Source organism: Myodes glareolus, chromosome 5 (genome assembly GCF_982192425.1).
Source record: "Myodes glareolus chromosome 5, mMyoGla1.1, whole genome shotgun sequence".
Taxonomy (NCBI): Eukaryota; Metazoa; Chordata; class Mammalia; order Rodentia; family Cricetidae; genus Myodes; species Myodes glareolus.
This window is the reverse complement of record NC_142030.1, coordinates 72,129,565-72,409,383: the sequence shown is the minus strand read 5'-3', so window position 1 is coordinate 72,409,383 and position 279,819 is coordinate 72,129,565. Positions and strand designations below refer to the sequence as shown.

Here is a 279,819-nt window from a genome sequence, read left to right as displayed (position 1 = left end):
AACTGACAGAGGCATAGACGCCTCAGCCTCTCCTGTCTATTCCTACTTTAATGAGAAGGTTTTTATAAATGGCTTTTGTATTTAGTAAAATACTTTGTACAGTGCACTTACAACATAAGTTGTGTATATTTTCTTTATAGTATTGATACAATGAATTACATTGGTTGATATTCAAATAAATCAACTTTGAATTTTTGTGATCAATCTTGGTTGACAATGACATATTTGTTTTTAAATGTGTTACTAAATTGTATTAATATTTTGTGTTCGTATTCATGAGGGAGAGATGTTTGTTTTTCTTTCTTTAGCATCTTTATCAAACTTTGTCATTAAAATTATGGTGGTCTCAAGATTAGCTAGGATATATATTTTCTTCTGGTTTTGGGAAGAACTTAAAAATTGTGTTATTTCTTCTGTGTGAGACAGAGCAGAGGAGGCCATTGATGTGGGCAGTAAAAGAATGTAGCAGGACACCGAAAAGTAAAGAATTTATGAAGACACAATACAAAGATCCGGCAGGCAGGTTCCCGGGGAGAGGTCTGTGGGGCGGAGAGGAGTGGGGATCTTCTCTGCCAGATGAGAGGGCAATTATTTGATCTTCTCTCAAGGAGCATTTATGTGGGGGCTCATCTACCCCAGAGAGATAGGCAGGTATCACACTCTCTCTAAAGTAGTAAATTTTACAGTTCAAGCTGTTTACAGTTCAAGAATTGACGAGTGATGTTCATATCACTTGAGTGGTTTTTGTTTTGTTCTGGTGACGGAGAGGAGCTGATCACAAAGTAGATTAGAACTAGGTAGACACAGGGCTGGAGAAGTGGCTTAGTGGGTGAGAGCATTTGTTGCTCTTCCAGAGGACCCACGTTCAGTTCCCAACCCTCACCTGGTGAATCACAAATGTCTGTAGCGCTAGTTTCGGGGGATCTGATGCCTTCTTCCGACCTATGTGGGCATCAGGCATGCACATGATATACATATATATATGCAAGCAAATCATTCATACACATAAAAAGAAAAAATAAACGTATAATAAAATCTAAAAATAGGTACTTAGCTCAAATTTCCCATTTTCCCTTTTTTTAGGCTTTGATGATAAGTTGTGCTTTTCAAATAGTGTATAGCTTTTACTTGAATTGTTGAAGTTTTATAAAATTAAGTAGAATTGTTGGATTTATATAGATAGTTACTGAATTATAGAATTTATATCAATAAAACTATTGACAATTAATTCCTTACACTCCTCTTATTGCCAATACAATTTATAGTGGTATTCCTTCTCTCTCAATACTGATTCTTTTTTATTACTAGCAATATTCCTATTAGCTAGTAGTGGCTTAGCAGTTTTTTTAGTGAACAAATACTGACTTTGTTAAATACTTGTACAGTTTATTTACTAACTCCCTGATTTCTTCAGTAGCTCCTACCTTCAATATATTTAAATATTTTATGAGCCTATATATGAATTTAATGATTTAAAACATTTTCCTTCTTGTTTGTACCACTTTGGATATAGGAATTTATTTTATTGACATTACAACCCAAAGAATAACACCCATAGTAAACACTTATTCCACATTCAAAGTCAAGAGATAATACTGAAATGTGTAAGTTTCAAGGCTGGGCAGATGAGGAACACTGACATGTGGGCCTTCCATATCCCGCAGTCACAGAAAACTCTGCTTGTTGGGAGTGTCTGCATTAATTGTCTAGCGCTTTAAAAAGTAGCTTCTCTGACCAAGGCTGTAGTGGCATTTCAACTGTATTTTAATACATAAGACTTGCCTGAAGATCAGAGAGTAAAACAGCCCTACTGGTCAGCCTTACAGACCAGTCAGTGGCAACACACACATTTAATCCCAATAGCATCACTAGTTGCCATAGAAACCAGGCGATGCATGCTTTTAATCTCAGCCCTACAGAGGAATATAAGATGGGAGGAGACAACTCTCAGAGACAGTCTCATTCTGAGATTCCTGGAGACAGGATTACCACTGCAGACTGAGGTAGAGGTATGAGCCGGTGACTGGTGCTTTGCTTTTCTGACCTTCAGGTTGAAACCCAATTTCTCTCTCTGAGTTTCATTAATCGTGCTTCACAAGGCAGGGTCAATCTGTGAGTACAAGCATGCATATTTAAAGCAACAATGTCAGCCCCCAGGCCCCTAGCAGTGGGTGCCTATGGAGTAGGTCTCAAATCAAACCTGAAAGGGGTTTGTTACCATAATGGTCAGCCTTGCATCTCAACACACATATATATGGATATGCACACATCACAAGCGCACATGCACACACACACACACACACACACACACACAATCTATTCAGACCCTTTTCATATTTCTCATTTAGGTTGTTTGTTTTCTTAAACTCAAGTTAAAGTCTTTGTATGGTTTTGACAATGGCCGGTGCTAGATCTATCTTTTGCAAATGTGTTCTTCGACCCATGGGTTGTCTCTTTTCTCTGTCAGGAGTAAAAAGTGTTTGGGTTTGATGCAGTCCCACTAGCAGGCACATGAGACTCTCTCAGCATCACTGAACACTAGCGAGATTGAAAATTCACAGCGCAGTGCAGTATTAACTCTGCTGTCAGGACGGCTATTGTCACAAGGGCTCATAGGAATGTGAGTTTGTACAGCCGGTATGGAAAACAGCTTGGAGCTGTTGTTTGTTACAACATAAGGAAACCGAAGAGGACATTGTGTTAAAGGAAGTAACTCAGAAATACAGACCAGTCCGACTCTCCTGTGGAAAATAAAACAACCTGTAGAAGCCGGCCAAGAGCTGACCAACAGACACCAGACTCTGGGGTCAGGAGATACAGGGACACATTGCACAGCGTGGAGGAGGCTTCAGAGAGACACCTGGGGTAAGGCCTTTGTGGTCTATCACAGCGGGCTGGTGACAATGAACAGCAATGTGGTGCTACTTTAGAATTGCTAAGAGATTAGCTTTCACCCATCCTTACCATAAAAAATAAATCTTTGGGTGATGAGTATGCTAATTTGTTTAACTTAATTTCCTTTTAAACAGGTATGACATAGATCACATTGTATCCCCAGAAATGCATACAATTGTAATTTATCAGTTAACATGTCATGAAAAGATAGTATTGTAGTGGCATTTCATTTGTATTTTAATAAATAAAGCTTGCCTGAGGATCAGAAAAGTAAAATAGCCACACTGACCAGCCTTACAGACCAGGCAGCAATAACACACACCTTTAATCCCAGTAGCCACACTAGCTTGCCATAGAAACCAGGCAGTAGTGGTACACGCCCTTAATCCCAGCACTAGAGAGGATTGTCAGACGGGAGGAGACAGTTCTCAGTCTGTCTCATTCTGAGATTTCGGGAGACAGGATCGCCATTTTGGACTGAGGTAGAAGTAAGACCCAGTGTCTGGCTGTTTTGCTTTTCTGACCTTCAGGTTGAACCCCAATTTCTCTCTCTGAGTTTTTAATTAATCATGCTCCATAGTCTCAAATCATTTTTCCAAAGTGGTTGCATCAGTCAATATATGATTTCACCAGCAGCCCCCGCGAGACCCCATATTATGGCAAATGAGACGGCCTTCCAGCATTGCTTCTGTAGAAATGTACCACTCTTAGATCCGAGGAGAGGAGCATATTCCTAAAAACAAGCCTTGCTATATCCTTTCCCCTGGATACCGGGGAGGAGTTGGGGATCTATGCTGGCTGAAACCAACAACAGCTCAAACTTTCCAGTTCTCAGAAGCTTCTCCCAGACACGAGGAGGGAACAGCGTGGGTGAGAGAAGGCAGGGAAACCGCAGGACAGGTGGTGTGGGATGCGTTCTATGAGATTGAACTGCAGGTCTGACTTAGACCGTGTCCCCGCCCAGCACTGGACCAGCCAGCCTTTCACGCACTGCGGAATGTATCTCAGCTCTATGCTTTGCCTTCTTCCCACGCATCTTAGACCTGTCCTGCGTGTCTACTTGTTTTCTGAACTGGCAAGTGGGCTGGTCTGCTCATACTCTGCAGAAAATAAACTCAGAATCCTGCCAACCGACAACAGATCCAATGGTGGCACCCTGTTTGTCTTTCTGTCACCTGGGACATGTGTGGCCACCTGCTAGACATGAGGATGCGTGAGTCACCCGTCCACTCTGCACAAAGTCAATATACAAGGCAGCCCACTTGAAAATATACAGCAAAACAAGAGAGATTATCATTTTGAGGACCAAACTTTCTGATGGCTCAGCCTGGGATTGTCAGACCAAAGCAGGGGACGGAGATGCAGGACAATTTGCAGTGTAAATGCCCACCATCATGGGGTGGTGGGTTTCACAGCAGACTTAGCAGAGCTTGCTCGGAGTTCTGGAGAAAAGAAGACAGCTGGAGAAGACATAGCATTCTGTTGTGTTTTCAGCAGAAATAGAGTAGCTTCAGATAGCCCATTTGACGTATTTTGTTTCCAAGCTGAGCACCCTTTGAAGAAAAGACTTTTGTTTTAAAAAGTTTGGAAGACCTGGGACCTAATGGGAAGAAGAGTGAGTGACAGAAGGGGAGATCTACAATCGCTTTAGTACAGCAGGGTACTGTAGCAGGAGGTCATATGTCCCCAAGAGCCAAGCATGTGTGGTTCTAAAAGCCAACCAAGTAGGAACGAGGCTTGCATTATCACATACAAACTAAGCAGCTAAACACAAGTTCGTTCTGGGGTTCAATATGACATAAGAGTAACGAGGTGCTATGATTTGGATGGGATTTGGTGGTGTCCTCCCTAAAACTTTGTGTGATTTGAGGCTTGGTCTGTAGGGTGGCAGTTCTGAGAGGTGGTGGGTTCTTTAAAAGATGAGACCCTAGAGGGTGGCTGGAGAAGGAGCAAGCCTGGCCTCTCTGTGGCCTCTGCATTCTAACTCAAGATACAGTTTTTCTCCCAAGTTGACGCTCAACATTGTGAGTACTTGGCCTACACATAAAAGTTTTCCTGTTTCTCACCAGTAAATACAGTAAAGAAAAGCTGAGGATAATAGCGAACCAGTGCTGAACACCCTTCACATTAAACACATGTGTTTCCCTGAATCCTCCAGTGGGAACTGTCCATGAGAGGAAGCAGAAAGAAATGAGCTCACCTACGCTCTTTAGTTATAAACACACAGATTCACCTCAGGAACCTACATCAAAAATGACTCTGGCTTAGCCGTAGCTGGTCCTAAGTGCGTGTGTCTGCCAGCAGAGAGCTCAAAGCTCCATTCGTGGTCCCCGATTTTCACCTGTGTGAGCCTTTGCCCAGGAGACCGCTCTCCTTTCTGCTCTCACAGCAGGAAGGGTTGGGTAGACCTGAGTAGGCAACCTTTGCAAAGGTCGTCCCATAGTGCTGGAAATCATTAGCGTGTGTGTTAAATGTCGGGCGAGGCATGCCTCAGATGGTGCTACTCATTGGGGGGATAATGTGTGTATTTCAGAGAACTCAGCAGAACTAACTTCAACTCTGAAGCTAGCGGCAGATGCTGGCTGGCTACATTGACAAGTTATTGACTGGTATTGAGGATAAGCAGCCGAATGCACAATTCATTTCAATACTCACAATGTGGTGTTGGGGAAAGCTCAGCAGGCACACACAGGTGATCTGGTCTCTTATTGATGGGTTCCTACATGAATGGATCAATGGCCCTGGGACACTGTAGGGCCTGGACTCCTACTGGAGATCCCAGGCAGAGAAGCTCTGGAAACTTCAGCCCTGACCAAGAAGGGAGCAGGTAAGTTTGTTTGGTAAAACCAAGCAGGCAGTCGTTCAAAAGAAGCGACCCACACTTGTTGCCGTTCTCCATGGATTGAAGCTGAAATATTACACAGGACCTCACCCATTAGACTACATACACACCTCAGGGGAGAAATCTCTATTAGAAACTTGGACTTTTTTGAGATTTAAATGAAACTATGTGAAAATATGACCCAAAGCCTATCAGAAAGGAATATGCCAGTCACAATTTCTAACAGTTAACTTGTGGAGGGCCCTGCTCCTTAAGGCTGCAGCCCACCATGTCCAGACAGCTCTCTGAGCTCAGCATAATATGGAGGACTCCCTTTGCAGCAAGATTCCCTTCCTACCCTGTTTGGATAGTGTCTCTAGGGCTGGATGCCTGACCTTATTTGGAAGCTGTCCCTGAGCCTGGACTTACCTTAAGTGTGACCTTTGACATAGTTCCCTGCAAATGCCTCCTCCCCTTGCTGTCCGGAATATAATTAGGTATTGTGCTCCAGTTGTGCGGTCGGATCCCGCTGCCAAATGCAAATTAGGTGATGCCCAAGCCATTGTCCCCATCCTATATGTTCCCCTTGCTCTGAAAACATTGAACTGTAACATTGGAACAACCTTCTAGAAGGCTATTTCCATTGCACTCACAGTCCGTACAAAGCCGAGCATACAACCCCTGCTCCCTCTGTCCTCTTGGACTGGTGGCCAACAGACACGAGGAAAAGGGAGATCTCACCCTGATAGAGATGAGTATGAAATGGAATAGCTAGCCAACTCTTTATGGACCAGATATGGGTGATTTAAAAGACCACATTTAGCAAAAGGCCACTGAGAAGATTAGTCTTTGTACCTCATCTCAACCTCTCACTCCGGTTGATCCAATTGTGGACACAAATAGGACCCAACGCAGCTGTAATGCGACTAAGGGAAAGGGGAACTTATTTATCTGTCTCCATATCTTCATGTCAAAGATGGATTAATTACAACATACTGCTGACAGCGACTGTTGCGATAAAGCTCCCCCTGAATGTTTCCCCTGCTCAGGTGTTGATTATCCACAGATATGCTATAGAGGAGGGATTTTAGCTGCGGAATTCACAAACATACAAGGCATTTCCCAGGGGGCATTTCAGAGTAGAAGTGGGGGAGGCAAGAGTGTCAATACCACCATCAATAACTGACTGGCCAATGGACCAATCAGAACAGCTGCCTTAGGTGTGGCGGTAAACTAGAGAGACAGTGTTTCAGACAGAAGCGGTAGAACACCTTTAATTCTAACACATATGTGGGTGGAGGGAGCAGAGGCAGGAGGTTATCTGTGAGTTCAAGGCTAGCTTGGTCGACTTGCAAGTTCCAGGGCAAACATGGTGAGACATTGTCTCAAAAATACTCTGTGTTTCAGAGACATTTCCAGCTAGAGTTGGTGTCTAACAGCTAAGTGGGTTATAGATGTCTTACAAGATAAAATGAGTCTCAATCACATTTAATGCATTGGTGGCAAAGAAAAGAATAACTTTGGCCAAAAGGTGAAAGGAAAGACTGGTGGGAAGAGCATGGTGAAGCAGGGGTCTCTGTGAAAGATCCTGCACTCATCCCTTAGTGGTCTTGTCTCTACCCTTGTAAAAGGAGCAGCAGGCCACTTCCTGCCGCCCAGCTCCCAGCCAGCTTTACCCGAAATAATTAGAAGGAAACTGTATTCATTTAAACACTGCCTGGCCCATTATATCTAGCCTCTTCTTGGCTAACTCTCACATCTTGCTTTAACCCATATCTAGTAATGTGTGTCTCACCACGAGGTTGTGACTTACCAGGAAGATTCTAACCTACGTCCATCTCGGGCCGGAGCTTCATGGCGTCTACCTGACTCTGCTTTCTTTCTCCCAGCATTCTGTTCTGTCTAAGGGCTGGCCTATCAAAAGGTCAAGGCAGCTTCTTTATTTAACCAATGAAAGTAACACATAGACAGAAGACGCTCCTACATCATACCCTATCACAAGGGAAATGGGGGTGTCTCCATGAAAGATCCTGCACTCACCCCTTAGTGGTCTTGTCTCTACCCTATCACACACACCACTCACCCCTAGACTCACCCTGAGCCTCAACATTCTTTGTTAACCCTCACATCACCTACACAATAGAAGATAAACTTCTTACCACTCACAAACCATTTTAGTCCAAACCTGGGTTGTTACAGCCATCACGGTCAGTCTCTACCACTATATTATTTCCTAATACATGCTATCTCTCTATGCATCATTTCTCATCTGGAATTTCACATCGCCACTCCCCTCATCCCTTATGCTGATGTGGTTGACCGAAAGAGCAAACAAGGGGGAGATGGGATGAATGCATGATATCAACACAGACCATCTTCACGGCAGTGGATTTCTAGGTCCCCTCCTTAGATGATAACCTACAATTCTCCTTTGTGAACGAGCTCAACAAGTTTAAAGAAACTGCTATGTAAGAGATTAATTAAGACCTCTCTCTTGCTGCACAGGCTAACACAGGCGTTTGAGAAGCTGAGGCAGAATTGTAAATTCCAGACTAGCTTGGACTATGTACAGATGTATGTATGGTCAGATCTTGTCTCACTACACTCACCCCAAAGATCTTTCTCCCCTTGCAAGAATCTCTACCATTTTTGTTGATTAACATTGTCAGTCGCAATTAATTAAATAATTTAATTGAAAAAAATGAAGTTGCTAAATTTTATTGTTGTCAGAATGCTTCATTTTGCTGGTTGGGTGTTGCTTCATGACAAGCAGACAAGTCAAGAGAGTGACGGTCTCCCACAGCGATGGATTCTCTCATTCATCTTGCAAGTTCGACTTGAAGGCACGCAGGTGTAGCGCACATGCCCAGTTCCCGGCAGGCAGACTTCCGCCTGCTGCATCGTAGGGATGGTAACGTGCTTTGGCCGATGATTCCTCTGGTGACACATTTATTTTCACTCTTCCGGGACAACAGGAGGCTTCCTTGCTAATTCAACGTGACGCTGTTGTCTAATTAGGTGTCTTCACCCAGCAGGCGTTCCAGTCTTGAACATTTCTTTTTGCTTTAATGTGCCAGTGAGCTGCCCGCCTTTGGGCTAACTAGTCTCCTCATGTGAACCAAGCTAACACCCAGAAGACACTGAGCCCAGTGCCTGACACCTGGGAGACTATGGAGACATATTCATCATCTGGCTTTCTGGTTAACCTTAGAAATAAAATGGTGCCATTATGTGGCTCCATTTTTCTTCATTCCATTAGAAGCCAATGACGCCGTAAATGCAAACTACATAAATTGAACATTTCATTTCTGTTCAGCCTCATGAGGCAGAGATTTTTATTCTTCTTGCTGTGAGGGTGGAGAAGCCGTCACTGAGAAGTGTGGTAACTGAGGTTACAACTGGGTGAGTGAACAAAGGAGATGGAATAAATTTCCTTTTTTTTTTTTAAATATTTTTGAGACAGGGTTTATCGTAGTTTTGGAACCTGTCCTGGAACTAGCTCTTGTAGACCAGGCTGGCCTCGAACTCACAGAGATCCACCTGCCTCTGCCTCCCCAGTTCTAGGATTAAAGGTGTGCGCCATCACCGCCTGGCTACCTCCATGAATTTTCATCCTCAACTTTACCCTTCGGGGATTCCAGGTGGCCACTACTTAAGAGTCTGGAGGTACTAAACACGGTACACAGTGGGGAGAGAAATCAGTCCTCCCTGAGCCTGGAGAGGCTTCAGTACGGAGCTGGGCCACTTGCTTCCCGTAGGCAGCCTATTTAGTGGCCCCGCTGCAATGTGGAGGAAGAACTCCACAGCGCAGTCTGGCATAGTGGAGATTTGTGCGTAGCCCATGAACTTGAGAATCCAAACACATTCATATTCAAGTCTCAGCTCAGTTCCTGAGTATGGCTAGTTTGTACCCAGCATTGTACGAAGATTTTTTTCATTACTCTGCCATTTAACGCTTGTAGCAACCCTTTAAAGAAAATGATGTAAAATACTCGTCTTCATTTGGCAAGAAATGGGCAGTTAGTTCAACTCTTTGCTTCTGGACACACTCCTTGGTCCACCTCTCAGTTCTAAGGAAAGGCCAGGTTTTATTCATTAGATAAAAAAGAAAAGATGCCTACGGCGGGGAACCCACTGGTCCTGACAATGAGTTTCTTAGCTCTCTAAACCCGGGCCAGTCCTGGGCCAGCGGAACGACTCTTGTGAGGACTACTGGTAATATACACAATGACGAGTTGGGCGGCGGTGGTGCACGCCTTTAGTCCCAGCACTCAGGAGGCAGAGGCAGGCGGATCTCTGTGAGTTCGAGGCCAGCCTGGTCTACAAGAGCTAGTTCCAGGACAGACTCCAAAGCTACAGAGAAACCCTGTCTCGAAAAACCAAAAAGAAAAAAAAAAGGAAAAAAAAGAAAGGAAAGGAAGGAAGGAAGAAAGAAAGGAAGGAAGGAAGAAAGAAAGAAAGAAAGAAAGAAAGAAAGAAAGAAAGAAAGAAAGAAAGAAAGGAAAAGCGTGGGGACTCTTCTGTCCATGCCTTTTTCACCCAGAGTGTTTGGGTAGACATGACCCAGGACTGGAAGAGATATCCAGAGCCCATGCTACAGTTGCTATTTATTTTAAATTAAATCTTCTTCAGAGACATATATGAAATCAAAATGTAACGATTGTTGAATCTGAATGGGTATGGGTTTTGTTTTCAATTTTATACTTTCTAAATGAAAACTATTTCCTTAGTATAACAGTAATACAACACGTTGATGCATTGCCCGTGAAAAATAAAGACGCTGTCAAAAAGGAACTGCGAAAAAATGTCCATTTATCACTGTTCAGAGATAAGTATTGTTAGATTTTTTTTTCATTTACTTTCTGTGATTTATTAGTGTTTTATCATTTTGCAGACTTGGCCTCCTTCTGTAGGTTGCTAGCCCATGTTCAGCCCTTAAAATGCAATGCTTCACTCTGCATGGCTATTTAGGTCTTTTCTAGAAAACTTGCATGCAACATACACACATCTTCACTTATACTTGAAAATGTCTCTAGATTACTTCTAATACCCAATACAATTTTAATGCAAATAAATAGCTATTGTACCGTATTGCACAGTGAATAATGCATGGAAAATATCTTAAAAAAAGTCTAGATATCTTTAAAGCAGACACTTTAAATAAAAAAAGTACTTTCTGGGCTAGCGAGATGACTTAGCACCAAGCCCAATGACCGGAGTTAAATTCCCAGCACCCACATGGCAGGGGACAACCAACCCCCATAGGTTGCCCTCTGACTTCCATGCATGCTATGTCATGCACCTCTGAATAAATCCATATATGTAATAAACATATTTACAGCATTTTCTGGGCTAGGTAGATGGCTTGGTGGGTAAAGTGCCTCCACTCGAAAAAATATGAAACCCTGTTTGGATCTTCAGCAACAACATGAAAAGGTCAGGCCTGTTTGTGTGCATTTGTAACCCTAGCTTAGGATGGGACAGAGAAAGGTGAATCCCTTAGAATTCCCTAGCCAATAGGTGAGCACTGGATTCAGTGAGAGAGTCAGTCTTACAGGATAAACTAGAGAGTAATCAAGAAAGACATCCAGGCAGCTGGGAAGATGGCTTAATGGTTAAGAGTATTGGATGTTCTTGCAGAAAACTGGGGTTTGGTTCCCAGCACCTACATGGTGGCTCACAACTGTCTGTAACTCCAGTTCCAGGGGATCCAATGCCTTCCTCTGACCTCTGAGGGCACTTGGCTCATACAGGGCACACATTCACACATCAGCAAAGTAAAAAAAGACATCTGATGATTGAAGAGTCCAAGAATAAGAGTATAAAAATGTAGATTCCAGATATAAGAATGTAGAAATAAAAGAAATACAAAGTTGGAAGCCTAGGAGGATGAGAGCAGACAGTCAGCAGCTGTCTCAACAGCGTAAGGATTAACTGTTAATCGTGGGTTACTCCGCTTTACAACCCATAGCTCTATTTGCAAGGCTGAAGTGGCCCTCTGCAAACTTAGGGTCGCTCTGCAAACTGAGGTTCAGCTTTTAGATACCCCCCACCACCACTCATGACCACAAGTTGATGTGAGCTAACTTATAAATGATGGCATGTATATGACTTTGACTTTTTGGTTTTACAGTGTCCCATACGCTTCCCTGCTATGCGAAACTGGCAGTGTCTGAGGAGGTGCAGAGACATTATCAAAGAATGCCAAGGAAAAACAATGACTAAATACAAACAATAGCTTAACTGAAAAACTCAGTTAATGGAAATTGCAAAGAAGGGTAAGTTGTATCTGAGTTTTACCTTGAGATTGTAAAAATCCTTTTGTTATTGCCTAATGCTTGCTATAAAAGAGGGGTTCAAAAACTGGCGTTTGCCACAGCCTTACAAATCCATCTCTGACTATGCTCTCAGCTAGCTGATAAGCTTTTTGTGCCCCATGGAGATTTTTATTTTTAATTTTTAATTTTTTCCTGGAATAAAGTTTGCTTCTGGCTTATTGGATTTCAGTGGTTTGTCCCCATCTTTGCACAACCCCCGTGGACTCAACAATGATGTTGACCTCAGGCTTCCAAGTACATAAATTTGTACATACACATATGCTACATACACATACACAAAATATTTTCTACCCATGGTTGGCTGAATCTGTGGATGTGAAATCCAACAAGAGCCAGCTGTATATTATGATCATTCTAACAAGACTGCAAATAGTCTTAAAACATGCAAGAAAGAATGGCTGCTTTCCAATTTTCTTTACAAAGTTGTTTGTTGCCTTTGGAATGAAAAAAAATCAAGCCTAGAAGAACCGCATTGTGCTAAAAAGATATTTGTAAAGTGTTACATTGCTGGACTGGAGAGATGGCTCAGTAGTTAAGCGTACTGGCTCCTCTTCCAGATAACCAAGGTTCGATTCCTAGCATCCAATGGTGGTTCACAACTGACTGTAATTCCACTTCCAGGAGATCTGGTACTCTCTCCAGACATGCAAGAGGTGTGCAGACATACGTGCAGACAAAGCACCCATGCTCATAAACAACAACATAGAATGTGATACCCTGCTTGCCAAGTGGGTAGATAGGTTAATAATGTTTCCTATGTAGCACGGGCCACGTAGGAGACAGTTTCCAGGAACAGATACACCACGTAAAACAAGGAAGGAAGATGGCTGGCTTCTGTGGAGATCAGCTGGGACATGTGTTATGTCTGTAAGACAGGGCGGGTCTTATATGATGAGGGAAGGCAGAGCTGTAGCAGTCAGTGACAACGAAGAGGGAACAAGATGCATGTTGGCTGATGGAGACTTGGACGGCAACTCCGCCTGCTGCGTGCTTCAGCTCCTATAGGGTCCGGAGGCTAAGAAGTCCATAATCAGGAACTTTGCAAGCTTGCTGCTAAACGGTGTAAAAGTTTATTGGCAGCGTGAAATCTGTCGTGCTGGCTGTCTTAACACCCCAGACATTGACATCATCAGGTGTTACGCAATTAGAGCTATTTTTTTTCCTATTTGCTTACTCTACAGAGAGCTGATTTCTGGCACCCTGGAAGGAACGATCCAAAGACAGGCTTGTGGTGCTTCAGAAAGCTCTGGAGCCTGCAAAAACTAGGAGCATTAATAGAGTTTGTTGAGATGGTGTGTGCGTATGAGCTGAAATCTTGACCCACTGGTTCTTTCTCTAACAAGAAGCATGGGTAGGAAAACATGGGCTCTGAGAGACCCACAGGGGCAAGCCCTGGGTGTTTCGGGATCCTTCTAAAGCCAAAAGACTTAGATTAGAGGATGAGACATCATGAGGCAGGCATACTTGTTACTTGGTCTGACGAGGCCCTAGTGATGTAAGGAAGTTCAGGGCTGGAGAGTCACTTCTGATTGAGAGAAAGTTGAGTAAAGGATTTGAAGCAATGGCCGTACACCCAGAAGTCTCTTCCGGTGTGCTTTAAGGAGAAAGGTGGCGGCAGGATTAGAGGGACAGGACCTCAGGTCTACCTTCTCTTGACTCTATCACATACTTCTAGAGTTGTCCCATGCTCTAGGTGCCTAGGGTCAGGCTATGCATTCTTCCGTTTCCACTTTCTTATTACGCTAATGTGCCTTCTGCACTTGCAGTTAGGACAGATACTCCAAATGCAAGACTGGGCGACTGGCGATAAATGCTTGTGAAAGGCAGGCGAAGAAAGAAAGCGGGTGAAGAACTCCAGTGAGGTCTCAGAAGAGTTGGTACCGACCTGATGAGGAGTCACAGTGTGTGGTATTACCTTTAGGTGTCATAGGCCACTTGAGCCAGGATAATAGAATCTGCATCCCTTTGTCCCCACGTGAAAGCTTGCTTAGGAAGGGAAAGTGGCCCTCTGTCGCTGAGGAATGCCCTGGAAGAACTACCTGTGTGCCCACAGTTGGTTGCCTTGGGAAAGGTGGCCATGAGGTCACAGTATCCCCCCCCCCCCCCCACACACACACATTGGGAAGGAGCAGCCTCTGAGTCATTCCCTTCAGCTTTGCTGCTCTTAGGAAGAATTTTCTAAAGGACTGGGACACCAAAAGGGAAGGAAAGCATGGTGAACAACGCGTAATAACGAGGGTGAAGTGCCTGGGTCCTGAGGTCTCTCATAGAGGTCTTGCTTCAGGCCCGGCTCCCACAGGTGGGCCTTCTCATCTCTCGTATCTACTCAACTCCTTCACTCCACATCCACTTCTTAAGGCTAGGATAGAAAAAAGGGCTCAGCCTCAGCAGAGCACATGGCTGGCCTTCCCTGGCTTTGTTTCTTGTCCTAAGAGCGCAGCCTCGCCAGCGATATTTAAAGTGGAATAATCACTCTTTTCTAGAGATGTGGTTTTACACCACAAGGTGGCGCTCGTGGGGAGACAGCCGTCTTCCTCCAGTTTCTCAGCAGATTTTGGCCTGTTTACTCTTTACTGACCAACTGTGGTTCAGCTGCCGTGGTCTTCTTTTGCTTTTGTTTTTTAGCTGCATCAGACTTGTTCCTCCCTGCCTCCCGGTTCTCTAATTCTTGCAAACAATGCTTTACAAAATCCTTTTCAGTCTGTCACATTCCAGACTCATTCAGAAAAGGGAAGCAGTCTCCTCTTTTTTCTCTTTTTGTCCACGTCATAAAAAACAAAAACAAAAGACCCCCCACATATATACCAGGCAGAAAGGAACCCTAACCAAGTCTATAGGAATCAGCCTCTGGCACAGGCAGACACAAGGGATGTGTTTGTCACACGCCGCCCCATCCACTGTTTCATAGGCCAAGATAATCCTTTTGTGGAATAAAGATGATTTTACAATTTTCTCTGAATGAAATTCTTGAGGACAAAGGGCTTATTCACATTCCCCCAGAACAAAAGGGAAGTCTACCAGAAGTGAGTCTGAATTACCATCTTTTCAAGAAATAGTGCCTTCGAATGATGAAATCACTGTTTCTTCCCAGCTTTTACTCAGCCAATTAAAAAAAATTAGGGAGCAAATTATAGCCACCAGATGCCAGAGATACAAATAACTTTTTAAAGTAAGAAAAAAATGAACCAGTGAATAAATTGAGACTAGTTTATGTGAGAAAATCTTGCAAATTAAAAACAGAAGAAAACTATAGTCTAATCATACCAATAAATATTATTGCAAAAAGATTAAATTTAAAATGAGCAAATAGAAAGTTGTATCATAAGAAAAATGTTTGATCAGGGAGGTTTTATTCTAGAAATGTGAAAATGGTTTTGAAATTCATCATGCTAGTATATTAAAGCACATTATTTTTTTGTTTTGTTTTTTTTGTTTTGTTTTTTTGAAAGCAATTTTATTAAATTATAAAAGTTTCCATTTATGCCCCTCTTCCCAACACCCTCCCACTCCCCCCACTCCCTCTCCTCCTCCCTCTTCGTCCCTAAGGGCAGTCAGGGTTTCCTGCCCTGTGGGAAGTTCAAGTTCCTCCCACCTCCCTCCAGGTCCATATTATTATTCTTTAAAACCCTTGAGTACAAATAAAAGTGTAAGTAAAATATGTGTATGTGGTACACATGAACGAGTAACAGCAGCAAGCATCTTATTATTAAATAAGAACCTCTTATTTAGAGGTTCTTTTTTGTTTGGCTTTGTTTTTTGTTTTTCAAGACAAGGTTTCTCTGTGTAGATGTGGCTGTCCTGGAACTCGTTCTGTAGACCAGGCTGGCCTTGAACTCGGAGATCCTCCTGCCTCTGTTTCCCAAGTGCTGGGATTAAAGGTGTGTGCCACCACTGCAAGACTTACTTAGAGGTTCTACTAAATGCAAGAAAACAATGAATTGAAATATTGTCTACAAATATTGGAAAAGACATGACATGTAAGAAATTTGGCCAAAGCATGTTTATACCTTGAGAATCCCAGAAATATAATAATATTAGAACGAAAACAACTTTTTTAGGATTATTAATGTAGACAAGAAAGCCAAGGGGCCAAATGGAATGTTATTTTATCAAAGGACCTAAGGCTAGAATAGAAAACATATAGATTAGAAAATAAGCTTCCATGCCATAACATATAATTTTCCCAATAACATGTATAATTAGCAGAAGTCTAATTAGAATCTAAGTAGAGTCTTTAAATGTGACATAGGATTTAGAATCGATGTGGAATGCTATTTATCCAAGAACAGTCCTACAATGATGGAGAAGATTAGGGAAGACTTTCTACCAGAAAATAAATCGTTAGCATCATTAGCAACATATTTAGTACAGTGTGGTAGAGGGCTTTACGTTTTTTCATAAAATTTCCAGAACAGTACAGATAGCTTAAATATAAATATCAATAGTAATATACTGTAGGAAAAACAACATCAAATCTAATAAGAAAGGACCATTTCTATACTGTAATAAATGATGCTGGCTTCATGTGAAATCCATCTGAAGAAATTAAGAGTTTGAGCCCTATCTTGTATCATAGTAAAAATAGTTTTGACTGATTAAAACCTTAAAATTATAAAAAGAAATGTATATATATATAATTATATATACTTAGATACATGCATGTATATATACACATATGTTTGACAATTGTCTTATTGCAGAGAACATTTTTACTAATACAGGAAAGTCAAGCTATGTATCTATATCTATCTATCTATCTATCTATAAATCACGGAACACACATACACACACATGTGTATAAGTACAGATGAATGCATGGGTATATATGTATTGGGCTTATTAATATTAACTTGTCTATATATTTACATGTATAGCATATAAATTCTGCATTGTCACATATTATATGACATTCAATGCTCATATACATAGCTTATATTTTATATGCACATGTATGTGTATCGCTATGAATATAAAATATGCTTAGCAGTGTAGCACTCTTTCTAATTAATGCTAATTAAGTAAAACTGTTTTAAATAAACAAATAAACATAGCATGCTTTATAATCTTCAAAGGGTTACTCTGTTATCATAAAGTAAGAGAGCTGAAAAATAGGACATGAAATTCAATGACATTGATTTTCAATGAAAATCAATCAACAATGAACCAGCAGAACAACTGTGCAGCCATTTTGGAGGCTCATTTCTGTGCTCTCTACCCCTGAAAAGCTAAATGGAGATTTTCCTTATTAGAGATGCTTGTAAAAGTCCACCCAAACAGGTTCTACGGCCTTCTGAGTTTAAGAAAGGGAAGAGTGGATATGGTTTCTCCCGGAGCCAAGGCTCCACATTTTCATTAAATTGAAAGAAAAAAATGTGAGTGGAATTTAATCAGCTGGAACATTTCCGAAATGGGATACCTGGACATTTTCCCCACGACAGGATGAAAAGCAAACTCTCGCTATGCACATGGCCATGGTTTTGTAACATTTTGTCCCAGGAAGGACACCTTCACTTCCCAGCTGCCGTACCTACTTTGAGGAATCCTGGCTACTGCTGAGCATGCTCTTCTGGAGGAAGTCAGATTCTAGAACATTGTTTCTTTAAAAAAGTCATTAGAAAGCTTCATGCAGATTCAATACTGACCCTTCAGCATATATCAACTATATCGAAGGAGACAATTCCTTGGTTGTTTTTCTTTGTGTAGAGACAGGATCTCACTATGTAGCCCGGGCTAGTCTCAGACTCATGATCCTTGCCTCAGCCTCCTGAGTGCGGGGATTACAGATGAGCACCAGGCCTGGCAAGATACAATTCTTTAAAATTGAAAAATTTACAGTTTTACAATACTCATTGTGTATGGCAGCCTTTAAAAGCCAAAAAAATTAAAGTAATGTATAAATGGAAGGTATTTTTTTTAATTGGTTATTTTTTCGCTATACATTTCTCAGAGAGACTCGCACATTGGGTAAAGAGCAAGAAGGTAAACAAATGGGTAGAGGAATTTGGAGAGTGTTATTTTTCCGGACATTAATGTGTACTATTCATCATGTGTCGAAGACAGGAATGTGTTGTCAGGGCCAGAATGACAGCCTTGCTAGCGACCAGCATGAACAGTGAGAAAGACACATTCTGCAAGGAAGACAGATGCTTTGGGTGGCTTAAGAAAATCCCTCTTTCCCAAAGAACGGTTGGGGGGACTGTCTACGTGGGAACTGCTGTTTTGGAATTCAGTTATCTCCAGTGAGTTTCTTCTTCCATACACAAATGGTCTGTCCTTCTATGCAGCAGCCCCTTTGGTTGAACAAACTGAAGCTTTTCAGGCAGTGCTAGTGGCCAAATTGAAGACCGGGCACAGACAAGCCGTTTGCTCATTTTCCTTTGTAACCCAAATGCCATGGAAAGTGTCAGTCAAAAGAAGAAAAGAGAGACATCAAAGGATTTGCTCTATTTTTGGAAATATGTGTCATTACCCCAAGGAATTAAGACCAGATAGGGCCATGGGGACAAGTTCTAGGCAGTGTTTCAAATGTCTTTGGGTCAAACTTTGAGATTTCTTTGGGCTTGAGTCGATAGCTGCAGTAGCTAATGGGGTGTGCTAAGCTGATTCACAGTGTGCTTCAGAGGAGTCTCAATGACCTGTGAAAAGGGCGTGGTTCTGAGATGAATAATCCCCTAAAAGAAATCCATAGCCCAAAAAGATCAGCAAAGAAACCAAGATGTATTCGCATAAGAAAGACTCTGGGGGCATTCTGTGCTCAAGAAAACCATTTAATGGCCTATAAGCTGGTGTTTCCAAACATTTTTATTGAAATGCATTAAGATTCTGCAGAGCTAAGCAACTCCTAGCCTACAAGGTTGCTCAAATTCCTTTCAGCTCAGTGTTTTTAGATCTTTTAAAGACAAAGTAGAGCACGGTAGATAAAGTGCTTGCCTCGGGAGCATGAGACCTGGGCTAGATCCGCGGAATCCATGAAAAAATGATGGATCTGTAGTAGCGTGTGGCTCCAGTGAAGTTATCCAGAAAGGGGATGCTGGCTAGCCAGTCCACCTAACTGGTGCGCGCCAGGCCAATGAGAGACTCTGTCTCAAAGGAAGTGGATCATGCCCTTGATGGTAATAATAAAGGCTGCCCCTTCCCACATGGCAATGGCCGTGGAGGCCAGTTTCTGCATCCCAGCCGCTGTGCTGACTATAAAATATGTCCACAAACCCTCTGGCTTCTTTTCCTCTAAGAGAGAGAGTTGAATTCTGGACCGGACGATGGTCTGAACTTAACAATTCACTTCCAGCAAACAGAACATAGAGCAAAGAATGGAGACTCCCTGGAACTTTCTTTCCGATGCTCTGTATGGAGGCCAGCTGCCACATTATAAGGTCCTCGCTGACTCTAGGGGACATGCTTGTGTTGGGGGCGAGGCCTTCTGCAGACAGTCAGTGAGAAACTGTTGGTGGACGGTGGCCGGAAGTGTGGATTCCCCGGCCCTGGTCAAGTTTGCTCAGACTCTTGAGCTAGAACCACCCAGCCTATCTGGCCTTCAGTTCCTGACCCGCAGGCAGTGCAAATGATTATTTATCATTTTACACGGCTAAGGGTTGGCAGTGACTTGTTAGGTGGCAAGCCGCACCATAAATCACGTGGTCCTGGAAGCTTTGGCCCTCGGCTTTGTGGAAACTCTTGACGGTATCCCGATTTCTCCTCCACTGGCCGCTAGGCTCTGTCTGTAGTTATTCCCGCCCCTAGTCCATCCCTGGCTCTCAAACACAGCAGGGAGGGGGAATGGCACGTTTTCTCTTCATCTGGCTGGCGCTCACTTGGAGTAACCTGGAAGAGCAGAAGTGTGGGTGGGAAGTCCAATTAAAAAACCTGTCCTGGGGCTTTAGGGATGGTTCAGCAGATAAAGTGCTGGCTGGACAGGCTTCCACACGCTCTTATACTTCACTCCAAAAGGGGAGCGGGGACGCAACAGACACCATTAATATAAGAAATGGACTTGAAGTCTCTGACTTTTGGTCCAGGTGGAGCGAATCCACCTCTTTACCCAAAATACTAATTAACCACGCCCTCGGTCAGAATCTCTCGTTTGTAGCCACATCTGCTGTCAACAACTTTGAGAGGGCAAAACTAGGCTCAGATTCTCTGACCTCCAGTCATGGCGGGACAGGCTCACATCTGTGGGTTCCCACAGGTCACCAGTTTATCTCGGGCTGGGAGAGGCTGCACCTGGCTTCTTCTAGACAACAAAGGCAAGAGTGCATTCCCATTTGCCACAGATCTTTCCCACGAGTGCTGGCTTTCTCTCCTGTGCCGTCTCCAGTTGACTTGCAATGCCTGTGAGCACTGTTTTCACTATTCATCAGGGCAAACTTCTTTAGTGGGTAAATACCCAGCAGATTTCGGGCACAGGGTTGAGAGCTGTGTAGAAAGAGCCTGTCCTTAATGGGTTCCCTCACACGGTGACGCAGCAAACATTTTAAAAAAGCAAACCATCACAGATGTGTGATGCAAACTGCCCAGAATGTGGCAACTCCTCCCGGGAAGATTTTGATGGAGGAGACGGGGAATGGCCCACAGGATCCATTCCCATTCTCCTAATAGGACAACAGCCACATCAGCCACTGCAATGGCCTCAATCCTCATTGAGAAGGATGGTAACCAGCCAAAGAGCTGGGCCCTGTGCCTCCCAGAATCAGTCCCTGTCCCCAGGAAAGCAAAAGCTGTTCTGTCAGAAAGACAAAATAGATGAAAGAGGCCTCAGCCCCCACATGTCCTATTTTTAATTGATTTGGACACAGACTCTTCAATCTAGGTATTAATATTTAATTGTTCTGTCAGGGCAGATCCTTCACAGTTTGACAGTTACAAATGGCTTGGGACAGAGGAGGAGATGAGGTGGGGGGGGGGGCTCAGGAAATGAGAAAAGTGAGGTACTGACCCAGAGGGGATTATGATCTTAGAGACAAGGAGGAGCAGACACTGGCATCGGGGGCCCGGGAGGCAGACATTCACTCCTTTCTGACTCTGTCTGTTCCTTTTCTGCATGTGGAAGCACACAGTGCTTTTTATTTATTTATTCCTCGCCCCCCCCCCCAATTCATGAAGGAACTAGGTTGGAATTTAGGCAGTTAGAGTGTCTTCAATGAAATGTCCGTAGGGCGGGACCTGATGAAGAAGGGGTCACCCAACCTTTGACATTGTGACACAGACTATCCTCTACTAGCTTCATACAAGAGGATGAGAGAGAGAGAGACAGAGAGAGAGAGAGAGAGAGAGAGAGAGAGAGAGAGAGGCAAATGATAATATGTTAGGCAACTTTATGGATGGTGTTAGGTTGCATTCACAGCTGTCCTGTGTGTAGGCCACAGGCCACAGGCAGAATGTTTCTGCAGTGGATAATGCATCTCTGCCTCCTGATGTTCCCTGCAGTGGATAATGCATTTCTGCCTCTTGGTGTTCCCTGCAGCTGATAATGCAATCCTGCCTCTTGGCGCTCCCTGCAGCAAATGCATTTCTGCCTCTTGGCGTTCCCTGCAGCTGACAATGCAATCCTGCCTCTTGGTTTCTAAGTTTGTAAAGAGGGCAGTGGTGGTTTTTCCTGGGTCCCAACCAGCCCATCAGTCCCAGTGAACCCTGATTTCACATGCATGTTTCTTTAGAAACAGTGCCCACCATCTTGGCTGCTCCGTGTCAGAGAACCAAAGAAAAATGGCTGGGGAACTATTTTAGGTAAAAGCACTCGCAGAAGCAGCTAATAAATGTTTCATTGTGACTCATTCATATGCTATTAATAGGCAGGAAATGAACAGGGCCGACTGAATTCCATTCATTTTCGGTTTCTCCCTTTATTCTTTCGTGTGTGTGTGTGTTTAGAGGTGCATGTTTGTGTGAGTTACCATGTATATGTGTGCTGGTACCCATGCACATGTGTGGAGGCCAAAGGGAAGCCTTGGGTGTCATTCCTCAGGTGCAATTCACCTTAAAACAACAAGCCGCTGGCCTCCCACAGGCCTGGAGCTCACAGCTGGCCAGCAAGCCCCAGGGGTTCTTCCTTCTAGACTTTGCCTCCTCAATGTGTCCACACCTGGCTTTCTAACATGGTTTTTGTAATCCAGCTCAGGTCTTTGTGTTGTTAAACAGATCTATCTCCCTAGCTTTTATTCTTACTTTTAAAGAACCAAGAGGTAAAGTCTATCTTCCTAGGTTCCAGGGGAGCAAAGGGCTCTGTCCTTTGGGCAGGCATGCCCAGACCCTTCCTCCATGGCCTACTCACTTCTGGTCTCTGTTGAACAAAATCCCATCAAGTCTGTCAGTCACAGGAAATCACACTGAAGTGGTGCTCTGTTTTCACCGCGCCCTGAAGAAACAGCTGATTCTAATATGGCTTTCATTTCCCCAAGTCTGCAAGCTCGGAGGCATTGGTCCTCTCTGAAGTGGATTTTTGACATCCTGGTATAACTGTTTGTCTGATCAGACTGGTTGGGATGGTCCCAGTATTTAATGGAGAAAGAGGGGAATACTGGACAGCCTCTCCTGAGCACCAGGTCGTGACCTCTGGGGGAACTGCCTCTTCCCAAATGACTGCTGGATACTCCATTGGATTCTTGATAAAATAAACTTAACTCCACTTTGCTCACAAACATGGAGGCCCTATAGTATATTTTTCAATGTTGGGAACACACCTGTTGTGGAATCAGGAAAAGACTGCATTTTGTGTTGTTCAGAACTTTGCCAAGATTTGTTTTTCTTTTGGAACACACACACACACACACACACACACACACACACACACACACACACTGACAATATCACTGTAGTCCTTGAGTTACCAAAAATCATGAGCACCTGTACTGAGCTGCATTTTGCAGCTGTCATGGTCTCCGAGATTCTATTTCTGCAAGCATCCAGCTGCTCCTCACGGGCTCCTGCTGTCACCAGGTGAGACCTTTACATGCTAAAGCAGATGGTGGCTATGTCATCTAAAGTGACTTTTATTATAAGTTTCTACCATTTTCTCTCTCTCTCTCTCTTCCTCTTTCTCTTCCTCTTTCTCTTTCTCTTCCTCTTCCTCTTTCTCTTTCTCTGATATTTAATTTAATTCCAGGATACAAAGGAGGACTTTGCAGAATATATGTTAAGTTGCAGTGGTATACTATTAGTATTTTGGTAAATAAATCTTGCCTGAAGACCAGAGGCAAAGCTAAAACCACTAGCGGTCAGGCAATGGTGACACACACCTTAAATCCCAGGTTTTGGGAAGACAGAGTCAGATGGATCTCTGTGAGTTCAAGGCCACCCTGGGCTACAGAAAATCAATGCAGAAATAAATCCAGGTGGTGGTGGGCTACATCTTTAATCCCAGTACTAGGGAGTCATACACCCTTAATCCCAGCATTAGAGGGAATACAAAATGAGGAGAGAGAGGTTTAGTCTGCTTAGTTTGCGGTCGCCCAGCCTTGGCAGAGGTAAGACTTCTCTAGTGGCTTGGCTGCCTTGCTTTTCTGGTTTTTTAGTTGAATCCCAGTATCTGACTCTGGGTTTTTATTATTCGTGATGCAGTTAAGGGCAAAGCATTGGATCCAATCCAGATCTTAAACTGGGACTTAAGTCAGTTATACCTTCCAAAATGGCACATATTCCCAGAGCTGCAGAGATGCCTCGCCGATTGAGAGTGCATACTATTCTTGCAGAGGAGCCAGGTTTTGTTCCCAGCACCCAAGTCGGGCAACTCACAAGCATTGTAACTCCGGGGGATACAATGTTCTCTTCCGGATTCCACGGGCAGCTGTCCGAGTGTGCACACCCCTACCAACGCACAGAAGCACACATAATGTTAAAACGGAACAGTAAAATAAAATGGCACAAATCCCTGTGGGCTGTCAGCAAGTAGATTTCCGAGCTATACTCCACTCAAGGGTTCAGAACTTGAACAAGACTCAGGATAGTTTTGAAAATGCAAAAATCAGGCAGACTGTGGAGAGGATGAAGGATCAGCGATGGTGGGGACAGTCACAGCGGCTCTCAGGCCCCTGGGGAACCATGGGACTTGTGACAGACTCTTCCCTGCACGAGCAGGCACAGTGATACAAGGTCTCCCAGTGTTTCAGCTGGATGCTGCAATTCCGGGACCCTGTTGGCTGAGATCAGACTGGGTGCTTTGCCAAAGTGCAGTGGCTTAAGGAATTCAGTTGCACCAAACTCCTTTGCATGTCTTCACCATAATAAGAAAGGTCATGACTGTAACAGGGCCATACTTGTTTGCATGTCAGTTACTAAAAGAGGGCAAGAGTAGCCAGGAGGGCACACACAGGTGACATTTATGAGGTCACAGATTGGAAAGAGACGATGCACTGAGACATCGTATAAAGGGCAGGCTCACCTTTAGCCAGCTGCCACTGCCAGCCCACAGCGCTGACTTTTTTTTTTTTTTTTTTTTTTTTTAACCAGGCCACCCATTCAAACATTTAAAACACCTCACATAGACCAATTCTGTCCAGTCCATGGAGCTTTACTCAATAAAAGGACTGCCCATCTTGCTTGCTGAATCTAAGTTCCTTGCATGGAGAAAGGAAATAATTCTGAATGGAGGCGGTATGATGCCTAATTTTGACACAATTGGAAAGAAGGATCCTCTGTTGAGGAATTGCCTCTCGGGTTGGTCTATGGCCTATGTCAGTGAGGTACTGTATTAACTGTTAATTGGTACAGGAGGGCTGAGCCTGCTGTGGGTGGCACCAGTCACAAAAGCTAGTTGCCCAAGACCGAGGACCAGGCCACGGAGCTCTGTGTGTGCTCCAAGTTCCAGCTGTGAGTTCCTTCCTTGGCTTTCCTCACTGGTGGCCTGTAACCTGTAAGCCAAATAAACTCTTTCATCCCCATGTTGTTTCGGTCCTGGTGTTTTATGACAGCAACAGAAAGCAAACTAGAACCCGTGGGTAGCTATCAACACATCTCTGCAGAGAAACACTTAAAGGACTTGCTGGTTGTTTTAAGCTAGTGTGATCAAAGCTCTCTCTTGCAAAGGTTTGGTGAAAGTATGATGATTTTGCTGTTCTGAAACAGATCGACCAACAGTAGAAGGGTGTGACAATTGTTTTGTCCACTTGACCTAACCTGGGGTCACCCAGGAAGAGAGTGTCAATAAATTGCTTAGATCACATTGGCTTGTGGGTATGCCTGTGGGGATTTTTTTTTTGTTAATTTATGTGGGAGGATCTAGCCCACTGTGGGCAGCACCATCCCCTACCAAGGGTCTCTGAGTTATATAGATGCAATCAACCAAGTAAGTGAGCATGTGCTGACCAAAATTCATTTCTCTCTGCTCTTGGCTATGGATGTGATGTAACCAGCTGTCTGCAGTTCCCGCCCTGACTTCCCCACAGTTGTGGGCTGCAACCTGGAACTGTGGGATCAAAGATACCACTGTCTCACCTCAGCTGCATCTGACAGACATTTAATCGTAGCAACAGAAGTGAAACTAACAGGAAAGACAGAGCCACCAAGACCTAGTTGGGAAGGAAAGCCTGGCCCCCGGAAACAGCTGGAGAGGGGGGATCCATGGCAGGGTGGCTGTTATAGCCATTGATGCTGTCATGAGTTTCTCCACTATGGGACTGGGGAGGCTGGAAATCAATAGGGCAGCTCAGGGAAGGACAAGCGCTGGAGACCTTGGGTGGGAACCTCTGGGAGGTGAGGTTCCCATGCAGGGTCCCATGGACCCCTTGGGATGAGAGATAAAAAGACCATGGGACTTACCTGGTGAATCAAGTAGACCACATGGATGAAAATGTTCTGTCTTTAAAGTAGAATAGGGAAACCCTGGCTGTTACATCACCATATAGAGACATTTTGTGCAGACGAGCTCTTCATTTCTCTTTCCCTCCCTCCCTCCTCCTCTACTTCTCTCTTTTCTTCTCTCCTGTACATTCCTCTACTTCTCAAGAACCAATTTTCCTTCTGCCCTAGGGACTTGGATAAGAGCCAGGGATTGAGGTGAGGTCCTTAGGATGGTTGCCACCCAAGAAACTACAGGCAGGAAGACGAAAGCTCTTAGGTAATTGCAGGTCAGGGTGGTCAGGCAGAACATACATGAGAGCTAAGGGAACCAGGTCAGAGAGCTAAGCTGGGGTCATCAGGTCACCTTCTGAAGCAGGATGCCTGTACTGAGTGAGTCCTGAAGAATGAGGAGGAGAAAGGCATTTGGTGGGCTTTAGGCAGGCACTGGAGATCCCTCAGAACTGCACTTTAAGACAGCAGTGACAGCGTGAAGGGTAGGGATTTTCTCTTCTCTGTGGTACCCTGAGTAACTGCAAGGACTCCACTGGTCTGCAGGAGTAGCAAGATAAGATCACAGGTGAAGGGATCCAAAAGACGGGTCCTGTGTGTGTGTGTGTGTGTGTGTGTGTGTGTTGTTGTTGTTGCAAGGAGGGGCTGCTTGCTCATTCCAACCACCTGGCTAGCTTAGCCCTGAAATACACACAGAAACTGTATTAATTAAATCACTGCTTGGCCCATTAGCTCTAGTTTCTTACTGGCTAATTCTTGCATCTTAATGTAATCCATTTCTATTAATCTGTGTATTGCCACTTGGCAGTGGCTTGCCAGGTAAAATTCCCAGTGTCTGTCTCTGGTGGATCCGTGGCATCTCTCTCTGACTCTGCTTTCTTCCTCCCAGCATTCTGTTTAATTTTCTCTACCTACCTAAGTTCTGCCCTATCAACAGGCCCAAAGCAGTTTCTTTATTAACTAATGAAAGCAACACAAAGACAGAAGGACCTCCAACACCGTGTGTGTGTGTGTGTGTGTGTGTGTGTGTGTGTGTGTGTGTGTAGACAGTCTCATTTTGTAGCCCATGTGTTAGGGTTCAGGCATTATGCTGGCCTAACCTGTTATCTGGCAGGATGTACCCATGCTGTACCCTGGCCAGCCCAGGATCCTAGTCTGTATGCAAGTGCAAAGGTCCCTTTAAGAGACAAGTTCCGCCCACTCCTTCTCTCTCCCTTTCTGTCATTCTCTTTGAGGAGGCAGCATTTTTGTCTCTTTCTCTGTCTCTCTATCCTGTTCTCTCTTCCATTCCCATTCCCTTTATCTCAAACTCCACACTCAAGTTCTGTCTGCATGGTGTATTTGTCTCCGACAATCTTCACCCCGCTGTTTAACAAGAACATGCTGCTTTGGAACTCTATTATCTAGGCTGACTTTGAACTCATGGCAGTCCTCCTGCTTCAGGGCTCCACCAGAGTGCTGGGGTCACAAGTGTGAGCTACCTAGCTTCAAGAGAGTAGATGTAAAACTTGTCCCTTCTAGGTAGAAACTGTCACTAATTATAAATTAAAGGATGTGAGTTTATGGTTCCTATGAGCCGAGAAAGTCTTGAGGATTCATTTTTCATTAGATTTATTAAGGTATAATTAAATAACACAAAATTTACCTCTTAGAAGTGTTCGGTATACCATTATTTCAAAAAATGGCTTCATATTCCTTTGCAATTTCCTCAGCCCAGATCCTCTACAATACTGAACTGTTTTCAGTCTCTGTAATTTTCCCTTATGTCATAAAAGGGGAATTGGCAATTTTTCCTTTTTGCATCTATGAGTAGCTACCCCACCCCCTGTTACTGTTGTTACATTATATGGACCTACCATGACTGTTAAGCCATTTGTCAGTAGATGGACATCTGAGTAGGGTATGCCTTTTGGAAATCATGAGTTGGGTTGCCATGGATATTAGTATACAAGTCTTGGGTGGGTGGGCTTCTTTCTCTTGGATAACTACTTGAGTGTGGGAGTTTTGGGTAACACGCTAAGTGCAGTCAAATGCTCTACCACTGAGCTATACTCCCATGTAACATGCTAAGTGGATGCCCCCAATTCTGGGGTTCCAGACACTTGTGGCCACACTTAGCTTTTACGTGGGTGCTGGGGTTCAAACTCAGGCCCTCATGCTGCTCAGAGAATGTTCCTACCCACTGATTTTATTTTTGGAGACAGGGTTTTATGTAACCCTTGCTAGGTAGCTGAGAATGACTTCCTGGCTCTACCTTCTGTCCTGGGATTACAGGTGTGGAACCACCACATCCATCATCAGCACCATTTCTTTAACAGACAATCTAAGCCGGGGGTGGTAGCATTCATGGTGATCCAGAGGCTGAGGCAGGAGAATCATGAGTTCCAGGACAGCCAAGGTAGCTATCAGTGAGTTTCCCGGGATCACTTCAGAAACAACGATTGCTTTGTCTCAAAACAAACAAAGGACAAAAGACCTGCTTTCCCCAGAACAAATTACCTTGCCACCTTTGTTTGAAAGCAATCGATCATGAACGGGTGGGTCTGTTTCTGGACTCTTAGTCCTAATTACGGTGATCTTAAAAACAAGCTTTTGCTCTTTCAGGCAACCGGTCAGGTTTTAAATAGATTGAGCATTTAGAAACCTGCAGCTGTCAGTCTCTTTGTGGATCTCAGGGTTCAATGCAAGCATCCGGTGATGGAAACATGGAGGTGGGCATGCCAGACTCCAAGGGCTCCCATTTTGTTCTGAGGAGAACGCTAATGTTTGCCCGCGGGTGACATCACATTCGCGATGGGGAGGTCAAGAGGAGCCGATTCCACCCAAGCAAAGCAGCCTGCGGCATTATTAAACAGGCCCCCTTCCCTGTGCAGAGTTCATCTGGTTGAGAAGTATTCTAGCTCACAGTGAAAGAACACCACAAACTCTAGCATGGGCGAGCACTTTCTGGGAAGAGGCTGAGGAGAGGCAGAGAGAAAGCCAGGACAGAGGCACAATGTTCTGGAACCTTTGTCACTGTTAGGGCAGGGTCCTCCAGCTGGCCTAACAAGAGGCGGAGGCCATGATCGCCACATGGCTAGCTCCCCTGGGGCTTCTTTCCAAAAAGCCAGCATTTCAGCTACACAGTCTTCGCCTGTTCGTAGGCTTGGATTGTTCGCAGGCTCTAAACAGACCGTTCATTTTCTTTTTCCCTTTAGCACAGAAGGGTCTCACAACTCCAAATACCACCAAGGACCCGAGTGGTTCAAGTCAAAACATTCTCCAGACCACAGGCGTCTGGTAAGAGGAAGGACTTTAGAGGGAAAACCACCACGCAGCAGCCTGGAGACCAGGGAGTACACAGGAGCCTGGGGCCTCTTGTTCTTAAATGCTGGGGGGTCTCCCACCACCATTGATACATGCCCGTGTTTTCTTCTCAGTCAGCCTCAAGGAATAGATCCGTCTGCTAAGCCAGGGGAGTATCGATTGGTACTAATTGTCATGTGCTCTCAGATGCTGCCTGTCACAGCCAATTGAGCAGCAGGACTTTGGCAGAGATGACCCAAGGTGAGATGAGTGCCATTCTTCAGTGTCCTTAGTAAACAAAAGCATCCAGCAAACACAGAAGGGAATGTGTGTTGCTGGTAACAATCGGAGACCTTGGCAGACAGGGCCCAGTGGATGACAGTGGCTTTGTTATGGGCCGAGTTCTCAGGAGTGGCCTGGGGAGAGCCCAGCAGAATGCCTGAGATAGGAGATGATACTTGCAGAACATCACCGTTTGGTAAGTTTCAAACCCAGGATGGATGACTAAGGTGCCTATTTAACATACCGAAGTGGGCCTGGTCGTCAGGTTCTCCCAGCATCCCTCAGTCTCTGTTACAGGGTATGGCCGGCACACCCTGCCCTCTGCTCTGAACTCTCGGCCCGGGGTTGGGCTGTTCTTTCCCCAGAGGCTCTTCCCTATACAATCCATTGTGGCTATCCGCCCCTTTCTGGACCTTTAGCCTCCTGGCTGCTGTACCTGGTTCCTCGCTCTCCCTTCTCCTCCTCTCCCCACATGGCCCAGCTCATTCTGGACTCTCCCAGATGTCCTTGCCTCTGGCTGCACTCTCCGACATACCTAAAATAAACCTTCTCCTCCACCATACCTAGGAGCAGCCGTGTCCTGTCTTTCCTTTCCTTTTCCTTCACTTTCCCACTCATCCAGCCCATGAGCATAAAAGGCTGAGAAGAGGGCAGTGAATTAGGAAAAGCAGCGAGGGAGACATACAAGGGAAGGACGAGGGACAGTGAAGACTTAGACAGGAGCTGTTGTGAGAAGGGCTGCCTGGCGGTCAAACTGGTGAGGCAGTAGGAATCTGGTAGTGCCATATCTATGCGCCAAGGCAGTGTGGACCCACCAGCAGAGGGTTGCCGGTGGGATGTAGGACATGAAGGACACATTTAAGATGATAGTTTCTGTCCAAGGCTGATCCGAGTATCCAAAGGCAGATGAGGCAGCTCTGTATGGCCCTGGCAAAGACTGGAGCCAAAGCGATGCCAATGGCAGGCCGTCCGGAGGCGCAAACATGAAGGACGCTAGGAGCTGAGCAATTATAAGCCAAGCCTCTGAGAAGGACCAAGCATGTCTACCACTTACTGCTGGGTGACTTGGGACAAGTTTATCTCTTGGCAGCTTAGTTTCTTTAATTATAAAAAAACGAGGGTCATTTCCCTTTCCAGGAGTTATTAGGTGGATTATATGAGCGTCTGTTAGGGGGATCAATCAGGGGATGGCTCTGCTGCCTGGGTGATGTGGACACTGCCAATGTTCAAGCTTCTGCAAAGGTTATCCTGAACAACCAGTGATCATGTGTCACCGAGTGAGGACAGTTCAGTCTTCTTCCAAACACTTACTCTACATATTTACATCCAGGAGGCTCCACAAGCTCTTCCCTTCCGGTTGTGCGTGTGGCTGGGGAACATCACTTGAGGGGATCCCTGAACTCCTTAGTGTTGGAGACACCATAACACCACTGTGCCAGTCGAGACACAAACGTCACACTATCATTTCAAGGATAAAGGAGGTTTTGGGAAGATTTAAAGCTTCTGTTGCTTCTTGGGGCAAAGTCTGAGTAGAGAGGGTGGGGATGGAAACCAGACAAGGCCGTGCTAGTGACTTCAGGTCCACTTAGCACATGGAGCTTGGGAAGAGGATTTCCTTTAGTGTCCCCTGCTCCTCACACACTACCCAATCACGTCTTTAAATCACACTGGTATTCCAATCTGACCATGGGGCGCTGGCATCCCTGTGGACGCGAGTCTGGGTCTATGGTTGGTAATAAGTACGCCCTGGAGTCTTCAGCTGACGTGGAACCCGAGGGATCAGACAGCATCCATCCTGCACCTCCACCCCCACCCCAGTTTCCAGCTGCCCCTCACATCAGGAGGAAAAAGGTCTCTCCAGTGGCTGCTTACTGAACCTTCCCTGTGTTGCCGAATCCGAGGCTCTCAAGTTTTCAATAGGATAGCTGCTGCAGAACCCAGCATCAGACGCATGGCCCAATGCTGAGCATACCAATGACCAGCGCTCTGTAAACAACTGGAGCAAGTCCTTGGCATTCCAGCCACGAGTCTGGCTGTTCTGTTTTGGGCAATTCCCAAACTTAACCAGATGGGCTTCTGTTGTGGGAGTATCTTCCGCTGCCTCAGCCAATAGTCGCTGAAGCACGACAAGTTGAAACCCCAACAAGCCGGCCCTCATGCTACAGGCTTCCCTTTGCCAGGAACACAGTCATTGCAGCCACAGTATTAGTGATAACAGCTCCCCCCTTCCCCCGCCCATGGCCCTGGGTGTGAAAGTCCTGATTTTCTGTTCAGTCAGCTGAGGAGACTGAACAGGGAGTCTGAGTGGCTTCTGTCCTCAGTCCCGGAAGCTTTTCCCAGAGTGGGGTTTGGCTAGCAGGTTTGCTGGTAGCAGGATGTAAAGGGTTCATCTTTCTGGGTTCTCAGTTCTAGCCTCCCAGTTAGGATTGCCATGGGTAGCAGGGAGAGCTGGGTCGAAGCAGGGATGGAGCAGGCTTAGGCTATAGCGCATGAAGTTGGCCAGTAGAATGCTTCTTGAACAAGGGTTGCCAGGAGAGGCAAGAGGTTTTCTGTCATTGGATAGTCACGAAACCCTTCCTTTGCAAAGGGACGAACAAAAGCATGCCTAGAAACCAGGAAGCCCTGAAGGTGTGTCCTTACGCCAAGCACTTAGTCATGTGGAAATTGGTGCTTACCCACAGGAGAAACTCCCCACTTGCTTCTGTAAGCATCTGTATGACCCAGTGGTCATTTCTGTCCAAGGTCAACTCATCTTTGTTCTGTCCCTAAGAGATGTTTCCCTCTAAGGACTTCACAGTCCCTTGGAATGAATGCACTGTTTGGGATCCCCAGCTCAGGGTCCCATTCCAGACCCTACCCTCAGTACAGCAAGCAACAGCTCCCTGGAGCGGCCCTCTCCAGACCCCCACCCCTGAGAAAGTCTGCCAACCATCAGCTCTACCCCCAGGGTATTTTAAATCCCCCTCCTGGGGGTTTCTGTTTCTCCTCTTCCCCTGGGACCACCTTGGAATGTTTTGCTCAGATTAAAACCTGGACTTTAGTTCGGCTCGATTGGTTCATTGTATCTGTAGAGTTACCCACTACCGGGTTGCCCAGTAGGGATATATTTTTATCACTTACCAGCCCATTCTTCCCAAGATCCTCAGGGGTGGGCCTTTCTGTTAAGCTGTTTGCTAGTGTCCAGTCCAGTAGCTGGAGAGGTGCACAAACGGATCTCCTCCAATCCCTCAGCTCACAGCTGTCCAGGAAGATATATGAAAATCCTAGGGGAATTGGTATTAAGGAGAGGTCCCCAGCTATCCTTATGAATATGAGAACCATCAGTGCACACTGCTCATGGACTAATAAGGAAGCTCTGGCAAAGCGTCATCATACCTGCTCTTTCTTTCTTTATTTAATGTGTACGGCAGGGCAGATTCTCACTCCCTATCTACTTCTAGCACTTGTTTGATCCAAGAAACCCTGGGGGCTGAGCATGTCTGAAAGGAGAGCTCCTGGCAGGTATTTGTCCTCTGGTGTGTGGAAGCATCCTGGGTAACTCACCAAGTCTTAGGGAACGCCTGCCTTCGTCCATTGGCTAGTCTGCGTTCCCCAGCTGCTAACCGTTGTCCTTGATGTCTTCTCGCCCATCAGCTCTGCTTCCCACTCCTGCCAGGCACCAGGCACCATTCCTGGATCCGGAGGTCGGCGTTTTTGCTAAGTCAGATGAGATGACCATACGCATTTTGGTCATCTATGGCTATCATGTATCATCTATGGCTCTGCCTAGCACTTGTGCACATAATTAAGATGCCCCCATCCCCCCACCCCACTCCATGAGTTTTCTCATGCATTTGTGGTAGGACTCAATTTTACCTGACATTACCATCCACATTGACCAGGAGTTCAGAGCCTCTTCTGCCCTGAGGGCTTCTGCCATTGTGGAAAGCAGTCATGGGCACGTCCGAGGGTGCTGTGGGTGAGGTTTCAGCTGGCCTTTTAGCAGTGGGCGGAGATGCAGGTAGATGAAGGAGGCCAAACTGGCCACCAAATCCCATGGGTTAAAGTCTCATCAAAGGCAAAGGCCTGAACAGAATTTGATCTCAAAGCATTGATCAAGGTCCAGTTCCGTTCCCAGGTCACAGGAAATATGGGACGTCAGAGGATCTGTCGCGTAAATGGGGAAACTAGAGGAAAGGTTATAGAACCATGGTGTGGAGCAGAGGTCTGACCTGAGCGCCATCTGTTTCCTGTGAGTCGAGAGAGATGACTGGAGGCTGTTTGTTCATCCTGTATCCACAGCCATCAGGGAAACTGGGCAGGAAGCAGAATTACACTGACCTCTGCTCGGGAGTGGCCTTTGTGATGCTACGTGGGTCTGTGTTAGAAGAAATAGGGTTGTTCCTGAAAGCTCCAGCAGGGACTCAGGATCACTCTGGGCTGGAGCTTTGGCCTTGGTTGAGGGTTCATAAAACTCAGCAGGGAATTTGAACTTCCAGCTTTTTGGCTTGGAGGAAAATGCTGGGGGCTGGTTATCAACTGGCCCTTTCTCCCACTACCGTACCATCAGGAAACCGTGAGGATAGCCTATTTCTATGAGCCAAAGGCTAGTGGGCCAACTGATCAGACGATCGCTTGTCAGAGGACAGCTGGCGCCATGGAGATGTCAAAGCCAGTCAGTTGCAGGGCTGAGCAGGGCAAGTAGGGACTGCAAGGTGCAGGGCTCGCTATTCATGCTGCCCCTCTGGCATGTCTGGCTTTGGAGTGGTGAACCCCCCCCTCCACTCCATACTTGGGTGACTCCAGAGCTCAGCATACAGTGAACAAAAAGCACGTGTCAACTGGCAGGACGAGGAGAACAAATAAATAAGTCTTCGGGGAACAGAGGGTTTTTTGCAAGGCAGTTTCTAAGGGATCCCCTTCAGTCAAACTTAAGAGGAGGCTGTTGTTTTTTTACTGTGCCCGAAAAGGTTAAGTAATTTATTTGTTCAAGGTCTCAAAGTCTCTCTCTCTCTCTCTCTCTCTCTCTCTCTCTCTCTCTGTGTGTGTGTGTGTGTGTTAGGGAGTACACAAGAAATAGGAATAAAGCTCAAGGCATCATACTGTATCACTTGCCATGTGTGCTGTTTGGCTAGGCGCTTCACTTCAGCTCGCTGGCATACCTTTATCCAAAAAGCCTGGAATGTTTGGTTGAAAGCATCACCTCAGCTCTTGAACACCCCTTTATACAAAAAGTCCAGATTGTTTGGCTGGGGGCTTCACCCTAGCTCCTAGCACAAGCTCCCTCCCCTGGGAGTTGCCTCAGTCCAAGCTCCACATCCAAGAAAGCCCACCAAACAGTGATTTCTTCCCAGGGAGGGTCAAGAAAGCCTGCTAAACAGTAACCTCTCTATGGGGAAGGTTGGGACCACTCCCACAGGCTATTAAATTGCTCCCCAGAGAATGAACACATGGTCTCCGGGTTTCGTGTGGGCTCCACTTCCATGTTTCCCAGGGGTCACCCAGGAGCACTCCATTAAACACAGGCATCGTTAATTTGGTCTGATTCAGTCTGATTGGGATTATTTGCATCGGCAGAGATGTTTGGTGTTCTAAGAAAGTACTTAGCATGTGTATTACCGGGTCTGTGGATGAAGCGGACGGGAGAGATTGGAAACGGCCCAGGGTTCAGGGCTTCCAATGGGTATCTGATGAAATAAATGCCCTGTGGGAACAGAAGTGCTGGAAAACACCAAAGGGGGCCCCCTCACAAATTCAGAGTCAGAAAGAGAGAAAAGGAGGGACAAGGATATCAACAGGGGCTCACAGACATTTCTACCCCCTCCCACCCAGACCCAGGTAGGCTTAAAAAAGGATAGAGCCAGGGCAACTGTTAAAAATTATTTAATAGAAACTCCAATGTCAAAATGTAACAATAAACAAAAATACACATGTATAAATATGTATATATAATTAGACTTGTATACTTTCTCAGACCCTTTTCAAAATGAAACAGAATTATCAGAACATCTTGATAGTCCAATCAAAAATAATACTCAAGCCACAGTCCACTGGTTCCATGGGATTGGTACGACTGAAGCACTCCGGGGGTTCAAGGAGTTCCATTCAGGAGAGAGTTGGGGTATTGACAATGTCCTTTTCAGGAGACGTGTGGAGGGAAGGTGAACAACATTCGGCCCTGTACAATGTACCTGTTCTCAGCACCAGTAACCACTACCGTGTAGGGACAGCTCTCCTGTAGTGAGGTGGGGCTCAGTTATTTAAATCTAAACTGTGTGAGTTTGCATGCCCCAAATTTCTCAGATTCACAGATCTCGGGGATTACCTTGTGACCTTTTCCTTCTACAGGCTGAGTGCCAAACAGTGATTTGGGATGCCATCCAGGTATAATGATTTGCACCAAAGTAGTGGTATTCAAGTTGGGTATCCAACATACCAGGAGAAAGATACCCATGGCCATACTTAACTGTTCCATGAGAAAATAATACAACTCCTGTACACTGTTTTATGTATCAGTTTTAAAATTGTGTCTTTGTTTTTTCTCTTCTTGGTGTGTCTCTTACTCTAAAGTAAATGGGTGGATACCTTAACAGATTAATGTACTGAAGGGTGTACCTCACAGGGTAGCCGCGTGGGAAGGAAACAGGCCCTGACTGCCTCACAGGTCCCTTCTGTGCTCCCAGGCGACCCTAAGCTGATTTCTCAGGAGCCCAGAAGAGCAAACGAGGCTGAGGTTAAATGCTTCACTGGTAGCTTTCCCTTGAATCAAGGCCATGTTTCTAAAGAAACACTAATACCTGTGGGAGCAGCCATTCTACGGCCTTTGACAACTGGCATGGAGGTCGTTTGACCATCTTGGATGAAGATGAGCAGGGAATGAGCCAGGGCAGGAAAATGACAAGAGGGAGCCCTAATTTTCAGGTGGGTGAGCGAGGCGACATGTTCCATTGGCTTCCAGCATCAGCATCAACAGAGGCTAGAGGTAGCACGTGGGATACTCCAGGGGGAGCCACAAGACATGAACTACACATCCTTGGCTGAGGAGCCAGAGGATTATCTGGGAAAAGAGTGGGTGTCTGAACAAAGAATCCTTCCCTCTAGTCTAGAAAGTGGGTGTGGATGGTAGGCGCGTCTGGCTGCACCCAGGAAGCCCGGTGTAGACAGCTTGAAGCTGCACACCCCAAGAGCAGCAAGGTAGGGCTACCTGGAGTCCCCAAGCTTAGGACCAGTGCCCTGTGGCTAGAAAAGCTGTCCTGGGCCCCAGTGCCCCCCAGCATCTCAGGGAACTTCACCCGTGATTCTTGCCTTGGTTTCCCAGCCGTGCTGACTTATTGCTGATGTATCTAATTCTGCTTCTTCTGCCTCAAACTTCATTTTGTGTGTATGTGGAAAAGGAGAGAGAAGAGAGAAGAGGGAAGAGAGACCCAATGCTGCAAACCCTGAAAAGGTTCTTTGGAAAATCTAAAAGGCACTGCAAACTGTTTCCACAGGCAGATTCTGCTCACCACAGGGGAGCTCCCCTCAATCAAGGTCCCTGCCAGGTCCTCAGCCACTGTGTAGTCTTGTGGACATTCTGCATTTACACACTATTTATCTGTAATCATGATTTTAAAAAAAAAACAAAACAAAAAACCCCCAACTCAAAACAATGCCCCTCCCCCAAGACCTCAAATGTCTCTACTCCTGTGTCCTTGTCAAGAATCCAGCGTGTTCTTGTGACCTGGCAGAGGCCTGGCTGCCTCCTGGGGTCAATGCAGGTGAGCTAACCCAGGGAAGGCTATGCAAAGGCGCTGCCTCTGCTTGGAGCCACACACACAACACGGAAGCCCTCACCACTTCCTAAATAGTTATTTATTTTAGGGAGCACTCTCATCTCCAGCTCTAGGCCAACCTAGTCCCAAGAGGTACTTTGGTTATCATTTCTCTAAAGATGGGTCAGGATGAACTAGCTGTCTCCAAACCAGATCCAGCCCAGGCCAAAAGCCTTGGACTCAAACAGCCTTTAGAGACAGGAAGAGAAGTTGGAAAGGGGAGGAAGGATGGCTGGGCATGCATCTTTCCAGCCAGCAGCTCTGTATTTCCAAAGGAAGGCAATTCTCACTCGGAGAATGATCACATTCAGCTCTCGGGGATACGCACAGAGTGAAGAGCGCAGATTAAGTTTCTGATACTCTCCTTTGTTCTCCACGAATCTATAGCAAAGCCCCAGAGCCTGGTTTGTCACCCTGTTACATCATCTACTCTTTTCTCTGCTCTTCCTAAGCTCCAACCCTTTCCCTGTAAGGAGGCCCCACATGGCCCTCTCCACCCATGGGAAGTCCCATGTTGTCCTCTCAGCGTGGATGACTTCTGGTACTTTCCCTCTGTGTCCAGACAAGTATGGATTTTGTTGCTATTTTCTGGAAGCTTCTATGCCCGAAGCTGGCTGGCTACCATTCCAACCTGACCCCATAGTATTCATGATCTCCCTCAGGTAGATTTCCTTAGTGGTAGGCTTCTGGAGGGGGGACACTGTGTTTGGTTTCATCTCTGTATTGCTTGGCCATCGGCTCAGGGCCTGGAGCCTACTAGGTGTGCAAATAATCTGGCAAATGCACATTAGGACTGGAAAGGAGAGAGCTGAACTATACCACACCTAGGACAACTGACAGGCACTCTGACTCGACACACTGATAACCGTGTGTCCCAGTGGAGTTGCGGCAATGGCACAGCCAAGGCCACATGGATGGATGGGAATGTGTGAGCAATGCTATTGCTGGGCCTGGCATGTGTCTTCAGTTCCACTGTGGGCTGAGAAAGGACATGAGTCAAAGAACTCACCCAGAGGCCCAGGGGAGCCCGACACATGCAGACACCAGGCACAGAAGGGCACAGGGCAAGAAGACCGTGCACACACACCTTGGCACTCCCACTGGAGCTGACTCAAATTTACACAAAAGCAGATGCTAGGTTTTCTGGTTTAAGCATTCTTACAGTTGTATGGATATTCCCCTAGGCATTATTGTTGTGATTGCAGAAGGTCACAAGACAGTTTCTCCATCCCCCAGCTTGTCTATGATTAAGCATTTATGTTTATCCATCTATGTTTGTGTATGTGTTAAAAGAATAGATCCACATTTAAAGTCCTAATAAGGCAACTGCCTGGGTCTGAGCCAGCAAAGCAGACAGTCATTTTTATGAATTTACATCTTTCCTTGGATGGAAAAATATGGCTTGGAATCTCCTGCAAAACTTCCCTTTGCTCACTTGCCTGTCAAAGGGGAAGGGGCCTGAATGTCTGGACTGAAATGTCAAGCAAGGGACTGCCTTTTTTTTTCTTTTAAAAGAAAAAAGTGGCCCAATGGTCTAATTTTCAACCCTGGAGAGCTGAAGGCAGGTCTCGCTAAGTTTCTGCTGTTCTTTTTATTTTAGATCTTATTCAGTCAAATCCAAGGGCTTGATCTAAAAATAATCCTTTGGAAGAGACGAAGAATGGATTCAGGGCAAGGAGACAATGTCATACAGGAGACTTCAGCCTAGTGGGACCTTCCTGACTTAGGAATTTCTCTAGCTTCCAAGATCTAAGAGTCATTCCCACACTACCCTGAAGGAATCTAGAAGTTGCTAGGTTAGAAGCAACCAGGATCCTGGGGACCTACTTCCCAAGGAACTTGGGCAAGAAATTCTTTGGGATCTTGCTATTGTGAGTCCAGGAGGGCAGCTGTCGGTCCCCCTCAGGTAGCACCTTCACCAGCTGCTGCGGAGATGACTCATCTTTTACCCTACGTATTTTACAGAGCAAGGAGATGCAGTTCCTGGGCTGGCCTGACCTTGGACCAGAGTGACTCTCTCTAGGTCACCACTGAGAGTCACCTCTAGGTGTGGCACTTACATGAGCCTGGAAAATACAGACCCCCCTAACCTGGCAATCAGAAAGAGAAACATCCAAGTGTTTCTTGGCCACTAGAAAGGATCTCCACGTAAGTCAGTGGTCCAGGCATTGCCTTTCCTCCTCAGCCCCTCTCAGATCTCTCTGCAAAGGTGACAAAGGACAAGCCTCTGAAGAAACAAGCCTAGGAAAACCAGGGAAGAGCACCCAAAATGTGGTGCAGGTTGCATCTTTTCTCAGAAGCTGAAAAGATGTGTCTAAATCCCCCCAAGCCTTTCCCTTCTGGGCCCCAAAGCTTTTCTGTCATAAGAGGCCTCTCAGGGTTTGTGTGACGCTTGCAGGATTAGCGAATGCCAAGAAAGACTCCCCATGAGGAAAGCAAGCTGGTCAGGAGACAAAGACAGACTCTAGAAGCTGAATGCCCTAAAAGGCTATTTTTTTCCCTTCACAGTGTTGCAAGGTGTGTAGTAATAATAGTAATTATATACTTGAATGACATTTTTCCTTCTTTTAACATGACCATCATGGACAGATGACTTCAACATGTAGGACACACTACTTAGAACATGGGTGTGTGTGTGTGTGTGTGTTTGTGTGTGTGTGGTAAATGGTCTGTTTTGAAGAATACATGAGCTAAAGAAAGAATACTGAGGGCAGCATCTGGCACGGAGTGAGCACAAATAATGACAATCAGTTCCCTTTCCTATTCCCACTCAAGATGAAATCAGCTCTCAGATATGACCGAGGAGCTTCTGAAAACCATGGCGACACTAATGGGCGCCAGGGTTTATCACAAGAGACATGCATTCTCCCACAGATTTGTGATACTTTTTTTTTTTTCCTGGAGACACGACAATAGAAAAGGTGACTGTGGAAATCCAAGGCGTCTTCCCCATTAGAGGAAGGCACCTGTTTGTCTGCAAAAGTGATCCACAGACCTTATTCAAGGAATTCCAACCCCAGAGCAATGGCAGAGGGCTCACCCAGCTTTGAAGAGGCACACTGGGGTCTGCCAATCCACCCATGACATCCTGAAGGCCCTCTTCCAACCATCTTTTCATTATGCCTTTAAAACACATATTCCCTACCCACTGACCACGTCTTGTTCTTCTACTGAAGTTTTAAGCCACGTAACAAAGAGATCAACTTCTAAAAAGGGGTAATGATTCACAGCTCAGAGACAGCTTTCTGGTGGAAAAAGCAAGGAAGTCAGAGCTTGTGTAAAATTACAGAGAGCAATGTGATGCCGCCCCCATCTCTTGCTTTTGAGAGAAGCCTATGGGAGAGGATTTCGGTATCCATTGTTATAGCTTTCATAATGAAAATATCTGGAATTTAAAGTCTAGACTCTGTATTTTCCAGGATTCAGAAAGTGATATTTCCTCTTACTGCAAAACAAGCATGTTTAATGAAGTGTCTTTTCTTGGGACCAGCAGAGATAGAGCAACTTCTAAATTCTCACCCAGCATCTAAACAGGACTTATCACTCTGCCAACCTGCACTGTAGGTGAGTGAGGTAATACTCAGGAGAGGTATACTCTGCTTTAGCAGGGCTATAGGACCACTCCTGCTGGAACAGAAGAAGATAGTGATGAGGGTGGGCGGAGGACGAAGTTGTAACTCAGTGTCCGAGGCCATTCACCTGGGAGCGAGGGGTGAGGCTTACCACCCCGGGCTGCCATCTCTCCAGCACGGCCACTTAATGCTTGGGTAAACCCATGGCACAGAGAACCTTTATGCCTCACAGTGGAGGAACAGCCAGGCGCCAGGGGGCTGGGAACTAAGGCTATTCCTGGGCCATGCGTTTCTTACTTGAGTCACCCTGGGCCCAGCAGACAGGAGAGCCCGGCCACTGTGTGGCTCTTTCTGGGGGCTGACCTACTTTCCTCATTTCTGGACTTTGTCCCTTCTTTGTTCCTAAATAGACCATAATGTCACTCTATGCTCCCACTTAAGCCTGAGGCTAGGAGGTCTCGTGGAGGTAAAAGCGTCTTTTGAGTCTGTCTGCCAGCAAGAAACACGTATTCAATTATGAGAGCGGTACTCTGTGATCCTGAATCTCTGCCAAGCCAAAGAAAGCTGCGCACACACACGGCTGAGCCTTTACAACCCTACGGCTTGGAGGACACGAGGCGTGTGTGGCCCAGCTGCAAATCTCGTCAGCAGACCCGCTCCACCCCTGGCCACTAGAACAACTGCCCGAGCACACAGCCCCTCCAAAAGCTCTTCACAACAGCTTCCTGTCCGTTTTCAACACTTTTCCTCCTGCGTCCACCAGGCCAATTCCTTCCCTTCCTCCCCTCCTTCCATCTCCCATGTCCTACAGACATGACAACTAACAAGATGTACCAGCAGATATCCTGGGTAATTCTTCCCTTTATGTCCTGATGGGGGGCGGGTGCAAGTGGATATTTTCAACGGAGATCCTTCCAGAAGGTATAGAAAAATAAAGTACAAACACAAATCACTTGACAATTTTATGATTCAAACCAACAAATGGAAAACAGACAGTTTGGAGTGTTGCTAACATAGTCAAGCCATTTCATGCCAACCCGCTCAACCATCCCCTTTCTTGGACCTATTTCTAGAGGTACCAAATGTGTCTGAAGATGAAATCACTTCTGTACAGCGAGGAGGCATCCAGCGTGAAACACGGGAGACACAACTGTGAAAACCGCGGCTTCCTGAACAGCACTTAGGGTTTTATTAACACTCGAAAGTCAGGTTCCCAAGAGACATGGGTAACATCCAAAAATGCTAAACGTGACTGAGGCAAAGGACACAGGTGTTTCATCTCCGGGTCGAGGGTGTTGACTTTCTGGGAAGACACTGTCTTAGACACCGAGCAGAGGAGTCACGTGGAAGACGCTAACACTCGTCTCGTTCTTGCGCAGTAAGAACATGAGAATCCGGAAAAGGCCGTCCACAGAACAGCGAACAAAGTCTCCAGTGAACAAGCTGAGGTGGGGTTTAGCAGTTCATTTACAGTTGAGGAAAACTATTTTCGTCCTTTGGCCAAAACCATACAAAGGGAGGGAACTTAAAACCCTAGACTACTGGACTCTCCCTGCATTTTTCTGCTTGAAGCTGGATAAAAAAGCCTTAGCTTCTGGCTGCAACTCTATTTATGTAACAACCACAGCTGCTCCCCAAAATAGCCGCTGCTGGCTGCAAGAATTACGGGATTTTGTTGCTTACACTCGAGTCTTACACTCGGCTGCATTTTCTCTCCCTCACTTTTGTTGCCCTGGGTCTAACAGGAGATCTTGACATTTTGTGGACAGATTTAAAAGTCAAGGCTCATTTTGGCAAGAACCAATTTAGCTCCCTAGTCTATTCTGTGGCGGACACCTTTTGACAGCTGGGAACATTTCAACTGTCCCTCTGGTAACTATTCCACCTTCCAAAGGTGGCAGTGTGGCTGAGAGTGAGGCCCTCACAACCCTCAAAGTGAAAAACACAGTACTCCTGTGTGTGTGTGTGTGTGTGTGTGCGTGTGCGTGCAGGATAAACCCAACCCTGGACTGCTGGCATGTTGGCACGGCATTGAATAGGGTGCCCTCCCCTGAAAGTAACAAAGAGAATCCTCATCAAAGCTATCAAACATGATAAAAAAATACAAAAGTTATTTTCTCCTTTTGATTGCTATTTACTTGTGACAATATTTGTTAAAAATATTACTTCTGTCTTTGAGAAGAGACCATTCTCTTCATATAGTATGGAAAAATAAACTCTACTGAACACGCAGTCAACACTCCCCACCACCAAGGACTTTCGGCTTCCACATCTCCAAATGGCATTACCGAGTGACTGTCCTGTTTTCTTGTAGGCGGACACCTTTCACCCACACTACTGGTGCTGGAAACACAATGGAAGGACGTGGCAAGGCTCACATAGCATTTTGAAGGCGGAGACTTAGAAAACAGTGAGCTTTAATACCTAATAAAACCAAAAGTCACAGTGGTTCCAGCCCTCCTAAGAAGTCACAGGGTTGTCCCCTCATCTCTTCTGACCACTCATAGCCCTTCCAGACCAGGGTAGATATCAACAGAAGGTGGGGAGCGTTTAGGCCACCCATCAGTGTCACTATGAGGGAACACTTAACTTCCACACTTAGGATCATCTTAAAATGCTGGACTGGATGAATGGGAGAAGACAAGGATACATAAAAACAGTAAAATGTTTATTTCTTAGAAAAAAAAAACGTGAGGAGGAGGAGGGATTCAAAATGATTGTGGTCACACTTCCATTTGCATCTGAGCAAAGCCAACGCTACAAGCTTGTTCCTGCACTAAGAGTCCTGGTAAGTGGCTTGGCCTGCTGCTCACTCTGGTGTCACTTCCAGGAGTCAAGTCACAGCATGCGCTTAACCAATTGTGGCTCTTCAACTTTTGAGCAGTGAAACAAGGCTCACCATGGCCACCATCCCATCTCCAAAGACCCACATTAACCAGTGAGAAGCAAAGCTCAGGCCATCTCTGGACCACTTGGAAGAGATGGATAAGGAGGAAAGGGGGGAAGAGAAGCTTGACTTCAAAGCAGAACCAGGCTAGAACTGAAGTCTGTACCAGAGTTCATCACTACATCCTATAGAAAATAGGCCGGAGAGCATCAGAAAACCAATAGTATCTTTAAGGTGAACTGCAGAGCTGTGCTGCATACTTGGACACGAGAGAAGTGAAAAGTTGCAACAAGTTTTAACTAGCAGCAACAAAGAAAGTTCCAGAACAGTTTTTTAGTTTTTTTTTTTTTGTATGTGTATGTTTGTGTTTAGCAATATTCCTTTGCAGGTTCATTAAGAAACACTGTAATTTAATGGGGCATACGATATGGAACGGTCTTCGTTGGCTAGAGTGCTGTTCAGTGAAGAGAACCGACCTTTGCAAAGGTTTCAACTGGGGTGGAACCTATTTACACAGTAGTAGCTCCTGGTCCGAGTGGGCGAGCCGATGCTATGTGACATCTTCTTCTTCAGAACAGTAATCCCGACCCTGGCAGGAGAAAAGAAAAAGGACACGTGAATCAAAGACTTCAACCAGGGCCTGAAACAGTGACTGCTGGACCGTTTTCGTCCAGCTTCAGTCGGCTTTGTAACGGAATCCCGTCTTCATGGGTGGTTTGACCTCTGGGTGCAGAACGATAACGATGCACCACAAACCCGCGCTCGCTGACTTTTAAGGTCTGCTTATCTCAAGGCGTGATACACCAAGCCCAGAATAAGCTCTTTTAAAATGCTGGCCAGGATTTATGTCAACTTACATGACAGGTGCACAAGAAACGTGGCTTACACGAAGAAGTTAAGGAGAGGAAGCAGCTAGGAGTCAGAAGACTCAACAGTCACTTTTCGCTGCTCACATTCTACAGCTCCAGCCCCACTCTTAGTACTTAAAAATGCCAGAGGAGAAGGAAGTGTAATCAAAGGATGCCCAAGTTTTAATTCACTCTAAGACGGTTTAAGGGAACAGCAAACACGGATTTTTGTGGACATGTGTGACAGATCTGGGGCTGCACCTGGTCCTCATGAATGACTCCAAGGACAAGAGGCTTTTGATGTGCCCGCCAGCAAGCAGGTTCTGGCAGGCTTATGGACAGTGGGGAACGGCTGCTTCTGAGCATCTTTTATCCCTCGCGCTACTGAGACACAGCTGGGACCAGGATTGAGGCTCCGTAACTGACCTGGCTGGGTGGCCTTGATCAACGTACGTAGCTCTTAGAGGGCAAGTCTCCAGAGAGGCACAGGACAGAAACGCTTTCCTTCCTTGTCCCAATGTCACAGGTCAGGCTCTTGTGAAGGCCAAGCTGAATTATTTTGTTTGTGCCCTTCACTGATTTTTCTTTTCAAATACAAACTAGATGCTCTGCATTTGGGGACAAGTGCTCCTTTAAAAACAGAAATTTTGGCCCTATGACAGGAACTTTCAACAATTTAACCACAAGTCGTGAATGACAACGGATGCTCCCATAGTTTATCTTACTGAGATAAGCAAGCCATTTATCCCACACTGTTTTATTTTATTTTATTTTTTTTGGTTAACTGTTTTATGGTACATATATTTCAGGCAAGTTCAACTTAGAAATCTCATTTTTGTAGTTGATATGCATTAAGTATTGGTAGCAAACAATTCTTTGTTTACTGTGTATATACTCCTTTGAGTATTTTTACTATTTTAAGTCATATTATATTAAAAATACAGTGTTTTTGGTTATTGAAGGTACTTTTCTAATCCCTTAGCCCATCGCTACTTCCAGTATATTCAGTAAACTTGTTTTCTTTCAAACAAACCCAGAATTTTCTAAGTCAGTGCAATGCTTTCTTTTGTTTGTCTATTTTTTTTTGTTCATTTTTCAAGAAAAGGTTTCTCTGTGTAGCTTTGGAGCCTGTCCTGGAACTCGCTCTGTAGACCAGGCTGGCCTCGAACTCACAGAGGTCTGCCTGCCTCTGTCTCCTGAGTGCTGGGATTAAAGGCATGTACCACCACAGCCTGGCTGGAATGCATTGTTAAAAGCACCAATGCTTACATTTTTTTTAATGCAGCCTTTCCTCTGATATATAACACGCTTGCATATTTCTCTGTTATATTATATATCTGCACATTGGGAATATTTCACATTTCCCTAATGCTTAGGTGTCACTATAACGAATTATTACACACATCTGGATGCTAATCCCAGCTGTATTTCTTACTAATTTTGGTACCTTGTTCAAGTTACCTCTTTGAGTCTCAGTTTTCTTATGGGTGAAATAAAAGCAATGACAGTTAACTGGCATGACTGCTCACAGTTAGTATTAATAGTGTCTAAACGGCAACTGGTAAATGAATTTATTCATGGTGTGCACATACATGTATCCAAGTGTGTTCCACATACAAACACAAAACAAACAAGCAAACACACACACACATGCACTGTCATGCAATGAAGCCCTGGGATCTGCAGAAGGAAGAATGGTCACCCAATCCTTGCCAAACAGCCCCAGACTGCTTGTTCTGTCAGAATGAGTTACTTGCTAGCCTGATTCAGTTTCTTCCACCATCAGAGCACAGCCCAGTGTGCCCTGCAGAATGGAAGTCCAATGTCCACTGAGGTTTGATTCCCTGGTGGCATCAAACCTCTAGTGGACAGAGAAAATGGGTAACCAGTGCTCCCGGGAAGAGCATGCAAGTAGTAGTCACCCCCATGACAGCCTTCACGGTGACACGGCTCAGGATGACACCATCTCTAGCTTTGATCTGGACCAGGCAAGAGTCACTCTCTCAGACATCAGTTGGGGAGTTATAAAGGAGATTCCCCGCCCCCACCCCTACAAGGTTCTTGACCATTGGGAGTTTATTTTCTAGCATGGGAAACAGGATACAGCATCTAGCATCACGAGGCTACAAGCATCAAGTGATGCTCTCTGTGTGGCTTTAACTTGGGAGGCTCAGACTGGACTTGCAGATGGATGCTGGGTAAGCAGCTGGGCAGGATAGGCTGGGGTCTGAGTTTTCATGGAGATTTTATTAGCATAGCAAAGTGTGCCTGGGTAGAACGACAGGCTTTGGTTTCTTGGGCATAGTCACTTTCTCTGTCCAGTAGGGCTGTGATCAGGGTTATGTGCAGAAGAAGATCCATTCTGTCAGATAGTCAATAAATGCTAGCTGCTGCCACTTCTGTTGCCATTGTCATCATAAACATTGGCTTGTTCAGGCTCCTGGCAGGAATGAAAAGCCTCATTTGTGAGTGAGGACAGGGGTCATAAGGCGAGATCTGACAGGAGCCAGAGAGCATCCCTCTGTCCTTAGCAGTGTGTCCCAGGCAGATCTGAATCCCAGTCGGGTACATGAAGACAAGTTCTATGGCTAAAACTAAAGTCCCTTCCCATCTGACGTCAAAGTAAAGCCTCACATGTAAGGAAGCAAACACACACACACACACACACACACACACACACACACACACCAGCTACAAGATTATAAGACTAAAGGATCCAGGGCTAGAGAGGTGGCTCAGCAATTAAGAGCATTTATTGATTTTGTAGAGGACCTGAGTTCAATTCCCTGCATTCACATGGCAGTTCACAACTACCTGTAACTTCAGCTCTAGGGGATCTGACATTCTTCTGGCCTCCCAAAGCAGTACAGGCACACGCACGCACATGCACGCACATGCACGCGCGCGCACGCGCACACACACTAAATAGACATACATTAAAAACAAAACAATAAAGCCTGCAGGACCGTTTCCGAGGCTGCAGGTTTACTACCAGCACACAAAGACCCTCCATCACACCGCTTGACAAAGCTGAATAAACCCTCCGTCTAAGCCAGACCCCAAAACTTTCATTTCCCAAGAATTTGTTCCCCTAAATTTTTCTAGTTAGCACGAGAGGAGGAAAAACCCACACCAGCTGCTGTGCAGACATCATTTCATTTATTATTCATATCAGCCCTGCCGGATAGGAGTGGAGCAAACCTCAGCGAAGCCCAAGATCCCCGAGCTAATCTCCACCTCTCCTGGGCCCTCTTCTCCTCTGCTTCATTTTTCTTATCACCTGACAGCAGCTCAAAGGACAAAACACTTTGGGAACAAAGATTTCTGAGATCAGAACATACCACAGCTAAGAGGTGTCACATGGCATCCAGTCCAAAGCGACCCAGAATCCTGCTGGGAGGGATCCAACCCCAAGACCCCCTGAGAGCCCGTACTGGCACACTGTCCTACTGGACATGCCAGGGAACCAGTTTCTGCTGAATAGGACTTATGTCTCATTTCAATTGTTAAAGAACTTTTAAAAACAGAATCACCAAACTTTCAGCTGTCAGGGAGGCAGGGGTAACTGGGTACAGATTCAATGACAGGAAAAGCTGGGTCTGGCAGCACAGACCTGTCACTTTTGGTTGGCATTAGGGAGGCTGAGGCAGGAGGTTTACAAGACCAGCCTGGGCATGTTAACAAAATCCTGCACCCAAACAAACAGCAACAAAGAGGAGGTACAGCTTAGCAATAACGCGTCTACCTAGCATGTGCACCCAAAAACAAAACAAATGGCAAAAAGGTAGAACAGTACAGCCACGTCCTGCCTTCCTGTCGCCCCCAGAGCAGATATGCTCTTAGCCTCTGGACCCTGGGGATGTCTCTGCCATCCGATGGCAACCTTCGCTCCATTTCCTGAGTCTAACCTGCTTCTATATATCTCGAGTCTCCTTTGATTCCAAATCAATTTCCTCATCTTCCTCTTTCTCTTCTTCCTTCCTCCTCCTCTTCCCTCCCTTCCTCTTCTCTTCTTCTCCTCACCCCCTTTTAAAGACACGTCCAACACAAGCTAACGCCAAGAACCCCAGAGCCCAAATACAGCATGTCACATCCCATAAATACAGCTTAAGCTGCATGGAAATTACGTAACTGATAGTGTATTAAATCTTAAAAATTTATCAGAGCATAACATTGAACTTTTGTTAATTTGAGGACATGTTAAACAGTTAGATATCTATTGTGTTTGTGTGTGTGCATGTGTATCTATGTATGTGTGTGTATTTAAACATGTTAAAAACAAACTTTTCAGTGTAGGAGTTAAAACATAAAGAAAAATACACAAGCAACTTCAAGCAGAGGAGATAGCTCAGTTTGTAAAGCTCCCGTCTTGAAAGCAGGAGGACATAGATTCAACCCCCAGAATCCATGTAAAAGCTAGGGCTGCAGACATGGCTCAGAGGCTAATGTTCTTGCTGCATAAAAGCGAGGACTGGAGTTTGGATCCAGAATTCATGTTAGAAGCTGGGAAGGAATGATGAGCACCTGTGACCCCAGCATTCAGGAGACAGGCATGGGGCCTCTGAAGCAAGCATGTTGGCCAGATTAGCCAACTTGGCAAGCTCCAGATTCAGAGACACTCTGTCTCAATAAACAAAGAAGAAAATGACCAAGAAAGACAATGAAGTCAGCCTCAAGCCTCCACATGTGTCTGCACAAACGTGACCTGCCCCATGCACGCGCAGCTGGGCATGGTGGGGTGCCTTGTAACGCCAGTGCTGTGGAGGTGGAGACAGGGGACTCCTGGAATTGGCTGGCCAGCCAGTCTAGCCGAACTAGTGAGATCCAGAGAGAGGCTGCCGCAAAGGAAGTCAATGGCATTCCCAGGAGGACATTCGGGGTTGTCTTTTGGTGCGGGCACACACGCATCCCCCCCACATACCCCTTTGTATCTGCACACACCTATACTCACACATTAAAAAGGGGAAACTTCACACTAGCAAAAACAGCCAAAGGATTTACTATGCGAGCTGTGAGAAAAATTCATACAAAATTTTTTAAAAAATGAAGACCCGAGAGGATCCTAATGTGAGGTCAAGGACAGAGCGTGCAGACTCAACCAAGCACAAGACAAGCAAAATGCAAACAAAGAGAAAATTAATCCCCTTCAGGAATAAAAAAAAATAAATAAAAATAACTATAAGCAAAATACTTGTGGCAGTCAGTTCTTGAGGGTGTACAGGGCACGCAGCTTTCATCACTGTTAGCTGTGAATAGCAAGTGTGGCTGCTTCTAAAGTGGCCGCTAATTTCTATTGGGCCAGGTGAAGATCTGGATCCCCTGTCATAGCAATCAGAGAAATAAAACCCAAAGATACATGATTAGAGGGGGAACAGAGACTGCCTATAAGCAAGCAGGAAAGCCATCCATCCTGCAATAGAAGTGTTTGAAAACTGGAGTGTGCGGATGGCTCTGCATTGGGCAAACTTCCTGAGAACCATCGGCCCGTGCACGTGAAATCAGCTTGCTTTATGGTGCATAAATTATACCTTGATGAAGCTGTCAAGTTTATAATTACAAGTATTTATCTTGTAGCATTTTTTAAAAAAAAGGTGTGGGGGAAAATATTCAAAAACAGGTATTAAGATATGTTCCTATAGCTGGGTTGTGGTGGCACACGCCATTAATTCCAGCGCTCGGGAGGCAGAGGCAGGCAGATCTCTGTGAGTTCGAGGCCAGTCTGGTCTGCAGAGTGAGTTCCAGGACAGCCTGGGCTATACAATGAAAGCTAATCTTGAAAAACCAAATATATATTCACATACTGCCTACCACTAGACAGACAGACAACTCCAGCAATGTCCTGCCTTCTCTGTGCCCAGACAGCCATTTACTGCCATACCCTCACTACTCCCTTCCCCCATACTTCTGCAACAGTCACCCTGTCCCCAGATGCTCCAAAAAGAACCTTCTCTTACTCTCTCTGTGGTTCTTTACCTCAACAGGTGTACAGGGATTTTGTCCACAGTGTTGGCCTCCCTTACTCGAGGGGACAATGTTTCTCATTCACCTCCGTCCTTTGGTGTTTAATGGAATCCTGTGCGTCTCCCATCACATTACTTGTGAACACGCCTCCTTGAGAGGAGGCCTGGGAGCGCCAGTAATCCGAAACTGCCCTGGCGTTCTAATAGGAGAAGGAAGCTGTCAACATATTTTGGACCCCACTGGAGGAAGCCCCATCCCTTTAACAATGCAACTGCATCATCTGTAGCTACAGTAGTAATACAGGTCAGACTGGTTTGTGCCACTAGAACGGTAGGGAAATGAAGAAAAGGCCGGGGTGAGGAAGAAGGGGTGAGAAGTTGATACTAGAATCCCACTGCTCACTAGTCACCGTTTTTATTTATTTATGTAATTTCTAGGTGAAGCGTATGTGGAATCATGCGCAGTCGGTTTGTCTTCTTTATCAGTCCTGGGGCTGAACCTACAGCTTCATGCATGCTACGTGTTCAGCCCCAGCCGCACGCTCAGGTTTGAATGACTGTTACCCTTGCGTAACAGCCTCTGACTGGGCCCTGTAGAGCTTTACAGCGACAAGAGGAGCAAGGAGCATTTTGATTGATACAGTGTGGTTGCCCCTTCTGAATTTCTGTACATAAACTCACTGGGAGTTTCCCTTCCCTGCGCGCTTGTTCACAAGCTGTTCCTTCTAGGAATGACCATCCGGAGGCAATGGCTTCCAAGTCTCTGTGGAATGTGGACATTCAGCCTTGAACCAGGAGCACAGGGCAGGAGAACCACGCTTGACAGCTTCAGAATCTAAGAGCCACCAGCCAGAATGCAGAGCAAACGATGGGTAGGGGGCTGGGAATGAAGAGCAGCCTCCAGGCTTGGGGTCTTACAGCTCCCGGCAGGGTTGTGGACTGGAAGCAGACGCCTTCCTCAGGGCTGGAAATGTCAGAGCCACTTGAGCCACAAGGCCACTTCCAGCTCCGTGTTTTTGTTTACAGCCCAGTGACGGCTTACAACAACAGTTTTAAACGCGGAAGAAATGCTGAAGAAAACAGAAAATAATTAGCTGCCCTGCTAGAGTCTCCTCCCCCCGCTTATTTCATTAGAGAAATCAATGGAGGCATTAATAGCTGTCTCTGTCTCTAATGAGCTTTCTTCTAATTAGACTTACACATTATTAATCCAGTTGGGAAAAGGCCTGGCTGGAGGGGAGCAGCAGAGCGGGACAGCCTCCAACCGGCACTCTGGCCACGTTCGGAGGGGTCACCATGGTAACATAAGCAGTGACCACTCTGGTGTGTAGGACTTCTCATCTTCAGGACAGAACACATAGCAACTACCTATCCTCCGCCCCCTCCCCCATTCACTGTATCCACACCACATCCCACCAGCAACAGGGACCATTCAGAAGCTTTAAAGCACCCACGTCCCAAGCTTTGTCTCACACTGGTACACAAAACGCTTCAGTGATGCCCTTCCCCACAGGGAGCAGTGACGAGAAAGCGGGGTAAGAACCTGGGATGTCTTCCTTCTCCAGGCCATCTCGAACCCATGTTCCTTTAGAAGGATCAGCTAGAAGATGTTTGAGGTTCCGTTCCATCCGGCCACTGATACAACTTAAACACGTGCAACCAAGTTCCCAGAAAATAACCGTGAGGCCAGGCATGGTGGTGCCAATTATCCTAGCACTCAGGAGGTAGAGGCAGGAGGATGATGAGTTTGAGGCAAGTCTGGGTTACATCGTGTGGCACTGTTTCAAAACAACATCAACCACAACCCTCCCCCCCCAAAAAAAACTACCTGTGGCTACCAAAATTGAATTTCATGTAATTTGCCAAATACTACAAAATCCCTTCATCACGTGAGGACTGTTCTCGCCTTGTGGCCAGACGCGGCCTGGTTGCTGCAGTCTGTTCCAGTCCCAGAGAGAGCACCAGCAATCCACCCCCACCCTGAGGAGTCAATGCTGCGCTGCTCAAGGATCCTGCTCTTTCCCTAAGGACCAGGTACCGGAGCTGACTTCTGCCCCGAGAGCTTTAGCGTTTCTTCGGGGGTGAGCCGAATTCTGGAAGACGACGGCTTACAAAACATTGTTCACAATCCACTAACAAGAAAATGGTAGCAATCAAAATTAGATTTAACAATTCATCTACAATCTTATCTCCCTGTTAAATCCGAATTTTCAGGTCCCAGCTGCTTCTCTGTCCACCCACACGTCATTCTCCTGCAGTTTCTATTCTCTGACAGGCAAACTTTTCATTTCATCCCCTTGCCCCACGGGACACTATTTTTCCTAAAATTTCCCTGCTGTGATTTTTTTTTTGTGTGTGTGTATGATGATAAACAGATGTGCCATAAGTTTTTTGTGGAAGATTTCCAAGCTACCTGGACGGACTTAATTCTAAGAGAGTCTTATCGTCTTGTCAGGGAGTTTCTCAGCCCAAGCCAGGAGCTCTACTATTAGCTACTGGGTGCATGGGGGCTTTGTTGTCTCCTGGGGTTTGTTTCCTTCTGTTCAGCTGACAAATTTATATCTGAATTTATTCGCCTCATGACAGAGATGCGATTCCACATTCTCTAGTGCTTTTGTAACTGGAAGTGACTAAGTTTGCCCTAGAATGTATAGTGAGGATGGGTGTTTGGGAAGGTGAGTGACATCCCTGGTTTCCTCCCAGCTGCCACCAGCAAGAGATGATTAGCTTGTTGCTGGCTCAAAGATGTCTTCTCCCCACTTCACCCCAAAGCCACTAAGCTCTTTAGACGGTGACTGGCCTAGCTAGTCACAGCGGAGAAGTGGAGGAGGTTGTTTACCACTCTTACTGCTCCACAGACTAGGCCCAAGGATGGCCAATTTTAACACGGAAAGTTTCCCTTCCTCCCCACATGGGCTGTGTCACTGCTGGTTGCATTAGGAGGCTCGCCTTCCCTTCCTTTCTCTTGCTTTCCGAACAGGAAGTACAGGGGACGGCTTAAGAACTCCAGAAGGTAGAACACTTCCAAGCAGGAAGTAGAGAGGTCTCTTGAGTTCTGGGTTAGGAGAATACTTCCACATGGCTTCTTTCTTCCAGAGTATGCCGAAGGCGGCCAATATGGCCAGACTCTAGAATGGAACTGAGCAGGGCCCACTGCATTTCACTGTGTGTCTGTAGTTGACCCAACTTATTTCCTAAGAAGACACATGTTGGGGAGATAACAACCAGGTGGATTTTAGACAAAACATAAGAGGCTGAGCTGGCGGGATCAACTGTCTCCAATAGTGGAGACTATTTGGCTCAGTGGGTTATTAATGCCGATTAAATCTGACCAACTGGCCAACAAGAACAGCTTTTCATAGCGCCTAGGCAATTCACTTTTTTCTGTGACTATGATTACGGGAGGCCTTGGAAATGGTTTCAGCTGAAATCTAAAACAGGAATTGTTGGGGACTGCAGATCACCAGACCCTAAATTTTCTGTAAACAACCTGTTTTCCTCTGCTCTGAGCAGGAGACCCCTACGGCAGGGGAGTGATTTCTGGTGGTTGCAGCAGAAAGAACCTGAGAGCTGGGGCGTGGCCGGAGCCCTATATAAGCTGCCCCTGAGCACAATAAAGGGGGCATTCTTGTTTCAAGGATGACCCGTGTTCCCCGTGTCTCTGTCTCTGTGTGTCTGTGTCTGTCTGTGTTTCAATCTCCGGCCCCTTGCTGGCTCGCGAGGAACGAGGAATCTTAGTAGCACCGGTTGTACGCTATAGGTGAGGTACCGTAGTACACCTAGTACAGGTGTAGGACGCTACAAGGAATGTTTCAGGAGACCTAGTGCACGGCCCACTGCCCGGATGGTCATGCTCCGTGGAGATTCTGGACCTCTGCACACACTGGGAGCAGTTGAAGATGTGAGCAGGGCTGGTGACCACTGTGTATCTGCTTTTGGTCCACTTGACATCTTGCCATAAATGCATTCCTGCTTTCGGGGATTTCTATTGACTGAGAACTTGATGTTTCAGAGCAGTACCAAGCATGGAGTGAACACTGTGCAGCTACCACTGAGACACAAGAACTCCTTGTGTTTGGTACCATGCTTCTGTCTTTCACTCTCTCGCCTAGAACATGAGATCACAATGGCCAAGGAGTTGGTATTTACCTTCTCAGCTTTTTTCTCTTTCTGATGTTGAGACTCGAACTCAGGCAAAGGTATGTACTCGACCATTGATATACTCCTGCATCAAGCTTATTTTAGAGACTTTAATACTCCTATCATATTGATAATGTGTTATACTATATCAAATATACTGTTCTTTTATGTGTGCCTGAACATTTAAATACATAGCATATAAATACCTGTCACTTATAAATATTTCATGTAGAACGTACTATACTAAGGTGATGCAACATGCATTTATCATATGCCTGCCAATGCCTGACAGACAACTGGTATCTGTTATCTCTTTGTTGAATGCAAGTATAACTCTATCAAAGTATTTTTTTCAACACACTTTTTTGTATAATTACTCTATTCATTTAATAATATTACTTGAAGACTGTAACTGTGCCATCTATACATCTGCTTCATTTCTTTTAACTGTTGCATAACACCAGGGTATAGAAGGTTTAATTTGTTTCTTGGCTGCTGCACGTTCGGATGCTTCCAGCTTTTTAACTTTTCATTTTTGCTATTTAACACAGGCTGCTATGGTGGCCTTTATTGCATTATGTAAGAGAATTTCAAGGGTATACACCTAGTAATGTAAGAGTTTCTTAATAGTCTGAATTACACATATTTCATATTACATATGTGCATATTACATAATTTGACAACAAACCTTCTGATGTTTTAAATCTTACAAATGTATTCCAAACTAGTTCTGGGTCTGTGTCCGGGAAACACTCATCATTGATAAGGTGGATGCTGAATCAGGATGTCCCCTGCTCCTGTCTCTGCCATCACTCATTGGTACCCAGAGAGGAGGCAGCTGTGACTGCCCAGCTCCAAACTTCCAAAACTCAAGAATGAAACTTCAAGTGTAGAACATTTTGGTGCTCCTCTTGAAGATGTGTTTATACAGTAGAATCGAAGTAACTTAACCAGATGAAGAATGTGCTTCTTGTGATACCTGATGCACTGACTCTAGGTGTGGGTCACGCTGACCCAATTTGATAGAATAAATAAGGGTCCTTGAAATAACTTCATACGCATAGACCTATAACATTTTTTACCAACTAGTGTAGTTTTGAGCCTGGGAAATCAGAGCATTCAAGGACCCAAATATTTTCTAAGTGTAAACAAATAGCTGTTTGATAGGTAGGTAGGTGTCCAGAGAAACAAACTTGTTTCTTAAAATGGACTAATTTCAAATGCATATACTTATCTTGCTTAGAAATTTCCTCAACCCCCCCACCCCAAAAAACCAAACCAAACCAAACCAAACCAAAACAACCAAAACAAAACCATCATATTGAGTAATCCCAACCAAGAGAGTCAAGGTCTCAAAATCATGCAAGAGTATGAGGGATCTAGAAAGGTACTACAAGCAGAAGAATGAAGGGAAGTGAGAAAGAAAGGAGAAAGGGTTTGTACAGGAGGAATTTCCACTGCTTCCTAATCCTCCTGTATCAATTACTTTTCTATTGCTATGACAAAAATGCCATGATCAAAACCAACTCAGGGAACAGAGGGTTTATTCTGGCTTATGGTTAAAGTGGGGGAATAATCCATCACAGCAAGAAAGGCATGGCAACAGGTAGGTGCGAGAAGTTGGGTGATCACATTCTTATCCACACAGGAAGCAGAGAGACAGAACAGGAAGTGAAAGGAGGCTACAAACTCAATTTCAAATGGAACTCACGGGTTAGGGAGAGTAGCGTGGTGTGTGTGTGTGTGTGTGTGTGTGTGTGTGTGTGTGTGTGTGTGTTGTGGTGTGTGTAGGCATGTGTGAATATGAGCAAGATACAATGTCTGTGAGTGAGTTTATAATACCATAATGAAGCCCACTGTGTTCAAGACTAACCATAAAAATAATTTAAAAAGAAGTGAAGATAAACACTGAAACCAACCTCTCCACCTTTGGGAGGTGGGGTATTATATAAGACACAGAAGAAATGAAGCTGAAGGCTAAGCTAATAGAAAGCAGGGATTTTAAAACGCAAGCTTACAGATGCTGGATCAGTATTATTTTAACTGTATGGGGAGTGGAGCACTAATCGGTTCTTAGAAGACTGTGTTCCTAACGGAGTATGAAGGTCTGCTGCAGTCCTGCTGATGAACCACTCAGGGAGAGCGGTTCAGGCACTTCACAGTGAGCTTTCCTATATAACTGACAACTGGCAGGCCTTGGCCTGGCATTCTGTGTGCTTCAACACCTGTTTTGAGGGGCAGAGAGTGGATGTTTTTATTTGGTATCCAGAGAGGAAGATAGGGAGGTAAATTTCAAACCATGCCCTACACAATCTAGGAAATGCAACTGATGAGTCAAGGGATGCTGGGCTCTACCCCCACAGGACTGGTGGTGTAAAATTTAGGAAGAGAAAAGGAATTCCTGGACATTTCTGGGAGAGACAAACTTTTACAATTCAAATCTTCTCAGCAGAACTCTCAGCACAAAGCTCCAGGTAGGTGAAAGTGGACTGAATAAACTCTTAAAAAAAAAAAACAAAACAAACCCTAAAGACGATTTGAGATGGCTTATAGTTGTCTTTACACTTGCACTTACCAAAGAACTACTTAGCGATATTTTAAAAACCCAGAAAAATTACATGGAAGAATCCAGCTTCAATTTTGGCTATAAGGATTGCACTGAGACAAAGTCATACACTAAGAAGGAACACTTTGCTTTTTGATGCTTAATGCTTCCACAGTACCTAGAACGGCATACATAAAAGGATGAACTGTAGAGAAGGGGGGGAGGAACAGAAAGACACAGCTTACAGGCCAGGGGATTATCTGTCCAGAGCAAGCAAGTGCACGGCAGATGGAGGCACAGCTTTCTTTTACATATAAATATATCTAGGCTTGGGGCATAGCACAGAAGCAGAACACTTGCCCAGCAGGCACCATGTAGGAGGTTCTGGGTCTGATTATCAGAACCAAAAAAGAAGAAAAAAAGAAAAAGAAAATGTGTCCAATAGTGGAGACACTGGTCATGTTAAATTTAAAATATTCCTTGTCTAGGGAATGCTCTACCCAGTCCAGAGTTTAGTCAGAAATGGTGTTTTGGTTGTACCAAACACGTCATGCTCTATCCTAGTTACAGAAGGACGTCTTGCTTTCTACAGGAACAATGAACTCGCTCTGAGTGAAAGGAGACAGACTCTCCATCATGGAAACTAGATGGGAAGGGACAAAAATGGTCTTAGTGCCTCGTCAGCACTTAAAAGGCAGGTTTCAGTTTTTTCAGTTTACCCTGGACCACTGGGTAAATCTTTATTGCCAAAAGAAAGCCAAGTAAACAGAAAAAGGAAAGATCTTTATCATCATAGTGGGACAAAATAGTTTTCTTTTTTCTCTTTCCTTTTTTCTTTACTAAACAAAACAGCATCAGCATACTGAACATCGTTTGAACCAATATGTGAAACTTGGTAATTGATATGAAATGAAGTTTTCAATGTCAGTTTAAGAAATATGCCAATATTTTACTGAAAATAAAAATACTTAAAATATTTCTATATAGGCAAAGAACCCTACAGAATATCATTTCAACTCATTATGCACCTCTAGTTTTTACATTGGTGGTAGCTGCTGGTCTTCCTTTTTGAAATGAATTTGTTTTACATCCCAACTGCAGTTTCCCCCACCTCCTCTCCTGCCACTTCTTCCTCTCACCTTTCCTCCAGCCCCCACTTCCTCTATTTCAGTTCTGAAAGGAGCAGGCCTCCCAGGGGTGTCAACAAAGCAAGGCATATCAAACTGCAGTAAGACCAAGCACCTCCCCTTCTATGAAGGCTGGGCACAGCAGTCCATTATGAGGACTAGTTCCTAAGAGCCAGCCACAGCATTAGGGACAACTACTGCTCCCACTGTTAGGAGTCCCACAAACAGAACAAACCACACAACTGTCACATAAATGTAGAGGGCCCTAGGCTGCTCCCATGCAGGATCCTTGGCTATTGGTTCAGACTCTCAGCTCCTAGGATCCAGGTTGTTTCTGTGGGTTTTCTTGTGATGTCCTTGACGCTGCTGATCTTTCAATGAGATAGAAGACTATGAACTTACTCTTTCACGGTTCCACTTCAAAACTGGGTCTACTCTGAAATTCATACAAATTTAAGATCATCTCTATCTTGCATTAAATATTGTAACCATTAAGGCAGGATTTCAGGAAGAGATGTCCGGATGAAATACCCACAAAAAAAGTAAAAGAAAGCCACATATTTTCTCTGCTGAATATCCTCGCTTCAAATATTTGTGTTTAGCATGAGGAAGCTAGGAAACCAGAGACTGCCATTAATGGCAGGGCCATGAATCTAGGAAGGGGAAATAGTAAAATACAGGTGAAATGGAAAATAGAGAGGGGGGATATTGGGGAAAGAACAGCTCAAGCAGGTAGTGGAGTGAGAGGGATGGGAAATGAGGGTCCAGGGAAAGGCTTAACTGAAATGCTGCCTGTGTGACAAAGCTACTGGTGGAACTCATGATCTTATAACACAAGCAAAAAACCTAAGAGGAGATAGTAGAACATACATGTTCTGAAGGAACGAGGGAGAACAGCGGAAGCTAAAGGTGTGAGTGGGCACGGGGATGTGGTTGGTGTAAAGAAGAAGTAGGGTGGGCTAACTTTAATTATGGAGGTATGAAGAAACCGTAGGAAGCTCCACTAGTATAAAAGCTGATTAAAAATATTTTTAAAAGGAGTTTGAACAGAAGTACCCCATGTTAGTAAATAATGTTGCACTCCAAAGATACCAGTTATTAAGTGAAAATCTCAGTGCCAGGCATGAGTTACCTCCTCAGAGAACACCCAGAGGTACCGAAACAATACAGGCTACAGACAAAGTTCTTGTTTGTCTACTGTATCTAGAGGGTAAGATCTTATTGCTGGAGACACCACACGCTTGGTTATAGGACACAGAGAAATCAGCCTTGAGCTGATCAGAAAACTCTCCCCCTGGTTGGCTTTCACACAGCTGGAAGGTGCTATGCAGGCTGCTGGGGATGAAAAATTTAAGGGTTTCATCCATCGCTGGCCTCTGCCTGTTACCATATTGACCTTCTAGGCAAGATGCACCCGCTGCTGCAATAGTGGCAAGGCAGTTAACGGGGTAACCAACTACTCTTTCGATTGGATTTGTGGTCTGCTCCTCAGGAGGGAATTCATGCCTGATACTGCAATCATGGTCAAAACCCAAGACTTGGGAAGTCATAGAGAAGAACCTATTGATAATTTTTTCTAAATAATCATGTTGTCAAACTGCCTTCTAAATACCAGAGGATGTGGAGGAGTGCTCCAAGTATTGTCTTCTGGGCATGACATGGCTGTCGCACACATGAACTCACAGCAGCTGTGGTCACCTACGCAAGACCTGCACAATGTCAAGCCAGTTAAAATTGCCAGCATAGAAGCAAAAGGTTCCACCCCTCCCCCAGTTGAGGAATTACTGGCTGCTGGAAGGAGAGTCACTTTTCTTTTTTTTAATGAGTATTGCTCCTGGTAGGTTTCTCATGCTCCCCCTCCATGTCCACACACATATGAACATATATATAGTTCATATAGTTGGAGCGCTAATCCAACTCAGTGGGTTAAAAGCAAATAAAAATTATAAAAGAGAACATGAAGTTGGGAAAAAGATGTGATGGGAGGGTTCTGAGAGGTGGATATAATCAAAACATACTGTATACATGTATGAAGTTTTCAAAGAATCAATCAAAATAAAAATTGAGAACAAGCAACACCTGCCTAAGAGCCCCAATATTAAAAAAAAGAAAAAGAAAAGAAATAAGGAGGGGGATCTTGAGAGAGAGAGAGAGCTCCATCATGAAGCACTCAATTTGCAAACACAAGCACCTGAGTTCTAGACTCACATAAAAAAGTCAGGCATAATGGTGCATGATTATAATTCCAGCACTGGGGAAGATCCAGTGGATCACTGGAGCTCACTGGCTAGCAACTCTAGCTCAATTGGCAAGCTCTAGGTCCCGATGAGAGACTTGGTCTCAAAAGATTCTGCGGAATGATACCTAACATTGACCTCTGGCTTTGGTATGCATACACGTACATGTGTACCTGAACACATGTGCGCTAGCACATACACACCGAAAAGGAGGTAAAACAATCAAAACTGAAACTCTGTGATGATTTAACTATAGTACAATACGTTCTGAATTTAATGGTGTTTGTAAGTTATAATGTCAGAATTTGAAGTTAACATAGCCTGGTTCCATACTCCATTCAGTATGTGCAGTCTTTGAGATCAAGCTACTGCTTACATTTCTACACAGATAAATTGTGTACTTTACTGTCAATGTAAATGCATACACGTCTAGAGAAGCAACTTGGAGACTCTGACGAGAGACAGAACGGTAGCATTCTAATCCCGATTATTATAGCCACCCCTTTAATCTGTCAGAAACAGATCCCAAGACTCCCCCTGGATTCCTGAAGCCGGGGCTGTGACAAACCCTATATATTCTGTTCTCCTATATACATTCACATGTCATGGAATGATGAAGACACATTTAGAGAAATACATCATTAGACAATTTTGTTGGGCAAACATCAGAGAGGGAGCTCCCATAGATCTGGATGGCACAGGTCAGCCACCGAAAGAGGTTTGTTAAGGTACCCAAGACGCATGAGATTGGTATCAGTGTGGCAAGGCCACCCTTTCTTACAGCCAACTTCTATTTTGTCATAAATAGAAGGAATGCATTTTCAAACAGCTACCAGTAGTGTAATAGGTATACACACCAATAGTAGAACCCTTTGTATTCAAGCACCATGTACTGTGACTGTGTGTGCTCTCCTTCCACGCAACTGGCAGTGTAGTATGTTTTTTACAGTGGTATCACCACAAACACACAAGCAATGGTGTGATGGTGTAACAACACAGCTCCAACACCACACACACACAAGCAATGGTGTCAACAGTAGCGGGTGAGAGGAATTTTTAGCCATTACTATATTAGGCGACCACTCTCGTGTATGTAGTCTGACTGGACGACGGTTAGGCCCCGTGTGAATGTACATAGATCCTTACACATGAATAACCAAGACCAATGTATGGATTGGCACAGAAAGAGGTTAATGACAATGAACAGTAATTATGACAACAGTTATGAGTTACTTAAGAGTTATGAATTATTATTCGACTTTCCCTTCAGTATTTGTGGACCACACTTGACTGAGTAATTGAAACTGCAGAGAGGGAAGCTGAGGCCTAAGGGAACACTGTGTTAGATGAGCAAGTGTGGGAAAGTTACTCAAGCACTCTGAGTCTCAGCAAAAAGCAGACAACAGCCCTGTGTGCCATCTGCAGTAACGTTCTGCTGGTGTGGTCTGGAGGGAAATCAGCCATTCCCAGAGGAGGGGAGTAATGGAAACAGGCACGAGACGTCTGGAAGAAGTGTCTGGTGGATGCACACACTTGGGGGACTTGTCGGGAATGGCCTTCCTTTGCGGTCAATGGCCTCTTCCTGATCTGATGACCAGAGTGAGCTGGAGCAGGCTATGACTCTGGGGTCTAACACATTATTTTCACATACACTCTTTTGTTTGTTGGTTTGCTTGTTTTGTTTTTAACATCCTGTCCAGTCCTTTGCCAAAAGATTTAGAATACAGCGGTAAAAAGTATCATTATCCCAACTTCTAATTAGTAGATTTATCTTGAAATAATGTAGTATGCTTAGTTACTTTGCCTTCTTACCTTTTCAATTTTTTCATCCAGCATTCTGAAGAATTCTTGTTGGCTTTCAGAGATGTGCATGCTGCAAAACAAAGAACAGTAAGTACACACCTGAACCCTGCTCTCTCAAGTAAGCGATGGTGAACCCCTAATCTCGGGGCAGACAGTTGTTCATTACTGCAGACTTTCCTACTAAAATACCCCAAAGCTACTTTAGAACACACATCATCGCACTGATCTTGCAAACCTATTTCCTAAGTCTACAAAGGCTCATGACTTAAGCAACATAACTTCCACTCAATGTGTAGGGGCTACTTATATTGTTATCACTGGGTTGGGCCTGCCAATTTATTTCCTTCAAAAACACATGCGAGATTTTAAAAGAGCAAAGGACATGCAACATGGGGAATTTTCAGCCCTGTGTGTGACAGAGAAAATTATTCTCATTACACCGAAGCACGGATTTTACAGAGTTGTAGCACCGACATATCTAGTTGACTCTGAGTACAGGCTGAAGACACAAGAGCAGCGGACAGAACAATTGCCCGACATGGACGCTGACCAGTTCTGCACCGTTAATAACTAGAACGCCACTGGACTAGGGGCCAGTTAAGGGTGCCTAGGAGTCACCCTCACCCATGTGCTTCTTGTCCCATTCACTGCATCTGCTGAGCTGCTGTTGGGGTTAACCTGCAAGAAGGCGAAGAGAGTAGAGACCATAGATGGGAAAGGTGTGGCAGAATGGGTCTCAGTGCTAATGTGGCCCTAGCCTGATGCTATTTACTAATATTCCATGGAGGTAAAGGGCACTGGGTGAGAGAGACACATACTACATTGGTTGCAGTGTCTGGGGACAAGGGTGGAGGGCACGTATAGAATAATCTTTAAGTTAAGTGTAGGGAGAAGCCGACCTGTGTAGGCTTGACATTATTAGCATGACACATGGCGCTCCTCACACCTTAGAAACCCTTCAGGCTTTCTATGAGCTCCACTCCCAGGAGAAGCTCTCCGCTAGGTGTAAGGCCACGACTTAAAATCTGCGAGCGAATGGCAGCAGCTGTGCCATGAAAGGAAAACAAGGCAAACCCGTGACACCACTAATCAGTTCACAGTTGACAAAGCGCTTTCACACATAGCGTGTGATTTCGCCATCCTTTACGAAACCGCTCAAACAGGAAGATGTTCTGTTTGGGAATTGGACTCTCGTTCGTATGCAGTTCTGAAAGAGTCTGGGATGAAGCGAACGAACGAAGCAAACAGCCTTCTCTCCGCAGAATCTTGAGCAGAAAAGCCAGCGTGTACCCTGAGTTTTCCCAGCTTCTCCTGGCTCGACCTGCTCAAGGGTCAAAGCGTTTGTTCCCCTGAGCCCCTCTGGAGGCAGACCTGTCCTACCCTGTACACTTTTAATAGAGGGCCCACTATAAACAACCACAAATGTTCCCTTGCTGACTTCAGGCCATCCTGGTAGTCTTAAATCACCACACTCTTCTGCAATATTGTGACACTCAGCCATGAGCACAGATAGGGCTGGTCGGAGTCCATGAACCTGCGGCCCCAGGGCTTTAGTTCTGCATCTCATCTTGACACTGTTCTTTCTCTAGTGGTCTCTTGCTGGAGTGCTGTTGGTCCCTCTGCTATGTTCCCGGATGCTACTTTACTACAGGCTTCGGATCAGCATGGCCAAGCTTTTCCGCTATGTCTTCAGGGAGGGTGGGATTCCGAGGTTTCCTGAGGGTGCAGAGCGTGAGTCGCCTGACACCCATATTAGCTGCATGGACATACTTTGACTCTTCTTGTTCTTGGCCAGGTTCTCAACAACTGTAGGTCCCAGGTAGCAATTTTAAAATAGGTGGGTATCTTCATACAGATAACAAGTGCATTACCAACGAGTAACGATGTTGAATATTTTTTCCATTCCCATGTATATGTATGCGGTGGGCATACGTTTATGTATTTACGTTCACATTTATAGGTGCATGTGCACATGTGCGTGTGTGTGTGTGTGTCACCTCCTTAAGAATGTTTAAGAGACTCCATGAAAATGATGATTTTAGGCTTTGGTGTTCATGGCGCAAACTGCTGCTTGCAGTTCTTAGCTATATACACGTTGCATGCAACAGCAAGGCAACCAATGTTTGCTGATTATCTGATGGAGTGCTATTTAAATTCACGTGACTCTTGACCCCTCACCGCGGCAGTGTGGTTTGTCTCATGGCTGAGGTGCCTGGCCTCAGATGCCCCTTCCGACATCAGCAAGCCTTACTGCTAACCGTCTTCAGGTGTTGTTAATTCCCACTTGCGTCCCTATTTAATGACTACAACACGAGGACAGCCATGCCTGGTTAGCAGCCATACACAAGCACGGAGGACGAGGGAGGGCATCGTAACTCTGCCAAGTATGGCTGCCATCTCTGTGGTCGCAATGAACTTCTTACAGGTTCTGTGTCAGGAGCTTGAGACTGAAGGTGGAGGCCACTAGCCTAAGGATGTGTGTGGAGACACAGCACAAAAACCTCGGAGCTTTTAGCTTGTGTTGTCCGATGTCAGGGAAATGCTGCCTGCCACCTTGCCTGCCTGTCAGCCTTTCCATACCAGGCAGGTTCACTCTGGAAATACAGTATGCTTCCGGCCGTAGGTGGAATGGGGTGAATGGAAAGGGGGATGGTTACTATCAGAACCTCACGCATGACATAAGCTCCTTCAGATGAATGTTTCTGTTGGAGAGACAATGGCATGCTTCTCCAAAGGAGCAAATGCTCCCTCAAGGTCCTAGTTAGCCGTCTATCATCTCATTTAGTGGGTTATGAAAGACGAAGGCTCACTCTCTTTTCCCTGGGCTCATTCCAGAGGGAAGAAAGAAATCTTGTCAACACAGAATCTGATGAAACACATGCTTGCCCGGATGCACATGGACTCTCGCCTTACCACATGGAAATCCTTATCAACACAGTAGCACTGATATCAGAGTTCAAACTGCCCTGTGAGGAGCAGCTCCTCCCTGGGTACCAACACTATTCTAGGCATCTTCTTTTCCTGATGCACACCTGGAGGGCTGTGAGTTGGTTAGAGAGAGGGAAAAGCCACCGACTGTGTTATCTCTCCTCTCCACATACTCGAAAGGGACTACGGCTACATGGTACATGAGTTTATAAAGCAAGAAGCTACACAGTGGTATCTGCTTTAACTCACAAATCTCAGCAGCTACTGAGTGGGCACTACAAAGTTCTGTAAGACCAACTTGCACCCTGAGAGGTTTTTCTTTCTGCTGCTTCTCAGTTTCACATGTAAAGTGATCCAAGGAAGGAACGATGGGCAAAATGGGCTTCAGAAGTAAAGGCATTCAGCTTTCATTTTCAGTGACACATACAATCTCCAAATATGGAAAACTTCAGCCACAAAAATGTAAGGCAGTAATATGGTTTGGATCTGACAACGGCCTCCCAAAGGTAATGCCGTAAAGGCTTAGTACCCAGCAATGTTCAGAGGAACGGTGTCTGGGGGGCATCTGGATCATGAAGCTCATCACTGATGAATTCACTGACAGTTACACACAGCGGGTTACTGAGAGGTGGTGGGAACCTCAGCATGCGGGGCTTAGCTGGAGGATGCAGGCCAGTAGGGGCAGGCTCCTGAAGATGCATTTTGCCTCTGGCCCTTTACACATGTGCATTATCCCTGTCTCTGTCTCCTTGCTTCACTTTCCTGGCTGCCATGAGGTGCTTTGCTATATTATATGCTCCTGGCCATGATGTTTCTCCTTCACCAGAGGCCAAGAAACAACAAAGCAAGTGGCTATGAGCCAAAATAAACCTTCTGTTCTCCAGGTGCATCTTCTCAGGTGTTTGTCATAGCAAGGAAAACCTGGTTTATATAGGGGGCATCCTGTTTGTTTGTTTGCAACTTGACATAAGCTAGAATTATTCGAGAAGAGGGAACCACAACTGAGAAAATGCCTCCACAGGCTTGGCCTGTAGGCAGGCCTGTGGGACATTTTCTTTATTAGTGATTGATGTAGGAGGGCCCAGCCTATTGTGGAGGCGCCATCCCTGGGCAGGTGGTCCTGAATGGCATGGAAAAGCAGGCTGAACAAGCCAGTACGCAACGTTCTTCCACGGCTTCTGCTTCAGTTCCTGCTTCCAGGTTCCTGCCTTGGGTTCCTGCCCTGATTTCCCACAGAGTTGGACTATAAGCTATAAGATGAAATAATCTCTTCCCTAAGATGATTTTGGTTGTACTGGTTTATTATGGCAACAGAAACTTCACTAAGACAGGAGGCAAGACACTACCTTCTTAATGTTCTCCCTTTGAAGGTACAAAGTACCATCTCCAAATACTGCCTCTCCTTGCTCAATTTACCAACACTGAGGTTTTCAACAGCTCTGGGCCTTCATTTTTCTATAGAGCTTCCCAGCACTGATATACTTTTCTTGTTTATCTACCTTGTAACAATTTAATCCTCAGGTCCAGATGGAAACCCAAGTGGACAGAGACTCGACTTGGTCTGCCTCCACACCTGCACACATCAAATTCGACCACCGACTGGGTTCCTCTTAATCTGACCCTGCTTGGCTTTTTCTTAATGATCATCAGCCACTTCCAAGTGAGCTTTGGGGCAGAAGACTCACTCTGGCCTTTCTGATACACTCTCAGTGGTAGTTTATACATAGCTGCTTCTATTTGCTTAATTATTTTGTTTGAAATAAAAAACAAAACCAATATAAGCAACTGTGAAACTCAAACCAAAACTAATTACTACAACCTCAATTACAAGCTATAACTGACCCAAGGTTAGTTCCCAACTGTGTGTCCCTCTGCCCCAGGGAATCATTTCTTGCCTTTTATCTTGCAGTGCCTCTGAATGTGATAAAAACATTCAGTTATCTATTTTGTTTGTATTTTTAAAGTCTATAGAGTGCAACAAGCTCTATGTAACTAATGCAGGATTGATAATCAAATTATCAGGATTCACGCAGCATTGTGCACCACTGTAGAAACTTGGCTAAACTGCTGGCCAATCTTTCATTGCGTAAACATCCTATATTTCATTTACACAGCCCCATTTAAGGGCAATTATCTTTTTTCCCCTAATTCTCAAGGCACTCTAAGTATACAAGATTCCATTTGCAACTTAAAATACACACACACACAATACACTCTCTCTCTCTCCCTTACACACATGCAAGCACACACACACTCTCTCCCTTACACACATGCAAACACACACACACACACTCCCTTACATACATGCAAACACACACACACACTCCCTTACATACATGCAAACACACACACACACACACACAGAGTTTCCCCCTCTCATACACACACACTCTCATGCGTGCATGCACACATACGCTATGTGGAAAACACTATTTCTAAAGTAAGCATACAAGCCCATTTAATATACATCTCTAAAAGCTGTAGTCCACTCTCTCCCTGCAGACCGAGTAGCTTCCAGGTGTCAAGGTGAAATAAAAGGTTCTTTCTAGCACAGGGGTTCTCAACCTTCCTAATGTTGCGACCCTTTAATACAGTTCCTCATGGTGTGGTGACTCCCAACCATAAACATATTTTTGTTGCTACTTCATAACAGTAATTTTGCTACTGTTATCAATTATGATGTAATTATCTGTGTTTTCTGATGGTCTTAGATGATCCCTGTGAAAGGGTCACGTGACCCCAAAGGGGTTGCAGCCTACGGGTTGAGAACTACTATTCCAGCAGGATTGAACAGTATCTATCCATCCAGTTACCCCCTAAAACTCAGATCTAAGGGAAGCTTTATAAAAGAACAGCCCATTTTCAGGGTGCTTGCATGGAATGGTGATGGGTTGTGTTATCAGGTATCTTGTGGTCTCCAAAGACAGACGAAGTTACAGTAGTGACGAGCATCAGAGAGGCTGCTGGGGAGGGCCTGGTGACCAGCAGCAGGGGCCTAACTGGGAGACAATCAGCTGCACCATTACTCTGACACAGTCAACCTTAAGTGGATCTATTATTTATTTTTAATAATAAAATTCATCAAATCCATTAAACTTTATTTTATGTGCAGTGGTGTGGAGGTGTCAGATAACCTGGTACTGGAGTTACAGACAGTTGTTAACTGCCATGTGAATGCTGGGAATTGGACTCGGCTCCTCCAAAGAGCAGCTCGTACTCTTAACTGCTGAGCCATCTACCCCAGCCCCTTAAGTGGATTTATAAGTGTTCATTTTTCTTTGAAGTGAGCATCGAAACTCTTAGTCCTTCCCCTATCTGCTGACGAGTCCTAACTGCTATCACATGGACCTATGCTCTAGCAAACCAGAGACGCTGGGCTTGGACAAAGTGATTGTATTAGTAACGGTTCTCTAAAGAACAGAACTTACAGAATGAATATCTATCTATCTATCTATCTATCTATCTATCTATCTATCTATCTATCTATCTATCTATCTATCTATCTATCTATCTATCTGAGATTTGTTAGAATGGCTTACAGGCTATGGTCCAGCTAATCCAACAATGGCTGCCTATAAATGGAAAAGTTCAAGAATCCTGTAGCTGCTCAGTCCACAGGCTGGATGTCTCAGCTGGTCTTCAGTAGACACTGGAATCCAAAAGAGCAGGCTCTAAGGCAGTGAAGGAAAGGACTTGCTAGTGGGGGTGAGAACAAGCAGGCAGGGAGCAAATGCTTCCTTCTTCCATGTCCTTTATATAAGCTTCCAGCAGACAGGGCGCCCCAGATTAGAGATGGGTATTTCCAGCTCAAAGATCCAGATGAGAAGTGGGTCTTACCACTTTAAATGATTTGGTTAACACACCTGGCAGGTGTGTTCAGTCATTTGGGTTTTAGTTAGTTCTAGATGTAGTCAAGTTGACAACCAAGTATAGCCACCACAGGGATCACGAAACAGGTTGTTGTAAACTCAGTTTTCCAGGAAGGCCCAGTAATGACACACTTCTTCTGCTACGGTCGTGATGTGACATCAGAATGGGGAAGAGGTGACATATGTCAAACATGCTTGCGTCCTTGGGAATTTTCTTGGCCTTAAGCGGAGTACTACAGTAAAGACCAACAGCCTCTCTTAAGAAATGTAACGGTAGTCACACGGTCACAAAGTGAATTTTATCACCAATATGGACTAGGCCCTAGAACAATCTAAAAAATGAGTCAATGTTTATTTTTTATGTACTGTTTTATTTACTTTTTCCTCTAAGACAGCTTCTTGCTTTGTAGTCTTGGTTTGCCTGGAACTCACTAAGTCAATTGGCCAGGAATGCATGGTAATCCTCCTGCTTCTGTCTCCAAAGTGTTAGGATTGAACCCATGCACCACCATGCCCAAGACATTAGCTATTTTAGTAAAATGATGAATGAGTGTCCATCTGTTGGAAGCCAAAAGTATCTTAAGTACCTAAGCCACTGAGGAGATATTCTAGGCACAGCGTATTTTTTCAAGTTAATAATCTCTTAAAATTATGCATTATAAGCAACAATCAGATCAGGAGAGAGAGCCCCTGGGTCCACCTGTGTCTCACCCAGTCAGGTGCACCATTTCGACTTAATGCTTTCTTATTTCTTGGCTTATCTTTGCCATATACTTATACACGTAATACTGCTCATTTATATCTTTGAATTTAAAGGAACATTCTGCTACTAACTGTTCTGAGAATGCCCCTCCCAGATGTGTGGAACACGTTCCTCCCTCATTTATTTTCCCTGACTGCCACACAGCATTCCCATCAGAAGAACACGCCACAGCACCGTTACCTGTTATATCACCGATGGACACTTGGTTTTACTTCCAAAAGCTTATCTAAACCGCTGTTATGGAGATGTCAAACGTTTCCCGGCGGAAACGTGTATCTCAGGGGCATATGCAACCCCGGAGGTGCTGGAGGGTAAAGTCTGCCTAGTTTCAACTTTACTAGGTAGGAAACTGCACCCTCTGCCACTCCCTTCCAGCTGCACTGCTGTGAACCCACACGTAGGGGCTAAAGGGGATCTGGTGTTCATCATCTTGACAGCTTCTGTGTTGTCAGACTTAGACATTTTCGAGAATCGGAAGGAATGAAATAACACGCTTTGCAAACGCACCAGCCGCTCAGGCTTCCTCCTCAGTCAGAGGGCTCTTCATGTGTGAGCCCGTTCTCTGGGTTCTGCAGCTTTATCTGTAGAACTAGCTTCTGCATTCCGGAAAGTCGATATTGTCATTTGTACGCCTTCCTCTGTCTCGTGACCTCTGCTGTCCTATAGTATACTCTAATGACGACACGTTCACAATTTTAATGCAGCCACCAATCAGTAAATTCCTGTAAGATTTATATTATTTTATATATCTTAATCAGGATCTCCCCATCTGAGATAGCCATAAAGCTAATCCTCTTATTTATTTATTTTACTAAACGGCCTGAAACTGTCAGCTTTGACATGCACTGAGGATGTTCTGAGAGTATGTTTTGTTTACTGTCTCGATTACTAAAGCTCTATAATAAACCTTGACTACTTGGTAGGCAGAAACGGGGCTTTAAGGACAATACAAGGAAAAGAGAAGGCAGAACTTACTTTGCTCTGGGTTGATGGACCAATCCAGGGACTTCTTTATTAGTTTTAAGCCTTGCATTCGAGCTGGCACTTTTTTCCTGAAATGCAAGCACACATGTACGAGATGAGAACCCGTGGTTATGTAATAAGCGGGCATTTTTGTCAGAAACTCTTTGATCTGCTGGAGCCCCTCTATTGAAGCTGGGTATGCCAAAAAGACAAGGGTCCTTGCAAAGATGTTACATCAGGCAGGCAGAACCTGCCAGACACTGGAACAGGAAGTACTGTAATGAAGAGTTGGCTTTGTAGCAGGTACCACTGTGCTTAGAAAACAGCATGTAGCTAGTGTTTAATTACCGATTTTTAGCGGTGAGAGAATCGACAAAAGGTTCCAGTATCAGACAAAGGGAAACGGGACAATCGCAGGCACTGCCTACCTGTGCAGAGGAACTGGCTGCAGTAGGATGCTAAGACACAGAGTGTGAGTAAGGCCCTAGCTGGGACAGGGACATGACAGCAGTTTCACTTCACAGTAAATTTTGGGACCTGATTCTAGTGGATCAGTAAAAGTCTTTGGCTTTCAGCTTGGCAAGATTTTGTATTTCTAGCACAGCAGCCACAGAGCAAAGAATACGCAGGTATTAAATTGCTGGTATGTCAGTAAGCTCACTACCACCCCGCACTTGTAGAGACACAAACAAAGAGCTTTTCGCGTAGCTTGCAAAAATACCCTGGAAGTGGAAGGAAAGAACATTCTAAGCCTCCTTAACAGGAGGCTGCTCATCCTTAAAGAACCTGAACTGTGACCAGAATTGAAGAGACCACTACTTAAGAGCTGGACTACCTTCCCAGCTCCGCCACATGCCGAGTGGCCTGGAGGACATGAAAGAGACAGATCCCAAATGGACTGACTCTTTTGTGTCCCTGTTTCTCTGAAGAGAGCGAATCCCCTTTGAGCCAGTGAAATGCCAGCAACTTTTCTATGCTCTGGCTGGTTGTTATTTACCATCAAACATGAGTGGGTCTGCATAATATTAGCACTCCAAAAATATGGTAATTTCATGTTCTAGGAAAAGAAAACAATTACCATTCTCCTACAGGCCACCTTGCCTTCTTTATACTAAAATAATGCATTCCTAAGCATTTAAGAAGTATAAACTAAGGCTGGTGAGGTGGTTCACTGAGAGCTCATTACAGAAGCCTGATGCTTGAGTTCCACCCCCAGAACCCATGGTGCAAGGAGAGAACAAACTCCAAAAGCTCCACAAGCATGCTGTGTTGGCCACGCTCCCCAATGATAAACAAACTAAATTTAAAAGGCATGGATTATTCTGGTTACTTTGCTGGGGTAGACAGGGAACAACAGATAGTTACTGGAGCTTTCACAAAGCAGGTGGGAGAATTAGCTAAGTACCGCACCGGCTCCAGTAGCCCAAGCCCAAAGTTCATTGTTCCTATTGGGGTTGTGCTGCCTGACAAAGGCCTCGAGCATCATGCAGGGTCTTCTGCAATCATGCAGGGTGTTCTGCACAGAGCAGCAAAGTACACGAACAGAGCCAGCAAACGAATGGCCTTCCTGTACATCTCAGAGAAGAAAATAGATTGACAGAAGCCTTCCAGCAGGGTCGAGCACACGGGTTTCTTCCAAGTTGAACACTTTCTCCTTGAAGCTGTATGTGTTCTTAAACACAAAGTGGGCAGGGATGATCTGCCACTCCCCTCTGGTCACATAATCTCCCAAATTCCTAGAGCTCAAATGATACATCATAATTTTCAACATCATGGAGGCAGGGAACTGAAATGTCACATAACTGTAACATACTTATATTCTTATTTAAACTACTCTACATAATTATATTACCTCTTCAAATCTCTCTTAAAAACCTATTACACATACTTGCTAAGAACAACCCTCAAATGACAGAGGCTCAAAGGCAAAACTTCTACTATGTACTTAAGTTTTTATTTTATAAATTATTATTCATCAAGACCAGTAATAACAACTGAGTATGTGTATATATATATATATATATATATTTAGTGTTCATAAATATTTGCATACATTAACTCATTTTCACATCTACAACACCTCTGAATTAGGTAACATTTTATTACCGTTTTTTCTTTCTTTCTTGAGATAGTGTTGGTCTTGAAGTCTCAAGCTTTATTCCTCAGTTTTACAGTGTATACCACCACGCCTAGTCACTTAATTCCCATTTTACAGATGAGCACACTGAGGCATAGGATGATGAAGAACCTAACTGAGGTTATACAAGTAATGAGTGGTGATACTAGGCTTTGGACCCGGGTAGCCTGACTCCAGAGTTCACGGTATTAGTTACTGGCCATAGCTCTCATGTTTAGAACCAACACTTCTATCCATCATCTTCAAGATATGACACCTCATTCACATTGTTTAAAAAAAAAGCACATTTGCTGAAATCTCCACCCATACCACCAGAAATCTCTTGACTGTTGTTGCCAAGTCCATCATGGAGGACACAAAGCTTTCCAACATTACAGGTTTTGGTTAAGGTTTGAATTTGAACACTGGCAAAACTGAAAACAAACCCCTGTCAATGACAAACTCCTATCAATTACTTTCCTTAAACCAAAAATCTCTCTTCATTCATTTTTGAGGAAATGATTTACCAAATTCCCAGGTTTGAGCATCCAGGTTCTTTAAAGGAGCTACGCTATCCCATTGAAAGAAAGAACCGCACACTCGGCTAACATTTCTGTCAACTCCACAAGGGCTTTTCTTCCTGGAGACATCATCCTTGGGTAGGCAAAGGAGATGCTTCATCCACATCTCCTACTGCATTGCGAGGCTGGGAGAAAGATATGCCTCCAAGCACGAGATGTAATGAAATGGAATTTACAGTGCTTCACTGAGGGCCTTCTTAAGCCAAAATGGAAATGAGTTTTCTACTGAGTCCTGATGGGGTGGCTGATACACTCTAACTACTGTATCACTGCTTTCTGTCGCTATGATGAAATACTGGAAGCTTGGCGATTTGTTACAAAGAAAAGGGACTTATTTTGCTCAGTTTGGGGAGTAAAAGTCCAAGATCAGGTAGTCTCATCTATTTCGTCCTGGTGAGGGCACCCTTCTTAGGAAACTCAAAGCTGTGTAGTCCACCCTTCGGCCACAGTTCCTGTTTCACACAAAGGAAGAAAACTTAGTGCACTGACCGTGGTGCATGCCGTCAACATCAACAGTCTCATGGGGTAAATTCATATTCCATGGAACTTCCCCAGCATAAGTGTCATTGAGAATACAGATTACCACAGCCCAGTTTTAACACCTCCATTAGACCCCCCTCAAAGGTGCCTTACAACCATTTGCAATTATTCAGATCATAGATCCCGACAATCATAGCTCCGTTGTCTCTACAAACCTGCATTTCCCAGAGTCATATAAATGGAATCGCACAATGCGTAGCTTTTTCTTCGGCATTTTTCACTTAGTAAATTTGTTGGATTTGTTCACATGCAGCATATATCAGAACTTTGTTTTTAAACTTTATCATTCCAGTGTGTGAATATACTATATTTTGCTCACCTAGCCATCACTTAATGGACAATTTAGGTTGTTTTCAGTTTGTGGCTATTATGAAGAATGATGCCATCACCATTCACATGTGAGCTTTTGTACAAATATGTCTCAACTTCTCTTGGGGAGAGTCCTGGCAGAGCAGCTGTTGGGCTGTGCAGTGAGTTCACATTAACATGCTATTTTATAAGTGGTTGCATGATCTTACATTTCCATTCACCAAGCAGGATGGGTCCAGGTTCCCCACATCCAACCACCACCACTTGGCTGTTTCTCCATTACTGCTACTCCAGGGACTATGTAGTGGTATCTCACTGGGAACTTTATTATTAAAATTTGACTTTTAAGGATTTGTTCTTATTTTTTCTTATGTATCCCCCGGGGATTCTTTGTGCCTTAATTTTGTATATATATATACATATATATATATTTTATATATCTATATATGCAGAGTACTGATTTAGTTACTGGTTGCCTACATTTATCAAAGCCAGCTATATTTGCTTATAAACATAATGAACTTATACTTCAGGACTTGTTTGTTGGGGGTGATGAGGGATGTGGAGTGATTTGTCTTTTTATTTATTTATTTATTTATTTATATATTTATTTGTTTATTTATTTATTATGTATACAATATTCTGTCTGTGTGTATGCCTGCAGGCCAGAAGAGAGCACCAGACCCCATTACAGATGGTTGCGAGCCACCATGTGGTTGCTGGGAATTGAACTCAGGACCTTTGGAAGAGCAGGCAATGCTCTTAACCTCTGAGCCATCTCTCCAGCCCCCCCCTTTTTTTTTAAAGAAAGGATGGGACAGGAAACAAAAAAGGGCTGGAAGAGGTTGATGTGGTGGAGACCCATGGTCACAGCTTGATGGGTCACCGACAGGTACCGGCTCTAGGAATGAAATTGGAAGGAGGTAGAAGAGACACCAGGATGCTTCTTCCCTTAAAGACAAGGCTGTTTCAATGCTGTTTCAGTAGGATGTAGGTATCCTACCCTAATAAGCTGGGGATGATGAGGCTGAGCAGAAGTCATGGATCTTCCTCTCTCCACACCGGCATCTGAACCCTTTGGGCTAAAACACAAACTCCCAGCCCTGTCAGGACACCCTGAGTAGAGCTCCACAGTCCCAGGAAGCTGTAACTGAAAAGGAAGCCCTTGGCGATTCTTTACAGATGAGAAGACGCCTCCATATTGTGGATGTCCCCATTTGCCCTTCACAGAGCAATTTCTGGGGTTCTCTACAGACAGCAACTCAGTGTCTCAGACAACCCCACAGAGACGGGCCAGGACGGCTGCCCCTAACTCTAATGCCCAGTGGCCCCATCGGCTGGAAGAAGCTCCCATTTCCAAAAATGTCTGCGAGCTACTGTCAGGTAGTGATGAGCTTATTCCAGTAACTAAGTTTTCCTTTGCTTGGAATCATTTCTTTCTTTAGGAACGGCGTGCGCTTGTCATGTCAGAGTAAACGTATCACCCCTTCTCATTTGCTGCAGACTGCCAAAGCGACTGTATTAAAGCTGCTGCCAAGAGCTCCCCACCCGCTCGGCAACTCCCCGAGGCGAGGAGGGAGAGAGGAAAGATCCTAGATGCTCACAGAGGAGCACCTGCTCAGGATGCCGACAGAAGTCACCCTGCTCTGGAGAGGGATGCAGGAGGAGGGGACATCTTTTCTCTGGCACCTCTTTGTCTCACCTGTCTGCCTGGGCAGACAGCAGGGGTTGTGAGGGTCTTTTCTAGCTGGGCTTAAAGCGCAGAGAGAAACCCTAGTGTTCTTTCCTGCCCAGCAGCAGGGAGTTCTCGCTTAGAAATCCCCAGGGTCAGAGTGAGGTCTAAGAACAGCTCCTGGGACCACCACAGTGTTCTGTATGGAGAAATGACACCCAATAAGAAAGCTCAAAGGGTTTGCCCCACCTCTGTCTGTCTGTCTCTCTGTCTGTCTCTCTCCCTCCATATCTGAGTCACTTCATTTTACCTCACTTCTATTTATGGAAACTAGGGGGGGAAATCACTTTGCCAAACTCTATAATGAAGAAATTTTAGGGCACACATGCATATTTGAAAAATATGTTCAGATACAAAATAATCATTTCACCTCAGAGGGAAGTATTTCATAGAATGCAAACCCTTAGAAAACCGTATCTGACATTCAATCTTGAATTTCTCACATAATATTAAGATGCAAAAGTATGTCATCACTTTGAAATAGCTTATCTTCTGCATGATCAGGATTAGCTGGACCACATTTACCTCCCCAGTGCTTGCTTACATACGGGAATGTCCACTCCACCACCTGCAGCTATTAACTCGGCCAGCCAGCATCAGAGCAACAATGTGAAGCCCAAACACCCATTATGTTATTTAGATATAGAGATTTCTAAATTTACTAGTATTTTGTTAAATTCATTTACTGGTGATGAGGTTAAAATAGGAAGCCTCAGCTTTTAGGGATTCTTTCCCTGTCAATGAAAAGACTGTCCCACATCCCATTTTACGGCAAAGTGACGCAAAAGGGGGGCAAGTCAACTTTAGAGCGACTAATGCCTTTCATGCAGCTGCTTTGAAAGGCAGACCGGAAACATTTAAAATAATCCTGTAGCTAAACAGCCACAGGAAACAGCTCGGAACAGATTTAATTGTCTATCAACAAATTTAGAACAAAGTCATTAAGTCACTATGCCGGTAATTAAAAGATACAAGCTACAGTGTTACCAAATCCTGCTGACAATTACTAGTTAAGGACACTTATAGAGACAATGCTTTTCTGGATTTTTCAAGGCACACATACACAGGGAGCCACCTGCTTTGGAATTATAGTCAATGTTCACCCATGATGCTTTTATTAGCTAGGAAAAAGTAGCTTGTGCTGCGTAACAAGCAGCCTCCAGTATCAGGAGCTCAATGGAGTGAAAGTTTACTGCGAGTACATGCGACTTATCTGGTGCAGGGTGCAGAAGTCAATCTAACTTTCAAACTCACCATGACTGGAGGTCAGCAAAGGATAAATCCTCATATTTACTTGGTCATAAGTTACAGAACATATAAAGTCAAAAGCACAGACAACATGAGTCAGCCAGGGCAATACAGTGAAACTTTGTCTTAAAAAATGTGTGTGTGTGTATGTGTGTGTGTGTGTGTGTGTGTGTGAGAGAGAGAGAGAGAGAGAGAGAGAACACGATTGCACTAGAGCACATTTATCAGAACTGTATTAGTTCTAGATAGCCCTAGTAACTACCACACTTGTGATTTTTCTAAATGCACACACTTTTGATCACAATACTACCTAACATTAATGACAGAATTCTCTCTTTCTGAATAGTTGGATGTATAACAAATACTGTTATTTATATTAAACCTTGAATTCTTATAAAAAAAAAACCCCACATCATTGAAAATTTAAACTGCATCAAAATGCCAGGCACTTAGGTGACCACGGTGGCTAGCACTAGTCACAAACTAGACACAAGATCTGTACTTCATGCATTCCAGAAAGACGCATGGAAAGCACACAGGACCACACGCCACAGCTTCTCCATTGCTTCTTTTCCTTCCCAACCATCAAACAGAACCAAACACATAGGAGCAGGAATCCCACTCACTCTGATCTTCGTCAGGAAGACCAAAGGTCTCAGGGATTCGACTCTGCTCATCGCCTGTAATCCCTGTTTGCAGCTGGCGTGAGGTTCAGGGTGGAGCGGAAAGAAATAGGAACTGAACACCTGCCCTTCCTCCAGGGTCAGAAGAGAAATGAAAGAATTGGGATTTTATTCTGGACGTAGTGGAGAGCCCTGCAGCGTTTTCAGCGGGGAAGTCACATGACTAGATGAGTTCTAGAAACATCACAGCAGAACGAGAGAAGCAGAGGCAGGCTGTCTCCCGAGGAGCAGGCTGCCGCAGTCCTGTGGTCTTTTGTGGAAAGTACCGGGCAAGCCTGAGAGGAGGGAGGGTACTGGACTGGGCAGTGAGAGGACATTTCAGTTCTCCAGGGCAATCCAGTGGGAGGTGTGATGAAGAGAGTGGAGGGGAAGGAGCGGAGCCAGGAGATGCTGAGAGGCCAGTTTGCTTGGGAATGCTACCCATCAGTGAGGACTCCTTCGGACACAAGTGCCAGAAAGGCCATTTGACTTCCTTCAAGCCAGTAAGGAATGTATTGGACTACCTAAGAGAACTGGATCCAATCCCATCCAGGTAGTAAAGTATGTCTATCCGTCTGTCTTTTCTATCATCTTGGTTTAATTTACTTCATGACCCTGCCAGCTCCAGATCCAAGCTTCCCTACTCTTAGATCCATAAGGCAGGAATCTTTCTATCTGGTCCCAGTTACAAGCACAGCAGGGAACGCTGCAATCAGTCAGAGAAGAACCCAGTTGGCCACTTCTGTGGCAGTGATGTCACAGCAGGACAAGGGCCTTTGCTGGGAAAAGAGGATCCAGTGGCCACAACATTTGTTATTCATCTGCCTATGGGCTCTCTGTCTTCCAAATACTTTCTGTTAGGACACACATGTGTATGCTTATGTAAAAACATAAACTATTAAAATGATAATCTATGCAACACAGACGATACAGTGGGTGTACATGCTCACGTTTAAGAGATTTAAGTTCTGAACTGGTAAACAAAGATTTCTCTTTTCCCTTCCCCTTTCTCGCAGACACTCTTAAATTCACTTTAACAGCGACAGATAGGAATATGCGCATTTATGAGGCGCCATGTTCTCGCACTTCTACAAAGAGATTTAGCTACTTTCCAATTTAGTTCCCACTTGGCACATTTTTCCCATGGGAAGCCTAAGCAAACGAAAAGTCCCTGTCCTAGTGGGACCCTCCCTTTCTGGCTTTCCAGCTCACATAAATGTCAGGTCTGCTGTGCTGTAACGGCTTTACAGAGCAGATGGAGTTTGTCACTAGATTCCTATACGGTCCTGTACTCAGGAATCAAATCTGGCATTGTTTCATTATGTAAGTACTCCAAGGCTGTAGGTAAGGACTGGCCGTGGCTACAGTTTGGGCTGAAAAGGCTTCTTCATGATTCAAAGTTACAGTGCTTAGGCCATAAAGAACGAGCACGACTCTTTCCCCTCCTTTCCTTTAGAGAAGCAGCAGCCAGAAACAGGAGCACTGACCTGGACATGCTTAAAAATGCGTGCTTAGCCTTGAGTGTCTTCCCTAGTCGCTCAGTCTTCCAGAAGCCTCCGAGCCAAGCTCCCACATTGCCTCTATCTACAATCGCTCCTAAATTTGGTGTGCATTCCCTTAAGTCTTAAGTAGGGCATTTACAGGGGGTGGAGGGACAGTGATGGGTCTGTGAAGCACAGCATGGTGGCGTGTCAAGGAGGAGAAGTCTACCATGTCTGCTGCTCTCATGCCCCACCTGAGGGTCGGTGTTGGGAGATTGTTCTATTAGGGCTTCATCCCTGGGAAAATGAGCTGAGGCCCACTGACTGGCCCCTGTGGAAAGGCTTCGAACATCTGGTCACACTCTTCATTCTTTCTGTGTGCCCTCTAGGTCTGGATGAGGGAGGTCGGATAAGCAGGGCAGTTTGCTAATAGGCCAGCTGAACGGGGTTAGAAGGCTAATGAGATTCAGGGACTACCAACATGACAAACTTTGATGGTGGCTTACTGTCCTTTGCTGTAATGGCATCTTTGTATCATTGTTAAGCTGCTTATTCCCATCATGCACCTGACTCATGCATAAGAATTACCCTATTTTGGGAAATCCTGACCATTCCCTGGACTGTTGCCTAAAACTCACTAATATTCTCCTCCATTAGGGTTTGACCATGAACAAGCCATCCACAATCCCACCCATGACATCCATCTCTGTACCAAACTGCATTTTTCTCAAGTGTGTACTATTTCTATCCTCTGCTCAGGTGACATTGTAGACCCAAGTTTCTGTCCCACCCAGTCCTATAGCCATTCAATCCCAAAGAAACACACAGGCTTATATTAATTATAAACTGTTTGGCCTATTAGCTCAGGCTTATTGTTAGCTAGCTCTTACAACTTAAATTAACCCACAATTGTTGTCTATGTTTAGCCACATGGGTTGGTACCTTGTCTCAATGAGGCATTCTCATCTTGCTTCCTCTGAATCTGGCTGGCGATTCACTCTCTTCCCAGAATTCTCCTTGTCTGGTTGCCGTGCCTATACTTCCTTCCTGGCTACTGGCCAATCAGCATTTTATTAAACCAATACAAGTGACAAATCTTTACAGTGTACAAGAGCATTATCCCACAGTATGACACCTCTCTCTCGAGGGCTGGTGCTTAAGTCTTAATGTAAATAACCTTTTCCTTTCTTCTTTTGCGACTGCACAGATGCATTTGTGCTAGAAGCCCAAGGCTGGCTTGGAAGGGTTCTTTAATCATTTTCTACCTTATTTATTAAGGCAGGGTCTCTCATTTGAGCCAGAACTTACCAATATGGTGAGTCTGGCTAGCCAGCTTGTTCCAGGGAGCCCCGGTCTCTACCTCTCAAAGGGCTGGGATTGTAAGTGGGCCACCATAAATGTACCAAACTTTGGCTCTCATAGGTGCATCACAAGCACTTGGCCTACCAAGCTGTCTCCCTGGCACCCTTATCTTAATCTTAAAAAACAAACAACATACTTTTCTTTGCTTTAAAAAAATCCTGTCATAACTTGATAAATCCTAATTTTGCTTCATACGGCCTCATCTTAAAATTCTCCTATGCGGCGCCCGTCAAGACCACAGCTGTTCCCGGAGAAGCCTGTGAGGGACAGACTCATCAGGGTGCAGCTCCTACCGCCAACTACACTAGAGAAAAACCAGTTTTCAGAGTCATCTTGCTGATTCCTTATCTATAGAGCCCAGCAAGAACATTCTCCTGCTTGAGTAAAAAGCAAAAACAAAACAAAATTAAAGTGCAGACTTATGAGCTTCAATCAGCTATGTGGCCCTGAAGATAAGCTTGCTTGTTTTGCCAAGGCATGTCTTGGCAAGCCTGTGTGACTGGAACCTCTAGATTAATTCAGATGTACCTGCATGTGTTTACAGTCACATGGTAAGGAAAACCTACCTTAATTAGAAATAATATTTTCCATACTCAATTTCATGAAATAATTTAACTTTTCTGGTGCCTCTGACATTGACGCTTTCGTCACTTAGTATCATGAGCACTTTCAATTCATCTCGTTTTCAGGCATATTATCCTCCCCTTATGCATGTGAAATAAGAAACACTTTGACCTTTTAATGGTAAGCCACCAGCGTAGAGGTTTGCACTGTACTAGCCTTTCAAAGTAATTGATAAAAAGCTGCTGATGCCAGGTTTGGGGGCTCAAGTCCATAATCTTACCACTAGGGACAGGGAGGCAGGAGCTCAGAAGTTCAAGGCCATTCTTAACTCTGTTTCAACTTCCAGGACAGCCTGTGCTCTGTGAGACCTTGCATAGGTCCCAAGAACCCCGGGGAAGGCTTTTTATGAAGACATATCCAAAGTCATTACTAGATTAGTGTCTGTTTTCCTTTAGGAAAAACAAAATAAATAAACAAACAAAACAAAAAACCGTGACCTGCTGGAAAAGCTTTACGAATGTCCAAAGGAGCCCCAGACACGCCAGTCTTTTAAGCTGTATCTCCCCACAAATTCTGCATTCAAAATCAATGAGTGCATCTTCCTCTAAGACTCAAAGACAGGGTGGCATCCATTTTTTCCAAATCAACATAATCCAAAACGGGAAAGGAACTTACCATAAATAGGATGGCTGGAAGGATATATTTGATAAAATCTAAGGTTTCATGACGAAATTTAATTGGCACATTGGACCTTATGCCACTTTGCAAAATCTCACGTCAGTTATATGCTGACAGGAAAGTTCACAAACGGCGGACGTTTGTTGTCCAACAGTCACTTGTCCTACTGGGGGCACCCAAAGAGAACACACATGTTGGGGTCTTCACGCCTCCTACTCACCTCCCCTCTCTTGCTCTCTCCTTCATTTCATGCGACAAAAGATAAACTCCCAGACAATACTTCATTTGCTTTTGGCATGACAGCACACACATTTAACTGATGTTCCCATGAAATTTCAACAACGGAAAGGCAGAGACATTGATTCTTACAATTCTAAGGTTTCTTACAGTTATAAAGGCAGTAACAAGAATAAAAATAACAGCTAGTGCTGATGGCAGCTTTCCCTTGTTAGACACCACATTAGCCCGTGGGCCGTAATTGATTTAGATACAGATAAACTCCAACCACAGGCCCCAGTAGTATTAGCTTAGTAAATGTCAGCCATTATTCTTACTGTTATTATTGTTTACTTAATACGTACCAGTTAATTCCGACAACAACCACAGAAGGTGAGAATAAGGAGGAGGCCATTAAAGAAATGGAGAGTCTAAGATAATTGTCATTTGGGGTGAAAGAGTGGCCCCAAATGGACTCTCTTTCACTATAACTTTGCATTATTTGAAAACTCAACTCTGCATAAATTAAAGACGACACGGGAAAGAGGAAATAAAAGTCCACTTATTTCCAAAGCTGTCTTTTTACGTCCTAATACCTAAAGATGAGCCACGGCCTGGATGGAAAGTACACAGTCTTGAACACTTGTGCTGTCTCCATGTCACTGTTTAGAATCCGGAACTGTCCTTCCAGGCCAAAGGTAGTCAAGGTCCGTAATATACAGGGATCAATGAACCCCGAATCACTCACAGGGAATGGGGACCAGGGCTTATTGTATCAATGATCAATTAAAACATTTCAAAAGTTTAACTTATGGCAACCAAATAACACATAAATTAATTATCTACCCTGGGTATATTGGAGCTGGTTCCTAACTATCTAAGGGTTCTGTGAGCCAACTACAGTGCATAAATGGACTGACATCATCAATGCCTGCCTTTTCCTTTTAAGCTGGTTCTTCAGTTCTTGTTTTGACAGGCATTATTTCATTTGTAAGATTTACCTGCTCTACTCACCTAGGCTGCCGTTCTGTAGTGACCAAGGTGGAGTGACTTAATTAGGTGGTAATGTCTCTGTCCAGTAGAGAAAATGAACGACGTGGCAATGGGAACTGGCTACTCTTACCCAAATGAGGACCCACTATGCTGCTCCAGAGTCACCCAATGGTTCCATAACCCCAGGGACTATGAGCAGTTACTGTAGAAGCTAGACACAGTAGTATAGTCAAACGACCAGACTAGGAAGAAAGGTACGGAAGACACCAGGATGATGACGTCACCCTCCTTGGCAGAACCCCTACCTCTGTTATTGTCTTGGTGGACTGCCATCACTCTAAGTTTATGCATCTGTCTCAGGGCCTGGGTTAAACGCCCACATCTAATAAAATGCAAGTCCTTTAAAGCTAGCCATAGTATCCGAGCTCCTTATGTACAGATGTGCTAGACTTCTGTAGCTATGACAGATACATGGAGGAAAGAACTTAAAGAGGAAAGATCTGTTTTGGTCCATAGTTCCAGAACCTTTAGAACAAAGTCAGCTGAATTCGCTGCTTTAGGCCCAAAGTGAGATAGAACATCCTTGCAACTGAAATGGATGACAGAGGAAACGGCTTATCTCACGGGAGCCAGAAAGACAGGCAGGAAGGGGCCAGGGACAAGGGACCTTTCAAAGACACACTCTGGCTGACTACTTCCTCCCACCAGTTCCCATCATGCTATCATATTCCATTAGTAACCTAAAATTAGAATCCATCTGCAGATAAATTCACTGATTGGCTCAGGGTCCTGATGATCCAGCCGCCTCTCAATGACTGGATCCACTGACTGGCTCAGTGTCCTGATGATCCAGCCGCCTCTCAATGACTGGATCCACTGACTGGCTCAGGGTCCTGATAATCCAGTTGCTCTCAAGGACTGGATCCACTGATTGGCTCAGGGTCCTGATAATCCAGTTGCTCTCAAGGACTGGATTTACCAGTTTTGGCAGCCAGGCTTTCAAAACATGAGCCTCTGGGAGACAGTTCATGTTCAAACCACAATAAGAGACAGCAGTGGCAGTCACTCAGGAAGTGTTGGCTGAATGAATACATGAACACTTGTCTTTCTTATTTGTTCCACTGTTTAGTGACGATAACTCCACTCAGAATAAAACTGGACAGAGAAAAGGCTGGAGCACCTTAAGAATGAACCACAGAAGTGAGACACAAGGGTTGGTATCTTTACGGCAGCTTAGACTAAAGCTGCGACCAAGGAGGGCTGGGGGGAAGAAAAGCCAGCTAGAAATAGCACTTACCAAAACTCACGGCATAGTCATTTTTAAGCTGGGTTATAAGAAGTTCATGGTGGCTTTTCTCCTTAAAAACATGTTTTAAGTTATTTCAGGGATGGAAAAAGAGCTCAATTTCACTCCTGTAAAGTAAACTGTTGGATCATAGTGACAACAAATGTCAGCTGTTACTCACTCATTCTTACTAATAATCATTTGTGTAAGAGCTAGGAAACTCACAGCATCCAGGAGACTTAGAACGGTGGTGGTCAGAGGCTGGGAAGAGCGGGAATGAGTGATTCAGAGGAACAGAGTTGGCGCCTTGCAAGATGAAAAACATCCTGGAGAGGATGCTGTGCTGGTCGGGCAGCAAGGCCGATATGATGTACTAGTGTACTGTATACCTAAACACTGTCAGATGATGAGGCTCCACCCCTTCCTGAGGGGCTACTGGTTGCTGGAAAGGGCATGCTGTTTTCTTCAGTGGGGTCGTCACTGATAAGTATCCCATGCTTAGTAAATAACCCTCTGTAGATGCTCTTGGAAGCAAGCCTAAACTTGGCAGGACGGATGCACACACACACACACACACACACACACACACACACACACACTAGAGTAGGAGGGGGATGAGAGGATAGTAGGAATGAAAAACTAAAATGATTATATGTATGTATATATATATAAAATTATGCAATTGTCAAAGAATAAAAGAAAGCAAAAATTTCAAAGTGACAAATCTCATGTTATATATATATATATAATCCTATATAATTTTAAAATACGGAATTTAAAAAAACACCAGTTTAAAATTCTTTATCAAATCTAGTAAATGTGCTATTTTTGTATATTTCAAAGCCGACATTAAACAGAAAACATATCACATACATAGATCTATTAAAGCGGTTAGTCGTGTGCTTACACAGTGTAATCTCAAAGGATCACTTCTGCACCACATAATCCACTGAACAATAGCGGCCTCCAAGCCTGGCTGTGCTGGGAAAACTGTACATGCCATAAAGGCTGATACACAAGGCACTGGCCAAGTGCAACCTCCCACCTTTGAGAACTTTGCACTTTGAGAACTCAGAGTAGCTGAAGTTGAGAGCAAAAACGTGAGAGAAACATGGATGGCACCAGGTCTGTGTATGACTCCAAATACCTGACCTCTTTAGAGGGAGCAATGCCATGCCATTTTCTAGAGAGCAGCAAGAGAAACTGACAGCAGCTGAAGGTGGCAGCACAGCTCGAAGCTTCCCCGGGGAGGAACCAGGACTGAAAGGAAGTCCATAGAGAAAGGAGCCTTGAAAGCCAGGGATGGAAGATCCGCTCTGGGACAGAGCTGCTGTCTGACAGTAAGGCCCAGCCTTTGGCTGGACACTGTGGGAATGGGTGTCTGGACAGACTAAAGGACTTGCTGAATTCTGGCTCTGTGTCTGCCTGGTACACAGAAGAGGCATGTGAGAAGGCTCATCTCGTCTCATCTACGGGGAGAATCTGCGCCTTCTTGTTGACTTTCCAGGCATCAAATGGGAGGCGACAACCAAAGGTCTTGGCACTATGAATGCAGACTTCCCCATTAAGAGCTGTGATTTTAGCTTAGTATCCTTCCCTTAGAGCACCTGACTGCAAGAAGTGAGCATCGTGATCTGCAGTTCTGGTGTGTCTGGATGTGGTGGTAGGTATGGATGGGTGCTGGGGTGGGGGTGAGCATGGAGGCCAGAGGTTGTATTCCTCATATGCTCTCAAGCTTAGTTTTTGAGACAGGGTCTCTCACTGAGCCTGGAGCTCCAGGGATTGTCAGGATCTTCTTGTCTCCCCTGCTCCCCCAGAGCTGGGATTACAGGGGCAGACCTGCTTTTCCATGGATGCTGGGGATCTGAACTCAGTTCATCATGCTTGCGTGCCAAACGCGGCCCTCACCGCCCTCACTGAGCCAGCTCCCCATCTCCAAATGGCTTTTAAAAATGGAATCCTAATCAACCCTCTTGGTTTTAGTTCATCTTCTCTTTGGTACCTAGAGAGGCCAGGTGCTAGCAATTCCTAGGCCTTCGTCATCTGTAGGATTTAACTGGATTTTTCTAGGTTTGCGGAGTCAGTGTCTACCTCTGCTTTCGGTTTACAGAACATTGACATTGCTGTCTCCTAGTCTCGGAGTCTCTGAGAATTAATGTTGTTATTCTGAAAAGCCCAATAGCTGTGTTCTGCTTGTTCTCCCCATTCCGACTGTTGTCTAGACACTCGGCATGAGTTTTCTATTTGTACAACTGTACCCAGGAGTTGTCATTACCCCACTTAGAGACGAGGAAACCGAGTTCTAAGAACTTGCCCCAAGCATTTCAGGTTGGAAATCAAAGCCTTAGCTGCTGCTGCTGTTCACATCCAAGCACTCCTGGCGGAGTGATAGTAACAATGACGGAGGGCTGACACTGAGTGTTTCCAGTAGGTTTCAGTTGCTCAGCGATTACACTGGTGCTGTGACCCATTTCAAGGAGGAACACAGCCTGTTGCACAGTAGTATAGAGCTTCCCCAAGAACATAACACTCAGAGATGGTGGCTTCAAAGACCATACCCATTCTCCAAAGACAGTTAGTTATGAAGCTTTCCCTAGCCTACTCTAGGAATCTTTCCCAACCCTGTCACTTCTCTTCCCTAAATGAATGACCAAGGTTTAAAAAAAAAAAGAAAAAAATCTTCCTAATCCAGTCAACTAAGACAGGAGCAAGGGACAGAGGTTGCCCAGAGTGACAGTAATATTATTTCGAAAATATTTTAACAAGAAGTAATTTTGCTAGGTTATGCAATCCCTTCTGATAGCTATCTCTGACATGCAGACTGAGAACAATGTTCAGAATTGCCTGTTTAATTAGACATGGAAAAACAACACATGCTTTAGAGAGAAAAAGGCAGCCAGGATTTGTTTCCGGGTGTGCTTGTCTAAGACTACTTATGCTAGGGGGAGCTGCTCAACAGTTTTAGAAGTTTTCTTCATTTGCTTCTTCGAGCTGTGTTAGAATAACAAGACTGTGTAGGCTTTTATATATATATATATATATATATATATATATATATATATATATATATATATATATATAATTAAAATTTGCTTAGCTCCAGTCTGGTAAGTGTTAATTAACATGACATTTTCTCCAGGAGACATTTAAAAATAGTTTCATTCATTCTATTTACAGTGACTTCTTACTCACGCCAAAGCACCAATCACCACTTCTCTCTTTCTCCACGCACGTCCGAGAACTTACTGAAAAGATAACGCCGTGTAGGCGGTGAACCGATGGCACGAAGAGTCGGGTCTTAAAGTAGGTAACAGAACATATGACATAAAAGTTGAAAAAAAATCAAATCGGTGGCACCAAAATATCAGCAGCCGGGAATCAGGTGCTGGCCTCCTGCACAGGCGTTACTAAGTCGAGATGAAGGGAACAGACGGACTAAGGAAGAGTGGTGCATAGGCCGAGTCTCCAGCAGGCTCTTCAAACTGCTTCTGCTAACAAGGTAAACCAAGGCGGGGTAATATCTGCAATCTGTCCCTTCATTTTTCATGTCTCTTGTACTTTGGGGCACCTGCTTACCTCTAAAAATGTGTGATAACCACTCAATGAGTAGCTAGCTAAAAACTGGTAATGCCTAACCTTTGGTGTCCTTCTTTAGGACCCGGGACCCTAGGATCAGAGTAACCCTGGAGTCTTACCATCAACTTTCAGTGTCCTTTTTTAGGTTCCCAAAAGATGCCAACAATTTTGAGTTGTCCTAAATCTGCAATTACCCAGGATTCCAGGTGCAACACAGCCTGGAAAGATAGCCCTACCCTGTAGATGAGGGCAACCACCCTACTATGTGGAGGATGTCTCTGTCCTGAGAGCCACTCTGTCCCCTCTTTGGACCACTTCATAGAACTAGAATGAAAACAAATCTTGACATACTGGCTAATCATGGCGACCTCTTGACCTCCTGTCTGCACTCTTCCTGTTGAAACCTAAAGCTCATGCCAGTATCCTGAAGATGACTTTAGACACATTTGTGTCCTTTATCAGGTCCTGTTCCCCAGGTTCGCTGATTAAATCCCCAATCTGTTTCACATTATCTTAGTGGCTACTGAAATGTCTGAGTCTGTCCGAAAGCTGGCTTGCCTAAAAACTTTGGTGACAAATGACATAAATTTAATTCCATGGGCTCATCCTTAACTGGAAAACATCCTGCACACAGCAGAGGCTGAACAATGAGTGTGATTATCCCAAAGACCAAATAGTTAGGAATTAAGCACACATACAAACTCTATCTATCCCTGAAGCTTCACTGGTGGTGTAAGGAATTATTTGCCATAGAACTCAAAAGTTCCACAGGAAATAATTAGAGCAGCACATGTCTAGCATTTTTTTTATTAGCAAAGAGAAGTGATTTCATAGTTCTACTTGTTAAGCCCTTCCTCAAAAGTAAATGAGAAAGATCACTCCTGTGTACTGAAAGGCACTGTGTAGATAAATGGTAGCATACTAAGGAATTGTCAGGGCCAAAGGAAACTCCATTTCCCTAAATTCCCAAAGGCAGAAGGGACAAATGGCTATCTGTGATTCCTATTAGAATATCATAGTCCATGCTGGCCTCCAGGCTCCCTCAGTATCACAAGGTCCTGTTGCACATTTTAAAGTCCAGGCTAGCATCCTAGCTCTTCTCACCTCTTCCTCTACCCTAAACTTCCCCAGCTTCCCCAGCTCATAGGCTATCATTCTCCTTATGACCCTGCCATCTCCATATGCTCTTTCTCTTGTCTTTCTCTCTGTGTCTCTCCCTTCCCCTCCACTCACTCTCCCATGCTCTCCTCTCCTTCTCTCCATGCCCCTCCCCCTCTCGCTTATCTCCTGGCCAGGTCCAGTCAGCTGGCCATGCTCAGTCTACTAATTTCTCTCTCTGCTCTGGGCTCTTCCTGATCCCTCTGGCTGTTCTCTCTCTCATATCTACAACAACAACAACAACAAACAACAACAACAACAACAATCTTTCCCCTTAATTATACCCTGGAGTGGTCACATCAGCAGTCTATACAGGTATCACTGTCATGTCTTAGTGGAAGTGATGTCTTTCCATGCATTATTGATTATTTTATGTAGCTGGTAAAGCAATGCTGGGCAAAAAGAAGCCAGTGAAGATGTATTGATGGATACCCTGTCTGGACAGAATCAGATACATCCACGTTCGCAGAGACATGCCTTTGTAGTACAGGAGAGTTATCACGTCACTCTGATTAAGAAGGAAGCGACAGTGAAACATTCCCTCCTTTACTTTCTAGTCATAAAGTCCGAGATAATTTCTGCTGAGCTCTGACAGTTTTTGGAACACGGAGGCACAGCGGGCCTTCTCCCTATGCTGCGGGACTCCTGGAGTTACCTCTTCAGGACACACAACACACAGCTCTGTTTTGATGGGTCTTCTTTAAAAGGGGGATGCTGAAAGGGTTTTGATGAGTAGAAGCTGCTCTTAGATGATGAAAGGAAGAAGGAAGGAAGGACGGATGGATGGATGGACGGACGGACCATAGAGAAAAATCTCCCCTAAAAGGGTTATATTTCAAGAAATTCTCAAAAATATAGCTATTCACCAGACAAAATTAGACTTTTCAGAACCTGAAGTGACTTTTTAAGGAGGCTGCTTGGAAAACTTAGGAGAGAAATAACTGGATGGGGATTGGGAAGAAGGTATGTGGTAAGATTATGTCTGTGACCAAATCATAACAGTTGATCCTTAAAATGCCAAGTGTTACCACTAGGAGTATTTACCATCCAGGTAAATACTGGCTAGAGACCAGGTGTCCTCTCGTTCTCCATTCTGAGGCCATGAAATTGGGGATGGGGTACTGCTCATGGCCATGTTTCTGAGCTGAGCACAGGGACAGGTATTAGCACTCTGTGGGCTAAGGAAACCTGGTGCCCCACAGTTTATTCTATTTTATAATTAGCTATAATTACTGCTTTTTTGTGGTGTGTATGTGTGCATGCATATTTATAGGCATAAATATTAGTGCATGTGTGCCATGGCTCATGTGTGTGGGTCACAGGACAATCTTGGGTGTTAGTCCTTGTCTTCCACATTGTTGGACAAAGGAGCTCTGCTGTTTCCCACAGCTAGCTAGCTGACTTGTAAACTCCCGGGGATTCTCCTGTCCCCACCTCCTATCTCCCCACAGGAGTAATGTGCTTCCAGACTCCTTTTGCATGTCCAGCTTTTACATGGGACCTAGAGATTTGAACTCAGGATCTCATGCTTGCACGGCAGACACTTTTACCCACTGAACCATTTCCTCAGCCCTGTGATTTATTCTGAACCTGGCAGATGCCTTTGTCAAAGTGACCTCCAGCACCATCAGAGATTTCTATAAAGGCTGGAAGTGTACCTCTACCTACCAGGAGTCCTCACAGAGAGCACTGGACATATGAGTTCTCAAAAATGTTTGCTTAGCAGAAGAAAGAAAAAAAAAGGTGTTTTCAAAAGGCCCCTAAGCACATCAAAGGTTGACATTTACACACAGACAATTGGAGAGCACTAATTAAAAACAATTCCCATCTAGTCTTTAATACGGCAATGTAGTCACCAGATCGTCAACCTATAATCAAAGGATCACTCAAGGTGAAGGGCCAGGCACTGGTGTCTTCTGGAGGTGGTGAGCTAGAGGCTGCACTGGTTGCACAGAGTAGGGGGTGGTGGGAGAGGTGGGGATGGAGGTTCTGGAGAGTGGGAACTTTCTGTTAAGTGTCTGGGGTCACAAGCTGCAAGGAAGCAGCTTCCTTTTCCTTAATCCTGACCCCCATCCTCTCTCTACCTTTTTCATCTGCAGCATTCTTTCAGCTCATTGGCTTTTCAGGAATAGGAAGGGAAGTCATATACAAATGAAAACTGAAAAATGCATGAATTTCCTTGAAATGATTCTGATGGGCCATTTTCCCCCCTTCCTTCCTTTCTGCCTTCCTCCGTCCCTCTCTCCCTCCTTCCTTCCTTCCTGGCTCAAGAGACCCAGAGATGCATGCTATCAAGTTTATACAAACCATTTTATTTACTCTAGAACGTTAGTGTAAAACATTGGCTCTCTAGGCTAACAAAAGCTTACAGTGTCTTTTCTTTGTTTCTTAGAAATCCCAAATCTGAAATAACTTTCAAATTCATGTACTAATGATATCTTGCGTTGAGAGCAGAGCCATGCTCAATATCAAAGCAAAGCGTGTAGACCCTTCTTTAGTCTTTGGTACTGAACCAATCACAATGGTCCCTTGACTAATTACCATTGTCCCCTGCCTACCTGCTTCATAGCAGGCATCTTCTGTGAGTTCGTGCTAGCCCACATGACCTGGCGTTTTACCCACTACCCTCCCCAGCAAGGGCTCACTGAGGGTGGAATCCTCACCCACATTTTTAACTCAAACTCGGACAAGAGTAAGTAGTCTACCTCATTGTCACGTTCTCAGCACAAGCAACGGCACAGAACAGACTCTTACTGAGTAGGCCTGTGCTCCGCAATTCCGTGCACAGAGTCTGTAGTGCTTACAGTCACCGAGAGTATGGTGCCTAATAGAGTCCAAAGGGTTTGGCATGCCATGTATTAACTAATTTAGCACTTGTAACTTGTCTATGAGGAAGTAATGGTATATTACTGCCGACACTATTTAGGAGGAAGACACGGAGCCTAACTTCACACTGAGGATTTGGCTCTAGATGAGTCGGGTGTGCCTAAATGACCCAGGAGATGCCTCTTCTCACATGGGATGTGTTGATGTCACTGGAACCTGTGAGGGTCCTGGGAGGCTGGAGAAGTGCAGACAGCTGGAGTAAACTTCTTACTTTATTCTCAACAACCTCTTAATATTTTTGTTCGTAACTGGATGGTTTATGCATATTTTAACTTTGAAATTTGTTGTAAGAGTTGAGTATTAAAGAGAAATCCTAGGAATGACTAGTCTAAGAAGCAAAAGAAATGGACAACTTGCCAGGGCCAAGTTCTGAAAGCCCTGTGAGTGAAATCAGCAGCCATGACTCACATAAACGGGGGCCTCAGAAACCATCAGGGTTATTTACCGACGCACACCGACGGTTTTCATATGCTGGAGCACATGCGGTAAAGCCTTCTCGTGGGTGTGTGTTAGGACAGATGTGAGAGGGAGCCCGTGGGAGCGGAGAACACAGCTGAGGTCACTTTTACTTTAACGGCTGCTAATGAATTAATGAGAAGTGGGAAGAAACAGGATCAGGTAAATGGACCGGAGTAACCCTGCCCTTGGAAAGCTGGCTGCGACATGGTAACAGCTGCCCTTTCCTCTTATCATTCTGAATGCCAAACAGATAAGGCAGGGCACACTGAAGCTTTGTGTGAGGATGCATGCCTGAGTTATTATTAAACAAAGGGCTCACCTCAAGGAAGTCCAAGGACAACTGTATTCCGGTGAAGTCCCCTGCAGTCCCCACATGGGAACAGGTGCGTCCGTTCAGCCATCATCTACAGAAAAGGCGCCACCAGCTACCTGTGGTAGCACTGCCAAGCCATTTTAAGTTAAAGCAAAATTAGTGAAAAATCAACATACTCAAAAAGCACCAAAATAACCAAAATACTTTTAAATCAGAAATTGAATCACGAAAGGGACTGTTTCAAATTGAGTTTCTCAGGCCAACCCAACACTCTAAGAACAATAATGATTAATTCATGATTCCCTCATTGGCATTCATGAGCCAGGAGACTTAGATGCTTACACTGTGGTTTCCAATCTGAGAGAGCAAGGGAGGAGGGCAGCTGATACGCATGCAAACAAATCAGAGATAATTCCTAAGTCCCTGGTAAGGCCTGCCAGTGTGGAGAAGCCGCGTATTGTTTAGAGCGAGATAAAAAGAGATTGGGGGGGGGAGTCATTTCAGGAACAGAGTGGGAGGGGAATGACATAAAGGTTAGTAAGTCTTGTGATGCCCAGGGCTGCTTTTATCACAGTGATTCAGTCGGACAAAAAATAGAAATAGATTCTGTAAGCCAAGGCAGTCTTCCATTCATCTTTTCCTTTCTAAAATTATAACAACCTTCGGTAACAATAAGGCTCAGGCATTTAAGAAGCGAGTTTCCCCCAGGCCTGGTGGCAGGGCCCAGACACTCTGCAGGCATCACCTTTCCACGCCAGAAAGCCCAAGTCCCGTTTGCTTGGTGTATTTTTCTCCGACACCCTGAACTATTCCAAAACAAAGGGCAGTGGTTTTAAGAGTTTTTGACTGAAATCGTTACATGCCCACACGAACCTGAAAAAACAATGATTAGCCATTCCAGAGGCCCTGTCTTGAACCAGAAGAAACCTTCCTTCCTATTGTGTTTACAAACGCAAAAGGGACTGTCCTGGGGACTTCTCTGGCCTTCAGGAACAAAGGTTTCTTCTACAGAGGCTGGGACTCTCCTGAGCTCTGAAGCATATATCATTCATATATATATATATATATATATATATATATATATATATATATATATCAGTCAACATATCGGGAGCTTGCATAAGTGAGCGCCCCCCTCCAAGAGCTCATCTGAAGTAGGAACCCCCAGTGGGACCACTGCTACTGACCACCCAGCTTCATCAAGCACTTACTTCTGTAGTGGATATGGTCAACACCCCAAAGTGAGAGGCGAGAGCTTGAACACTGGAAATTGTGTGTGTGTGTGTGTGTGTGTGTGTGTGTGTGTGTGTTCCTGGGGTGGGGAGGACAGGAACCTTGAGGAGAAGAGGAAGCAACTGATTAGGATAACATTTCTTATAGATCTAGAGTACACTTGGGAACAAAGCCAAAGGAAACAGCAAAGCTTTGTCTCCCTGGGTCCCCATGCCTCCCTAGGGGTCCTCCCTGGGTTCACAATGTCCAGTAGGCATGGAGGGCCAGAGGCCCGCTCCACACAGTGCTGATCTGCTCGAGACTCCAGTTGCTCAGCAGCTAGATGAAAATTATTTTTCCTGCCAGAGGCACACTTGGCTAAGTCAGAAGAAAGTCTTTGGGTAGAGGGAAGCCTTCCTGACTCTGGACTTCTGACTTGGTTGAGCCCCTCCCCCACAAGCATCCCACAACATCCTTTTTTAAAATGTCACCCTCTGAATTGTGGAAAAAATTACTAAAAAGAACCATTTAGGAGCATTGGAGGGCTAACTAGGAAGTTACTAGGTGTGTGTGCACACTGGCCAGCCTATGCCAAAATTTAGCTTTTCACTCAAAGAAGAAAGAGATAGTTTATTCTGGAGGCAAAGTTGAGTGGCCATGGCCTAGAAACAAGGACTTGGGTGACTCCAGGTTCCATTGCTGCAACACGAACATTTTTTTTTTTTATGATAACAGAACTAAGAAAGCTATGAATCAAGGCATTTCTAAAATATGTTGAGTGTGGTGCACATGCCTTTGATTCCAGCACTTGGGGGTCAGAGGCAGGAGAATCTTTGAGTTTAAGGTCAGCCTGGTCTACATAGTTTCAGGACAGCCAGGACTACACAGAGAGACCCTGTTTCAAAAAAGTAAATAAACTGAAAACGCTAACATTTTGAAGGGTGGCTTGGCCAGCAGGAGCAACCTCAGCTACAGACTCCAGATGCTAGTGAACAGTCCTGAGCCCTGTGCTTGGCAGACAATGTTAAGTTAATACATTCCAAAGGTTTTAATCTGTTTATCAGGATGCTAGGTCTGACACAGATGTGGGCAAGGAATAGCTCTTGAGGAGTGGCTGAAGACCAAGGCCAGTTGTAACTAGTCCCTGGAACCGTAATATTCCAATCTCTCCACTGTCACTGAAGTTCTAATTGCCCTTTGTAGACACAGCTTTTATTTCAGGAACTCTCCTTCAGGCCCCAAGCGTGAGTCCAAGAGCTCATTCCCACACCACACCTGAGTTCTACAGGAGAATGGGACGTGCACTCTTCCATGTCACAAGCAGTGGCGTATGGACACTCACCTCCGTGAGCATGAACCCTGAGGGGCTGCCTTGGTGAGGCCACCAGCAGCCTCTGATATAGCCTCTGCTTGGCAGCAACGGCCACTTGTGTAAAGGAAGCCCAGACAGACCCCATGGGCAGGGGAGAAGGGGTGGGAAGGGGCCGAGGGAGCAGAAGACCTGACAGCGTGTGAGGAACAGATCTTTGGCACGCATAGCAATACGTTGCTACTGATGCTCTTTTGATAATCACAGTAATATTTTCACTGTGGTAGAAATCATCTATTATTACATTCATTAAGTGCTGTTAAAATTTAGAATATTGCCTATAAAAGTTTTGCCTCACTGCCTCCTACACGTTTACAAAGTTGGAATTATGAAATTGGACATCTTTGTACAAATTACTTTTATTGGCATATGCCATTTCAATACCTGGTTAACCTAAAGCAACGCTTGCTATTCCCAGTTTTCGCCACCATCGACCTCCCACAAATCGTACAATCTTCCACGGCTGCGTCTCCCTGACTCAGCCAACTGGAACAGGATCATCTCTTTGGTTTGCAGTATCTTTACCCGGAAATCTTGTACTTATTTATATTTTCAACAGCAGAATATGGGGGTCTGACTCACACTTTGCCAAAATTAACAGTATGATTTTTAAAACAAACAGAAACAAAAAGCCCCACAAAAGTGCTGCCGACACCCTAAGCAGAAACATCACTTTGTTGTATTAAATCTATGCCTCTTGTACCCCTGCTGAGGCTAACCTTTATTCTCTCCTTTCCCGCAGCCCATTTTCTCCTGCAAACTGTCTCTCATCTCCTTTGCCCACTTAAAGGCCACACTAAGTTAGATATTTTACGACTGTCAAAACAATTTTCTTTGTTAGAGGTATTGATCATTTCTGCATGACACTTGTCATAAATATTTTTCTGAGGCGGTATTTGCCCTCTTAAGTGTTTTTGTGTTATCCAATCTATGACATTTCAAACTCACACCTACTAAGCATACTCTTGCCTTGCCCAGAGTCCCTTTCTGTCCAATGCACTCCTGTCCAGGGGAAGCAGTGGGCTCAACTTCCCAACAAACAACAGATTGCAACAGGAAGAGCAGCTAGCCAGAAGCAGACCGAGTTATGCAACTGAGCTTCATTAAGGATGAGCCCAGCAGGGAGGCATCTGCAGCTTTAGGGCTCAGGTCCTTCCAGAAGCTGGAATAACTTCCCTTTGGACCCTGGGAAGGTCTGCCCCAGCCCTGGCCCTGCCCTTGGGGTACCCTGAGATCTGGTTAGGTGACTCTTGGTTTATTTATGGTCATTTGAGTTGGTTTTGTCTGTCAGAATCGGAGCTCTCTTTATTAAGACAGGGGGAAGTATAATGATTGTTCCTCTTGTGGTTTCTTCTGCTTTCTGTTCAAAACAGTATCCCATTCCAATATGGGCTAAATATTTGCCAATTGTTTTCTTGTAGGCCTTAAGAGATGATTAAAAATGACAATTATTTAATTCATCTGTACTCACTGGTATGCAGTTTTTCTGCCCCTGGTTTGCAGCGTCCTGGTGCGCTCACACTGTGTGTTGGTATCTGTGGGCATGCCTCAGGGCTCTTTGCTCAGCCCCACTTAATCCCATATATGTTTTAATCATTTTCACTTTACTGTATTTTTTTTAGGGTGCACGATAGCATGTTCCCCTTTACTGCTCTTTAAGATGTTTTTGCAGCTCTATTCTGTAAAACATGTTATAAATTTCTCTTACCATGTCACCAACCATGAGCTACGCTTTAGATCCATCAAGTAACTCCATCCTACCAAAGCAGTAGAACTAAACTGGAAGGCCAAACTGCCTGCCTGAATGCCTGCTTATCAGCCCTGTCTGGTTATATAAGTAAGGCAGCAAAAAGAAATTTGGTAAATAAGTTCTATGTGGCATTATATTTTGCCTTTAAAAAGTGGGCAAAGAAAATTGGGCAGCCTACAAAATTCAAGAAAATCCATTTACTCTTCTTTTAAAATATTTTTTTAAAGCAAGAAATCCCATCTATGGCCGTGTTTTACTATTTGATTTTAGAATGCAATATTTGGTACTTCTCGGGACCTCAAGGGAAGACATCTTAACAACCTTCATCCACCACAACATTTTATCCTTTAGTCGTAATTCTGAAGGCATCTTCTGCAGATCCTAGGTGCTCTGGTGAAATAGAATTAATACACCTTTCCAAATCAGCACCATTTATGAACATAAAGATAAATGCAGAAATTATTTTGGTAGCTCAGTGATATATTTCCTTTAACATGACCAGATAGCTCAGGAGGAAAACACATTCCAGGCCTGTGTGGTTGGCTCCCTTTCTTACCTGCATGCAATTTTCACACCCCACAGAAACAATCAAGCACGCAGACAACAGCAAAGCTCTCAGTGAATCAGCACAGCTACGGTGAAAATATTCAGGAAGTCCCCCAGAAAACTAAAAATAGAATTACTCCATGGGGAAGCAAAATGACTCAGTGGGTGAGGTTCTTTGCTGTCAAGCCTTATACCCTGACTTCTTCCCCCGGGAGTCACATGGTGGGAGAAGAGGACTCTGATAGTTGTCCTCTGACCTCTAGAACTCATAATAAATAAATAGAGGGACTAGAATTATTGCACAATGCAATAACCTCTCATTTGGGCATTTGCCTAAAAGACTGGACATCAGTTTGTCTAAATGTCTCCTGTACATCCATGTTCACTGTACACAGTCACAACATCCAAGTAATAGCATCACGATTCCCATCCGTGGATAAACAGATAGAAGGTGGCACATGTACACCATGGAACACTACTCAGCCTTTTACAAAGAAGAATAATGTTGTGTGGGACAACACAGACTTGGAGATCACTAAGCTAAGTGAAACAAATTAAACACCGGAAAACGTAGAAACTAAAACCATCAAATTCACATCAACAACCATTACCAGAACCTGAGAGGCAGGAGGAATGCAGAGATGATTATTGTTAAAGGGTACCAGGCCACAGTTAGACGTGGGGAGTATGGAGTCTTTACATCTGTATTACACATTGTGTTCAACATAGCTAGTTGTTAAATACCGTACATTTTAGTATCATATGTTCACCACAGAAATACCAAATATGTGAAGTAATGGGTAGGTTAGCCAGCTAAATTTCATCCTTCTATCCTTTATTAAAAATCATAATATCACTTTGTATTTCCTAAGTGACACCCTATGATAACTATGATTTGTCATTGCAGAATTTAAAAAGAAGACAAAGCCATAGAGATGTTACCCCACAGGCAAAGATGTGTGGAAAACACTGTTTTATGAACAGAACACTGAAGACTAAATATTTAACTCCAACAACTAAAAGAGTAACTGTTGTAGTCAACATTTCTTCATCTTGCAGATTCAAGTACAGACATTTTATACTTTAATACATTGCCATTCACAGAGAAGCAAAGTGCAAAGAAACCAGGTCCTGCACATATACACACACACACACACACACACACACACACACACACACACAAAACGGTGAAGAATAAGTTCCTTCACTGAGATATCTAGTTACGTGATCAAACTGTTTCACAAATGGGGAAACTGCTTCCCAGCTTAGTGTTCTAAAGTTAAACTGTGAGGCGGCTGTCCATCCCATCAGATGTGCCTCATGTGTAAGCGTGAACACTAATAATTCAACTTTAACATTATATGGAGATAACTGACTTATGGAGCTCAAAGTGCACAGGCCCTGTCACCATCATCACGCCCATGTTCACAGTCAGGGTGGTTTTGCAGAACACTGCATTTCTCCCTCTGAAGAGAAGTGCCTTGAAAATTGGTCAAAATTAAAAGCCTAAATTATGCTAAGTATCAGTAAAAATACAGGTCTAGCACTGAGTAGAATGCATCTCATATCCAAGTTCACAGGCTTCCTGAGTGGTGTCCATAGACTCCATGGGTTTATCCTGCCACACTTGCTAAGGACTCAATGTACACTGTTCGGTCTCCTAGAGTGAATCTGTGAGGAGTGTGGATCAGATGAATAATTAAAGGGAAGTTCTCACTGAATACGAATCGGACTCTCTTACAGATTAACTGTACACTTCTTTCTCTTAGACAGGGTCTCATTTTGTAGACCAGGCTAGCTAGAGATCTTCTTGCCTCTGTCTCCAAGTGCTGGAATTAAAAGTGTGTGCCACTAGGCCTGGTCTAGTTCATGCCCTCTGTTAGGAACAATTTAACCTTCCCACCGGGTGAGGGAGCAAAAGAGGGAGGGAGGGAGAGGGAAAGAGACAGAGAGAAAGAATATGCTTGTGTGACAGGGAGATGTGGGTATGAATGACCACAGGTCCTCAAGACCTTACTGACTGGACTGATTCCCTGGTGGCAGCCCGCCCATTCTCCCTCGGACCATGCAGTGGGATGCACCACCAGGAGCCATCAGCAAGGCTTTGAGAGACAGACCAGACGCAAGGCACAGAAGAGGACAGGTCTTCCCCAGGCTGTAGCGACTTTGCAATGGTCAGAGGAGCAGGTGACACCAGAGTGGCTGCTGGTGAGGTGGCGGTGGCAGCTGTCTGTTTCCAGTCACCAGACTGTATACTTTAGAGTGTCACATTTCTGATGGCCTGGGTCAACATTTCAGACTGCTATGAATACCAAACAAGCATTACTGGGATTCTTGTCTGATATTCTCCCACACCATCTTCCTAGAGGATGGCACATTCATTTTGATTGTTCCCATTTTAAAAATTAACTGAAGCTATTAGATAAAAAACTTAAATATCTATCCAAAAGGTTAACAACAACAACAACAACAACAACAACAAAGTAGAGAAATACATGTGGCTTTTTCTGTCTACTGTATGTCGAAGGTAACACACCAGACAGGTTTGTTTTCTCCCCCTCCCTAGTGTGTCCGTGCAAACTTGCACGTGCATGTGTGTGCACTAATCCTGAGGTGGGGGATGAAATGACAAGATCTTCTTTAGGATTTCCTAGATTTCCTCCTCGTGCTTCCCAGAAACCACATTCCGATTAGCTACCCTAAGAACCCGAACACACGCCCTTTGTGCAGAAAGAGATTCTGCATGTTGAAGTAGCAACAAGATAGTATCACAGACATAAATCCAAGCAAGTACAGAACCATTACAGTTAAAGACAATAAGGAAGCTACGTGGGTCAGACCCCTGCAGAGACAAGAGAAGGACGCTATTTCAAATACACACCTTAGCACAACACTCGGCAGCTTGTTTACTTCTTGCTGTTGTTTACTTCTTTCTATACTTAGTTCCTGGAAGAGCCCAAGGTCTCTCCTACTTTGGTGATATGTGAGTATGTGTGTTTGCACATGTGCATGCATGCATGCATGCACACGCACATGCATTTGTGTGCGTATGCAGTGTGTTTAGGCCAGAGGTGAATAGTGAAGTCTTCAATCACTCGCCACCTTGCTTTCTGATACAGGGTCCCCCAACGAAACTGGAGTTTATGAAACGAACTAGACTGGGAGGGCAGCAAGCTACAGGGATGAAGCTGTTTCCAGCTCCCCAGGACTGGGATTACAGGCATAGGCGGCTGCACTTGGCTTTTCATGTAGGTGTTACGGGTCCCGACCCAGGTCCTCATGCTGACTCAGCAGGTACCTACCGTGTGATCTATCTTCTTGTCCAACTCTGCTGATTCTCACCATAGTTTCCTTAGCCTGAATGGCTATTGATGGCCCCTTTCACTACTCCCATCTATCAGTTCATTCTGAGGACTTCTCTTCGGCTCGCTTTGATCCGCCAGGTCAGCCAGTGCCCAGAGCCTGGGCTGTCAACTGGGTGAAAACTGTCATCAAGGTACAGGGGTGGGAGGCTGATCTGCCAGCTAAGACAGAAGAGACGGGCTGGGTTGTATCCAACTGGAAAAAAGAAGGCTTTGTGAGAACTAAGAAAGGGGCCCATCAACCTGCCAGACTATGCCAGCAAGTCTGCAGAGACCTGGAGGCTGCCTTTCAATTTGTCTACACAGAGGGGATTTTTTCCCCTCATCTGTATAAAGGCAATACATAACCTTTCATTGATCCTGCAGGTCTAGCCTTGCACATACAACAGGCCTTTTCATTCCCAGCACTTAAGGGAGTATGTAGTCATTAATGCTTAACTGGGTAGCATCAGGCTTTCCTATTGGACAGCAAGAGCCACCACAGCAGGAACCAGGCTTTCTGCTCATAATTACCTCTGCCACGGCTAAAGAAAATGCTAAAATGTGTATTTGAGGAATGTGCTGATGAAAACGACAGCCGTGGAGATGTTACAGTGAAAGAAATGCTCAACTTGCGGCATGAAGGAGGTGCCTAGAAGGTTTACATAGACACCGCTGTCTGTGGCATCCTCAGTTCTGGCAGAATGAAAGAGGGATTCATTCGCTCGTCATCAGAAGGAGGATTTTCATTGAAACGTTTCCCTCTAGGGCTGGAAAGAAACATGCTGCTTCTAGAAAACAGTAGAGTCGGGCTGGCTGCGCCTCAAGACCAGCTTGGAGCAGAGCAGAGCAGTTTTCAGACAGTACTCCTGAGCTGGGAGGGAGCTCAGCAAGGCGGAGCTCCAGTGACTCAGGAGATTCCGGAGAGACCAGGCATCTTGGGACTCGAAGTACTTGTTGAGGCAAAAACTCCTGCTCAGTTATCTGAGGACACCAAGGCAAAGCGTGTGCCTGTCACTCAGGCTGCACACTGCAAATGAGAAGCTGAGGCCAGTGGAGGAATGGTTACAGGCCGAGCAGTATCTGCCAGCAAGCCTCGAGCTGCCAACGAAGAGATCTGCGTGGGGAAGGACCAAAGTGCACAGAACAGGCAGTGGGTAGCCATCCCTACAGTGGGGAGATGTCTCAATTCTGAAGTTCTAAAAATTCCCAACCAGGAAAAGGAAGGGAGGAAATGGAAGATTTAGTCGCCGGTAAGAGTTTTCCATTCTTAAAAAAAGAGTAGTATACCAGATTGTATGCAAATCTATTTTTAAATTTACATAAAGTACAGGCCGTGCCACGTCACTTCCTATCATAATTCTTTACTTACTATTATAATTTAGATATTCTCACGCCTGCATTTGCAGATCTTCTTAACAGTTTGCAACAGTCTACAATATAATGCATCATCATGTCATGGAAAGATGGCCAGGTGGCTTGGTGGCACTGGCACTTCCCCAGGGGTTGTGTTGAGAGCAACCTCAAGAACCCAGTAACCTCTACAGTGGCCTCCTGGAATCCCAGCCTCCGGAGTTCACACCTTTGGGTAGTCGCTTCCCATAGGACTGACCTATGTAACCAATGATCTGTGGCAGAAATGTGGGTGTGTGACTTCCAAGATTAGATTATAAAAGCTGGGAGCTTCCCACGCAATAGCTCTCCTGCTTGCTGGCTCTGCCTCTGGGATTATGCTCTGGCAGAAGCCAGCAGCTGTGCTGTGAGAACATCCAGGTTGCCTACTGAAGGCCTCCAGACAGCCACGATGGAGCTCGGAAACCAACCCTCTAACCCCAGTTGTCTTCAGACCTTGGCTGACAGCAGTCTCGTGAAATATCCCGAACTGAACCTCCAGCTAAACTGCCTTGATCTGAACTCAGAAACTGTGATAGGGGGAAGTACTTGTTTTAGGTTAACGTCTGTGGCAATTCCTCACACAGTGATAAATAACTAGTATACTAGTATGACAAAGGCCTACTGGTGATTACCAAAATCAAAAGAATCCACATAAGCCAGACATGGTGGCACATGCTCAGAGCTCAGTACTTGAGAGGTAGAGTCGGGAAGATCAAGAGTTCAAGGCCAGCTTTGGTTGCCATGGAATAGATTCTATGTCAACACCACCCCACATCCCCCCGCTGCAAATAATTTGAGAAATTTTAAAAGGTTTGGCGCAAACTTTTATCAAGAAATGTGATACCAATAAAGCAGGAAATGATTTCCCTGAGTCCTCAGATAAGTGCATTCAACTAGTGGGGAAATGCCATTGTTGTGCTGACTACATTTCTTTCATCTCACAAGTTCTTTGGACAGACACACCCAGTACATTATCAGGGATGCAAGGAGCCAAATGGTTTAATACCAGATACTGGAAGCCAGCATGCCTCAACCTCCACACCATAACCACAACACTTAACATCTCCTGGACACAATCAATGCTGCCAAATAACCACTGAAGCCGGGTTTGACAGTAGACAGAGAGCTCCTTCTGAACGCACTCTACACAGAACAGCAAGTGATCACGTGAGGCTTATGTGTGGACTTCACGCTTTGAACATCAGAAGAGGCCTAAATCCAAACACTGATCTCCTCCACTCCGACCCAGCCAGAAGTTCACAAGAAAAGCAGAGAGTAACAGAAGTCAGACGACAACTCAAAGTCTGTGTTTTATAACGCCATAGAACTTGGGTGAACCGTCACAACAGTCTCAGGTCAAAGACAAACTCAACAGTTCTTGGGGAGGATAAATGGTTCTGGGGGGAGAAACACTTTACCGTTTTGAAAGGCCATAAAAGACTGGAACTCAGTGACGTTCCAGAGAAGCAGAAGAGCACCTGAAGTCATGAGCAACCCCTACCCCACCTAGCCTCAGAACCACATCACAACAACAAAAGAATGCTTAGTGCTTCAAAACATCATTTTCAAGGATATTTCACTAAATTATCCATCACATGGATTTCTACTGCTAAAAGTCATTAAAAACATTTTTTAAAAATGAAAACAAATATAGCTCTTACAAGGATGCAGTAGACACACTATACAGGGAAGTGATAATTTTAGAAAGCATTTTCTAAACATCTAGGGTTTGAAACCAATTGGTTGTATGGTATGAAATGGTCTCTTTATCTTTAATCAAGGGAGCAAGTGAGAAGGGCTTGTCTGGCTGCTAACCTGACCTCCTGATTCTTCACTGAGTACACCATGAAAAAGTAACAATATAACCCGAGAGTCACTGTTACCTTCCCAGGCCACACTGGTCTGTGGTGGGAAGAGTGTTGGCTCCTGCGGCTTGTTCTCCAAGGCTTAGATATGAGGGTGCGTCGCTTGCACTCATCCCCTAAAGAGCTCTCCTTTCTTTCCACGGACAAAGATGGCTTTCGATGAAGCCATGAGTTATTCCCACCGCCACCCACTACCTTTGCCCCAAGGGATGCTGTACTCTAGGGAAGCAGGATGTCTTCAAGAAGTTCCTTTGTGAGCTTTGGGTCCATGAATGTGAACTTCACTCCCATACAAAGTTCTTCTGAGTCCTTAGGCAGACATGAGCTCTCTTGTCTCTGGCACTTGCTCCATACACACCGTACACACACAGGCATGTCACTGACATTGCTCCATACACACCGTACACACACAGGCATGTCACTGGCATTGCTCCATACATACCGTACACACACAGGCATGTCACTGGCATTGCTCCATACACACCGTGCACACACAGGCATGTCACCGGCACTTGCTCCATACACACCGTGCATACACAGGCATGTCATCGGCACTTGCTCCATACACACCGTGCACACACAGGCATGTCACCGGCACTTGCGCCATACACACCGTGCACACACAGGCATGTCACCGGCACTTGCGCCATACACACCGTGCACACACAGGCATTTCCCCCTACTCTAGGAGTGAGCAAGCACTGCCTCTTACTGTACTCAGGATCTGCGTCATCTCTAGGCAGGGAGGGTTAACATCTTCTCTGGTGAGGAGGTCTCTCCTCCGGTTAACAGCTCAGAATTCTGACATGCTTGTCACAGGTATTGCCTGGAGCTTCAGACACTAAAGAGTAATGATATATTTCGCTACAACATGCATTCCTTCCCTCAAATCACTATTCATCCTATAATTTACTATCCTGAGTGAATATTACCGCAGACTATCATCGGGTCACGCCACTCCCTCCTGCCGGGCTGCCTGCCTACAGGATCCTAGACAGGTGACCGAGGTACTTAAGAGGTCTTTCTCTGTGAAGTGGGGATACTCGAAGTACACAGTTATTTGCAGCCAGCGGGTCGAGGTATGTAGCGTGCTTAGCCTGTGGCAGGCGCACAGTGCACAGTGCTTGTTTTTGATTTTATTCTGTGAATTTCCTGGTACTACCCCTCAGTATTCCCACACCCAGCAGAGATCCAGCAGAAGGGCTGGGGTTTCTGCTCAATTAGGCAGCTGCAAGCGGCAAAGGCTCTGAGCCTCCCGACAAGTTGTGACAATGTCGTGACAGCCTAAATATGACTGCACCCTGTGTAGGGACTTGGAATGCCTGACAACAAAAACAAGAACATAGTTTGGGCAATTAATCACCTTGTTCTTTCCCCACAACATTCAATTTCAGAAAGTCAGGCATTCCGTCCTTAAAAAAGTGTATGTAGACAGCTGGCCAAGGTGCTATAGCACTCACACGTGGAGGCAGATTAAATACTATCATCCTGCTGAAATTCAGAGGGTTTCTCCTGAGCACCTCCACACAACTGTCCATGATGCCACTGGGTTCCACTCCTGGGCACACCTTTTCCAAACAGCAAGCCAAGGTGAGTGTCCCCACTTGGACTTCCAGGTCTACTCTGCTTGCCACACAGAAGCAAGCCAGGGCACTGCTGTTGAAGTGTTCACTGAAGCACACTGGAAACATTTCAGGCACTGTCAAGGGGCCACAACGAGCTCTCTAAGTAAGTATGTCATGGTCAGATGTTCAGCAGGGTCTCGCCAAAGACTTACACCCTTTTCTGCTACCTTAGGACATCCAGGTAGGTACCTGTAAACAGTTCTAGCCCGGGACCTAGGGAAGAGATGTGGTCATGACTGTTGTGTTAGGAGGGAAAAGAGAGGATGGACAGGCAATCAACAACAGAGTGGTCCACTGTAGTTCCTCCGACCATCACAGATAACTCTGTCAGTGAGCATGATGCTTGACATGAAAACTGTATGTCCACCAAACAAACAGACGAAACAAACATATCTGTCTCCTGAGCTTAAAATACACATATGCTAAGTGTGGTAAGATGGACATACCATTTATATTCTTTTGTGCGGCCACCGCTGCCCACTCAGACACAAGCATCAGAGGTCACAGCATTGTGGGGTTCTCATTCAAGCGGAAGTCGAGTACTGATAGAGGTTCAGGTGGGACAATATACGGTTTCAAACCCCACTTCTTCCATTCTCTGGAGATCTATGTCTTAGCAAACTTCTTCATTTTTCTATTCCTCAGTTTGCTTATGCAGAGATGACTGTTAGGAAGATTTTATGAGCTAGTTTATGTCATCACTTAGAATATGCAACAGAAGCACATAAGTAATATTATTTATTCTTGTGGTTGGCTTTCAGATAGATGGATTCATCCTTTAAAAAGGTGATTTTAAAATGGATCAATATACTTCAGGAATAGTTTTCAACAGTCAGACATGATAAACAGAGGGGAAGCTGGGATGCTGGCATTTATTACATGATCATTTACTGTTCACACAACAAAAAAAATCGCCCATCATGCAATCACATATGGAGCATTCTAACACACTGAACGTTTCCTCAAAGTTAATTTAGAAACTGCTAGAAACCCAAATAGTAACAACTGCCCCATTTAAGAATATACATCTGTCAATTTCTTTTAGAATCTTGATACATCTCTAGGATGCTCAAAATGTAAGATGTTCAGGAATACACATTCACTTAAAAACTAGTAACAGTATTTATGAGTATTAACTACTAGCAAATAAACTAAGAAAGTAGTTAGAGCACCACTGATTCGCATTTGGATAAGTGTTTTAGAAAGATCAGGATACACACGCTGCATACAAGATTTATTTGGCACCTACTAACCACACTGGACATTTTACTTAATGAGTTCACCCTACAAAGACTGTAGAGTGACTACCTCATTTCCCCCTGTGTATCATCCATGGGACAGGGGGTTTGTTTCTCTCACAGGGGGCTTATACTGTGGCAACGATTTCTAAGCTCAATGGTTTCAAACGACAACTCGGCTTTCATGTCCACCCGCACTGGGGATACCACTCTAAGCCATGGTCTCACTCGGAGGCAGGGACTAAGAGACCAGCAATCCAGACCTTTATTGGCCATGACACTAAGCAGGAAGGGATCTGTAGACTTTTGTATTGGCTCCAGGTATTCCCTTGGATGTAACACACATCACCTCCACTGTCATTCTAGGTTAAACAAGTATATGGTCACAAGGGCAAGGAAGTTCCTGTGAGCCAGAGGGACAAGACTGAGAACACTAGTAGTCGGCATTCCCAGTGGCTTCAACACTATACAGGGGGCTTTTCCGGATCCTTCCACTGTAATATATAGGGTAAAACACATAATGTGAAATGCCATGGACCTGGAGCTTTGTTGGTGAATTCAATCAAACAAAGAAAGGATGAATGCTGGTCTTTATCAAACTTTTCCAAAAATTAAAAAAAGGACACTTCCTAACTCATTCTGTAAGACTAAAACAACTCTAATTCCAAAACCAAAGGCACTACACAAAAGCTAACTATAGACCGATATCTTTTACCGACAATGAAACAAAATTCTTCACAAAACATTAATAAACTTAATTCAATAGTACTGGGGGGAAAAGGATTATATGCCATAACCAAGTGGGGTTCACTCTGGACAACAAGGACAATTTGCTCAGTCATGTATGGAAGAGTGAGAGAGGGTCAACTATGACAACACACAAGAGCCACTCTCAAATTCTCCTTAGTTTGATGTGTTCAATCTGCACATTAATTCTCTTGGCAAGAATCTTGCCCTTAACTTGCCTGTTTACAATGACGTCCACAGCATGCTGGGTGACCTTGTAGACTCTTCCGGTTTTGCCATGGTAGCATTTATGGGGCATTCCTTTTAGAACAGTGCCCATTCCCTTGTTGTCTACAATATCACCCTTCTTGTAAATTTGCATGCACGTGGCCAAAGGAAGAAAGGACTCCATGTTTTCTAGAGGGCCTGGAGAACATACAGCGAGTGCCCCTCCTCTTTCCCTTTGTGGTTGTCATTTTGGTGAGTTACTGAAAGATGACTACCGCGGCAAGCACTCGAAGAGCAGAGACAGCTTTCTGAAGAGGGTAAAGGAGACCGACCAGAAGAAAAAGGAAACCACAGAGAAGGCCACCTGGGCTCCGCTGAAGCGCCAGCCTGCTCCACCCAGAGAAGGACTAAGGGGAAGGAGCCTGAGCTGCTGGAGCCCATTCCATACCAAACCATGGCCTGGTGTACAAACAAACATAAAAGACCCGGACTGTATATATATATATATACTTAGTCGGTGGAGAAAAAACACTTAGCAAAGTCCAACACTCATTCATAATTTAAAGATCAACAAATTAGGAAAATAAGATAAAACATGACGAAAGCTACTTACAAACTCCACAGCAAACATCAGACTCCCTGGCCCAAATCTGATAATTCTTCTCTAATATTCAGAACAAAGGAGAAAATAAATGTCTGCTTTCACCACTTCTACTTGGCATAGAACTTGAAGTTCTAGCCAGAGCAATAAAGTGAGGAAGAGAAAGTATCAAAGTTATAAAATGATCTATTTGCAGATGACATAATCTAATATGTAGAAAAACCTAGAAAATGTCACAAAATATATTGTTAAAACTAATAAGTTATTTAAAAAAAACACCTCGGCACAGTATGATATTGATATAAAGAAAGACACAGAGAACAATGGAGCGGAAGGCCCAGAAATAAGTTCTTGCATATTTGGTCGAAGGATTTTTGGAAAGGTTCCAAGACAGTTCAATAAGGATGTGCATTTTCTCTGAACAGTTGCTGCTCGGAAAGCTGCACATCTGCATGCGAAATGACGACACCGGGCCTTCGTACCATGCGCAAACTTCGGTCAAATGGATAGAGATATAAGGCCTAGAACTACAGACCTTTAGAAGACAGCAGAAGAGAACTCTAGATACAGCACACACAAGCCAAAGCCACACAGCACTGACGTTCCAAGGACCAGGGCTCCCACTTGCCTCTCCTCTCTACATTACCAAATGGGGCCTGCTAGACCCAGAGGGATCTACTTTGAACTTCAACTTAGCACAGCTGGTGTTGGGCAGGGAAGTTTCTTTCTGTAGAATGCAGCAATCAGTGCAGAACCTATAGCTGGTCCAAAGGCTGAGCCTCAGTGACCGTGGAGGGTAAATTCCTAATGGAGACATCCATATCAGCTCCCACAAGGCTCAGGGAATATCTCAGCAGGGTGGGCAGAGAGAGAACAAGAGTTGGGTGATGGGCAAGGGTGCTGTGAATGCTGTCTTCTGGACATGACAATGGTCTCTGCACTTAAGATCTCACGGCAGATATGGTTACCTGAACAAGGTCAGGCAGTCAGTAACTCCAGCATAGATGGAGGAGGGGCTCATAGTGATCCACTCCTGGTTGAGGAGCTATTGGTAACTGAAGGCTGCTGGGGAAGAGGGAGCCATTTTTCTTCAAGGATATGATTAGCTGCTGGCTCACGCAGGCAGGACTAACCAGACTTAATGAGTTATTAAAAATAAAACCAAGTCATAAAGGTGGGAGGAGCACCTGCTGGGGAGCTGGAGGTAACTTGGGAGTGGCTATGATTAAGACATATCATGTATATGTATGGAAATGTCCAAAAATAAAAAAAAATCTATTAAGACAAAAGGAATTGCAAGACCAGGAACTATAGCAGACAGCAGAGTCAAAAGTTTTACAATATTAGATTTGACAAACAAACAAACAAACAAACAAAAAACCGATATATCACTAAAGATTTGGGCAACAAATAAAACATAACTGAGTACCACAAAAAAATCTAAAAAGCCGACATCAACAAAATTAAAGGCAAATTACAAAATAGGAGAACAAGTTTGAAATAGATCCAATAAAAACTCATGCCAGAATTACAGAAAATTCCTAAAACCACCACTGTCTCCAGAGTCCATGTTCATCTTTGTATTCACTCCAGGATCCCAGTCCACTGGGCGGTGCCCTCACATCCAGGGTGGCTCTTCACTGCTCTTTTACATTGGAAACACCCTCACAGACACACCCGGCAGTGCTTCTAAATCTCAAGTTAACCACTGAATATCATCCAAACTTAAAAAAGAAAGAATTCTGACACGACACAATGAGGCTTAATCTTGATGTTGTGCTAAGTGCAATGAGCCCATCAATAAAAGACAAACATTATAGATCTCCAGTACATGGGGTACTTGAAGGGATCAAAATTCGAGGCAGACAGCAGAATGATGGTTGCCACTAGCAGAGGGGTAGTGTGTGTGTGTGTGTGTGTGTGTGTGTGTGTGTGTGTGTGTGGAGAAGCTACTGATTAATCTAACAGAATCACAGTTTCTGTAGGATGAAAAGGGTTCTGGAGACATTGGTGGTGTTTGCATACTACGTATCTATTTAATGCATTAAACTGTACAGTCAGAAAGTGACAAAACTTCGTGTATTTTGCCACAACTGAGCAAATCCTCACTAGTTATAATCAAACACTATGTGTAGCATGCTTCTTCAATAATGTTCCTTTGTTAGGCTTTCCTATCTTGGGCTTTGAAAAGGAGAGAATTAGTAATCTTCACCCAACAGAAACCAGCTTGATACTTATTTGATATAAAACAAAAAACACGGGTGTACAGACAGTATGAGGAAATTAAAGTCTCAGCCCTTTATTCCTCGCATTATGAGGTAAGAACAGAGAGAACACTTCTTGCTTGTCCTCCCCTTTGTGAGAACGTGAGCCTTTTCCCCTCAAAGGAAAATGAAGGCATTCCATCAGGGTATTCTCGAGTGTGACAATGTCACCCTGTCCACACTGTCTGAAGATTTATTACTAGTCTGGAGGCAATTAGACACAGTACTTGTATTTATTATCTTAATTCTCAGGTATCTGCCCCTTGCATGTGCTATGTGGGCACATGGCGCTTACAAGAAATGACAGCAATCCCCCACATCTCTTCCAGCAAGGTGTGTGTGGAATATTCCTTGACACGGTCGCTGTGACCTGATTTAATTAATAAAGACGCTGACTTGCCAGTAGCTGAACAGGATAAGGTTAGGCAGGAGAGCCAAACTGAGAATGCTGGGAGGAAGAAGGGTGGAGTTGGGAGTCAGAGGAGATGCCAGCCAGAGGCAGAGGAGCAGGAAGAACATGTAGAAAATGAGGTAACAAGCCATGAGTCACATGGCAAAGCAGGAATAAGAAATATGGGTCAATTCAAAATGTAAAAGTTAGCTGGTAATAAGTCTGAGCTATTGGCCGAGCATTTGTAATTCATATTAAGACTGAATGAATATTTGGGAATCAGCTGTCAGGATGGGAAAATTCCACCTACAGGTGTGACCTTTTGCTACATTCTAGCCAGAAAGGTATTGACACAGGGGTTAGGGAATGCTCAGGTTTTGGAAAGAGTGCCCTTATCTTCCTCTGGTATTTCTCTCTTCTAGCTGCCTGGAATGACGCCCCATTGATGGGCACTGAAGAAGCATTTTAAAGCCCCGTCTGGAAGCTGTGTGCTGGGTATGGCAGAATAACAAGACAGAAGGGGCCGGGGTCTCTGAATCTACAAAGCTTCCATAACAGCCCTTGCAGTCTGTCTGTATGCTAGCATTATGTGGAAAAGAAATAAATGCTTGTAACAAGGCAACTGGCCACAAATGAGCAAGCCATGCTTGCGTTTCGAGATGAAGAAATTAAGAGCAGAGAGGTTGGGAGATCACCTCAGGGTTACATGGTTTCCTTTTCTGTAATCTGTATATCAAAATGATGGGCATAAGGTGAAGCACCCTCCAGTCCTTTAGTGATTTAAAGCCATCTCCACAGCATCATGATTCACGGCAGACAGGCAGGGATAGAAACAGTGTGTAATTCTATGAATGACATCATTTCAAGGCCCTTGCCATGACCAACAAGAACTCTTAGCAGAAATGATTTAATCCAGCATAGATCACAGGCTCCAAGGCTAGTAGGAAAATTAAGTTTCTAACAAGAAAGCAGCCACACCAGGCAATTCTCAGCCGCTATCTCCTACTTAAGTCCTCAGCACCTGACCTCAGATACATCTGGGGTTTGGCTTTGGCTGTGAGAACGAGCAGCTGTTGGTGAGCAAAGGATAAAACTCAGCCTCACTTAAAGTCAAGTCCATGCGAGGGGCGAGGGGCCACATTTCTTTCTGGTTAGCATTCTCAGCAGAACAGAGAAGGTTTCACTGTCTCTTTGCTTTGCTCACTTGTTTTGAAATGACATTCAACAGGGAATGGTGCTCTGCTGTCTCCCCTGCATCCGAGGTTGTGTGTAAGAAGTTGGGAAATGGCTGGGAACTGCTTTGGAGGCAACTCGCCTACCCTCTTACGCTCTGGAGTCAGCCTATGGAAGTGGTACAAGCAGGGCTTCTTCCTCCCTGCTGGAACATTTAAAGTTGTGGGAGTTTCTTGTTAAGAGCTGATTCTCAATCACCTGACAACTGAAATTGCGGGTTGGGTTTTACACACCCCTCTTCCCAGGTCCCCTCACAGCTGCCCGGAGTCATTTCCATGCAAGCAGGGCTGACAGCAACGGGAGTGGGGCTTATTTTCCTATGACAAATTGCTGTCCTGCCTCACTGAACTTCGGAGAGCTCAGACTCCTCAACGCTGTTACTGTTCCAAAGCTGATGTCAGTACTGGATTTCAAAATCCCCCGAGGGATTCCTATCGTCCGAGAGAGCCTGAGCTCTCACCTTAAAAGTCCCCCAGCCAACCTTTCTAGCTTCCTTGCCCCCACTGCTCCCTTTGCTGGCCGACCATGGCCTACACTCCGTTCCAGAAGCATCTCTTCTCATCTTTCTGTGCACATGCTCTCACCAGTGTCCTTGCCTGTACTCTCCCTGACTCTGAGGAAACATACTCTGTATCTAGGATCTCCACAGCAATGTCTGTTTAATTATATTTTAGTTTCTTGTGTTTTCAAACCATCCTGACAAGTTGTAAGCATCTGGGGGCAGGGAGGGCTTATCCCCCTAACTTTATTCCTCACATGGGGCAGTTCTTAGTTTTTGGAAGCTGTTCAGTTAAGGCATGCTTACAGAATGACTGAGAACGAAGGAAAACGAGCCCTGAAATACAGCGCAGAAATGAATCAAACACATGAAAGAAGTTACGGTTCGTAATAAGGTGTTTTGCTGTTACGCTGAGACAGACAGAAAACATTTGTAACACAGAAAAGCCCAATGAGAGACCCACACGGGGGCTCAGGAGACCCGGCAGTGACACCTTCATTTTCCTTAAAGCAGTGCGACATTCAGAAAATTAAAACAGAAACCCCGCTTCACTCTGACGTAAACTGCAGGCACTAGCTGGCAAGGAGCACTCCTCTGTGCCTTCTCTTGTTGGAAGTCATTCAAATGGACAGACTTCCTAATGCACGGTGCTCCACGGAGCTGGTGGCTAAGAGTGCCGCATAAACTAGGGTGACAGGCAATGAAAGGCCATGCTGTGAGAGAAGGCCAAGAGGGATTCTCTTGAGAGTGGTTACCGTGGGCCAGGCAAGTGGCTCATGTTAGGGATTCAAAGAAAACCTCAGAGCTGGAGAAGGCGGACCAAAGCCCAAAGACACGCAAGGGCTCACCTGATCAGGGGATAAAAGCCACAAGAAACCACTGTCTTCACTCAAGACATGTTCTGCATATAAGATATGGACGGCTTTAATACCCGGGACAGTGGCAAGCAGCAATGGAGTAGACAGGGGGGACGGAAGAGCGAGCATCAGAGAGGGACAGCAAAGAGCCACAGAGTTCTGATCTAGCGTTTATAATTTCAACCATAAAAATGGTGCCTGCGAGCTCTCCTCTATGTTTGGCTCTGATCTACATTAGAGAATACACTACAGAATACATTATAGAATACATCATAGGTTTGCGTTCCAACACCTGGAGTTCAGTGACCCCGAGAACAGTGGCCACCATGTGCTAGGAGCCTGGAGGGCGGCCCGTTAGGGGCTTCCTCTGTCTAGTCTTCATAGGCTTCTTGGGAGATCGGTACGACTGCTTCTGTCTTACAGCTGAGAAACTGAGGCTCACATACATGTGTCTGATTTGTCCCAGACCAGACAGACATGTGTGATCAAGGCCAGACAGGCCTGTGTTGATCAAGGCCACTCCCTCCGTCTCCAACCTTCCCCACCACACCAGAACTCACTCTAGATTTCTATCAACATCAGACGCAAAAACAAGTTTGTTGAGGAAAATGAGAACAAGACGAGAGAGTTTCCTTTAAACTAAACAAACAACACCCCCCAAAAAACAACCCAGATAAAATTATCTGAGTACTAATTCAGTCAGTTACATTCACGCTCACAAAGAAAAATCTAGACAAAGAAGAGAACTTTTATTTCTAAACTAGCACCCTGATGACATGAAATTTGAACCACGCTTCTAGTCTGTTGTGGGGATAAACACTGGCGGTGACCAGGTGGCTGGGGAAAGATCAACACGTCCCCTGAAACTGCCCTGAACTACAACCTCGGCTGTGCCTGCAGACTCCTGGGGGGCAGGGAAAAGACCTGCTCTCAAACTCCATTTACTTATAACTGACACTCAGGACCTGAGAGAAAAAAATTGGGGGGAATCTGGCCCTAGCGAGACAGCTACGCAACACTAATCACTTAGACACACTTACAAATCCCTTGGAATAAACACAGCACATCACGTGGAAAATATTCACAAAGTAGACATTATTCATTCTTAGGGACAGGAAGAAACATTCTCATTAAGAAATGAACAGAGCGGGACGGACGCAGGACCTCTGTGATGGCGGCAGCAGGATCCCCGTGGCCTAGTCAGCAGTGAAGTCAGCGCTATAGGCTGCTGGGTAGGGAAGTGAACACGGGCGTGAGAAACAGGGACAGGACGGCAAGAAGCAAGGGGATCTCAGGGAGTGGAGAAAATGGCAGACACAGATGACACAGCACCGAGAGACCTCCAGAGCGGTGGCACTGCAACGGTGAAGAGCGAAGGACACTGACAAGAACTTCCGTTGTGTTAGGTGTGGCGGCAAGAAAACCAGGGAGAAAACTGTATAGTCTTCGATATTCCCACTTTAGATACCGTTGAGAGGAAACGAGAGGGGATGGAGTAGGAGCCAGGCTCTAGAGGGATAAAGTCTACAGAATACTTGAGTGTCTGCATGTGTTTCGTCAGGTATTCAGGTGCACCAACATTACCCCAATACCATATCTACAAAAATCAGTTGCTCCAAATACCAGAGACAAAAAGAGAGAGGAATCGCCTCGCGGGGAGAAGCTGATGGTGACAGGGCTGGGTGACCAGACACCCACTCTTGTATGAGGAACAGGTAAGTGTGATGATTGATTCGATCTCTGATTTAAGAGACAGCAGTACTAAAAAGGACATATGGCTGGGTATGCACGGTGGCGTTTGACTGTAATTCCAGCATTCAGAAGGCAGAAGCAGGAGTATCAGAAGTTCAAGACCAGCTGAGGCTATGGTGTTGAGTCTGAGATCAGCTCGGGCTCTGTGGTAAGACCCTGAATTTAAAAAAAGAAAAAAAAGTTATTTAGCATTGATTATGATGGATCAAATGCCCTGACTGGGGGAAAAAAAAAAGCAGAAGATTAAATAAAAGTCATCAGCATCAGCATTATAAATGCCATTGTCTCCTTCATCCTTGCCAAAGCCGGCACCATTGTTGCCAATGCTACCCGTGACTCAGCACTTACTATGAGGCTGGCACCAATCCTGTTTCAAACTTCAAAATGAACTGGGTGTTATTATTGTCTCCATTTCGCAGATGTGAAAACTGAGACCCAGGGTCATCAGGTTATTTACCAAAGGCCCATAGTTAAGTCCTTAACTGCTATACTTCCCTGCCTCTATGACTAGCTGTGACCAGAGAAAAGGGTGGGCATATAATATATCTTTCTTTTTAAAAAGTCACTATGATATCTATGTACATATAAATTCTTTTACTTATGAAGTAGCTAGGGATGGAACTCAGGGCTTCATTCATGTTAGAAAAAAATGCTCTACCGCTGAGCAACCTACACTGAATGTATATCTTATCTCCTACACATTCTACTTAAAGGAATAGTAACCATTACAGCAGCTCCTATATACAAAGGATCCATATGTGCTAGGCATTGCATTAAGTATCTTGTATCTGATCATTCAATTCTAACAGCTCCATAAAATATGAAGGTGAGGTATAGATATTGTAAATCTTATGATGACAACGGCATTGCTAGGGTCACCTAGCTAGCAGGCTGCAAGGCCATGATTTGAATAGTGTCTATTTGACTTTGACACACAAACTGCTTCTCCGCTATGCTACCCTTCTGGGAGCATTAGAGATAAAAGGACATGGGGTGGACTTTAGTTTTGACAAGACCCAGTACAGCTTCTGCCAAGTTTACTGAGAACGCCCAGGAAGGAGTCCAGTTGAGCAAATGTCCCCCCAGGCACCTGAGAGGTGAGTTACGTGACTCCTTCTATAACCTCCTCCGTGATGCGCCTTCCAGTGCTCCACCATCTCTCCTGCTGGGCTATGTCCCCCCATCTCCCTCCTTGCAGGTGCTCTTATCTTAAGACAAGCATCCCTCTTATCATATCATTATGCCACTATAATGAGTAATTATTAGATATTTCTAACACTCGTGCATATACCTATGCATTTGCAGCATCAACGACGTCTTTGGAAATAGCTCAGTGGCCGTTTTATTCAACAAGCATTTGTTATTCTTGCCTCTGCCTCTGGTGTTTTATTCAGATCACTAAAGCTGTGCATTCATTCATACACCTTCAAGAGCAAAGCATAAAGCTCTGTGTCTTTCACTGACTTTCTGTATTTAAAGCCTAAGTCCGGCAAAGAAAAAGTACTCCAGACACATTTAGTAATCGAAGAAGAAAAATGAGGTCAGGAAAAAAAAAAAAAGAGAAGGGTTGTTAAGTCAGGTGAAAACACATTTCGAAGAGTTATGCAAGGCAAAATGCCTTGGGGTATCGTTTGTATTTATCATTAAATCTGTAAAAGTCGTCTAAAAACATAAACTACTCCTCTTACATCAGTGGTTAGACCGGCAGTCTCCAAACTACTGGGAGGGTCTAGGCAGTGACTGTCAAAAACAATAAAACCATCCACGACCATCAAGTCAGTGATCCCACTTCAGAAAACATATTTAAGGAAATAAATCGACAGAAGAAACTGCTGTGTTTGGGGACACGCTTATAGAAACACTATGCACTATGTAATGATGAGTAACAAGAAATAGACTAATACTCAGCTGCAGGATAAAAGCGAAGGAAAATCAATTTGAAGTACGTTTACACACCCATTAAAATTTAACATGATAATGATAAAGGAAAATGGAAAATGATATAAGGTTAAAGAAAAAGATCTGAAATGCAAAATTCATGCCAGCCATGACTATGTACCTATAGAAGCTATTACTTGACTCTAACAAAGACTGACGGCATTCTCCCCGGATGAAAAATGTATTACGATGATAGGACTATTTATGTCCTTTAAATCAAATTTTAAGATGTAGTTGCCCCGAAAAACAGAATCAGACATATATTGAATACTCGTTTGCATTTTATTAGATGAACCACCTCAGGCAAGAGGCTCAGCTTCTCTCAATTTACCTGATTCATTGTCAAGTAAAAAACGGTTTTTAATTGCTTTGCATATTTCATTAAATTAATATATGTGTCAACATGTGCTCAGCATTTAATATGCACCTGGCTGTGATGCTTAATATTCCTCATTAACATGACTGGATTTAGACTAACCAAGGAGACACACTTGGGGTTGGGCCTGTTAGGATGATTTCATAAAGGTTTAACCGAGGAAGGAAAGCCTGCCCCAAATATGTGCAGTAGCATCTCATAAGCTGGGATGCTCAAATGAAAGAGGAGGAAGCCAGTTGAGCACCGGCATTCATCTCTCCCTCCTTCCTGACTTCAGATGTGACAGGAATAAGTGTCTCGTGGTACTCCAGATGTTTTCCACCACACTTCCCCCTTCTATGACAAACAGCACCCTTAAACTACGAGCCCAAATAAACTCTTCCTTCCTTAAGTCGCCTTTTCCAGGTCAGTCTTACCAATGAGCAAAGGGACCCATACACCAGCAGTCAGAAGCTCTTCAGGAAGGTTAACCTGCGGAGCCCTCCAAACCCTTTAAGATAACGCACAGGGATTCTGCAGTCTGGAGTAACTACAGCAAGATAATGACTGTCAAAGGCTTCCAAATGGCCATAGGATACAAAGTGTCAGCAACGGCAATGGTAACAGTTGCTAGCCATGCTCCCCATCTGTTATCCCAGGCTGTGTGGGAAGGCTTTCCTTGCACCGTCTCATGCAGTTGTCACAAGGGCCCTGTTATCAAGACCTTGTGACTGTGTCCTCAAGAAACTCAGACTCGGGGAGGTAAGAACACGTGAGTAAGAGCGCGCCGATGTCTGAACCTGGGTATCTGAATTCACAGTCGGGTATCTGACTATCATGTGACAGTGTATCCAGTTTTGCTATGTGATCAAAGCCCTTCAGATGCTGAATCTTCCACGCCATTAGGCCCGGGAAGCTCTGATTGGTCACCATGATTTAAGTCCCTGACCTCTGCTCCCGCCATCCCTCACCTGACTTTCTCAACACTGCCTTCCCACAGCTCCTCACACACAACTGACTGCTCCCGTGGCTTGCTGCTCATGGAGTCCGCAGTTAGAGCTTTAAAATGAGTACCATCTTTTAGACTTCTTTACCATTCTGTTTCTTCTGGAATGCGGACAACCCATAGAGGCCAACTTTCTTACAATTCTGTAAAGCTTTTTATTGCTATTCTAGGCACAATTCCCATACACGATTACTTGTAGAATAAACGAAATATCCCAACAGAGAAAACACTCCTAAGAATGCGGCCGACACAGACGGTAAGAGGAGCATGTGGGACTCGGCAGCGGGAACCTTGGGGCTCAAGCTAAATGAAAACAGTGTGTGGGTGTCTCTCCCATGAGGGTTTTCCTAAGGGACTGCTAGAGTCAGGTGCACACAGTGCCATAGGTTCACATTTTAGACTCATCAGGAGGTTCCATGGAAACAGGATGCCCAAGGGCTTGCCTCCCAGTGGCAGACATAGGACCCTGGGTATTTTTGATCACACCCCAAACCAAGCCAGGAACTGAGATGTAATATACAGTTAACGAATGCTTACTCTGCGAGTGAGTGAAAGAATGGATAGATGGATGGGGCTGAGGCTTCCTTTTTTCTGGGTTCCATTTGTCTGCATGCTTTAGACTTACTTTATGTGTGCGGTTTGCCTACATGTGCGTTATGTGCACCACAAGCATGCCTGGTGATCAGAAGCTCATCAGCAGAAGAGGGCATTGACTCTCCTGGATATGGATGGTTGGAGTAAACCATGCTGGTGCTGGAAGCGAACACAGGTCTTCTGCAGGAGCAGCAAGTGTTCTTCAACACTGAGCCATCGCTCCAGCCCTTGAGACCTCCACTTGGAACATGCTCTACCACATCAGTATCTGATTGTGGGGATTCCTAATTGCATGGCACTCCTTGAATTTCTGTGTAAAAAAAAAAACCAAATTAACGAGTTAAAACAACAGGGTTAAACACTGGTCCCTCTGAGCTGAATCCTGAGTCTTTCTCGTTTCTTGTCAAGGACTGAGATGTTATCAAGAGCTTTAATCCTGTGAAGATCCTCCCTCTTAAAAATAGAAATTTTACTTTTGAAAAAAGAAAAGGTCATTTGTAACTTGAGCATTCTTTCAAAGTGGGAAGAGAGAGATAAACTTGGTGAACCAACGCTCCCTGCGTGTCTCCGAGTGAGGCACTACCATTAGAAAGCCCAGAGGATGAAGATGCCTTCCAAAGGAGAGATAAGACACAGAAGACTGTTGAGTTCAAAGCTGACTTTAATTAGCCAGGCCACCAGGGTAACAGAGATATGCCAACATTCAGCTAATGAGCAGGCTCTGGGGACAAGAGCTCTGCCTAAAGATAGACACAGCTTTTCCTCATTAATGTGTGACGGCAAATTCTAGTAAAACAAGCAGTATCATTCACTATAAACTCTCTGGAATTTGTGCGTTCTCAAATTTCATATGCAATATGGGCTAATCTCAACTTGAAGGTTTGGAGTTAAGATGCGGAACCTTCCCCCTTTAAACCCACCAACTCAACACTGACCACCATCTTAACAATTCTCAGAAGACTAAACAATGATTAATACAGACTATAATACACTATCTATGCTATGTTCACAGAGTAAAACTGGAATTAGAAACCTAATTTTTAAGCTTCTATGGGCCATGTCCAACAAAACAGTGAAAACTGTGATTCACAAGCACACGAGTGCCCAGAATTTTTCTAGAAAGTTTTGAAGGTGTATGCTGTAGATGGGAATCCAGAAATAGAGACGGAGTAAGAACCACTACTTTTTACTAAGAAATCACTGTGTTGTTTACAAAGAACATGTAACTTAGTCCTCAAAATAACCCAGACCTATGACAATCATTCCTGTTATAGATGAAGGGGGCAGGGGTTGTAGAATTTGTTGAGTTAGAAGGAAGGTTAGTGTTTTTCTCAGGCTCAAGTCTGAGACTTCATGGACAACAGGACTCTCTGTTTCCTGGGGTAGAGTGTTCTGTGGGTACCTAAGGGGTAGACAGTGTGCTGTGGGTACCCAAAGTTTACAAGAGCATTCCTTTCAGGACAGGAGCTTGAGGTCTTGCTTTCCTTGATCAGCGTTTCTTTCTGAACAGGAATTAGATCAAAGGACTTGATCCAGATGTCTAAAGTCAGTGACGTTTCCTGCAATGCTTTTCCCACGGAGCACTTCATGACTATCCAGAAATCTGACCATGTTGGTGATTTATTAGCAGACTGCAGTTCCCAAATGTGGCTGAGGCATTCTCTCCCGTTCTCTGTATTCCTTTGCCACGCATGCCACTCTGCCATTAAGAAGTGGGGTATATTTTTCCACTTCTTTACATCCAGGTAAGCTCTGTGACAATGATAGGAAGCATCACTGCCCGTACAAAGCCAATTATCAGGTGATACTGTGTGACGGCCACTAGCTTACCCGCTGTAAGAATCCCACAGCATGTAGAAAAGTCCCACGGACACCTTTGTCCTCCAGGTGAGTTCACAGCCTCTATAATCTGCCAGCCCTGTGTGCAAGTCATATTGACCACCTAGTTAAGCACAGCTCATATCCTAAGCAGGTACCTTGAGATCTCAGCAGGATCTTGTGTCAAACAATCTATACGAGCATCTGAAAACGAGCGAGGCATGAAACAGTGCAGAGGCCTGCTACAAAGTAACAGTCCATTGGAAGGATGATGACGGTGCAGACTTCTAGGCTGAAGCAACTGGACCTTTCTGAAGCAGCCAGCATTTCATCTTGGGAGTAGGATGCACACACGAAAGTACCATACGTACTTCAAGTGGTGGCTAGGCTGTAGGCATCAAACTCTCTTATTGAGAGAGTTCACTTCTCAAAGATTCGAGGGACTACAAAAATGTAAACATATAAACATTTTATTTACCATTTGGGCTACTTATCAATGAATGGCGGGGGGGGGGGACTTGCAAAATGTTTGCCTTTATTTTTAATCCAGAAAGAAGAGTAGGGCTTAAAAATGATTAAATACATAGGGAGTTAGTTTATTACAGAATGACAAACAATTCTTCTGGGTTTTTTTCCTTTTTTAAAAATATATTTTTTAAAAAAAACTTTTATTGTTTTATATTACATGTTTGGTGTTCTGCCTACTTGTGTATCTATGTGTGTGTGCGCAGTGCCTGTGGAAGACAAAAGTGGGAGCAGTGCCTGTGGAAGCCAAAAGTGGGTGTCAGATACCCTGAATTGGAGTTGAAGATGGTTGTGAGTCACCATGAGGTTGCTGGGAATTGAACCCAGGTCCTCTGTAAGAGCAGCCAGGGCTCTTAACTCCTGAGCCATCTCTCCAGTCCCACAATTCTTCTTTTCTAAAGCAATAGCTCAAATATAAGTATGGTGAGCTTTAGAACAGTCACAGCTGGATTCATTTTTCTATCCCATGTCAAGTTCTTTCCAAGACAGCGAAAGGGAATTCTAGTCCCTAATGATCCCAAGTAAAAAGCCCAGGTAAACTAGAGTTAGCAATATACACTGATGATTCATAAAATTTCCCAGTGCTGGACAGCTTATTCACTTTCATCACTGAGTAATATTCTATTGTATGGATATACCATGGCTTGTCGGCTCATCTACCAAGGACATCTTGGTTTCTTTCACTTTTGGGTGCTTGTGAATGGAACCGTTAACAGGAGTCACATGATTTCTGTATGGTCACAGGTTCTTCAATCAATTTGGAGAGGAGCCTAAACGCACGCTTGTTGGACATATGGCGAGACTATATTTAGCCTTGTAAGAATCTATTTTTGCTTGGGAATGTTACATTTCTATGCACGCGAGGTCTAAAAACATAAACGGTTCTCGGGGGACTTGTATTTATTTTTGTTCACTTCTATCTTTTGCCAAGTGTGTTTTAAAGTAATTCAAAAGCAAGTAGTGTATTTATGAGCAATGAAAAGCTAATTTTGGAAGCACAGCTAAACACCGGGAGTGAACGTGTGGCGTGTGCTACATGTTGGCTCACTCCCTCACCCTGGCTGGCCAACGGGGATCGTGGGTAAGGAGCTCGAGTGTCATGGGGACTCTGAGGCATCACTGCGGAGCACCAACAAGAGCCCACCTTCCCTTTTCTGTCTATAGCTGTCCCTTTCAGGCTAGCATGCCAGACTCCAGAGAAGTAAGGAGCCGCTGGAGAGCATCCGGGAGACCCGGAACCATGTCAGTCTTGCAGTGTAGAGTTCTAATAGTGAGCCTTCTGTTTCATTTCTGGGACTAATCCTTTCTTCATATGCCAGTTCCCTCCTGCAGAATACCATCTCATGTCTGGTCTAAGTTCTCTTAACTATAAAAAAAATCCATCAAGGAAGTTTGATCTTGGATTAACCAAACCCCTAAATTACTGGGTTAGGAGAAGTTTGCCCACAGATGAGAATCTGTTAGGTAACCACCCACTCAGACACAAAAGCAAATAACCAAGACAGCCCACTGAGTCTGGAAAGATAATGTCACTATCAACTGTTTTATTTTCAAAAAGGGGAAATCTGGGATCAACTATTATACAGAACACTGAGTAAATAAATTAAATTAGCTCTATTATGCACGTGAGGCAGGTTGTTAGAGCAGTATTTTCATGTCTATTAAAATATTGACAGATTAGGCAATACACCCTCCTGCTTTTAAAGGAGATAGATGAATACTTTATGCCTTGTTTATCCAAAATGGCACGAACAGAATTTTGCCTTGAAGATGGTGTCTGTCTAGTTCTACTTAAACACTGGGGTCACAGTTGGAAAAGAGACCAGAAATCTAAATCTAAGTATTGTTCTGTCTACTCTATCATACCATGGGCTAATCCAGAGACTGTCCACTACTGGGCAGGAGGAGACCGAGAACAGATTCGTCTAAGACCATTCAAGGAAAGCATCTTGAAAAGCAATCACTCCACTAACAATACATGGAAACAGGAAGTCATCAACACCCTTCATCTCTAACTTCGACCAGTAGGGTCCGCCCAGTTTAATCTGTAGATACAAACACTGCAGCGGACTACACAAGGTAACTACCAGTAAACCAGGAACTAATGTGCCACCAAGGGAAAGAGATAAAAGTTAAAAACATAAAACTACTTGATATGTCAACTAGTTACAATAACTCCCTCAGCTTATGTCACTGGTCACCCCTGCCAAGTGTACGCCATCAGCCACCTCGGTCACTGGTCACCCCTGCCAAGTGTACACCATCAGCCAACGCAGTCACTGGTCACCCCTGCCAAGTTTCCACGATTGCCTCACACTTTCCCTTCTGCTCAACATCTTTCCAGTCTCCTTTGCTAATGACAAGCTGGCCTCGTTCCGGCCCTGGTACAAAGCTGGCCCACTATGATTCTTCTAGGATCCCAAGTGAGAGCCCACCATTCCTGGCTAGTTCTCCCCAGTCTTCCCAAGGGCTCTCCAAGAGGCTCCTGCACCCGGCTGCTGTGCATATCTGTCACCCTGTAGGCTTCCTCAGAGTTACCACTTGACCCTGTCAAGCCTTCTGTGCCCTGAGTGCCTAACTGATCATCAGAACTGAGTTCGCTGAAACAGGATTTACTCAAGAGACAGACGTTCTGGGACCCAAACACTTAACTCACTCTCACTTTGTTGATGCTATGTATGTATGGGCGACAGAACACGTGACCTGAGACAGGATTTCAGTAGGGCTCTTCTATGCCATCCCTTTGGGACGGTCTTGCTGTTGTGTCAGAAACCACATGTGAGAAATTAGGGTGTGGCTGAGCGGGACAGCACCTGCCTGACATGTGTGGGGCTCTGGGCCCAATACCCAGCACCACTATTCCCCAGAAACACTTGAGTCATTGATTTCTGTGTACGATGTGTGGACCTGATCCTTTGCTTCTTGAAAGCAAATAATAAATAATAAACCATGATAATAATTCTTTCTTCAAGAGTGGTGGGTAAAATGCTTACTTAGAACCTACCTTTGTTCCTACCATAAAATACCAATAACAGCCATGGATCCAGCTGACTGTTTAACCAGGCATGGCAGGGATGGTGTGTGCTGGTCTGGACGGTACAGAACACCTGTGCGTGCTGTCTGAATCCCGTAACATGCTGTTCCTAAATTAGGAGCCCGGCTTCTGCTAATCAGAGGCCACTCAGAAGGCTGAGTCAGCAAATCCCTCCTCCTTAGAGATTAAACTCTCCTTCTGGTCTACTAGAGAACAAATGACTACAATGCCACCAGAACCCGTAAGAGCTTGAATGTGTTTGGCTCAAGTGCCACCAAAGTGCCAGCTGGGGACAGGAAGTCTCCCCAAATCGATGAAGAGGTACTGTTCTTCCAGCTGTTCCTTCTATGCAAACAGAGTGGGATAGAAGCATGCCAGCACCCTCTACTCACACATTCTGCTCTCCTCTGGCTTCAGGCTGATATCAACCCAAATGACGAGGGAGTTTAAGAATACTTAAACTCTATGCACTTGGGCTATGTCTAATGCTAAAGCAGGAAAGTATGTATCTTGCCGTTACGGTTTAAGTGTGAAATCTCCTCCACAGGTTCACGTGTCTGAACACTTACACCCTTAACCGCTGGTGCTGTTCTGGAAGGCTGTGGGCCATTTAGAAGATGGAGCACTGCTGAAGGAAGGAAGTCACCGAGGGCAGGCCCCACTTCCTGTCTGATCTCTGCTTCTGGTTGCATCAAGTATGCAGGAGTCTCAGTGGGACCCTGCTGTCACCTTGGAACTGCCCAGGGTCTTCCTCTCCATGATGGACATTACCCCCACACACTGTGAGCCAGGATGAACCGTCCCTCCCTCATTGTTGCCTCTTCTTGGGTATTGGGTCACATCAAGATAGGTCACTAATTTCCTCGTGTAAATAAGATACCAAGCATGTCTTCCTTTACTTTGCTGATGAATTTTTCAGTCTCTATTGGTCCCTAAACCAGAAAACAAGTCCCTCCAAGTTCAGACCTCCATCCCAACAAGTCAGCTAAGCCCCAACCTGAGGAAAATCGAAGCTGCAACTGGAGCAGAGATGCTCCCTACAGTTTCCCACTTCTCTGCTAGGGCCACCTTTACCTCTGTCAGCTCACTTACCTCATGCTATAAAGTACTTTTCAATGGCTTGGGAAAGTGAGACAGTTCAAAGTCACAATGCTTTTGCATTACTTTGGTTTCTAAAAGGAATGATCTAAACTTGCATTTGAGGACAAAGAGAGTCCTCTCTAGATCAGCAGGCCAAACTTGAAAGCAGTCAATTTGCTATTGTATTGGCTACTCCACAGGTCACAAAGGCAAACACAGGGCACAAGTTACACAAATGCAGTCCACAAGGACTTCTGCATTGCTAATGATGAGAACATCTCTATGGGGGTGTTTATCCGATTAGAACAAACATTGTGTTAGCACCTGAAAGTTGACAACCTTCATTCACATGCCCTTTATTGCTTTCAGAGTGATTTGGTGGCTGTGGTCTTGAGCACTAAGCTTTCCTGTTGATCTAAATCACCCAGTGGAATCCCAGAGAGTCTCTGGTTCCTGTTTCCAGCTGTTCCTCAGGTCAGTCTTTGTGGAACAGGAGCCCTCTTACCAGGGGCACTTTCTTACTTCACCACCTAGGTGTCCCCGCTCCTAAGCCTCTCATGTGTTTCTAGTGCACTGTGTCTCGTCAATGATATTTTCTAATTTCAAGTCTTTTCTGCAATCAAATGACCTGATGTTTTTGGAAAATTTAATGCATTAGGGGTATGTTTGTAAACTCACAGACTTAAGAGGGGTGTGTGTGGTTGTGCATGAAACTCAATTGCACTTCAGCTTCCCTGATGAAGCACATTAGAGCATTTCATTTTAAAAGCTCTGTTCCTTGACTGTGCTCAGAAACTGGTGATTTAGATATGGTATTTTGTTTTGTTTTTTAATTGTTTTTGTTTTATCTTTATGTGCACGGGTACATTCTGTATGTGGGTATGTGCACATGAGTGCAGTTTCCTAAGGAGCCAGAGGAGGGCATGGGGTTCTTTGGAGCTGTAGTTACAACTGGTTGTGAGCTGCATGACACTGTTGCTGGAGCCAAGCTTAGGGACCTCTTCCAAATGTACTAAACTCTCTTAACTAACCACTGAGCCAACTCTCTAGCACCACAGAGACATTTTAAATCATCCTTCAATGCTAAGGACAAGACATACATAAAAAACTCATTGTGTATCACTGGAGAGAAAAGGATCTTCTTATTCCAACAAAGATATCTTGAAAGAGTGAATGCAAATAAATGAAACACATGTAAATCGAGGAAGCACATACCCTAAACAAGCCAAATAAACACACTGGCATGAAATGATTTAACAGCTCTTGGGGGAGGACGTCCTCAGAATGCTAAGTGTTAATTAAAGCAAACCAGACAATGTTTTATTAAACAGTAAGGAGGGCTTCCAAACCATACACGGAATGTTCCTTGTTAAGACAGAAGCAGAGGCGAAGGGCTGGGTACTGACAAGTATAGAGTAATACACGTTTAAATTATTTACATGCAATATGATGAACTTCCATAGCATAAGACTTAATCAATCTCATGTCTCCTTCTGGCTGACTTCTAGCCCTCCCCACATGAACTGTATCTACCCAAGACAACCAGAAAATGCCATGGTCCTACTTAAGATTCTCAAGTAGTCAAAACTAGAAATTTGTTATTTTACCTCCTTTGAATAAATGAATTTTTAAATCAAAGTTTAAATAACAAAAATCTCCCCTGAACACATAATTAATTCTTTCTCATCTGCTCCAAAGTAACACAACTCCATTAACAAAAGTAAAAGAACAGTAGCCAATAACAGCATGTCCTTTGCCAGGAACTACGCCAATCTTATGTAATTTGCGCAACTTCTCACTAAAGTGAGTTTCCCGATTGTGCCCATTTTGCAATCAGTTAACTGAACTCTGTGTGCTGCTAGCCTGGAACCCATCTATCATCGCTTTCTGAAATGCCTATGAGGTTTTCCATCTACACGGAGATTTGTGGGAAAACACAGAGCTTCGCTGTTTTGGGTTCATTTCTAAAAATTTGAAATGGCATCACAGTATACAGAGCAATGCTGAAACTGGCATGATTTTCCCCGTAACTGCTCCAACTCACTCTTTCTAATTGCTGCTAGGGTGACGTAACTACTGTTCTCTTACTTACAGGAAGAAAATTCCTTGTTCAATTTTTTTTTTAACCAACAAAAATAGTACTATGGGTGAACGTCTTGTGCAAGCTTCCCTGTGCACCTGGAGAGCTGCCCACTGCACACAGGCTGTGGCAGCGCTGGTCTACGGACAGGCATGTGGCAGCGCTGGTCCACAGATAGGCATGTTTAAACTTTCACAGACACCAACCACCACACTGTCCTCTGAGAGAGATGCTTATTATTGGTATGTAAACACGTATTTCCCAACAACTATGCCAAAGTCTGATATTATCAAACTTCAAGGTTTTGCAAATCTTATGGGTGAAAAAAAATGGGATCACATTTTAATTTGTATTTTCCTAACTAAAGTATGTCATATTAGGTGATACCACCCCAATTGGTAATTAAGAGTCACTGAGTCAAATCAGGGGCCATATAAAATGTATACGTACACTAAACATATTATCTTATTCTTAAAATACCAAGATGCACATTTCTTTGCCCACCCTTTGTCACCAGAACATGGCGTCTCCTTTCTCTGAGGGACAGTGAGCGAGGACCTCTTTCACTGACCGTGTCCTCAAAGCACAGCTGTGATTCCTGTTTGGTTTCTTAAGTGAAGTGAGAAAGGAAAGACCTTGTAAGAGTCTGAATGCAGAAGTCAATTAAACAGCGAGCTTTTAATAATCTGCCTTTATCGGAACTTTTCAAAGTGTTCCATTTAAATTTCACTGTTAACAGCTCTCTCCATGCTGGTATTTCTCTGGTTTGCGTATTATTTAACTAAATTACATAATTACAATGACATTTAACCAGCACAGACCGGTTTGAGAATCAGCACACCTCTGGCTCTTGGAAATACAAAATCAAATGAAATAAAAAGCACAAGTATTTTTAGAGAGCCAGGCAAGCATGGCTGGGAGGACAGTACCCTTCCGGAACATACGGAAAACTGGTGTCTCTGAGAGAGTGTGCGGATGGAGAACAACTTCCGTATGACGATGACCTCGTAAGGTTTACTGTAAGCCATTTGGTCTATACACTTAGCTATTCTTCCAACAGATCAATCCCTTTTCTTGCTTATTTAGAGGTATATTTTATGTATCTGAGATAGGAGTCCTTTCACTGATTATGATCACAAATGTTTTTCCTCCGGGTTCTTACTTATCCTTTACCTATGTCTTGTCCTTATCGACTACTTAGATCTTGCAACTATTCTGTTTTACGAAAATATTTCACTTTAATGTCAGGAAAAAAAATTCCCTCTTTACAGATTTCGTTATCTTTGCCTTCATTAAGCAAGGGTCCCTTCACAAAGACCTTAAATAATTAAAAAAAAAAAGTGGAATATGTAGATGCAAACAATGCTAGAAATCAGAATATACTTCTGTCTGTGAATTTACAGGCTATCAATGCATGGACACCATGGAAACTGACATGACCGAAAGGCTCAAGACTGAAGAGCTTCAGCATCTCCTGAGCAACGACCGGGTATGTATACTGCTGAGACCAGACACCGACTTAGAAACTAACATAACGGAAACCACTTTTCCCTCTGGAAAGCAGCCTGCTCAATCAGAATCAAAGATATCTATCTCCTCCCCATTCCTATGCAAAAGTCTGCACACTGGAAAACTGCCATTGGCAGTGTGGCCCCTGAGCATCTGGCCAAATAAAGGAGCGGGGGTTGGTATACATGTCACACCCATCAGTCAGAATGACCAGAAGTCTTTCTCTTCAAGTGCCTGTCTGGTCTGCACAGGTCACTAGTGCCAATTCTGACCACAGAGTTAACTAGAACTTTATCAGAAGAGTCAACGAATAGCAAGGACAACAGGAACGAGCAGGGCTGGAGCGAGCAGGGCTGGGGGTTGGGGGATTGTGTTGGCCTCAGCAGGATGAGCAGTGAGGGCAACTCCCCAGGATCCAGGAGACTAGGCACCATCAAGCAGAGGTACAGAAGGGGAAGCCAAGGCCAGGCTGTCCCAGGCAAGCGTCCTTCCACTGAACAGCTCTTCATTTTCACAATTTAAGATATAAATTATCCACCTGCTGACATTTTACTATTTAGGGCTGTTGTTCACATGTATAGAGAGAATGATGTAAACAAAAAAATATCAACAACGAACAACAATGCCTGTAATATCCCCTAGAATCCGATGGAAAACGGCAGCCATAGTCATTACTATTGTGTCAATTTCTGTGCCACAGTAGAAAAGCAAGAACAAAACATGCATTAGAAACAATGTCAGCAAGGCAGAAATACTTAACGCTACATAACATTCTAAAAAAATACATCCACTCAACAATATAAGCAAATAATCTAAATATAAAATATAAGCAAAATATAAACAAACCCCATTTGGTACTAATGCAACTGAATAAATGCACTTTCCTAATTACTTTAACCTTTTAAAAGTCAATTAGGATGATAAGTGCCTAAATACTTTATAGAGGTGGGTTGCTGGGGAAGACCGTGTGCAGTGATTCGTAACAGAGCAAGAAGCTCTCTAGCTTCCTCTTATTACAATTCTCACAGAACTCAGATGTGTGATGCCTTTAAAACCATGAAGGTGAAGAACAGGATCTTTGGATGGAAACCGACTTTAAAAGTACGTGGTTTTCCTTTGAAAGGCAACCTCCTCATTACACATTTCGAATAATGAAACGTTACTCTTCATCCTGACCTATATCTGTGTTGGGGGCGGGATCCACCTCCAGTACATCTCAATCCTACATTGGGCTTCTTTGTGTTTTTTTTTTTTTTTTTTAAATTCCCTTCAACTTGACTTTTAGAAACAGTAATAATTTTGCTGTGTTTTCCCAGGAGCATTTCTTATCAGGATTAAAAAGGGACCTATTCTGAGACAAACAGGATACAGGGCAATGGTGCCGCTTCCAGGCAAGCTAAGAATAGCTACAGCATTTTCAAGAAATCTTGTCCCAGGGTGTGAGCCTCAGTTCCATGTGCAATGCAGGTTTTCTTCCAACAGTCACCACAAGTCATTGATAACAGAGAGCTTCAGTTCTTACCAGGTTTTCTTGGTTCCTGGCTGCTATTTTCTGCTCCTCTTCTGCTCCGTTTTTCATGTATTTGACCTCTTCCACCGGTTTGATTCTATACTCATCTGAATGACAAAAAAAGGGGGGGGGGATTTACTACAATGCAGAAAAGTGTCAGCAAAGCCAAAACCATGTATTAGACCCTTGCTCTTGTAGCCTTTACAGTGGCTCGTCTGGGACAATCTGGAAGAAGCATGCACGGGCATCTTGGGTCCCTCTGAGTAGGTGCCCTGCCTTGTCTGCACCGCAGACCTTATCCAGTGAGCATATACTGGATAAGAAGGAGGCTCTTCCACTGCTGGAAGTCTCTAGAATCCAGACACATGGGAAAACATCACACATCAGGAGACTGGGGAGAATGTCTTCTGTTATCCCTGGAGACTCTCTGTCCCGAGTGCCTGGAGCAGAAATTTCAGCTCTATGTTTGCACCTTAGTTTCTCCCCCTCTGAGCAATACGGTACTATTGCTAATGTTTATGACTATAGAGTTGTACTGATGAACAAATAAAACCAACTGGAAATTGAATTTTTTCTTTCTTAGGGCTCTTACATTAAATTCGAACAGTTTGCATGTGTGGGCATCTTGGGTCTCTTTCAGGAGGTGCCCGGCTACTACTATCTAGCCTTTAACCTCTCTAAACTTACAAGCACTGAGGCAAGAGACCAACTAGCTCAAAATGGGCTGGCAAGGCCCCAAGGCTGTATAGTGCAGAAGGCTGGAAATGGAACCTAGACTTGTCAACAAGACAAGAGCATGGATCTCAATGCCAACATCCATCGTGGGACAAAATTGGGAGAGACCCAGCCAAAGTTCTCCTGTAGGACAGAGATTTGGCGATGACAAGAATGACATTTCCACCAGATTCCTGTCAACAGGAAATGTCTTGGGTACATTAAGTTCAAAAACAGGTGTGATTTTGACTCATCTTTGGCCCAACTTGTGGAGAGAGAAAAAAAAATCACAGAAATTATGGAATTAGAAAATTTCATTGGCAAACGGCTTTGAAAATAGTATTAACTCACCTCTAAGACAGCTAGGTGTCTATTACTAAGAAGGCTTGTACTTCCGGCTAAGAGGCTGTAACATATTTCCCTACTGTGAGTACAATGTGTATTCCTTCAAATGTCTTGTTTTAGTATTTATAATACAACTTTCTATTGTATTATTAGGTAGGTAGATCTCCATCCTACCTCTAACACAGTATTTCTGAAAAAATAGCTATAGTAACACCCAAGAGAGTGTGCTTGTCAAATGCTTCTCTCCTCCTTAAGAAATTAATGTACTTGCATATCTGCATATAAGACCCAATGTTTGTGACTAGGCCATTTGTGGTTTTTTTCCCCCTCTTGCCAATTCAAGGTAGATTTAGACTCTATTCATTTTTCCTTATTCCTATGTTGTGGAATGTTCCTTCACACCATGTGAAGAGGTGCACTGTGATTGGTTTACTAAAAAAGCTAACAATGCTAGGCAGGAGGTGTAGGTGGGACTTTTGGACAGAGAGCGCTCTGGAAAGAAGAAAGGGAGAGTCACCAGTCAGACGTGTTATCACCAGGATGAGCATACTGGAGAAGAGGTGGCAAACAAGCATGTGGAAGAACATAAATATAAAAATATAGGGTAACTTAAGTTTTAAGAGCAAGTTAGAAACCAACCTAAGCTAAGGCCGAGCTGTTGCTATTAATAATAAGGCTGTTGCCTTTTGGGGGGGGGGTGAGCTGGCAGCTCAAAGAAAAACCTGCCTACATTTCTAATGCATGTTTGTGCTTGAGTATGGTGTGTATATGTGTTTGGGGTTTATGCGCATACATGTGGAAGCCAGGGGCCAATTTCTGTTGTCTTCCTGTATCTCTCATTGTTTTAGACAGGGTCTCCTGTAGAAACTGAGCTTGGTAATTCAATTAGACTGCCTGACCAGCAAGTTCCAGGGTCACCCCATCTCTGCTTCCCTAGTAGTGCAATTACAGGGGTGAACCCTTTCACCTGGCTTTTTACGCCAGCGCGAGGATTTGAACCCAGGCAAGTACTTTACCAACTGAGCCGTCTCCCCAGCCCCATTTCTACTTCTTTCTAAAAAAATGTGAGAGACTTGTATACAACTACAGTAATGAGCCTTTCAGGAATCTCAAATCCAGAACTATCAAGTTAATAGATGGATCTGAATCTTCAACAAAGTAAACATATTTCACAGCCCGTTATGATGACCCACGTGCTCACACAATCCCAGAACATAGGAGACTGAGACAGGAAGGTCTTGAATTTGAGACCAGGTTAGGCTACATGATAAGTTTGAGGCCAGTCTAGGCTACATTATAAGTTTGAGACCAGTCTGGGATGCACAGTAAACTCTATTTCAAAATAAAAAAACAAACAAGAGAATATCTTACTCTGATTTGATACTCAGATAAAAAAAAGGAAGTTAATAATACCAACATATTAAGTACTGGTTACTCATAAGTTATGAAACCATTGCTGATTTTAAAAGAATAGATATAATTATGTCCCTGGTATAATAATACAGAGATCAAAATACAGGTAAAAACACAAAAACTTAAAAATGGGCTGCCCAACTTTAGTTTGAGGCATTAGCGTTTATAAATCAAGGCACAATGACATAATCGCTACAGTGTAACTAAACATGCCTACTTAGTTGAGCCTTCAGCTATAAATATAACATATCACAATCTGGATTGTGATAATCTGGATTCTATAATGCTCTACCCAGGACCCCAAACCTCATGGAATCACACCTCATTACAGAACACGAGCAAAGACTTCTGAAAGAGCAGACAGCCCTTTGCACACTGGGGAGATGGGGCAAGTTGATGTAGAAGGTGCCCTAGGAAAATAGCTGTCTGTGGGTGTGGGTGTGGGGGGATTGGTGTGGGACATTGGTCTGTATTCTGTCAATTATATTTTAAATAAACACCGATTGGCCAGTAGCCAGGCAGGAAATATAGGTGGGACAATCAGACAGAAGTAGAGGAGGGTCAAGGACAACAGAATTCTGGGAAGGAGGAAGCCCACTCCTCTGCAGTCCCAGCCCAGACACAGAAGAAGTAAGATGTGACTGTCTCGCCAAATAATAGGCTAATATAAGTTATAAGAGTTAATAAGAAGCCTGAGCTAATGGGTCAGTCAGTTTATAGTTAATGTAGATCTCTGTGTGATTTCTTTGGGACTTAACGACTGCGGAAACCAGGCAGGATGGAAACCCTGACAACAGGGAATGACACCGGACTCCTGCTCTGAGAACCTGTCTCCTGTTTGGGCATGTGCTTCAACTCAGAGTCTGACGGTATCTCACTGCCATGGCTCACCAAGTGGACCCTAAAATTTGGAACGCTATGCATGAAGTAGACTGGACTGGAGAACTCCCCGAAATCCCTCAAGTCTGGAGTTGGGCAGTTCCTAGCCGTGACTTCTGTAACTGTAGTTGCATAAAGTGATCTCATCAGCTCAGATGTGATGGTTATTACTGAAAAATTTCTAGGATAGTTATATATGGCCGGCTCCCAAGAAAGTCCCTAATACAAGGCTTCTGCACAGTCATAGAAAGATTTTGATTTTTTGCCAGTTTATATCAAAAAATCCTGATAAATAAAACTACTTTCAAAATGAAAGCATTTAAGTTTTAATGATTTAAAGATCTCAGTTGTTCAAAAGTAACAAGGAGAATGCTTTTGGACATAAACTTTGTAGAGACTGGGCATGGAAGTGTATTAGGAAAAGTACAGATTGTTCATATTTATAGATGCCTATTAAAACACCACATAACCTAAGTATGTGAATGTCGCTAAGATACAAACCCTTTGTGCCGTTTCCGTGTTTATTAAATAACGAAACCTAATGCTTGTTTATACTTAAATAAAAAGTAAGTAAAATTCCTCGTAGTGGCAATAATGGCCCTAATTTCATGGAACATTGGCTGGGTTGTTATATGGCAGAGTTTCAGATATGGGCCTGTAACAGAATTTATACATGTATATATGCTTTATATAAAATCTAGAATAAATCCAAACACTGACATTCTTTCTCAGGCGAACTATAGAGCAATGACAGACAAGTATGAAAAGACACTGTCACAGAACCACACATGTCCTTCTTCGTATGTCACACTGCTAACTTCGTATGTAGTGACCTGGAGGGCCAGACACACAAGCTGATTCTCTAAGCCATTTCGCCTGTTCCCTCTGCAGTTGCTTCTTCCGCTGACCTTACTCACAAATTTATAGGATGCTTGACTAGTAGGGAGTGCATGCCATCTAGGCTGAGCTGATGTCCTCTGAAGCGGATGGCCCTACAGACCATGGAGAATGCTGTGATCGTAGTGAGATGGAGTGCCGCAAAACTGCCATGAGTCCTCTCAATAACCCTATCCTCCGCTGTATCCAACTGAATAGCTTTGTTGTAACTAGGGAAAATTATATGAAATGTCATTATTGCATCATGGGCCATTCACTTCTATCAACTCTAAAAGTTAGGGTAGCAGCTGAGACACCCCTCCCCCCTCCCCCCACCCACTGTAACAAGCCTACCTGATGTCCCCATCAATGAATTTGTCAAACATTGATTAGTGGCTTTGTTTTGTTCTGTGCCTGAAGAAGTTCAAGCATCCTCTGATCCAGTGGAAAATATCACTCAGGGTAACCTGATTCTTGTGCCACAGTCACGGTCACTCTCGTTTGCTTCAGAACAATCTCTTACTCTTTCGGGAACAGGCATTGTATTCTGAGTCAACACCAGACACTCTGCTTAACTAGTGTGGTTACCTTCTGTTTGGGCAAAGGTACGGTGTGTGTGCGTGTGTAGGTGTGTGTATGCACGCCTGTATGTGTATGTCTGTGAAGAACCAGAATCTAATGACTATGTCCATCTCACTCAATTCTGTTCACTGGTTCCTGACTTAAGTGAACTTCTGGTAGAGGGAAGATTCTCAGATAATCCCGGCAGAACGCAGAGAAGGGCTTGTCTCACTTGTCCAGGTGTTAAGCGCAGATGGGCTACTGAGATCTGTGGTACAGACTGAGCGGGGTAAGGAGGTTGACCCCAGGAACCAGGCCAGTCTGCATGGCACCTGAGCCGCAGGGCTGAAGAGAAGAAAACAGACAGATGTAGGAGAAGCAGGAAGCCCTAAATAGGTTGGTCTAGAGGGAAAGTTGCAGGGCACTCAAGAGAAGAATGAGTTTTGAGGTAGTTCAAAAGAGGAATGGGAACAGGCAATGGCAGAAATTCATGGAGGAATAAGTTTCAATGTGTGGTTCACGAATGAGATGGCTTTTCAGGTCTTAGGGGTCATTCAGCAAAAGTTTAAATAGCCTTTCAATGATGTCGGGTGTTCCTTTAATATGTCTCTGGACTGACGCTGGCTTCCAGGAGCCTGGCTTTACCTGGGTTAGAGAACTATTAAAAAGACCTCGGCAGCCGCGAAGTCATTATTAGAAAGAACGGGAAGAAAACGGATGGAGTCATTTTCGGCTGAAGCAATTCCCAGATACAAGCAGTGTGATTGGACTTTTAAAATGGGAAAACACATCCAAACGATACTTCATGGTCAAATAATACAATTCTTTGCTTTTTGAAAAGCATTCCCAGCTTGCTCTCACCCATGAGTTTTGGAAATGAATGGTGGCAATGCTGGAGTGTGAGGGAGGCCTGCCAGCTCTGTCCTTCCCTCTGACAGGTCTGTGCTCTTCCCACAGGGACGGCACCCTCATAAGACAAAAGTCATCTCCCGTTGTCCTTGTTCTCCTTCAGGATGCTCTATGGGGGGGACTGGCTGTGGTTTACTTAACCCGATTTTAATCATCTGTCTCCTGCTCCCTTCTCCACCCTTTCCACTTGGCCATCTACTGCCTCATCTTTCAAGATTCATCTTCTCTCGACTGCTCCCCAGTCTGCAGAGGCCAAGCCAACCAGCACTGATTCCTCTCACACAATCATCACTGCATCTACGAAGATATATCTGTATACATCTGTATACAAATACCATATCTTGCTATGGGACACTTTTCCCTACTGTAAGACTCTGTGGAGCACAGCACACTTTTTGTGTGCTAAAGACTCCCGATGCTGTTGGGGTGGGGTGAGACCAGCAACACGCCTCTCTGGGAGCACCACCCCCTAATCAAGGAATACATTCCGATTAAACCAACAGAGACTGTCTGAAAATCCCCTTCCATGCTTAGATTGAATGCAAGGAAGCACAACTGGGTTCTGAGACCAGAAGTGATGCTCTGCCTTGGGTCTGCGTACTGCTGAGACTTGGACACTCACGTAAGCACATCACCACCATCTCTAGTTTTGCTCTCAGCCAGAAACAAATGTAAAAGTGCACAAACATTAATGTATGGGCGTTCTGGCCCTACTCATGGTTAATCGCTCAGCCTGGTTCGATACACTTTCTAAATGCTCAAGTTTCTTGGTCATCCCACACTGTGACGCTTCAGAGGATGCCACTGGTTCGGGGAAAGGTGGGGGGAGCTTGTTGGTACAAATCTACCATTCCCATCCTCGTGAAGAAAGCCATGGATAAGGGTGCAATAATGAAGTCCAGGCTTAACCATTCTTCACATGAACCCTAAATCTGGCCCTGGGGTCCCCATCTCCACTGACAATGCTAGTTCAGACCCCCCGCTAGACCGAAGGGGTAGAGTGCTAAACCATTCACTGCTCTCACGCTCCCACAAACACACTCTCACTGCATGGCCCTGGCTGGCCTAGAACTCACTCACTATGTAGACGGAGCTGGCCTCAGCTCCCAGAGAGACACTCCGCTTGTCTCTGTACCGCGAGAGCAGAGATTGAAAGCAGACTGTATGCAGTCCATTCCCCACACAACAGCCAGGACAGTGCTTTTAAAAAACGTCTTTAAAATTGTTTTGATTAACATACCATGCTTGCAAACGTTTACAAGGTGTTTTTCCTGTATATTTGCAGTGTGTGATGATCAAATCAGGGTTATTAGTCCATTCTAAACACCATTTATTTGTGGTAAAAACATTTAAATATCTCTTCTCCAACTTATCTGAAACACATTATTATTGACTATAGTCACCCTGTTATACCAGAATACCAGATTTTCTTCTGGTATTACACCCACTGACACATCCCTTCCTACCCTAGGCAATTCTTCAAGCTTAAACACAAAGTCAGACTTCATCCATTGGGAACCCTCTCCTTAGCGTTTCTACTTCATGTAGAACAGAATCCTGCATCTTTGTCTGAGCTACTGGGCTGGCTGGCCCTCTTAATCTATCACCCGGCCACCAAGGTCTCAAGCTTCCTTCCTGGGGCACACCAGGAAGTCCTTCACTTCTGCTCAAGGGCTCCCCTGGCTCCCTCCCTTCAGGTGTGTGCAAAGACTAACTCCTTGACTTTTCCTGACCAATGAATATAAACAAGCCATCCTGTCATCTGTTGATCCCCTTGCTTTCTCTGTGTGACCCTGGTCCCTGTCTGACCATGCCCATCTGTCTTTCCAGCTATTGCCTGGCTCATCTCCGATGGTGTGGGCAAAATAGGTAGCCATTGCCTAATTACATCTTTTATCTGCTAGCAAAAGCCAGGCTTTCATAATATTTGCTCAGTTAGTATTTCTTAAATGGGTAATCCTAGTTTTCAGAGATCGGTTAGAACTATAAAAGTACACTGTTTTCTCACTTAAACACTGGCAATCTAACAGCTACACCAAGGTAATTTGGTAAGGCACACGGAGGAGAGTCATTCTATCAAGATATAAACACTGTGAAATAAAGACATTGCTTGAAGGGAGGTAGTCAGAACTAAAAGAGTAATGGAAAAATACTGCCACATAGATGACATAATAAATATAAGGGTGCTTGGTACATTAAAACTAAAATCATATTCATATATAATTTGAGAATTTCTTCTGTGGTTACACACCAAGATCAGTGGTGACATTTACATAGTAAAGCTTAGATATTCATGGCTGGAAGGGAATTAAAATGTAATTTAGTTTGTTTTGAATGTGGTTTTCAAAATGGAAATGCAATGTGGTCTAGACAGAGATTTGAACCTGTATGGCTTTGCTTGCAGCTGGTGGGAATTGTTCAGTCTGGTAGATGTGCTTTTTATAGTTTGTAGACTGAACTTTTATAGTTTATGTGTATACTCAACACCTGAGTGCAGTGCCCGAAGAGGCCAGAAGAGGGCACTGCATCCATTGGAATGGGGGTCTCAGGCACTTGTGGGTCACTTAATGTGGGTGCTGGGAATGGAAATCCTATGCAAAGGCAGCAAATACTCTTCACTACTGAGTTCTCTCTTCAGCTCCACTTTATTTCTTAATGATCATATATAAAAGCTTGCGAAAATATTTTAAATGAAAATTTAGATATATACACTATAACTTCAAACGTGGGTTATGAGTTAAAAGGAAGTAGACTGCAAAAGTTATGTTTGTCCCTCTTAGTCTTCATCCCTCACAGGGGCCCCTTCCATGCTTATGACCCTTTCAGCTAAGCTTTTATTATGAAAAACCTTAAGAACATTCAAAGATACTTTCTATCCATGTTTAAGCAGTAATTGTTAGTTACATGTTAGCAGACATGTATATATATATATATATATATATATATATATATATATATATATATATATATATATACACTACTGTGATACTAATTATCTAGTGCACACATTTTCATTTGGCCCAAGGAGTTCAAGAGCCAGGTGGAGCCTAACAAGCAGACTGGACTCTAGCAATCAACCTCCAACCACAAGTACCTTTGGCTCTTCCTTGGAATCAAGCTGCCTAGAGTCCCACAGCCAGAGCTGGCTCAGGAGAAAGTTACAATTAAGAGGCTATGTCTTCAGAAGCGTGACGGCACTGTCATCTAAAGAATCACAGGAGGTCAGCTCTAGGAACAGGAGTGGAGTAACACAGCTATTTCCGGAGCTAGGTTTTTCTCTAGGCAGGGGAGTCCATCTTGTTTCATCTTACTCTTCTCCCTACTTCTAGCGCTGGAGACACTGTGGTTTCCCAGTCCAGGTAGCTCACCTGTTATGCCATAATACTTCTGTGTGCATTATTCCTCACAACTTTGGAGACTGCAAAGTCCAGGATCAGTGTGCCAGTAGACGTCTGGTGAAGCCTGCTTTCTCACAAACAGTTCCTTCTTCTGTGTCATACAGGGCATACGACATAGGCCAGCTGTCTGGTAAGGGTGCTGAGAACATTCGTGAGTGCTGCCTCTCAGGACCTAACTGCCTCCCCAGAGACCTGCCTCTTAACAACATTAAACTGGGAGTTCGAATCTCATCATGTTAACTTGGAGAGGTGATAAGAACGTTCAGAGCACAGCATCAGGGCACTGGTGTACACAGTCCTGGTAGATGTCTGGTCCACAGGACACTTGCTGCCCTTTAGTGCCGGCTTTTGATCCTCAGTTTCTTGATAAGTGGTTTCTCACACTGGACATTTTCTCTTGTAGAACAGTTTAAAGACGAAGGGGAATCTGTACCTTTGGTATCCACTACCAGTAAGCACACACTGCCTTCTCATGGAGACTCATTCCCATGGAACACTCTTAACCTTGTAACCACCCAATCAACACCCCTTGCGGAGGATTATTAGTTTAGGAGCACTTAATTGGTTGGGGCAATTTCCCTCACAGTTTAGAACACTGTTATCAGAAACACAATTAGACTGTGACACTAATTTATGATCACAAACTGCTCAACTGAAAATGGTTCACAGCTGAAGAACACTGAGTGGAGGCAGGTGGCTTAAGCTAGTCTGCTACGCCACACTCTTGCTGCCTGATGGAGGTGACGTCTCAAAAACACTTTGCACTATCGGCCTCTTCCTCTGCTGTCCCGTGGGAATGGATGTACTACAGACATCACCCACCACGTCCCAATCTTCCCCTCTGCAGACAGGCGAAGATTCGGGGCTTACCTGCAGCAATGAAAGCAACTTAAAGCTTAAGGCAGCAGTGGCTCCCAAAGCTTGATGCATGTACAGTCATGCATGCGTGTGTGTGTGTGTGTGTGTGTGTGTGTGTGTGTGTGTGTGTGTGTGTTTGCGCATGGGTATGGGTATGCATCCACATGTGTCTATATGCATTTAGAGGTCAGAGGTCAATGTTAGGTATCTTTCTCAATCACTCTCCCCCTATTTCCTGAGACAGGGTATATCCCTGAATGTGGAGTTCACAGTTCTGACTACACTGACAGGTCAATGAGTCCCAGGGACCCACCTGTCTCTATTCTCCAGCACTATCCCTGGACTGTGTGCGCATGCTGGCATTTCACTCAGGTAACGCAAGCTATCTCACCAGCTCCCTTGACAGTCTTCATGAAGAAGGTCTGAATATAGCATACAGTGCACAGACTGCATGCATCACTTCCTTGAAGACACCAGCCATTCACAAAAATAACCAAGTCAGGTCCAATCCCACAGAAGACAAAGGCCATCCTGTCTTCAGCGCATCAGCTTCTGTCATGGGTTAGTGATAATGCAGTTCTGGCATACATGTGATCCCAAACTCTATAATAATTTTTCAGGGTCCATAATAATCTGAGGTAAGGGTGACCATCTGAGAAATTAGCTTCCAATCTTCTAACCTCTTTTTCTAGCATGTTCCAAATGTTTTCAGCAAATTTCCAGATCTGTAACATGATTCTGATATTGTCTGTGTGAGCTTTATAGTGTTTTGGGGGAAATTGTGTGAAATTCCCAAATATTTTAGGCTCCTTTCCTAATGTGGGATTTTCTAGCCGATTTCTTGCCGATTCGCTCAGCTCCCCGGCCTCCTCTAGACACACTTTGTACGCACCATCTCTGAGCCTTCCGCCTATACTGCTGCCATGTCTCAGCCCCACCAGGTCTTTTGTTTGTCATCTCTAAGCAAAGACTTTAATCACCCTCTGCGTGTTTCCCCCACCCCGTTCCTGTGACGAGGCCCCCTCTGCAGTATCGCCACAGGATACTGACGCTTTACGCTAAGACAGCCATCTGTCACTAATTTATCAGTGTGTTGAAGGCAGAGATTAGGTTGGCCCGTCCGTATGAGCCGTGATGCCTAGCATGGTGTCCAAAGCACGCAAGACAGTCAGCAAATGTTTTGCAGACTGACCAGACACACAAAGGTTTGAATGAAACACACCCCAGGGATCAGACCTCATCTGTTTACCTGAGCAAACATGCCTTCACACAGATCCCTATGGCACAAAGCTATTTCCAGTCACACTGTACTTTCCCTGGGGAGCAAATCTGCACTGCCAGAAAATCCAACAGAAGCCCTCGGGAGGGTGGAAACATTTAAATTATACTTATCAGAATAAATAGTTGCACTGGATAATACGTGTTAATTATAAATACAAAGAGGAAATTCACATCACCCGAAACTACTGCTAATGTTGATGGGAAACTCCTAAGCACCTTCTTTAGACACTGACACAGAATTTTTACAGGCATCACAAACAGTACTTACAGTCGGGTATGGCAGCATAGGCTTCTAATCCAAGCAGAGACAGAGGGTTGCTATGACTATGAGACCAACTGGGTAGATAAATAGGCTGTAGGCCAGCCTGGGCTACACTGTGAGGCTCAGAAACCTCCTGCCAGGCCTGATCACCTGGTCCAAGCTCAGGGCCTACACAGGAGAAGGGAAGAACGGACTCCCACAGCTGTTCTCCAACCTCCACATGTGCACTGTGTCATACGCATCAGTCAGTCAACAAAAAGCACACAGACAAATAAACAAGTAAATAGAACTGAAAACAAAAACTCTTGGTGTACCTTTCTAACTAAGACAAACTGTGTAAAGGCGTCTCTTTCCCCTTCTCACTTCAGAACATGCGGAAGGATTACTTCATCTTTGGTGGTGCTACTGCACACATTCTGCTCATGAGGAGACCTTTGGGCATACAGGTGTGTACCACATCTGCCTGTCTAGTTATCCCCTGACAATATGCTGCAGGAGCAAAAGGCATACTTACTTAAATCCCGTATGCATATTGCTATTCTGTGCTCCAGGAAAACTGCTCTGGCTCGGCATTACTCATTAGAACAAGAGACAGATGTCTATTCCTGCCTAGTTTGAGGGGGTAAAAACTGCTTTGTTTTGCTTTATTTTGGTATGTGTTGTGGGGAAGAGGGGGTGAGGTTAAGGGGTTATTTATGACTGAGCAGTAGGCTATTTTTCTGTCTGCTTTTATTGGACTTCTGTAAATTTTCCTTCTTTAAATTGCATGGTCACAAATTCAGCCTAGTTCTCAATCAGCACGTTCTTTGCTTTTAGAATTCATGTCTTTTTCATTTCTCACATTTACCTTATTTGTTTTGCAAATAATATTCACGGGCTGACAGTTGTCCTTTAACTTTCCTCGGAGTGGTTTGTTTAGTTACTCCACATGGAGAGTTTTAGGTTTTTATGCAGCCAAATGTACTCACTTGTTTTACTGAGATCAGATCTCACAGCATTATATGGAGGCCATTTTGCCACCTAAGACTCGCTAGTGTCTTTCTAGCCGGGCTGGCCGACCAACGAGTCCCAGTATTCCTCCTTAGCACATGCTGGCACAGCTGGCACTCTGAAGAAAAGCACTTTTTAAAACTTTAATTCTTAGTTTCATGCATGCATGGAATGAACTTTGTTCATTTCCATCCTTCACTATCCCCACCTCTCTCCAAAACACTTCTTCCCAGAAGGCTCGCTCCTTTCTTCATGCCTTTTGTGTGTGTGTTTAATTAGGTGTCCTGTATGAGCAGACCTAAGAGGTTACTACTGGGGCAATGGCAACTTACTAGTAGCTACACCACTAAAGAAAGTGCCAATAGAATCTCAGGGAGTGGTGGGGTCTCATAAGCTCCTCCCACTTCCATGGTGAGTTGCTGACTGGCCCGATCATGCATATGACTCGTGGAGTAAACACAGTTATGGTGAGCTCATGCATGCAAGCCCTGTCTTACCCAGTGTCTTTTTGGAACGCATCTCCCCATCTTCCAACTCCTGCATCCTGTTCACCCTGTCTTCTGTGATTTTTCTCTGAGCCTTGGAGGGATGATACATATATTACTTTACGTGGGTCGTAAGGATGGAACCTTCTGCATGCTTGTATGGTAAATGCCTGGTCTCTTATCTTACATTTAAATTGTTATAGAGTCATCTGAAGGTCCAGTGAGATGTCTCAGAGGGCAATGGCACCCGCAACCAAGCCTGATGACCTGAGTTCTACTGCTGGAACCCACATGGTGGCACGGTCGAAGGAGAGAACCAACTCTGGCAAGTTGTCCTCTGGCTTCCACAAATTCACCATAGCATGTGTGCACAGTGGTACACAAGCACCCACGTACATACACACACACACACACACACACACACACACACACACACACACACAAAGTAAATAAAACTATAATAGAGTCATCTGGAAATTCCTAATATAAAAGTGAGGAATTCAATTTTAATATTGCAAGTAACATTATCTTTTAAAAATAAAATGTGATCTGAAATAATACCTATTTTGTACATTGTTTTAAATTTTCCTTTAGTTCTGGATGCAGCTCTCTAGTGACAGTCACAGGCGGCACCAGTGTCTGCTTCCTCCTGGTCCCTCTATGGCGCTTCACTAAGAAATATCCTTTCAGAAACATCCTCAGTCCACATGCACATGAAGAGCTGGAAAATTACAGATTATGAAAGACACACATTTCATTATGTCTGGTAATATGGACTGAAGTCCTCTGAAGCCTCATGTGTTGAAGGCTTGGTTAAGAGGTGGGGCCTGGGGAAGGTGGTTGGGCCGTGATCTATGGACTCATAATTTTTTTATTCGTAATTCAATGAAACTACTGAGAGGTGGTGGCAACTATGGGGCAGGGCGTAGTCTGAGGAAGTAGGCTACTGGTCCTTCCTCATTTTCTCTTTGCTTCCTTGTTCTCATGAATGAGCAGCCTTCTCTGCCACACGCTTCCACTGCCATGACATGTATCTGTTCTCAGGCCCAATGAGCTGCAGCCAGCCAGCACCGCTTGAAACTGTGAGCGAAAGTCCCTAGACCCTCTGTCTCCTCGTGTGCTCTGTCACAGCAATAAAACGTCAATTCAGTAAGGAAAGCACACACTTATCAAGCTGTATCGTGGGAGATTTTTAAAACCACACTTTCACAGACCTGGGTCATCTATCATCTTTGTCATTTCTAAGTCACATCCTTTGTTTCATTTAACACACACACACACACACACCACACACACACACACACACCACGCACACGCACACACACACCACACGCACACACACATACACACACCACACACACACACATACATACACACCACACACACACACACACCATGCACACGCACACCACACGCACACACACATACACATACCACACACACACACATACATACACACCACACACACACACACACACACACACATACACACACACACCCCATACAGACGTTCTGACTAGGTCAGGACAGAAAGGGAACAAACCGTCATAACACAAATACTTAGAAATCTCACATAAAAAGATAAGGATCATTGGCTACTGGATCAGTTGCTCAAACTGGATCAATCTGACATCTGTAAGAAAATGGTAAGGAGTCTCCCAAGTTTAGCTGCAGAGGACCAATCGACATCTTTCAGAAGCTACAGCTGCACACAGAAGAGGTTGCCAACAGGATGACGGGGACTAACAGTTGGCACCTACTCAGTGTTTATCGTGTGTCACAGCGCAGTATTCCAAAGTCTAATGTACAACAACGCGTCTAAGGCCCACAACTCCATGGCACCCCACACACTGCACAGAGGAGGACCTAGGTCGCTAGCCCGACAAGTCTGTGTGTCTGTTGGGGAGCTCAATCAGGCTTTGAAGCCAGTTTACCAGATTTCACAGCTCTGAGGACGACGCGACGGTGTTTCGGGTCCACCGAAAATACCCCGATGACCACGATAGACTCTCCAGACACCCTCAGTTAACAGCCAAGGCTGAGTTAAAGCAGGCAGTTAGCAATTATTTCCCCAAAGCTCCAAAGGCTGGTTTAGATCTAATGCCTCCCAACCGATAAGCTTATTCGTGAAGAGGGCATCTCCTCAGTCCAGCTAGCCTCCTCATTATACAAACAAAGCCACTTCTTTAGTCAAGTGACCAAGGAGGGCTCTTAGCTTCAAACTCCTCTCTTACACAGAGGTGACAGTGGCAACAGTTGCATGGACAAGCCTCATCAACTGTAATGCCAGCGTCCAACACTGTGTGTGATGCCGTGCGATCATTCAGTGGCAAAAGCGGCAACCACACTCAAGCCCTAGGTGCTGGGCTCTACACAGGAACTTCAACCGGCCAGGCGGGCGATGCTAGGTGGAGACTGTCTAGAGACAGGCAGATGCCTCGGAAACTTCCTTTTGTTACATCAGCCAGGATTCCAGGAAGAAGCCAGAGTTTCAAATCCTTTGATGTCATTTGGGAAGGAAACACTGAGAATTGCCTAGGGTGAGGAGACACTTCCCCTTCCACTCCTGCTGATAAGTCACTGTCTTAGAACTTCCCCCAGCACCAAGCAAGCCTTGGCTGCAGTTCCAGTGTTCTGCCCCTCGCTCTGGAGGCTGCCAGAAGCACCAGCAGCTTCTCTTCTGCCTTGCACAGGGCCGAGCTCACTTTGCTGCAGCCAGAGGGATCCCAGCAGCTGCAGAGACACAAGACTCCTGGAGGGGCCACTGAGTACCTAAAGGAAACTGCGGGGACCCCCAGGGCTCTGACAGTGACCCTGTGATGATGGGAACTGAGGGCCAGAGTTCCAGGTTAGCAAACCAATGACTGTGTGACCCTCACACGTAAGGCCGTGGTTTCCTCATTTTAAAAATGATTGTGGAATTCACAGAAAGGTTATCTCCCTCTCCCCCACCTCTGTCTCTCTCTCTCTCTCTCTCTCTCTCTCTCTCTCTCTCTCTGTGTGTGTGTGTGTGTGTGTGTGTGTGTGTGTGTGTGTGTGTGTGTGAGATCACTGGACAGTAGACTCTGGCACATTAGAGACCCTGTTTTCTTGCAGGCAGTTTTTGAAGATGAAGTAAGATACTACAGGTGTCATGTGCTTAGTATGGTGCCCAACACACTGAAGACACTCAACTGTCATTAGCTACTTGGTATGGCACAAGCAGTTTTAAAAAAAAACTGCATTAATTAAATATCGTCAAGTCTCCAGAAACAGCTTCCCTCAGGCAGGAGAGTGCTGACTCTCAAAGGCTTTAGCACCCAAGCAGACTGTGATTTTACAAAAAAGCATGTTTTCATATACTGGCCACCTGTGTTTCTTTTTACTATTAATAATGTATAGTAATTATATGAAAGGGTGAGTTTCATGGTAGTTTTACACATGTGTATAAAGGATTTTGATTTTAATAAACCCTTCACACCCACACGTATACCACCCCCAACACCCAATCCTCCCTCTTCCTTTGTTAGTGTCTTTTTAAAAAAGATAATCCACACGTAGAAAACAAGTGATATATTTGAAAAGCAACTGTTTATTTCATTTGCCCACTTTTTGACTGGATTATCAGACCTTTTGGTGTTTAGCTTTCTGAGTTCTTAGCTTCCACAACTATAACCTAGCCCTATCCATGTCCCCCTAGACTCCTCCAGCTTTAACATTCTGGTTTTGTCATTGTTGGGTTTTGGATACAGGCTCTCGCTATGTAGTTCTGGCAGGTCCTGGAACTCACTATGTAGACCAGGCTGGCCCCAAACTAGAGAGATTCATCTCCCTCTGCTTCCCACGTGCGGGGATTAAAGTGTGCCACCGCGCCGGGCCTGAAGTCTTAGCATCTCTAGTGGCTGCATGAAAAGTGAGCAGGTGCACGTAATTTTAATAATACAATCTACTTAATCTGGAAGATCTAAATCATCATTTTAACATGTGAGCAATAGTAGAATTTTTAATGAGCTATTTTATATTGTTTTCCACATTAATTCTTCATTTTGTACAAAACGTACAAGCATCTCGGGCCTAGCAACATCATCCACATACCAGAGCCACGTGCAGCCAATGGCTACTGTACCACACAAATACACATTATCCTCTCTGTAATTACTGTAGGAGCAAAGTGTCCTTAATGAAGCTTCACTTTGTACAATCAAAACGACGAGGGATACACAATGAATTATTACTTTGCCTCCCACTGATTTGCATTTCTAAATACATCAGGAAGCGTTTTATCATTTAATCTTCACCGCTGCCCTGAGAAATTGGTCCCTACAGAGTTTTAGACAGGTTACAGACTGGTGTAAGAGTATCTCCCTCCCTCCCTTTTTCCCTCCCTCCCTCCCTTCCTCACACACGCACACACTTCATGTTGTTACTTTATGTACCACCAAGAATGAGAGTATATCTAAGTCCACATAAATGACAGCCACCAGGTTCCTGATTCGCTTGCCAGCTTTTGGTCTTACAATGGCATCCAAAAAATTTTACTACAATCATCTACACGCCTCTGTTTAAAAGGCTGGTATAAACATCAGGTGCTCCTTAAACCAGACTCAGCAGCACTTAGAGCCAGGTTTGTTACAAAAGGGGGCTGGTACGGTCAGTGTTCAACTTGACCTCTGGGTATTCCTTCTGCATCCTGCTTCTAGACTCTCTGAAGAGCGTGCACTTTCTGCCCACAACTTGCTAACCAACTGATAAGAGAGATTAGACTTATCAACAAATAGAAGACTTACTTTAAAAACCAAAACAACAACAACAACAACAACAACAACAACAACAACCCCTGGGATGACAAGAAAGAGACATTTTCCTCTGACCTTATAAATGGCTCAGGCAGCAGTTTACGTTTAGAAAACAAAAAGGATTCGAGGAGAAGAAGGTAGGAGAAAATTCACTCGGCAGCCTCACCTTCCTCACATGTAAAAAGAGGTCTGCAGCAGAGGCTCGAGGACATCCTAGACAGTGGAGCTCATGGAAGATCCTCGCTAAGTGAAGCTGTGTGATTGAGTGTGAGGAGGACAGCAGCCAGGCCTCAGAGATCCACCAAATGGTGAGAAATAACGCATCAGTACCCTGGGGTGCAACGGAGTTTGAGGTTGTTTACTGTACAATAACAGAACCTTGAAACTGCAGGAGAGCTGGGTGATGGTGGTGCACACCTTTAATCATAGCACTTGGGAGGCAGAGGCAGGTGATCTCTGTGAGTTCAAGGCTAGCCTGGTCTACAGAGCAAGTTCCAGGATAGGCTCCAAAGCTACTGAGAAACCCTGCCTCAAAACCAGGAATCTTGTACTATCTGTGAGAATACTGGGATGGGGCTTCTCCCTGCAAATTAATTTAAGTAGAGAGATACAGGTAGGATGTATCTTGTCAAATTTAAACTAAAGCATTCAGTAACTGCCCTTTCTTCAATACTGAATTCTAAGAATTCTACTGCCAGACCCTATTGGGCTTCAAACAAACAAAGAAAGAATCTTTCGTGACTAGTGATCTGTCCACCATTATATCCTTGCTTTATTTAACACTGTACCACAAACTTGCAAACGTTTATGTTAGAAAAACTAACAAGATAGTAAATACTGGGGGAAATAAAATTTCAATGAGTATTAGGGAGATTAAAAAACAACAAAGAAACAAACAAAGACCACCTCAGCAGATTCTTTAACTGCACTTCCTATATTTGGACCACAAGGACGCATAGAGCCATAGAGGACTAGGCAGACCTGGGACAGTCTCATTACCCAACGAGCAATAGCTGCCCACTGCACGCATATCCTTGCATGCTTGCAGTGTGGTCAGACATGTCCTTTTGTCCATCTTTACTTTGGGCCTGTCACCTGCTCTGGCTAGTGAAATGTGGTGTACATGCATTTCTATCCTTAGGACCCAGACTATGTGTGGTTCATGCTCTTGTTCTTCTTAGAAAGGATGGTTTGCCTTCCGTGGCTCAAGGTGTGCAGGACCAGGAAGGTGAGGGATGAGTAAAGCAGCATCCCAGCTGACCCAGCAAGTGGCTCTTGCACAACCCTGAGGCTGAGAGTCTACCCAGCAACAGCTGGCGAGGAAATGCTAACTTCTGAGAAATACACACGGTACACTAGGGAAACACAGTCCGTGTGCATGTGCAAGCTGCAACTCAAAAAGGAAAGAGGCAGTTAGGTGGCACAGAATACAAGTGCTCTATACTAACATCACAAAGTCTTGTCCTTACAGTCTAAGATTTTCTTTCGAAAGACCGTAATTTGGTATTATTTTCCCTATAATTTAACTTTGACTTGTATTTCTTTACCTATATTTTATTCTCCTTTCAAACTGGATTCTTCAAAATTCTGAGCATGTCTCCCATTACCTCCCCCTTTTCTTATCTGGTTCTCTCCTGAACTCTTACCCAGAAAGTTTAGATTCCTCCAGGCCAGGTTCACATGCCACTTCTGTAAAGAATTCATCCTGATTCTACCTTTAAAGTTAAGACAGTCCATGCCCTGAGTCTTACCATGACAGGAATCTTCTGATATTTGACTTATTCTGCCTTACAACACTTCCCTATTCACTCACAAAGGAGAAGACAGCAAGATCTGTGCAATATTTACCACTGTAATCTCCATGATGCTTAGCAAAAGGCCTTAAACAGTAGATAGAGATGGGAAGCGGCCATACACTAGGGAAACGCAAGGGAGGAAGAGGTGACCCAGGGCCCGAGGGATGCGGATGCTGATGCTGAATAGCCAGGCGGCTTTGAAGCAGTCAGCTTTTTGTGATTCAGCCTCTACATATGCAAATTGAGACAGCACATATTTCACAGGATTGTTGTGAAAATTCAACACGAAAATGAATGCAAATGCCTCCCGGTGTTGACATATGGTGGCAGCTCCATCTGAGGTAGCTCCCTGACAAAACTGATCATGACAGACCATCACACGGAGGCTAGTTTAAACAAATCCTGACGGTGGATCGTTTTCTCTTAGCAGTTAAGGGTCACAATAATGACTCCAGTTACAATTAGCTGTTTTCCCAGTATCTGCAGTTTCAGTGAGCTGGTGTCTGGCTTTGTTAAGATGCTCAAATATCTATTACTTCCTTCCATTTCTAAATCCTCCAGAGAGTCACCACAAGAGGCAAATTTGTCACAGGAACAGAACTTCTCATTCACGGGAATACATTTTAATAGAACAGTAGAAATTCCAGCTCCAGAACAATCATTACAATGGCTCGAATTCCAGGGCTAGGAGACGGCTCAGTCAGTTTAGAGCTTGCTTTATATGACACAGACCTGAGTCTGTTCCCCAGAACTCAGACAAAGAGGCCAGTGTAAACCCAACACTGGAGAGATGGGCTGGGTCCCTGGGTCTTGTTCAGTCAAAGAGATCCTGTCTCAAAAAAAACAAGGTAGACTATGTTTGAGGATAAATAATCCAAGGTTGTCCTCTGGCCTTTATACACACGTACTCATCTGCGTGCACACACACACACACACACACACACACACACACACACACACACATAACTGTTGTACAAGTGACAGCATCATTTGAGAGTGACTGAGGGATGAGACATTTCTCAGTGAGAGTCCTTATCCAGTAAGAGATTTTATAAATAAAAGAACTGTTTTTATTTATAATTTTCAGTTAGTAGATATTACTATTGAAGTCATTTAGCAGAAGCTGGCCCAGACGCCTTGTACTAGCTTGAATTGTATACAAGTATTCACATTCCATCAGAGCAGAAATTGATTTTTCAAGAGACAAACCCAAGGTCAAGAAGCTCAAAATCCAGTAAGTGGTCAGGCAGGTAATGAACGCCACAGAGTGACCTAGGCTTGGTGCATATGGACAGGGAAGAGTCTGTGGGTCAACAGAGTCCACAGGCTACTGAAGCGGCAAACACCACCCCACCCCACTGATCCCCCCAAGTAATGAAGACCCAGACTCCCAGAGCTTCTGAAAGCTGAGTTTCTGTGTGGAGCATATTCACTTTGAAAGGCTGCTTCCTCGGGGGGGGGGGGGGGGGAGGAAGAGAAGAGGCCACGAAACTGTGATTTGTGTGACTTTTGTACTAGGAACACAATAACTACTCATTATATGTTTTCATGTGGATTCGCGCTATTAACCCTACAACACACCCACATTCTCATTTACAAGCCTCCACTCACTCCACTCCCAGCTTGGATTTTCAGTTGTCACCCACCAGAGCACACATGGCATGGCCTGATGTAAACTGACTAAACCTCTTCGGTTCTTTAGGTTGAATGTGAACTCTTGTATAAACACCTCTGTGATCCTCCCTCCCCAAGCCTCCCTAAGTACACGATACAAACCAATGATAGGGAAAAAAAAAAAAAGGCCTGCACTGATTTCACTCAAGCCTCGCCACCACTTTGACCCAACGGCGGAAGACAAGAATCAGTCAGGTTACTCACTGCCACCCAAGTGAAAAAGGCCTGGAACTGCCAGGCCCAGAGGAGAGTGTGCAAGCACTCACCGCCAAACACATCTCCGTTCTGGTAGTTCTTCCCTTTCTGAGCCTCCTCTTCATTTTGAACAGTAGCAACATGCTTGGCAGAGGCACAGCCCATAGTCTCATTCGGTCAGCTTCAGCCGGGCTGAACTGCAAATCATCTCTACAGACACGGGGACATTTTTCTTCTTCTCTCTTTAAACACAAAGGAAATCCACTTCGTCGTTGCGTTGGTCACAGTGTGTGCACCTGCAAGAAGAGAGAGCTGGATGAGAAGGGGAGACTCCGTGCCTGGGATTGCTCCATGCTGGGTGAGGGATTACAAAGCCCAATTCCACACTCAGCGTAGTGTGGCCATCCCCTCTCAATCCCTGCTCAGAAACAACCTAGGAAGGCCTGCCACACACAATGCATGCTGGGAAGAAACATTTTCAAAGAGATGTAGAAGTATATATTTATTCAAGGAAATGAGAATCACCGACTACTGTATGTGCACCCACGGGCTTATAGACTTGCTGATGTTCTGAAACCTCAAAACGTCTAGAGTAAACAAAACACTAGGCAGAGCCACAATGCACCTCTCTACCACCCCTCTCTGCAGGCCGGGGCGCAAAAGCTTTCTTGGTTTCAGGAGACCATTTTCCTCCTCAGACTGAAACATAGACTAGGTTATGTATCTAGACTAAGCTACACATCTGGAATAGGCCATGCATCATCTGCAGTAGGCTACGGGTCGGGAGTAAACTATGCGTCCAGAGTAGGCTACGCATCCGGACTAGGCTACACATCCGGAGTAGGCTATGCATTTGGAGTCTACTAGAGTCGAGAATTAGGCTTCCCTGTGTTCGCTTTTGGCTTAGCTCTCACTGTTTTAAGGACCGAGGAGAAAATGTAGGGAGATAGAGAAAAACACACGGCTCAGTTAGTTGTCTAATTCCTGGCTTGGCCTCTGGGTGCCAACTGGTCTTTTGTACAGGCATAAGGACTGCTTATGAATAGGCCACTCAGAGCTAATCCCCATTCTATTAGAGTGAGATGCCCTTCCCTGCAACACTGATGGCAGCTGCTCCGGATTCTCAGGGCTTGCTGTGCCCAGTGTGTGCTGGTATTTTCATTTTGTTTTGTTCTTGCCGTATTTCCATCGGTCTCATCCAGCCCTTCCAGTCCTGTAAACGAGGGGCTACAGTCTCAAAGCTGTTTGTTGAAATCCCCCCTTCCACACCCCTTACCAACATAACCCTGACCTCCTCGAGCCCTTGGTAGCACCAACACAGCACCGTTCTTCTCTCAACCCCCACCAACACGCACATCCCACCATTTCTGCTATTGTTCATAGCCTGTCAAGTCTCACAGATGGTGTTACCAAAACACAGTGGCAAGCCCCGTTTTTCAACAAAACTGCTGGACCCTAGGCCCTTCTTAGACTGCAAAGGACATCAATAGAAATCTGATCATTTAAGCAACAAACCTCAGCAAAGAGCATTTTTCCAACATCCTGATCAATTTAATAAATGAAATTAAATGTAAATATAATGATCTAAATTAGGTCATGCAAATGACTACAATAAATGCTACAGTGATAATATATACTATGACATATATGACAATAAATACTATGACATATGTTACCTGCATATAATTCCTCAGATTATTCTGTTATTACTGACCACGAGAATAAAGTGTAAGGCTGCTTAAAGACATATTACAAACCATGACACTTTGTTTCTTACAGAGTTGATGCTAACACCTCCTTCACACATCAGGCTGCCTTAGGGTAACACATTTTCATCTAAGGCTATGTGAGATCTAGGTCTACGGGTGTATGTTCTAACACACAAACACAGGAACTATTTTATGACTTAGCAGTTCTGTCTTTGAAACAACTATATGCCTCAGGATCCTGACAGTGACATGCTTCTGACAACGAAAAGGGATACACACACAATAAGGGATGTGGCAGAAAGCAGAATTCAAAAGCGGTCAAATTCTGACTGGGTGGGGGCAGCGACTAGACAGAGGAAGTGAGATTTCTGTGCCGTCACAAGACGCGGTAGAAACTGACCAGTCTGAGAACACAGCAATGGCATACAGATGGTGGGGAGCAGATGAATAGGAACTGAGCTAGGGGAAGACAGAGCAGGCCTGTGCACTTGCTCCAGAGGGGTCAGGGCAGAAAGAGGGCTGGCAGGGTTGGTGCTTTGTGAAGAGCCTCAAGAAGGCGGGGCTGGCCAATTCCATCCAGCGTAATACAGCTAGGACCGTCATTGCGGGAGGGCTTCTTGTGAGACTATTAGACGAGTATCACGGTTCCCCACTCTGCCTACCTCGTCCAGTTTCTGAAGAATCATCACTGAAACAAGAGATGGGACTGGTCTCTACAGGTAGGAGAGAGGAGGTGAAAAACCCTCCCTGGCCCATGGCAGCTAGGGCTCTAGTTGTTCTGTCTGCCCATGCTGCATGGTTTCCGGTTTCTGTCAGCCCTTTCTCAGGCCAGCATCTCCTCCATCCTCAGCTCGGCGGCAAAGGGGAAGGTCACAGGTGGGGAGGGAAGTCCCTTCCTTTCCAAATAGGAAGTCTACAAGCAGACCGCCTCACAGGGGCACAGGGAGACAAACCACTCAGAGAGGAACCCGTCTTCAGAACTGACGAAGCGAAAACAGGAGAAAGAAATGGAAAGGAATTAGGCCAATCACCCAGGAGTCCTGAGAACTGAGAGACAACATCCTACCCTTCCCTGGTCACCTCAGTTTGTTCTGTTTTCCAGTCTGAGTTCACATTTGAAATGTCATGCTTCTTGTGTAGAGACTGAAGCCACTCGCCTGCCATGTGGATAAAAGTAGAACAGAACTAACACTGCATATGCTATGTTTGTCCTTACATACATATCCGTGACAATTATTTTACAAATTAGACGCTTAAGAGAGTGTTGGTGATTAGCAACAAAACAGAACCATTATGCGGGACTAAAACACATGGGAACGTATTATTCTCCTGGAAATGAGTCGGGAACATTAGAATCTTCAATGATTTCAAGTCACAGAAACCATGAAAGCTGTAACCACAGGTGCAGAGAGATTCATATCAGAATCTGAGAGGAACGAACCTTCTGACCCAGAGAAGCATTTCATGATGCTCCTCATTCGTAAAAGCTGGGCTTCAGTTAAAATTTTACTTGGGTGTAAAAAGTTAGTGATACGGAAAAAAACATGTTGCTTCAGGCTAACAGAGATGAGAAAATGTAAGATGTTTCTTAAAAGGATGTCTCTGTTATTCAAGTACTGGAGTGAGGGTCAGGTTAATAGGTACAGACACAATCTGTACCCAATTCACACGATTCCATGGGAAGTTTCAGTTTAGTTACATATATATTTAGCATATATTATATATCATGTAATATCACGGGGGGGAGAAAAAGGGAAAGAGGGAAGGGGAGGGGGAAGAAGTGAGGGAGAAAGGGCGAGAGACCGTGAACTCCTGGGCTTAAGTGATCTTCATTTCAGCCTCTCATGTAGCTGGGACTATGGGCATACACTGCCACATCCAGCTAATTATGTTTTGATAAACACTGTCACTCAATAAGCACTCCCTTGCCATCATCAGTGTAGAGTTTATTTTTTAAATATATTATACAGCTTGTAGCATTAATTTGATCTTAAAAGTGACATTTTCAAGGTTTACAGCTATTTCATTTAATAAGATCACTCCGTTGGTGGTGATGGAATCATTTGAGGGGCAGATCTCCAATTCCTAAAGTTAATCATGCCCAGATCACTGAGAAAAGGTTCTGATTATGTCATAAGTGCTTGTCTAATCATTCAATCACTTAATTAGTCGTTGTTAATCGAAAACTCCTTAGTAATACACCGTGATTGGTAGGTACCAAGCACACAGTTGTAAGCAAGATGAGATACGGTTTTCCCCTCTGCCCCCATAGGATATAAATGATCAGGGAAACAGGTAATTAGACCAGTTTTGCAGCAATGTGCAACTGCAGATTAAATACAAGGCAACAGGGCGTTCACCGCAGGGGCACCTGGCTCCGCTTTGAGCAAGTGAGTCTGGAGAGGTGTTGGGGTTGAGACCAGACCACAACTAAGGAGCCATCATTAAAACACCTTTGAACTGCATAATCTTTCATCCTAGCATGTCATGTCAAGGTTTCATCTCCACTTACAATTCTCTCTATCGGCTTGAACTCAACTCAAGACTTCCTTCTGCACAAACTTGCAGAAATGTCTCCCCGGAAGACTGCCAGAATCACCTGCTCGCGAACACTCCCCCTCGGTTTGTCCCTTTCCAGAAACACTGGCTTCCTTTCAGCTTCCACATCTCCTGTAGCTCGCTGGGGTTCTTCCCCAGCCCTGCCTGGCCTACTCAGGGTGCACACAAGCCTGCAGAGCCCACATTTCCACCCCTCGTTATTAACAGCACACTACTGCTTGAAGTTGCACATCACAGGGTGAGAGCTGAACAGAAGCATCTCTTTGAAGTCTGACGGACACTTCTAAAACTGACTCACAGGCTGGTTTGTTTTCAAGCTAAATAATCTATGAGATAGGCCCATCAGACAGCCCAGAAAAGAGAGAGCCAAAGTAACTGCTTATGGCTTTGTGTGTAAGTCTCCTCAGATGACTGGAGTCGACATAAAATGCCCAATGTGCTCAAAATGTGAAAACCACAATACCATGGTCTAACCTAATCCAATGTCATCTTTGTAGACCATTTCCCCATTTTTTAAAAATAAAATGCAACAGCAAATCTATAAACCTAGTTCAATTTTTTTTATGAAGGACTTTAAAAATGTGTGACCGTGTGTGTACATCCTTTCCCTGCCTTTCCACGCCTCTTGCAACATCCTAAGGAGCATGATTACTCCACACTAACTCATGGCATAGCATGGGAAGTTCTGTCCATGTGCACACCTACTGCATACTACATACTTCAGCCCTCTTAAAAGGAAAGGAAAAAACAGTGGGGCAGGGTTTCACTTTAAAAATCACTTTCATAAAACTGAAAAATGAAGAAAGAAAAATTCTATTTTTGAGGAAAATCAAAGAGATAAATGACCCCTTTGTTTAAACAAAAAAGACTACAGGAAAAGATTTCAGATTAAGCAATGTTATAGGTAACTTTATCTCCCACTAATTAACAAAAGACCTTTCCTTGGATAAGAATATTGGACACAATTTTCTTGTGAAGAAAAACACATCTGAAAAAAATAAAATAAAAAATGGTAAAAACCCATAAAGAAAGGCTAGGCCAGAAAGAACATGGACATGAAGGCCCACATGAGGCCTGCAGGCCTGGAAAGAAACCAAATTTTGATTGCAATGGGCACACAGAGGGCTATGAAGTCAGCTATTAAGGAAAGGATGTAGCTGCATTATTAATAGACCAGGGTGAAGTGGTCCCTTTTGTATTTTTGATTAAAAAGGAAAAGCAAGACAAGACAGCATCTAGAAGCTCCTCTCTCACTGAAGAGTCAGCATCCAAGCGCCATAAAAAAATACACACACATATAGACATACACACACACAAATATACAACTAGTCAGTCTCTCTGCCCATCTGCTGTGTCTCCCAATAATCAGTGCTAATACAAAAGCCCACTTGGGGGGAGACAAAAGGAAACTTAAAAGTGATTTCTAATCTTGAAGCTCTGCTATCCCTGAGCTACCGTTAACAACTTATCACATCATTGTGATCGCTAAAAATACATAAAGATGTCACGTTTGACATGAAGGTATCTGGAAGTCAAATCTTCTGCTAGTATCAAAGAACATTCCCACCTCTCCCCTCACACTCATCTGGCATCACTGCGATTGGCAATATGCTATTAACTCCCAAGACATGTGGATTCTGACTTCTGTTTTTGCTGTAGGACAATGGTCTATACCCTGTCACTTGCATTTTAATAAAATGCTAATTGGCCAGTAGTCAGGCAGGAAGTATAGGTGGGGCGATGAGAACAGGAGAATTCTGGGAAGAGAAAATGGTCAGTCTGCAGTCATCACCCAGGCACAGAGGAAGCAAGATGAGAATGCCTCGCTGATGAAAGGTACCAAGCCATGTGACTAAGACAGACAAGAATTATGGTCTAATTTAAGATGTAAGAAAGAGTTAGTAAGAAGTCTGAGCTAATAGACCAACCAGTTTATGATTAATGTAGACCTCTGTGTGTTTCTTTGGGACTGAATGACTATGGGACTAGGCGGGACAGAAATCTCTGTCAACATGTTTTCTTAATGGGAGAACTCACATCTCTGCAAATAGTTGGACTGGGTAGCTCACTGAAATATACAGTAGCAGGCCTTATACAAGGGGACACATTTCTATGGGATTTTCCACGTGAGGCAGTGAGACAAGGCAGGAAGTAGAAACAGTGGCCCCAAGGCTAACAAACTCTGGTCCCAGCTATCACAGGCCTGCCCTTGGATCAATGCTGGGCTTCATTCTTTTTTTTTTATCTTTTTTTTATTTTTTTTAAGTTTATTAAAATATAAAAGTTTCCATTTTCGCCCCTCCTCCCAACACCCTCCCACTCCCCCCACTCCCTCTCCTCTTCCCTCTCCATCCCTAAGAGCAGTCAGGGTTTCCTGCCATGTGGGTAGTTCAAGTTCCTCCCCGCTCCCTCCAGGACCAGGAAGGTGAGTATCCAATCAGACTGGATCCCCAAAAATCCAGAATATGCAGAGGAAACAAGTCCCAGAGTCATTGTCAATGGCTTTTTAGAAAGACTTCGGGCCAGCCACATTCAGAGAATCCAGCCTCCTTCAGAGAATCTGGTTGGATCAAGCGCTCCTTCAGTCCCAGTCAACTGGCCTTGGTGAACTCTCATTAGATCAGTCGCCTTGTATCAGTGGGTGATCACTCCCCTGGCGGTTCTGATTTCCTTTTTCATGTTCTTCCTCCTTCTGCTCCTCCTTTGGACCTTGGGGGGCTCAGTCCGGTTCCGTCTGCATCGCCATCCATCGCCGGATGAAGGTTCCATCTGATCTTGCCCTCCCTGCTCACGTTCTTCTTCCTTCTGCTTCTCAGTTGGACCTAGGGAGTTAAGTCCAGTGTTCCAACGTGGGTCCCCGTCTCTATCTCCATCTATTGCCAGATGAAGGATCTCTCTGGGAAGAGCTCCTCAGCAGTGCCTGGGCTTCATTCTTGATTCAGTCACCTACCTGAACATATACTCATGACCAGTTAAATCTCACCTACATTTAATTCATTCACACACTTATTAAAAAGCAAACAAATGATGTGGGATTCCCCTCTGTATGCTATGAATACCATTGGTTAATAAAGAAGCTGCTTTGGGCCTGTTGATAGGGCAGAACTTAGGTAGGTGGGGAAGACTAAACTGAATGCTGGGAGAAAGAAGGGTGAAGTTAGAGAGAAGTCATGCAGCCACTGCTGGAGACAGATGCTGGGAACTTAAAAGTGATTACACCACAATCACGTGACAATAATTAATAAAAATGGGTTAAGTTAAAATGTAAGAGTTAGCCAATAAGAAGCGAGAGCTAATGGGCCACACAGTGATTTAATTAATACAGTTTCTGTGTGATTATTTCGGGGCTAAGCAGCCAAGAACCAACAAGCGGCCTCCTTCCTACAAACAACCAACCAAAAAACCACTTTCTCCATTAGCAGATGCTTGTAAGCCTAAAGTCTGGATTTCTCAGCAGGCTACTGGGTAGTAAAATTATTTCTGATGATGTCTGGCTTATGTTCAGGTTATGGCTTCAATGTGCAAAAACTGAAAAACAGAACAAACCTCAGCTCCTTTCCCCTTTCTCTTCTCTGGTTTTCATAAACAAAATTAATTCTTATAACACTTCTTGCAGGAAACTGGTTAGAAAAAGCTGTGTCATGACCGTCCTTCAAGCTAAGGACAAGAACGCTGTGCCATTAGCGTGTGCCTGCTAACTACTGCTGTGTTACCTGTATAGGTAAATTGAAGTCTGTGAGCAGGAGACGTGACTTCTGAGCAGGCAGGCAGCCAGCCGAAGAGCTCTTGATTAAAACCACACACCTACAGCAGTGTTGACTCTCAAAGATAGTCCTGCAGAAGTCCCAAATTCTGTTCCTAGTTTCCTCCTTGGGTGGCCTACAGCTGCCTAGAACTCTGGCTCCAGAACATCCAACTCCTTCTGACCTCCACAGACCCTCGACCACCTACGCTCGCAGCACACACACAAACTCTCCTCTCCCCTCTTTCTCTCATTCCTACATACACAGAAATAAAATAAATCTTAAAATTATTAAATCAAACAAGCAGGAATCAGAAGCAAATGAGTCTTCATACCTTGGAAACATTAAAGACTGTATGGATTTTATTTTAAAACTTAATTTGGTATTGATATTTGAGAATGGATATATTTAATATGGCCAGAATTAGTATTACTTTTAAATAAAGTAGGAACACTGAAAAGATCATAGTCCTAAAATCTTGAAGCACAATGTCACTAAAAATATAAATATATATTTAAAATAAATATAAATAAAAATATAAACACACTTCTTACCTCCTGAAATAACTTCCCCTCTTTCTTCTAGTGCCTGAACCAAAATAAACTGAATGCCCCCACAAGAGGCTGGTGCTCCCTCTGGCCAAAGAGGTTGTTCTGAGATCTCAGCCATACATTCAAGTGTGTGTGGAGTTTGGGAGGGCTAGTGGCACAGTAGATCCAGACTGCAGGGCAGTCGGCTGCTCACTGAGACACACTTCTATAGGAAAGCCTCAGCTACCTCAAATCCTACCTTCTGGAATCTTTATATTTTCTCTTGCTGTTTGTGATCTGCAAGGGCCCTGAAAGCTTGGAGAATGTAAACAGGTAAAACCTTCTCATGGGTGGGAAGACATTTCTCTCGCAGAGACACCAGCCTAATGAAGTAGGAAATTACACCCGGGGTCTTGTGGGAAAGGACGTGTAGACAAGTTCCTCACTTCACCACGTCTTGGGTCTCACCTGTATGATGATATCAGGCCTTGTGAATGGAGACAAAAAGATGACCCGTGGCAAGCACCTAAGAGGATACCTGCCTGGCCTGAAGAAACCAACCAAGCAAGTACCTATTGTCATAGCCCTCACTATTAATGGGACATTGATGAAGAAAACTGGAAAGACTAAACAGAGGGTCAGTAAGCTGTGGCAGGTTACTGGTTTTAGTAAACAAAGGTTAACAGGCTGACCCAACATGAAGAGTTAAGTGGCAGAGCACCCTTTCTGCAGGGGAAGTATGTGACCTAGTGCCAAGTGTCTCAAGTAAGGTTTTCATTACTGCAATGAAACACCATGAACCAAAAAGTTTGGGGAGGAAGGGGTTCATTTGGCTCATGCTTCCAGATAATCACTGGAGGAAGTCAGAACAGGAACTCAAGCAGGGCTGAAACCTGGAGGCAGGAGCTGATGCTGAGGCCATGGAGGGGTGCTGCTTAGTGGCCTCCTTCCCCTGGCTTGCTCAGTCTGCTTCCTTATAGAAGCCAGGACCATAAGCCCACGGATGGCAACACCCGTCATCGGCTGGGCCCTCCCATTGATCATTAATTGAGAAAATGGATCTCATGAAGGCATTTACTCAATTGAGACTCCTTCCTCTCTGATGACTCTAGCTTGTGTCAAGTTAACACACAAACCAGCCATTACACCAAGTGTTTCTGTTGTGCCGGGCGGGGGGCAGACAGCCTCTGTGTAGCATGTCCCAGGCTCTATAGGCAAAGGCTGTGTGCGAACACACCATAGGTCAGGAAGCCACACTTGGTCTCAGCTCCAGTGAGCATGAAGCTTGTTCTTACCAACTTATGCACCTGTCTCTTTCACCAAGGGATTCCCAAGATTACAACCTGTCTGAGTAATTTCTCTCTGTATTCTGTCCACCACACTGGCAGGCCAACAGTGGGTAAATAAATGGCCAATGAATGAACTATCCTGGAAATTTCTTTTCCCAGAGGTATGGCACATAATCGTCTTAAGGAATGGGAATCTGCCTTCAGCCCCATCTCTTATTTTACTTTCATGGACAGTGACATCTTTACCATACCACCAATGATCAAAGTTCATCTGGGCCATCACAGAGAACTGAAAATGTTCAGTATATCCCCCCGCCAAAGACAGGAGAGGACCAGTGAAGAATTTTCAAAGCTTTTGGCACTAGAATGTTGGCCCTAATCTGTACTGAGAAAATGTGCTATTATTCTGACAATTTTTGTTTTTGACAACCTGCTGTATTGTCCACCTTCCTCTAGGGTCCGGAGATTCAAAATAAGATATCCAGCCTCCCACATGTATCACCCATTTTTAGTAAGAATCAATAAATGAGCTGAAGCACTTCCAAAATGGACCCATCTGATAGATCAAAGACTTCGACTGTTTGTCCTCGCTGGAATTTAAGTCCTTGGTTGGTTTTCTACAGCAGAGAATGACTTAAGGAGACATTTTCAGGAGATTAAATGATAAACATCATTTTCAGGTAACGTCAGCCAGACCCTTTTACCTACTAAGCTGGGTTTTGTTTTTTGAGTATCTCAATTTTCTTTCCTATTTTTCTCAAGGCAAGTGTAAGGCTCTGGGGAACAACGCTCATGTTGCAGCATTCAGTCAAAAAGCCATTCTGCACAATCACTGTTATAAGAAGTTGGGAGAACAGATCCGAGAGGATGAGAAAAAGCCCCAGAGTGATGGCCGTGCCCTAGAGCGGGTCAGCTGGCCCTGCCACTACCACAGCTAACCGTAACTCTGAGCTGACGGGCCTCTGCACTGCACCTGCAGTTCATCTTTCATGGTCACCGTGGCCAGAGAGGACAAAGAGAAGTGACGCTCCCCTTTAGTGTGGGCGCTCTTATCTGGCCGCTGAAAATCTACTAAAGGGTTAAAGGTCTCAAGCTGTGACGACCTTGTGAATGGTACCAGAAACTGCACGGGCTGAGACAGTCATTCTGAATCTACCCAACGTTCCCTACTTGAAGTTCTTGTTTGTGTTCATGACGTTCTCTCCCACTGGTCCACAGCATGTACTCTGAGAAAGAGACCAGGTGACAAGCTCAAGAGGACTCCAGAACACGAGCTGGAAGGCCCAGTGTAGCATCAAGACACGCTCAGCTATCAGCAGTCCTCACTGGAGACGTGGAGGCTTCATCTGAAACAGAGCGCTCAGCCCTGGCTCAGGGCGTGACTATTCTACCAGAGAGGTCTTGAAGAAATAAAATGAGGATCTCAGTGTTCCACTCCAGCTAGACCTTGTCCTGAGAGGTATCTGTAGAAATGCCAATGGGTCGCTCGCCTGCAGTGGCTATAGATGCCTAAAAGTGGCAGACATACACCGGGCAAGCTATTCCTTACTGCTGTGCTATGGAGACTGCCATGACCCGTCCCCTGGTTCTATTTCATCCCTGTTAGTACCACCCCAGATGTTTCTAATTCCAAGATCTCAATGAAAATGCTTTTTAAAAATTAGGATACAAATTAAAATTAGTATTTACAGATCATCACCAGACCTGGCCTTCAAACTTCAGTTTTCACGATATTGTCTTCCTGTGTTTATATTCTGCTTTGCCCGAAAGAGGGAAAACTGCATAGTCATGGCCAATGGAGGTCAGGGTGGCAGTTCTGAAAAGATCAGAAAATGATTCAAACTTTTACTAAAAAAAAAAAAAAAAAAAAAAAATCTGTTTCCCATACATTTATAAAAATCTGCTTCCCATAAATTCCTAAGAACCTCATCAACTTTCCATGACAGAGATAAATTCAGGCCTTCCTCTGGCTTCACACCCACCAAAATTCACTAACACATCCAGGGTAAAGACTTTAAGAAATCTGGATTTTGAAGCGAGCCACATCCTCAGGCTAATGAAGGCCAGGTTCCTGGGACTACAAATGAAGATACTGTGTGCTGGGGATTTGGATTACTAACTCTCACTTGGACTTGTTAACCACGACCGCTTCCTCCTGCGGTCCCAGCATAACTAGCACCCATCACAAGGCTCTCACCAAATGTCCTTCTTCCCCAATGCTCTTCTCCCCCCCCCCCCCCCCCCCCCCCGTTCACCGCAGGTCTGCACATTTCTGGAGAAAGCCTGGCTGGGCATCACTCTGGTGTTTCTCAGTCATGCCAGTCTAGCAGAAGCACTGAGGGCAGTAGTCCTTTGAAGGTGACCCCATCTCTGCATTTTCCTGCTGCTATGTTGGAAGCTCTGACTGGGAGAGAAAAGAAACTCAACAAGTCTTCAAAGTGCCAGGCATCGGGCTGTTGTGTCTCCCACCTGCGTGTCTGCTGCCATTCCACTTTGCACAGAAAAGGGTTCTCCTGCCTCACCTTTGCCTGACTTTTGGTGTAAGCCAACCTTCCCAAAAGGCTGGAGACAATGACGGTCACCCACCTCTGAGCCAGCAAATGGGCAAAGCAAAGCAGCTTTTGTTCCCAATAGTTTTGTTCGCCTGTTTATTATTCCCAGAAACAGGAAGTACAAGACTCCCTGAGGGACACAGTTTGTGGCACTTCTTGTTTGTTTTTCTTTTAAGGTAGAGTCTTGCTGCATAACCAAGGCTGGCCTCCAACTTGCCATCCTCTGCCTCAGTTTCCTGAGTGCTGGGGTTATAGTCAACAGTCACATGCTACCACACCTCACGCTAACCTCGGCCTCCAATAAAGCTTAGCTTAGAACACGTGCTTGCTAAAAATGTAGTAAGGGCTACAGAGATGGCTCAGTGGCTAAGAGCCTCCTGCAGAGGATCTGAGTTTGGTCGCTAGCACCCATGGGGATCTGATGCCTCTGGCCTCCGGAGGTATCTGCACATAGCATATATCCCACACATAAACACACACATATGCACAATTAAATACATCTTTCTCAAAAAGTAATAAATGAATTTCTCCAAGAGCAAGCTTAATTCCTTGTCATAGGGCCGAAGGTTTTCCAAACACATATGCCATCCCATCTAGGTTTTCCAGGTGCTTTGATGCACAAGCCTAATGTCTAGCTATGAAAACCCGTGTTCTCAGCAATCCCCTTAACCAGAACTCCGCCTATAATCTCTGCCTACTGTCAAAGCCTGCCCACCCTTCGAAGGCCAGAACGCATCTTAGCATCTCTAGGAAATGCCACTCTAGGCCACGCACTTCCTTTTCCCAAATGTCATCAGTACAGACCTACCGAACCCATTCATCACCCTCCACGATGCTAAACGCCTGCACTTTTCATCTCCAGCCACCGTTTGGAGTTAGTATTTAATTCTCATTTAGGATAAAATTATACACAGCGTTGGGGCATCATCCATATGGTTGTTTTATATTGTTAACTTTTGTCTTGGTGTTGTTTGTAAATTCTGAGGGTCAGAGATGCTTTCGATGAATCTGACACGGCCGATCTTTGGAAAACGTAGGAGGCTAACAAACATTTCTTACCTGATATGCTGGTTAGAAGTGTGTAGAATGAGAAAATGATGGTAATTTCAGCTTTAAAAACTTTTATGAAACAAACAGCTAAACAAAACCACTATCCCAGACTGTTTAAAGTGATTAAATGTTGATATAATTATACTACAATTTGGTAAATGTATTCTCGGAATAAGGGTTTTTCTTTTTTTAAAAAAAAAATGCCCATATGATTAAAAATACAGTGGAAAGAATAAATGGGGGAAATTTTAAAAACCCTGTATCCAAAACTGATGCTTCTAATCCTGCCTCTAGCCCAGGAGCACTGGACGGCAGCAGACACCACAGCATCGTCATCCAGCTCTTACTACAGGGTTCAAGTTCGTGACTGAGTTACCAACACAGCTCTGCAAAGGTAGCCTCCAACTCCCCGAGCACTAACAGTAACTTCAAATCAGTCTCCTTCACCGAGTGTGCCCTAGACATCTGCTTGTAGTTATGTGATGAGGTGCTGTGTCTAACTATTCGGTCTTATTCATTTTGTATCCCATTGTTTACCCTCCAAAATATGAACAGCAGCTGCTTGCAACCATAAATAACAAATCTGCAGCATAGACGGTATGTTCAGGGTTCAGTACTTCAGGGTTCAGTAACCTAGCAACAGAGCAGTGAGAGACTTTTTTCCTAAACTGTGCCTACATCCATGTACCTGCCTGGCATACACTTGGAAACCCACTGCTCAAGTCAGGTTTGGCTAATGACGAATTGATTCTGGCAGACAGATAGGAAAAACAGCTGGAAATAAAAGGAGCCTCGATGCCAGGCTTCAAAAACCTGAGCATCAAGACGAGGAAGGGGAAGAGCACACACTACTTGGGACCAGTTGCCAATTACACTTTTGCCTTGGCACAACTCTAATAAGAATCTAGGAGCTCTTAAGGGCCAATGCCTAACATTTTTATATTATGGGTTCTGTAGGTTGATGTGCACTTCAAATGAAAACAAACAAATGTACTCATTACTACCTACATTCTGACAGATAAAGGGGAGAAGGAAGAGAGAAGAGAGCGTTCTAATGCTTTCTTTTCATGAATGGATAAACGTTGAATCAATTTAGCCCCCGTCCTCTTCCCTTGTGGTGTTGCCTGCTTTATCTGCTCACCTAGCAGACTTTAGAGGACTCTGGTGTCTAGTGGTCATTTGTAGTTAAGAGCCCTTCGTTTCCTATATAATAACGTCTAGAGACATATTTATTGTTTCTTTTTCTTCCCATCCAAAAATGAAGGTCAAAAACACGGTAAAGCAACACGGCAATGTGGTCTTTAAAAGCTAATGGTTCCAGCAGTAGTACACATAAATAAATAAATAAATCGAATGTGGGAGGCTGTTTATTTCTATGTCAAAGAGAAAGTGGAATTCTCGATAGGATGACATGGTCATTTGTTTTCCCCCAATGAAGCGATCAAAGGGGAGTAAGCCAGGAGCCTACCTTCAGTAATGAGCTCTTGCTAGATTCAAACCGCCCTCCTCCCTTGTTGCACGCACTCTGAAACCCAGATGCACAATGGCATCTGCAGAACAGCTAGACACCATCAATCTGTAAGACAGGAAGTGCTGCAGCCAGACCTGCAGCCTTTTCAAACATCAGCTGCCTCTTCCTTTGCCAGTGGCTCTGTTCTGTAATGCAGGAAGGGCTCCCGATGAGACCCATCACTGGGAGGCAACAAAGATCAGACACAGTCCTATAGGTGGCAGTGTCCAAGACACAACTTCTTAAACTGTGGGTCAGCACCCCACCTGGGGTCAAACAACTGAAGATGGGGGTTCCGAACATACAACACATGGACTTCATACAACATGTGCCGTCACACCATGCCACGGTAAGAGCGCTGCCTGAAATGGCCTAGCTCAGAATAGAGACTACAGTGTAGTATCTGATTTGTTTATTTACCATCCACATCAAGTCTTCTGCTCTTACAGAAGCATGGCTTAGAGAAGATAAAGGTTTTCTGTACGTGAGAGTTTATGTGTGTGTTCATGTGTAAGCAGGGTGTGTGTGTGTGTGTGTGTTTGTGTGTGCGTGTGTGTATGCAGACCAGATATTAGTGTCAGGCATCTTCCTTATTACCAATTAGGCTGGCAGCAAGCTCCAGGGATCTTCCTGCTTCTGACAACCCCAGTACATGGGTTACAGACACATGTTACCACACCTGGCTTTTTATGTGTGTGCTGGAAATCTAAAATCTGATCTTCCTGTCTGTATTGTGTGACATCTGATCTTGGCTGTCAATCTGACACATCCAGGAAAGGCAAATCTCATTTGAAGAATGCCTCCATCAGACTAGCCTGTGGACACATTTGTAGGCATCTCTTGATGGCTAATTGATGTAGGAAGGTCCTATGCACCGTGAGCAATTCCAACCCAAGGCAAGCAAGTCTGTACTATAAAGAAGGGCAGCTGAACAAGCATCTGGGAGCAAGTCAGTGAGCAGCTTTTCTCCATAGTCCCCACTAACGTCATGCCCTAGCTTTCCTCAGTGATCTAGAAGATTCCTCTATGAGCTATAAGATAAAATAAACCCTTTCCCCCGAAGCTGCTTTTGGTCATGGTGGTCATCACAGCAACAAAAAGTACTTTACAAACTGAGATATCTTGCTGGGCTGGAAAACAAAGACTTTGACTGTTCCAGCCACCACTGCTCAGCATGTATCAGGTCAGTGTATCTTGAACTGCATTGTGTTAAAACGTTTGACTGTACAAGCTGATGCTTGGGTTGCCGGCTTGAGTTTCATTTAAAGATCATTAAATGAACTTTGGTTTAGATTAGAACAGAATTTCCAATAGTTTGTGAAGTAAATACTTCTAAACATCTGCTGTTTTATGCTCTGTAGTCCTGTGACATGGAATTCTGCACATTGACAATGATTAAAACCACAAAGTCATCAACTCTGAAAAACATTGAAGATGTTCTGCTTCCTACAGAATCAAATGTTGAGCCAAGACTTAACTCTCTGGGTAAAAACAATCATGCCGATCTCATTGGTAAACAAATCTGCTTTCATCTTTAATAAACAGTAAAATTCTATGTATATCAAAGAATTGTTTTAAAATAAATTTTCTGACGATTTGTTATCAGTAAATGTCTAGTTTATAAACCTGTAAGTCATGTCAGAATTTCTTTGTAAAAAAGGATCAAGAATGGGCAATGTTTAAAAAGCTCTGCCTTGGAAACGGAGACTCAAACCTGCCAAGGTGTCTGAGGTCAGGTACCAGGGATATGGATGGACTGCTTAAGGCCCCAAATCCTACCTCAGTTTTGTGGTACCACCCTTCCTGTAAACTCCATTATGAGAAGCTAGCCACACACAACTCTGTCAAGAGGATGGTGTGTTATATAAGCCACAGGCGAGTCCTGTCCACTGTTATTGAAAAAGATGGAACATACAGTCCACACGGAGCAGGCCAGTTCAGAGCCTGTCTGGCTTAGGAAGCGCTTTGAGGCTCTCACCAGAGGTATAAGCAAAGGAATGAGTGAGAGGGGTGTTCCAGGTCACAGCAGGAAGTGAGGTGTGGCCACCAGGCCACGTCCAGCAGTGAGGCCCAAGGACAGCAGGTGATCCAACCACACCTCGAGACCAAGGAAGATACCTACCCTTCCTCAGTGTCACGTGGTGATGGGCAACTACAAATTCAGGGACACGGTTACAAATTTGACTTATATTTCTGCAGCACCCGATCACGATCAGTGCCTTTCACACCAGCCCCGTCAGCTTGCCAGGCTCAGCCAGGCAACGTGACGGACAAGTAACAGTATGTTCTGGATGCCAGGAAAGTTAGCCCAGAGTCAGGTGTCCAGACAAAGTGAGGGAGAAACATACTTTTACAAGGGAGCAACCACCTTAATTTGATCTCTGCTGGGGTGTTGTATTTTTTTTTTAATCAGCATTGGATAATAGTCAATGGTATTTACAACATCTTTAACTTTCGTTTCTCCTGTTAGCACAAATGTAAGTCCATTTCTTTTTATCTTCTTTTGGGAGAGGAGCTTCTTTTGGGAGAGGTCAGTTTTATGTTAACTTAGGACAAACCTAAATTTGTCTGGGAAGAGGGAACCTCGATTGAGAAAACGCTCCCCACCAGAGGGCCTCTAGGTGAGTCTGTAGTACATTTTCTTGATTAATGATTGGTGTTGGTGGGCCTAGCTCACTGTAGGCCATGCAACCCTGGGATGGTGGCCCTGGATACTATAAGAAAGCAATCTGAGCAAGTCCTGGGGAGCAAGCCAGTAAGCAGTGTTTTATGGCTTTGGTTTCAGTCCCCGCCTCCACGTTCCTGCCCTGACTTCCCTAGTGGAGGAGCATTATCTGAGAGCTGTAAGTAACCCTTTCTCCCCAAGTTGCTTTTGGTTATGGTGTTTTTATCACAGTGGTAGAAACCCTAACTAAGACAAGAGCACAGGGATTTGGACATGCTAAGCATGTGTCCTACCACTGAGCAATATCCCAACCTCCACACAAATCCATTTCCATTTAATGTCCACTGAAGCTGCACACTGTTTGCAACGCCAATAGCCATTCAGGGACCACGACCCACTGGACAGTGGCAGTGGTTTCTCAAGTAAGGGGAAAATACTAGCATCTGAGGCCTCGCCGAGTGACTTTCTTCCTACCTCTTGCTCATCTCCCTTAACGAGTTTGATCATCGCAGACCAAGAAGATTGTGAATTAAGTCTGTGATTAAATATCTATTGAGAAATAATAATGATTTCTATCCACAGTGGAACTGTTTTCTCCCAGGGCACTTGCTGGTTTTACTATCTGGGGTCTAAAAGCGGCCATGTTTAGAGTTCTAGTAGGAAAAAGTCTGAAATGGCTACAAATGAGTTGGAGAGTTATGGAATGAAAAAAAAATTAACCATGTGTGAAGGGGCTGTGGGAGACCAGGAAAACCAGAGGAAGGGACCAATGAAATACAGAAGTGAACGGATGCAAAGGTTTTGGGGATGCTCTCTTTCCCTGCCAGCTCAATTCTTCTTTCTGTTCGCTGTACTTTTTGATATAGTGTCTCACAGTGTAGCACAGCTGACCTAGAACTCACTATATAGCCCCAGCTCCCCTCAAACTCACGGCAATCCTCCTGTCACAGCCTTTAGAGCATTGCGATTACAAGTGTGAGATTGCCTAAGCAGCTCACTTCAACCTTGTATACTCAGCTCCAAGCATCTGGTTCCTGGGGACTTTGGTGACCTTCACCCTTCCTGAGTATTCACAGTCCTTCTGCAACTCCCCATCCAACATTCCCAGGGCTTTGTTAAACGTCTGTTCCTCCAGCCAAGAGTGAGGGACGGAAGCCAGCATGCCTCTCCTCGCTTTTAAATGATGCCGCGTACTGTGACTGAGGCACAGGTGTCCAAAGCATGCTTCCTGAGTATCCGATAAGGCTTTAAAAAAATGTAGAAGAGGTCAATACACAGAGACAGGCTACAAAGATCCCAGGGCAGCGTTCGGATTTTAAGCCAACACACAGCACAAGGAACACCAATAAAATCTCTTTTATGAGAAATTCAGGGAGTCATTCATTCACAGGGAAATAAAAGAAAGAAGGCCACATGCGGTTTCAATGTTCTGTGAGGCCGAATTAGGCACTTTACCACCGGTGCCAGTTCCTTGCTGGTACAAATTTAATACTTGACAGTATTTGCTCTAAAGCCATGAAAGCAAACCTGAAGAGCCTGACAGAGCGGGGGAGCTGGAAGGGTAGCTAGGCAGTCTGGTGACTGTTTCACACTCGCAAGGACCTGGGTTGGATCACCAAAAACATTCATAAAATAATGTCTTAAGAGTCTGCTTTAGCATCTACGCTCCCCAGAAGACAAATAAAAGAAACCTAATTAGAGAAAATACAAATTTATTTTGTGAGTGATGAACTCCCTCCTTGGACACCTGGCTGTTCAGGAAACAGCCTACTCTCCGCAACAGCCGACTCCGGCAGTGACGATGCTGGAAGCTGACACGGAGGTCCAGGCCTCTGGAAAAGTCCTTGCTGTGACTGTTGCCTACAGCAGGAGTGAAACACTGGCTGACACACGGAAGCAAAGACGCAGCCTAACCAACAGCCTTGTGTGACACTCTAAACACAGCGGAGCAACACAGCCGTCTGAAAACCCCTCCTGGGCTGCTTTCCTCAAGGAAAATGACCTCAACAGTGGAGGAACGTAATAAAGACACGAGCACGACTCTGACCCCCAGTCATTCAGCCCGAGAGCCTTCACGAAAGCATGGCTGCCCTGCTGTGTCCGACGCACCCTCGGTTCATCGCTGTCTCCTGACACAAATTCTAACGCTCAAGCGCAGAATTAGCCGGAGGCTCTTAGGTTCCTTTTATGGCATATACTTCACAACAAATTAAAATTAACTTTGTTATGAGATAATTCCCAAATCTCTTGTGATAATCTGGCGGTAAGCCCGATCGTTGTAAAAGTCAGACTTGCTGTAAGTGGATGGAGACGTTAAATTGAATTATCATGGAGTTGTTTCAAATTATAGCGGACTAGACAGCACAGCCATTTACTGCAGCACACATGGGCCAGGCATAAGATGCAGTTCTTTATTGTCTAGGTCTTTAATTATACGGGGTAACTTCTTTAGAGAAGCGTCCTCTAATCTATTTTCCACAGGGCCCAGTACGGTCAAATGAGCAACTCTGGGACTCTGACAAACTCCTCCCAGCTTCCAGTTGAACTCCTGAAGAGAAGCAAGCACTGCAGAAGATGGGCTGAGGACACAGATCGGCAGTGCTATATGCAGGGAGCAGCCATGGCTCCAGGGTTTGAGGCCCAGCACCACCCCTATGCTGAACAAAGCAGCTTGGACTTCAAGAACAGCCCTAACCAAAACAACAGTCATTTCCCCTCTGTGTTTCAAACAACTGGTTTCCAGCAGGAACAGGGAAACTTCATGAACCCCGGCTCTTCCCCTTACCTACAGGCAGACAAACTGGACAGTAGACAGAACCTAGGCAGAGTTAATCTCTCTGAACATATTTCCTCTCCCATAAAGTAGGTAAAATAGCATTTACCTTGTAGGATCCTCCTGAGGATCTGAGGCAAAATATGTAAAGCAAAGGCATATTATCAAGAACTTAGTAGGTCTTTTACAGGCGGTAAGGACCCTTTAAAACTATGTGCCTGTCTATGAGGAAGTACACACACCCTTCAATGATAAGGGAGACCATTACTGCCTTAGCAACCTTTATCCTACCTGTTACTCCCAGGAAGGTGTCTCAGGACTATCATTCAAAGTTGATGCGAGCTCACTTTATCTGTGTTAAGGGCCATAGCCAATCAGACAGAGGAAAGAGAATGCTGATGCAAGTGTGATGGTAGCTAGCACGATACATGCAGAACAAAAGAACCATAAGCATGTGCAAGAGGCCACAAGAGCTTCATCCATGCAGTACAGGGGCAGTGACTTTCAGTGCTGCGCTCCAAAGCCCACGAGTCTGACTTACTTTTCTATTGCTGTGATAAAATACCATGAACAAAAGCAACTGGAGGAGCAAAAGGTTTACTGCGTCTTGTATTTCCCGGTAGCAGCCCATCACTGAGGGAAGCGAGGGCAAGAACAAGGTAGGAGCTGAAGCAGAAGCCTTGGGAAGGGTGCTGCTGCTTGGCTCCTCATGGCTTACCCAGCCTGCTTTGCTATAACTCAAGACGACCCGCCCAGTGTTGGCACTACCCACAGTGGGCTGAGCCCTCCCACAGCAATCATTAATCAAGACTTGCCTCTAGACCAGTCTTACGGAGGAATTTTCTCAATTGAGAGTTCTTCCCAAATGACTCTAAATTTTGTCAAGTTGACAAAAACTAAGTAGGATATCAGGATACTGTATTCACAGACATCAGACTGTCTGCAACCTACTGAGTCTGCTGAAGAAGCAAAGAGAAATAGAAATGGTTTTAGCAGGGCTTAGTTGGACGCAACTTTAATCCCCACATTCAGGAGGCAGAGGCAGGAGGATCTCTGGTCTACCTAGTGAGTCTCCACTCTATCAAAAATAAACAGAAAAAGAGATGGTAAACAGATAGACAGCCAGACACACAGACAAATAACAGATAGAAAATAAAGGAATGTTTCCAACTATTAGCCTGAACTCCCTTCAGCTAGCATCCACCCTTTAGATTTTCACAGCACTTTGCCTGTGTCTGTCTCGACAGGTCAATGCTGTCCGTCTACGTCGGTCTATGTACTACACGGCATATGACCCTAGAAGGCAAGTACAGTGCTACTTATCTTTGTTCATTGTTTGTTGAGCATACTAACTTACCTCTCAAGACAACAGATGCAATCCTAGTCATTCTATGTCCTGAATACATTCATGCTGTAGAACATTAGTTAAAGATGTGTCGCATTTGTTTATGCTGTAGAATATTTGTTTAATGGTGCAAATATGTGTCACATTCTTTTATGTTGCACTTGTTTAACTCTGTGAAGCTGTGTTACTGTGCCTGTCTAAAACACCTGATCAGTCTAATAAAAAGCTGAATGGTCAATATCAAGGCAGAGCTGGCAGGCAGAGAGAGTAACCGGAGGAGAAATCTGGGACAAGAAGAATGAGGAGAAAGGGGAGGAGAGGAAGACTCCAGGGGCCAGTCATCCAGTCACCCAGCAAGCCACGGAGAAAAGTAAAGAAAGAAATACAAAAATAGAGAAAGGTAAAAGCCCAGAGGCAAAAGGTAGACAGGATAATTTAAATTAAGAAAAGCTGGCAAAGAATCAAGGCAAGCTAAGGTCAGGCATTCATAAGTAATAATGATTCTCCTCGTGTATTTATTTGGGAGCTGGGTGGTGGGCCTGCCAAAGAGTAAGGAGTAAAAGCAACTAACAACATCTTCAAGTAAGAGTTTCTAAAATATTCTATGATCTGTGTTGATCATTAGACACAAGGCAATACTGTTCTATGAAGAATTTACTTACACCTCTAAAACACAAAGGGCAATGTTATCATCCTTATGGATGTCTTACATAGATGTCTGTAAAAGTCCAGGGATGACAGAAATGTAAAGTAGCTACTTAGTAACTCTTCACATCAGCAATCACCTTGAAAAGTAGTCATGTGGGACACTATATTCACTGCTGTCCCCAAAGGGGGAAATATTGTTGCACAAAGGACACATTACACCAGTTGTGGGGTACACAGAGCATACCCATAGGAAGTGTGACACAGCCCTTCCTAAGGCTTTTTGTCAAGGTGTGATCTGGGGACCAACAAGATCGAGAAGGATTTGGGATTATTTTAGGAATACAGATGATGGGCCTTACCCAGGACCCAGAATCTGACTGATAAAAATCTCACATGCACACTGAAGTTGCAGAAATGCTGCTGGGACTGGGTTTATTTATAAGTTCAGTTGCTAGACAGCTTCCTTAGCAAGTGGCAAGTCAGACATCTAAGGCTCCTTCCAAATTTCTGGGCGAGCCAGGGTTGGAGAACTTGACTCTGGTGAGGTTAAGCACCAATGGAGCACTGCTGAGTTCTAAGTGGGTTTAATCCTGATTAGGCTCCGGGGATTGATTCTCTTTGAACAGATCTGGTCCTTATTAATAAAGGGGTGAGAAGGTCTCTACGGGGGGCTAATTTCTACAAAAGAAAAAATAACTTGAAAGACCCTCCCAAAGCACCCAAGACCAGCTCCACATCTCTTCTCTAACCCAGAACCATGGCAATGCCACCAAAAGTCTAGAGGATGCCCAAGTACCCTTCACACATGCCAGGTTTTATGGTTGGGGATAAACCTACAAATATCCTCACCATCTTGAACAACAGAACTTTGAGAAAGCCAAAATTCAGATGTCAGAACAGATCTATTATTAGATACCCATGACACATCACACCTCATTAAACTTTAATTCCCACTTTCAAAATCTAGACTGTTTTGAAACAAGGATATAATTCATTTAAAATTCTTTATATAAGAGAAAATAAGTACTGTTCTCCATTTCCTCCAAAGAATGCAGATATCTGTGACCGTACAGCACTTGCTTGGGACCAAAGTCTTCGAAGAAGTTTAGGGAGAGCAAATTGCAATTTTCAGGTACCTGTTAAAAGACCCAGACTCTTCCATAGCTTGGAACTAGTAGGTTATGCTGCCTGCTGCTGTTGAACACACTATTAAACGTACCTCTAAGAATTCATAACTGTAATTACTGGTTCTGTTAATCCTGTCCTGACAATAATTATCCATACAAAATAAAGGAACTATCTGTCCCAACTGTATCATACCGAAGTAGATAAAATGTGGAACATTTGAACCATTCCTATCCTTTCCTTCAATTTTCAGTTTCAGTGACCAAAAAGGTCAAGTTTCTAACAAAATTCCTTATTTACTGTCTTTCCAGAAGAAATGGAACTCACTCCGTGTGTGTGTGTGTCTGTGTGTGTGTGTGTCAATGTATGTCTGTGTTTGTCTGTATGTGTGGGAGGGTGTGTCTCTGTGTGATAAGTGTTCTACCAAAATCTGTAGGTCCCCACACTATACAGGTTAAATTCTCATCCATGAAATGTATTTCTTTTTAAATTCTGAAACAAAAGTTCCATCGATCTTTCTAAAGACTCGCTGCAATTAAATTAGTCTTCTCTGTGGGCCACATTTCAAACCATAATTCTAAGTTTCATCCTAGGCAAAGCAAAGGTAGGATTTTCTTTAGAGGAACTCTAACTTAAATGGACAAAGGCAGAACTATCTGGTCCTTCCTGCCCTACACCTCAGAAAAAAACTCAGCTATTTCTCTAAGAACAGGCCAAACATAATTAGCAGAAAATAACTTAATCCAAAAAATTAAAAATAAAAAAGAAAATCATTTTAAAAATTAGTTCTGAGATTTCTTCAGAGGGTAAAAACAAAATTAGGTGCCAGCCACTAATGAAGTCTTGAGGCATAGAGAGAACATTAAAATCAGGCCATTGGTCAGGCTGAAGCAACGGAACAGTGGAACACTGAGTTGTTTCTCTCTGAAACAAGAAGCATCAGTTTTCTGACAAAGCTGGGTCTAGATTTTTTTTAATGTGTTACTACACTGTTTATGACGCAATACTTCAAACTGGAATTTTATCAATGGCCAAGGAAGAACTGCAAAACAAAAGCAGGCTGTCAAAAGCAGTGCTTTCGGCTGCTCCTCTACCCAAGGCAACACTACAAGGACCTGGGGTGCCCCATGCACCCTGCAGCTCCTGCAGAATGGAATGGAGCCCTGTTCTACAGGGACAGTGTGGCTAGAACACAACGCTGGCTCCTTCTCCCTCAAACGATGACTTCTCACTATGAGAGACATTTCATAGTGTGCTTCCCCTCCCAGAAGGCCATTCTAGAAGTCCATCATGGCTCCTCACGATTGGCTCACAGTTTAAGAGGGGAACTGCTGAGTAAATGCAACCACCAGCTTCTGGAAGACGGCCGTCCTCCTGGCAGCGGGCTTCAAGCTTCCTTCTAAGTGACTTTTTCACCCCGGAGGCCACTGAAAGCTTTTAAGGGACAGACAATGGAGAGGAGGAAAAGCTACTAAATGTTTTAAAGGTCTTAAAAATTCCTCATCAAACAGGGCAGTTTCCAGTAAAACGATACTCTACTCGGTCCCAGAACGGCAATGCTCCAAGGGGTCAAGGCAGGGTGTAAACAAGGTCACAGCAGATTTTGTTCCTGCCCTGGAGAATACAATGTCACCCATTCTATGTGACACAGCAAATAAGGGATTCACAGAACTTTTTGTGGTATTTACTGATTAAAGAGGCTAACCAAAGCTTGCTTTGAGACACCAATCACAAAGGAAGACAGCAAAAAGGTCCGTCCAGTCAATATGGTGGCCGATACGCCTCTCTCCTCTTGGCGACGACGGGGGGTCATGCTGCTATTGCATGAGGCATCTGGGACATGACTTTGTCACAAACAGAAAACTCAGGTCATTTCTAGAGCAACTCCTAACTCAGCTGTTTGACATAACCAAAACAGACCCAGGGACTCTCTAGTGGTGACCCCACTAATGAGAAAAGGTCAGCACATCCCAGGTGATGACCTCAGTAATGACGGGGGGGTGGGGTGGGGGGAGGTTCTACTCCAGCTCCAGTCTGTGATCTTGGTCCACAGGTGGCTACAGTAGGTTGTGACTACCTTGAATGCTCGACACCCTGTTTCAAAACACAACAGTAAGGAGGCCCTTCCAAAGAGGCAAGACAGTGACATATCCTTCCTTCCTTGACAGTTCTCCTATCAGCCAACATTCTACCTTGTCAAAAAGAAGGTCCCAAACTTTCTATGGAAAGTATTCCTCAAGAGTGCTTCCCGACCACACAGTAGCTGTCAGGGGATTTAAGAAGAATTCCTTATGTCACCAAGAGAGACATTCATTTAAGTGCCCAGCCTTAGCTTTGACCTGGGATTTCAACCTCACAAAATATTTGCCTTGAAGGGAGGGAGACTGAGAGATCATTCGGGGCGCTCATTAGCACTTTAATTTCTGCCCAACAACAAACTAACATTAACATTAACATTTATTTCTCAAACCAAAACAATTTACAAAGGCTGTAACCAGTTGGCGAAGCGCGTGCTCATCCCGTTTATAAACACGGGAAGCCGAGTTTTCTGATGCCCGGCTTTCACTCCTGCCCTTTCTGTGAACTCGGAGCAGAAGAGGCCTTCGATGTGCCAAATGCTCACTGGGAGGAAATCACACAAAGAGCTTTAAAGAAAAAACTGTCTCACTGTGTAGCTGAAGCTGGCTTTGAACTCTCGATCCTCCGAAATGCTTGGAATGACAGGCATGTGTCACCAGACCAGGCCCAACACATTTTTGTTTGGGGGCATGCTTTGCAGCCAGGCTTCCTCAATCTTTAGAGAGACCTCTTCCCCCACCCCATTCATCAGAGCCACAAGACATTCAACAAAGGTTGATAGGCAGGCTGAGATTAATGACAGTGTTCAAAAACCGAATTTTTAAAAAAAAAACTTAAAATTACACTTAATGTACACTATGTACTTGTATAAAAATGTCCTTATATAACACAGTACAATGTAAAAATGATTAACAACATAAATATCTTAAGGCTTTTTTTTTTTTTAATTATGTGTGTGTTTATGGAGGGGGCTGTGCAGCTGAGGGAAGGTGCCTGCAGAGGCTAGAGGGAGTGTCAGATCCTATGGGCTGGAGTTACAGACAGTTTTGTTTCACCCTATACAAGCGCTGGTTATAAAGATTAAAACAATTCATTAACTGGAAAAAATAGGTTCTATTCTAAGTTGACCTTTCTAAAACCTTTCATGAACATCAAATTTCATTAATTTTAATGGTGATGTGGACAAACAGAGTATATAAAAGTTATAGCAAAAGAACAGGCGATCTAGATGTATTTTCTCCCTTCTCCTTTTGTGTGTGGGGACAGGGGGCATCTAGGGGCCACAGACCCCTGTGGTATGCCAAGCCTACAATGCAGACACTACATCACCACCCTAAAGCTCACAGACTTCTCGTTCACTGTATTACGATATTGCTAACATCCATTTAAATGCATGTCTGCTGGACAAATGACACACATTCTACCATCTGCAATGTCCCCACATTCCATTTACCTGTGGCTATTTACCTAGCAAGCCGCAATGGGACCAGGGAAGTCGAGGAAAGGGCAGCAGGTAGCAGCTTGTCTGGAGGGACACTGGGCCTGGCTGACTCTAGCAAAGCCATACCTCCCATGCTTTGCATTTGGCTGATTCTAGCAAGTTTCGTAAAATGGGACTTCTTGAACTAAAGCTTGGGGGACCCTTTGTAAAAAGTCTAAGGTGACAGCTGTATCAGGCATCCAGCCAGGACCCGACCATGCTGTCTTCAAGGCTCACAGTCTCTGAGCTGTAACACACCGTCGACCCAATCTCAGCACAAAATTCTTCCCTCAGTTCCATGCTCTGTACCCATGTCGTACAATACCAGTTAGGGGGACTTAAGATTTCCAAAATCCAGCCAGCGCAAGCCCTCCTTTCCCACTTACAGAACTTTAAGTATGCCCGGCCTCTTGGTTCAACCCCCTGGCGTGAGGAAGTTGCTAGGCACTGAAAGGAAGCTATGTAGAGAGGCATGATCACACAATTAGATACAAGCTCACAGTTGCTAATCCTCGGCTTATAAATATATTAAACACAGGGATCTTAATTATGACTAATATTATATGTATAAGGCTGAGATAACCGGGAAAGCCTTTTCTGTTTAAAATTGTTCTCAGAAGAATTAAATTATTAGTTTCTGGGAAAAAAAGGGGTCTACTATCAATGCTGAGTTCAGTGGTTCATGGGTATTAAGAAATCCAGTTAGAGCTGGTGACACACCACGTAAGTCTGATGATTCAGAACCTGTGTAAAGGTAGAAGGAGAGAACTGACTTTACAAAGCTGTCTCCTGACCTACATATGCACCAAGAAATGTGTGGATACATGTGCATGCACACGTGTGCACGCACACACACACAAATAATTAATAAAAAAATTAAAAATAATCCAGTTAATCGCTCTGTATTGTTAAAAGTAGTATATAGCAAAGTTCAAATAATATTTTACTGCTTTACTGATTTCAAAAAAACATATTTAATCAGAATGATTAGGAAGAGAATGGTCTTACCACAAATGCTTTACCCCCATATTTTAAAGAAGTCACTGAAAAAAAATGAGAGAAAACAGGAGAACTTAGGAGTGGAGCAGCACACAGGTCCCTAAGGAAAACTACCTTTAAACATGCTGTCACGTTCCCGCCAGCAGTCTCCCGTCTCTCCTCTCTTGCAGAGATGAAAGTCAACAGAAAAGAGGTGATGCAGTGTCCCTGCCTCCATCTCCAGGCAGAGCAGGGAGTGAGGTCCACAGTCCTTGGAGGCTCAGGGCAACTTTCACCCAGCAGCTCCAAGTCTTAGGCATTCTCAAAGATGCTATGGAAGTGCTAACAGGTGAGTGTTCAGCCCTGGAAACATGTAGCTCAAACCCACAACAGTCCTGGGTGGTGATGTTTGCAAACAGTAGCACCCGAGGGGCTCAGCAGAGCCTTGCCATGAAATGGGAAGGATAAAGTCGGCAGGGCAGGGCAGGGCAGGGCAGGGCAGGAGGGCAGGGCAGGGCACCAGAAAACAGTGGGGATCTGAATCACCATGCTCTAATAGTTCTAGGGAGGAATAATGAAGACAGGAACTAGTTAATGGAGCGCTTTACTGAGACCCTATAAACCCTGGTATCAATAGAGATGCACACCAAGCAAAGCAATCGACACAAAGTACATGGTGGAGGTCCGCTGAGCAGGTGCGGGGCGGTGAAGGTCTGACTAGGACACTGTCAAACACAGACTTAAGGGACATTCCGGTAAGAAAGGAAGAAAAACCTAGGCGAATTCAGAAGTGTGGCACTGAGCAGAAATTACCCAAACCTAGTCTCTGAAGTGTTGATGCAGACAAGAAGGTAAGACAAAAGATGCCCAGGGCTGATGCAGAGGGCAGACTAGCAGACCAGAGGCCAGAGATGAAGAATCAAGATGCAGTGGAAGGGAAACATAATAACTGAGGATGGTGTGAGGCAGTCCACGGCGTCCTTGAATCACGCACAGCAGAACTAAGATGAAAGTCAAAGGCTGACTTCTGAGAAAATGCACACTTGCATACACCTCAGATGAATTAATTATTTTAAAATAACTAGGAACTGATTAGGAATTCTAGAATAAAGCACGAACTGAAGAGAATGGCAGTTCAGAAAGGAGCAGCCAACTGGAGAAACGGCCCAATGATTAAGGGCACCTGCTGCTCTTGCAGCGGACCCAGCAACCTCGTGGCTGCTCCCAGCTGCCTCCATTCAAGTTCCAAAAGATTCAGTGCATCTTCTGATCTCCACGGGCGCCAAGCATGCCTGTGGTGCACATACATACATGCAGACAAAACTCATACTCATAACATAAAAATAAAATATAAAAAATAGGCAACAGAAGGAAATACTGGATCAAATAACAAAGCCTAGACTATGACTACAGGCCACCTTTTCTAAAAATGTGCGGAAGGGATCCTGGGAAGGACAGAGAAACGGGAGTTCATTTCCAAGTCATATTTTGATTTGTTGCCGTTTCTTAATATTTACTTCCGGAAACTTAATATATATGAAGTAGAGAGAACACTTAAGCATGAAGACCTGAGTTCTAATCAGCAGTTCACTAAGGCTGGGTGCACAGCACACAGATTGGTGGTCCCTGTGTAAGTGGGAGGTGGAGTCAGGACTGCCTGGTAGCTCTTCTGTGGGGACCAGATAACCTAGGGTAGGCAGCACGGGTCATGACGAACCCTGATCAACAAGTTAAAAAGCAAGAAGTGACACTCAACGATTGTCCTCTGACCTATAGAGGCACTCTGTGCTATACTTGTCAACACACACACACACACACACACACACACACACACACGGCATAGCCACAACAAAAACCTGCAGTCTTTTATTTTTGTGTTTACTTCCACAGGAAGTGTCAAGCATGTCATGAATTTTAAAAAGTCTGCCATTAAAACTGTCAGAATTAGACATTTCTGTGCTTTCTTCTAGGAAGACTCATGGAAGAGAATTCTCTACTATGTCAACTCAAGGGATAACTATCTTTATCTTGTAAACACGGTCTTGTAAACATATAAAGAAATCACATTTCTTTATCTGGCTAGAAAAATATTTAGTCAATGACAGCGCCAATGTAACTATTAACATAAAGTAGCCCAGTCACTCAAGGCTGCACGTGACACTGCAATTCTCACTTATCCTCACATGACATCCGTATTCACCCGAATACACTCAGTACATCAACTGTCCTTCTGAAGACCCACTGCAGGCCTTTGACCTTTCTCTTGTCTATACCCCTAAAGAATAAATTCTCCTTCAGCATTTATATCAAATATGGTCCAAAGCATTAAGTGTCCCTGTGTATTATAATTACCCAGTCATTAGAAATAAATACCATGTCTAAAACAAGGCAACTTTTCATTTACAGAGCTGTAGTTTAGGGCAAAACTGACCCAGAAAAGTAAGCAGACTTTTCATTATAAAAGTGCACATCCAGAAACTGGCATCTGAGGACCAGCCGGCTTTCAGTGCATTCACAAGCACACACCTATAAAGTGACTTTTGTTAGGACGAGAGTTAAGTCAAATAGCCAGCAAGTGATGCCTGTGCACAGACCGGAGACAGACAACCACTGTAGAGAACAAACAGGAAAGCCAAAGGCCCAGTTCAACTTTCCCACCTCTCATGGAAGCAGTAACCCACCATATCTTGCTATTTTCTCATTTGCATCCTATCTATTTCAGCACAAATCATATTCCACATGATGGCTGAACAAATGCTTAAATCACTGTAGGTGTTTCCATGCTGAGAACTCAGCAGGTATGACAGTTTAGCTTGGAGACTCTTACTTTTATCTTCCTTGTCTACCTCCACTCCCTGGTTAACCTCCTCTCTGAGAGCCTTAAGTGTTGTTCCCTGAGGGACAGCATGGAGCATGCCATTCATTCTCCTCCTAACAATCATGTGACCTGAGCAGGAAAGCTAGATATGACACCTTCATTTTTACATTAGAAAGAACTAAGTTTGAATGTAATGTGACCTCTCCCGAAGTCTCCCAGGCACTAAGAGGGTGTTCTGGAGTCCACTGCACTGTAAATGATGCTGAGAATAACAGACTGGGGTGATTATTAGCATAACCTGGGGAGGAAACCCAGAAAGAAAATAGCAAGGATCTTCCTTCGTTGAGATCTGGATCACTAAGCCTGGGGTCTCTATGCAAACTGGCTTCATAGGAAGAAAGAACCTCCTATGACATACGGCTAACACCTTCAGATGAAAGGCTCGGAAGGAGCCTGCACTCCCTGAGAAACAAGAATCTTTGATTGAAAGAACTTTAATACCTGCTTATTCTAGAAAGTCTTGCTGTGCTTCCATTCCTGCTTGTGTGCAGCAGCTCCCACCAGGGATGGGGAGCCTCGCTCTAGGTACAGTAGAAATGGGTACCATTTAGACTTTGTTTAGCTACCATGGCCCAGGGATTTGTTTCTGAGCCGCCAGGTCAGCAGGAACCTACCGTTCCTCGCCATCTCTTCGGAGGCTCTGAAAGGCCAGCAAGACAAATGGCACTGATGGGACAATGAAGTTCAAGAGCCTTCACTAATCCCTCTAGGGATGCTCTGGACAGCTGTGGGAAGAAGGGTTGTAGCACCCAACGGAGAAAATCAAGACTAATTACAGGAAAAGAACTTTCCCAATTTTCTCAATATGCCAAAGAGCCCTGTGTGGTGGCATAGTCCGGTAATATCTCAGTACTTTGGAGTCAGAGGCAGGAGGATGATGAGTCTGAGGCCAGTCTGGAGTACTGAGAGAAACCACAGGCTCAGAAAAAGAAGCGAAAGTAGAAGTGAACATAACCCTGTTTTCCCAGGTACAGTATTTACAAAGGAATCTTAGCTCTGGAACCAAGCAGGAGCTCAGGACAATTGCCACAGGAGGTGGAGCGCTCTGTGAGAGAAGAGAGGAAAGCTGTTACGGTATTTATAGACTTTGATCTGGTGAAATATAAATCCAGTACACCCAGTGGTGAACAAAACTTCAGATTGTAAAACCAGATGATGATACGCATCAGAGCAGTTCCTGTCATCCGCAGCTCCCAAGCCGTGAGACGCTAAGGAGGGAGATCTTATCTTAGGCATAATAGTCTCACCCAGAGCTGTGCATGCAGGGCGCACCAACAGCCCACAGAAACAGACTGCGGTAAGAATAGACGTGCTGAAGAAATGATCACGGGACTTCGCACCTAAACTTTAGGGAAGTACCTGGGAGCAGGGGCCCTCCAGGAAAAGGCACAGAGCCATTCTTCACCGGCATGGCTCACCTTTCCTTCACATTCGAACCCACGTACCGCTGCTGCCATGACCAACTTCAAACTATAATGCTTCATACAGAATTGAAAGGGGAAAATGAAGCAAATTCTTCTACATTAAAAAGTCACACGATGTTTTTAATTATTTCAAACACTGCTGGTCTAATCCCAAGTTCTGACTCACAACAATCACACCTGGAAACATGCGACCCACATGGTAACAGTATAAACCGGCAGACTCGATGTCACAGCCCTTTCATTTAGAGCTTCCTTCTCCATACACAGAAAAGTTTTTCAGCACAGACTATATCCAGAGAGATGCAAATAAGGACCACCTATCATGTGACATGAAAGGAGAGGGGGAAGGTGCTATTTGCTGGGGGAAAGGGAACCAACAGAAGAGGGCAGGGGAGGGCAGTGTGGAGGAGGACACAAACAAGGAAAGGACAAATAGGTATTAAAATGCCACATTGAAGCCAATTACTTTGTATCCTGACTGAAAATTAATTTAAAACAGAAAAGAAAAAGATTTTCCAAAGACTATCAACCCTAGAAGAATAAAGACTTTAATCTTCACAATCACACTAGTTCAGATCCTCAAAGTATTTAAAGGTCGTCTAATCCAAGTCTTGACCCAGAAGCATATGCCAATCACTAGAAACATGGGACGGAAGTCAAACTGGTAAGTGCCATAGAGAAACTAATGACCAGTGTACATAAAACCCCAGTAATTCTAGGTGCCTATAGCAGCCAGACCCCAGAGCCTGTTAGTTAGAAGGTTGAGTCATCAGCATTTATGAAGATCAATTAATGCTCTATATTTTTAGATGTCACATTTTTCATAAGGTTTACTATAATCCTCTTTTAAATATCCCCCTCATATAAATCAAGAAATTCAGAGATAAAGGGACTTAACGGAGGTTCTACTGCCAACAGACTCACAACTTGCCTCGCCCAACTTACAGTCTACAACAGCATTAAGTATTATGAGCGGCTGCTATTTGAATGAGTGTTTATTATGTGTCCAGCTCTGAGCAATTCATAGACATTTTTCCATTTGATCTGACTACTGGCACCTAAGGTCTCACTGTTTCCACTTTATAGACAACTATCCTAAAGTTAGGTCCTGAGTAACTTGTACGATCACCCAAGAGTAAGGGGAAAGTCAGGACTTAACTCACGAGCCATGTGACCTGCCTCAGTCCAAGGAGCACTTCCTTATCAGCCTCTTCTATTTACTGATCACACCATAACTGAAGAGAATCCAAAGGCTGGGCTGTGACAGTCATGGCTACCTTCCATCTTACCAGAGAACACCAGGCCCTGCCACTCCAGACCTGCTGGACATGAAATACTGCAAAAGCAGACTAACAAATTACTTTAGTTATTGTGTAAACCTTCTACAATAATGACAAATTTTAGATTATCTTGGGGTTTGCAGCAGTTTTAAATACACTAAGAAGTTTCTAAGACGCTCAGAAGTATACATTTATTCCACAGTGCTTAAATTGCGAGCTCTGCCCAATCGTTGATAAAGTAGGAAACATAACAGCCTATCTCCAGGGCTTCCGTATAGGATTTAAAGAAGGTCATGTATGATCTTAGCTTCAATGCGTATAATCACTCAAAACTGTTAAAATCACACAGCACTGCTACTGCCTTCTCATTCGGAATTGGACCCAAAAAGTGGAGAGGTCCTTTTAGGCTCACTGAGAATAACAAAATAGTCCAGGGAATAAATGCTAATTGTGGGAAAGTCTAACACAGGAAAACAAGCTCCCTAAAGTTAGGGCAAAGCTGATACCTGATTTGCTCCTCCCACCTTTTCCTAAAATGAAATATATATATGTAGCATCTCTCAATTGAGGAAAGGTTTAAGAAAGAGCTGTGGGAATTAATTAATAGTAAAAGAGAAGGAACAGACACAAGCAGAGTCAAAAAGGGACTAGGAGAAACATGGTAACTCACTAAAAATAACTCCATTACAAAAATTAAGAGGAAGCTGTACTGAGGTGAAATGTCTAGTTAGCTCAGGATGGAAATTTCCGCTAACCAACTTGCCTGTTCAGAAGGTACCTCTCCCCTCTATGCCACTCCAAAGGAAGCAAGTAGGCTGAGCTAAACAGAGGGCACTAGACAGGACCCTTCTTCCCAGTCTCTGGCATCAGTATTCTAACAGACATGCTAAGCCACCCCAGGACTGGACCTTTTTAAGAGAAGCTGGAATCTGGCGAGTCTCTTAGCCAGGTATCTTTCACTGAACAAAAAAAAACTAGGTTTCTGTTGTATGACGACACACCCAAATGTCTACTTACCCCAGACAGGGATCCCACAACAGACCAAAGTACAGATACCACCAAAGTCCTATGAACCACTGTGCTCCACTGGGGTTACTAACAGCAGGAGTATAGGTGAGGGGTTACTTACAGGGGCAGAAATTATCTGAATGACTCACCAAGGCCCACCCCAGCATAGATGACAGCTCACCAAGCTGGGAAACCTGAAGCATACTGCACAGCCTGCAGGCAAGCTTAACAGACTGGGATGTATCCTTTCCGAGCAACTGGTCTACTCTCAGAGGGATGTTTGTTCTGCTTCTCACAGCACAGCTTCTTCTGAGCCCAGCTGAGTCTTCTCTGCAGCTTTTATTTCTGACTCTGGCAGGGAGGGGCCGAGTGAATCTAGTCAGTTTCAGGAACTTCCGGGAGCAATTTTGAGCTGTTTACCTTCCTGCTTAAGGAGCTTCCCTGGAGGATGGAATGTTTGAATCTCAGACAGTTTCTTAAAAATATTTACCATACTTAAGGGTAATTGCTGAATGCCTAACTTAAGGGTACATTTAAGTGGCACACAGATCACAACCCCTACTCCCCATTACACACACACACACACACACACACACACACACACACACTTGCACATAGTTTTCACATTGTACTTAAAAAAATCTTTAACTTTCCTCAAGGCAATATGTAAACAAATTCCTTAATTAAACAAAAAAATAAGAGGAAGTGTTTTCTAATGCTTTTGATTTTGAAGCAAGTTTCCCAATGCCATCAATATGTACTGTGGAGGAATCAGAAATCACTTCTGATAACTCTATCCTCCCAAAATCATCTTAAAATCCATATAAGTGGCTCCCACCCTCATGAGACGTGGCTCCATCAGAACTGGGGGAGCAGAACCAGGAAACATGTCTAATGTGATTCCTCAAGTTATGCTGTCTGGAGAAACCAACTGACTACCAATAGAGCACACTCTTAATTTCCTTTTTTCTAAATCAACCACGAGAAACAAAAACCATTAAGGAACCATCAGATTCTATTTTTATACCACTGTTCTTTGCATCATAACCCTAACTGTCCTTGCAACCCTGAACACATAAGATGATGTCCCATCACATCATGAATGTCCTGTCTTAGTTCACAAACTGTCGGACTGGTCTCAAGTAGCTTACAAATCTTATTAACAGTTTCTATTTTAACTAAAACACAGAATGTAATCCTGGCAGAGAGTAGGTTTAGGGAGGGAGGGAAGGAGGGAGAAAGGAAGGAGGGAGGGAGGAAAAGTAAAAGCTTTTCCAGGGACTGTGAAGATAATCAGGTAAAACAGTGCTTTAAAGTCTGGACAGTCCTGGAGTGGGCTCAGCTCCATCACACACCACCCTCTCACCCTCATTTGGGTTGATGCAGAAACCAGGGCCTCCAGAGGCGAGGCAAACCTGTTTGTACTGGTTATTTTTCTCAGTGCTGTGACACTCTCTGGGGGGGAACAACTTAGGAGAAGGAGTTCACTGTGATGGGTAGGGCACGGCAGTAGCAGAGGTTAGCCCACGGCAGCAGGAGCATGAAGCGGTTTGTTTCTGGATGGGAAAGCTGAGAACAGGCCCCTAGGTGAGACGAGCCTAGGGCCGCCCCGCCAAGCTCTAGAGACACATGCCTAAGCTAGGCCTATCTCCCACCGGCTCCATGATCTTCTCTGACACAGCCACCTCAGCACTGATCAAGATCAAACAGTGAACCGGGGTCAGCACCAGGATTCAAGGCCGACCGATGTGAAAAAAACAAGCCAGGGACAGAAAAATAACATTCTTAATGATGTGTCATGACTGCAACCCCACGACGTAGCTTCTGTTATCTGTTTGAGTTGTTGTGTTTTTTTTTTTTTTTTTGGTCAGTGGTGAGATTTTTGTTGCGTTTAAAGTGACCGTATCCTTGTGTCTCTCCTCCAGCTGCAGAACGCTTGGCCGGGGACTACAGTTTGGGTCTGGAAAGCCTCCCAAACACCTACATTTTACAGAATCAATCCCAGCTTGGCACCACAGGAGGTGGGGCCCAGGGGAAGGTTCGAGGCTCTAAAGGGATTGTGGGATCAGGCCTCCTTCTCCTTTCTGTCTCTCACAGGAGGCACGAGGAGAATGAGCCATGTTTACCATGTGTCTTGCCGGTTAGTACTGCTTACCTCAAGCAGGGAACTGAAACCTCCCAGACTTTGTGCCAAAATAACTCTCTTTATAAATTGATTGCCGTATGTATTTTTTATAACACAAAGGTATTCAAGAGCAGACAAAGCACAGTCCCTATCCCCCAGGGGTGCACAATCTAATAAAAAGGTATGTCCGAGCAGCAGTGCTTCCAACCAGAGGGTCACCAGGAGATCTGCTGACGTATTACCCTCCGCAACGTGTACCCTCGTACTGGAAGCCAATCTACGCCTGACCTTAAGCAATCTTGCCAGCTTACTCAATATGTCTTGCTAGGATAAATTGCTTTCTCTCTGCTGTGAGGGGAAAGCTAGGAGCATTACGCTGGGGAGCAGAAATGGCCACACATGCAGAGGGACCCATCTGCCCTTCCAGTAACACGTTCATCCGAAAAGAGAAAAAAAAGGGGGGGCTTCCCTGGGTGACTACAGAAGCCCTGAGACCACTTCCAGCTCTTCAATTCGTAACAGCTGGAAAACAAAACAAAACTGACTTCTCAGTGTGGCACCCCCTCAGTGTGGCACCCTGAAAGTCAGCAAGCACAGAGCATGGAAATGAGCAAAGCTCCACGTCACACTAACCTGGAGGAACAAGTCAGCTCCTAAACACAACTGACAATGTGAACTTTAACCTCTTTTTGTTTAAATTTTAAAATACAGTCATTTATTTATGGCGTGTGTGTGCACATGAAGAATCATCTCCTCAGAGGTCAACCGAGGGAAGCAGTTCTCGTCTTCTCCCATGTGGGTTCCAAGGATCAAATCTCAGATCGCTGGGCTTAGTGGCAAATACCTTGGCTTGTTAAACCGTCTCCCTAACCCTTCCCCTTTTTTGACCACTGGGGAAAGTTCATAAAACGGTGCTAGTGTTGTAGATTACGTGTAAATTCCCACTGGCCCCCACCAAGCAAGCGCGCATGCCGTCTGACACCTCCATGTCTCCTGTCCACCTTCAGCTGCAGTTGCTCCCTGTCTTTACACTCTGGGTGTGACACCAGGAGGAACGGTTCTCAAGGAACAGAGGAACCACACACGGGCAGTTGAGACACGAGGTGAAGCCAAGGGAGGGTGTAGGAGACACCTCTTGTTAAACAAAGATTTCCTTATTTACTCCTGTTGTTTAAATGGCTAGAACAAGAGCCTTGGTTTCATACTTCAAGTGTTCCCTTTAGGGTAAGCTTGATCCAAATACCAAATCCCTTTTGTGCTTACAGGGCAAAGTTTGTACCCTGAAATGCGCATGTGTGGTTGTGTGTAACGGAGGAGCGAGGTTATCAAAATCCCTTCCATGGTGGGATCCATGGTGGGATTCAAAGAGTTGGCTCTTCTGAGAAAAAAAAAATTCAAGTGAATCCCATTGCCACACCCCCATCTAGTCTCCTCTTTTCCACAATGGGCAAAAGAGGCTCCAGGTAGTCAATTTCCCACAGCTGGCTTTTCCCTACCCTTCAGGTCTCAATACAAAACTCCTGGTTGAGAAGGATCTCCCAAGGTACGTGCCCGGCACCTGGGCCAGAAAACTACTGACCTGGCTTGTTGACTTCACAGCACTCACCAGTATCTGAGATGGTTGTATGAAAACAGTTCTTTCCTTGGTTATGGCTGCCACCCGCCCTTAGGACAAGGTGTGCCATGAAACCAAGCACCTTCTGTGTTGTTCTCAGCTGTATTCCCAACCCAGAGATCAGTGCTTGCCACGAGGATGTGTTCGACAGAATGTTTACAGAGTGAAGCACACACTTTGTGGTCTGCCTTAGACAGCGTTGATCCTGACCCTCAGTACAGAAATTCTGAGGTTGAATGGAGGTTTAAAATAAATCAAGATTCTAGACCCTGTCTTTGGATATCAACCATGATCATGAAAACATCAAATTTGCACTCAAGATTCTTGTTCTCATCACTAAACGTGGCGAAAGAAGAAACAGGGAATTCCTAGTTACCTCAAGGATTTGGCAGACCTCTTCAGTGCATACTTTAAATCACCAAAAGCCTATAAGTTTTGCAAAGGCATGGGGCTGTATTTTTCCTTCTTCCTCACACAGGCACCAGATCTTAAAAGAAGAAATGATGAATGGTCATAGACATAAACGTTCCAAGGCTAGTGAGAATCAAAGACGAACTACAGAACAGTATTTGGGGGACAGACGCTGGTGTGTATGTAGCTCAGTTGACAGGTCCTAACCCTATCAATTTCAGACCTGTTTTATCAGTCAAGAATCATTCATAAAGTACTTATAAATTCAAACTTCACCAAATATTAATTTAAAAATCTGCTTTTTAAAAACATAAATAACTGACTTGAGACATACATTATATTTATGGTCATCTTAACGAAAGGATTGTCACTTCATTAGCAGTGAGAGAAAAAGAAACACTAAATTCTTACAAATAATAAAATATATCATGCTTGAATTACAATTATCAATTTCCGAATAGGGACTTAGGATGGAGGAATCCACTAGAACTGACTGCAAAGTTTCTTATTCTGTGATAAGCATTCATAAGGACACAGTTTATAAACTGATCCTGCCTAGGGTTGCCAAATTTGGCACACACACATACATACACAAAAATCTCCAGTTAATTTGAATAATGGGTGAATTTATGGTAGATTAACATTGTAAGTATATCCTAAAGCAGATCATATTGGGTAGACTTACACTAAAAATTATTTTCTGTTATAAGTAAAAGCTTGTAAGTGTGGCTTTTTTTTTTTGTATACTGTACATTGCCTGGCAAGCTTAATGTTGTCTGACGGCTATGCTAAACTGCTAGAATATTCTAATATTTCAGCTGAATATTAGGACAGCAGATTTCCCGTCAGTGCCTTGAGTTGCCCTCAGACCAAAATCCAGCAATTCTCTGATGACAGATGGCAACAAATGTGACTAAGCAGACACCTCAACACAACATCCACAGTGTCCATGGAAACACATTCAAAACTGTCTGCCTACTTTCCTAAACTAATTTAGAATCATATAATCACAGAATTTTAGAATTGGAAACCTTCATAGATTCTTTTTTTAAAAAAAAAAAATTATGTCACTTGCAAATGCAAAGAACTTTCCTATGACTGAAGTCAGCACGGGGGAAGGGACGGGTGTGCTCAGCACATTTAACTTCAGAGGAGCCAGACACCAGGCCTCTGCGGCTCCAGATTCTCTCTACCCTCCCAGTGTCAGTAACTTAGAGGCCACCTTGATGAGTACGTCTTCAAAAGAAAAGAAATGAACCATGAACATCTCTAGACTGAATGGGCACCAAATTCATCGGTGTGAGCCGAGTTGGGGAACCAATGGGTGTTTAAGATGTGCCTTGATGAACAACTGAATGACCACGTGGTTTGGAGTCACTGAGACCAAATATAAAGGAACCTAAGTGAGGAAAACATCACAAGAGGGTAGACCTTTGCGTACGGGGATCACAGCTCTGCCCGCGGTCCTCTTCCTTAACTGGGTCCTCTCTTTGTGACATCCTAATGATAAAACAGAGTCATCACTCCCTGCATTGGATCCCATCAAACAGATCTCGCTCTTCAGTCTGTTCAGACCCTCTTGTTTCCTCACTGTCTACCTATTTTATCTACTCAGGCACAGGCCAGTAGACCATGGGCTTTGCAGGAACCTATGTCCTTTGCAGGAACCTATGTCCTTAGGAAGGAACAATACCTCCAGACACAAAGGGATGCCGGAACAAAAGCACCCGGAAGACAGGAGAACAAGAAGCTCAGGGCCAGCCCTGGCTACATAAAACAATCAAGACCAGGTTGGGCTCCATGAGATCCTATTTCAAAGCAACAAAAATAAATAAATCCTTACTTGGATGCCTGGAAAATATTAACACAACTCAATGCTCATATAGTTAAATGTATGTATACTTTATTAATTCAGACACATGAGGTACGGCTAGCTTTGTCCAAGACACATACTTCTCCATCTGCAGCTGCTCTGATCATGTCTCTCACACTACTTAGAAAAAGGAATCTTTCCCTCTGGGCCCTGGTCTCCATCTACAGTTTTCCTTCTGAAGCTGCCCACTGCAGTCATGTTCCTCTTCATGCAGCAAATGTGTTGACCTGAAAAGTTTCATCCGGAGTCCCCTACATGGTGCTGAGATAGATAAAGAATTCAGTGGAGTTCTGCTTGGGGATTTTCCAAGGGTTGAAATTTGAAGAGAAAAATATTTAAAGGGGCTATCGTTGAATGGTTGCTCACCAGAAATAAATTACTAACCTCCAAGATACTGACACTTCACAGTGTCCACAGAAGTGAGGTCTATCATCACTCTTATCTTAGAGATAAGGGAGGAGAGGTGAAACCCAAAAAGGTAAAGTGTCCTACCCAAAGCCAAACAGCTGGAGTCGAATTTAAACATGGGCTTCTCAATATAGTTCTAGTCAAGTAAGTGAGCCTTAGAGAGTGGAGGGGACAAAGCATTTCCAAGGCCAGTCCAAGTCTATACAAAGTTAGGATGGTCACACCCAAGATAAACTAAATCTAGGAGAAAGGGGCTAGAAGGTTAAAGGAGAAGAAAGACAGCAATCCAACTTTTCCAACCATGGACAACAGGAAAGGATGGGAAAGTTCAGATATGTAAGCCTTGAACTAAAGAGCTGCTCAGCCTATATTCTGGAGCTGCAAGGTTGGAACTCCAGGAAGTGGAGCTGCCTGGGGCCAAGAGTTGGAGGGAGACACCAAGTTCATTCATGTCAACTATATCATCAACTGACAGGAGTCAAAGGCTGCCTAGGACACCCGGTCAAAGAGAACACCAGGCTTCCAGATGCCATCACTCCATTTCCTACTACAAATGCCTCCCTGGGCAAATAACAAGAACTATCTAAAAAGGGGAGAAGGTAGTGGAGGACAGATGACTGTCCTGGTCTCCAACCTTTCCGGGAAATCTCTGGGGATCCACAGAGACCACAAAGTAGCTGCAAACACAAGGAGACAGGTCAACTTTTTTTTTTTTCTCTCTCTGTCTTTCTTTCCAAACTGGAACAGATTCAGAAAACTAAAGAAGCGGCCAGGTTTCTGTCAAAGCTAAAATGGAGTTTTAACAGAGATTTTTATAATCACAAGACACTAACGAAGACTCACTAAGAATATCATGTCAAGTTAACTTTTATATCCTGTTTCTGACAGAGCTGTTGGTGAGCAGAAAAAGTCTGGTCCACTTGGGGTGTCAAGAGTCTTGACACCTGAAGCATAAAATAGCAAATTAAGAGCTGAACTCTGCCCAAACAGAACCTTCTTGAGACACCTCTGCCAGCAGCCCTCTGAACACCTTAGCATCTCACTCCCGGGGGAGCCAGTCACTTGCTGGGCTAAAGGTAGCAACCCCAATGGTTCCTTTACCTGTCTGAAGCACTCAAGTCAAGGTAGTTACTCAGGGCAGGGCACAGAGAACCTCAGAGTCGCCTGAGTGGGGGAACTGATACACATCCACTGTGTAAGGAGCACACAGAACATCCTGCTTAGGAGACAGACAAGGTCCTGGCCTCTCCTCAGAGAATGTTGAGTTGTAGTCTGAATGAGAAATGTCCCGATCAACTCATCATGTATTTGAATACTTGGTCCCCCGGTTAGCGTTGTTGTTTAAGGTTATGGGACCTTTAGAATGTGGAGCCTTGCTGGAGGAAGCACGTCGCTGGGTACAGGCTTTGAGAACTGTTGGCCTGCTCCATTTACAGTTGGCTTACTCTGCTTCCTGTGTGTGACTAAAATACGATCTGTGAGTTTCTGTTCTTGCGGTCTGCCACCATGCCTTCTCCACCGCTGTGGACGTCTAGCCCTTTGGAGCTCTAGCCAAACTGAAGTGTTGTCTTCTTTACAGCCATTGTGTTTACAACATCAGTAATGCACAGGCAGGGACTAAATGAATTAAGAAGCACAAAGATAAGGGCAGGGTGAAGAGGGATCCTACTGGACGTTGTGAGAGAAGCCATTTGGGAAGACATCCTTAAGCACCAAATAGCACTGAAGCCAAGAATCAAGATAGGGTTAGAAAATTAATAACTAAGAAGACAGTTCTTCTGAAAGAGATTGTCAAGCTCAGCAGGTGGACAAAAGGCCCGCGAAGCAGGAACAAAGCACAGTTACCCAGAAGACAGGCTGTGGAGAAGGCTGAGCCCGAGAGGTGGGTGGGATGCCAGGTGAAGCCTGCTCCAAGGGCCATGGGCCTGGAGCTGAAGGGCTGGCAACAGGGGAAAGATAAGATCAGCTGGGCTCTGAGAAGGACCATTCTGCCCGTGTGTGCGGAACGCACTGGGGGATGGGTAGGTGGGGGGATAGAAGCCCCCAGTGAGGAGCGTCTCTGTAATAATCCTGGCAACCTCAGTTAGAATGAACAGACGCGGATCACTCCCAGGTCTGAGGGTTCACAGTTACATAACAACAGCCAAGTTCATTCATGCTCTGGTAATAACATGGAGGAAGCACTCCTCGGGGCCACGTTTTTTCTTGGCTCTGTCCTTGGTCCCTGTCCTTTCCAACATCTTTATCTTGATGGGGACGAAGCCAGAGGGAAAACAGCAAAACCTCCCACGATATAATTTTGGGAGGGATGTTCAACACCAGATCCCACCGAAGCATACTTTGACCTCTCTCTAGAATCGGGCAAAGGTGGGATTCATAAGACGGAATCCCTCTAGCCTGTGTTCTCAGGACCTCTCAGACTGGGGGCACATCTGGGCAAACGTTCACCAGGCTGTGATAAGGGCTTCCACAGAGCTGCAAACACGCTTGCCAAAACATGTACTGACAAGAAAAGTTAATTCTAATCCAGAAAATATGAGTTGTTTTTCAAAAGTGGCCTCTGGCCTTGCCATTACAGGCTGGTAACATCACGAGCGGTGGGAGAGCAGGAGGGAGGGCTCTCCTCACAGCGTGGAAACCCTGAGGAGGGTGAGAACAGAGGACAAACATACAGCAGGAGTTCAAGGGCAAGACGGGCCTCATCCTTATTTTAGAACACAGGATTAGTGTTCACGTGCTAGCTTACAAGTCACTCCACACACATGGCCTGTTTAATCTCACATCCTGATTGGTTTCTATGGATGTTGCTAGCAGCCCCTCCTCCATCCACCCACCCACAAAGGACAGAGTCATAAGACAGAGCCAAGAAAACAGGTTCCCTCAAGAGCTTTTACTCCACTCTGGATCTAGGAGGTCGTGTGAAAGCAGTGACGAGACATTTAAATGAAGGTGATGGTCCTCCATTCAGATTTTAAGACAGATTTTAAGACTCTTCCAGAGGTAGAAGAGTGGAGAGAATCTGATGCTGGCCATTCAACACAGGCTCACAAATACTTGGCTTCATTCTGTGCATCTTCGTTATGATTGGTCAGAAATTCTGGAAGGGCCCTTCTAGAGGAGAGATCGATGAACTGATACTGAAATTGGTGCTATCCAGCATGCCCACGCACTAGCTCTATGGCCAAGAGTCAGTGAACACTTCATTCCTACGAAGTTCAGTTTTGGCCTCTTGAAACTGGTCCAACAAACCCACAGGGGCCACTGGGAGACTGAAGGAGAAAATATGGGCGTGAGGGTCACATGAAGCTGGACCACTGCACTAATGGTCGTTAGAACTCTAGCTCATTTCTCACTCCAGATCGGAACATAACTGTGTTGGAACGCTCAACTTTTGAGAGATATTAAAAATGTGTAGAGCATCTGGGAGGAGCTGTGAGACAGACGGCTCAGAGCCTTGCAAGTCTGGACACTGGGAAGCCTGAGTTCCTGCCCTGGCTTTGCCACTCGGCAGCTGTATGCTCTTAGGCAAGTCACAACTGATTTGTGACTCAAATCTTACCTTAGAGTGATGAGGGCTGAGATAGAGGTTCCAAATGACTTCCACAGCCTCACTCAGCTCCTTAAATTTTACAATCCACCATATGAGGCACTCATAAAGGAGCTAGTTTCCCAGAGAAGAAAGTTCTCTAACACAAGTTTGTGAACATAAAAGATGTGTGCAAGGAGATGAAGGCACACAATGAGGGAAAGAAAACAAAAACCAAAACAAAACCTACAACAACAACAACAACAACAACAACAATAAAATGGAACTAACAAGACAAAGACTCAAAGAGCAAATTCAGGCTCAAGCTAAAAAACAATTTCCAGTCATTGGGATTATTCAGCAATGGACAAAAACGAAAACAAACAACAATACATGACTACCGGACTGTGAGATTCTCAAGGCAGCGATATTCAGCTCTACATTCCCAGGACCCAGGCTCATAAAGCACATAGGAAACATTTAAGTGATGGGTGCATGGGTGGATGATGGAAATGGATGGGTGAGAGCGAAGCAGAGGGGAACAGAAAAGAGGGAGCTATCTGCTGAGGGAGTGAACTTCCCATTGCTGGAAGGTTCAGGCATCAGCTGGATGACCATCTGTACGGGCTGCTGCAGAGTGGATTTCTATCCCGTGTAGGAGGTTCCACTAAAGGTCTATGTGGTATTTATTTCCTAGCTTCTCTCCCCACTAACTCATCCTACATATTTTTGTCAGATTAATCTCCCTAAAGGACAGCTCTGTTGATGTCACCCTCCCACTCAGAAACTTTCAATGACTTCCCATTCCCTATTCAATTAAATCCAGCATCCTGGCATTTGAGGACCCTATTCCTGCTCTGTCTTAGGAAGTTTGTGCATCTGTCAAAAACCCAGCTTACCCATCTCCCCACCAAAGCGTTGACAAGTCTTCTCTTTTCCAGGAGTTTACCCAAACTCTGCCTACTGTACCTTACTGTACAGACTTATGTATCTGGTGATAGTTCTGTCTTGTGATATATGAAGTTCCTGAATGAAAAAACAACCTTTATCTCGATATCTCTAACATGAGGCAGAACACCTAACTTTTGGCAATAATTCACTAAAAATAATGGGAACTGCTGATTTATGATATGCCCAGCATTCAGTCAAGCCCCTGAAAGGCACTATCCCCTTGGTTTTTATAACAAACGTATTGTCCCCATTACATAACCAAGGAAGTGGAGCCTTAAGGGAGGATAACTAATGTGCATAAGACACAAAGGCAATAGGTTATAAGGGCTGTCTTCACAACCCTGCAGTGCATGCCTGGAAGTCCTAGATAGGAGCCACTCCACAGAGCTGATTTCCTACAACAGGATCAAAATAATTCATGTGCTTACTCATTCAGCAAGCATTTACTGCACTACTAGGGGACCCGGGCTATGTGGAGTCTCTGTCTTCAAGACGCTTCCCGCTTAACGTATGAAATCTGCATCCAATACCACCTGAGAAAAATGGACAAGAAAAAGCTCTCAAAATAAAGGGATGGAAAATATGACTGCCATGCCTTCCAATTCTGAGAACCACCGCATGCTGAGCCCTGCAGGAAATCATGCCATGAAGCTTTGTGGATAAACACACGGCGGTGCAGCAAGGCTGGCTACGGTAAAGAGCACCATTTCTGAAGTACAAGTAACAGGTACAAATTCCCAGTACGGCCACATTCTTGCTGTGTGCCCTTACGCAATTTACTTTCTGCATATCAGTTCCCTTGGTGTAGGAGGATCTTCTTTCTATGTGTTGCTTTCATTGGTCAAATAAAGAAACTGCCTTGGCTTTTTGATAGGGCAGAATTTAGATAGGTGGAGTAGACCGAACAGAATGCTGGGAGGAAGAAAGCAGAGTCAGGCAGATGCCATGGCTCTTCTCTATGAGATTGACACTGGTTAGACTCATGCCGGTAAATCACAGTCAAGTGGCGATACAGATTATGAGAAATGGGTTGAATCAATATGTGAGAGTTAGCTAATAAGAGGCTAGAACTAATGGGCCAGGCAATGTTTAAATGAATACAATTTGTGTGTTGTTATTTTGGGTGTAAGCTAGCCAGGCAGCTGGAAGCTGGGTGGCGGGAAGCAGCCTGTGTGCTCTCTTTACAACATTTCCTTGGTCGGGGAAATGAGACAGACAGGATTTCCTGCCTCATAGGGATAGCTCAGAGATGAAAGACTGAGCCAACAATGAAGACCAACAACCGCTGCCACCATGCAGTGTTGAGTAACTTGACCAAGAGTACAGCAAGTGAGGGTCTGATTCCAATATCCAGACACAGCTCAAGCAGCCTCTGTATTCAGATTTTCAACACTGTGGTGTGGGAGAATTATCTGTATTCTGTCAATCATGTATTTTAATAAAACGCTGATTGGACAGGCAGGAAGTATAGGCGGGTCAACCAGACAGGAAGTAGAGGCAGGGCAATGAGAACAAGAGAAGGCTAAGAAGGAGGAAGCCCATTCCTCCAGTCCTGCCCAGATCACCGAAGAATCAACATGTGAGCTGCCCAGCTAGAAAAGGTACTGAGCCATGTGGCTAACGTAGATAAGGATAATGGGATAATATGTGTTATAAGAGCTAATAAGTAGCCAGAGCTAAGGGTCAATCAGTTTATAATCTTATGGAGTCCTCTGTATGTGATTTTCTTTGGGGCTTGCTGGCTATGGGGGACCGGGTGGAACAGAAACCCCAACAAACCGGCCCTCATGTTACAACACTGGGGCAGAAAACGCGAGAGACAGGGAGGAGAACAACCTACTTTTGCTCATGGTCTCAGAGGCTGCAGTCTGTCGCCGGCTGGTTTTGCCGCTTTTAACTTGTGGTGAAGCAGATCGCCATGGTACAGAGGGTGTGGCAGAAAAGACCTACTCACCTCATAGTGGCCATTAAGTGAAAGAGGCCCCAAGGTCATGCCCTAGGGACCTCCTCCCCACAACTAGGCCCCACCTCTCAAAGTCTCCATCCCCCCTATATCATACCATCAAATTATGTCTCACTCAGTGGATTAGAGCCTTCCTAACTGCCTCACAATGACTGGGGTCACCAACTAGGGACCAAGCCTCCATAATGAGCCTTTGGGGGAACATGTAATGTCCAAACTATAAGTCCTCTTCAGGGAGGATATGGTGAGGTTTGAACTAAGTTTTGAAAGGCAAATGAAAGGTCAACAGGGAAGAGGGGGAGATGAAAGTCTGCCAGTGGGAGTCATCAGCACCCATGCTGCCTTGTCCCTGTACTGGTGCTCATTCTGCGCTCTGACCGACACGCGTGTGCTAGCAACCATGACCCGCAAAATCTTACCCATCATTCAGTACCAACCCATCTGACGTCTAAGACCAACTCCCCCACCCCCACTTCCCACATGCTTGGCTGGCACATCTCTTTAGTAGTTAAAGCTTTTGGCATTTTTACACACTTTGGTCCATATACATATTTACTTACATAGTGTATGAATGGATCTCCCTGGGGTTCCTGGGGTGCTGGTCTTATACCCATGAAGCAGCTCATTTTAGGAAGCACCAGACAGCGCTCACCGGCTCAAGCTCAGACATACTTGTTATACTAATTGCCACTACGAGGCTGAAATTAGAAAGCATCTCCAACCTGCAGGCAGCACCACCTCAAACAGTACTTCCCACTTGACATCTTGAATTTCTAACCAATAGGGAAGGAGCTGTGATTTATTATGGAGAACTGCCGCTCTTAGTAAAACAAAAAACAACAACAACAAAAAAAAGAGAACAGATAACCCAAAGAAACTCCACCCTGCCAAGCCCGCGTTCACCGGCAGCTGATCCATATGCTTTTCGATTTCCTCATTAACGTGGAATAAATGAAAGCAAAGTGGGCAGGTCTATGTTTGGGGAGGGGTTGTTTGTTTTTTCAAGACAGGGTCTCTCTGTACAGACCCAACTGTCCCGGAACGTACTCTATAGACCAGACTGACCTAAAGCTCACAGAGATCTGCCTGCCCCTGCCTCCCAAGTGTTGGGTTCAAAAGCCTATACTACCACTACCTGGATGGTTATATGTTTGAAATGATCAAAAATGTATAAAAGGTTTCCTAGTGTCAGGACACACCAACCATCATTGCAGTTTTGTTTCAAGTTTGAAGGAATCTTATTTTTCTCCTGGTTAAGCTTTGGTTTGGTCAGACACAGCCCATGAATGTATTTAAGGAGAAAGGTAACCAATATCAGAGGGAAAGCACAGAAAATAAACCTAACGGTGGTGAGCGTGTGACTCTCATGGTTAGCCCAGTCACAGAGAGATCTGCAATCACGAGGCAAAGAGCAAACGACGAAAACGAAGACAAACGTATCCAAAACTTAGATAATCACTCTTCCTCTGGACCATTCAGTTATCTGTATATTGACTAATCTTTATTTCCTGTAGATCTCACTTTTAATTATTACTTTAAAATATTTAGAAAATTGCATCTGAAGATTAATGTGTTAAAGGGTTATTTTAAATAGTAGCCTGCTTTTAAATTTTACTGTGTGTAGGTGTTTTGCCTGCACGCATGTCTATGTGCCATGTCCATGCCTCTGCCCAGGAAAGGCCAGAAGCAGTCCCTAGATCCCCTGGAACTGGAGCTACAAATGGCTGGGAATCACCACAAGGGTGCTAGAACTCGCACCCAGATCCTCTTAAACACTGCTCTTAAACACTGAGGCATCATACCAGCTAATTTATAACTCCAATTTAACCTCAGGAAGAATACAAGTGCATTTCAATGCCAATAAGATACTGTGGGGGAAGGCTTCAGGGCTAGATTAGCCCTGACAACAATTAAAAACAATGGCCTAATGGAAGACAAACCCAAGACAAACTAGTTTTTTTCCTCCTAACAGTTAAAATTAGATGACTTCACAATGTTATCTTTCTTTAGGTAAAAGTGATCCATGATCACAGGTCTCATTTTAACACAGCTGGCATTGTGGTCCCATGACTGTCTGGCTAACTTCGCAGCTGGCCAGACCTAGAGAATTTAATTCTTAATAATATCTCACAGCCAAAATAATGAGCTCCTGCTTCCTACATGAAGTATCCATCTATAACCCAAACACAGACCAAGTTATTTAGGCCAACAACTCAAGAGTAATTTTAGGCTACAAAACTGCTTCGGCTTTTATCCCCAAAGATACATTGTTAGTGAAATTAACAAAGTCAGCACATTTCCCTCCTGCACAGCCTGAATCCCAGCTCTCAGAGTGGGAAAGAGAGTTTCGCAATTTCCCTCAAGAGTCCCTTCCATTTGTTGTTTATTACATTTTTTACGTGTGTGTGTGTGTGTGTGTGTGTGTGTGTGTGTGTGTGTGTGTGGTACCTGTCACAGTTCAAAGGCAATCTGTGAACAGGTTCTCTACTTCCACTACATGAGTTCAAGGGATGAAATGCAGGTGTCAGGCTTGGTGACAAGGGATGAAATGCAGGTGTCAGGCTTGGTGACAAGCACCTTACACACCTTCCTTGTCACCTCATCAATATCCCTCCGATTCTGAATAACACAGAGAATGGTCTGTAGGCAGACCTACAATTTAAAACTTGACTCCAACTTAGGGGGTCAAAGGTATCCTTAGCGATCCACACCCTCTCTCTCCTCTGCTCACTCCAATGTGGCCAGTGAGCCTGTGCAGGAGTCAGATCCTGAATAATAAGAAATGCTGAGGTCACTGCCATCCCCATCCCCCAAATGTACTACAGAGCTACAGTAGCTATTGGCACAAAAACAAACTTGTGGATCAATGTATTCAAAATGAAGACCCAGACATAAATATACACACCTATGGATCTGATTTTTGATAGAGAAACCAGAAATACACACTGGAAAAAGACAACATCTTCAAAAAATGTTGCAGTCAAACTGGATGGCTGCATGTTGAAGAATCCAGACAGATGAATGCTTATCTCCCTGCATAAAACTCAGCTCCAAATGGATCAAAGCCCTCAACATAAAACCAGATACATTAACCTTGACAGAAGAGAAAGTGGAGAATAGTCTAGAACTCATTGGCACAGGAAAAGACCTTCTGAACAGAACATAGCTAGCCCAGGCGCTAAGATCAACAATTAATAAATGAGACCTCATGAAACTAAGAAGCTTCTGTATAACAAAAGACACCAGCATTCAGACAAAGCAGCAGCCTACAGAATGGGAAAAGATTTTTACCAACTCCACATCCGATAGAGGACTAATATCCAAATATATAAAGAACTCAAGAAACTAGATACTGAGAAAACAAGTACCCCAGTTGAAAACTGGGGTACAGATCTAAGCAGAGAATTCTCAACAGAAGAATTTCAAATGGCTGAGAAACACTTAAAGAAATGTTCAACATCCTTAGCCATCAGGGAAATAGAAATCAAATCTACTTTAAGATTTCATTTTGCACCCATCAGAATGACTAAAATTAAAAAAAAAAAAAAAGGACAGCTCGTGCTGGTGAGGATGTGGAGTAAGAGAAACGTTCATCCATTGCTGGTAGCAGTGTGCAGCCACTATGGAAATCAATGTGGCAGTGCCTCAGGAATATGGGACCAGCTCTATGTCAAGAACCAGTTATACCACTCAGGCACATAACCAAAGGACACTTCATGCTACCACAGAGACACTTGACCAATTATGTTCATTGCTGCTGTATTCACAAAAGCCAGAAACTGTAAACAAACCAGATGTCCCTCAACAGATAAAGAAAATGTGGTACATTTACTCAATGGAATATTACTCAGTTGTTAAAAATAAAATCATGAAATTCACAGGAAAATGTATGGAACTAGAAAAATTCAGCCTGAGTAAGGTGACCCCAAAAAGACAAATACGGTATGCACTCACTTATGTGGATATTAAATGTTAAGTCAATGATAACCAAGCTACCACCTATAAAACCACAGAGGTTGAGTATAGAGGGGGGGGGTGTCAACTGATAGATCTTCTTAGAAAAGGGAAATAGATTAGAAAGTTACAAATGGATGGAGGGGCTGGGGCATGAGGATTAAGCGAAGAAGGGAAGCAAAGAAGGGAACAAGGGAGAGACAGCTAAAATTAAGGCTCTTTGAGGGGTAGTACAGAAACTTAACACAGTAGAAGCTTCCTAAAATATTCATGTAAGAAGATCTAAATGAAATGGCCAAATAACGGGGACGACAGAGCCCCACCTGAACTTCTCTTGTCACCAAATGAAGCTTCCAGTATCAGAACTGGGTTACAATTAATTGAGTTCTTGGTCAAGGGGTCCCAAACAACCCAGACTTTTGCCAAGACTAGAAGTTGCTCTCCACAAACTGAGAGCGAGGCCCCATTGCTTAAGATGGCACCTCCACAACTCACCGACCATGGAGAAGTCAAGCTGGAGCCTGCACAGAGCCTTCACCCCTGCACACCAGTGTCTTTGCTACAGAAAGGTACTCTGGATACTACCAAAGGAGAAACAGAAACACCAACCCAGCCACAAACTCTCTATCCTACCATGGTGTCTTGCCTGAAAGATATGCTAGGGCACTGGTGGCACAAAATCTGTGGGAGTAACCAACCAGTACCTGATTTGATGTAAGGCCCACTCCACAAGATGGAACCCATATCCGACACAGCCTGGGTGACTAAGAATCTGAGACTAGATATCTAGAGACCTAGGGAGGAAACCAAATACTACTGTTCTAAGGAAAAAAAAATTAAGTAGCAATAGAATGACTCCTAATGACATTCTGTTATACTTTATAGATCAGTGTCTTTCTCAGTCATCATCAGAGAAGCTTCCTCCTGCAGCAGATGGGAACAAACACAGAGACCACAGTCAGACATTATGCATAGAGTGGAACATTCAGGCCTAAAAGGGATGTTTCCATCAAACCCCCTGCCCCCCAAGGCTCAGGGAACCCCAGAGCAAAGGAGGCAGAGTGTAATAGTCAGAGAGGATGGCGAGCACCAAGGAATGAAGGCCATCTAAATGAACTCGATCAACACACACAGGAACGCGCAGAGACTGTGTCAGCACGTACAGGACCTGCATGGGTCTGCACCAGATGGAGTCCTAGAGCCGAAAGGAGAAGAGGACACAACCCCCACCCCCACCCAGAAGCTGTCCCCAGTCAATACACACTTGCAAATAAAAATTTAGTTTTCTCCAAGGGAGTCTCAGTGGGCAAACAAATTACTCTTAAGGGTAGGCTACATGATCAGCGCTAGACGGTCAACAGGAAATGAACACAAGGGCATCTCTGGAAGTCCCTTGTCTCATAATGTTATAATGTCACATCAGGCCTTGTTTTTTTTAATCTTATTTTTATTTTAACACACATACACACACACACACACACACACACAGGCTTTCGATTTGGATTATTTATGGGATTTCTCAGAGTGCAAAGGAGTAGGGCTCTGCAACTATGTTTCTTGTGCCTTTTCTTTCTTTTATTTCTTTACTTTTTTTCCTTTTTGGTGGGGGTCGTGTTCTGATGTTAAGTTTTTGCTTTATCTTATTATCATCTCTTAGACACCTGTTTGTTTTCTAATGAGAGACAGAAAAACCGGGTGGACCCAGATGGGAGGGGGTGTATCTGATCATGTCACATTCTACAGGCAGCCCTTCCCCTTCCTCTGAGAGCAAACATCGGAGCCCTGGGCCCCTCTATAGTCTATCCCCTGGACCTGTTTCTCCCTCTCTCCCTTGTATCCCTCTCTCTGGTCAAGCTGGGCTAGATGCCTAGGCTGCCTTGCCTTGAATGCTCCCACACACTATATGGCTACCTTCACCTGAAATCTTCCATTAAATGCCTCCCTCCCCACTAGACCCCTTTAAATCAATATGTCCTTTAACTCTTCTTTTCTTTCCCCCTTTTCTCTCCCTTTGGTATTAATGCTTTCAAAAATGACATAATTCCTTAATTTACTATATTTATTGCCTGCTTTCCCCAGTTAGGCAGAGGACATACTTAGTGAAGGCCGGAATTTGTCTAGGTTGTCCACCCAGTGGACTCGAGTGCTAGGGATAGTATGGCTCTTTAGTGAATATTTGTGGGGTGGGTGACAATGGCCTCTGCTTGCCTCACTTCCTCTGATTCTATGAGGTACTGATGACTCCCTGCATGGTAAACTGGTGAGTAGATATCCACCACAGAATCCAACTCAAGAAACTGAGTTGTAATAAGCGCTATGGCTGGGAATCCGACGCTCCCTAAAGATTCTCAGGATGGATGCCCGGGCCACAATGCAACAGTATTGGGAGATGGGGACTCTGAGAAGTGTCCAGTGCTGTTCTTCCTGGGGAGTCCTGGCTGCCTTGGGGCTGGACTGGCCACTCAGGAGCAGATGAATTTAAAGCGAGATTACCTAACCACTCGGCCTCTTCCATGTGTACCTACTCATCACACTCGAACATGCTCCTGCATGCTTGTTACCATCTGGTGCATATCCTCAAAAGACTCCAGCGCCACACTGCTTAGACTTTCCAGCCATGAGAACCATGAGCTAAATAAACCTTTGGTTTTTAAATCACTCTGCCCTGGCTACTTTGTCACAGCAAGGGAAAAAAATGAACAAAGATACTAAAGTATAAAAGCGTGTGGCTGTCATCATTTAGTGAATGTTTACCATGCACCAGGCATGGTGTGTTACGTTTCATTTCATCTTCACCAAAGCCAATGAACAACACATTATTGTCGTCGTTTGGCACAGGAGTAAACTGGGCTCAGAAAGACTACACAGACGACATAATCTAAGAACACACCACTGAAAATGCCCAGGGAGCTCCCCGCAGACCCAGGGCTGAGCCCCACTTTGTTTCTTGACAATATTGACTCACATCTTCAACAGCGCCAAACAGTAAGAGCTATAGTTATGTTTTTAAAGGGCTCTGGGGTGCATTTAGTGATAGATAGAAAAGCAGGACTCAAAGAAGAGAACAGAGAGAATACTGTAAGAGAAACCATACTCTTCTTGATGTTTGATGAGACAAGTTCACACTACATAGCCCAGGCTAGCCGTAAACTTGTAATCCCCTTGACTGAGTTTCCATGGTGCTGGAATCATAGGACTGCACTATACCTGACTAAAGCTATACTTCTATAGTAAAATATATGACCATCTTGTAAATATCTGACCATCTTGTAAAATCATACTGATACTCTGACAGACAAACCAACAACAGAACATAGATGGTCCAGACTACTGAAGGCAGCCCTGGTCTCCCTAAAGGCTTTCTGTGGCCAGGACAACCCCTAACTTCTTTACTAGTCTTTGCAAACTGGCATCATGCTGCCCCAGCTAATGTAGTCCCTGCAGATCTTGACATTCAATAACAAAAGCCTATCAATGTATCAAGAGAAAAAACGGTATTCAGTAAGCCAGCTATTTCCTGGCCATAGCTTCTGGCATTAGGAAGTCTGACAGCCAGTTCACAAGACTAGCAAAGCAAAACCTAATTCAACTAGGACAGCTGGGTCCAGGAGGTCCAGTAAAGTTATGACTCTACTGGAAGTTCACATCTGTGAATCACCACCGTGGAAGGTCAAGGGCTTGGTCAACATCTAGACACAAAGGAGACAGAGACTATGTGCAAGAACAACCAGCAGGGCCGACCACTCTTCAGGGAGAGGGAGGATCCAAGTCAGTCAGTCACTTGTTTGACTTAGAACAGGCTAGGAGTGAAGACAGAGCTGCCAACACCCTGCCCGAGGCGTCTGGTGCCACCTCACTTAACTCTTGAACCAAAGACAGTGGAGACCAAGGAGGGGAGGCCAGTCCCTACATAAGAAATAGGACTAAGCTTCGTCACCTGCCAGGTCTGGCCTTCTTCCATGGGTTACTTCATCTTTTCACCAAAATTCACCATGGTTTCTATCCCAGGCACAATGTAAGGAAATATATGTTTTTACTCTTTCCAGACAGATGGTGGCCATCTCACAAACTAGGTGCAGAGGTTAAAAGAGAAGTAATACTTCAGCATCAGAAATTATCTGGTTTTGATGAAATATCTCATACATGGCTAACTCAAGTTTCCCTCTTGCATACTGATTCTCTATTTTGAGCTTAAAGATCTAAAATTAGATAACACATAAATGACCAAAATTCTTTTTCTGGTAACCATTAACGCCCCCCCCCATTTTAAATCCCTACTAAATGGTTTTAATCACGTAACAATCCTAGTCTTAATTTTTGAGATCTATAATTTGTAACAATTTTAATACCAAATAAACAGGCTGTCCTTAGGGGGAAAAAAAGATTAATTAAAAGCCTTCTCTAACTGCAACCACTGTCAGAGTTGTCCTGACACACGAATGTCTTTGGGGGAAGGGCGTACTTAGGATCTAACTATACTTAAAAAATAGCATTGTTGCTATGGAAGCAGCTCTATATTTTGACTGTTTTTTTCCTGATGGCAGCAAAGGCCATATTCTTTATATGCAGCTTTTCTCTTCACTTTGGAGTGCTGTGACAGTAATCCACCTCACGTAGCATGCCCTGCCTTGCCCAGGCAGTCACCCTTCCTTCATGCACTGCTGAGCCCAAGACACTGAGGGCAGAGCATAAATCAACTGGATTACACACACAAGTGCAAGCAGAGGCACATGAACGTGTGCATGAGTGTGTGTGTGTGTGTGTGTGTGTGTGTGTGTGTGTATGATGGGATCATAGAGGTCACCCAGCTCTCTCTTAGAGCTTGTCTGGTCAAACTCTAGCCCCTTAGCTTCCAGGCATTTCATCAACAACCACTAATCAAATCATGGATGTAGGAGTGAATCATTTTTGCTTTACACTGAGTGTTTCAAAATTTTTCCATTTCGGTGTGCTGGCCTTTCTTCATGGTCATCTTTGGAAGTAAGCACTTCTTCCAGAAGCCCAGGGAGACTGCTCTGATGTACTAAACCTCCCTGCTAGGGTGCCTTCTGGGCTCCCATGACACCCAACAGCCCAGAGGCTGCAAACTGTCAACCTCTGAAGGACTGAACACAGAGGAGCAACCAGCAGGCATGCACAGCCAAGCTTGCCAAACGGGGTAGGTAATCACATTGAGTAATGCTGTATTTCATAAAGATGAGGTGTAACCCTGAAGCTATGAAACAGGTTTTCTCCTGTGGATCATAATCTTACTTTGAAGGGAAATTCTAAAGAGGAGTTCCACATATACAGGGTGATGGATGTGCTTGGGTTTGGTTTGTTTTTACACAACGACAAGGCCCTACTTTGGAATTATTACAAAATCGCCAAAGGCACTACGAAGATATTTTCCACTGAGATATACTTATAGATCAAGAACGAATAAAGCTGAATCAATGACGTCAGCCAGTTTTCTCCTAATCTAGCAATTCAGCTAATTTCCACAAACTTCATTCTTTTCGTACTGTTCTCATCACCTGCTTGGTGGAAACAAAACATTAAAATATGATTCTTCAAAGAATTTTCAAAGATGCTTGAATAAATAAGTCTTACTTAAGTATCTAAGTGATGTGAGAGAGCCCTCACCCAAAAATGTTTATTGAGCAAACACCAGCAAGGAAGGAATCTATTAGTTCACAGGGGGTCGCTATCTAGACGCTTTTCAAGTGACAGTGTCTTTAGGAAAATTATTTTGTTTCTGTGAAGATTTAGTTTCTCCCTGGCAATAGTTCTGGTCCGGGATATATTTTAAATAAGTAAAAGAGAAACTGGGATTCCTGTTACAGTCACCCCTGTCTTCAGCAGACATACCAGTGGATCACTGAACTACTTATACTAGCCCATCTTCTGTTGCTGCAGCAAAACCCTAGAAGCTGGATACTTTATTGAGATTTTTATTTAGCTCATAGGGCTGGAAATCTAAGGGCATAAGCTAGGATCCTGGCAAGTCCCCAACCCTATCCAACTGCATTACAATAAGACAAGAATCCAAGCATGTTAATTTTTCATATTTATTTATTTTATTTTTCTGGATGAGTGTTTTGTCTCCATGAATACACGGGTACCACTTTTGTGTCTTGTGTCTCTGGAGCCCAAAAGAAGGTGTCAGGTCTCCTGGAACTGGAGTTACAGAAGGTTGTGAGCCACCATGTGGGTGCTGAGAACTGAACCCAGATTCCCGCAAGAGCAGCACGTGCTCCTCACCGCTAAGCTTCTCTCCTACCTCAACAGCATCACTTCAAAACAACAGGCTCCTGAGAAAAAAGAAACTCACATGCATCCACCATCTATCTCTGAGGACACGGCCCTCAAACCCTCACTAGCCTTCACCAGGCCTACCTCTTAAAACTTCCATCACTTCAGCACCGCTACAGTGGTGAGCACGCTTTTAACATGTTAACTTTTGGGAGGGAAACTACATCCAAATCATAGTGTATGAACCCTGTATGAAACCATGGCTTCTTTTTCCAAAGGGTAATATCTACAACAAAGTGTTTTCAACAGTATGCTCTAACCCACACCCTTGATCTGACAACTGGCAAGGATACTCAAGGATTACCAGTGAGCACAGCAGACGGATATACGGGACAAACAGTCCGTTCACATTCCAGGGGAATGGAGCAAGATGGCACACGACTTCAGTACACTACTCAGAATGGCATCGACTTTAAAATTACAGCTTCTTTATTTGTGGAATTTCCCACTTAATCTCTTTGGACTGCAGTAATGAATGAAGAAAACCATGCAGGGATAGATTTTAATGTGCGTTCCTGAGTAATGGACTTAAGAATGGTCTTCTTACTCTATATCATAATAGAGAGAACGACCTCGCCCTTACGATTGTGAAATCAACACACTTATCCTCTGACAGCTCAGGTTGCGCCATCAGCATCAAAACCCCTGTGCCACTCAAGCCTACCCTCCTCAAAGAACCAGGGCTTCAAGAGAAAGATGAGCTCCTGGCGCTCTATCTGTTCAGGTTGACTGGCAGTGAGGAGGCAGAATGGTGTTTTCCAGCCAGCACATGTGAGCGTAACAAGCACCTAAAAACACGGACGGCACCTTTCTAACTTGGCTACTCTTCACTCCTTGATGCTTCTGGTACTTTCTCTTCTCTTGTTCAACATTAAATGGCTTCCCAATTTCTACTAAAGGAAACTCCAGAGCATTAGCGGGCCGCCTCCCAGTTAGGAAAGTGCTGGCTCACGACATGTATTTGTGACCACGTGGGCCACAGTCCAAGCTCTACCAGAACAGAACACGCAAAATGGGCACGTTGCTGATTTCCAACCCAGGACTCCTGCAACAGAGGATCATCAGCTGGTAAAGCTGTCGGACTGTCACGTCAGGGAGCTTCTTAAGAGACAGGCATGTGCTCTGAAGTCTGAATCTGTTCTAGTCATTAGGCCTAAAGAGTAGAAGAGGCTAAATCGTACTACTAATAGCAAAGCCAGCAGTCAAGGCCCTTGCCTCCTGCCTGCGACCGAGCGTGCTTAAACACATAAAGCCCCCTTGCTGACCCATGTCCATCTCTAGTCCAGTAACCCATGCTTGGCCCAAGTTCCAGAAACTAGAACTGTCATGCCCAGTGGGAACCATGGATAGGCAAACCCCACTATCTGTAAATGATTCTTCCAAGAATATAAACAAACAAACAAACAAAATCACTCGTGTGGCCAAGTTCATAATTAACTTCTAATCCACAGCAAGGCTCTGGGCTGTGAGGAGAAACACTGCAGTTCTCAAGGCCATGCTGCTCAAGTTATATTGATCTTCATCAAATGCACCTCTGAGCTAACAGAAGTGATGTTCAAGGGCCGAAAAATGAAACAATGGGAAAGAAAGGTCTTTTAATGATCTCTCCTGGGATGATGTGAACAAGTGTCTCTTCATCCCAAACAAATGATTCTACCCAAGTCCAGGTTGATGAACCACAGAGTTTACTGAGGTTATTTACAGGAGGATGGGAAAGGGGTTACTTACAGGTGTGTGGGTGACAAAGGACCCACCCCAAGATGGGTGAAGACTCATGAAGGATGCACGGCAACACCCCAGCCTTGCTTCACGCAGCTGCATGGATGACTCCCTGTGAATCACAGCTTTCTTTCTAATCTTCCCCAGCCTCGCAAGCCTCCTCAGCCTCCTCAGCCTTCTGAATCTCTCATCCCTCTGGGAGAGAATGTCTTGATTTGGGGGAAAAGATCTATTTTTTGTTTTGTTTTGCTTTTCGAGACAGGGTTTTCTCTGTAGCTTTGGAGCCTGTCCTGGAACTAGATCTTGTAGACCAAGCTGGCCTTGAACTCACAGAGATCTGCCTGTCTCTGCCTCCTGAGGACTGAGATTAAAAGCATGCATCACCACCACCTGGCCAAGATCTTATAGAAGGCAAGATGATCAATAAACCATAATCAGAAATATCCATTTTGGTTCCTAGAGCATAAAACTTACAAATGGCACGCCAAGATTTTAACAAAAGGACAATGTCAACCAAAAGCAGAATTGATCTACAGATGCTACATAAAACTATTTGAGAAGATGAAATTGAACGTGAGGTTGAAACAGGTATTGCCAATTGATAGAATGGTTAGGCTTTTGATTTGCATTTCTAAAACATCTCACCACCACCACCAAGACCAAGAGGCCTTCTCCACTTGGTTTAGGTTTACAGGGACAGCTGTGGACCAAACAGTGATTCCCATAGGAAGATCAATGTGATATTTACAACCCAAAGCCTATTTCCTATTGTCTAACCAAATTAATTCAATGAGCAACCATTAACTTCTGGTCCAGTGTTGGGCTTTATAGGGTGAGAAGAGACTCTCTATAATTCATGTTTCTACTACAAAAGCCCTCTGTAGGTCTGTCAGCATTGTTATAACAAATCACACAGGAAAGTGCATGACGGTACCTGGGATTCACTGGACTGAAGTAGAAATACCTGCAGTGTGCACAGAGAAGCTGTCAGAAGGACTTTCCTCCTTGCTCTGCCTCTCTGGATCTGACACATCTTTGTCCCCTTTATGCTGGTTGGTTTCTATCAACTTAGCACAAACCTATACATATCTGGGAAGAGGGAATTATCTTTAATTTTTTTTATTGATTTTATTGAGATATACATTTTTCTCTGCTCCCCTCCCTTCCTTCCCCCTCCCTTTCAATCCTCTCCCATGGTCCCCATGGTCCCAATTTACTCAGGAGAGCTTGCCTTTTTCTACTCGAGGGAATCATCTTAACTAAGAAAATGTTTCCATGATTACTGGCTTGTAGGCAAGTCTGGAAGGCATTTTCTTGATTAATGATTGATGTGGGAAGGTTCAGCTCAGTGGACAGTGTCACCCCAGGGCAGGTGGTCATGGGTTCTATAAGAAAGCGGACTGAGCAAGTTATGGAGAGCCAGCCAGTAAGCAGCACTCTTCCACGACCTCTCATCAGCTCTTGGCTTCTGGTTCTGGTCCTGACTTCCCTCAGTAACAGAATATAAATATAAGTTGAACCTTTTCTTCCCCAGGTTGCTTTTGGTCATGGTCTTACTCACAGCAACAGAAAGCAAACCAGGACACCCAGCCTTCCCTTTGACTTTCTTTATTCACAAAATAAAAGTAAGAAAAGTAGGCCTGAAGATCACCTGGTCACAGACAGCCATATTTTCAATGGGAGAGACATCTTTTCCTGTAGTTCTGGGAATAAGAGCAAAGATGAAGGGTGCTGTTACTTCATTTTCTATGACAGTGAACTCTGTGTGTGTGTGTGTGTGTGTGTGTGTGTGTGTGTCCTTGCATCCAATGCCTCAGCCTTCTGGGTGCTCTTTAGAAAGGCTCACCTGGTATGGTTAGACTTGACATAGCTACTGCAGAGATTCAGTACAAGCTCTAGAGCAACCAATAAAGGAAGGAAATATTCTTCAGACTTCGTATGCATGAATAAACCTAATATAACCAACTCTGACATTATTCGCATGTCCTCACAGGCCAACAACGCTAATCCAAAGCAACTCCACACTCCCTTGTTCCCAGGCATCCTTAACACTGTCAGATTTCATTCAAATGAATGTTAGTATTGACTACAAATAAACTGGAATCTTCATGGGGATTTGAAGAAAAGTTTTACCTCTGAAGTTGGATGGGAGATATTAGATTTTTCCATTCTTTGGTGCTAGGAAAATTCACTATGCTGAGGATTGAGTACGGGGTGCCAAATTTTGGGCAAGTGTTATTCTACCAAGCTATACCCCCAACCCTGGAAACTAGCAATTTAAGAATTTCTCTCACATATTTTTGGCACTGCCCATATACTATGGCATACGGAAGCCTCAATCACTCCCTTGATTGAAGAATTCATAATCTGCTCACGGTGTCCACTTCAGTCTCAGATCAGCAACACAGCTCTACCCAGCAGGTGTCAGGAGGACTACGGAGACTAGACTCCTTCCACTTGCTTGTGCAACCCTGTGCTGAGCCCACCCTGAGTTTTAACTCCTCACGGTGTATAAAAGTGGTGTCCTATGAAGTTTCTGCTCACATTCACCAACAGAATTATTTTTAGACAACATGGAGAACACACCAGGGCTTTTCTCAGGTGAAGTTAGACTGTCAGTGCTCAAGTCCCTTCAAAAGGAGAGCTTCTCCCTGTATAGTAACAGAAATAGCCACATTTGTCCAGAACAATGATATATTTTTACCTTATAACTGAGTTTTGTAACCAACTGTGCATCTACCTTTCAAGTGGCTGCAGGGTAATTTGGGGCAAACTTTGTAGACTATCTTCAATGTCCTAGGGAGGCCTTACCCCATGCATTTCTTTGTAGACTATCGTTAATGTCCTAGGAAGGCCTTACCCCATGCATTTCTAGACACGAATGTTCTTCTGCTTCCACATGACTGATACCATACGGAATTTTTGGGTTTTGTCTTTATTATTGTGATTTTTTTTTGTAAAAGAAACAACTAAATAGGGCTAGAGCAGTCACCCAGTTGATAAAGTGTTTGCTTTACAAGTTTGATGATCTTAGCTCAAGTCCACAGAACACTTGATTAAAAGAAAGGAAAAAAAAAAAAGTCAGGCATGGTGCTGTCTACTTGTAACCTGGTGCCGAGGAGCGAGAGACAGAAGATCTCTAGTCTTCACTTGCTGGCCAATCTACCCTACTGAAGGAGTCCTAGTCCAATGAGAGACCCTGTCTCAAAATCAAAGTTGGTAGTGCCTGAGGAAGAGCACTTGAGGTTGATCTCCGGTGTGCGCACATGCGCGCGCGCACACACACACACACACACACACACACAAACGCGCGCGCGTGCTAAGCAAATAACATTTAGTAAGTGCCTAGGCATAGTTTATTTGACTCAGGCTCCTCCGAAGGGATGCTTACCTCGTGTCAGAGCATCTAAGCACCGAAATATGATCCAGATCTGAGTTCCTACAATACACCTTCGAGTACGCATTCCTCACACAAGAAGCCTCATTGCAGGCCTGCAGTCCACTGCAAAGCAATGACCTGGCCTGGTTACTTCCTTAGTAAAGCTTTGCTTTATCTCACAGGAATGATGCTCAAATGTGGGTGACATAAATAAACTGAGTGGAAATCTAAAAACTGCCCAATGACACAGTCATCGCAGAACCTACAGGAAGAGAGGAGTAAATTACAAAACAAACCTATGTCCTTTGAGGTTCTATACGACAATGGGCAGCTCGAGCGAATAATTTCTAAATATACAATCATCTTGCAAATTTACCAGCCTTATCATTAGCATTAGCATTATCAGAAGAGCATCAACTAAGTCTAGTGTCTCACACTGGGGTTCCAAACTCAGTGAGTCAAACCAAGGGGAACAGAACCAAATTTTGGCTTATGACAGAAACGAAGATCCTTGAAGAAATACATAAAGCCATCCCTCTTCAATTATGCTGGATTAAGGGAACGACAGCGTTCACTTTTCACTCCTAGTGTGAAAGCACCAAGAGGTGCTCAGCAGCTTACTGCAAAGAACAAATTAGCATCCTCACTTGTCAGTCACGAACAAGGAGCAACCTCTGGTCCTGCATAGTAGACCTCTATAGGCTCAGAGGAAGATTCTCAAAACACTCACACTTAGCAGCTAAATCCTGGAAACCAGACAAACCCTCAGATCTTGAATTTGATCATAAACCGTCCCTTAAGCAAAAAGATTCAAATTTAAACTAAAACACATTGTCAGTAGAATATAGAGAATCAATGAGAGATTTTCTCCAAACTGAAAATATTTCATTTACATTACCTACGCAGGGTTTGATGATTGCCCAAGAGAAGCGATTATTTGACAAGAGATTTCAAGAAAAGAAATATTTTTGGTAAATTAAACTTTCATTATGTCAGGTAAAATAAACTCAAAGACTACATTAGAAAAAAATCTAAAACCCGATTACAAATTCTTGTTCAATACCATCATCATAAACCATTAACAAGTTTTAGCTATGTAGAACCCACTGTAATTCATTTCAATTTGCAGAAATACGTCCACCTGGAAATGAATGGCTCTCACTGTTGTTTCAACACTGCATAGCAACCTGGTGTGGGAGAATTGTCTGTATTCTGTCAATCATATTTTAATAAAACGCTGATTGGCCAGGCAGGCAGTATAGGCGGGAAAGTCAGACAGGAAGTAGGGGTGGAGCAAAGAGACTGCAGGAAGCTCCCTCTGGCACTCCTGCGCAGACCACCGAAGAGGCAACATGTAAGCTGACAGCTGAAAAAGGTACCAAGCCACGTGGCTAACTTAGATCAGAATAATGGGTTAATATAAGCTGTAAGAGTTAACAAGAAGCCTGAGCTAATGGGTCAATCAGCTTTATAACTTATAGAGATCTCTGTGTGATTGATTTTCTCTGGGACTTGCCAGCTGTGGGGTACCGGGCAGGACAGAAACCCCAACAAGCCGGCCCCTCATGTTACAGCAACCCACAGTTGGATCTACACTATGACAATTCAGCATCTTCAGGAGCTAGGGTGAAGGCATAAAATCCTAGTTATATCTATCCAAAAATCATTCTACAATTCAGGATACCCTTCCCAAGACAACTCCCAACCTCTTTAGTCATTTTCATCTATGCAATTATCAAAACGTTGCTTCCAATGCTGTGTTTCTTAGACCCATTATTCACAGATCTTTTTTTATTTTTATTTTAAAATATTTTACTGGAAACTTAAGAATGGTTAAGCATTGATATTTAGAAAGAAAAGTAAAAAAAAATCAAACTTGTTTATTGTTGCTTTTTGCCATTTGGTAGCATTTTACATACAGGCTTCAATCTTCAGAATACCCTGGATTCAGTAGAAAAACCTTTTAAATTAACTTTTGTACAATTGAAACTTCTCAGCAGTCAAAATTTGGACTGTAAAAATATACATGCAAAACACACTTTTCTGAAAACACTTAACTTTGAACAAAGCACTCAACTACACAAATGCAGAATGAAAACATCATTTCAACTCCACCAAAAGTAGTCATCATAAAAGATGTAAAAGTCACCTAACTTCACTAGGCACTGTTCACTTTTTAAACCGGAGACAACAGAAAATATTGTCCACAAACAATATCTCAGCTCTATGGCAGGTTTCAGAAAGTCTACAACTTCATGCTTTAATAGCGACGAGGTGAGTATGATCGCAATCTGGAACGTGACCTGTATCCTCCACGGCTGTAGTTAAGGAGAGGGTGACCGCCTTCTGTAAATTTGATCCCTGTTTTGAGCAGCTCTCCATCCGCCTCCTCCTCCACCACCTCCTCTGTACGACCTGCTGTAATAGTCCCGGTCATCATAACCCCGATCATATCCTCTGTCATAATAATCACGGCGGCGTGAGCTGCCATAAGTAGGTCTCCCCATGTAAATTCCTGGTGTTGGGGTATGGGACCTTTTTGTTATAGAGAAATCGACCCTAATTCGACGTCCATCAAGCTCCATTCCATTGGCACGTTCTTTAGCTTCCTTGGCATCATCTACATTTTCAAAATATACAAAGGCAAATCCTCTTGAGCGTCTAGACTGCTGGTCATACACAAAAGACACATCAGCAATGCAGCCATATTTAGAGAACACTTCTCTTAGGTCTCTTTCTGTGGTGTACAGGCTCAACCCGAACACCCCAAGACAACAGTTGGGGTCAGGATTTGCCCGATTCCCAACATGACGTCTTCGAGTGGACATGGGAGAATGGCTGTGGCTGTGCCGCCTGCGATAATCTCGGCTGTAAAACCTGCTGCGCCTGCGATAATCTCGGCTGTAAGACCTGCTGCGAGATCGTCTATGGGAGCGGGATCGTGATCGTGACCTTGTGTAATGCCTTCTAGAACTTCTTCTGGATCTAGACCTAGTTTCAGATCTGGACCGTGACTTTGATCTAGAACGCCTCGTATCTTCCTTGGAGCGAGACCTTGCAGGGGTGTGCCGTGAAGATTTCCCCGATCCGTGAGCACTTCCACTTCTGGAAGCAGAACGGGATTCCCGCTCGCTGTAGTTCTGCTCGCCCTTGTAGCTCATGACTCCGGATGGCTGTCACCGCTGCTGGCCTGGACGGAAGCTGTCAGGCTCCTGCCTTCTCTACAAAGGCCCCTTCGCAGCCTCTCGCGACATCGTCGCACTCTGAGAGCCCAAGGCCGACGCCCTCCGCACCTCCTCCGAGCTGCTCTCCCCTCACAGATCTTTTTGCTTATCTAGCGTTTTTCTTTCTCACTGGCCATTTCAATAAACTCCAAAATAAGAAGAAACTTGAAGCTTATTTTTCTAGATACAAAGCCTTTTTCCTAGATGTTTTTGCTAAAAAGTATCGATTCCTCCCTTGGCTCAAGGTGGAGTTAAGAGATGAAAGCTCAACATTTGCCTGCATTTTATGTCTACAGCCTTTACTTTGGCTGAGGGCACAGGGCTGTCATTGTCCTTACCCTTTCCCCGAGCCACCTTAGATTTCAGGAACTTCAAAGCCACCCAGGACAGACCACCCAGCAGATGAGACTAACTACCCACTGAAGAGGAGCTATATTCAGGAATATCTCCTGGGAACCACCTCACCACCTCAAGCAATAAAGACTTCTTTACTATTAATAATTTTAACTATGTGTACGGAGGGTGATGGTGCACATGAGCACATGTGTCTGCAGAAGGCATCAGCAGGCATCGGGTCGGGAGCTGGCGTTTCAACCAAACTCGGATCCTGGACAAGAGCAGTAAACACTCTTCCCCAGAACCAATAAGGACCTCTTTGATCACGGTTCCAAACCAGAACCGAGAAAACGATCAACCAGACCCCACATTGACCAGGACTGTTTATGTACACAGATCTCTTGCCTACACCCCAGTTCTTTCTGTAAAGCACACATGGGAAGAGTGAGGATAGGCTTGGGGGTCAGTGAACCTTTCATTTGTTCCCTCTTACTGATGCAGTCACAATAAACAAATTTCTCTGCTCAGCACTGCTCGTCTCTTTAATTGCATACAGGGAAGAGGTGGCCAAGCCTAACCTGCTGGGGCTGCTGGAGAAAGGATTTTGCTATCAAAACTCTGTTGCACATGTTATTTTACATTTTTAGAGAAATCTTATTTCAGCTCACACTGAAAAAATAAATTTCCCACCATCTCTATAACTTCTTCTCCACAGAGAATGTTTAATGCATCATTTTTATTTCTCATAAGCTTGCCAATTTTTCATCCTTTATCCCCATTCTGCTATATCTCTTTCCCGGGCTTTACACAAATTTATATAAATGTTTTGATTCTCTTTTGCCGGTAGCTACTCTGCTGCCCTGCTAGGGGAAAAAGGCATAAATAAGAGTAAAGCCAATGGGAGTATGGCAAGGACGTAGGATATTACTCAGTAACTCAGAGAGATGGGGAAGGAAACAAGTCCCTGGGGCTTCTGGAGTCACCACAACATTTAATTCAATTCGGTATATATTCGTCAAGCCCATTGTGAGCCTGGCATGGTGCAAGGTGAGAGATGAGCTACCCACAAGGGTAGGGCATGTAAACCAAAGTCCTCACTCAGCAAGGAATTAATTGCTGTTCTGTAAGGAGTTGGTAATTCATGACCAAGAGAATTCCAATACTTTGGCCAAGATCACTTTCTTCTTCTTTCTGTTTGAATTTGCCAGGACCCATGAGGAAATCCTTCAGTGAAGTAACCCTTCACGCTAGGACTCTTGGGACAGAACTTGCCTTTAGATTCCACTGAGCTAATTTTCTCCAGATACCCTCCGCCCCCCACGCGCCTTTCCCTTGAGTCTGCAGACGGCATCCCCACCCTCCAGGATCCCTGCTCCATTTCGTTTACATCCTCCCAGTACTGTGAAGTGATTTCTTCCTACAATAGGCAAAGATCAGAATCAAATTCAGTATGAGAGGGACCTAAACATCAAAGAACAAAGAACAGGTTGTGGGGTGGGGTGGGGGATGCTCAGCTTCGACTCATCCTGACCAAGGAGAAAGCACAACAAGATCCTATCAATGTTAGCCAACTTCAGGTTGAGGTGCTCCCGAATTACAAAGGGATCTGTTTTGCAACTGAGTAAAAATAAATGGAAAAACAAAATACAAAAATCGTGCTGAGCAAGAGACGGTATTGTTGCGGACTAAAGAGATGGCTCAGCAATTAAAAGGGCACGCTGTTCTTTGCAGAGGACAAACACACCCCTGAACCCACCCACACATAGAATTGAAAATAATAGATTTAAATAAATAAATATAAAATAAAATGATAAAATTTAAAATCCTAAAAGAGAGGAGAGAGTGCTGGGAACTACCCACGTCTCACCTTCTTTCTGAAATAAGCCTAGGCCGTCTCCAGCAGGAAGAACGCCCACACCGAAGCCCACCGGGTCACCGTGAGAACAGCAGAAGACACAGACTTTCTTCCAAGACTTCTGAATGAGTATTGTCAGCTTTAGAGACAAGGCCTCTAATGTGTCACTTTTGTTATGCATGAGACTTCATCAGATTGGGATGGAAGAGAAAGAACGACGAAATCTGATCAGTTACAACTGCTATTTCAAATGTCAGAGAATCCCCTAAGGGTGGTGGAGCCTTCAGGAGAACATGCTTTCCGTCCAGTTAGCCCTACTCGTGACTCTGCCCACTTCTAAGCTCTTATCAGGGATTCCTTTCCTTAAGACATACAACAGGTTTTTAGTACCTCTTTGATAGCTAGTTTTTTGTTTGTTTTTAGTTGTTGTTTTGAAACAAGGTCTCTCTAGATAGCCGTGGCAATTGCAGAACTCTCTGTGTAGAACAGGCTCGCCAGGAACTCACAAGAGATCTGCCAACCTCTGTCTCCCAAGTGCTGGGATTAAAGGTGTGTACCACCATGCCAGACAATAGCTAACATTTAATTTACAGCTCAATTTAACAAAGCCCCAGGTCCTAGCAAATGACCTAATGATAATCCACTGTTGATTTGGATTTGAATGAATGAATGAATGAATGAATGAATGAATGTCAAGGCAATAAAGCAGTGTTTTCCCGCTGCTAGGAGGGGTTCTGCTATGGAATGCCTCACCTAGAGGCACAAACCTGAGCTCCTGGAGTTGCTACAGAATCAATTAACTGGGTTTTTGTTCTCACTCAGCTGCCCACCTAGTCAGTGAAAAGTAATGTTTCAGTTCAGGATTTATGTTTGATTTGCAGACACACCACCAACAAAAACAAGCCATTCCCCACTGTGATGTAATAATATTAACGTTCACACACTTCCCAGTTTAATAGAGCAATTTGAATGTTTTACCAAGTGCACTGAGTCATCTACCTACTCAGCAAGGAGATGCTGAATTGCTACCATTTCTATTTAGTCTTCTCCTCCCTGGCAGCTAATCTTAGTATTATTGGTCTGCTGATCCTCCAAGAACTCTGAGTTCTATCAGTCATTTGAGCTAACAAAGTTACAGGCCAAGTTAATAAAATGTAAAAATGAGAAGCCAGATTCCCAGTGCTACCTAATGGTCCCCAAACTCTCTTCCTCTCCTGACAGCCAGTAACCCATCTGTTCAAGCAGTGCAAAAAATGGACCCTGCCTCTGCAAACTCTCCCTTTCATCACAACTCTTAGTGCGACCAAAATACACATACTCTACACACACGCCAGTCACATATACATACGCACACCATACATATACATACACACACACCACACATAAACGCAGCACACACACACCACAGTACACACCACAGATACATGCACACAAACATACACATACCACAAACTCACACTACACACACACCACACACATATACATACCACACACAGCATACGTATGTACACACACATATACACACACCCCACAGGCACACATGCACACATTTATACAATACACATATATACACGCCACACACACACAATTTCTCCACACTTGATAAAAGGGATCAAAAAATACCTCTGTCAAACTTAACACTCATCTGGCAACCCAGTAGCCATGAATGGTTTCCCAGAGACCTCGCAGACTGCCTTAAACATCCTTGTCTGCCTTTCCTCATTCCCACAAAAGTCATGATGCTTCAAAGGGAACAGCGAGTTATTAAAAACCACTTATTAAAGCTATCAAAGCAACCCAAGATGTTGTCTGAAAGGGAAACATGTCTGTGTATTTCTATACGAGCGTGCAGTGGGCTAGCAGATGCAAACACTGCATGAAGTGGATGGAGTGGAGCCTAACATGGAACTCCTGAGGCTGGATTCAAAAGAAAGAAAATATCACCTAAGGGATGCTCTGAGCTTTACATGTTAAAAGCTACCCAATAAATGTATATCCATTCAATTACAGGAAATACCATCTAAGTATATATTTAATTTTTTTCCCACTTATTTTAGACACATAAAATGTAATGACCACAGTTAGTTGCTCACCAAAGATTCAACTCTATGGAGAAATGGGGCATAGGGACAAAGAAAGAGAAGAAACACCCATTTACAGTGTCACATGCATTCAAAATTGGACCAAAGCCTCCGTGTTTCTCTTACTCCTCACACATGCAGCTGGCTCCTTACAACACCATGAAAGGGGTCAAAACGAGGCTCAGGTCCTTCCTGAATAGCCTTTAATGGAGCAAGCATTGGAAAAGGCATCCTGGACGTATTTCCTGCATTGTGGGGATATCTTCAAGCCCCATGAAGGTAGGCAGTGCCAGCTCCTCGAATCCTCTCCCCATTGCTACCTTCCTTGTCATTTAACAAGCAATCTGACCACACCTTCACACAGAAATCACACTTCCCAACAAGCAATACTTGATCACACATATCAGGGTTGATTTTCCTTCTATGGCATTGATTGAATCCTTTGTTTGTGACATTTAAGATCCAAAAGGGGGGGAGGGGTCCCAAATGGTGAGTGCATGACCTGAGAAGTAGAAACCCAAGCTGGAGCTCCCATGCACTTCCTTCCCGTGTTTATACACTGTGCCTCTTTGCCAATCACATGAGTTTGTTCAAGGGAAAATGTGGTTAGTTTTTAACTTGGTTAATCATGGGTTTGTTTTTTTTTTAGGTGAAAAAGAAAAATGAAGATTTCATTCTCACACATTGTATAGAAGTATCATGTGAGAGATTCTATCATGGGGCCATGTGTTTCCTGATACTTGAACCTAAAGTGACTTGGCAAAGACGCAAATCAGTGAAAACGGGAGAAATGTGTGGCTTGTCAGTCATTCTAAGAGCACTGCCTTAGTCATCACCAGACACACAAAGACCTACAGAGCAGAAGAGATGGGCAGCCACCATTTTCACTCCTACACCGACTTTCTCTTTTTGACTACAAAATGTCATTGCCTTCTGCTAGTGCTGGGGATTGAACCTGTGCATCCTGTATGCTAAGCAGACACTCTACCACTGACCTACATCCCTAGCTCTTCCCCCCACTTTTACTTTTTTGAAACAGCTAGCATATCACCTCCCAGGAAAGAGGCCAAATGGCCATGGGGGCAGGAACCAACAGAGGTAAGGACAGCAGCTCCCAAGTAGTTCTGTGGTTTCTACAGAATTTTTGGAAGTCATAATTTCTGAGTAAATCAGGTTCCCTAGCAACCAAATGCTCATTTGAATTTTCTTCCCCATTCTGCTACCCAGTCCCCCTTAGCTGCAGTTGCTGATGGAAATATCAGTAAAAAGGATGGAGGAGTAGACCTGGGGACTTGAGAAGATAACACATCTATCTGTACCACCAAGCCTAAGTAAGAATTATCAGTGCTCTCTCTGCTTTATAAAAACTTCAATACCAAAGACAAAAGATGGGGGAATACGTTTGAGTTACCATTTATAAATCTGAATATGTAGGTCCTTTAAGAAGCAAGAGATCGTCACAGGTACTAAAACTTGACAAGCTGGAGAGAGACCCAGTGGGGCTTGTACCTAAGGAAGGTTTGGAAGTTCACCTATCTTGTCTTTTAGTAGTTGTGTGATTTCCTCATTAACATTTCAACTATGAGTTTATCTTAGTGGATGATGTGGAGACTGGATCCAGTTTCCTCTTCTTTCAGCATGCTTATCTGGGTATTGCAAGCCCTTGCTTAAAAAAGTCATTTTGCTCAATGAATTTAGGTAGGCCCCAATTATAGAATTAATTTCCATAAATAATCAGTTGTATTTCTACAGTTCCTATTCAGTTCTGTCCCTTCATGCTCCAGTACCCTTCTGTTTAATCATAGAGGTTGTAGAATATCTTTTAATATTAAAACCATTCATGGTACAGTACCATCTCATGTTTGGCAAATCTGCTAATGTCAAGTGTTGGGCAAAGACATGAAACAGAGGGGCCATGCTTATGGCGCTGGTGATACTAAATTCGTGCAATGGCTGTGGAAGGATGGCTTGGAACACATCATGTCCTTAGCCATCAGGATAGTAGAATGGGGTCCCCTTAGACTGTGCAGCAAGACTGGACTGGGAGCAGAAACTTCAGTTTGCCATACCAGCATTACCAGTTTTTATATGAGCTGGGCTGATTTCCCATTGAGAAACTCTTAAACATGTACAAGGATGCCCAGAGCAGTGCTGTTCAGGATACAAAACTCCTGAGATGCCCAATGCATCTGCCTGCGGTATACTGAGTAAAGCATCTCTGCGTTCGCACAGACAGAATCGAGTATAACCTACACATTGATAAATCACCCTGTGGTACCCTTCTGCCTTGCCTTCCCTCAAACCTGCTTGCTTTTAAAGTTACCGTGTCTGAGGGGGAAAGCAAGATGGGACAGCAATATAGTAGGGCTCTATTTATCTGACGTTCAACAATGTTCAGTAAAGCACCTTTTTGTTTAATGAGAGACCTGCTCGTAGGAATGTCATATTCAGAGAAGCAAGGAGATGGTGATAGAATGTGAGGGGCTGTAGATTATTCAGACTGACGGCCAGTGGTGCTTGGGAAGGGGCATGTGGAAATTTCATGGATCCAGAGATAGGCATACAGATGTTCATTTGCATTCATACTTTAAAATCTACACGCGTTCTTGGTTATTTCACTGAAAAAGAAGAGATAAAACACATCTATCTGTACCACCAAGCCTAAGTAAGAATTATCAGTGCTCTCTCTGCTTTATAAAAACTTCAATACCAAAGACAAAAGATGAGGGAATACGTTTGAGTTACCATTTATAAATCTGAATATGTAGGTCCTTTAAGAAGCAAGAGATCGTCACAGGTACTAAAACTTGACAAGCTGGAGAGAGACCCAGTGGGGCTTGTACCTAAGGAAGGTTTGGAAGTTCACGGTAGCCCTCTACGACAAGGCTCTCCAAAACAGCAGCTACCAACCACACAGGGCCACTGAGTACCTGGGAAGTGAATATTATTTGACTTACTCTTAACTAAATGAAATTTAAGTTCAAATACTCATACTTCATTCAGTGATTAGGAAATGCTTAGTTACACTTGGGACGTGGTTATAAGAAATTACTGTTTTTCAACTGCAAATCCCTGAAACCTAGATACAGGTAAGAACTTACAACGAAAGCCTACTGCCCAAGTTGAGATATATTAAAACACTGGGATGAACAGATATTCAGATGTTAAGGTCACTTATTGCTGGTGCAGAGATCCTAACTCAATTTCTAGCACCAACTTGGTGGCTAACAGCTGCCTGGAGCTCCAGTTCCAGGGGTCGGATGCTCCTTTCCGGCCGCCAAGAGGTGCTGCTCCCAGGGTGCATGTAAATACACACGCACACATACATCCACAAAATTCTTTTCAGTCTTGTTTCTTAAGTTAAAACATACATAAATCGTTAAAAATTTTAGTACGGGGGTGAATGTGATCAAAATACATTCTACATATGTATGAAATACAATGTAACATTATTTTTTAATAATAAGCACTAATAAAAATTCAAATACCAAAATTTCAATATTGATTACTTAAAATAATATTTTTGAGTTAAAGATATATTATTATAATTAATTTCATCTATATATTTACAGCAGCTACCAACAAATCATATGCATGGTTTATTTTATATTATTAAAAAGTATTACTCTAACACCTGGAAAATGAGAATAGTTTTTCCAAAGTATGACTCAAAACCACAAAGCAATAAAAAAGACAAAATTCATTTACATAATGAATAGTGCAATCAGTGAAAATGACAAATGGTAAATTCAAAAAAAGTTCATAAACATTAGGAATCGTATCTCCAATAACATAAAGAGGGAAATATTAAGAGATGATTCATGGGCAGGAGGGACAATTGAGGCAGGATCAAGAGAAGAGGGGTTCAAGCCAGCTCATTTTAAGAAAGATACAAAGAGGGCTGGAATGAAGTCCAGCTGGGGACGTGTTCACCTAGAATTCATAAAGCCATGGGTTTGATCACCAGCACCACCCAAACTGGGCATGATGGTGCAAGAGCTGTTACCCAACACTTGGAAAATGAAAGCAGGAAGATCAGAAGTTCAAGGTCATCCTCACATATGAGGGGGGGGTACTGAATTACATTACGTATATAATCATCTCTCACTATTTAGATAACAAAAAATACTAAGGTTTCACAGTATATGGTTACACGGGATATATAAACACTCCATACTTATATGTGGAAACTATATATGCACAGAAACCTCCAGAAATATGTAACCCATGTTTTAAATAACTTTACTTACAATATAATGTCATGATTGCTTAATTTTAACCTCTTATTATGCCTAACTTATAAAACAAGATTTATCAGAGGTACAAGAAAAAAAAATCCATTGGGGATCTTGTTCTGAGGGCAACAGGGAACTACTCTACTGAGCAAACTGCACGGTATTCATCCTTTGGCCCAGTGATTCTACTTCTTAGAACCTATCATAAAGAAAGGCCACGGAGAAGACTAGCAAACATTCAAAAGGCCATTGTAGCCCCTGTACACTCAAGTCTTCTGCCTGATTTTCAACTAAATCTCCATCAACAAAAGCAAACAATTTCCCACTACAATGAAGTGAAGACTAGAAGCAGCCATATATTCAGATGAGTAACAAAGCAGAGTCATAGTTGTAAGATGTCATAAGAAAACTCAGATCCCTCAAATACATTACAAAGTGTAAAAAGGAATGTACAGAACTACATGAAGCTATTGTTTTTCTAAGAAGAAAAAAGTCACAAGTTGTATTACTAAAATAATATAATAAACAAATATGCACTGAACATATACATACGTGCATATTAATTAGTGTCTTCCATATATACACATGTGTTTATATCCGCATCTCAGTAGGTATATACATATATATAAACCTTCATAATTCTGCCTACTAGATAAAACAAGCAAGGTAGCAAAAAGTCTTAATATCTAGGCTCTGGTATGTAAATACCATTTCTCACTAGTGAAGATCAAGGTAGGAAAAATGCAACATAAATCTGAAATACCTTGTTGAAACAGAAAGCAATGAATCTGCCAATGACTTCCTACTCTTGTCAAGCAGATTCAGAAACCAACTTAAAGACTCTCCCACTGGAAAAAAACGTACAAAGAACTTCAAAAGAAACAGCCATCTGGAGGCTGAAGCAGGAAGATTGCCAGTTGGAGGCCAGCCTGGTCTAAAAGCAAGACCCTGTCAAGAAAAAACATGTACAAAAATCAATAAATAATCACAGAGGGCTTAAATACAAACTTCATTAAAACCCATGTGTTCATAATGGTATTTACATAAACAATACAACAAAAGACTACACTGATCTCGTTTGGAGGATATTAGAAAAATCAACTCATTATTTTGAACATTAATTAACAGAGGGAAGGAAACCAATTAATAATCGTACCAAATGACATCTATACCTCAAAGTAACCAAATGGTTGATATGTTTAATGAGAGAAAAGTTCCAGCTAGCAAGTTCAGATAAAAGACTAGCAAGGACAGACGGAAGGCTATCCTGATGTTATAACCTGTTCTGCAATGACAGTGACCCTCGGCAACCTGAAGGGCCTGGGAATAATTCTATCGTGGTAGGAACAGGTTGACAACAACAAAGCCCATTGAGTCATCCATTAGAGCTTGGATTAGTCTCAGTACCTCACTTACTACCCTCCAGACCTCAGTCAAGGTCCTTTCTCTTAACTCCTCTCCCAAAGAAGCAGGGTGTCTGTGATCACATGTACTGGGATGGGTACCACACTCCATGTGCAGGAAAAACAGGAAAGAAAGAAATGTAAAGATGCAACCAGAAGAGCCACAGAATGCAGAAACCTCACAGGACACGCTGCTGTCTCTTCAGCAAACAAGCTCTAGGGAAGAAAATGAGGAAGGGATGCAGATAAAGAGAGGAAGCCTATCTACAAAAACAGACGCATCCCTCAGCCGTGAACGTCGCTTGGATCCTGCATGTCACAAAGGAAATCACTAAAAAACAGAAACAGGCAATCAAGAGAATCTGCTCTTGGGATAGTTGATAAATAAAAGACTTGCTGTTGAAACAAGTTTAGGCCTGATAATATTATGATTATATGAAAAAATGGTCCTTATCTTTTAGAAAGTGTAACCCAGTAGGTCAAACAAGATGCTAACCATGTGTGTAATTACGCTTCAAAAAGAAACACAGGTAGGGGGAACAGGCAGAGGAGAGGGCACCATTGACGAGGAGTAAATCATTAAAAACCTGACAATGGCATCAGAGAAATTAATTCTGGTCTCATCGCCACTACTTTGTTACCCACAGACTTTGGTAAAGGTCCTAAGCATGATGCGTCTCCATTTTTCCTATTTACAAAGTAGAAGGAAGGGTAAGTGCTACAGCTAGCTACTGCAAACAGTGAAGAAGAGAATGTATACGATGCACTCAACAGTACCTGATAGCAGAGTAAATACCCAGTACGCAACAGCTTCAATTAATACAAGGAGTGCTGTTGTAAGTCAAGATCATGAGCTAGAAGTGGAGGAAGCTGAAGAGAGTCTGTGAGCCAAACCCTTCCCGCTATATCAGGCTGCATTACCCACCTCTACCTCCTGTCTCTCTGCAACCCGTCTCTCTGCAGGGACTGCAAACAGGAACATCAGACTCTTGGTGGCCTTCCCTACTTACACTACAAATCTTTAATGACATGGCTTCTCACCCTCCACTTCTGCAGAAAAGAGACAATTAACCATCTTTTGTGATAATGTTGCAACTGTGTGGTTAGCCATAATGGCTATTCATCTGCAGGATGTATTTTTATCCCCTCATAAATCAATACACACACTCAGAAATTCAAGATGATTGAACACTGTGCTGTTTCATCCTCCTTCCAAAACACAGCTCCAATTTGCTACCGCCTCACCAGGTTCTGGCCAAAGTTACACAGTGTGAAACTGAGATTTTTTTGAACAACAAATGAACATGAACTTTAAGCTTTGAATGAGGCATACCCTAGCACAGAACAATGGCAAGTTGCCAGCGCTTTTGAAGAGCAAGAAAATACTTGATATTCTTCAATGAAGTAGACATTCCCAGCTCTCTTTAGTAAGAGACGTCACAAATCCCGAGTAAAGTTCATATGTATTATTTTACTTCTTCATGCAAGAATTCCAACCAAACACCATGGCAGGATTCTTTCTTTCCCCTCTCTTGCCTCGTCTGCTTGCCTTCTTGAGAACCTCCATTTTGCAATTTTCTTCTTTGTCCTTTCTATCACACATCCTGAAAGCTGGAGTTTCCCAGATCCCAATGTTCTGTTTTCTCCTAGATATTTCCCCATTTACATCTCATTACATATAAGAGGGTAATCTCACACCAAATCATGAAAGCACCTACCACATTTCATCCATCCATCCATCTATCCATCCATCCATCCATCCATCCACCCACATATCCACTCAACAAACATGTGCTGTACACCCTATGGAGGACTTTTTTTTAATAGGGAAGGATCAAAGAGACGCAATCTTGCCCTCATGTGCTTTCCACTTGGGTTGAGGAGTAGTATTAATGTTAATCCAAAAATCATAAAAATAAACATGCAATTGCAACACTGAGATGACATCCGAGGGAGGAGTCGCATGGTATGGTAAGAAGGTAGAAGAGAGGGATTTAACCTTGCCGTGGAAATTACAAAATGATTCCCTAAGAAACGATGACTGAGCTGAGATCAAACCTGTAATTCTATCCCAACTGCTCTTCTGAAAGCCAGGCTAGAGTTTCAGCTGCCTCTTAGGCCTCTCCATCCAAGAGAACAAACATACCTAAAACACAGTATATTTTAAACTGACGCAGTAACATTTTCCCTCCATGTTTAGATTTTCATCTCAGGGAGCATGATCCATTCAGAAAATATTACCAGTTATCCTTCACTTACTTTCATCACCGCCCCCCCCCCCCCCATTTTACTGGTTCCTTCTGATCCTGTTGTTGTTTTTCATCCTCCTCCTAGACCTCTTCTTCAGGCTTAGGCATGAACTTAGCTCTCAGTACCCCTGGCCAGGTTGGCATTAAGACCACAGTTCACGCCTTCTGTTGTTGTCCCCGTGAGTTTTTTCTCTACACTTAAGAAATGACCATGCAGGAAAAGAAGTGTCTTCCCTCTTTCAGGGACTCTCACTGCTGAGAGGCTGGGTAAAAGTTCAAACTCTACAATGAACTCTACACAGCTCATCAGCCTCAGTTTCCAGGCCTCCAGCCTCACAGATCAATAGCCTCATCACAGAGGCTCTTATGCCCGCAGTCCTGCTTCATCTCCCCCTGCTCCCTGACCTGTTTGTCCCAGAATGCCAGTCTCCAAACAGGCCTGAGAGTCAATGAATGAGTAGAGTGGGAAAAATAAAAACCGATCAAACTGTAACTTACTGTCCAAGCGGAGACCTTTAGTGATGATGGCTCTGGTAGCCATGCTGAGCCATGGGTGTGAACCAGGACTATTCCCAGGGAACATGGGTGTCCTGTGGGCCTATCTCCCAACTCGAGTGCTTTCTTATCTCAGCTCCCAAAGCAGCTTTAGGAATTCACCACAGATCACATGTTCACGGGACAACTCTCCTGCTTGCCTGGGAACTACTCAAAGCCAGGGCCAGGCCTCTGGATCTCTGTATCTCCAGCATCTCCCTGGTGCCAGGCACTGAGATGGCACAAATCATCATCAACAAAAGCAAATGTTTGTTCAATATATTACTGGAGCAAGTAAGAAAGATTAGTTGCCTTCACCTTGGCCAACAACAACACTATCTTTCCCCATCCAGACTAGACTTCCTCATCTAGTTAGGGAGAATTTTAAATGGGAGTACTATTTCCATAAAAAAAAAAATCCAAGCTTCACATCAATTACTAGTTGTCAATTAACCAATAACTATTTATACAACAGAATCAACTCTTCTGGCTTGGTGGGCAAGACAAGAGAGCATATGGCTGGAACCAAGAAATTACATAAATGATGATGGGCAGGGGATATAGCTCAGTGGTTGAAAGGCTTGCCTATAACACCCTGGGTTCCATTCGCCTCACTGAAAAAAAAAATTATCTCACCTAAAACCAAAAGTAATAATAAAATATGTGCTACAGGAGTACATGGAAGGCAAAGAACGTACTAATTCTTAGAGAAGAGCGAATTCCTTAGAGCGTGAAGGATTTGAACTCAGACTTGAGAAAGGGCTTCGGTCCCAAGAGAAACAGTGAAGAGGGAGGCCATCCCAGGCAGCTCTAAGGAAGTCACAAAGGTAAGCAGATCGGCTTTGGGGGAGCTTTCTCAAAGTGCCACAGGTCTCTAGCATAGAAAACTGAGCACCTGAATCTTCGGGAGACATTAAGCAACTCCGAGAGATTCCTAGATTGTGAATTCCTCCATCAAAGTATCTGTCCGGCATGCACAATGAGGTACATGTTGCTTACCCCCTTATAACCTTCTAAACCTAGCAACTTTCACCTGACTATCTCAGGAAAATCACTTTTGCTAGAGCTTGCCGACAGAACTGAAGTCACCCCTTGGCATACAGGAACCACTCTGGTCACCTTACTCTACCCAGGGCCTAGGATCTTCTCATGAGAAGCCGTGTAAATCCAAGGCCCCAACCATGCTGGAGACAATGAATGCAGTCCTTTTTCTTAACGACGAAGTTCAAGGAGAGGCTGTCAGGAGAGCGGCTGGGATGTGCAAAGAGCCTCTCAGGCTGTTCTGAGACCCACTTCACTCACCACTTACCTCTCTGAGAACGGGTACAGAAATGTCCCCACATTCCAGGGAAACAATGTACTTCTCGGGCAGGAAAAGCTGTAAGTCAGCAGCAAAGTGGACCTCAAACCACCGCACTATCTGCCATCATCAAAGAAAGCAGAGAGTGAACAGAGAGGGAATCCTCACTGACGCTGCCCATGGTCTCCCGGTCACATCTCCTTCCAAAGGGCTCAATCACCACACTATCTATGTCAGCGCTAACTCTCAAGTCCAGCTTTGGTAAAAAAGGCCAGTCCTGAATCAACAGGTCAACGGCTTATGTGGCTCTGCTTTTTTTTCCCTTGGGTGTGAGAATCAAACCTAGGACCTCCGTCCTGCTAGAAAGGTGCCTTCCCTACCACTGGGCTGTATTTCATTTCATTCACTTATGTTATAGTCCTCACCCTTTCCCTAGGCTCTAGTCTCCCTGATAAGCCCAACACGGACTACAGACTTACAGGTGAAATCGACAACGGTGGGTGTTTGCTAGGAAGCCTTCGCTTGGCATACATGTGATAACCAGGAGCTTATCAAACGCTCATGGAGAACTGCCATGAGCTACCAATTATTATGGCTACCAGTTATAAAATCCCAACAAATGGGGGGAAGTATGGTTCAAGTTATAGCAATGTTTATTTAGCCAAAAGAGAAGAAAAGATAAAGAAGATGAAATGAAATTTACTTGTGACTAGCAAGGAGAACCTGGTGTGTAATAAAGCCTTTGAACGGGACTATCACGGGAAGCTGTCAAATGCTTTCCAAGATCTGTTGATCAAATCTTTATAAATAACAATCGTCATCAGGATATTTCCTTTCGCTACTATCCCGCGGAGGACCGAACTGCTAAGTGAAGCGTAGACCCGCACGAGCGATGCTCCAGTTGTTATGAAATGGCCTAGGAGCCTTTCACGCCTACAATATAGCAGGGTGGAGTCAAACGTGAAAACAAGTTCCAAAGTTCCGAATTCCACCTATCCCGTGAGGTATACAGTGTATGCCTGTCAGCTCCCGAATTCTGTAAACACGTCTGTAGAGATGGCGGGAGGCTGTCAGAGAGGCAGAGGCAGGTACGTGCTACGTGCTGGAAGGCGTGGGCACAGTAGGACTCCAGCAGAGGGGCCCTGAGGGCAGAGGGGAGGAGCTGGGTTGGGAAGCCCTTGGGCAGCAGGTGGGCGGACAGAAAGTGATTTTCTGGTTAAGAGACTAGTGCAGCCCATTCTCACAGGAGCCTCTCTTGCAGGTGGATAAAGTGGTGGGAGGAGCAGTCAGAGGGGGCTGGGGGTGGACATCTATGAAATGGAAAAACATGGGAAAGCTCCAGGAAGAATAGGAAAGTGAAAGGGATATTTGGCAGAGGAACTGGAGGTAAGCAAGGCCAGCCCAAGAGAACAGATTTCTGAGAGAGCCCCAGGATGCTGGGAGCCTGAGTGAGCTCACTGCACTGGGCAGGGCTCCATATTGCTTTTTTCCGGGTTATTTTGGAGGAAGCAGCTGTGGACCAAATAAACCAGGAGTAAGGAGTGCTAGAGCTCCCCTGGGACCTTGCCACCAGGAGAGATGCCAGCATAGAAACCCCTGATTGCTACCACTGCAGTTGAATGTCCAAGGAGACTACAGACATGAAAAAAAAAAAAAAAAGCCAAGAGATGATGAACAGGAGGTATAGGTGTTGGCTGAGCTCCTCGGACAAAAAGGTGAAGATCACAGGAGAGGAGCATTCATCAGGTAAGGAAATGGTGGCTATTCCAAATTAAGATGACCCTAAGTTAAAGCTGAGGTTATCTGTTTTGAATATCCTGTTTTCCATATTTACTTCCCCAGCAAATATGTTTCAAAAACTCCACCCTGATACAGAATACACAATCTTAATAAACTTTCACACAGATTTATTAAAAAAAATTATGTCTGCATCTAATGTGTTTCTCCAAGGTTTTAACACATTACAGACCTTAACTAATTAAGTTAATTCCTTTAGTTTGATTACTATTTGAGTGACTTCCAAGTGCAAAGTAGTAGTGCCCTGCCAGCTGCCATGGGGGTTTCTGCGATGAGAAGACAGCCCTGCCTGCCAGCAGCCTGGTCAGGAGCTTGCATTCAGATTAGGGAAGCTGTACTCTTTCCCAAGTGTAGGGAACAGAGCAACTTACAACTGAGGGCATACATTTTTCCAGCTACACATTTATAGGAAAGTAAGGATCATATTAATAGCCAGGGACTGCAGACACTGCTATGCATTCATCTGTGTTTATCCTGTCCTGGTTTACCCCCAAGCGCTCCTCGCATAATTGCATAACCGCAGCATGTCATGTTGTTTCTTACTGCAACTGTAACTTGTAAAATTAAACTTCAGAACTGAGACAGGCTGAATGATTGCCTACTTTAAAAATATGTATATGTATAATTTACACACCACTTCAGATAAGCTCTTGAATTATGAGCCCTAAAAGTCAAAACTGTCACCCTTTTGTAAATGCAGTTTTAGTATTACAGTTCTTCCTGCACAAAAGACCTATCCCTGTGTGTGTGTGTGTGTGTGTGTGAGCACACGTGCACACGCACACACACGCATAAGGTTTTCTAAACAGTATTTTGCACTGTCTGTTACAATCTGTTTTTCAGATTTTATTGAGAACAATTTACTTCCCCCACACTACAGAGTGATGTTTAAAGAAGAATCATGAAATAGGTTAAAATTCACATATTTGCTAAAAAACATATTTGTAATATAAAAAATGACTTCTACTTGGGTCAGTGACATGGCTTATCAGCTAAGAGTTCAAGCTACCAAGCCTGACAACCTGAGTTTGAACCCTGGGACCCACATGGTGCAGGAAGAAAACTGACTCCTGTAAGCTGTCCTCTACCCTCTGCACACACATGGACGTGTGCACACATACAAACACACAATAAATAGAAAGGCTACTGAGAATACTTCTGCATACTAACGTTGAGCAGGATCAGAGACACACCTGAACTCCCACCATGTGCACTGTGTGGGGTCTTCACACCTGGATCATCTCCCATAACCCTCCACTCACTGTGGGGTGGAGTCTGCCCTGTAATCATTTCCAAAATAGTATTTTTGAAGAGATATACTTTTTCATGAAACTAAGTCTAAACCCTCCATTATCAGAGTGGATTCTTATTTATTAGCTGTCTGGGTTGCTTTGCACAGTCAATAGGTTCCTGAAAAGTTGAAGGCGAATGAACTTTTTTGTGGAAATCATTTTCACGTAATACTACATTGTAAGAACAACCGTGCCAAGCCTCCTCTCTGACTGACAGCCAGCAGGGTGCTGCACAGAGGGCCTGCTGCTAACGGGCTCCAGTTCATTCCCGAACACAGCCTCAACCCCACAACTCTCCTGAGTTCAGGGTGTCAGAGTTTAGCCACGAGGCAATCCAGAATTAAACAGTTTAAACCAGGACCCACAGCTGAAGACCTCAGCAACACAGCAGGGGAGAAATACATTCAGGAGACACAAAGCAATGCCACGCCCCCTCCATACTCAATTCTAACAAGCTGAAGGAAAACAAAGCATGGTATCATAAGACAATGCGGTCAAGACAACGCAGTCGAGAGGTTTCTGTTAACTCACTTTCTTCTTCCATAGTGTCCGGCCAGAACTGCCATCATTGGTTCTTCCTCCAGTTTTCTTCAAACTAGCGCTGGAAGAAAACTTGGAAGGATACAAAAGCCCAGGCGTTTGTATCTAAATGTGCCTGCCACAAAAGGTGTTTACATGGCTACCAATTATAAAGTTGCGTTCAAACGAAGCCCATTTAGGTCTCTCTGTAAAAATGTCCCCTGCATCTCTCTGACTAAAGGGAAGCATAGGGACACTTAGCTTTTGACAACTTCTTTGATAAAGAGCATGCAGTAGAAGTGGTCAAACAAGAGCCTAGAGCAAGCCACCCAGACACAACATTGCGCAAAGTCTGCTCAACATCAAATCCAACACCGGACAAAAACACCTGCATCCTGGACATGGTACACGTTGTGAACCATCTTCGTCCTTAGTAGCATGTTTGAGTCAGTCACAACAGGGACCCAATGAATGGAGTTCTTCAATCAGGAGATTCAAGTCATTTCTTTTAAGTGTGTGTGTGTGTGTGTGTGTGTGTATGTGTGTGTGTGTGTGGTGGTGGTGATGGTGTGTATGCGTGTGAGAGAGAGAGTGGGGGGAAGGGAGGAAAGGGAGGGGGAGAGAAAGAGGGAGAACCCAAGCACATCTGAAGGATGGAGGACAACCTCAGGGATCATCTTCAGGAACTTTGATCCCCTCCTTTGAGACAAGATCTCATCAAACCACATTACACAGTGCCCTATCAGCTCCCAGAAATCCATACAAAATGATTAAGGGAGGTAGGCTGGGGAAGGGTAAATTACTAGACAAGATAACAAAACTATCAGCTTTTGTACAACTTGGAGTGAAAACACTGAGCTCCTTCTAGAATGAACTTTTTCCAGCTGGACGACGTGGACACTCTACCGCCCATGTGGACAGAGGGCAACTGGGGTTTAGGTTCTACACTAGAAGGGGTGTGCATGTGGAGAGTATATTCCACATGAGGTGGGAGCTAAGCGACAGTCTCCCCTCCAAGGGGTCCAGAGCCCTTGTCCTCGCTGTTTTCCTAGCAGTCCGGCTCTCTGAACCTCGCTCGCACAGCACCAAATATTAGAGGAGATTACACTTCCATACTGCACTTCTGAGCCCTCAAGAGCTAATGCCAGCGAGCTTCCCATGCCTTTAAATACACCGGGTTGTTCAAACCCAGGAACCCTTCCTTCCTTGTAAGTAGGAAAACAAAAACAGATGATGGAGTCCAGATTATTTTCCAAATCCCGTCACCTGGATTTCCAGCCAGACAACACAGCACATACTCAGGTGATCATATACGCCATCTCCAGAAGTATGAAAAAAGAGTAGAACGCCCCCCCACCCCCATCTACATCTTGGACTTTACCAAACCTCCAAACCTTCTTAACTATCACCCAGTCCCCCCGCCCCTCCCCCCATATCTGAACTACTCTAGGTCCACTCCACCATGTCTGTTTCATCCTGGCACCCAATTCTACCAAACTCAGTTTATTCTCCTTAGGTAGAAAGTAAGCCCATGGCCTTGAATTGGAAGGTGCTCCTTATAACCATGTGTGCTACCAACTCGACAGCTCCCCACGAAGTCTAAAAGGGAAAAAAAAAAAGTCCTGCAGGAAATCTGTGACCAGCCGGCCCTCTCCCAACGTCTGAGTCAGAGTAGAGCGTCTTCAGAGAGCTTCTGGCTGATCAGGGTGTATCACTTTCAGAGCTGCTCAGCAACTGAACTTATGGCTGTCTTCCAGCCACGCAGAACATAAGCTCTATTTTAAAACACTTTTCCCAACTCACATACGATGAAGGTATCTCATAGGTTGACAACTTCCTACTGGAAACAAATCACTTCCCTCTCAAACTGTGCTTGCTAGCTCTCAAGATTAATGCCTGTTCGGCTGTGCATATTTTTCTCTTTGGCCATGCAACTCCATTAGCGAGGAAAGGCACCCCCCCCCCCCCAAATTTCATCAGCAAGCCTGAGCCATTCATGGCGTTCAGAAGAGGAATGAATGGGCAATGAAAGCTCTTCGGCCTAGAGACTTCTCCCACACAAACATTAAATATGGGGGGGGGGGATCTCTCTCTGGAGGAAGGGGGCAGGGTGGATGATAAGGAAGGACATTAAGCAGCTGAGCAAAGGCAGCCCAGGAGCTGCCGCGGCACTTCTCGAACTGCCTGCAGAGGGGAGAAAAAGCTGCTCATGTAATATAACCAAGCACCCTCGGGCTGCCGCGCAAGGGCACGAATAATAAATACACCCAGGAAGGCAAACAGATATACAGAAAACAAGCCACCCCGAAAAGGTCAAAACTTCAGAAATTCCGGGGATCACATCACCCATATAAACGCACCATCAGTGGGAGCGAGAGAAGGGACTTGGAGACTTAGCAAAACATTCTAAATTTGGGTGGTTTTTTTTTTTTCCTTCCCAGCTCCGGCTTGCAAAGTAACAGTGGCTACAGGCAAAGCTAGAGAAGAGCAGGAAGGCTGAGGGCGGCGCGGGGTGCGGGTGGGAAGGGAGGGGTGTCTCACACCAGCCACCCAGGCCTCGATGTGACGAAAGTCGTCAGCAGCCTTAACCGCATCCCAGCCCCTCCACCCAGCAAGCAAGACGCCCCCCCTGCAGCTCCCCCAGCCTGGCTCCGGTCCCTTGCAGCGTGCAGCCCCGGCAGCCCCGCAGTAGCAGCAGCAGCAGCAGCAGCAGCCCAGCCCGGGCAGAGTGCCGGCAAACGCCAGGATCGCGGCTCCCATCCCTTCGGCAGACACCCCACAGGCCTCCCTCCTCGCCCACCCGGGATGCCCAGCGCGCGGGCGGTGGCTCCCGCTTACCTTGGGCGCTCGCGGGGGGGGGCTGAAGGTGGCAAGCCCCCCGCCCCCCGCCCCTGGCCTCCTCGCCCGTTCTCTTCCTCCCTCTTCCACGTCCTCCTCCTCCCCACAGTGTGGCCGGGGCTCCCCCTCCTCCCCGCCGCCTGGAGTAAAAGCAGAAAACCCCGGAGCCGGGCCCGCGTGCGTGCGTGCGGGAAGGCGGCGTGCGGCCAGCTCTCCAGTCACTGAGCGCGGCGCGCCGCTCGCAACTAAAGTGTGAAAGAAGCGGTGGCCGCGGCGGCCGCGCCACGGAACAACCCCCGGGAGTGGGCAGGGAGCGAGCGGGAGCTGGCAGACTCGGAGCCAGGAGGGAGGGGACCTCCGCGCCCAGTCGCTCACTCGAGGGGCGGGGGCAGCCAGACACTCCCCCGCCGCCCGGCCCCTCCCCTCCCCGGCTCCCGCGCGCGTCCGGCTCTCCTCCCCCGGGGCGGGGCCTGCGGAGGGCGCGGGGCCGGGCGCGGCGATCCGGGAAGAGGGGCCCGGCGGCCGGGGCTGCCGGGAGGGAGGAGAGTAGGCAAGCTGGAGGATGTCTGTCTGCCTGTGTGTGTGCTGTAGGGAGAAGGGGAGCGAGGTCTGTGTGTGTGTGTGTGTGTGTGTGTGTGTGTGTGTGTGTGTGTGTGTGTGTGTGTGTGTGTGTGTGTGTGTTGCAGAAAGGGCGGACTGCGTGTCTCTGTGGCGCGTGTGGGTGCAGCGGGAGGGTGATGTGTGTGTGTGTGTGTGTGTGTGTGTGTGTGTGTGTGTAGCATGGAGGGCGAGGTGTGTCTGTCTGTATGATTTCGCGCGCACCCTTGCCGGCGGGAGGGCAGACCCAAATAAGAAAGCTGTGTCTTGTCTGGCCTTCCCGGGGCCTGTCACTCTTTTGGTGGCTTGGGAACGGACGGAGGCTTCACGGGAGAGGGGCAGGAGCCGGGAAGGGGGTGGGGGACGCGTCTGTCCTGCAGATCCAGAGACCTGGGTCCCGAGGGCTGAGCCTGCTCAAGCCTTCTGGGGTAGGCTGCACCGCCTCGCCCTACCCCTCCCAAGCCGGGCTGGGCTGGCCGCAGCCAAGGCCACGAGGCCCGCCTCCGAACGACCCCACCTTGCCTCGGAGCTGCAGCGCTAAAACGATTGAAGGAAGCGTCTGCGACTTAGTAAAAGCCAAAAGCTGCTGGGGAATGATGCGGACGCCCTGCCCTGCTCTCCCCACCCTCCTGAGCCTCCTAGGACAGAAAGGGTGAGGCCGCGCCCGCTAAGATACTGACGAGGGACCCAGTAAGATCGACCCCTGCAAACGGGCCAGTTCTTTGTGGACCACCACAGGTCAACCAATTTCCTTCCCTTTGGGAAGGGGTATTTTTCTCCTCATCCCAGGCATACTTGCCATTTCGGCTGCACACTGAATTTATCTTTCTAGACTGATAGCCTTTGCACGTCTTTTGTGCGGCTTCCCCGCGCTTCACTGCCCCTTCAGTGCCTTAGACACGTGAGGAATGCCAGGCCCCCAGAGCGAGGACACCCAAGAAAACAATGGGGTGGAAGATCCTCCCCAGACCTCCGAATCGCTTTTCACATTCAGATGAAGTTGGAAGATGAAAAAAGCCACAGCTGTGACAGTGATATGACACTTAATTGAAAAGTAAATTCGGAATTCGGCTTAATGAAATGAGCTGAAAACCCACCCATTAGTGTCTGGAAAATCGGCCTCTTTATTTTTCAATTCAATTTTTTTTTTCCAATCTCTTGTTCAACTTCAAAGTCTAATATGTTGTTCGCAAACCCAGTTTGGACTGCATTTTTGTACCCATATTTTAGTTTATTTTTCTGGATTTGCAGACCAGCCCCTTGAAAGGGAGTGGCCAGGAAAGGACACTGTTTCTGGGAATTTTTAAGAGCTTTTCTTTCTACAAAATGGAGTTGATAGTAGCCTCTTCCTCATAAGAAAATAAATAAGGCAAGAAGAAAATAAACCGAGACGGCATTTCTAGTAAGACACTGTGTCTAACGTAAGAAATAAATAAACAGGATTGGTCATTTTCAATAACATTAAAAAACATCAACCCCAAATTTAGCATACTGCTTTTTTTCCCCTCTTCAAGTTCCTTCTTGAAGTGGGTGGGTATTGCCGCTGAGTTTATCCAAATTTAACCAACCATTCTCCGGGGTGTTTAGGACATGCCCCAAATCTTCTCTGGCAATAAAATGAAGGTGCCCCAAATCTTCTCTGGCAATAAAATGAAGGAACTTCATAACCAATATGCAGATGTATGTGTGTGTTCGTGCCAACATTTCCTTAACAGGAACATTGAGGACCACGTGGTCTGTTCTCCAATTTCCTCTCCTTCCCTCCTCTGCACAGACCACCCTAGATGGCTGGAGTTCTTTACTCTAGACCTGTCTTGTACCCTCTTCTGGTCTCAGACAAGGGCTGGTATTGGAGGCTTCCTGAGCTGAAAGCTCTGAGGACTTGAAATCCTGAGATAACAGAAGGTCAGGGAGCAAGCACTCTCATACCTGTCCTGCTGAGAGACCAGCCACTCTGTGACCTTTTAATGCTAGTTTGAAAATTAGCCAAGGTATTACATAGTCCATGTGATTTTGTTGTTTTGAGGGACAGTATCTCTGATAGCCTCCACTTGCCTTGAACTCTCTTCCAACTTCTTCCCAAAGACTGAGATCTCTGGAATGCGTAACCACACCAGGATGTGAAGTTTTTATGTTAAAAAAAAAAAAAAAAAAAACAACTCAGCTAAATATGAAGGAAATAAAAGTCATAATGCCACCATCCAGAGAGAAGTACTTGGTAAGTGCTTCAAGCATGACTATTTTTCTTTCATTTACTTTACTGTTCTTTGGTCAGCACAAGTTTATTAAGCACCTCATTAGGGGACCAGATAATTTATCAGGTCCCAGTTACAATACACCATTAGTGTTATTTGTTTCTCGGAGGAACTATTCATTTGACGCTCACTGATGGGAACTCATTATTAAATGTCCATACTGACCACAGGCAATCTAGTTTCATAGGGTATGAAGCATTTACAGTTTTGAGCCATTTTTTAAGAAGGATTTAAAAAATCCTTCGGAAGAGTCCATATACATGGAGATTATATGTAAGTCTCATGCAGATTTTAATAAGCTAACCCATTGGTAGTAGAATTCTTATAGAAATTAACCTCTTTGGTAAACATTACTTCAAAGTACATACCAACTCCTCCTTGTTCATGGGGTCTCTAGACACCTGCCTCATCTCCCCTTGCTCACAAATGGGGGAGATGAGCGTAGAGAGCACCATGACCTGTCACACCTAGCCATCGTGGTGACAGCGAGGAAGAACACCCAGTAGAAGGAGGAAGCAGAAAGGAGGGAAGCGTGCTGCTAACCGCACGGAGCAGTCATACCTGCAAAAGTTCTTGGCCTGGGCCTAGGAGACTGCTCCACAGTTTGAAATACCCTTGGTGATCTGGCAGAGGGTCCAGGTTCAGTTCCTAATATACACATGGTGGCTCACAGCCACTTACATACACACACACACACACACACACACACACACACACACACACACATATATATATGTAGCATGAGGGGCCGGCTAGTTGGGGTATCTGTTCCCGCCCAGTACCCCACAACCGGCAAGTCCCAGAGAAAATCAAGCACACAGAGATCTCTATTAGTTATAAAGCTGATTAGCCCATTAGGTCAGGCTTCTTGTTAACTCTTATAACTTATGTTACCCCATTATCCTTATCTACATTAGCCACATGGCTCAGTACCTTTCTCAGTTGGGCAAGTTACATGCTGCCTCTTCGGTGGTCTGCGCAGGAGTGGCAGAGGGAGCTTCTGCTTCCAGAATACTCCCAGTCTCTTTGCTCCATCCCTACTTCCTCTCTGGCTTTCCTGCCTATACTGCCTGCCTGGCCAATCAGCGTTTTATTAAAATATGATTGACAGAATACAGACAATTCTCCCACACTTTCCACTCTATCTATCTATCTATCTATCTATCTATCTATCTATCTATCTATCTATCTATCTATATCCAGTTCCAGGGGATTCTCTCACCCTCTTCTGGTACCAGGTATACACATATATGATGCAAGTACATTCATGCAGACAAAACGCAAATTCTCAGAAAATAAAAATGATTTTTTAAAAATCTGCTTATACCAGGCTTAGTGGTGACCACCTTTAAACCGGGCCGGCACTCAGGAAGCAGAAGGAGTTGGATCTCTGTGGGTTTAAGGACAGTCTAGTTTACATAGCAACATATAGGTCAACCAGGACTATATAGGCCCTGTCTCAAAAGTAAATAAGTAAACAATAACAAAAAACAACTGGTTGGGCAGCCCAATGTACTAGACGTTTCATTGCAAACTAACTTCTCTACTGACCATGGCTACGAAGATAAAGATACACAGACTGACATAAGAAAGGATGAACATCCATCTGGCATCACCCTGTTGCTCCCCCACATCACCAGAATATCTAAATTCCATATCATCCAGCACTATAAATATAACTTTCCAGAAAATGGCCTTTTTGCCCAGAAAAGCTACATTTTAATCCTCAAGGATGGGGTCAGGTGTTACGAAGCAAGGAAAAGCACCCACTGCTCAAGGTAACCTCAGATCGATCCCAGGGTCAACATAAAAAGCCAGATGGCTGTGATCCCCCAACACCCACCTTCAGAAGACAGGAAATCCAGTGGAAGCTCCTGTGCCAGTAGACAGCAGAAACAAGAGAGACGCTGCCTCAAAATAAAGCAGGGGGACTTGCCTTTGAGCCTGATGACTTGAGTCTGGTCCCGGAAACTCAGGTAGTGGAAGGAGAGAACTGACTCACCCAAGTTGTTCTCTGACTTGCTTGGGCAAGCTGTGTCATATGCATGTACACATCCATAAATACAAATAAATAAATAATGGAAAGAGAGAATTGACTTCGGCAAGCTAACGTCTAATCTCAGCACATACCTGAACAGTCACACAAATATATAAACGAATCTTTTTAAGAAAGTCTTCAACGACACAATTATCATCATCCTATTTTTTCCTGTTCCTAAAGCTTTGCTTATGAATATTTAGCTTCATAAACCCACTCATAAAACACATCTTCTTCGATTTCTTTCTTATTTTTAAATAAATATGTACCATAAACTGTGTGATGGATTTCAAAATTCATTTATTGAACTCAGCTCCTGATGTAATGACAGTAGGAGGCAGGGCTTTGGGGAGGTGGTTGGACCAAGATGGGGTCTTCAAGGCGGGCTGCTGATGCTCACGGTGGGATAGGTGCCCTGCTGAGAGCAGCTAGGTGTTCCGCTCTCTGCCCTGCCTCCATATAGGAGCACAGCAAGAAGGCACCCATTCGAGCCCCCAGGAAGCTTCCTACCAAAATCCTGACCATACTGGTATCTTGATCTTAGAATTGAGAGCTCCCCAGACAATAAGAAGTTAATTTTTGCCATTTAAGTCACCCAGTCTTGCTACAGTACACTGAACTATGTATGACATACACATTCCCTTTACCTTTGGATATAGGAAACCGAGAGGAATATATGAGTTGAAGAAGATAGAATCACAGTGCCCTGCTCTTCGAGAGCTCTTCCTGAGCTCTTCTCATTACACAGAACGAATTTTATGTGATTTAGTTTTCCAATACAGTTATTTCTTTCTGAATAATCAGAGGTAGGTAGCTTTGGCCTGATAATCCAAACACAAACGGTCCTCAAATGTCCTGACATTGGTCCCACTCATTTTTGCTCCGTGTTGTACAGTAAGCCTTGATCGCGTGCTGTGTGTCACGTGCACGGTGTGTAATTCATAGTGACCATGACCCAGCTCATTGCACCCTCCCCTCGCCACCATCAGGGGCTAATGTTTTTAACCTCCCCACGCAGATGCAAAGACAGAGTTTCGGGAAGTGGAGGAAAGAAGTCATAAAGTGGCCCAGTCTGATTATTTCCATGCCTGAGCCCACACTTGAAGAAACATATTTTCTTTTCCTTTTGGTCTACTTTTCTGCCTCATTTTTATTTGTCTTCCAAAGACAAATTCAGACTCCTAAGTCAAAGGAAAGAAAGTTCCATCTGAGTGATTGCCACCCCTCAAGTATCATCCAGTGTTCCCTTTTCCGCTTGCTGGATTGTACACCTTCACTCTCCTGGGGGCCTTTCACACACATCTTTTATAGTATTAGTCTCACTTTCAAAATCAGCACCTAAGTCTTGAGAATGGGGGTAGGGTATAAAATTTATACACATGGCTAAAGTGCCCTATGTACAGTTGCAGATTGGGAGCTGCTTATGTGTTTTGATTGAAATGCATCAGATGAGGGACACGCAGCTCCCTCATGGCTCCAAGTTAAATCAGAGTAGAGTTTAAAGTCAGTGCCAACAACTTGTTAATGGCTCTCTAATTGGCCTTTCAACAATGTGTGAATTACTCTGAGTAACCTGCTCTTCTAGATCTGAAAATTATAGCTCTTATATTTATTTTTCCTTGCGTTTCTCCTTAGGGTATATATTTTCTTTTATCTTGTTTTCGCAAGTTGAGTGGGTAGACCAAAATATCCATACTTGAAGCCAGGAGTTTCAGAGCTGTAATCAGGACGGAGACTGGGAAAGAGTGATGTGAGATGCAGAAGGAGGACCAACCTGAACTCTCAGGACTTTTTGCTTCCTACCTTTTTTGCTTCATAGCTTTTGGTTTGCTCAGATGGTGGGGGCTAGTGAGGTTAGTCTTCCAGCATGGAGCCCCTTTCTCCCAGGTTACACAGGTCTGCTCTTCTCTCTTGAGTCTGACATGAAATCCCTGGATGGCCAAGTCATTTGGCCCTTGCAAATCTTTGCTGAGTGACAGCCCTGCTCCCATTCTACTTGTGCAAATAGCATTGCTGTTTCACAGGCTGGTCTCATGCTCCAGGCTAATGAACTCTGTGGGCAGCCTGTGTGATCCCACAATGCTCTGGCTCAGTGTACCCTTAAGGAGGCTCTGGGGGATTTACTTATGAAGTTGGTGTTCCTCTCCTTAGCAGCAACAGCAAATGCCAACATTCAAAAAGCGAAGCAATTGTGACACAGCCCCAAGACTGTAAGACAAAGAAGAGTGTAACATGAGGGCCGGCTTGTTGGAGTTTCTGTCCCTCCTGGTACCCAACAGCCGGAAAGCAACAAAGAAAATCACACACAGGACTCCATAAGGTTATAAACTGATTGGCCCATTTGGTCAGGCTACTTATTAGTTCTTATGACTTATCTTAACCCATTATTCTGATCTATGTTAGCCACACAGGCTCAGTACCTTTTTCAGCTGTCAGCTTACATGTTGCCTCTTCAGTGGTCTGCGCAGGAATGGCTGAGGGAGCTTTCTCCTCCCTAGCCTTATCCTATTCTCATTGCCCCGCCTCTACTTCCTGTCTGGTTGACCTACCTATACTTCCTGCCTGGCCAATTAGCGTTTTATTAAAATACATGATTGACAGAATACAGATAATTCTCCCGCACCATTTCCCTCTTTTTTTTTTTTTAAACAAAGGCAAATACCCATAGTCCATTTGTTGGGAATGTGGGCGTAGTATTTCAGGCTACTTCCTGTTGGTTGGGGGCGCTGATAATCTTATGGGGACCTAAAGAAAATTTAGAGTTATAATCAAGTCCTGACTGAAGTATCCTGGGAGTCTTGATCATCTCAGGCAGGAGTCTTGAATCTGTTCTGGATGTAGGACTCAGACATCTGGGCCATCTATTCCTATCAGAGATTTTTCAGGTGGCCTCCCTTAGTCAATGGTGATTTTTCTTAACTCTGAATAAATCCAGAGCCTCTCGTTTTCTGTGGAAACAAAAGCAAAATCTCTTCTCCAAAGTAACATACCTTTTGACTTCAATTTTGAAGCCAGAGTATTTTCAAAATACCTATCTTGGGTTAGTTCAGCAGCATTTATAAACAAAAGTCTTTTAACAGCTGTTGTTCCTTCCTCAACAATCAAACAATTCAAAGAGAGCATAATAACATACAGTATCAAGATTTTCTTTGTATTTTTCATCTTTGTGTGGCTTTACTTTAACCTTTCTTTTTTTTATTTTTATTTTCACTTTTTGAGACAGGTTCTCTGTATATCTTTGTCCTGAAATAACACTGTAGACCAGGCTGTCCTTGAACTCACAGAGATCTTTCTGTCTCTACCTCCCCAGTGCTGGGATTAAAGGGAGAGAAGAACAGAAACAGGAAACACAAACAAGCATATATATCCATCTCAACTTTGCCTCTTTGAAAATGCCCTCTCCTTTCTCTACTCTGTTCCAGAAATTGGAAGCAGACAAGATCACCAGGCAAAAGTTGGGAGCATGGAGTGGGGGTGGGGATGGGGAAGGGGAGAGGGGGAGAAAGAAGGGAAAAGGGGAGGGTTGGGAGAGCTTGGTGGAGTGGGATGGTTGAGATGGAGGAAGGACAGATATGGGAGCAGGGAAGAAGATATCTTAATTAAGGAGGCATTTTGGGGTTGGCAAGAAGATGGACTCTAGAGGGGGTCCCAGATGTCCACAGGGATGTCCCCAGCTAGGACCCTGGGCAGTGGAGAAGAGGGTGCCTGAACTGGCCTTGTCCCGTAGTCAGACTGATGACTATCTTGAATATCACCATAGAACCTTCGTCAGGTGGCAGATGGAGATAGAGACAGAGTCCCCCATGAGAGTACTGGACTGAGTTCCCAAGATCCAGTTGAAGAGCAGAAGGAAGGAGAATATGACCAAGGAAGTCAGTACCACGAGGGGATGATCCACCCATTGAGACAGTGTGCCTGAACTAATGGGAGCTCACCAAAGCCAACTGGAATGGGACTGAATGAGCATGGGATCAAACTGAACCCTCTGAATGTGGCTGACAATTGGGGCAGACTGAGAAGACAATGATAATGGCACTGGGATTTGTCTCTATGGCATGGACTGGCTTTTTGGGATCCTAGTCTATTTGGATGCACACCTTCCTAGGCCTGGATGGAGGGGGCAGGGCCTTGGACTTCCCACAGGGCAGGGTACCCTGCCCTCTCTTAGGACTGGAGGGGGAGGGGAGGAGGGTGAGTGGGGGAGCGGGAGGGAAGCGGGTGGAGGGGAGGAAGTGGAAATTTTGATTCTTAGTATTAAAATAGAGTAATAAAAAAAGAAAAAAAGAAAAAATTAACAAAATAAAATAAATAAGAAATAAATAAGAGGAAGATAGCTATAGTCCTACTCATGTAATGAAACAAAGTCCAAGATAGGTAAGTCAGTCGCACTGGTTCTGAAGGTGTGAACGGATTTGTAATACAGTTCTGCATTATGTTTTCTCTTTGATGCTTTTTAGAAATTATACTTTAAATGCATATTATTTGCATAATTAATGGAATTTTTACAATTAATGGAATTCTTAACAGTGATAGTTCCTCATTACACACATTGTGCATTCACTCTGTGCATCCAGCTGCTTCTATGCAAGGACCAATCCCCTCCCCGGTATCTACTCAAGGATCATGCCCCCAACATCTTCCCAGTGTCTACAAGTCCCTCTAAATTTTTCTGTGTTCTGCTATTCTCTTGTTCTTCCTCACATCTAGTAACCAGCATTTGCTCCATGTTTCTATGAGCTTGACTTTTTGATTCTTAAATGAATGAGAACACATGGTGGTTATTTTCTGTGTCTGGCTTGTTTCTCTTAACAAAGTGACCTCCAGTTCTATCCACAATACTTTATGGCTGAGTAGTATTCCACTGTATAAACACACCGTGTTCTCTTTAACCTTTCATCCAGCGAAGGGAAGGGCATCTGGATATGATTCCATATTTCAGCTGTGAACAGTGCTTGCAAAATTGTTCAGACACAATTCCTGAGAACCTGACCATTTAAGACCTAATGGACAATGTTGCTACCATTGAAAAATCAACCAAGTATTGTTTTCTGGTTCTTTCTGAGAGGAAAAAAAAAAAGAAATTGGGAAATCCCAAAGCAAGACTTCAAAATGTTCTAGAGTATTGGTATGTATAAGGTAATTTCTAAATTCTCCTAATTCATATCTCAGCTCATGAAAGTCTCCACCAATGTCATGGAGTAACCACTGTTCATTTTATTTGCTAGGTATGAAAGTCAAGGAACCACGTAGGCCCCGCACAATGCCGTTCAGATGATAAACGCATTGAGACTCAGTCCTAGACAGGATTTTTCACCACTTCCCCATACCGCTGTGCCTGCCAAGCTAGTGCGACAATACAGCACAGAACAATTCTCATGTCTGCAATCTACTGAATGGCGGGCATCTTTAGTACGCTCCCCAGCATCTCCTGTGTGAGGCGCCAGGGCAAAAAGAGGGGCTTGCTACTCTAGGACCGTGGAACTGCTGGCCGATCAGGAACTTCTTGAGCCTTTAGCCAGGAAACCATGAAGCAAGGTTGGAGATTATAGCGCAAAGGCAACTAGCAGGCTTGATGCAAGACATCAACCGTATGCTTCAGCACTCCGTTTACTTAAACCTGTCCTCTTTGGTCCTGAATAACTGTTGGCAAAAACTGGTCTTACCTTTTTCAAAATGATAGATATCAATGGCAAGTAAAGTTTAAACACAAGCAGTTTAAATGCTTTCAACGTTTTAACTGGAGATACAATTGAGTATCTCCAGCTACTGGAGGTACACTTGAGTCAGTGGTAGAACTCTTGCCTATGGTGCAGAAGGCCCTGCTATCAGTACCCAATGCAGTAAACCCAAACAAACAAGGAAATAAAATAAAATGATGCAGCAGTTTGGAGTGGTGGTTTAATTTTCTTCTTTCCTCCTTATTTAGTTCTACAACCACAATCCAAGCTCAATCTCTTACATCCTAGATTTGAACTCAGTTTTTTCTGTATCTGATTTCCCATAAGCCTTCCTGTTGGCATGTTCTCTCTACAGCATAGACATTCTATTGCTGCGCTCTTCTCCTGGGCCGATGCACCGAAACAACTATTCACGCGGTAGGAAGGACCACCACCTATACAAGTCCAGCCTGCCTGGTGAAGCAAGTTTATTTGCATTACTTACAGGGGCATGGTTGACTCAGGCAGCAACCTTATCAAAAAATCAGTCCAAAGCATGGTGAGAACTCACAAAAGTTGTATCACTGGAGTTCCCTGCACACTATGCAGGAAGCTACCCATCAAAGCCTTATCTGTCCTACAACTGTTTACTGCTTGACGGGATGGGCTTGTGAAGCCTGTAAGTTTATGGAGGTTCCATGTCTTGGAAATTTTGTGGGGGCTTTTTTTCTCTCCTTTCCATCCTAGAGAAAACTGCTACACAACCCTTAGTTTAAAAGGCTCTAGCTCATTGAAGAGTCTAGAAGGAAGGGCCAATCGGTCACATGAATCCTCCCATAGTTTGGTCCCTACCTGCTTTTCCTGACTGGTGCTCATTTCCAAGTGCTGACAGGTTCTCACCTACATTGTGGAGTTTTCTCCCCTTGAGCCATTTTATGCATACTGTCTATAAACTCCTGGAGAACACTCAGATCTCAGAGCCACCTCTCAGTCAGCCCTCTTGTCCTGTCTCCTGCTTCCTGTGGGGTCATGGGTAAGCCACCTTGACCTCTCTTAACCTCGAGATCTTGTGTGTGTGTGTGTGTGTGTGTGTGTGTGTGAGAGAGAGAGAGAGAGAGAGAGAGAGAGAGAGAGAGAGAGAGAGAGGGAGGGAGGGAGAAAGAGAGAGTACTTGTGTGTGCACATAGAGACAAGAGAAGGAAAGACACCAGGGTCCTTTCTATCACTCTCTTCCTTTCTCTCTTTAGATAGTCTCACTGAACCTGGAGCTAGACTGAGTCAGCCAGTCCTAGTGACCCTCCGATTTCCATGGTACAATGCAACCGCACGTGACTTGTGACTTTTAAGGTGGGTTCTGGGTGTTCGAATTCAGGTCCTCCTTCTTGTGTACCAAGTTCTCATACCCATTGAGCCACTGCTCCTGCCTCAAGTTCCTCCCCTGCTACAGTGATCAAATTGCAGAGAGCCAAGACCGGTTTGTGCATTCTTAGGTTAAGCTCTTCTCTCTATGGTCTGGATTCAGTGCCGGGTTTTCAGGGAATTCATCTGACATCTCCCTTGTCTGAGCTGAGCCCTTCTTCCTCACCTCTCCTGAAGAACCACTGGCTGTAAGACTTCCTACAGCACTCTCCTTCTTAAAGTTTTGAGATATATATTTTTAAAAAAGATTTTGAAATGTGCATTCCTTACACTAGTTAATTCATTTTTACTATTATAAAGCATATGCAGATTTTTTTTTTAAAAAAAAAGTCGTATGGTTCAGTGGCTTTTGGTATATTCACGAGGTTACATAGTCATCACCGCTACTAATTCTGGCATGTTCTGGACAACACATTTTCAACAACTGTGTGTCTTAGCAGAGGCTTTTATTCTTTGCTTTTTAAACTCCCACTTCCGGTGGATGTGAAATGTCACTTATTGTGGCTTCAGTTCTCATTTACCTAATGACAAATCATATTGGGTCTTTTCATCTGTTCCACCTTTGAAGCCTGCTTGTAGTTTTACAGTAGCCATTGTGGCAGCCAGCACTGGGTTTGCTTTAAAATTTCCTACAAGTCTTTGCACGGAGCTGAGTGGTGGGGTTCCCATGTGATAACTGAATGAGTTTCTTTCTCATATCCACTGAGTACCCTTGAATAAAGTGACCATAAAGGGGAAGGCAGAGAACAAAGAACGTGTGAAACAGGCGTAGGACTGCAATCCCAGCACTTGGGAGTTAGCTGGAGGCGGGATGATCAGGAAGTCAAAATCATCCTCGGCTTCGCAGAATTCAAAACCAGCCTCTGCCATGTGAACCCCTGATTCAAAAAAGTGAACAGCAGCAAATGACAAAATAGTATGGGAGGAAGAATATAGGAATCTTAAAAAATGGGAGGAAATGAAAAACAGGAAAGAAGGAAAGAAGAGAGGGAGGGAGGAAAGGAGGGAGAGAGGGAGGGAGGGAGGGAGGGAGGAAAGGAGGGAGGGAGAGAGGGAGAAAGGACTGTAACATGAGGGGCTGGCTTGTTGGGATTTCTGTCCCTCCCAGTACCCCACAGCCGGCAAGCCCAAAGAAAATCACACACAAGACTCCATAAGATTATAAACTGATTGGTCCATTAGGTCAGGCTACTTATTAGTTCTTATAACTTATGTTACCCCATTATCCTTATCTACATTAGCCACACGGCTCAGTACCTTTCTCAGCTGGGCAGCTTACATTTTTCCTCTCCAGTGGTCTGGACAGAACTGGTGGGGGAGCTTCCTCCTCCCTAGCCTTTTCTTATTCTCATTGCCTGCCTCTACTTCCTGTCCGGTTGACCCTCCTATACTTCCTGCCTGGCGAATCAGCGTTTTATTAAAATACATGATTGACAGAATACAGACAATTCTCCCACACCAAAGGACTGATGGACATACAATATTCTGAGAGGACTTAAGGGCTATGTTGAATAATATTTTCAGCTCTTGACAATGTCCTGGCATTTTTACTAATAAACTTCTTTTTTTCATTTCTCCCCATGGTTATTTTGTCAGAATCAATAAGGTAATATTGCTATTAATTATTATCATTACTATTGTTGTTGTTGTTATTTGAGACAGGATCCTATTATGCATCCCCAGCTGACCTGGAACTGGCTATATAGACCAGGGCAATCTCAAACTCACAGTAGTCTCCCTGCTGCTGCTTCCTGCGTGCTGGAAATTAAAGGCGCAGCCACAATACTTTACCAAGGAACTATTATTTTAAAATTATTTCTTCTTAGTTTTTAAATAAGAAAAATAATTAAACATCATGAAGCAATTTTTTCCTCATGAAGGTAGTTGGCGCACAAAAGCCTAATTCCCCCATGCTGCTTTGAAAATCTACTTTCAAAGGAATTAAAACAATAAGAGCAATTCTGGAAAGTTCTCTTAGACACTCAACTCAGGTGCTGCTATATTATAGAATACTTGTTAGACACTGTTTTGATGAAGCGGGGCTCACTTTAAAGAAAAGAATGGGAGCCCTAAATTCAGTACTTGCAAACAAAAGATCTGAGAAGCAGGAAAAAGGAGTGTGCAGTGGACACTCACTGTGTAAGAGAGGAGTGTGCAGTGGACTCTCACTGCAGGAGAGGGGTGTGTGGTGGACACTCACTGTGTAAGAGAGGAGTGTGCAGTGGACACTCACTACGGGGAGGGGTGTGCAGTGGACATTTACTGCGGGGAGGGGTGTGCAGTGGACACTCACTATGTAAGAGAGGGGTGTGCAGTGGACACTCACTGCAGGAGAGGTGTGTGCAGTGGATACTCACTGCAGGAGAGAGGGGTGTGCAGTGGATACTCACTGCAGGAGAGGGGTGTGCAGTGGATACTCACTGCAGGAGAGAGGGTGTGCAGTGGACACTCACTGCAGGAGAGACGGGTGTGCAGTGGACACTCACTGCAGGAGAGAGGGGTGTGCAGTGGATTCTCACTGCAGGAGAGAGGGGTGTGCAGTGGATACTCACTGAGGTAAAGAAGGGTGTGCAGTGGACACCCACTGTGGGAGATAGATATGCAGTGGGCACTCACTGGACAGTGGCTTAAAAGCTGGAGAGATTAGAGCTACAGCAGCCAAGGAGGTAGGAAGAGGAATTTACCAGTTTCCCTGAGAATCCACCAGCTACAAAACCCAGAGTGCCAGAGTGTAACCTCCATCAGTGCTAGGACAGCGGTTACAACAGAATGTTGAAAGAGAGCATCTAGCCCAGCTCAGCTGGGGTTACTCTCAGTAGCTCAGTGGAGGATGTCCCCACTGCCAGGACTGCCCGCCTCCCTTAGACATCCCGTTGGATTGCCAGGCACACCCCCTCATTTGATGAACCGATCTCATCGGAAATGTATGGTGTTCCAAGTAGGTTTATTTATTTTTTAATTGTAAGAAATAGCAGCTTAATCATCATTGCTTGAGTCAGAGGAACCCAGAAGAATTACTGTAATTACTTTCTGAAGCATAATGGGAAACAGAAACTTTCTGGAAATGCAAGATCAGAAATCTTAGAATGGCCAGGCCTCACAAGAACCAATGCAAAGGAAGCTGGGAAGATCCAGCCCAGTACTGACATGGGCGCTTGCAGCCACGGTCAGTCTGCCCCCCACTCCCACACCCTGTAACACCACATACTACTGCAAATGAAATATCAAAATCCATCCCAATTTATAAAATAAATTGATAACACCATTCATGAGCTTAAGTGTAAGCTTTATTGGCTGTAAAAATTCATTTTGCAACACCACATGATAGCCCACAGCGACTGAGACCTGCAGTACTCGGTGAAGCAGAAATGCGAATGCGTGTCTGCACGTAGCAAAACTGAGTCAGCTACATTATCTGATGCTACAAAAGTAGGAACGAACCTGTGAGAAAGGTGGAGAGGGAAAGACCAGGTCACATGGTGGCAACTGTTGGAACAAGCTGGCCATAACTGCAAAATAAAATAAAAAAAAATTAGTGCTTACTTTTAGCAAAACGTAAAACTAAATTCCAGTTGGATGATGACATATTTAAAGGTGAAAAGTAAAGCGCTTCTGCTTTCATCTTAGTAGAAGACCCAGACAGGAGAAATCTTTTCATGATGTAAAACCAGGCAAGCGGTCCCTACGCAGGAACCGTGGATGGAACAAAAGAAGACTTCTAGATCTGAATGTCTGAAATAGTTAAATATCTCAAAACATCATAAATGAAATAATCTATGACACGCTTGAGTAATACTTGCAGTCCATCTGATAAATAAATTTTAGTTTTCTTAATATGTAAAGTGTACTATAAATGAAAAAGATACTTTTCAACAGAAAATTGATCCAAGATATGAAGAAATAACTCAAAATGAAGGAAATAGATTATGAAGAATATAAGTGAAAAGTTCAATGTTGCTAATTAAAATACACTAAATATGATTTTCTCTCTGTTTATTTCTGAATGATTTTTTTAAAATTATTGTCTGTGGAGTTGACACTTAGAAGTCCAGATACTTTCTTCTCTTGGTGACAAAGTAACGGATGGATATACGATTAAAAACATTAGAAGAGTTATGGCCTTACTTTTAACAGTTATTCATTTTGTAGGAACTTACCATAAGAAAATGACCAAACACCTTCACTAGAGCACGTTTGTTTAAGGGCTTGGCGATGATGGGGAGTGTTTGTGACTATACTATAAACAGTGTGAAAACTGTACATTTCCTGGAATGACAAGTATAACAAAAATAAATTTAATTTGGTCTGGAGCAATAACTCAGTAGCTAAGAGCATTTGCCTCTGTTTCAGTGGACCTGAATCTGGTTTCCAGCATGCATACTGTGGCTCAGAACCACTAACAACTTCAGTTCTGGGAGCTTCAAAGCCCTCTACTGGGCTCCAACAGGTACAAGGCATGCATGTCTGTGGGGCACATACATACACAAAGGCAAAACACTCACATAATAAAATAAAGATAAATAAGTCTTTAAGAAACCTAATAAACTCAATCAAATTATATCCATGTGCTTGGGAAAAAAACAACAAAATACTAATATTGGCTACTTCTATACTGTAGGATTTGGAGTGAGTGCTTTTTAAAAATAGATATTATCAGAAGAGATTTGGTTTGTCCATGGCCATAGAGCTGAAAAGGACCCTCTAAAACAACTGAACGAGGCTCCGAAGAGCGCACAGAAATGGAAGCAGCAAACACACGGTCTGCACATGTGCACGGGTGTGCACCAGGCCCTCTGCATATATACTACAGCTTTCATTAGCATGTTTATGGGACTCCTGAGTGTGTGAAGAAGTGCCTCTCTTGACTCTTGCGCTTTCTCTTGGGCACTTTCATGCTGTTGGTTTTCCTTGTCCAATTTTGATGTCTTTTTTTTTTTAAATCTTAGCTTATTATATTTATTTTGTTATCTCTTAGAAGTCTGTTGTTTTCTAAGGAGAGACAGAAAGGGAGTGAATCTGGATGGTAGGGGGAGATGGGGAGGAACTGGGAGGGGAAACTGTAATCGGGACATATTTTCTATTTTCAATAAAAGGGAAAAATAAGCAAACACACACACACACACACACACACACACACACACACACACATGAAATCTTAGGCCAGGGAGATGGGTCAGTGTTAGCCACAAAAGCAAAGCTTATGATTAGTTTAATCCTTGGAAACCAGGTAAAGGTAGAAGGAAGAAGCTGGCTCTAGCTAGTTGTTCTCTGACTTACACACACATGCTTATATACACCTCTCTCTCTCTCTCACGCACAAATAATAATAAATTAAAACTGAAATATTATCTTGAGCCAAGTGTAGTAGCATGTGACTGTCATTGTAGCCATTGGGAGGCTGAGGCAGGAGGATCATGAGGCTAGCCTGAGCTATGCAGAAAGTTTGAGGCCAACCTGAGTGACATGGTGTACCATTTTTCTGTGTGTCTGTTCCTTTGGTTTCCATAGCTTCTTTTACAAAGCAAACATTTCAGTTTTGTGAGCACAGGACTTGTTACTGTGAGAAGGGCACCCTTGATAGTCTTTCCCTGGAAACAAAGAAAGGATAACAGGTATGGAAATGGAAGTGACCTTTAAGATTTTCATTTCAAACCCCTATTAGACTCACTGGAAGCCAACCCAGCACTTCAATTTACACTATAGTTAATTATATACCTTGGTTGCGCTTTTCCTTTAAGTATATGAGAGAAGAGAGTGGTTATTTTAGGTCTCTGATCTCTTGCCAGTAATATACCAGCCATGTTTCTTCTAAATTGCCTTACTAGCCTGTGTGTCATCAGGGCTGGCTTCTGTGGTATTCCTGAAGACCTCCGCTAGGGACAAGCAATGGCCCAGGATCTCATGACTGCATTCTGAAACATACTGCTATTCCTGGGTAAAGCTCAATTCCCAGCCATTGTTTCCAGTGCCCAACTATGTGCAACTGGACTACTGAAACCCACCCCTGTGTGACACAGTGGTTTGAAGGAGACCGGCCCCAGAGGCGCATATATTTGAATGTTTAATTCCCAGTTGGTAGACTGTCTAGGAAGGATTGATTACATGTGGGTTGTTGGAGGAGGTATGCCACTGAGAGTGGGCTTGGCAGTTTCCAAAGCCCACACTGTAAGTGCTAACAGCTCTGAGGGGAAAGGCTTCCCCAGTGGAGATGTTATAGTTCTGAAGGGAAAGGTATCCCGGCAGTCAGGAGTCAAGGTATACCAGAAAATCATACCACATGCACAACAAACCTTACACAAGAGCAAGAGATTTGGGGGGAAGAACACAGAAGGGTGGCTGCCTCTGCTGGAGTGAGAAGCAGCAAGAACTGAATAGGAGGTAGCCTTTTGTAGAGGGTTTCTTGGGGGCGGAGTTTTTCAGGACTGAGATTTCCAGAGTGGGGATTGGTAAGATTTCAAGGCAAGCCTAGGGATTTGTGGGGTTTCAAGATCGGGGATGGGTGGGTTCAGGGGTTCAGAGATTGGTAGGTTTGGGGGTTCAGGGATTGGTGGGTTTGGGTGAGTTTCAAACCCAGAAGTGGGCTTGGATACCCTACATGCACCAGCCCCAGTCCTGCCCCCTTCCAATCCCCTCTGCCTCCTGCCTGCAGATCAGGATGAAAGTCTCAACTACTGCTCCAGTCCAATTCCTGCCTGCCTGTTGCCATGTGACCATGATGCTAGTGGACTTACCCTCTAAAACTATAAGCAAGCCCCCAATTAAATGCTTTCTTCTATAAACTGCCTTGGTCATGGTGATTCTTACCCAGCAACAGAACAGTAACTAAGACAGACACAGACTTTCTCCACTTTGGGCCCAGCCTCCCGGGGGTCTTCCTTTGTCTTTTCTCCCACAAGCATTTCCCTTAAGAAAATCCTTGCATGACATGGTTGTTGTAAGGAGAGAGCTGTTTGTTCATCCTGGCCGCCCAGCTAGCTTACATCCGAAATAATCACACAGAAACTGTATTAATTAAATCACTGCTTGGCCCATTAGCTCTGACTTCTTATTGGCTAACTCTTACATTAATTTAATCCATTTTTATTAATCTGTATATCGCCACGTGGCAGTGGCTTACCAGGAAAGATTCAGCATGTCTGACTCTGGCGGCTCCATTGCATCTCCCTGACTCTGCTATCTTCCGCCCAGCATTCAGTTCTGTCTTCCCCGCCTACCTAAGTTCTGCCCTATCAACTAGGCCAAGGCAGTTTCTTTATTCATTAACCAATGAAAGCAGCACATGGACAGAAGGACCTCCTATACCACATGGCCTTTCAGAGGGTACAAAAACTCAACTTCTCAGTAGTCTTGACTCCTCAACTGTGCAGTCTCCCCCCACCTTTCCATCCTTACCACCACCACCATCACCACCTTCACCTTTTCAGCCATGCCAGAAGAAATGGATTTGAACAGAAGGAAAGAACAGACAGGTCACTTCAGCCCCAGCCCTGCCAAGTGACAGATGCCAGGCAGGTCACATGTTCCCTCTTTCAGACATAAGCTGCATTTTCATCAGAGTGCATGTTTCACTCCCAGCACATGGGAATTGGGTAAGCCTCTGCCAAGCCCACGTTCAGTCAAGACAAGTGTTACCCAATAAGACATATAAGGGAAACTACCGTGTGTGATTTAAAGTTTCTAACATCTGCATTGGCGACTACAAAGAAAGAGTGGAAATTATTTTCATAAGAGATTACATTTCTCCCACCATATCAAAATATCATCACTTTAAAATGGAGTCAATATAAAAAGGCTAGCAATAATATTGCTTATCATTGACCCGAATGTGACATCTTTCAATACATCTTGATTGAGACTAACTGTATTCAGAAGTTCAGTGACCCCAAGTGGCTAGATGATATGAAGCTGGGTGTCATGTGCCACATAACTGGCCACAAGTACCTACAGTGTAATAGGGGCATCTCTGTTTTTGAATTAGGAGACAATGACGACCATAATAAGCATTTAGGATGCTTCATAAAGACTCCATAGCTGGTTATTTGCATATTAAATGGTGCAGCAGATGTAAGTGTGCCCTTATGGGGAAGTAATTTTAGTGATAGGACAGGCTGGGCAAGCACCAAGGTATATCGGGATGTGCCCATCTGAAGGAGGTAGCCACCTTAGCTGGCATTTGCAGAGTGCATCCCATGTGTTTTATCAAGAGAGACAAAAAAAGCAGGATTTTGCATGAAATCTCATTTTTTAAAATAGATTTTTCTTGGACATTTATAGACGTTTTGCCTGCATGTATCTCTAGGCACCACATGCATATAATGCCGGTGGACAACAGAAGATGCCACTGGATGGATACCCAGGAATAGGAGTTCCAGAAAGTTGCCAACCATTCCCCCATGTGGGTGCTGGGAGCTAAGTCTGAGTCCTCCGCAATAGCTGCCAGTGCTCTCAAAAGATGAGGCATCTTTTCTAATCTTCTTCTTCTTCTTCTTCTTCTTCTTCTTCTTCTTCTTCTTCTTCTTCTTCTTCTTCTTCTTCTTCTTCTTCTTCTTCTTCTTCTTCTTCTTTTGGTTTTTTGAGACAGGATTTCTCTGTGTTACAGTCCTAGCTGTCCTGGAACTAGCTCTTGTAAACCAGGCTGACCTCGAACTCACAGAGGTCCACCTTCCTCTGCCTTCCGCGTGCTGGGATTAAAGGCGTGTACCACCACCACCTGGCTCTAATGTACAATATCAGATATTAACTCAAAACAGGTTAGTGAGTTCATGGGACACACACGCATTCACAACTGCAACCTCCACTGTCTAGAACTGTTGAAGGCAGGCACATCACAAAGTTGTCGTGTTTTAGGAAAGAAGGGGGCAGAGTTATGTCTTCCTGAAGTTTGGGTCACCCTATTACAAAATCACAAAACATTCTTTGGTGTTAAGACTATGGTTTTCTAAACCAGGTGGTGGTGGCGCACGCCTTTAATCCCAGCACTTGGGAGACAGAGACAGGCAGATCTCTGTGAGTTCGAGGTCAGCCTGGGCTACAAGAGCTAGTTCCAGGACAGGGTCCAAAGCTACAGAGAAACCCTGTCTCGAAAAACCAAAAAAACCAAAACAAAACAAAACCCTCTCTCTCTCTCTCTCTCTCTCTCTCTCTCTCCCCATCCTCCTCCTTTTCCCTCTTTCTCATTTTTTCATCCTCTCTTCCCTCTTTCTCACTTTTTCATCCTCTCTTCCCTCCCTCTCCACATCCATGAACCGAGTCAAGACATAACAGCGACTTTGCAGCTAGATTTGAAGGCGTGAAAGTAACCACTAGTTCCAGGGGACAGAAAGTGTTTGTGTAAATTCTTCCTGCCCTCTCTTACAGAGAGTGGCGATCTCATTGGCAGAGAGGCTGACAGGAAGTCACCCTGTGAAGCACTGTCAAGGAAGGACAACTGAGGCTCAGCATAGCCTCCCAGCTGAGGACTCAGACCCTACCTCACCCTATCTCACTTTCCCTACATCGACTGGCAGGATACAACAGGGACTGAGACTTCAATTCCCAAAACCCTTTGTGCAATTCCAAGTGTCCTCTGGGTAAGATATGAACACTAAAGGACTAGAACCCGGTGGCTGGGATGGGATACCGTTGAAGACAGTCACAACCCAGGCACAAAACTTCTGAAGGGTTGTGGGGAGAACTTTCCCTTCACCACTTGGACTGGCTGCTATCTCTCTCAGATTTTCAGTAGAAGAAGTGAGAAAAGCCATCAAAAACCCAATGTGTGTATGTGTGTGTGCAAATGTGTGTGCATATGTGTGTATGTGCATGTACACCCATATATGTGCTTGTGCAAGTCCGTTGTCCTCTGTTGCTTTCCACCATAGTCTTAAAAAATTCTTTGCTCATACACACACGTGTGTGAGTGCATGCACATGTGTGTACAGGTGCTTGCAATTGTAGAAGAAGGCCCTGGATGCCCTAGAGCTGGAGATGCAGACATCTGTGGACTGTCTGACCCGGATACAGGAAACAACTATGGTTCTCTACAAGAGTAGCAAGTGCTCTTAACCACGGAGCCATCTCTGCAGTCACACCCCCACACCCCCACACCTTATTGTTTGAAACAGGTCTCTGATTGAACCTGGAGTTCACTGATTGCTTAGACTAGCAGGATCCTCCTGTCTCCTGCAAATGCTGGGATCACAGGTACATTCTGCAGCGCTTAACTATTTAGATGTGTGTGTGTGGCGGGGGGGATGAGGGTGAGGATCCCAACCCAAGTTTTGCACAGCAAGTACTTTACCTACCTAGCCATCTCCACAGCCCTAAAACAAGTTCTCTGATTGCAGAGCTAGGATTCTTCCAGCACCTTCCTGGGGCACAGGAGACAACTGCAGACATGGCCTTCATTAACCAAGGTTTTCTGTGTGCAAGGCCCAGGGCTGACTGTGAACACACGAAATATTTTCCATTTGACCCTCAAACCATCCCCAGGTTCTTGTTATCCCTATGTGACAGCCTAGAGCATGGAAGCTAATGAGATTAGGACGTAGAGTCAAAGTACTAGCACTAGCAAGTGGCAATACAGATTGGAGTGTGGGTTTCACATTTATTTACTGCCCTAAAGCTTTCCTAACATCCCGCCCAGTCTGTGTCAAAGATGACCTTCATTTAGCTTGTTTACGGTAAACTAAGGTGATACTTTACTGGGCTGTTCAAGACCAGGACCATCCATCCCTTCCCCTTGCACACACTCATCCTAACTACTAGAACTTCCTCTGCTCAAACGGTCTTGCCTCTTCCTGGCTCCCTCCACTCCCCAGCTTAACTCCAGTGCCTCAGGAGGGGTGTGGCTAGCTCTTGCTGACTATCTAAATAGTTTTAGAACACCCTCTCTGGTCTTTGTCTACCTGCTTTTCTGGCTGTTCTTCAACACCCAATTCCTGTTTACTTTTCGAAGTAAGTTGCTGTTTGTTCTAAAACATTCCCTCCGGGAGACACAGGAAGTAAACAAAGCTTAGAAAGCCCAGAAGTACAAGAAACTTTCAAGGTTCAGGGAGCTCCTGATTTCTCAGTCTTTTCCCCAAGGTTATACAGCCAGCAGCAATTGCTAGGGGAAGGAGGTTCCTTTAGCAATGTGCTTGCCACATAAACATTAGGACTAGAGTTTGAATTCCCAAAACCCATGCAAATTCTGGGTGGGCATGGCTTTGTTCTGGGAGCACCAAGAACATAGCTTTTTTGGAATCACCACCCAGGCCAGGTGAGCTCTTCAGGGATCTCTGCTTCTATGGGCAAACTTTTACCCATTATTTAGTAACCCCATAAGCACATTGGTTCCCTATCCTAGATTTCACTGGGATAGTGTCTTTGGCCTGTCATCACTGCATACACGAGGTGTTCAGGCACCACAAGGAAAAGTCATATAACAGAATTCTTCCTTTTTGTTCCCTCATTCTCTCTCTCTCTTACATATATATTTGTGTTGTGTGCTTGCATGTGTGCAGATGTGATGTGATGTGATGTGTGTGCGTGTGTGTGTGTGTGTGTGTGTATGTGTGTGTGTGTGTGTGTGTGTGTGTACAAAAGTGTGTGTATGCTGAGGCCGGAGGTTAATGTCAGGTATTTTCCTGATTGCTCTCCAGCTCTCCATCTCTTTTCTGGAGACGGTCTCACAGCTTAACCCAGAGCTCACCAGTTCAGCAAGTGTAGCTAATCAGCTTCCTTATGCCTTACCCCCTCTCTCTCTGAGTTGGGTTACAGGTGGTCATGACCCACCCAGAATTTACATGGGTTTGGGGAATTCAAATTTCAAACTCTAGTCTTAATGCTTATGTGGCAAACTTTGCCAGAGGAACCGTCTCCTCCCCAACTCCTCCTCTTTCATATCTCATCTACCATTATCTTGTGCCTAGAACTTATGATGACCCAGGCTGTCTCCCTGCTTTTGGCATTGCTGGGCTTAGACTCACTCTCTGCACACTGACCGGAAAACAGCGCTTATCTTCTTCTTCTTATTTATGGACCTTTTGTTCATCAAAAGATATTGTCAGCAAAATGGAAAGGTGACCAAAGAAATGGAAGAAAATATTTTCAAATCGTGAATCTGCCAAGCAATTAATATCCAGAAAATATAAAGAACAGTTACATCACAAACAAACAAACAAACAAACAAACAAAAACCAATCCAATTTAAAACAAGGCAAAGGAACTAAATAGGCATTTCTTCAAAAAAGACATATAAGAGATTGTTAACACATGAAAAATTGTTTAACATCAGCTAACCATTAGAGAAATGCAGATCTGGAGCACAGTGATGAGTGAAGAGACAGTTCAGCAGATAAAATGTTTGCCTCCACATGGGAGAAGTTGTCCTCTGTCTTCTGTGCACACATTGTTGCATACATGAGCAAACACCCCCCCAAATTAAATCTTAAGAAAAAACCCACAGTAGGGTGCCTTTATCCTTATAGGACAGCTACTCCTAATGACCACCCCACAACAGAAAGTAAGAAGAAATATTGTCAAAGACATGGAAAATTTGAAAGCCTGTGCATTGCTTGTAAGAACATAAACAGAACAATTGCTATGGAAAAACAGTTCCACATGAAGTGAAATATAGAATTGTTGTATGGTCTCTCCCTTCTACTGGAGAAGTTAGAAGCAAGGACTCAGACAGATAGCTACAGACCACTGATCATGACTGCATTATTCACAGGAGCCAGAAGGCAAAAGCTGCCCCAAGGGCCTGCAGGTGAATGCATCAACAGTGTGGCATATCCACAGCAGAATATTGTGTCTTTACAAAAAGAATATCATCCTTAAGCATGCTATCAATGGATGAACTGCAAAAAACCTTTATGCTAAGTGAACCAGGCCAGAAGATAAAGGACACATACTGAATGATTCCATTCTTATAAGGCACCTGGAATACTAGATAAATTTGTAGAGATGGCAGGCAGAATTGTGGTTTCCAAGGCCTTAAGAGAAGGTGGGGTTGCTGGGTAGAATGTTTAATCACCACAGCATCTGAAGTGGTAAGAAAGTTCTGGAAACAGTTAGTGATTGGTGACGGTTGTGTAATGTGATAGATGTACTTAATGTCTCTGAATTACATAATAAAAACTTACTAAGATGGTAAATTTTGTTATGTATACTTTCTCACAATAAAAATCTCATTTACTGCCAAAAAGATAAAATAAAGACTACTTAGCCTGACCAATCAGCGTTTTCATGGTCTCGGTTCTGAGGAGGTTTCTCAGTAGTTAAAGCACTCACCTCACAAACAAGGGCACTGGAGTTTGGATAGGATCCCCAGAACCCAGGTAAATGTCGGGTGGGTGTGGCAATTCCAAGGCAGGTGGCTGAGATAGGATGCCCTGGACAAGCTGCCTAGCAGGATGCCCTGCCTTAAAAGGACCAGGTGGGAGAGTGACTTAGGAAAATTCCTGTTCTCGACCTTGGGCCTCCACACAAAATCACACACCTGTGTCACACGCACTTGTAAACATGCACACGCACACACACACACACACCACCCAACACAAGAGTAGCAGAATAGGAGATTTTATGCTTGCCTCCCAGCCAGTACCTACGGCCTCATCCCTGCACATTCCCAGGCCTTGCAAGGCCTTGAGCTCTCTTTCTTGCACTGTGGAGTTCCAGACCTCCCTCTCCCTTCCACTCTCAATCAAGTGAGGAACCTCCTCCGTATGCTAGACCAAGCACTCCCCGTTTGTGCTCTGCATCTCAGGGACCAGCTCCTGCTCATCCCTTGAAATGGGACCTGTCTGTAGCCCCATGAAGTCCCTCTGCCCCCCTCCATCAGTGCTGTTTCTCCCCAGCGTCATCCCTCCATGTTCCTGAATCTTGAGGTGCTCTTTTCTCTCTCTGTGGTGACTGCTGGCTTCTCTGTTCATCTCGCACTAGCTTGAGACATCCTCAGGGAGACCACAGCACCCCAGCTTGCAACACCGCTGGAGTCAAAAGGCCCTCTCAGAATCCTCTGCTGGATGAATGGGTGTCTATGAATAGCCCACTGTTTTTCAACTTGGACACAGGAAGAAATGGCCTTTTTAAAAGCTGGGAAATAAAGGAAGAATTTACTGTACTTTTCCTACTAGAGCAATAGTGGTTTTATTCTAACTCTAGTTAAGAGGAAGTATGTGAAGGCGTCTGTGATGTATCGGATTTCAGCTTGGGCTAGCTGGTGTTCTCTTAGCTTTAAAGACATACTGTGGAGACGGTGACTGTGCAGATATGGCTGAGTTTCGTCCACCGCAGTCTCATGCTTTTGGAGCCTGAGCCTTCTGTTGTGATGTGTGAGATATGGCAAGACCATTTAAGAGGCAGAACTTAAACAAGCAAAGTAATTAAGTGACCAGAGGTACAGCTCATAAAATAAATTAGTGTAGTTATAGTGGGACCCTGGTTGAGTTTTATAAGAATGAGTTGCTATAAAAAAAGAACAAGCCGGGTCAGGCGATGGTGGCACACGCCTTTAATCTCAGCACTTGAGAGGCAGAGGCAGGCAGAGCTCTGTGAGTTCGAGGCCAGTCTGGTCTACAATGCAAGTTCTAGGACAGGCTCCAAAGCTACACAGAGAAATCAGAGCAAGCCGGGCCTTTCCAGCATGCTGCCCTGTGTCTCAGCAGCGGCCTCTTCCACACTCACTCCTGCCACTGTGATACCGTTTGCCACAAGGCACAAACTGAAGCCCAAGAGAAGTTGGTGGCATGTTCTCCAACCTCAGAGCCACGGATGAAACAAACTCTTCCCTGCTACCCGTTTCAGTTGCTTCATCATAGCACCAGAAAGGAGACGAAATCAAAGGCGTTCTCCATTTTTTAGCGCTTTCAGTTTTAAAAAGAAAAAAAAATTACTGTTTTCATTGTATAAAGAAAAAGAAAAAAGAAAAACGCTGAGAAAAAGGAGATATTCTGAATAAGTTCCTGAAAGCTTGGTTCTCTAGAGAGGGGCATTGTATGTACAACCCTATCATTCCACCACCTGCTGCCATTTCTTCACATTTTATTCTAACTCATAGCAGCCGACATCGACCTTTCTGGCATCGACAATGATGCTGCCATTAATGCTGTGTTCAGTGGTCCCCCATAACTGTCAGATATGGACCTTCTGCCAAAGTCCTACTTAAACGTAACCTCCCAGGAAAGTATAGCACATACATCAAATAATCAATACAAAATCTGGACACCCATTCCACCAGGCACGGTCCTGGCTAGGCTATTTATTCCGTGTGTATGAGTTTACTAGGACTGTCTTAACAAAATACCCCAGGAAGAGTTGCTTAAACACCGGAAACCCATTACCTGACAGTCCTGGAGGCTGGATAAACGGCTGATGGGGCCGGCTCCTTCTGAGAGCTATGGTGTGGTATCTGTCCCACTACACTTCCCTAACATCTGGTGGGTTCTCAGCTTACTAAAGCACCACTCTGATGCTTGCCCTAATCTCCCATTGTATTCTCAATGTGTACAGGTCTGTCTTCTAAATTTTCCATATCATCCAAGACACCAGCCTATTCTAGTCGGATGGGTACACTTGGGCTGATTTTAATTAATTACATCTATAATATCCTTGTTTCCAACGGTCACGCTGTGAGATACTGAGGACTTGAACTTCAACATACGAATTTGGAAGGAACCACAATTGAACCCATGGCAGCACCTCCCTTAATTTCCAACACGCCACTGAGAAATTTGAGATCCTTGGTTTCTCAAGGAGGAAACTGAGGCTCAGGGAGGGAGCACCTGCAACTAGAACACCAGTGGATGGAAAAACTGGGATTCAAAGCTGACTCCAGATCCCAGTCTTCTTCTATAATATAAGCAAAATATGCTTATTTACAGTATCTGCCTGATTTCTTCTAGGCTTAGTCCGTATCTGTCAACTGATGGAGTCTGGACCTTTTCACCATCAAATACTGATTTAGTTCCATTTCAAAACATTTACTGAGTGCCTGCTACTGGGAGGCCACTTTGAGTCAAAAATGACTCAAAACATGGACCAGCTCTTGATATATTTAAAGTGTGATAGAAAGACAGACATAAAGCAAGCCATTATTTTACAAGAAGTCCAACAGTGCTGCTGCAGGGGGAATCATATCAATGTTGGTACCAGTTATTCAGCCAGCAGTTTTTGCATCTTTACCTGGATGGCCAAGAACTACAAGAAGCATATTTAATATGCGTATTTGTTTTGTTCTGGCAAATTCTCCCCTTCAATTGAACTCCTGAGGATGTGCTGTCTACAAGGGTTCAATTTCAAACTCAGAGTCTGCTTCAGAATCCAGGTCTCAAGTGACACACTGTTCTCTTGCTTGAGGTCATTCCTTTGCTTTTAGTGGTTCTTGGAACATTTGGTCCTAGCATGAAACAGCCTCCCTTCTCCGAGGTTGATAATCATGTTTCCATATGAAAGCAAGAGGCCATGCTCTCCCGTGTCCACACCTCCAGTTCCACAAATCTGTCTTTTTGGGGGGGTGGGGTGGATACCTAGAGGGTATCAAGAAGGTGAATTCAGTCCATCTCTTGCCAGCTACCGGTAGGCTGAGGCATTTCCCTGAAAGGCACATTTTAAAGCAGTGCTCTGTTCAGATTTAGTCCATCCCTTTGAAGTTTCCCTATAAACTTGTTCCTGTAGAACAGGTATAATTGGTCACCTCTCTCATGTGTGCACACTTATAGGCATGTACATATATGTACATATACACATAGACAAGCACACACACACACACACACACACACACACACACACACTGCAATGATGAAATTCTTAGGGCTTATCCATTGTCTATAGGATCCAGTCACTTAGTTCAGAAATGTCCATGCTGAGCAGACCAGGGAAAACAAAGGATGTATTGTGCTCTTCAAAATGAGCTCCAGAACTTCTCACGCTGAGTTTTAACTAGATGTGTGAAGGAGAGGCTAGCTGGTGCTCAGGTCGAGTGCCCCAACTCCTCTTCGGCCTTTTCTCTGTAAACAGAGTTCAGCTGTGCATGCATTGGATGCACACCTCATGCATGCCCCCATGACATGCAAAGCACCGCACGTGTAGGGACGCCTCAGGTGGCTCAGACTGGGGCCATGGCAGCAGCAATGTAAAGACTGAGAAGCATAAACAGGTTTTTTTAAAAAAATGCCAGAACCTGCATGGTGTGACCAGTCCATCGTGCCAGTATCTGGCTTGGGTGAGACTCCAAAGCTAAGAACTCCACCAGTTCTTTATGTGTAAACACAGCAAATACACATCCAGGGGGTTGTGGCCTGTGACAGAGAGAACTTACATCATGGGGGAGGGCTAAGAAAGGAATGATTGTTTACAAAGTCAGACTCCCAGCAGAATGCACCCCTCAATGCTAATAAGCATTTTCTTGAGCAGTCATACAAACAATGACACAGGACTCTTTCACACCCTCTTATATGGCTAAGAGTCCCTTGGATGCTGCATTTCCTAGTGCCCAGTCTGTCTGTCTAAGACTTAATGCTTGTACTCAGCCTGCTTTTCAGACTTTTGACCTGAAAGTTACAACACCAGCTTTCTGAGCTCCATAGCTTGCAGGCGGCAGATTGGGAGATTTCCTGGGCTCCAGAATTGTTCTAGCCAAGTGAATCTCTTTCTCTAATGATACATACATATACACATGCATATCCTATTGGTTTTATTTCTATAAGAATCCCACTTAACATAGTATATGTCTATTGTGTCATGATGGTTTTCAGTACCAGTCATATTCCATTGCAAGAGGGCTGCCTTGGCTCCCAGCAGTACATCTTCACAAAACTACACGTCGTGGCTGGAGATATAACTCAGTGGCAGAACACTTGTTATTTTAGACTCAGTACCCAACAGTGAAAAGAAAGAATAAAAGAAAAAGAAGAAGAAAAAAGGGACAAAGGCTCTTTCTCGGCATCTCATTGAATGACAAAGAGAACTCCCAGAAGGTCTTACTGCAGATTTCATCTGAGGGTTCATTGGCCAGAATTGTGGTTCCTTTCTTATTCTAAACAATAATTACAATAGTGGAATTACCGCAATTTGTGTCACCACCAAAAATCAACCAGAGTTCACTGGAGAACATGGCTGTCTGGTTCCTGAACAAAACAGGAATCCCTATGACAAAGAAGGCAGAGCAGCAAAGAAGGCAGAGCCATGGTCCATGGCCAGAGGGGATGAGAAGAGAGGATGGAAGCATCTAGGGAGCCTGCTACAGAAAAGACAGCACGTAAGCACCTCCAGGCAAAGAACAGTTCCAGTCAGAGGATCCGACCCTGATGACCACAGGGCCTGACCTGACAGGGTGAGCTTCTCTTACAGGAATGAGTTTTGCTGATCTTTAGGATAGCTGCTAGGGACACTCTGTGCTGTGTATCCTGTTGGTTCATATTACACCACCTTGACCTGAAGCCAAATTATGCATAAGAGTTCTAAATTGGTTTATGGCTGCAGCAGACTAGCTGATGTCATTTGTCAAATGTGACACTCTAGAATTATCTTACCAGGGTAAAACCATGCAAATGTTCCTCCACATAATACTTATAGGAAAGCTGTTTTTGAAACAAGAGTGCAGCACGGCACAGTGTACTCTGCGGAGTAGCAGGATAAGGGACCAAACCCACTGCGGTGAGGCAAGGGGTCTAGAAAGCGACCCTTCTGATCTGACCACAGGAAATTCAGAAAAGGGAACTTCTAAATTGATTCTCCCTGTAAAACTGAGATTGTCTTCTTTGCAATGAAAGGATTCTTTTCCCATGCAAATTATTCAAAAGTAGCTAGGAACCTATACACTTTTTTAGAGAGACAGGGTGTCTCAATTTGAATCCCTGTTTGACCTTGAACTAACTAACTAACTAACTAACTAACTAACTAACTAACTAACTCTCGGGGGGGAGGGGTGACCTTAAAATTTCCATCTTCCACCTTCTCAGTGCTCACCATTGCTGGTTTATATGGTGTTGGGGACTGAACCCTGGTTTATATGGTGTTGGGGACTGAACCCAGGGCTTCATGCATGCTAAACATGCCCAATACCCACAATGTGCCAATCAGTTTTGATACTCACATTTTGCCAGAGGGCTTGTAGTTTAGTAGGAACTTGATATGATTTCAATAAACAATAAGATCATCCTTGACCCACAACCTGGGTGCTAGGATCATGGGCGTGTCTCACCACACTGCCACTGAGCTCAACTCTCAGCCTTCAATTAATACATTTTAAAAAATGCCAAGTCTATTTAATATTACACTTTATCTGTAGGTCCAGTTATCTGTCTTCTGATCAACCGTTTATAGTGAGATTCCATTCAAGAAATATCAAAACAAAGACTCTGAAGTATCACCTACTCTTGGCACCATTGCTAGCACTAAATCTTTCTTTGCAGATGTGAACACTGCCCCCTGGATTTATATAGCCATACTCAACAGAAGCTGCAAACCAAGTCACCTTCAGCACTTTAAACAGAATCCATGCCTTGGTCCCACCCCCGGAGTTTCTGACTTGGTATCTAAGGAAGTTTGGGTACTGACATTCTTTAAAGCTCTTTTGGTGAGTCTGATATGCAGGCAAGCTTGACAACCTGCCTTTCAATTGCATGGAGAGGGCTTTTTGTGGCACATACTACAGGGCCACCTTTGAAGTTTCTTATGCGGTAGGCAGGGAGGAGGAAGGAACTAAAGGAGTGTGAATTATTAATGAGTTCCTAAAACGTGCTGATGCTGCCGGTCAGGGGACTATCGTTTGACAGTGAGTTCAGCCTGCTAGAGGTTATAGGTCTAAGCTGCCTTTAGACCTACTTCCATACAGCACTTATACTAAGAGTTATTTTATATCTTAAAAAGATTGTGATGAAGCCGGTCGATGGTGGTGCATGCCTTTAATCCCATCCCACGGGAGGCAGAGACAGACGGTGAAATTACCTGGCACAAGTGACAAGGAAGTGTGAAACACGCAACAAACCCACTTAGGAGTTTATTAGAGGAGACGTGTAAAAGCCTGGTGAAGTCGGTGTGCAGAAAGAGAGCTTAAGATGGCGCATCCAGCTTTTAAAGGTTGCCTAGTGCATGCACACAGGGGGGATGATGCGGCTACATCATACGCAGATGACTGAGTTCACGCATGCACGTAAGAAGCTGCATCATATGTAGGTGATGCAACCATGCCCCACGTGGGTCACGCAGGGCCTTTTAAGGTCCCCGAGGTGACTAGGTATTTTTGCCCGAGGGCTTATCCGCACATGGAACCCAGAAGTGCCAGCCCTGCTGGTTGGCTAAAATCATAACAAACAGATCTCTTTGAGTTCGAGGTCAGCCTGGTCTACAAGAGCTAGTTTCAGGACAGACTCCAAAGCTACAGAGAAACCTTGTTTTAAAACAAAGAAACAAACAAACAAAAAGATTGTAATGAAAGAAAAACAACAGCACACAACAGAGACTATGAAGCCTTTTGTTTTGTTTTGCAAGACAGGGTTTGAAGCTTTGGAGCCTGTCCTAAAACTAGTTTTTTATACACCTGGCTGGACTCGAACTCACAAAGATCCGCCTGCCCCTGCCTCCCGAGTGATGGGATTAAAAGCACGCGCCAACACTGCCAGGCTATATGAAGCTTTTAAAACAGGAAATAGCTATTATGTGACCTTTTACAGAATGTATTTGTTGATCACTGCTCTAGAGTATCAAAGGGATTGATGTGAAAAAGTAAGACTCTCACAGAAAAAAAAATTGATGGGAAAATTTGTTCTTACAAGCATGAGGTAAACGCTAATCATAGATAAGAAATTATTAATCCCTCCAATGTAAGGAAAATGACATTATCTCATTTAGTCTTGACCAGTACAACTAAGAGAAGAGGCAACTGAGGCTCAAGAGGTTTGCCAGGCTTGGAGAGTCTTACAGGATTCTGGAAGATAGTACCATCCAACTTTTTCTGTGCCTCTCGCTGTGTAAATAAGAAACAAGCAGAGAGCTGACAAGAGAAACCTGGCCAGCCAGTGACCACAGCACTTAATGTTTGCCAGTAAATGTTGGTCCGATTTCAGTGAAACAAGAAACGCTCAATTCTGTTTCATGGTTTTATGCAGTCATTTCCAAGCAAAGTTATTAAAAGAAATGCTTATTTGAGTTAATGCTCCATCTGTTGATGGACAGGGAGTCTTGTAAGAGAGCATGTGCTAATACACGAGAGTTGGGCTTCATGCAGCTACTTTGGGATCAAATGATCTGAAATCACTTATATGTATGACTTCAGACAGCACTGAGGAGGCAATCAGGATTCTGTATCATCCACTCACTGATCTTACTTCAGGAGATTAATATTTCACTTCCCAATTTGAATTCATTTTTAAGGACAAGGTTCAGCTGAGAATCCCAGACAGGAAATACCTCAGGTTGCTCAACAGTGTGTTTTGAAGGCACAGAAATGAATAAAACAGACATTTATACTTATAGGATTCACAGGTTAGGCAGGCTGGGTGGTGGGTCAGGCATGGAACTGATACACGAACAGTGCGGCCAGTGTCCTATCGGGACAATCTGAGAATGCAGAAAAGGTACAGGGACCCCAGCAAGGGCTTAAGGAGGGTGTCTCAAGGAGACTGAACTGTAGACCTGTAGACTGTTTTTTTCTTCCAAAGGTAAATGGTAACATCTTTGCTTATTGTGTGTGTGTGTGTGTGTGTGTGTGTGTGTGTGTGTGTGTGTTAGAGAGAGAGAGAGAGAGAGAGAGAGAGAGACTCTATCCCCCTCCCCACACACACTTTTTTGGTGCTAGGGACTGAACCCGTTAGCCTCTCATATGTCAAACATATGCTATCCCACTGAGTCACACCCTCAGTCCCAGGCTGTTTTTCTTCATAGTACGAACTGCACGCCTGCTCCATCAGATGTGACCTGGCTCTCTAGTACAGTCTGAAAGCTCTGGCAACATCCGTTGCTGAAGTACACCTGTCCCGGAGACGTAAGCTGACAGCAGTTTTAAAAGCATGCTATAGCATCAGACCACAGAGCCCGGGGAATGTGCAGAGGACACTCACCTAGGAAAAGGAGTTAGACCAGGCATTCCATTCCTTTTAGCTGTGGAAGCTACTTTTTAAAGTTCGGGTGAGTACTACGTGACCTTTGTAGACAGCGTGTGCGGGAAAGAAGAACAAAGAAGAGAAACATCCCTCATATCAGCACTACCCAGGGTCAGTATTTTATCATTTAGAGATTCTTTTCTCTTTTCTCTCTCTCTCTCTTTCTCTGTTTTTTTGAGATAGGGTTTCTCTGTGTAGCCCTGGCTGTCCTGGAACTTGTTTTGTAGACCACACTGGCCTAGAACTCACAGAGCTCCACCTGCCTCTGCTTCCTGAGTGCTAGGACTAAAGGCACGTGCCTCTACTGCCTGGCCCATTGAACCTTTTATACATATGCTTAAGTAACCAAAATTGTACTTTATATACAGCTAGGAGTAGTTCTGTTTCCACTTAATGTTACTTCTTATTAATTGTCTCATGGTTGCACAATTTGGTGATTTTTTCCCACTACATGGTTATATTATTTTAACTATTCCTTTTCTTTTTAAATCTCTGCTTTTTCTAGCTATTATAACTAATACAATGAAAAATAGCATAAGTATAATATTGTCTTTGTCTGAGGCATCAAAGCATTTTTTGTTGTCTTTTTTGCCACATATTGTGAAAATGCTTAAGTTTCTACTTTTGCCAATAATAAACATATTTGTGAAATATGTTTTAAAGTGTATTACGGTGACAGATAAAACCAAGATTCCAATTTTAATTTTTATTTATATTTTATTTTATTTATAGAAATTTTATATCTATTATGCTATTACAAATGCTAACCATTAAAATATTTTAAGGCTATTTTTATGTTTCCTTTTTAGAATTGTCAGTGATTTTGCATTTTTCTATTAAAGAATTGGTTTTCTTACTGATTATGTGGGCAATTAAATATATATCACATAATATGTAATATATATGCATATATATGTATATATACACACACACACATATAAAGACTATTGACTTTGCTTTTGTTGAGTTTTGTTTTCAAGACAGGGTTTCTCTGTGTAACAGTTCTGACTGTCTTGGAACTTGTTTTGTAGACCAGGCTGGTCTCTGGCCTCAAACTCACTGAGATCTGCCTGCCTCTATCTCCCAAGTGTTAGGATTAAAGGCGTGTGCCACCACTGCCCAGCGTGGGCTATTGATTCTTTATATACTAATAAAGGATATATTATCAATTTTGTTTGCCTTTAGTTCTTTATGTGCAGAGGAACTAAACTTAAAAATACATAATTTCTCAACATTACCATGTTTAGATTCCTTTTTTGAATGTACAATATACATTCATCTAAAAATTATTCTATTTTTTAAAAATGTAATGCTATAGTTTTCTACAATTATCTCTTAAATTGGGCTGTGGGATTTGTTTGGGTTTATGATGTGAGGTAATGGTCATTCACACAACAATGAGAAAAACTCCCAAACCAAGGCAGCATTCAAGCAGAATAACCTTTGGGTTATCAAGATGGCTCAGTGGTTAAGAGCATGTATTACTCTTCCAGAGGACTTAGGTTTGATTCCCAGCACCCGCATGTGGGCTCACAACCATCTGTAACTCCAGTTATAGGGGAGATCTAACACCTTCTTCTGGCCCCCACAGATATCAGGAATGCATATAGTACACAGACATAAGTGCAGGCAAAACACACACACATATAAAATAAATAAATAAGCCATTTAAAAGAAAAAAAAGAAAGAAAGTGTTTTTTATTTCCTTGAAGTAAAACACAGCATAAATCGAGTAGCATGCACAAGCAAGACAGAATCAGCAGGGTCCCAACCAATCTCTGGAAGTCTCTCAGTTTCTAGAGCTCAGTATGATCAGACTGCAGTGGTTCCTTTGTATTAGACCATATTAAATCCAGGAAGTAAAACTCATTATATCCTGACCTGAGACGACACGCATATTAAAACAGACACTGTCTACCGGACAAGCTCTTTCCACACACGAAACACACAGCAGAAAAATTACACAGCCGTGGCCTTGATCTCCACCGATTTCAAACACAGCTATTGAGTACCCATGCACAGGTATGTTCTAGATTGAGAAATAACTGGAATTAGAATGGCCATACTTAAGGATGCGCATTGGTATGTCCTACACTGTGGGTACAAGCAGCAGGGCCAGCCTAATATGTTTCCTAAAGTTGAAAGAAGCAGTTCTTCTAAACCGTAATTAATGCAGGAATGCTTAAATACGGAGCATAGCAACGTTGTGAAGGAGCGTAACGGCAGAAGTCTCGGCATGTCAAAGGACTGTTTCGAGGGACAGAAGAGGAGCATTTTCTCAGTTTACTCAGGGTAACAGTCGTTTTTGGTATTGCAGTCTTCAGGAAACTATTCTATGTACTGGGCTGGCAATAATATCCAGAGCTGAAAAAGATTCTGCAAAGCTCTCCAATTCCCTTCCCCACCCACACATTTTATTTAGTAGCCCGAGTTCTTTCTCTGGGATCAAATTAGAACATGTAATCTTGTTTGTCTCTGTAACTACCTGTGTGGAATTCTGACTGCCCTTTGCCTTGCCTGAGGGACAGCACGTATAGCCAATAGCTTTATGACATCCACTGCCATCATTGCTCAACACACCACTTGTCACCCTTCCTGTTGACAGTCTTGGTGTCTGAGGATGTAGCTTAGGGTAGAGCAGACACAGCGCACGCATGGGGCTTGGGCATGATCCCAGTCTCTTCACCATAAACGAAAAAGACATGGAATACATTTTCCTCCTTCCTACCTTTCCTTTCTTCTTTTATTTCATTTTTCAGCTTTTAAAAAGTTCTGGAGCAAATAAACATTAAATTCCGATGACATTAATTATGTAGAAGTTCTTTCTTTTCATAACCTAACGTTCAATTTCCTTGGATAATCTCTTAAGTCTGACTTATTATTTGTGCCCCTTTCATTCCTAATTGTGTGTTTTGATAACTGAGCAGTTGTTCTTCTTCCATCCCGACAAACAGCAATTCAATGAATTATTAATTTCTAGGTCCCTTGATATCTTAAGGAACAACAGCCAAAAGAAGCCTCGTCATGCAGCCAGCCTGCTACACTAGGCTCTGTGCTGAGCTGAGGGGACATTTTTGGCACTTCTGTCAGATGCTTGACACCTAGTTCTTAAAGAAAATTTATGAATATTATAATAAGGAAAACAAAAACATGCTAATTGCTTTTTGACTTATAAGTTAGTGACTCATGAGTTTTGTTAGTTCACACCCATTTCCCCAAAGCATGAATATGTCTATGCACAATTTTAAAAATATATTCCAAATTTCCCATAGAAATTGGATCTTTTTCGTATATCTTGCAAACAGTGGCTTTATGACCAGGTGAAGCAACTTTTCAGGAACTCAGTCACTAAGAGTATTCTCTCATTCTTATTCAAGATGGAAATTTATAATTACAGATTGATCTCTCTAGATGCTAAATGCCCACTCTTTATGAATTCTTTACTAAAAGGAAAATAATCCAACAAAGATGCAATATTTCATATAATGGTGTACATATATATGCATATATATATAATAGTTCTCACCTGCTTACTAATTGATTGACTACTAGTTAAGAGATAATGGTGAATGAGGCTAGAGGGATAGGCAAGCTGTGAACAATCCTAAGAAGGAAGGAAGGGAGAGCTAAAATTGCTAATTTCCCAGGCTTGACTGGGTCAGTCTCAACCTTCACTTGAGAGAAGCTTATAGAAGCATCTCTATGGGCAGTGGGTAGTGGATCAATCACTAATGACAAATAAAACACATTGTCCAAAGCAGATGGCAATCTATAATTCCTTCTAAATAATGTACTGCTCAGCTTCTCTCAAATCCAAGAGATCTGCTTTGGAGAAGAACTTGTTTCTTTGCATAGGCATGTCAAGAGAAATAGGCACTACCTATCCATCCATCCATCCATCCATCCATCCATCCATTCATCCACTCCCTACGCTCCACAAACACATCACCAAACATCTCGCCTGTGCTTGCAGTACCTAGCTCAGTGCAGTGACGTTCAGGACGCCGGAGTAACAGAAGAGGCAGTTGTTGCCTTTGAGGAGGTGACATCTGGACTGGGACATGAGCGTTAAGTCTGTGAAACAGCTAGTGTGTAATACGTGGCAGAATAAATCAAGCAAGCATGAGTGTGGGGTAAAAGGGCCAGCCAAATTAACCCATCCTGACCCTGAGCCCAGAGCTAGTGAAAGAAACCCACTCTTGTCCTGAATCCAGAGCCAGTGAAAGAAACACACCCTGGATCTGAAACCTAAGCCAGCCAAAGTAACACTTTAGCCCTGAACTCAGAACCTAAGAAACACAGTCTGACTCTGAAACCAGAACCAAAGAAGCACATTCTGGCTCTGGAACCAGAGCCAATGAAAGAAATACATCCTGGCTCCAAAACTAGAGCCGAAAGGTAAGAAAAAAAAAAGGCTAGTAAAAGAAACACAGTTTAGCCCTGAAACCACAGCCAACTCTGCCCCTGATCAACTAAACCAACCAATCCCTAAGCAGAAAATCTTGTCTCCGGGGAAAACTCCACCCTAAGAAGCCCCTCTGCCTATTCAGTTGCAGGCTGTCCTTTCCCACCCTGACAGAAGCAGCCACTCTCCAGGACTTCTCCTTCCCAAATAAATCTCTTTTTAAAAAAGAGTTTTGGGTAAAGATCTTGCGCCAGTGCAGAGCCGAAACACCTTTGCTGGGGCATTCCCTTGGAGGGGACCAGCAGAGAAAAACCCAGAAGAAACAGTTATATCTGTTGGGAAACTCCCTTGGGAGTTGAGCAGAAAAAATAATTTTTCTCCTGAGCTGGAGGAATTTGCTACATTTCTGCAGGAGCTTCTGCTTTAGCAGAGTGACGCAGAAGAAGGAACATCTTGGGCTGGAGCTGAACAGAGCAGAAGATACCAATAGCTCTGCTTGAATAGCTGAGCTCAGCTGTAGCAGAGGGGAGCAGGACTGCTACATCCTGTGAGGAGACCATCACCCCCACCCTCCCACACCCGCGCTTCAGGTTCCTTCAAAGCTGTCCCTTCCCTGCTTTAGGTATCTCCTGACTTCTGATGAGTCAGGATACCTTTCCCTCCAGAGCTGTCCTATTGCAGCTCCAGACTCCAGAGCTGTCCCTTTGCAGCTCCAGGTATCTCCTGACTTCTGATGAGTCAGGATACCTTTCCCTCCAGAGCTGTAACACTTGCTTACAATGAGGGTGTTTAGTTCAGACTGCAAGCACTGAGGAAACCAAGAGGCAAGAAAGCACATACAAGAGTGGACTGCAAGAAGCCAATCTTCCTGTGTCAGGTGTGAGTCAAAGACCTGAGCAAAACTAGAGAGAAGACTGTATGATCCATACCTGCCTGAACGTCCCAAGAGCCCAGTTCGAGAATACCCAGTTAACCACCTGGAGCAGAAAACCAATCATAGGCTCTAAAATGTTCTAAAATGGCCAGGCTCAGAGACAGGCAGATTTCTGTGAGTTCAAGTCCAGGTTGGTCTACATAGGGAGTTCCAGACAAACCAAGGATACATGGTAAGACTCTGTCTCATACCCACTTCCCTCAGCCCCGCCACACACACCCAAAGATCTAAAGTGGCCCAAATTTGAAAAAGCAATTCCTATTCTTTCTGGTGTGCAAGTCCCTTGTGTTGAATTGAGATTTACCATCTGGTCATCACCATTCCGGAGAACACAATCTGCATAAGGCTATGGTTGTGACCGTAGCAAATACTAATCTGGCTATCAAAATGAGGGCTCTATTTGTCCAAATTTGGAAACCACTGAATCAACTCCATACCCTACTACACAGTGCTCTCTTGAATGTTCAGAACAGCCATCCTTAATAATGCCATTCTGGGTTTCACTAATTGCTTCTTTGTGATTAGTCACTTAAAAAAAATAAACCAATTTCTAATTGATATCCCCAGCAAGACAGTTGCATAAATGAAGAACTGAGGTGATGTTTCAGGTCCACATTTGAGGAGTTTGTTACGAGGCCTGTCGTTAATATTTCCTAATGGAAATAAAATTTTCAAAATTCTGTCTTAAACAATATCCCAAAGAGTTAAAGAAAGGTCCAACAAAGATGCCTTTCCAGGACACTATCTAGCTTTTACTATTTGTCTTCTGTTCAGGGCTATGTTCTGGAATCTTCTCTTGTACGGAGTTCTCAAAGGAGCTAGTATGAAGAGGGAACTCTTGTTCATAAATTCAAGTCTCTATGTGGGTATCTACTGACATGCTATCACCGTAGTTGGTCCTTGGGCATTTGATCCCACAAGGCTTTCTAGTACTCTTACACTGTGAAAGCAGAGAACTCAGTGAACTGCATAGGCCTGAGTCAACTAGGCTTTCCCACCCCCTCCAGGGCTCAAAGAGTGCAGAACCTTACATCTCTGTAGGCATCACTTCCCATCCTCCATAGCCTTTAACACCTCAGTCCAGACCATCTTTTTCTAGTCTGGGGCCAACGAGCTCTTCCACGTACGTAAATATTTTTTTTGTAGACAGGTGGTTCTCCAGGACCAACTGCAGTACCTAGTCACGTTTTCGAAATGTAGA

General features: G+C 44.2%; 2 protein-coding genes across 3 annotated transcripts; both read right to left on the bottom strand.

The window, feature by feature from the left end:
- Nucleotides 1-41,711: 41,711 nt before the first annotated feature.
- On the bottom strand, nucleotides 41,712-239,564 carry C5H1orf21 (chromosome 5 C1orf21 homolog). 2 transcript variants are annotated; one of them, XM_048431064.3, is made up of 6 exons: nucleotides 239,250-239,564; nucleotides 152,815-153,039; nucleotides 131,345-131,439; nucleotides 70,845-70,921; nucleotides 62,319-62,379; nucleotides 41,712-44,238 (listed from the first exon to the last, which is right to left on the bottom strand). In XM_048431064.3, exons 2-6 carry the CDS (start codon nucleotides 152,906-152,908, stop codon nucleotides 44,200-44,202), a joined length of 366 nt encoding a protein of 121 aa, XP_048287021.1. In that variant the 5' UTR covers nucleotides 152,909-153,039; nucleotides 239,250-239,564; the 3' UTR covers nucleotides 41,712-44,199. The 2 variants fall into 2 exon arrangements, with proteins under 2 accessions (XP_048287021.1, XP_087762556.1); XM_087906430.1 differs by lacking the exon at nucleotides 239,250-239,564 and adding an exon at nucleotides 164,278-164,389.
- On the bottom strand, nucleotides 217,452-218,826 carry LOC125398344 (transformer-2 protein homolog beta-like). The gene is given in 3 exon segments (XM_085688123.2): nucleotides 217,452-217,912; nucleotides 217,914-218,463; nucleotides 218,497-218,826. Coding segments are annotated over 3 exon segments (867 nt in total). The 5' UTR covers nucleotides 218,748-218,826; the 3' UTR covers nucleotides 217,452-217,846.
- Nucleotides 239,565-279,819: the final 40,255 nt, after the last annotated feature.

Excerpts from the sequence above, each read along its gene's own strand:
- C5H1orf21 (XM_048431064.3), bottom strand. The coding sequence starts at position 152,908 with ATGGGCTGTGCCTCTGCCAAGCATGTTGCTACTGTTCAAAATGAAGAG. Across the intron at positions 70,922-131,344 it reads CCAGGAACCAAGAAAACCTG|GAAAAAAGTGCCAGCTCGAA; the intron begins GTAAGAACTGAA and ends CTTGCATTTCAG. Across the intron at positions 44,239-62,318 it reads TGGATGAAAAAATTGAAAAG|GGTCGGGATTACTGTTCTGA; the intron begins GTAAGAAGGCAA and ends TTCTCCTGCCAG.